Here is a 231,320-nt window from a genome sequence, read left to right on the forward strand (position 1 = left end):
CTTTTTTTTTTTGCAAATTGTGAAATATTTAAGTTTCAGAGCTAGGGATAGTTCAGTAATAAGGTTATGAGGATGGACAGTGTCCTTCACAAAGTACCATAGCCTGGGTGGCTGATAAACCACAGAAATCTGTTTCTCACAGTCCCAGAGGCCGGAAGGCAAAGGTGAGGAAGGTGTCGGCGTGGCTGGTTCGGGTGACGAACCTCTAGCATGGTGCCGCTGCTGACTTCTGGGTGCGTCCTCGCGTGGGGGAAAGAGGGCTGAGAACTCCCAGGGTCTCTTTTGTAAGGGCACTACTTTCATCCATAAAGGCCCTGCTTCCTGAGCTAATCATCTTTCAAAGCCACCACCTCACCTACGCATACCATCCCTTTGGGGATTAGGTTTCAACGTATGGTTTTGGGGGAGACACAGACCTTAAGTCTTTTGTATTCATAGTGACCTTAAGCTCAGCTTGGGACTTGAGCAGGGATTGGGGCGGGGTGGGGGAGTTGATGGAAGAGTATGGTCTCGGTACAAGATTCACCTCAACCTAGAGATAGATGTACCATTAAACTTCAGCTTCTGGGCCCCTCCCTTGCTCAGGCCCCTCAGGGCCGTAGGCATTTTGTATCGGCATACCTCAACCGCACTTCAGTTTATTACACTTTGCAGATGAGGGGTTTTGTTTTGTTTTTGTTTTACAAATTGAAGGTTTGTGACAACCTAGCTTCATTTTCCAATAGCATTTGCTCACTCTGTGTCTGAATCACATTTTGGTAATTTTTGCAGTATTTGAAACTTTAATTATATTTGTTATGGTGATCGGTGATCTTTGATGCTACTTTTGTAATGGTTTCAGGTGCCCCGAACTGCACCCACATAAGGACGGCAAGCTCAGCCGATACATGTGTGTGTGCAGACTCCTCCACCGACTGACTGTGTCCCCATCTCCCTCGCCTCAGGCCTCACTATTCCCAAGACACAGCAGTATTGAAATTGGACTAATTAATAACCCCACAGTGGCGTTTAAGTGTTCAAGTGAAAAGAGGAGTCGCACATCTTTCACTTTAAATCAGAAGCTAGGACTAATCTTAGGCATGTGTCGAAAGCGGAGGTAGGCGGAAAGTGAGGCCCCTTGTGCCAGACAGCCAAGTTGTGAACGCAAAGAGAAAGTTCTTGAAGGAAATTAAAAGTGCTACTCCAGTAAACACACGAATGATAAAGCCGAACAGCCTTATTGCTGATACAGAGAAAGTTCTAGTGGTCTGGACAGAAGATCAAACCAGCCATAACTCCTTGAAGCCAGAGCCTTAGACCCAGGGCCCTAACTCTCTTCAATTTTGTGAAAGCAGAGAGAGAAGCAGCTGCAGACTGAAGCTAGCAGAGGTCAAGTGCAAGGTACAGTAACGAGAGCTGATGTTCAAGTTGCAGCAAGGTCTCCAGAAGAATTAACGAAGGTGGTTCCACTTAACAGATTTTCAGTGTGGATGACCTAGCCTGCTACTGGAAGAAGGTGCCATCTAGGACTTTGCTAGAGAGAAGTCAACGCCTCAAAGCTTCAAAGGACAGGCTCACTCTTAGGGGCTCATGCAGCTGGTGACTAAGTTGAAGCCAATGCTCACGTACCACTCTGAAAACCCTAGGACCCCTTAAGAATTATGCTAAATCTCTTCTGTCCATGCCGTACAGATGGAACACCAAAGCCTGGATGTGAGAAGACTATGTTATTGGCACAAAATTAAGACACGTAAATTAATAGAACAGGATAAAGAGCCCAGAAATAAACCTATGCCTATACCATCAATTAATCTATGACAAGGGAGGCAACAATACGCAATGGGGAAGGGACAGTCTTTTCAATAAATAGTGTTGGCCAAACTGGGCCACTTTTTTAATTTTATTTTTAAGATTTATTTACTTATTTGAGGGGAGGAGGGGCAGAGGGAGAGGGAGAATCTCAAGCAGACTCCCTGCAGAGTGCAGAGTCTGATGCAGGGCTCCATCCCACGACGCTGAGATCATGACCCTGAGCTGAAATCAAAAGGCGCTCAACCGACTGAGCCACCCAGGCGCCCCGAAACTGGACCACTTTCTTAGACCATGCACAAAATTAAGTGGTTAAAGACCTAAATGTGAGACCTGAAACCATGAAACTTGAGACTATACCAAAATGAAGCAAAGGAAGCCATTGACAGAACAAAAAGACAACCCAGTGAATGGGAGGAAATACTTGTAAATGATACACCCAACATAGAGGTAATAACTAAAATGTATAAAGAACACATTCTCCTCAACATGAAAAAAAAATCAACTAAAAAGGGCAAATTTGTAATTTAATATAATTTTTTTCTCAAAGAGAGTCCCCCAAAATATCAAAGTTGGATCCAGTCCTGCTAAAACAATACAAAAAGAAACCTGTGTGGTGCATACATAGTAGGTGCTCAAATGTGGTGTGAGTGAATGAGAATATGTGTGCTTGAGAACAGCATAGATAGAGTTCAGTATCTTAACCTTTGAATGAGGAGCCTTTATTTTCCAATTGCTCATGCTAAGCTCTAAAATCAAATATGGACTTTGTATGTCGTTATACTTCTGTTTTGATGAATGGACAGTCTGGAGTCTTAGATTCTTTTTTTTTTTTTTTAAAGATTTTATTTATTTATTTGAGAGAGAGAGAATGAGAGAGAGCAAGAGAGGGAAGTGGGTCAGAGGGAGAAGCAGGCTCCCTGCTGAGGAGGGAGCCCGATGCGGGACTCGATCCCGGGACTCCAGGACCATGACCTGAGCCGAAGGCAGTCGCTTAACCAACTGAGCCACCCAGGCGCCCTGGAGTCTTAGATTCTTGATTTACAAACTGTATGAATGATGAAAGAAAAACATCCATGTAATTAGTACACAATTGTGTAAATTTTTAATGTTCCAACACTGAAGATCAAAAAGTATGATAATGACGTCCTAGAGTGAGTACAGAGAGTAAGTAGCAACTTGCTCTCTGGCCTGGTAATGATCTAATGTCACACGTGCTGATCCAAATTTAGATCTACTCTCCTCTCTGCCTGCTCCCCTAAAGAATGACAGGAGACTTCCCTGGGTGTTAATGATTTTTGCTGTTTTCATTCAAGAAATCCAGTATTTTGGGAGCCTGGGTGGTTCAGTCATTAGGCGTCTGCCTTCGGCTCAGGTCATGATCCCAGGGTCCTGGGGTCGAGCCCCGCAATGGGCTCCGTGCTCAGCAGGGAGCCTGCTTCTTCTTCTTCGTCTCCCTCTGCTGCTGCTTCTGCTTGTGCTCTCTCAAATAAATAAATAAAATCTTAAAAAAAAAAAAAAAAGAGCCACACACTTGCTCCACTTAGGAACTAACTCAGTCTCCCAGGTCAGCAACCTTGATCGAATTCTCTACTGCTTCCCTCCCCACCACACTTTATTAATTCTCTTTCTGTTTTATATCTACAATCTGACCTTTGTTTACCTTCACTTCTACTGTGTTCGCGGAGTGTTAAACATTTCATGGCGTGCTTATACCATCTCAGGTAGCTGCTGGCTTGCTTCTTGGTCTACATTTTGAAGTGGACGATCTACATGTACAGAGTGGTAAGTGGTGGTCAGTGGGATTATTTGCTTTAAATCTGTGACATTTGGGGGGACACATGGGTGGCCAAGTTGGTTGAGCGTCCGACTCTTGGTTTCAGTTCAGGTCATGATCTCAGGGTCGTGAGATTAAGCCGCACTGGGCTCCGTGCTCATCAGTTCAGAGTCCGCTTGAGATTCTCGCCTTCTGTCTCTCCTGCTCATGCTCTCTCAAATAAATACCTCTTAAAATCTATATCCATATCCATATATCTTATATGGGTATATATATATCTTGGGCCTCACACACACACACACACACACACACACACACACATACCCAGAGCTTAAGCATGGATACATATTGTAATGATTTTCTTTCAGTAGCTGTTGAAGCAATACGTATGAAAAGGTTTTTTTTACTTGACCTGGAAGAGGCTCAGCAAGAGAGAAGGCATTGAGTGTGATATTCAAAGGAAGGAGGTAGGACTTGGTGACTTTGAATATAGAGGCTCTGGTAGGTGAGGGAATCAAACACTACTTTAAGGGACAACCTGGGTGCCTGGGAAGTTAAAGATAGAGGTGCTGTGTTTATCTATTGCTTTGTTAAAAAAACGAAACAAAAACCCCGAACATAGTGATTTAAAAACAAAAACAGCCATTTAATTTCTTTCATGGGTCCTGTGGATCAGGAATTCAGGGCACAGAAGGGAAGACTTATCTCTGCTCCATAATGACTGGGCTTTCAACTGGAAGGGTTGAATGCTGGGGACTGGAATCATTTTAAGGCTTTTTATCCATCTTTCTGCCTAGACCTAGCCTGGTAAGTCACACAACCTCATTTCTGCCATACTGCACTGGTCCCGGCAGTCCGGGTTTGGATTCCAGGGGAGGGAACACAAACCCCAGTCACGTGGAAAGAAGAGCTTGTCGGTGTGGCCATCTTTGAAAAATACAATCTCCCTCAGCTGTCAACAAAACAATTTCAAACAAAACATAATGAAGGGTGGGAATTTTACTTGAGGAAAAATATGGGCTTGGGGTAAGTTGTATGCTGTCACTCCTTGTATCTTTTTTTTTTTTTTAAAGATTTTATTAGAGAGAGAGAGAGAGAGTGGGCGCACGAGATGGGAGAGGGGCAGAGGCAGAGGGAGAAGCGGACTCCCCGCTGAGCAGAGAGCCTGACTCCCAGGACTCTGACATCATGACCTGAACTGAAGGCAGGTGCTTCACTGACTGAGCCACCCAGGTACCCCCCTCCTTGTGTCTTCTATATGACGATAAAAGAAAATAATGTTAGAGACAAAAAGATTTGCTGTCTCCAGGTGAAGATTTAAGGTTAAGTAATGAGTTCCCAAAATGTGAGGACAATCATAGCTGACATGTCCGTGGTTCTCTGGGAAAAGGAACAGCAAAGTGATGCAATGTTGAGATAATCAGTTCTGACCCCAGCTTCACCACTTTGTGTGCAACTGTGACAAAAAAGTTAACTTCTTAGTATTTCAGTTATTTCCTTAGTTAAGGGGTGGATAAGAATAGCATGTAATACATGGAGTTTTTGTGAAGACTAAATACAATTTTTTTTTTTTTTTTAAGATTCATTCATTTTAGAGAGGGAGAGACCACGAGTGGGGGAGGGGCAGAGGGGAAGGGAGAGAGAATCTCAAGCAGAGTCCCTGCTGGGCATGGAGTGCAACCCTGGGCTTGATCTCACAATCCCGAGATCATGACCTGAGCTGAAATCAAAAGTACTACCCTTAAGCAACTGAGCCACCCACACTCCCCAAGATTAATATAATTCTTATTGTGTGGGCACCTGGCTGGCTCAGTAGGTGGTGCATGCAACTCTTTTGTTGTTGTTTTTGTTTTTTAAAGATTTTAGGGGCACCTAAATATATTCCCTCTCTCACTGTCTCTCTCTCTGGGCACAAGCAGGTGGAGGGGCAGAGGCAGAGGGAGAAGCAGGTTCCCCGCTGAGCAGGGGGCCCCCTGCGAGACTCGATCCCAGGACCCTGGGATCACGACCTGAGCCACCCCAGCATGCAACTCTTGATCTCTGGGTCTGAGTTCGAGCCCCATGCTGGGCATAGAGATTACTTAAAAGATAAGTAAGTAAACCTAAATTAAACATTAATTGCTCGGTAAAGTTAGCTATTAGCATGTATTCTATTCCTCCTCTTACTGAAATATAGTTGCAAACGTATCCATTCATAAATTAAAAGAGAATTGCGGGGCGCCTGGCTGCCACCATTAAGCGTCTACCTTCGGGTCAGGTCATGATCCTGGGGTCCCAGGGTCCCGGGATCGAATTCAGCCTCGGGCTCCCTGCTCAGCGGGGAGTCGGCTTCTCCCTCTGACCGCCCCCCCCCGCCCCCGATTGTGTGCTCTCTCGCTCGCTCTCAAATAAATAAAACCTTCAACAGCAAAACAAGCTAACTGGATTGCTCAATAACATTTGAATGAGCTGGGTGGGTCTGAGTGGGAGAAGGTGGCTCCAGGAGCCGAAAACCCCAGGGCCGGGTCACCGCCTCCGCCAGCGTGGCAAGGTCAGAAGAGGGGGAAAGGGGACTGGCGGCCTGTCACGTGCTGGCCGGACTCCGAGCCGGCGCCTCAGGCCGAGGTTTACTCTGAGGCCCCGCCTCCTGCCGGCCCGCCCCGTCCTGTCGGCCAATAGTCACGCACGCCGCCGCCGTCCGAGGCTGCTGTTGGAGAGGGCGGGACGGGGCGGGGCAGCGGCGCGGGGATTTGGAGGCGCGCGTCTGTCGTCTCCGCCTGCCAAGTCTGTCTAGGCGCCCGGAAGCCATGGCTGCGCTGCTGGCCCTTCTGCGCGGGCGCGCGCGCGGGCGCGGCCCCCTGCTCCGGAGGCCGCTGCAGGTGAGGGCGGCTGGGGACCCGGGCCGCGGCGTGCCGGCCCCCCTGCCTGGGAGGGCCCCGCTCGCGGCGCGCGGCGCCCGGGCTGCCGGCCTCCGGGCCTGCCCCGGGGAAGCGCATCTGCGCCGCGCACGCGCACGCGCGCCGTACCTGGCCCCGGTGTGTCCCTGGCGTTTGCGGGGCCTCCGCCGCCGCCTGCGGCTCGCTTGCGCGTGGGTTGCACGGGGCGCGGGTCTCCGCAGCCGGAAGGGCCCAGCCCTGGTCCTGCCTGACGGGCAGCCGGGGCCATACGCCTTCCCCGGGATTTTCTTTACAACGTGCTTGTGTTCCTGCTCTAGAGCATCCCTGGGCCTGCAGGCGTGAGGCCCTAAGGGAGGAGGGCAAGATGCCCCCGGTCTGATGCGGCCTGACAGCGACCGGGGAAAATGAGTGGTTCCTCCGTGCGCAAGGAATAGATGGTACTGGGTGTCAGGCCCTGAGGGCGTCCAGGGGCGCGCCTCGCTCCCGCTTGTTGTGTTTCGGGAGCGCGGGAGCCCAGGCCTTGGAAGGGAGAGTGTCTTTCCAAGAGTGTGCCAAAGCAGGGGAGCCTGCGTCTTAGACTGGCGGCCTGGCAAAACCTGGCGAGGAGCAGACAACTCCGGGGTGCGGATGGTGCAGCGTGATTTTGCCAGTTGGTTCCCGTTGGACACTTTGAAGTCCGCCCACGTTGTAAGAGTTGAAATCTGACCCAAGTCGGTGGAGACCGTTGACGTTTGCGGTTTTGTCCTAGCCAGAGGTCAGGGAGGGTTGAGGTGCGGGAGGGAAAAAACATTATTTTGGCGTGAAGTAACTTGAGCTGCACGTTGGTCAGAGGAGGAGCGGTAGCAGCATGATGCAAGAGATTTGTGAAAGCATAAATGCAGAGCTTGACAAATAGGGAGTGGGTGTGAGGAGCCAAGAGGAGAAGGAAGAGTCGAAATAGTCCTGGGTGACTGAGCTAATAGGAAAGTCCGGAGGAGTGGGTTTCCACGAAAGAGGAGTTCTTTTTTCCTTTCTTTTCCCCTCTAACCTAGCGGCCGAGGGCAGCTGGGGAATGTACCCAGATCAGTTCTTCATTGGCATATTCGTTCTTAAATGGAATGATTTGGGAAGTCAGGAAAGTATAAGTAGGTTGACCAGGTGAATTAGGTGAGCTAGGTCCTCTAAAAAAACCAAACGAATGCAGAAACCCTCTTAATTTATAGTTTAATTAAGAACTTACTGTCGGGGGCGCCTGGGTGGCTCAGTCATTGAGCGTCTGCCTTCGGCTCAGGTCATGATCTCAGGGTCCTGGGATCGAGCCCCGCATCGGGCTCCCTGCTCCGCGGGAAGCCTGCTTCTCCCTCTCCCACTCCCCCTGCTTGTGTTCCCTCTCTCGCTGTGTCTCTCTCTGTCAAATAAATAAATAAAAATCTTAAAAAAAAAAAAGAACTTACTGTCAAGCGCATGTTGCTGATGAGAAGAATGTAGCTGTAGGTTTTCCAGCTTATGACTTAATGGTGCTCATTTTATTGAATTCTAGGAATCAGTATTGGTAGTTACTTGAAATAAGTAGTCATTTACTGGAAAAATCCTGTTGTGCCAGTTTGTTGAATGGAACTCAACCTTCACCCATTGCACTGGCTCTTTGAGGTTTGCCTTCAAATAACGAAGTCTCCGTTATGGTCAGGAAAGTAATGGACTAATTATCGGGGCTTGTTGCCTTTCCAGCTGTAACCACCTTTTTTTTTTTTTTTTTTTTTTTTTAATCCCTTTCTCTTTAAGCCTCTGGTGTTAGATTTCTGTGCCCCTCCTTTGAAGAATACCAGTGCTTTTGTGTGTGTGTGTGTGTGTGTGTGTGTGTGTGTGTTTCATCCTTTTGATCTTATACTGCATTTGATACTCCTCCAAACTCCTCTGTTTTGCTGTTTTGACCCCAAATTATTGATTAATACTCAGACTTTAAAAAAATTTCTGGGGCACCGGGTGGCTCAGTCACTAAGCGTCTGCCTTCGGCTCAGGTCATGATCCCAGGGTCCTGGGATCGAGCCCCGCATCGGGCTCCCTGCTCAGCGGGAAGCCTGCTTCTCCCTCTCCCACTCCCCCTGCTTGTGTTCCCACTTTTGCTGTGTCTCTCTGTCAAATAAATAAGTAAAAAATATTAAAAAAAAATTTTCTTGCATTGTGCCAGTCCTCAGCCTGTTTGCTCCCAATTCCTTTCCCTCCTCTCCTCTGTAGGGGGCTGACTGTTGCAGGTGCAGAAATCACAGTGTCTTGTCAGCTGGCTTCTGGCTGGGTTCAGACCCTGGTAGGAGACTGGAAGATAGCAAGGGAGAAGCCAGGATAATTTTTTTCTGTCTGCCCTTAGGTGGTATTTCTGAGAATGTCTGTGGCTCCTTTGGTTCTTGCTTTTGCAAGGTGACCCTGACCCCTTGGCTTTGGTAACCTTGCTGCTTCCCTTTGTCCCAACAGCCTATGTGTGCTAATGCCTTCCTGTTGCTAATCTCTACCGCCCTGCCTCCTGTTGTTCTTAGCTTTTCTATCACCTGTATGTTTAATCTCTGCATTAAATTATGTTTCAGATAGAATGGTTTTTATTTTCCTGGTTGAATCCTGATGGGATCCTGGTTGAATCCTCACTGTTTTTACTCCCTTCCCATTCCCTTTCACCCTGTGGATTTTTGCACCTCAGTCCTTGAGCCTTTCCTCTTTTACAGGACAAAAGAACAGAGTACTCTGGCAAGGCGGCAAGTATTGATAGCAATCTGAAGTGGTAGTAAAAGTAGGCAGAGGTGGATAGATGCGAGAGAGAGCCTGGAGGTAGAATCTTTTGACCTGAATGACTGATGGGCAAAGAGGAGCTTAGTGAGAAGGAGTTGGGTATACTTTGGGGGTCTTGGCCTGCCATTGAGGTGGACAGTAGTGGTTTTCAGAGGAACAGATGTGACGGTAGAAAGTGATGAATTGTATTTTGGACTTGAGTTTGGAATTACCGGTTTGATGACTAAGAGAGCTGGAGGAAATGGAGATTTGGGAATCACCAGCTGCTGATGACAGTGGCGTCCATGGGCATTGCTGAGCTCAACGAAAGCAGGTGTAGAGGGAGAAGCGGGGAGGGCTTAGCATGGGGCCTTTGGGAGACATGGTGTTTCAGGACAGGCTAGACGAGCAGGAACCTGCCGAGGTAAGTGAAGAGAGGATAGTGTCATGGAAGAAAAGCAGGGGAATGTAGTGTCATCTGAAAGACCCTTCTCCCTCTAAGTCCTGTAGGGAAATTACCCCCTTGCCTCGTCCTTGCCTCTGGTAGTTTGCTGGCAGTCTTTGGAAGCCCTTGGTTTGTCGATCCGTCATTCCTACCCTCCATCTGCACAAGGCAGTCTCCCCCCTCCATCTTCTCTTCGTCTTCTGTGCTTGTCTTTCTCTGCATTAAGCTTTTCCCTTTTTATGAAGACATCAGTCATACTGGATTAGGGCCACCCTAATGACCTCATTTTGACTTGATTAATTCTAAAGAGACCACATTTATAGATAAAGTCACCTCCTAAGGTACTGAGGGTTAGGACTTACTTTTTTTTTGGTGGGGTTGGGAGGCACAATTCAACCCCTAACAGCACTCAGTGCTGTAAAAATTTAATATAACAGAGGGGTTATGTAAGATTTTTTTTTTTAAGATTTTATTTATTTGACAGAGAGAGACACAGCGAGAGAGGGAACACAAGCAGGGGGAGTGGGAGAGGGAGAGGCAGGGAGCCCAGTGGGGGACTCGAAGACAGATGCTTAACAAGGGAGCCACCCAGGCACCCCGGGGTTATGTAAAATTTTAACAAGGGGATTATATAAATGAAATACCTAAAATGAAAATTGTTGATTGAAATTAGCAAAACTCTTTAATACTTGGGGAGCTTTATAAAGACCTTAAGAAATACAGATTTGATGGGGCTCCTGGGTGGCTCAGTCAGTTAAGCATCTGACTCTTGGTTTTGGCTCAGGTCATGATCTCATGGGTTGTGGGATCGAGCCCCATGTTGGCTTCTCACTGGGTGTGGAGCCTGCTTGGGATTCTCTCTCTGCCATTCCCCTCCCTCCCTTCCCCCACCCCCCAGCTCTCCCTTTCTCAAAAAAAAAAAAAAAATCTTAAAAAGAAATACAGATTTGCAATACAGATTACAGTTTAAGGGAATTTTGCTTTCCTTACACAGACAATAAAATGCATAAACACACGGTATTTTAAATACTAACTGCTAAGCTCTCTATACTAAGAAGTTCAAAAGCTCCAAAAATGGTTTAATCAGGTTTCTCAAAATATTTTCTTGATTATGGCTCAATTTCTAACTCACTTGGCTCATTTTTATAGTTATTTTGGCATGTAGATGTTCCCTGTGAATTTACCTGTCTCCTGTGGTTCTACCTGTTTCTACGATGGAATAAAGAGACATTAGTGCTCCTGTTGACACACTTGATCAATGAAGTCTATCATAAGCACATCATTAGTTCCTGAGAGATAATGCAGTACTTTGGAAAGTACTTGCCTCAGCTTCCTAAATTTTATTATTACTTTTAAAATAAACTCATGAATAATACACATTGTATCTATTGTACATATGAATGTACATATCTAAGTATATATACATATACATGTATCTATAAATAGAGTCAGACCGCTTAGATTTGAAATACCAGCTCTCCCCTTACTGGCTGTGTGACTCGGGGCAAGTTGTGTGACCCGGGGCAAGTTGTGTGACCTCACTGTGCTGGTTGCACCTGTGACAAATAGCCCGGATCTGTGCCCTCTGCCCCGGAGCCCTTGCCAGGCCCTGCGGTGCTCCTCCACGACCTCTCCCTCGTGCCAAGTGTGTTCGTGGTTCTCGTCCTTCCCTGGGCCTGGTGCTCCTTTGCTAGTTCTTCCCAAGGCTGCTCTCTAAGACCCACTTCTCTGCTCCAGTGGCCTCCCCATGAGCCCCCGCGTAGGGTAGGCCCTCACCCCCTAGCTCACTAGCCGTGTCACTGGCTTCCGAACGTACTTACCTGCCCGCAATGTTATTTCTCACACTTGCTGGGAAGCTTCAGATTTTGTTAAAATATTTGCTTAGTGTCTACGGCTGTCAGGGGGAGACAGACAGTAAATGATTACCTTTCTCTTTTTGGAACTCACAGTATAGTGTGGAGACAGGTCACCGAGGGGCATGAAAGCCGCCTGGCTCTGGTGGCTGAGGTTTCCAGGGCCACAGTGCGGCTGTGTAGCCCCGGGACGCAGATCACACTCTGCTGGTTGTGTTCATCCCCTGCCTACCAGTGACACTGTCGGCAGGCGAGGCCGACTTTCCTGGGGTGGTCGGGGAGGAGCACTGTGGGAAGGTGTCGTACATGCTGGGATGTCAGAGTACAAATGGGCCGTGTGGGGAGCAGGGGCTGGGCTGTCACTCACGGTACCTGGCTGGTGCGGCTGGCGTGGAGCAAGAGTGATGTGAGCCTGGGAAGAACCGAGGAGCTGGGTCGCTGCAGAATGACCGGCAGGGTTTGGATGTCATTCCAGGAGTGACCGAAAGCCGTGGAAGGATTAATCAGGGCAGCGATGAGATCTGAGGGATGTGTTTAAAACCGGCTGGACGGTGGGCGGGAAAGTCCGGGGTGACCGGCCGTGAGTCAGGTGCCTGTGCCGCTAGCGAGAGAGACGAGGGGACCCAGGGGCCGCGGTGGAGACGAAGCCCGTGGAAGAAGTGAGCTATATTTTGGACACGGAGTTGGCAGCGTCCGTGGTGGAGTACCTGGGTTTTAGGGCAGGACGAAGGACGAGGGCCAGGATTTGGGCTCGAGCACCGGGTAGATACATGGTAGTGCGATGCTCTGAGGGGGTTGTAATGGGAAGAAGCTGGTTTCCTGGGTGGGAATTGGGCGTGGTGATTGGGATGTTAGGTGGAAGCTGTTCCTGGGCCCTGGGACTGTGAGCCTGGAGGTCAGTGGAAGGTCAGGGCTGCAGAGGATGGAGATGCCGGTTCAGGAGCCGGTGAAGCTGGCGGGGGGGGGGGGGGACGGGGGGGCGCTCCAGCCCCGAGACAGGGTGGGCAGGGGAGGAGGAGGGGGCCTAGCTGGCTGGGAGGGGAACTCAGACCTTGCGAGCGCGGACGCTCAGCAATGAGTGGCTCGGGTGGGGGTCCCCCGGATGCCCCGCGGAGGAGGCCAGCCCGGCTCCCGGGCGCTGCTGGCAGGGCTGTGCTCGTGGGGGGCCTTGCGCAGCGCCGGCGCTCGTGTGGACAGCCTGGCGGGCTGGGGGGGGAGGCGGCTGAACGGCGAATGGGAGGTGAGCACGGGGAGACAAGCTCCAAGTCACTGGGTGGAGAACTCGTGTCCCGGTGCCGGCTCAGTGAGAATGTGGGTTCAGGGAAGTTGGCTTGTGTTGTTCCGGTGGTAGGAAGGAGGGCCTGTGTGTGCTTGTGGAATGATCTGGGAGTACGGGGGCAAATGGGGGGGAAGACCGGAAGATGGGCCATGGGGGCCAAACGGGGAGGCCAGGGAAGTTTCCTTTGGAGCCAGCCGCCTCACGCGGAAGAAGCCGCTCAGATGGCCAGGAGGCACATCGCATTCCAGACTCGCACCGGACAAAGGGCATCTTCACACGGGAGGCAAGCGCTTGGCACCCAAGGCTGGGAAGTAAAGCTGCCCTTGCTGGAACCCGGATTCCTGCCTAAGGCATCTTTTGTCTCTTGTAGTGTGTCCTGCTCTTTTCCCTTCTTTCCCCTGAGAACTTGTTCTAGTCCTTTGCTTCTCTGCTTGCTAATGGCTCCTCTCTTTGCTGTCACCTCTGCTTTGACACGGCAGAGGTTGGCTGTGGTGCCGACTAGCTCCAGCACCTGGGACCACCCCGTTCAAGCACCTGTTGTCATCCAGCGGACCCAGTCTCTCCTCAGTCCACCCCATTCCTGGTCCTGTCCGCTCTGGCCAGTGCGGGGAGGGCGGGAGTCGGAGGTACTTGGGACTGTTCCTTCCGCACCCTTATGAGAAAGGAGTGTGGCTGGAGAGTCGGTGACCGGCATGTTTGCCACAAATGGGGACTTTAAAAAAAATTCACTGCTTTGGATACAGCCCACAAAGTATATCGGGTTTCCATTAAAAGTGTATTAGTTTCCAGATATTTGGGAATACAAGCGGGAACTTTTAATTCAGAGTTCGATCACAGATAATAGGCTGGAATCCTTCAGCAACACCCCACGTTAGCTGATCTGTGAAGGGTGCCCTTGTTTCTGCACAGCTGATGGCAAGGAGTCCTTCCACGACGCAGGCGGACCCAGGTGTTGCCTGCTGGGCCGAAAGTGTACACGTGAGGCTCTGGAGAGTGAAAGCACAAACCTTGGGGCTCCTGGTGGCGCAGTCCGTTAAGTGTCCGACTCTTGGCTCAGGTCATGATCTCAGGGTCTTGAGATCGGGCTCTGCACTCGGCTCCAGATTCTCTCGCTCCCTCTGCCCCTCCCCCTGTTCTCGTGTGCGCGCTCCTCTCTCTCTGAGATGAATCTTAAAAAAAAAAAAAAAAAGCACAAACCTGCGAATTTAATGACCCAGCTTCCCGAGGCACAGATAGAGAAAGCAGATAAATTTTCTTCAAGGTCTGCACAGCAGGTTAATTTGAGAGTAACAACATGTCGGTGACCTCTGTTGTGTTTACATCAGGTGTATGCGAATGATGAATGTACGCAACTTGGGACTCCTGCCTGAAGCATTTCGGTGGCACCCCGTATTTGGAGACCCCTGCACAACACCAAGGAATCCTCCTTTGAACCCTGGGATGGCTTGTTTATTGTTAAGCCTCTCTTAGGTTTTTTACCAAGCTATCTTTGGACAGTGGAATATGTACGGCTAATTTTAACATTTCTCCTTTTGTAAGATTGTAGTGCTGCTCAAGTGTAGGGACCATGTTTTACGAATCTCAGATTCCCAATGAAGCCTTCTGTAATGTCAGTGATCTCAGTGATTATTGAGCAAGTGAGGGGTCAGGTAGTGGGAGGCGTGTCTGTCATCTCTTCCTCACAAAGACCGAAAAGCCATCCCTTCAGAAGAGGGGCTGCACCGAATACTGTAATGATTATAGTTTTGAATAAAGCCAAGATTAAATTAGGTTATTTCTTATAGCAAAGTTGTTTGTATGAACTTTCTACATAAAAGTGACTTACTCTGTCATCTTAACATTGGAAAAAGGATTTTCTTAAATCCTGTTCTACAGCCTAGTAACACACTCTGTCTCGAAGCTGCCGTTTGCATGTATCTGTTCTCATCTGAACGCGTTATTGTGGTTCTCTCTCTGCTTATAACCACTCTTTGTCACATCTACTTTCTTTTTCTTTCTGTGCTCTGTTATAAATTGAAAGCTTTCATTGGTTGTTTGCATTAAGTCAGGCTAGCTTTTAGATGTTTGTAGGCTTGTTTATTGCCCTGAGGTACAATTGGGCATTTACAACTATCAACAAGGTTAGGTTCTAAATATAAGTTGTCGGGGCGCCTGGGTGGCTCAGTCGTTAAGTGTCTGCCTTTGGCTCAGGTCATGATCCCAGGGTTCTGGGATCGAGCCCCACATGGGGCTCCCTGCTCAGCAGGAGGCCTGCTTCTCCCTCTCCTGCACCCCCTGCTTGTGTTCCCTCTCTCGCTGTCTCTCTCTCTGTCAAGTAAATAAATAAATCTTTAAAAAAAATAAATATAAGTTGTCATTTTTGAATATTATGCTCTCTGACTTCAGAGGATAAAAAAATTTATTCTTTGTTCTTTGCCCTGCAAACTGTCCAGTTTCAGATCAGTCGGGTCTCTGAACTGTAACTAGCACTTTCTGTACTTGTTCTTGTTGGCATTTGTTCCTAAGAGTGGTGTGGAAAGAATGGACATGTAGGGGCAAGATACTTACTCATTTCTTTCTTAAAAAATAATTTATTTGGTAAGATGACCATATTTGTATGAGGTATGTTTGCTTCAAATAAATGAGATCCATTTGTTAGAAGTGGAGGAAGGAAATGGCAAGTTTTAGTTAAGTAAAATATTTTTTTGAACAATAAGGACATTTTCGTGTGGTACTCTGAAATTAGTTTAGAAAAAAATTAATTTAGAAGATTTAACTGCATTTTATGCAAGGCTTATACTTAAAGGCTTATAGATTTAAAGTTTATAAAGGTATCAGAAGTTAAAACATTTGCAATGAACAGCTAATCAGAAAAGTATAGTATAAAGTAGAAATGTTTTCTGATTATAAATGATATATGCTGTGTAGAACATGGAAATAAAAATATAAGGAAGCAGAAAGAACTCACTGAAACCCTACCACTGAGAAGTATAAAATGATGTGGATTAAAATTTTTCACATTATAACTTTACAAATATTTATATTACAGGAAATAAGATACATGGAGCGAGGTTACATATCAAAACCCACTTTGAATGTAAGTATAAATTTAAAATTTCAAGAATTTAAAAGGAAATATAGACAATAAAAATGCATATTCTTGTATTTGCATATATGTGGGGTCATCTTGGGATGCTGCAGGGGTTAGGAATAGCTAATTACTGGCAGATCCCAGTGAAGAGATCACAGTCTAGGGCCCTGCTCAGTTGCCACTGCTTCCCTAGTCTCTCCCGTGGAAGAACCTTCCTCTCAGACTGTGTGGTGTACCTCCTTACTCTCAGGGACCCGCATTGTATTTTGAGGGATACATGGAAGATCCTAGAAGAAAGGAACAGAACCGGGCTGGGGATGAGACAGGAGGACCGTCGTCTGATCACGTGGTGCTTTCAGAGGGGCGCTCTGTGCCTGACCGGTCCCTGGGATGACTTAGTAATAGCCTTCGGTCAGAATCTCAGGAACAGTCCTCTTCTTATCCCCGAGCTCAGTAGAGAATGTGGAAGGGACGTGTAAGAGGAGAATTGTTAAAAGAGTTTGACAGTGTTTAAGAGAGCTTTTATCTCCTTTTTCTTCAATCTCATATTACTGTTCTTATGAATCATTTAGGGAGTTATGACCCTGAGGAGTCCTTGTTAAGCGGTACAGCCCCATGTCGCATGCAGGTCTGGATTCCCGGCCCAGAACTGCCTTCAGGAAGGAAGCGTTTGGGTAGGGTTCTTGATTGTGCAGTAAACAGGGGAGAGTGATCATTTCTTAAATTTTCGCTGAGGAGTAGAAGTGAAATTTAAGCTTCTGGTTTCCAGCCTCCTGTGGACAACTGGAAGGATCTATGCTTATTTTATATTATTATTTTTTAAAGATTTTATTTATTTATTTGACAGGGAGAGACACAGTAAGAGAGGGAACACAAGCACGGGGAGCAGAAAAGGGAGAAGCAGGCTTCCCGCAGAGCAGGGAGCCCGATGCGGGACTCGATCCCAGGACCCTGAGATCATGACCTGAGCCGAAGGCAGACGCTTAACCCACTGAGCCACCCAGGCGCCCGCTTTATGCTTATTTTTTTAAAATAATTTTTTATTGTTATGTTAATCACCATACATTACATCATTAGTTTTTGATAGTGTTCCATGATTCATTGTTTGTGCATAACACCCAGTGCTCCACGCAGAACGTGCCCTCTTTAATACCCATCACCGGGCTAACCCATCCCCCCACCTCCCTCCCCTCTATGCATATTTTAAACTTGGTTTGTCTTAGGTTTTCTGTTAGATCTTAAATCATAAAGCACTATCAGTGAACTGATTAGTCTTACTGCTATCCAGATATTTAGATTATTTTAATCTTTATTGAGTAAATAGTCATTCATAAATAAGTCTGTCTAGGGGCACCTGGGTGGCTCAGTCGGTTAAACATCTGCCTTCAGCTCAGGTCAGGATGGGATTGAGCCCCACATCAGGCTCCCTGCTCAGTGGGGAGTCTGCTTCTCTCCTCTGTCCCTGTGCCCACTTGTGTGCTCTCTCTCAAATAAATAAATACAATTTTTTTTTAAGATTTTATTTATTTATTTGACAGAGACAGCGAGAGAGGGAACACAAGCAGGGGGAGTGGGAGAGGGAGAAGCAGGCTCCCCGCCGAGCAGGGAGCCCGATGTGGGGCTCGATCCCAGGACCCTGGGATCATGACCTGAGCCGAAGACAGACGCTCAACCAACTGAGCCACCCAGGCATCCCCAATCTTAAAAAAAAAAAAAAAAAAGTCTGTGTCTTAGATAATAAAATGGTCCCCCTTACCGCGGTTCCACTTGGCTGTGTCAGCCTTGGTCTGGAAGGAGATGAGCCTCCTGGCCTGCTCAGAAAGTCAGTAGTAACCCAAAGCACCTGTCGTTAACTCCCTTCATCTTGTCATGGATGCATTTTGTCATCTTGCATCGTCCTCATCATAGGGTGAGTCCCGTCCCCGGAGATACCCTGAGAGACCCCATTCACGCAGCTCTCATGACAGTATGTGGTTACAGTGTGCTGTTTGCCGAGCTCCTGCTGCGTATCTCTCAACAGAGCCTAATGGGTGTGCAGGGCGTGCGGGGTGGAGCAGGGTGTGCAGGGCGTGCAGGGTAGAGCAGGGTGTGCAGGGTGTGGGGGGTGGAGCAGGGCGTGCAGGGTGTGCGGGGTGTGTGGGGTGGAGGAGGGCATGCAGGGTGGAGCAGGGCGTGCACGGCGGAGCAGGGTGTGCAGAGTGGAGCAGGGTGTGCAGGGCGTGCAAGGCTTGCAGGGTGTGCAGGGCGTGCAGGGTGGAGCAGGGCGTGCAGGGTGGAGCAGCATGTGCATGGTGGAGCAGGGCGTGCAGTGTGGAGCAGGGTGTGCAGGGTGGAGCTGGGTGTGCAGGGCTTGCAAGGTGTGCAGGGCGTGCAGGGTGGAGGCGGGTGGAGCAGGGTGTGCAGCGTGTGCAGGGTGGAGCAGGGCGTGCAGGGTGTGCAGCGTGTGCAGGGTAGAGCAGGGCGTGCAGGCAGGGTGTGCAGGGTGAGGTGGGTGGGGCAGGGTGTGCAGGGTGGAGGCGGGTGGAGCAGAGTGGAGCAGGCAGCCCAGGGCGCAGCAGTGTCCGCAGCGTCTTCCCCGTGGAGCATGCTGGGGGACTGAGACTGGGGGAGGACTGTGCATCTCTGAATTCCGTTTCTTTCATGAAAGAAGGTTTGGATCAAGCATTTACATAGACTCATTTTTGCACCCTCTGTCTCGCCAGGAAGTGGTCATAGTGAGTGCTGCAAGAACGCCCATTGGATCCTTTCTAGGCAGCCTTTCCTCCCTACCGGCCGCGAAGCTCGGTTCCACTGCAATTCAGGGAGCCATCGAAAAGGCAGGTCGGTCGCCACTTGGCTTTTCTGGGTTTTTTGTTTTTGTTTTTTGAAGTAAGCTCTGTGCCCCATGTGGGGCTTGAATGTGCTCTGCCGACTGAGCCAGCCAGGTGACCCGGTTGCTTTGCTTTTTGTATAGAGGGGGGCAGTGATTCAGTGGAGCAAATACTTATTTTGCACTTACTGTATACATAACACTTAGAAACGCTCAATGCCTGCCTTTCTAAATTCCCTTGTAAAGAAATCCTGGGACTACATTTAGGATGAAACTCAGAGCTGACAAGAATAAACAGTTCCTGCTGTATAATATCATGTACCTTAGTAGGTAACTGCTAATTTTATTTAAATGGACTAAAATATGGAAATGCTTGTTTTGTTTTTATAAAAACAGGGATTCCAAAAGAAGAAGTGAAGGAGGTGTACATGGGGAACGTTCTGCAAGGGGGTGAAGGACAAGCCCCAGCAAGGCAAGCAGCCTTGGGCGCAGGTACTAGGAATCCATGTTTGCTTTTATACTTCACATGTTTGGTAGAGCAGAGTGGAGGCCGTTTCAGCCTAAATACAATGTTAAATGCATACTCGAATGGCAGGAGTGATGCTGTTGCAGGTTAGAGGTTTCACGTGCCCTGTTGTATGAATTTAAATTCTACAGGTGTGTTTGAAGGGTATCTTCGCTTTTTAAAAGTAGGACTTGTTCGTATTGTTTGTATTGGTTTTAGGCCTACCTGTTTCTACTCCGTGCACCACTGTAAACAAAGTTTGTGCCTCAGGCATGAAAGCCATCATGATGGCCTCTCAGAGTCTTATGTGTGGGCATCAGGTAAGAAGCACCTTCTTTTCCATTTTATAACTCAAATAATACGCAGTGTTAGAAGACACTCCACTGGAAATTGAAGCACATTTTTGCCTTCGACGTGAGGTTCTATCTCGTCAGCTCTGGTAGCTGTGTTTCCCGAGGCTCCGGAGTGTCTGGCTTTGCTTTATTCCAACTGGAGGGGGACTCAGATCGTAGCTTGAGTGTCTTGTGTTAGAAATTAGTTCTCAGGGGCGCCTGGGTGGCTCAGTCGTTAAGCGTCTGCCTTCGGCTCAGGTCGTGATCCCGGGGTCCTGGGATCGAGCCCCACATGGGGCTCCCTGCTCTGTGGGAAGCCTGCTTCTCCCTCTCCCACTCCCCCTGCTTGTGTTCCTTCTCTCGCTGTGTCTCTCTCTGTCAAATAAATAAATAAAATCTTAAAAAAAAAAAAAGAAATTAGTTCTCAGCGAAGAGGTTTTGGCCTTCAGGTGAACCCTTCACTTGGTCTTATTCTGGGAGACTCAACACACGACAAATGTTTTATTTGCCAAAATAAGGAGGGTTTTCATTGTAGGTGGAGCAGAAGGTGCTGACCTTGGGAATCCAGTCACTGATGGAGCCCGGACTTGAGAACAGATCTGTGGCTCCTACGTAGCCCCGTTCATTTGTTCAGTCGTGCTCTCTGCCGGCTGGTTCCGTCTTGTCCTGACCTGAGCTTGCGCCGGAGGTGGCCGCCCAGCACGCCCGTGCCGTGGCCGGGGGAGAGCAGACCCAGGCCCAGGACCCGAGAGTCCCTCAGACCCAAGCCCTTCCCTTCGCGCTTGAGAAGAGTGGGGTCGGGACACGGCTGACAAAGTGACATGGTGGAAGTTAGAAAGCAGAGGTCTTTGTCCCCATCCGTGCCTTCCGGCCTCTCGGGCTGTGACACAGGAGGGCCTTTGGTGAGGTGTTTGTGGACGATTGCTTGCACGGTCAGTGTGCCATCGCTCCCCCCTCCCTGGCTTTGTTTCCAGTTAAAAGGCAAAGAGGAAGAAAGAATAGAGTGCTGTCTAGCTGACGTGTCCGCTACTTTATTATAAATAGTGTTCCGAGCTGAAGAGTGATAGCAGATTTCCTGGGCCCTTCTTGAAAGGGCACGTGGGTTGTCCCCCCCACCGTCTCACGCAGTGCGGCCTTGCACAATCCCCCTTCATCCTCGAACGACGCCTCGGGGGCGGCGCGGTGTAGTGGTAGGAACGGCAGGTCTGCAGCCAGACGAGCGTGAATCCTCTGTCTGCCCCTTGAGCTGCGCACCTGCTCCGTGACGGTCACTGGAGCCCGGTGGACAGAATGTTAAAAATCTTGTCATGGATAAATTGGTCTCTTAGAAAAATTACTAAGAGGAGAATTTGAGTCAGAAGATTTTCACAGGATATTTTCAGATGCTTTCCATAAACGTGGTACCAGTTGCACACTTGGCAAATGTTGGGAGCTCGCTCGTGCAGAGGGTGACACCAACACGGGGTGTCACTAAGCCCTGTCACAGCAGTGAGTGGAAATTGGGGGAGATTGTTTACATGGCGGAAAACCGAGGAGGAAAGTTTTGTCTCAGTGGATTTATTGCGATTCTCTAGCAAATGCTATGTGCACTGCACTGAAATGCTTTCAGCTGGTATTATTTGTGCATGTATACAATTACCTGACTTAAAGGAATACTTATTTAAAGGAGTAAACATTTTGAATTATCAAAGTATTTTGAAATATTTTGGAAAGTGGCCATTTTTATTTTGTATTGAAGAATAATTGATACTTTCTTTTCTGTCACTAATTATTGGCATCATCCTCAGGGAATATTTAGTATCTTAGGATAATGGAGTAGAACATACCTGAGAACTAATTGAGAATCTCTTGATTTCAGAACCAGAAAAATATTTGGGTTTCTTTGGTCTGGAACTTGTGTTTGTCTTTATTCCTGGTTAAAGGCTGTGGCTTTAATGCTTACATTAATTTTTTATATTAAACTATTTTTTTAAAATTAGCCCTAATATGGAAACAGATTTCTTTTGTTGGTTTGTACTAACAGGTGGATTAATATTCATTAATAGATGGGACAAGGGTTTCTGGCCTTGCAAGAGGCTGTGTCTGGTGATGAGGATGGGCCCTGCAAATACAGCTGCAGTGCGGGGCAGTGGCGCTAATAAACGCGTGAGCCAGTAGCTGGGGAACAAAAAAGAAGGAAGGGCGGCGTTTCCAAGAAGGCACAGGTGGTCAGGGAAGGGGCGACATGGCCATGTCTTGATTAGTTTGAAAGGAAGTACAGGTGTTTCACAGGTTGGCGGGTGGGGCAGAGCGCGCAGGGGTGTGTGCGCACGAGGTCTGTGAAGGCCTCGCAGCAGGTGCGGGTGACCTGACCCGAAAGGGAGAGAGAAGCCTTCGGGAAGAAGGGCCGGGGAGTCTCACTCTACCCAAGGTGACCGGGGTGCATGTCGACGCCTCCGGGGTGGAATCAGGGCTGCGTGTCAGAGGATCCTGTAGAAGGTTATCACAGCCGTCTGGGAAGAGTTGATCAGGAGGATCTCAGTCCAAGAAGTAGGATTATTTCTGCGAACAGGTTGTCATCTTTTAGAAGACATGACGTAAAGCAGTGTTGAGTGCAGTGAAGGGTTAGAAGAATTTCACACGAGGGTTGGTCTTCCATGAAGGATCCTGGCATTCTTATAAATACCTGCTGATTCTTAATTATCGTGACACATTTGAGACCATTTCTTTTCTTTTTTTTTTTTTTTTAAAGATTTTTATTTATTTGAGAGAGAGAAAGCACATGGGGGGGGAGGCTCAGAGGGAGAAGCAGACTCCCCGCTGAGCAGGGAGCCCGATGCGGGACTCGATCCCGGGACTCCAGGATCATGACCTGAGCCGAAGGCAGTCGCTTAACCATCTGAGCCACCCAGGCGCCCTAGACCATTTCTTTTCATCCGGGTCAAAGAGGGTACTTCCTGTGTTCACTGTGTAGCAGCCTAATGAAGTCCACGGAAACTTGTTTGTGGTTGCTGCGTGGTGGGTGTACTGGGTTGTAGGTCCTGTTTGAGTTGATGTTGTTTTTGTTGCTGAGCAGGATGTGATGGTGGCAGGCGGGATGGAGAGCATGTCCAATGTTCCCTACGTCATGAACAGAGGGGCAACGCCATATGGTGGCGTCAGGCTTGAAGATTTGATTGTGAAAGATGGGCTAACTGATGTCTACAATAAAATCCATATGGTAATTCTTGATTTTTTTTTTTTTAAAGATTTTATTTATTTATTTGACAGAGAGAGACACAATGAGAGAGGGAACACAAGCCGGGGGGCGGGAGAGGGAGAAGCAGGCTCCCCGCTGAGCAGGGAGCCCGATGTGGGGCTCGATCCCAGGACCCTGGGACCATGACCTGAGCCGAAGGCAGACGCTTAATGACTGAGCCAGCCAGGCGCCCCGGTAATTCTGGATTTTTAAGGAGAAATACCATCGAGTATACAATACTGTTTGATTTTTTTAAGTGTATTTTAGTAACTGAAGGATGGGCTCTATAAATGTTGATTTTAGCCATTCATTTCAGCAAAATATTTCTTGACTCCCTGCATCAGTTTGACTCAGTTGTTGAGTAAACTGCCCCACACTGGAATAGGGCGTTTTCTGGCTTCTGGTAATGGATTCCATAACTATTTAATTATTTGCCTTTGAAATAGCAACTTCTGGGCTCATTGAAGTATCTAAATATGAGACATGAGTGAAAAATGACCTAGCACAGAAAGAGGTGTGTTTTAAGAAACTAAATTTAATGGCTAACCCCTATTTTGTTATGCAAGTTAATAAGTTATGCAAAGCGAATTACTTGTTTGAGAATTCCAACTTTGATCAGGGGGGCTGTGCTGAGAACACCGCGAAGAAGCTGAACATTGCGCGAGAAGAACAGGACACGTACGCGATTAACTCCTACACCAGGAGTAAAGCAGCGTGGGAAGCAGGAAAATTTGGAAATGAAGTTATCCCTGTCACAGTTACAGTAAAAGGTAGAGGGAGGATATTCCAAAATAGATTTTTCACAGGTTGCTAAAAAATTTCTCTTTAAATTCATTCATTTTTATCTTCGTTCAGCTGAGGACACAGATACTTTTGCTTATGGTTAATAGAGGGGAATCCTGCCAGGGTAGAGAGAATTTAATTCAACCCAATTTCATATCCACTTCCAACACAACTGCAAGTGCCACTAAGAAGAATGTTTCCAATTTGAGAAATGTGTTTATTAGGCATCTTTCTAGTATCAGTGACAGACGGTTTATTAGCCCTGGAGGTGAGGAGGAAGGCCACCCGGCAGCAAGCAGCAGCTCTGGGAGCTCCGGGCACGCGACCTGGTGCCGAGCGCTGCGCGCTGTCATCCAGCTGTCTCGGGGGTCCTCCTGACCGCCCTCAGTCACAGAGCAGGGGGCTGTCCCCACCCACTCGGGCAGAACCCAAAGCGAAGCCTGGTTGGGTTGGCTCCGGTTCCGTTTCTGCTGAGAAAAGACGAGGCTCCGAGTGGTAGAATTACTGGAGCTTGTGCACGCCTGCAGTCGGGAGGGGGTGGGATCGCAAAACGGGGAGAGGAGAGAACGGGATGTTGTCGAATCGAAGGTTTAAACTGTGTTGAACTACTTAATAAACTCTTTCAGTGACTAACAGAGATGATAGGTGGTGGATTCTCGAGTAGGATTGACTTGGGATGGTGCAAGGTGAGCAGGCCCCACGTGGGAGGGACACTTGCTGTGTCTTACTCAGTGACTCGCTGTTGTCCTGACTGGTGATGAAAGACTTGTGTTGTAGGTAAACCAGATGTACTGGTGAAAGAAGACGAAGAATATAAACGTGTTGACTTTAGCAAAGTTCCAAAGCTGAAGACAGTTTTCCAGAAAGAAAATGGTTAGTATGAAGAAATGAAGCATGGCAAAAAGTGGAGGTAAACTCCATCTCTCTGTCTTGGAACTGCCTCAGGATTTTAGAAAAGTAATTCTAGAAAACATCTAGATGTTATTTAACATTTCCAATAGGTCAGGCTCATGTGAAATTAACAAATTATATTTATCCAAAAAAAAACCTTAAAATTGTTTAACAGTGAATACCTTCAATATAGAAATCCTAGGGAAGAGATTGTAGAATGAGTATAGAATCCAGTTTTTCATATGTAATTCATTTTGAAAGCTTATTCTGAAATGAAAGATGTTTATATGTTAAATACCTGTAAGATTCTTGAGGATGAAGTTGACAGCAGTGTTGTTCACTGTTTTATTTCCAGCACCTGGCATGGAACTAGTAATTACTGAATGCTACCATAAATGGGATTCCAGTGCTCAGATAATGCTTTTGAAATCCTTGAGGTGGTCCGTTGTGCTTTTAAAATTGGCAGACTTACTGGTGATGATAATCTAAAGTTACTTCTTCTGCCTTTCCTGATTTGAATTTCTCAATACCAACACAGGGACGGATCAGTCTTTTTTTAAAGCACCATGTAAAATTTATATTGCAAAAGTGTATTTTTATATTTTATATTTTTTCCTGCAGTACTGCAGGGTCTTGGTTGCAATTTTTAGAAAAGCTTAATTGACAATTTACATACCGTTAAAATTTAAAATGTACAGTTCAGCGATTTCTAGTATTCTTGACATTTAACGTCAAGTGATGGTGGAGAAGCTGGTTTTGACGCAGTATCTGATCTAGTGTCGATAAGCAAAGTTGGACTCTGGCAAGAAAAATGAATGAGCTGGCCCTTAACCTTGGAGGACCTGGGGGCCGGCATCGGCCGCTGCCGCCTCGCAGACCGGGACCGGCCCCCGCGTCCCGTTGGGGTTAGCGAGGCGTATGGGTCGTTTCGCACGCCTCTCGCAGCCCGTCGGTGCCCTGCGGGGGTGCGCTGACCTGAAGCGTTGGAGCGTGGAGCGGGGTGTGGCGCGAGCCCGCGCAAGCCCACGCTCCCCTGCTTTTGCAGGCACGGTCACGGCTGCCAACGCGAGCACGCTCAACGACGGCGCGGCCGCCCTGCTGCTCATGACCGCCGGCGCCGCCCGGAGGCTCGATGTGACGCCGCTGGCCAGAGTGGCAGGTACCGCCCGGGCCGCGTGGTTTCTCCCCGAGCCCTCGAAGCTTCCTGCTTGGTGCCCGACGGGGTTGAGGCCGGCGGCTTCTGTCTGGAGGCTGCACCCGCTGACAGTGTCTCTCCTGTGCTGAGATAGGCGCTGCTGTAGTAATTTGTTGTAATCCATTTTGTAGGAGAGTAAGCCCTAAAGACCCCCTCCCGTCCTCTCCGACGGGTGGGAGAATAGAAGGTACATGTCCCTGGCGCAGAGGGGAGAGGTAACCACGTAGCTTGAAAAGAATATGAAGTTAGGGGTTTAGAACTAGGAGTCCAGGTATTTTGGCATTTATCTATGTGACCTGTCATACCCTCAGTCTCCTTAAACATATTTTTAGCTGTAAAATCTGCCTTGTTAATGAGTTAAAATTGTTATTTTATAAAAAGGCTTCACTTTTTTTTTTTTTAGAATCACAAGCAGGGGGACAGGGACAAGCAGACTCCGGCTGAGCACGGAACCCACGCAGCCCCACTACCTTGGGGTGGTGACCTGAGCCAGAACCGAGTCAGACGCCTTACTAACCCCCCCGAGCCCCTCAGGCACCCCTTCATTTTTAGCTGGAATCTTGGTTTCTTAACCTCAGCACTTCGGACATTTTGCAGCAAACCAGTCTTCGTTCCTGAGGCTGCTCCGCACACTGGAGGACACCTAGTCGCCTCCTCAGCCTCTCCGCCCTGGACGCTGCAGAGAGTGGCGTCCTACCTGCTGCGTACCTCAAGTACCTCTAGCTAATGCCAGTGTCCCTGGAGGCAAATTTCCCCCAACCCCCTGCTTAATGAAAATCAGTGGCCCAGATGATGGATCTAATTTTATAAAGCCTAGAACTTTTTAGAAAAGGAACAAATACTTTTACATATAGTATTGGGGTTAGGAAGCTTGCAGTTCTGCATATTATATCTAATGACAGATGTCACTTGTAAAAAGATTTTAATGACCTATTTGATAATTTTTTTTTAAACAAAGCATTTGCTGATGCTGCTGTTGAACCTATTGATTTTCCAGTTGCACCTGCGTATGCTGTACCTAAGGTGAGAACCAAGTGAGGGGCAGTACCCCACTGTACCAGCTTCTGTTCCGCTGCAAGCAAAGCTGCAGGGTTTGGGTTTTAAATGTTATGCATCTGAGGAGGCCTGGAGATAAGATAGGAAGATCTGAAACCAAGCTTTTTTTTTTTTTTAAGATTTTATTTGAGAGAGCGTGAGTGGAGGGAGGGGCTCCCCAATTGAGTGGGGAGCCTACTGCAGGGCTCTATCCCAGGACCCCCAAATCATGACCTGAGCTGAAGTCGGATGCTTAACCGACTGAGCCACCAAGGGGCCCCCAAATCTTCCAACTTCTGAAAACAGTTTGGTGTGTGGGTTGCTCAGAGCTTCAGTGGAACAGACACAAACTATGTAATTATTTTTAAGTAGGATGCTCACTCACACCTGGTATGGTAACCACAAAGTGGGAGGTTGCCGTGGCAGAGAAAAAATTACTAAAGGTACTGGTTCTAGAATTCAGATAATTCACTACTAGGAGAGAGAGGTCTCCATTCTGAAAGGGAATTGCTGGGAGGAGCCGGTCTTAGAGTAAAACGAAAAACGGAGAAAAAACCTACATACTCCAAGCTGTCACTGTCTCTAAGGGAAGTTGCTAAGGGGTCACAGGAAGAGACGGTGCTGAAGGATCTCAGAAGATTCCAGCAAATACTCCTTTTCAGAAGGAGAGGGCCTACCCCTGGGAGGGAACTTCTGAGACCAGCACCCAGACTGAGCAGAAATCAGTGAGGATTATGGGAAGAGAGGATCAGAAACGATGGGGTGGTGGATCTCAGAAAGGAACAGAATGACACAGCTTCTGAAAGTGAATGCATCACATTGGAGAGCAAGGGTGAGAAACAGTTCTGGATTCTGAAGGTATAGCTCCAATCCTGACCGCGGCTTGACTGAGAGCCAGAGAAGGGGCTCCATGGGTTTTGTCTTGTGTGGCAGGAGCTCTGCAGCCTGAAATGTGGAGCCTGCTGGAGGGAGAGAGGAAAGGGGAGGAAGAGTTTCCAATTAATTTTATTGTTGCTCACAACAACAAAAATTTCTAAAAGGACATTAGAATTTTATAAATATATAAGCATAACCATTATTATTAGCACCGTAACACCTTCCTGCACAGCTGACCGAACTATTTAGAATAAAAGACTTGAGATAATTTGCAGTGAAGATGCAATAGCTAAGAATGTCTGTGCCTGTATGACCCCAGAGCGGCTCTTATAAAGGAGAAACTACGGGAGATGCAGTGAAAACAACCGTACTAAGAGTAGAAACTAACAGACCTCTCTCATTTGACAAATCAATAATCTACAATTGAGCGATGTAGTAAAGTAGATCGTAAGACCATCCAGTTATAACCCCCAAATAGAGAATATGTGTACTTTTCAGGTACCCATGGAACATTCAAGAAAATCTAGTTCTATTGCTGCAAAATAGAAATAATGCAAACAAAATTCTTTGCTCACAGTGCAATGAGACATTAAAATCAGAAAATAAAAAAGCTCTTCCTCCTGAAAACTAAGAAACTCCGTATTTAAATATCCCTTGCATCAAGGGGAAATAGCAATCCAAATTGCAGAATTCTAAGAAAATAATGAAAATAAGTTCTGACTGTTAATCGATCATTAAAAAAATTTTAGGTTCTTAAAGCTGCAGGACTGAAAAAAGAGGATATTACGATGTGGGAGGTGAACGAAGCCTTTAGCCTGGTTGTGCTAGCAAACATTAAAATGCTGGACCTCGATCCCCAGAAAGTGAACATCAATGGAGGAGCGGTTTCTCTGGGACATCCGATTGGGTAGGTAAAGTCAGACAACTCTGTCTAGGCTAATGGCAGCGTAATGGACTTCGTAGTTTTGTCTAAATGTTCACCGCTTCGTGCTCATTCCTATTACTCCTAGTCGGACTGGTTTCCTTCCCATCTGTCCTCCGAAGGGCAAACACCATTTTTGATAGGATCTGACACCGAACACAGATCTGCCACAGGCAGTTACCAGAGAACTAGTGGTGTTTTAAGATTAAAATCTATGCTTGGGCTTTAAAAAAAGCTGTTACCGTTTTTGAAACACATCTCCCACATTGAAGGGAAGGAGTTAAATGCTCTAATAGACTTTTCAAGTGAATATGGAATGGAAACTTGGTTTGGTCAGATATTCTGTAATTTATGTTAAAGAACACAAGTGCCTTCTTAATCCTAGGATGTCTGGAGCCAGGATTGTTGTTCACTTGGTTCAGGCCTTGAAGCAAGGGGAGTACGGTCTCGCCAGTATCTGCAATGGAGGAGGGGGAGCGTCTGCCCTGCTGATCCAGAAGCTGTAGGCAACGCGTGTCGTCTAAAGCAACAATCGCAACAGTCCTACGTGGCCGGAAGGTCTGCCGCCCTCAGTGTGACTGACCGCCCTGGGTCAGCTTGTATGCTCAATCTGTTCTGTTGTTTCTTCTAACATTTTTACAGTAAGAACAAGATCAACTCTCAAACCCTTTGAAATTATCAATAAATGTTTTCTTCTGTGTTAAGTCTTTTGTAATCTTTAGTAGTTCAGAATAGTTTTTGTCAAGCTGTACTATTTGAAATACCAGTGTGCAGCCGCTGTTACTTAGAAGTGGAGGCTTCCGTTTTACAGAACAAATCATTTCTATTTTGAGGACTGTCCGAGGTCAAGTGAACGTCATGATAGCTAACTGAGTGGAAGTGAGCACAGTGTTGCTGGAAACTGGATAGGTCCGCGTGCTTGGGTCTAGCAGGGGTACAGTCTCTCCCAACGTTAGCATGCAGGATTTGAGGGGGTATGAGAAAACCTGGGCGGGGGTTGGCCTCTGGATTACTAACTACAGCAGTTGGGGTGGGGGGAGCTGCTCCGCTGAACGGATTTATCAGGTGCAGAGACTCTGTTCTTAAGCAGGAGAAAATGCAGCCCACTGTGGGCAGGGGCTCTGTGCACCCACCTCAGCGGTGGCTCCGAGAAGGGCCGCTCCTTTTCCGGTTGAGACAGCGGTGGGAGAGGGAAGGGGCAGAAAAGATGACGTATACACAACCTCCTGGCAAATGATTCTTGTGAATCCTTACCTGAGAAGGAGCAAAAAGACAATACACAGAAAAGTGTTAGAATACTTAAAAAAATATATCTGTATAGTAATCACAGCTAATATTTGTAGCTCATTATGTACTAAGTCCTCTGATCTTCACAAGAACTCAAGGTCGGCACGATCATTTCCTCTCAGGTGCGGAGAAGGACACCGAGGCCCGGAGGAGGGAAGCTGTGCGGTCTGGTGTCAAGCTGCCTGGTCAGGAGCTGAGCTGTGGCTGATCCAAGCAGCCCCTGCGGCCGCCGTGCTCAGGGGGCCTCCGCCCCGACCCTGACAGGAGGGGCCAAGACGCATGAGGAAAAGAAAACCCAAATCTATTAGAATACTTCACGGAAGACAAGCAGAAGTAACACTGCATCTCGAAGTCAGTGACAGCGAAAAGCCCGCTGACAGTTCGGGGAGAGGAAAAGTAAAATATAGAACCATGAGTAAATGGTATTTCTTAAAAAAAGAAGAAAAACCCCAAAACAAAACAAAAATACCACGTGGTGCTCCCAAGGATTAATTATAATAGAAAAACTCTGAAGGCCTTATTTCATTAGCAAAATTAATTAACAGAATCCTACTAAGATTCTGGAGAAAATATCTAGGTGGAAAAATGGGTAGCCTCAGTCCTTGTTTTAATAAATACTAGAAGACAAGTGACCAACATCTACGTATTTTTAATGAAACAAAGACACTAGGAATCTGTGGGCATGCAAGAGCTTATAAAATACGCTCTACTATTTCCTCCAAAAATGACAAAGTTTATTATCAGCACATGGAAAGAAAATCAAGAATTCGAGAATGTAAAATTTTTAATTTTCTTAATTTTTAAATTTAAAGTTTAAAAGGACTGGCTGGAGAGGAGGGGAATGTAGTAAAATCGGGGTAGAAAAAATACACACGCACTAACTAAAGGCAAATGCCAGTAGAATGTAAAATAAGTTCTACAATAAATTACTATAGAAGATAAAAGCTGAAAAACTCCATTATCAAGTAAAAAGAGAAGGTAGTATGTATCAGAAATCACTAGTAGGCAAGGCACGAACAGGACAAGAATGCTTTATAAAGAAAAGATCGTTCAAAATAAAGTTCTAGGGAACCTGAAGACGAAGAGGAAAAAGGAGGTGGTAGTTTTTACGGAGCGAAGGCATTTAGCATGGATCTAGGAGTGCGCGCTGCTCCTCCCTGGAGACTGGGGAGCCAGCAGACCCCCACCTCTGACTTCTCCCTTGAACTTACAGATACAAGTATCTTCTAGAAGTAGTTTGCATGTGTGTCCAGTGCCCTTCCTTTTGTAGCTGGGACCAAAGGCTGGGTCCCTGGATAACCTGGCTTTGACGGGCAACAGGGCTTGCACTCCTGGATCACAAAGAACTGTAGCAAAGAAGCAATTATTAGCGGATGCAGGAGCAACCCCCACCCCCCAGCTCCAGTGCAGAGGCTGCTGGCCACGAAGTCTGCTGTCTGCTTTCTCTCGGGAAAGGCCTAACAACATACCTTGTCAGCTGCTGCCAGACAGTCCCGCCTGCATCTAGGTGCTGACTGCAGTCCTCCCCTCCCGGACACTTGCGTCCTCGCACACCTTCAAGTGCTCGGAGCCACTGGAAAGCAACAAGCAGCAGAGGTGATCACAGAAGACTGAGAGACAACCAAGACTCTGGCCAGGCTGACTGAAGATGTTCGTCTCCCACACAAGGTCAACAGGTAGAAACCACCTAAGAGAGTCAAGGAAGATGAAGAAACGGGGATTTGTGCTCAACAAAAGAACAAGATCGAACTTAACCAGACCTTAATGAAACAGCAGTGATTTGTCTGACAAGTAACAGCCACAAAGACACTCACTGGGTTGGGAGAACAATATATAAACAAGGTGAGAATTTCAAAAAAGAAAATATAAAAGTACCAAAGAGAAATCCGAGCTGAAGGATACAGTAACTGAACTGAAAACTTAAGGAGTCAGACTTTCCCACGTGGAAGAAAGGATCCGCGAAATCAGGACGGCGAATCTCATCCAATCAGAAGAGGAGACGGAGGAAGGGGACTTAAAGCTCGTATGTGACAACATCAAGTGAACAAATATTTGCATTACTGGGGTCCCAGAAGGAGACAGAAAGGGGCAGAGAGCTTATTCAAAGAAATAATGGCTGAACACTTCCCTAACCTGGGAAAACAAACAGAAATCCAGATCTAGGGGGCCCAGAGAGTTCCAAAAAAGATGAATCCACACAGTCCCACATTGAGACACATTATAATTAAAGTGTCAAAAGCTAAAGCCAAGGAGAGAATCTTAGAAGCAGCAAGAGAAAAAATGACTTGTTACTTACAAGGAAAACCCCTTAAGAAGAGTTTTCAGCAAAGTCTGCAGGCCTGAAGAGAACGGCAGGATATATTCTAAGTGCTGAAAGGAAAAAAAAAATGCCAACCAATACTTTACCCAGCAAAGTTGTTCTTCAGGTTTGAATGACAGTTTTCTGGACAAGCAAGAGCTGAAGCAGTTCATCACCACTAGGCCAGTCTCACAAGAAATGTGAAAGGGACTTCTTCAACCTGAAAGGAAAGGATGCTAATTAGTAACAAGGAGACATTTAAACGTTTAAGTGTCCCTGGTAAAGACAAATACATGGTCAAACTCATAATACTCTAATATTGTAATGGTGGTGGGCAAATTATAACTCTAGTATGAAGGTTAAAAGCAAAAATATTAAAAAGTTTAACTACAAAAATTTTTAATGGGTGTTCATGGTAAAAATATAAATTGTGACATTGAAACCAGTGTGGTGGGGGAGTGTAAAAGTGTAGTTTTTGTATGCATTTGAAGTTAGTTCTTATAGCTTAGACTGTTAAAATATCTTCTATAAGCCTCATGGTAACCACAAAACAAAAACCTACAGCAGATACACAAAAGATAGAGACAGGAATCTAAGGATGCCAACCACAAAAAATTATCAAATCACAAAGGAAGAGAGCAAGCGATGAAGAAGGAAACAAAGGAATTACAAAACAGCCAGAGAAGAATTAACAAAATGGCCATACCTGTAAATAATAACTTTAAATACAAATGAACTAAATTCTCCAACCAAAAGACAAAGAGTAGCTGAATGGAGAAATAAAAACTTGACTATATGCTGCCTGCAAGAGATTCACTTCAGCTTCAAGGACACACTGACTCAAAGTGAAGGGTTGGAAAAAGACATTCCATGTATGGAGGCTAAAGGAAGCAGGGTAGCTGTATTTGCTTTGGACAAAACAGACTTTAAGACAAAAACTGTATAATATAAAGAAGGTGGGGGGGCAATCCAACAGGGAGTTAAACAATTTCAAATATATACACACCCAACACAGGAGCACAATTCAAGAGTAGGAGACTTCAGTGTTCTACTTTCAACAATGGAGAGATCATCCAGATGATCAGTAAGGAAACACTGGACTTGAATCAACATGTCAGACCAGATGGACTTAGATATTTACAGAACATCCCATCCAACAACAGAAATACACATTCATCTCAAGGGCATATGGAACACCATCCAAGATAGATCACAGGTTAGGCCACAAAAGAAATCTTATTAATTTTAAGGTGTTTGAAATCATATCCAGCAACTTATTTAACAGTGGTATAAAATTAGAAATCAATTATAAGAAGAAAAAGTGGAAAATTCACCACAAATGGAGGTTAAAAACATGCTACTGATAAATCAGTGGGTCCAAGAAGAAATCAAAAGAGAAATACACAAAGTATTGACACGGGTGCCTGGCTGGCTCAGTCAGCAGAGCACGTGACTCTTGATTTCCGGGTTGTGAGTTTGAGCACCGTGTTGGGTACAGAGGTTACTTAAAAATAAAATACTTAAAAAAAAAAATGTGCACACAAATGAAAATGGAAGTACAACATACCAGAACTTTTGGGATGCAGCAAAAGCAATTCTAATAGGGAGGTTCACAGTGATAAATGCTCACGTTATGAATCAAGAAAGATCTCAATCTCAAATAAACACACTAACTATACCTCGAGGAACTAGAAAAGAAAGAACCAAGCCCTAAGTTAATAAAAGAAGGAAATAACAAAGATCAGAGTGGAAAGAAATGGAGACTAAAATGACAATAGAAAAGACCAATAGAGTTAAGAGTTGATTTTTTTTTTTTTTTAAAGGCAAAAACAGAAAAACCATTAGCTAGACTTACCAAGAAAATAAAGAGAATTTGCTTTGGCAGCACATATACTAAAATCGGAACAAAAATAAGAGAACTCAAGTAAATAAAAGTATAGATGAAGGAGGAATCCTTACATGAATACTACACAAATACACAGGATAGTAAGAGATTACACTGAATTACCAACAAATTGGAGAACCCAGAAGAAATGGATAAACTTCTAGAAAACATACAATCTACCACGATTGAATCGTGAAGAAACAGAATATCTGAACAAACCAATTAATAGTAAGGACATTGAATTAGTAGTCAAAAACCACACAATGAGGTCCAGGACCAGACAAGCTTCACTGGTTAATTCCATCAAACATTTAAACAGAAGAGAGGGCGCCTGGGTGGCTTAGTCGGTGAAGTGTCTACCTTAAGCCTGGGTCATGATCCTGGGATCCTGGGGTCCTGGGATCAAGCCCCACACTGGGCTCCCTGCTCAGCGGGGAGTCTGCTTCTCCCTCTCCCTCTAACCCTCATTTGTGCGTGCTCTCTCTCAAATAAATATAATCTAAAAAATAAACAGAAGAGGAGGAAACACTTCCAAAATCATTTTATGAGGACAGCATTACCCTGGTACCAAAACTGGACAAAGACATTACAAGAAAGAAAATTACCGGCTAGTATCCCTGATGAACAGGGGATTTCATAGCTACGAAAAGCCTGAACAAGGATTAGCAAACCAAATTCTACAGCACATTAATGTGATACATCATTTAACAAAATGTAAAAATCATATGATCATCTCTATAGATGGAGAAAAAGCATTTGACGAAATAAGGTTGAAAAGCTGAAAGTTTTTCCCCTAAGATCAAGAACAAGACAACAATGCCCACTTTCAGCAATAAACTGGAAGTCCTAGCCAAAGAAATTAGGCAAGGAAAAGAAATAAAAAGTATTCAAATCAGAAAGGAAATAAAACTACCTCTACTTGCAGATGATATAATATGATATATAGAATACCCTAAAGACTCGGCCAAAAAAAATGTTAAAACTAATAAATGAATTTGGTAAAGTTGTAGGACACAAGATCAGTATAAAAAAGTCAACTGCATTTATATACACCAACAATCTACTAGCAGACATTAAGTAAATAATCCCATTTACAATTTCATCAAAAAAAGAATAAAGTTATCTAGTAATAAATTTAATCAGGGAGGTGAAAGATCTGTATACTGATACTAGTAAGAACCAAATGGAAAGATATTTCATGCTGATGGACTGGAAGAATTAGTATTATTTTAATGTCCATACTACTCTATGGATTCAGTGCAATCCTTATCAAAATTTCAATGGCATTTTTCATGGAAATAGAATAAACAATTCTAAAATTTGTATGGAACTACAAAAGACCCTGAATAGCCAAAGCGATTTTGAGAGGAATAACAAAGCTGGAGGAATCACACTTCCTGACTTCAAAGTTATAGTAATCAAAACAGTATAATACTGGCATAAAAGACACACAGATCAATAGAACAGAGGGCCTAGAAATAAATCTATGCAACACATAATTAATTTAGGACAAAAGAGCCAAAAATATAAAATGGGGAAAGGACAGTTTCTTCAATAAATGGTATTGGGAAAACTGGACAGGTATATGCCAGAGTGAAACTAGACCCTTATTTTACCCCATATATAAAAATGAACTCAAAATGGACAAAAACTGAAATTTAAGATCTGAAACCATAAAGCTCTAGAAGAATACACAGAAAGTGACCTTCTTGACATGCACCTTGGCCATGTTTTTTTTGAATTTGATACCAGAATCAAAAGCAAATAAATGGGCCTTTATCAAACTAAAAAGCTTCTGCACAAAGAAACCATCAGCAAAAAGAAAAGACAACATATGGAATGGGAGAGATTATCTACAGACCATCTATCTGGTGATTAATGTCAAACAAACAAACAAAACCTCACATAACTCAATAGCAAAAAACCAGACAATCGAACTAAAAATTGGGCAGAGGATAAGAATACACATTTACCAAGGAAGATCTATAAATGACCTGCAGGTCCATGAAAAGGTTACTCAACATCAGTAGGCATCTGGCAAAGGCAAATCAAAACAACAACATACCACCTCACACCTACGAGAATGGCTGTCATCAAAAGCACTGGCAAGGATGCAGAGAAAGGAGAACCCTCGTGCACTGTTGCTGGGAATGTAAGCTGGTGCAGTCATTATGGAAAACAGTATGGAGGGTCCTCAAACATTCAAGAAGAAAAATCAGAAAAAATATGACCCAGTCATTCTACTTGTGGATACATGTGTGCATGTGTGTCTATATACCCTAAGGAAATGAAAAGCAGTGAAAAGACAGGTGGACTTACTCCACTGTGCACTGCAGCTTCATCAGCATGATCCACAGCAGCTAAGATATGGGAACACCTGAGTGGCAGTCGATGAATGAACAAGATAAAGGAGCGGTGGTAAATGTATGCAATGGAGGATGATTCAGGCATGAGAAAGACATTCTGCATTTGCAACATGGGTGGATCTCGAGGGCATTATACTTAGTGAAATAAGCCAAAGAAAGACAAATATTGCACGGTATCATCACTTATTTATGGAATCTAAAAAAAAAAAAAAAAAAGAAAAGTCAAATTCCTAGAAACAGAGTAGGAAAGTAGTTGCTAGGGGCTGGGGCCTGGAGAGTGGTGGTGGAGGAAATGGGATTTTATAAAAGGGTACGAAATTTTAGCTCTAAGATGAATGAAGTTTGAGGGTCTCCTGTATCGTGTGGTGACTACAGTTGGTAATACTGTATTACAGGACTGAAATGTGCTGGGAGAACTCACAGGTCACACACACAGCCAAGAAGAGGCACATGTGAGGTGGTGGATGTTTGTTAACTTGCTGGGAGGAATCCTTCCTCGATGTACTGTAGATCCACTCGTGATGTACACTTCACGTATCTTAACAACTATAGTCATCAATCTTAATAAAGCTGAAAAAAATGCAGTAATGACAGCTCTCGACTATGCCCTGAGCAATGATACCAAAACAACTGAGGCAAAAACAATGGCCAAGATAGTAGTAACGGGAAAGTACATGTTTATGACAAAAGTGTTAAAAGCAAAGTTAGGATACTATAAAATTAAATATCAAACCTAGTATCTTTATAAACAGAATATTTGTTTTGAAGCATCCATGCAAAATTTACAGAAATATCAACTAATCTTTTTACCAGAATAATAAAAACAAATTTTAAGCAAAAAAATAAGCATGCTACTTTATTCTAAGTAATTAAATTATACAAGAAAATAATGAAACAAGAAAATGAAAGTACTTACCCTATCTTCCAAATTTCGATGTCTTACCGTGAAATCAGACCTAAATTCATAGCCTTAATTAAATGCTTACATAGTTTTAAAAGGAAAAAAAGCCAGATAACTCTTCATTCAATTTAAGAAATTAAACATGAAAAAGAACTCTGAGGAAAAGAGCAAACATTAAGAATAAATGACCAGTCGGGGTGCCTGGGTCGCTTAGTCATTAAGCGTCTGCCTTCAGCTCAGGTCATGATCCCAGGGTCCTGGGATTGAGCCCCGCATCAGGCTCCCTGCTCCGCGGGAAGCCTGCTTCTCCCTCTCCCACTCCCCCTGCTTGTGTTCCCTCTCTCGCTGTGTCTCTGTCAAATAAATAAAATCTTAAAAAAAAAAATAAATGACCAGTCAATCAGAAAAGTATACAATTGTTAAACCTAACAGGTGATTTTGTCAGAAAATTAGTCTCTAAAGAGAATGAGCAAGATTTAGGGGAAAAAGATAATTAATTCAGAAAAAAGCTCGAAGCCTGATTAGACCAATCAGCCTAGAAGAACTTTTGGGGGGAAAAACCTAAATTGCTGCTGCAAAAGCCTGCCGGCTTCGATCATTTCGTGGTGATTTAGTTTCAGGAATAGTTAGCTCCCATTCTCAATATTATCTGCTGCAGAATGCAGAAATGAAAAAACAGCATAGGCACTAGCTGCAACATGTTCCAGACGCTGACCTAAGTGCTCTGCATATATTGTCTCAACCATCACATGAATCCTCAGACAAGCACTATTTACTATTCCAATATTCAGATAAACTGAGAGAGGGTAAGTTCCAAATTCAATGAAAAAAAACTGGCATAAGCTTAAAACCAATCTCATTAGAAGTAAACATTTTAAATAAAATGTTGACAAATCAAATTTAGTTATACTTAAATCAGTAAGATGCAAAGCACACATTAGAATTATTTTTATAAATTCATGGATTTAATAAAATATATATTTTTTTAGCATCTCTATTCGCTCACAATAATACACAGCCCCTGGATTAATAAAATATTTTAATTGATGTTAGAAGAGCACCTAATTAAGTTGAACAGATACTCCTGATGTAAATTCTTAAAACACTGCAAACAAAATACAACATTGTACTTAACATTCTCATTAAAATGAGGAATAAGACATGGAAGCCTACTTTGATCATTATTAGTTGTACTTGAAGTGCTAATCACCATAGTTAAGAAGAAATGAAATTAGAAAATAATTAGAGAGTGGGCGCCTGGGTGGCTCAGTTGGTTAAGCGACTGCCTTCGGCTCAGGTCATGATCCTGGTCCCGGGATCGAGTCCCACATCGGGCTCCCTGCTCAGCGGGGAGTCTGCTTCTCCCTCTGACCCTCTTCCCTCTCATTCTCTCTCTCAAATAAATAAATAAAATCTTAAAAAAAAATAATTAGAGAGGATACATCCTTAGGAAATAAAAACTAAGCATCAGAAAAACCATTAGTTCTAATAGAGCTCTTAGTAAGTGGCTCAAACATAAAAACCTAAAACAAATTTCCTACATTCATTACGATGGTGTGTTACTGGCACATCTTTAAAACGTACACCAATGGTACAAACTTCCAGTTATAAAATTAGTAAGTCACGGAGATGAAAAGTACAGCTGAGGGAATACAGTTAATGATCCTATAATAACGTTTTTTGGTGACAGATGGTGACTACCCTTACTGTGCTGAGCACCAAGTCATGTGTAGAATTGCTGAATCAGTATGTTGCATAACTGAAAGTAACCTAACATTGTATGTTAATTATACTTCAATTAAAAAAAGTCGATCAATGGAACAGATTAGTGTCCAGAAGCAAACTCACACGTACATGGTTTATTAGCTCATGACAGTGGTAACAGTGCAGTGTATTTGGGAAGGGAAAGTCTTTCTCAAGAATGGTGCTGGGTAGGGGCACCTGGGTGGCTCAGTCATTAAGCATCTGCCTTTGGCTCAGGTCATGATCCCAGGGTCCTGGGATGGAGCCCCGCATCGGGCTCCCTGCTCAGTGGGAAGCCTGCTTCTCCCTCTCCCACGCCCCCTGCTTGTGTTCCCTCTCTCGCTGTCAAATAAATAAATAAATAAATAAATCTTAAAAAAAAATGGTGCTGGGTTAATTGGATGATTAATCAAAATACAAAAGGTTGAACAATAAAATTGCTAAAAGAAAAACATGGTGAAATATTCAGACATCATATATCTATTTGAACTAGGACTTGTATCTAGAACACAGAAAGCACATGTACATATCAGTAAGAAAAAGGCAGAAAACTCACTACAAAAGTGGTCAAAAGATATGAACAGATACTCCACAAAAGGAGACCCATCATCCAAATGGCCAGTAAGCATATGAAATGGTGTTCAGTTCTATCAGGAAGAACTAAAGTAAAACTGCATTATGATGCCAATATACACCACCAAAATGGCTAAAATGAAATTACCAAGTATTGACAATGATGTAGAACAAATGGAACTCTCCTTACACTGTTGATAGTAGGATTTGGTAAAACCACTCTGGACAACTGAAAAATCTGAACAGGGTTGGATATATGCAACCCTAAGAGCCAGCAACCCTACTGAATATATATCCAACTGAGAACTGTAATACATTCACCACAAAAAATGTATAAATATAGTCACAGTTCTATTTCTAATAGCCCCAAACTGAAAATAAATGTTCACCGATTATAAAATGGATTAACTGTGGTATAATACAACATGGATAAACACAAGGAAAAAATACATAGCATGGAAGACATCTGAATTACATACATGGGTGGATCTTGCAATGCTGAGCAAAAGAAGTTATAAAAGACTATATCCTGCATGAATACATAAACTGTTAAAAAAAAAAAAAGCTGAAACTGTGGTGGCAGAAGTCAGGATAATTATTACCCTGGGAGTTAGCAGTTACTAGAGGGATTCTGGGGTACCAGCAATGTGCTGGTCTCAATCTGGGTAATTAAGTGGATGTGAGTACTTTTAGAAAATCCACTGAACTGTGAACTTAATAGTTGGTGCACTTTTTCTATGTTATGCTTCCATAAAAATTTTACACTAACTAAAAAAGCAATAACCAGTTATAACAATGGAAGAGTTCTTCACGAATACAACAAACAACAAAATACCCAGTTCAGCAAGGAATTTATAAGACTAGCAGTAACTACAAAGTTATGGATACTCACCATACTGCCCTTACCATTTGCTTCTTTCAGTATCAGTTAACTTACAGGGTTCATGTACTTCAAATGAATATTCCAAAAGAATTTTAATTTGAAATTAAACAAGTGATTCTAAAAAGTTAATCGGGAAGCATGGAAGGAGTGAATACTTGGAAGAAGAATAGTTAAAACAGACACAAAGCTATAATGATTTGATCAGTGGTACAAAATAATCTACACACTACAGTGTATGTAAAGATGTATAAATTTAACACAGGTTCAAAGTCTTTGCTCTTCTATCTTTATGGTTAGCTGGGTTTCAGGATTCAGAATATTTAGGATTTTTAAAAAGTAACATGATGTATATGTCACATACACCTTGTTCAATCTCAAACAGCACATTTTAATAAGCACATTACTACTTTTCTAGTAATAAAATATGAATATCCCTACCAAATGAGATAAAGATTCATGTAGCCTCATGTCAAATCAGGTCACGTTTTGCCATTAAATAATTGATGCTAAACTTAGGGAGAAAAATGGGTTGTTAGAACATTTTGAATTTTAGAATTGTGAACAAGAAATTGAGTCAGTACAGGGTAAGAGACATTTTAAGTAAATGTGTGTGAAGAGAGAAACCTTAACCAGTTGTACCAAGTCAAGTGGTTAAATGTTTAGGGAAAAAAAATATACTCTGATCTGTACTTCACACCAGGTATCAAAACAAATTTTATATGGGCTGGGAGCTAACTCCTAATTTTAATAAGAAATAAAAGCCTAGAAACCAGTGATGACGTCTTTGACTGTATCTTTGGTAAGTGATAAGCACATGCTATGGCAGAAATGATAATTTGCTGGCAGGAATGTAAACAAAAAAATTTTCTGCAATAATTTGGCAAAATGTATTGAGATCCTTAAAAAGATATATACTAAGTTTTTAATTTGGTAATTCCACTCTCTAAAATGTCTAAGGAAGCAGCTGATAATATAAATAGCTATTTGGTTACAAATCTGTCAGTGCTGTTTTTTTTTTGAAGACTTTCTAAGCTTTTTGTTAATTTATAAATTAAAATGACTCTTAATGGTTGTCATATGGTTTTCTTTTTTTATAATATATAAAAACTGAAAAGCATTAGGAAGTTGTATTTGCTGTTTAAGTTCAGGTATGTAGAAAAAATAGGAAAAAGGTATGCCAAATGTTAATTTTTTTTATAAAAAGAAAAAAGTCTATTAAAAGAAAACATCTAATAGTAAAGTCAAAACTTAATACAGAATTTCAAGAAGTTGAGCCTGTGGCCAAAGGATGGTGGCTTGAGAAATAATGACTGCAAAATACATAATAACAAGCATTTGAAATGACATCGTATTGAAGCTTCATACTTAACTCTCCTTAAGAGTCATGACATCCAGACTTTGGCTGAGTGCTGATGGATGTTTCAACATACTACTAAAAGGTTCTAACAATATCCAGGGCTAAAATAATCAAATCTTTTAATTACAAAAATACCCAGATTTGGCACACGTTGAGGGCATTAACCACTAAATAATGTCCAAAATAAAGAGTGGATCCTTACATGTAGTTCTCAAAGTAGCCACAAGTAGTTTATGGTGTATATACCCTGACCCTGAAATGCATTCCCTGGGCATCTGAATGTTAAAAATAGGTTACCAGGTATACACTACAATTATGTCCAGGAATTTGGACTTTTAAGGTAAAAAGGGAATTATGGTTTTGCTCTTTAACATGAATGAAAGCTGCAAGCATATAAGTTGTTTTTGGACCGTATCAAGTGCAGCTCTTGGCTAGTGCCTAAGAATCTTGAATACAGTGAACTTACTTTGTGTATGACTTTTTAGTACTTAGCACCTATTAATACATATTAATTCAATAAGAAGGAAATGTTTTCCAACACTATGTGAACTTCTGAAAAAGTGACTTGCAAAGGAATTTAATTAAAGTATCTACTTGAGAATGACTGCCAATATAAAGTAATTCAAACTTTTGCAGTTAATGAAAATATTTATTCAAACCTAACTGTAGTACAGCATCAAGTTGAGTTAAATAAACATTACGGGTATGATATGTAGTTCTTTAGGAATAGGCCCCCGCCATGTCACAGAAATGTTTAACAAGACATATTTCTGCAGTAAGGCTCAGCAATTATGACGTGATTTCCACACTGAGAAACAGGAGTAGAATGGATTTAGTTTTTTAAAGGCCTAGTATAAAAAAAAAAAGGCTGAGGAAAATAACCCTTTAACAACATATACACCTGTAGAAAAAAATCCTTGATATACTGATATTCAACCAAACAGAAAGCACTTAAGAGAATATACTTTAATCTAGGCACAATCGGTCAGATATTAATGATAATTTCTGTTCTCATTTAAAAGTTTAAACCAATTTTTCAACTTTACTGATGTGTGTGAGTTGACACAGAGAAGGCACCTCTTTCATTCTCCTTAAGGACTTCTTGAGAGTAACTCTTTAACACCTTAGGGGCACAGAGACAGAGCATTATATCTCAGTACAGATACAGTTCTTTAACACAGCCCAGTTCAGGAGAAACTAAATTAAAATATAAAACTATGATTTCTCTTTTACATCTTATGATGGACATGGCTTTCTAAAAGGATACCAGAAGATAATCCTCCATACAAGCTTTAACATAGAATACAAGATTTAAATTAAATGTGCACTGGTCACTACTATGTATGAAGTTCTATGAATTAGTGCAATTCTTCAAATCCCCAGTATATGGGAAAAAGTATATACATACCAAGAAATCTCAACTACTACATAAACTTTGTATGGCTCAATAGTCTAAACATTTAAAGTTCTGTAAAAGATCCTAAAAGTTATAAACAAAAGATCAGAACACTCAGAAATGGTTTACAAAATTCTCTCTTTAGAACAGAGACCAGAACGACCAGGAGAAACACATTAAAGTGTAAAATTTCAGGAATATAATCTTTACTGCAATTATAAGAAGGGGTAATAAAGTATTCACTCTAGGAAAAACCTAAATTGTTCATTTCTAATTGCTCCACCACCAACTGAGGTTGTCGTCACCTTTGTCCTACTTTGTGGCCGTCTTTAAATGTCTTGTACGACAGTTACTGAAGGCAATTTTATAAGGAAAAGCATCATTTGTCCCCCAAAGAAGTGAGAAACTACTCCAGATGAATAAGCCTCAGTTAGGGATCACAAGTCAAAAAACACAATGTAAGAACACTAGGTTGATTTAACTTCTATTTCAACAAGATTTATACAATATTTACAGCACGTAAGTGTCAGAGCTATACAGTTTTGCAGATTGGCTTTACTTACATTTCTGCAAATGTTTTTCCCAAAATAAAAAATATACTAGGTAAATCTATTTACAAACTAGGAAGCTGCTTCAGAAACAGCATGATTCAGATATAAAGTGAAGTCTCAGTATAAGGAAAGTGCAGGTCATGCTTTTAGGCTCTGTCAATATCTCATTCCCTACACACTCATAGTTTAAGGGATACGAGTTTTAAATAGCTACTGTTCTTTTATGTTCAGAATGTTTACTCATCATAATGCAATGATAACAAAAATTTGTCCACATCCATTCCAGCTGGAAATGAACTGGGTAGCTTCTTTTTCTGTCAAAAAAAAAGGGGGGGAGGGGAGAGAAAAAGAAATGAAAAAAGAAAAGAAAAGTAAAAAAAAAGAAAAAATAAACCTAAGTTAACATATTGAACTCAAACAAGGCCAAAAAACTTTCACTTAGAACCTTGTATCAGGTTCTTCCTATACTACTAAAATTTTGCCAAAATTTTTAGTTGGTTGGAATTTTAGTTATACAGAGAAGTAGCAACACATTTTATAAATCCAAAGTTAATAAATTATACTTCAGTGGTACTTTAATATTATTTTAGGGCAAAAGACATTAAACAAATTCAGAGTTTGTGAATACTGAGACAAGACAGACCATGCTTTCTATGAAGGGGGTCATTTTCACCAAACCATAATAAGAGTCTCAGAAGCTTTCCTCACTACACGTAACAGGTACCGTTCCAGTTCCAAACACTGAGCACACACCGGGCATCTTAGAGTACTACGTTTACTCCTCCCAGCCTCAGCTAAGACGTGTGGTAGCCTCACGTCAAGGGATGCAGCTGAGCCCCAGAGGGCTCCGGGCTTAACCACAATCACAGACCAGTAAGCAGGAGATGCGGGATTCAAACCCAGGCTTGCACGGCATCAGAGCCATGAACCTTTCCCTGACACTGGACTTGTCAGAAGACATTTTAAACACCATTCTTTCTATTCAATTCACTTACTAAGTGGCTACACAGGTTTAGGAAAAACGGGTTTCAGTTCTCAATGCTGTCCCTGCATTGGCTTCCTACAGGTAACCTTGCCCAAAGAAAAAAACAGGTTAATTTAACTTTTACACTGCTCCAACATATTAACGTCTGTAAGAGCCAATGGAAGAGATGGCAGGACATGTGGAAAAAAAACCCAAGAGGTAGGAGTTGCAAAGGTGTTTTTTACTTTGTAATTCCACACAAAATAGTGGCTTCCCAATCTTTCATGCCTTATGTTATTCTCCCAAAAAACCTGGGTGCTATCATGACAGAAACAAAAACCTCCTTTCCCCAAGAAAGAGGTTCATCAATCAATGCCTTAGCAATTGTTTTGCAAATGCTTCATTTCACCTAGACAAATTCTGAGTACCATACTGGCTGAGACACACTGCTACAGAATATATTTTGTCAATCAAGACCCAAAGCTGTCTTGACCAGAGTGTTCAGTTAGGTAGCTGTGGCAAAAATGCTGAGATCTCTAATGTGAGCACTGAAGGAAGGGCAAAGGTGTGGTTTTGAAATTAAGACTTTCAAACTTGCCTTTATTTTCTTCTTTTTCATTGGGAGTGATGAATTTGCAAGATTTTTATTAGAAGCACGAGAGGTTCGTTCACGTTCATCTAATTCCTCGATTTTCCGCTTTTTTGTGGTGCTCCGGGAAGAGGCTCGGAACTGCTGGGTGTTGTCTTTGAGAGGAGTTGTCGAGGCAGTCCTGGAGATGGCTGCTCTGGAGAGAATCATGAGGGTGTGGGCAGCCATGCTTACACTGTTCTCGCTCCCTGTCTCACTGGTAGGGCTACAGGCAGGCAAGTCTGGGGTGACAGGAGGGACCATTACCTTGGCTGTGCCACTGTCTTCACCAAAACGCCTACTAGAGGGGACCTTGATACCATCTCTAGGCTCCTCTTTATGTTTGTCCCCTGCCCCTGACCCAGATGTCCGGGGGACGGGTGCATCGGAACTATCGGGAAGCCTATTTACGGGGCTAGGCCACTGGCCATCTGGCAACACTTCGGTGGCATGTTTGGTTAGTGGGTTAATCAGAGAACTGGCACATTTCATTTGTTCTTGTTTTGGATCCTTCACAGTTGTACCTACTGAAATGACATTTTTACTATTTGAAGATGTGCCTTGTTTTTTGGTTAGTTCTTGCAGTGAAGCTATGGTTTTCTCATTCCGTAAACCTCCATTTTGCTGCCCATTTGACAGTTTTGAAGTTTCTGGATTTTTCTGCCTTTCGACATCGCTGCATAATTCATTCTCCTTATTAGCTGTTGCTTTATGGAAAGATTCAAGTACAATTTCTGTTGGTGAAACTTTCTTTTCTGACTGAGTTTCTTTTATGGTGGTATGTCGGCCATTGGCAGTTTCTGATTTAGATAAAATCTTAGGCAAAGGAGGTCTCTCTCTCTCCCTTTTGAGAGCATTATTAGAAGGGGGTTTTAAGGCGGAGGACACAACAGGTGACTCAAGATTAGGAAATGCAATGTCATTCCTTTCTTTGTTCTGGGACACTGTCTTACGGTCTGTGCCCCGCGAGTCCGCCACAGGACAAGCAGTGCTATCAAAACAGAGCACACGTCGGTGGCTTTCGAATGGTCTGCTAGCTGGAACTACGCTCTCTAATGAGAAGGGGACTGTCATTTCTTCCAGTTTTTTCCCAAGATCTGTGGCCATACTCTTGTCAGACACTTCAGTTCTGCAAAATAAACAAGTCTTTTTAGCAACATAAAGACATCCTTTATGTTTCCAATCTGAGCATTCAAAGAATCTATGAAGGAAAATACTTCTATGCTCACCTTTGTGCATGACATCCAACTAAATGACTAGATGAATCCACCAAATTATTTACCTGCTTTCCTGGAATTATAAATGAAATAATTAGAAAAGGAAAACATTCCTGAGAGAAAGAGTACATTACTCTGAAAGAAAATGGGACAGACATCACACACCATGAGAAAAATTTTAAATGACAGCTAATGTAACAAATGAAGTACTCTCACCTACTGGGTTTAAAAAGCAGCTTCTAATTATTATTATTATTATTATTTAAGATTTTATTTATTTGATAGCACAAGCAGGGGGAGCAGGAGAGGGAGAAGCAGGCTCCCCCCTGAGCAGGGAGCCCGATGTGGGGCTCCATCCTAGGATCCCATGATCATGACCTGAGCCAAAGGCAGCCACTTAACTGACTGAGCCACCCAGGTGCCCCCACAGCTTCTGATTTTAGATACAAGACAAGATGATCATTCACCTATTTTAGAGAGGAAATACAGATATGGAGCAAATGACTTGCTTCAACTTTAGGCAAGTATTTTGAGTCCAGTCTCTGGATCTATTAATTACAATGTTCAACACAGCACTTAGGGGTACTCCTTAGGTCCAGAGAGTTAAAGCAAGCAATGTATTATGCCTATTTTGAGATTTTGCTGATTTGACTGTCATGTTTGCAAGCCTATGTCAGGCAGAGCACAAGCTCTGGAGTTTTAATAGCCATATTTTAATTTCCAGGGACTTAGGAATTTATGTGGGAGAGCAGGAAGATACCAAGCTGGAGAGGTAGGCACAGATGAGATTAGGAAGGACCTTGTGCCTTATGAAAGAAGTTTCAGAGAGAATCCTTGAGACTTTTAAAGAGGGAACAGGCATAAATAGACTTGTGCTTTGGAAAGTCACTCTGGCAGTAGTCGAGAAGGTGGGCTAGAGAAGAAAGGAAACTGCCATCCGAAATTCTCCTCAGGTGGCTGTCAACAGTCCAGGAAAGAGATGATGGAGACAGTGATGGGCGTTCACAGAGACACGAAGGGTCAAGGAGGACTGCGTGGTGACATTAACCAGGGGGAGAAAAGCAGGCAGAAGGTCCCTGTGGAGCAAGAAGGGAGCCTGAGACACAGAGTCTGAAGGTCTGGAGTCAGGTAGTCCCCAAGGCAGGAGTGCAGTAATTTAGTGGTGGGTCCAGAAACCACCAACAGTGTCAACTGCCAGAGGGAAGTAAGGTCAGGATGGAAAACATCCAGAGGCACTGATGATCTCAGTTTAAACAGTTTTAGTGAAAACATGAGAAAAGACAATAATGTGGATGAAGAAAGCATGGGAGACAGGAGAAGTTGGGGATGAAGGGTTGGCAGGTGAGACAAACCCAAGGAGCTTTACAGCCAGAGAGGGAAGAAGGATCCAAACAAGAAAAATACAGGACATACAGAAGACAGAAGATGCGGGTAGACAGCATCAACTGTAGAAAGGACAAGAGCATTATTCCTGTAAGAAAGAAAGGAACGAGAGGAAGTAGAACAGGTACACACCGAATGGGAGTGAGGTGGGAAAATGGAGTTTACTACTTACTGATCGGCTGGGAGAGAAGACCACTGGCCTAGAGTGAGGAGGGTGGGGACTGGGTAGGTAGGAGAAGAGCTGTAGGAGTTTGGAAGAGTCTGAAAGGAGAATGGGAAAGAAAGGTAGGAAGACATCTGAAATGGCTGCTAAGTGGCAGTGAGGGTGAGACATTTTTCAAGTGGTCGTGAACGGCCCCACTTCTAAAGCAATGCTGACAAGCCCAGGTACAAAGGCAGAGAGGGATGTTTGGACAGATCCAGGGCTGGAAGGCAGGGGGATGGCAGACGAATGTGCACTTGGAAGAGTGGCTGAGGTGGTGGATTGTGGGTCTAGCCTGGATGGGGAAGGAAGGGAACCCAGGAAGGAAACAGAGGTTCAGGAAAAAGTGAGGATTCGAGGAAGGGGAGCCCTCGCTGGCTGAAGAGCGTCACTGTACGGGAACGAGAGGATCCTGGGACAGGTCACTGCCTTTTAAAAACTGCACAGGGAAGTGCGAAGGGGAATGTTAAAGGTGAAGCAGTGGGAGAGATTAGCTGCCATGGAGATCAAGACTTAGAAATGGAAGGTGTCCGAGAATTCGGAGGGCGAGGATGGTGGGCAGACTGACGACGGGGGCATTGTCATCCACGAAGATGGAGGAGTTGGAGGCAAAGTCTGATGAAACCCCTCAATGAAGACCTGGTGTTATTTTGTAAATAGTGTCTTTTGTTGAACAGAAACCTTTAGTTTTGGAGCAGTCATGCTATCAACTTTTTCCACTGATAATTGTGTTTTTTGCATTTTTATAAAGCAATCCCTTTATCCCTTTGTCTCTAAGATATTCTCTTACATTTCTTTCACTGCCTACCTGTATTGCTTTACACTTTCAGGTCTTTAATCATCGTAGATGATTTGTGTATGGTTTGAGGAAGGGATCTTTTTCCTATAGCATATATAATAGCCAAAAAATTTACTGAACGATCCTTCCTGTCCTCAGTGACTTCTGATGCTATATCCATCACATACAAGTTCTCATAAGTACATGGTCTCTTTCTGAACTCTATTTTGCTCCATTTGCCTTTTAGTTTAGATAACTAAAAACAAAACAAAACAAACAAACAAAAAAAACAACTTTAAGCAAAGACTGGAAATCACCTGTTAGGAATGAAATAGGTATTCGGAAACAAATACTGTGGTGCTGCTGTAAACAAATGAGCATACAGACATAAAAGTGACATTAATGAACATAAAAATGTACCTGTACCAGGCTTGTTTCTTAGTCCCTGAGTCTTCTGAGATTTTGGAGGGATGGGAATTTGAGGGATACTTCTATTGCATACAGGTGCTGCCAAAGGCATATGAAGGAGCTAGAAGAGAAGCGGCCATGAATGATTCTCGGTTTGAAAAGCATCGCTGCACCATTTTCAGTTCAGAAATCTTACCTGCTGAGGAGGAGCAGAAAAGGTATTTCCATTCTGTCCAACCACAGACACAGGGATCATTCCCACCATTCCTTGGAGCACAGGTTGGACGGGAGAAGCAATTATGATGGCAGATCCTTAAAAAGAAATTCTCAGTAAGATTCTCTCTCAAACCAAAGACTCCAAGTAACATTTAAATTTTCTAAAATTGTAATCCTTTTACCTTAGAATCTACTCTTTTTTTGTTGAAGATTTTATTTGAGAGCGAACAAAAGCGAGAGAGATCACAGAGGGAGAGGGAGAAGCAGACTCGCAGAGTGGAGAGTCTGATGTGGGACTTGATCCCAGGACCCTGAGCTGAAAGCAGACACTTAACCGACTTAGCCACCCAGGGCCCCTAGAATCTTCTGTCCTTAAAAAACTTTAGGAACAAGAGCAAGGCTAACAAATTAAGAAAAAATTAATCTGAATATTCAAAAGTAATCTAATTGCATTTGGTCAAGGTAAATATTCTAAGCATTAGACTTCACAGCCAGGAGATCACATTACAGTTATATGTTGATTCTTCTAGATTATAATAATGAAACTGATTAGAAACATGACGGTGAAGGTTTCAAATTTGAATCATACCACAAAATTAGGGTCTCAGCTGAATGTTAACGGCCCAAGACCTGCTCAGAACGCCAACCTATCATCTTAGTGGTACTGGTCAGAAAGGGTCCAGAGAAATGTACCAACAGTCAAAACTATGAGGGGAAATGACAATGCTTATATGGTCCTTAGAAGTCAACACTATAGTCTGTGGCTATCCTATTTTATCCCTAAATCAAACTTTTCCTTATATTCACTAACTGCTCTTGTCAGGTGGAGCTCACTTTCACGAACACCCACTTCAGTCTCTCAAATACCCACCTACACTCGACAACTCCCTCCCTTCACTCAAACCACGACTTCATTTCTCTGAGTTTCCGCTGAAGTCCCAGTCTTTAGTCATTCTGACCCCTCTTTTTTTTTTTCTAAAGATTTTACTTATTTATTTGACAGAGAGAGACACAGCGAGAGAGGAAACACAAGCAGGGGGAGTGGGAGAGGGAGAAGCAGGCCTCCTGCGGAGCAGGGAGCCTGATGCAGGGCTTGATTCCAGGACCCTGGGATCATGACCTGAGCCGAAGGCAGACGCTTAGCAACTGAGCCACCCAGGCACCCCCTGACCCCTCTTTTAAAAGAGGTTATTTTAAACAGCATTTCAAAAGATCCATCAGGCTACTAGTTAATTGTGTGTATTTATTCAGATTTTATTATATGCCTACAATATTAAAAAAAAGGGGAAAGGAGCTTGGGAAGCAACACGTAAGGAAAGGCAGATGAATGTATCCTCAGCTCCATCTTCAAGGATCACTGAAACCAATGAATTTCATAACTTATAGCAGATTTAAAACAAGGTATGGGTGAATTCATCAGGGAGAGAAAAGAGGGGGCATAATCACAAATTTCAGTCTTTTCTCACACTGTCTAGCCACGATTTCATTCCTCCTAGTCAATAAATGCACACACAAGAGAAATTAGGTCCCATTCCAGAGAAATGAACCTCATTGTGTTTTTAAAGTTACCTTGTGAAAAGCTGGGTGACACAGTGTGGTTGACGGCGAACACACTGTTTGACCTCGGGGGTGTCTGTAACTGGGGCAGGGGTGGTGGAGCGGTCACGGGGGCAGAATTCCCAGGCACCACCACCACATTAGACTGACTTCCAGTTGTTCCTAGGGCTGTTGGATCTGTCACACAGGTAGCTATGAGAATGTTACTTGAATTGCCAAAAGTCGTGCTCGTAGCCGGCATCAACTGTATGTACCCCCCATCCTTGGAGACACACGGTGTGACGGTGGATGAGAAAGCACCGCTGCCTTCATTCTGAGCGCCGTTTCCAGGAGAGTCCTCAGGTTTGAGGGCCAGAAGGCTTTGTTCCCCTGGCGTGGAATCCCCTAGTCTGTCAGCAGATGTGACAGCACCTGCAGTCTCTTCTGAAGACAGGCATTTAACTAACTCTGCATCTTTGGCAGGAGACTTGGCAGGAGAGGACAGTATTATAGTCGGCAAGTTTTCCCCACTGATACTGGAAACAGCACTGTTCAGTTCAGTATCTGAGGAAACAAATGGATCGTCACTAATGATAATTTTGAGAGAGACAATATTTGATGCATCTATGTCTGTTGAATTGTCCACTGCAGGTTTTTCACTAGTCTTTTGGGACTCAGGGGGAGAATCTCCCACCGAAGAACACACAGATTCTGAAGGAAGAGACTGCTTCTCTTCCAGAGGATGACCTTCTGGAGCCATCAGTGCAACCTCCCCACAGTTACCAGCTTCACCTAAAGTGAGAAAAATACTATCTCCATCTTCTTTTAAAGACGCAGGCTCTTGTGAATCGACAGCGACTTTCTCAGACTTGGAGGGCTGACTTTCATGTTTTTCCATATGACTTAACTCAGGTGCTGATGAATCCTCAGATGGTTGTTTAACTGAAGACACCGAATCTTCAAGACGAATGTCTACCTGTTCGGATACATTTAAACCTGAACTTTCAACTGACAGAGGTAGTATTTTATTTGGAAGTGAAGAATTATCTTGGCAGTCTGCACGTTGTGAGGCAACTGGCAATCCACCGTGAACCTCAGTTTTATTCTGGTGCATTTCTCTAGGGTCTGACTTAGAACCAGGGAGAGTAGTAGTTTTAAGTCTTGCTGTGTTGTTAGAGCTTTCACAAAATTGACTTGTTTTAGATGTCTTTCCAGTTAATGGAATAGTTTGGGATAAAAGCTGAGAACTCTTCCCAGAGAGAATTAAGTTTTCACCATTAGTTTCACCACCAAGAGAAACAAACGACGTCACTGGTAGAGCGGCCGGATCAGGCTGCAAGGGAGGCTCCCGCGGTGTGCTGGACAGCAGAGGAGTCTTTCCAACCTCCAGCGTCATGGCGGTGTCAGTGGGCATCTGATGGGTGTACAATTCAGCACAACGCTGATTACATTCAGCATCAGCATTTACTCTTTGGTTAAAGTCATTCAAATGAGGCACAGACTCAAAGGTAATATCAAGGGTACACTTCTGTCCATTAGGTACAACTGTTTTAAATGCCTTTTTCTGGATGCTAGAGCCTATCTGAGGAAAGTGTTCCTGGGCTTCCTGTCCAAGCTCCTCATGGTTGCTGCTATTCTTCAAAGCATTTGAGGTGTCTTCATTTTGATAGGATGCACAAAATGGGGGCTGCCCAGACTGATCATCTGCAAAATACAAGGATGGTAGAACAGTGAATATGTATTCCTTTCTGAGGGAGTCACGTTCACTGTTTTGCCTCCTTGGAAGCAACTCATCTTTGATGTACTGGTTAGCAGAAGTCTGAAAAGCCGTATCTCACGTTTTCCGAGTATCAAAAAACTTACAGGTACTTTTAAAAAAATTACTGATGCCTTTTTAAACGAGGGCCAAACTGTTTTTCCAACCTCTTAGAAAACAAGTGACGCAAAGAAGGAAAAAGTACATAGGTGTAAGAACGTCTAATGTTTATCAGTACGTAAAAAAACTGGCCCTACATGTGTCGTGTTTTTCAAAATAGCTGACTTTTCAACTTGTACCATTTCTATTGGCCTTACTTTTTTGGATATATTCTTCAAGGTGAAATGGGCCAAGTACATTTTATATGATCAACATTTGATGTTATCATGTCCTGTTTGGAATCTTCAACACACACTTATTAAAGATCATCAACCACATGATTAGGGCTGGGATAAAAGACGAATGACCTAGTCTCTGCCCTTGGGGAGATCAGCCTATTAAGGAAAGCAGACATAGAAAGAGATGATAAAACACGTAAAAATTGTAATAGTATAGGAGCAAAAGGCAAGTCTTTGTGCCTAATGGAAGTGACAAAGTGTTAAAAGGGAGCTATTATGAGAGGAGATCTGAACAGAAGAAATGTGATTTGCTGGGATAAGGAGGACGTTTCAAGAAGTAACAGCAAAATGACCAACTGAGTCACAGAGCACTCAGTGTGGGACAGAACAGTAGTGGTAACAAGATGAAAAACACAGGAAGGGTCTGGAAAAACGTCTGTCACCTACGGTTCTGTTAATGGGACACTGGTAAGTCATCTCTGGTTAAGAGCACGTTTGGATCCTCCCGTGGGGAGATGGGCAGAAATTACATCCAGGCCACGTCAGCTTCAGTGAAGTGGCAAGACTCTGAGAGGAGATTTCGAGTTTCATTCTGTGCGCAGTAGAGCGCTTAAGTGAAGCCTAATTTTCCACACAAAATAACACTGTAATCCAGTCCAAGAAGAATTAGAGAATTGGGCTTCAGTGCAGGCAGAGGATTCAGAGTGGGAAAGGAGTCTGAGATATTCCCAAACTACTTTTTGGAAGACATGATGTGAAACTTGGAAGCCATCGGGTTTTTTTTTTTTTTTTTTTGCAGTTGGAAGGGTAACAGCATTTAAGCAGACAGACAAAAAAAGATTATTTTGGCATAACTTGTTACTAACAGAACGGATAAAAATGATACTAAAAAGGCACAAAGTTTAGCATGTGTGAGATGCAAGAGTAATGGTTGTATCTGAGAAAAACTGACCCACAGGTTCAATTATGTGCCAAATTGGTACTCCACTGCCACCTCACTGGTATGGGAGGCAGAAATGAAAAACTGACTTGGTAGACACATAGGACTATGACCTAAAGCCTTATAAGATCCATACTGCAAGATTTTCACTACAGTATATAATTTCCTTGAAATAAGTGAGATATGGATGCTGAGCAGTCAGCTGAACTTGCTTACCAGGCTGCTGAATGATTAATACCACATACTAACCTTACAAAGCAGGGATTTGAATTTATGCCACAAAAAAATTATGTTAAATGTTACTGTTTTTTGTCAAACTGGACCACACCATTAAAACTAAATTGTGCATGTCAAGAATCTATTGCATCACAAAAGAATGAGTACTAAAAATTCACCTTTTATTCAAATTACTAAAAAGCTTGGGATTTTTTTTTCTTTAATGAAAAGAAAAAAAAAAAAACCCAAAGAACACAACAAAACCTATGTGGCAATTGAACAACTTCCAAATTAAACAGTATTGTCTGCCTTTGAAATTTTGAAACTGATATTAGGATTTAGATGGAAGATATTAACAAAACCAAATTCTTACCAGACTGTTCTGTTTCAAAAGAACCTTTAACTGCTAGATTAGTTCCATCTGCTAAGACTACACCGGTATTGCTTTCCAGATGCTGACTGGAAATGCCTTGTGACATATTTTTATTATTCTTTGATTTACCTGTTAAAAAGGGAACAGGGAAACAACTGGTTAAATTATCAAAATAAAAATAAGCATCAGTTAATACAACCTGATGGTGATTAAGCAAATGTTAGGCTTTATGTTAAAGTTACGGTCTTCTGGATGTTTTTTAACATGTTGCCTTGTATATCATTGACAAAAACAAAGATTTTTCCAACAGACCGGTAGTTCTTAAACTTTAGCCTATATCAGAATCATCTGGAGAATCCAAGAATTTGCATTTTTAACATGTTCTCAGATAATGTTGTATGCTGGGGTGGAGACTACACTTTGAGAACTACTGCACAAGGTCATAAAATTGAGGGCAGTGGCCAACCTCTTGTATTCCGTATGATCCAACTGTGTTTAGTACAATGTATGTGCAGTAGTGATGTCAACATATTTGTGTTGACTGCCAATAATGCTCACAAAATATACAAAAGGTTCTCCATTTTTACAGCTCAAGTTTAAGAAAAAAATAACTCCCACCCCTCCTTTCATAGCCATATGTTTGCTTTGATGAAAATAGGACATTTTTTCAGATGCTCTGGGAATGTTGCTTCAGTCTGGTTAAATTGCCAAAGAAATGGAAACTTTTTTCTTCTAACTGCCTTGAAATGGTCTACTTACCATAGTCAAAGAGATCAAAGAGTGCCTGAAATGCTGGATCTGATTCTGTTTGTTCCAATATATCCTGTATAGCTTCCTCAGACATATGGATTTCACTCTGCAAAAAGAAGTGATCCTAACTGAATTAGTATATGGTTTAATAACAGCAAAATAATTAGAGGGCATATGATACTCTCATTTTTTATAAATAATTACTTCCCTCCATGAAAATTTCTTCTGATTCTAACACTAGGGTCATTTGAAACAAATAAAAACAACCACACCAGCAGGTAGAAGTGAATGTTCCCTAATTCTACTTCCTAGAGTTAACTGCTTTGGTGAATATATTCCCAAAATTAAAATAAAACGAACACAGGAACTATAGTTATGTGTGTGTGTATACATCTTAAATGAAGTCACACTATGTTTTTTTCAACTTGACATCCAGCACTAAGTTTACATTGTGCGGCATAATGCCTTGACCTACATATGCTGTGAAATGATGATCACAGTAAGTTTAGTTAACATCCATCATCTCAAGCAGATACAAAAATAAGAAAAATTTTTTTCCTTGTGAGAACTCTTAGGACCTACTTTCTTAACAATTTTCAAAATATACAACACAGCAGTGTTAACTAGTCATCATGTTGTACATTAAAGCCCAATACTTATTTATCTTTTATCTAGAAGTTTGTATTTTTGACCACCTTCTTCCAATCCGCCCCGCCACCTCAACCCCCAACCAATGCCCTGTCTTTAGTAACCACAAATCTGATCTATTTTCCTATTAGTTTGGGAGATTTCTATATAAATCTTGCCCCTTTTATCTCTCTGCTTTGGTCTCAATATTAAATGTTTTCTTCAAATGTTGTACAATCCTTGCTTGTCTGTTCACATTTATCCTTTTGTAAGACTTTATTTGTCAGAGAGACTAGGGCCTTCATTTACTCTTATTCTAACAGAGAATTAAAATTCTCAATTTTAGTTATTTATAAATCATCCCACAATGTCATATTCTTCAAGATTAGTAAGGCATACATTTGAATCCCATGAGAGAGGAAATTCACATGGAACAAGAGTTAAAGTGGAACTTCCATGAACTGATAAAAACTTGGGACTTTTTAAAATGCTTATAAAATGAAAAGAAAAACTCGTTTGAAATTAAAGAGCCAGTTCACTTTAATTATAAAGATGTACAGAGAACATCAACAATTCTCGATGAAATATGATTTGGGAGGAGTCCAGGAGCTTGAACAAGTGTTTCTATACCCAGGAACTTGAAAATACAGTAATGTAAATAATGTCGAGAACACAATATAATCGAATTATGAAACGCTGGATAGTCTTATAAAAATTGTTGACGAAATGCACTTTCCTAGTAAGTCATTTTATTCTCAACTGTAAATATTACAATCAAAAGAACCTTGAAATGAATGTTCCAAAGGTAACTGCAAATCGATCTTCTAATATTTTTAAAACTCAAGGTATAATTTACACACACTAAAACGCACAGAACTTAAGTCCACAGTTCAGTGAGCTTTGACAATTTTAAGGACTGTGTAACCACCACTCCAGTAAAAAGTGTGAAACGGGGCACCTGGCTGTCTCAGTTGGTGGAAGTCTGCAACTCTTGATCTCAGGGTTGTGAATTTGAGCCTCTTGTTGGGTGTAGGTTACTTAAAAATAAAATCTTTAAAAAAAAAAAAAAAAGGTAAAACATTTCCACCGCCCAAGAAAATCACACATCTGTACACACCATTCCCTTTTCTAGAGCATTCCGCCTTTGGCAAATTACTACCCTCACCCTCAAAAAATTTCTGATTTCTATCAGCATGATTTTGTGTTGCCTGTTTTAGAACTTCATACAAACGGAAGCACACTATATACATACATTCTTTTAGTCTATCTTCTTTGATCAACATGTTTGAGATTCATCCAAGTATGTTATGTGTATCAGTAGCTTAGTCCTTTTTATTCTTCACCAGTATTCTATGACTGCCAAATTTGTTTATTCCTTTTTTGTCGATGGACATCTGGTTTTACTGTTTGTCTATTAGGAACAAAGCTGTTACAAATATTCTGGTAGAAGTCTTTTTGTAAACATATGTGAACATATTTATTTCTTTTGGGTAAAAACCTACTAACTGCCAGATCATAAGGAAAGTTACAGGTGTATACATAACTTTGTTAACTATCAGTTTTCTGAACAGGTTATACTATTTTATAACTTCTCATCAGCAATTTTTCAGAGTTCCAGTTGTTTCACATCCTTGTGAACATCTGGTATTGTCAGATCTTTAACTTTCAGCCATTGTAGTGTGAATGTGAAACGGTATCTCATTGTATTCTTAACTTTCAATTCCCGAATAACAAATAATCATGGCCTCAGTGGCCATTCCTCTATCTTCTTTTGTCTGGTCCAATCTTTCACCCCTTTCTTAAAATGGGTGGTTTATCTTTTTATTATTGATTATGGAAGCTCTTTCTATATTTCAGATAAAAATATTTTGACAGATGCATGTGTTATGAGTATTTTCTCCAAGTTGGTGGTTTGACTTTTAATTTTTTGTTAATGATGATTTTAATAAGCAGGTATTTTAAGTTTTACGGAAGCTTTTTTTTTTTTTTTAAACAGTGATTTGTATAGCCTGAGAAATCTTGCCTTCTCCAAGGTCACAAAGACTTGTAAGTATTTTTAATACTTCACCTATTTATACAACTGGCTAATTACTTCTCAGTGAATCTGATGTTTTTACTACTCAGTTGGGCAATTTGTCTTGCTGTTCTTTTAAAAAGTTATTTAAATCTGAATTTAACTTTTCCCAAATATACAGTATTACAAAGCAAGAGCAGAGGGTTGTGTCTTATAACGTCTCACAATATTAACACAGTGCCTTGATTATGGGAAGTATCTGATGTCTGTGGAGAAAATATAAACAAGCAATTGAAGACTATAAAAATTTAGAATAGGGTGTATTCACCTGTTAAACATTAAGACAGGAGAAGTTTTTAAAAAGAAGTACTGGTAGATAATTTAAAGTTGCTTTAAAAAGTTCGTCATATTTTGTTAAATTTACTGAACTTCACTACAGGAAAATGTAGCAAATTGTTTTTTTAAAGTATTTTGAAGGAAAGACCAAAAAAATAAAAATAAAAAAATTCAGTGGTTTTTACCTAGAATTCACCTGAAAGCAAACCTGCTATAATGAATTCGTTTGGTGGGCATGACAACAAGAATGGATTACACCATCCAAGAGTCCAAGTCAAAGGATGAGTTACCATCACAATCTCAGCTCCTGAGGAAGGATATGTGCACATGAACAAATCTTTTTTTTAAAAAAACACATGAATAAATATTAAAGATAAATTGTTAAAGTCTTCCTTTACCAGCTGATGTTCTTCCATCTTCACCATCACTAAATAGCAACAGTAACTATAGTCCCATCTTCCTTCTCTTGGCAGTAAACTTCAGACAATTTATTCATTTAGTTAGTAACCTTTCTTTTTTAAAGTGTCTTGTTCATTTTACTTGGATTCATTATACACCTTTAAGATAATTTCATTGTTTCCTTACATTTTTATGCAGTGTGTAGCAATGCAATATATACATGTTGTATGGTATTGTTGCTACAGCTGCGACACAAACATACCCGCTTAGGAACCTTTAAGTATTAAATACTTAGATACCCACTGCTGACTGCTGTATGGCTACAGTGTTGTACTGATACATGGAAGAATTAGAGATATTAAATGGGTTAGAGATGTCTTACTACTTTTACCATTTAAACAATACAATTTACACATTATTTGAAAATTCACGAATTCATTTTCAAGAACAGGTTACATTTATGTCTGACAATGAAGGAAATCTCTAACTAAAATTATTATCTTAAATAATTTTATACATCTGTTGGCAATGGTTTTTTTTTTTTTTTTTTTGGTCAAGATTTTATTTTATTTAAGTAATCTCTATACCTAACATGAAGCTCAAACTTACAACCCCAAGATCAAGAGTCACATGCTGTACTGACTGAGCCAGAAGGCACTTCTTGGCAATGGTTTTGAAGTGAAAACAAAATACCATCAGTTTTAACTATGAGTATATGCACTACAAACACACACCCTAACCTATACCTGAAGTCCCAGGAGTTCATCAATTGAAGTCTCCGGTTCCGTAGGATTGCTCTCTGTTTGCTTAGGTATTTGTGCAATATTGTTGTCGCTGTAATACAGTAAGAAACATTGTTACCATAGCTCTCAATTAGGTGAAAACAATTAGCATCATCAGCACACATAGCTTACCTAGTCAAAAATTTATTAATGTTTTCCGCAAGCTTTTCTTGAAGAGATTTGTTACTTAATATTTTTTCTCGTGCATTTTCAATAACCATTTGCTGGAAAAGAAAATTAATATTAGTAAAGAATAGGGTAGAGCTTCTAGTTAACGGGAGCTAGCTAGTTTTAATAAATCTAGGTGGAAACTCAGAAGTTACCGTGGCTCTGTTTGTATAAATACCTGAATACTACACAAGTGTTACCACAGATCCTTCACCAACTCTTTCTTCACTGATTACAAAACAGTTCCAAACTCTAAATTTTCATACAAGGTTTTTAATAATCTGACTCTAGTAAAATGCCTGATTATGTTGCATAATCCAGCACCCACAATGTATTTATTGTTCCCTGAACAGCACTGCTTCTTACTTGGTGCACTTGCACACGCTATCTATTCTAAATGGACTGTCTCCTACTCATACATTTTACTCTCTATCCCAAGGAAATTACCCTGCAGTTTTATAGAAATACTGTAACACACACACACACACACACACACGTAAATATCACTATTTTAAAACTCAGGAATATCTCAAACTGCAAAGCTTGGTAAGGTCACTTACTTTTTCTACTGCAAATGCATTTGGATCCTGGAAATTCCGTATTGTTGAATGAGGCCCAGACAAAGTGTTACTTTTCCTTTGAGATTCACTGAAACACATTTTAAAGCTTGTCTTTTAACTAGTATGAAAAACAGATTCGATGATAATTACATATAGAGATATAAATCTTAAGGTCATGGAAGAACAGGTATTTTCCCTCTCTGTGGTAGCAACAAAGGGCAAGAGTAGAAAACCATTACTACACCGCATTAGTAAGAAATGACTCTGAGATCCAGCTTTACCAATTACTATGTGGTCTGTAGCAAGTTAAGTTCCATTTGTTTTATTTTTAAGATTTATTTATTTGACAGAGAAAGAGAGACTGCGCACGCGTGTGTAAGGACAAGCAGGGGGAACGGCAGGCAGAGGGAGAAGCTGGCTCCCTGCTCCCAGTTCTATTTGACCTACTTTATAATGGGGTAAGATCAACTGCATTATTGGGTTTATGAAAGAACCGAATAAGATGAAGTATGTGTAAAAACTATTTTTTTTTTTTTTTTGAGACCGTGCACACAAGCTGGGGTGTGGGGAGAGGGTCAAGAGAGGAGAGAATCTTTTTTTTCTTTTTGCAGTTTATTATAATTCTTAGTATCTTTTTTTGGCAATTTTTTAAAATTTAAATTTCATTACCATATAGTATATTGTTAGTTCCAGAGGTAGAGTTCAGTGATTCCTCAGTCTTATAGAACACCCAGTGCTCATCACATCTCATGCCCTCCTTCACGCCCATCCCCCAGTTACCCCATCCCCGCCTCCCACCTCCCCTCCAGCAACCTCAGTTTGTTTCCTAGGATTAAGAGTCTCTTACAATTTGTCTGTCTCTGATTTTGACTTATTTTTCCCTCCCTTCCCCTACAGATCCTGTTTTGTTTCTTAAATTCCACATAAAAGTGAGATCTTATGAAAATTGTCTTTCTCTAGTTGACTTATTTCACTTAGCTGAGAGAATCTTAAGCAGGCTCCACACCCAGCATTGAGCCCAACATGGGGCTCGACATCATGACCCTGAGATCACTACCGGAGCTGAAATCAAGAGTCAGACACTTAATCGACTAAGCCACTCAGGTGCCCCTGTGTAGAGACTTTATGAAAAGGCCAAGATTTCTATAAATGTTAGATACTGTCATAGTTGTTTTATTATTAAAACAATAAAGGAGGCTGAGGTCAGCCTTGAATGAGAGACTACCAACAGTAAAAACTAACAAAAATATCCATGGCATGGCAGTTAAGAAATCAGAAGAAGCACTTAAAAACTATTATCTCTCTTTTCTGAAATATCCTTCAAACAAAGACACACAGATTAAGGCAGAAAGAACTTTGGTCTCAAAGACTCCCTGAAAAAATTTCTGACTTTAAGACTTGAAATATGTGTTCGTGGACATGCTACTATTATTCCTATTTATTTAAAAAATTGATTGATTTTATTTATTCATTTGAGAGACAGAGAGAGCACAAGCAGGGGGAGTGGGAAAGGGAGAAGGCTCCCCAGTGAGCTGGGAGCCTGACATGGGGCTTGATCCTAGGACCTCAAGATCATGACCTGAGCCGAAGGCAGACACTCAACCACCTGAGCCATCCAGGCGCCCTAAAGAACACACTTATTTAAAAAAACCTGAGATACCACCAATATTTTTAAATTTAATTTTATTATGTTGTTAGTCCCCACACAGCACATCATTACTTTTTGATGTAGTGTTCCATGATTCACTGTTTTCGAATAACACCCAGTTCTCCATGCATTACGTGCCCTCCTTAAATACTCATCACTGGGCTAACCCATCCGCCCACCCTCCTCCCCTCTGAAACCCTCAGTTTGTTTCTCGGAGTCCACAGTCTCTCATGGTCTGTCCCCCCCCCTCTGACTCCCCCCTCTTCACTATTCCCTTTCTTCTCCTATGGTATTCTTTATGTTCCACAAATAAGTGAAACCATATGATAATTGACTTTCTCTGCTTGACTTATTTCACTTAGCATAAATCTCCAGTCCCATCCATGTCAATGTAAAAGTTGGGTATTCATCCTTTCTGACGGCTGAGCAATATTCCCTTGTGTATATGGACCATGTCTTCTTTATCCATTCATCCGTTGAAGGGCATCTCGGCTCTTTCCACAGTTTGGCTATTGCAGACATTGCTGCTATGAACACTGAGGTGCATATGGCCCTTCTTTTCACTACATCTGTGTCTTTGGGGTAAATACCCAGTAGTGCAATTGCTGAGTCATAGGGTAGCTCTATTTTTAATTTCTTGAGGCACCTCCACACTGTTTTCCAAAGTGGCTGCACCAGCTTGCAGTCCCACCAACAGTATAAGAGGTTCCCCTTTCTCCACAACCTCTCCAACATTTGTTTCTTGCCTTGTCAATTTTTGCCATTCTAACTGGTGTAAGGTGGTATCTCAATGTGGTTTTGATTTGAATTTCCCTGATGGCTAATGATGTTAAACATTTACATACATTTACATACAAGTTAGCCACTTGTATGTCTTCTTTGGAGAAGTGTCTGTTCATGTCTTCTGGCCATTTTTTGACTGACTTGTGTTTTTGGGTGTTGAGTTTGAGAAGTTCTTTACAGATCTTGGATATCAGCTCTTTGTAGTGTCATATGCAAATATCTTCTCCCATTCTGTGGGTTGCCTGTTTTGTTGACTGCTTCCTTTGCTGTGCAGAAGCTTTTTGTCTTGATGAAGTCCTAAAAGTTCATTTTTGCTTTTGTTTGCCTTTGGAGATGTATCTTGAAAGAAGCTGCTGTGGCCGATGTTCAAGAGGTTACTGCCTATGTTCTCCTCTAGGATTTTGATGGATTCCTGTCTCACATTGAGGTCTTTCATCCATTCTGAGCTTATCTTTGTGTAGGGTGTTAAGAGAATGGTCGGGTTTCATTCCTCTGTATATAGTTGTCCAATTTTCCCAGCACCATTCATTGAAGAGACTGTCTTTTTTCCATTGCATATTTTTTCCTGCTTTGTCGAAGATTATTTGACCATAGAGTTGAGGGTCCATATCTGGGCTCTCTATTCTGTTCCATTGGTCTATATGTCTGTTTTTGTGCCAGTACCATGCTGTCTCGGTGATCAATGCTTTGTAATATAGCGTGAAATCTGGCAACGTGATGCCCCCAGCTTTTTCTTTTTCAACATTTCCTTGGCGATTCAATTTCCATATTTCATACAAATTTTACGATTGTTTGTTCCAGCACTTTGAAAAATGTCATTGGAATTTTTATCGGGATGGTGTTGAAGGTATAGATTGCTCTGGGCAGCATAGACATTTTAACAATGTTTATTCTTCCCATCCATGAGCATGGAATGTTTTTCCATCTTTTTGTGTCTTCAAATTCTTTCATGAGTGTTCTGTAGTTCCTAGAGTATAGCTCCTTTACCTCTTTGGTTAGCTTTATTCCGAAGTATCTCATGGTTTTTGGTGCTATTGTAAATGGAATCATTTCTCTAATTTCTCTTTCCACAGTTGTATTGTTAATGTCTAAGAAAGCAACTGATTTCTGTGCATTGATTTTGTATCCTGCCACCTTACTAAACTGCCGTATGAGTTCTAGTAATTTGGGGGTGGAGTCTCTTGGGTTCTCCACATAATGTATCATGTCATCTGCGAAGAGAGAGAGTTTTGACTTCTTCTTTGCCAATTTGTATACCTTTTTTTTGTTGTCTGATTGCTGTTGCTAGGACTTCTAGTGCTATGTTGAACAACAGTGGTGAGAGTGGGCATCCTTGTTGTGTTCCTAATCTTAAGGGAAAGGCTCTCAGCTTTTCCCCATTGAAGATGATATTAGCTGTGGATTTTTCAAAGATGAATTTTATGAACTTGAGGAATGTTCCCTCTATTCCTCTACTCTTAAAGAGTTTTAATGAGGAAAGGATGCTGTATTTTGTCAAATTTTTTTTTGCATCAATTGAGAGGACCACATGGTTCTTCTCGTCTTATTAATGTGTTCTATCACATTGATTGATTTGTGAATGTTGAACCACCCTTGCATCCTGGGGATAAATCCCATCTGGTCGTGGTGGATGATCCTTTTAATGTATTGTTGGATCCTATTAGCTAGGATTTTGTTGAGAATTTTGGAATCCATATTCATCAGGGCTATCGATCTGAAATTCTCCTTTTTGATGGGATCTTTGCCTGGTTTGGGGATTAAGGTAATGCTGGCCTCATAGAATGAGTCTGGAAGCTTTCCTTCTGTTTCTATTGTTTGAAATAGCTTTGGGAGAATAGGTATTATTTCTTCTTTGCATGTTTGGTAGAATTCCCCAGGGAATCCATTAGGCCCTGGACTCTTGTTTTGGGAGGTTTTTGATCACTGCTTCAATCTTATTACTGGTTACTGGCCTATTTAGATTGTCAGTTTCTTCCGTTTCAGTCTTGGTAGTTTATAGGTTTCCAGGAAGGCATCCATTTCTTCCAGGTTGCTCAATTTATTGGCATATAGTTGTTGATAATAATTTCTAATAATTGTTTCTATTTCCTTGGTGCTAGTCGTGATCTCCCCCCTTTCATTCATAATTTTATTAATTTGGGTCCTTTCTCTTTTCTTTTAGATAAGTCTGGCCAGTGGTTTATTGATCTTACTAATTCTTTCAAAGAACCAGCTTCTAGTTTCATTGATCTGATCTACTATGTTTCTGGTTTCTAATTCATTGATCTCCGCTCTGATCTTAATTATTTCTCTTCTAATGTATGGCTTAGGCATTGTTTGTTGCTTTTTCTCCAGTTCTTTAAGGTGTAAAGTTAGTTGGTGAATTCGGGATTTTTCTATTTTTTTGAGTGACGCTTGGATGGCTAAGTATTTCCCCCTCAGGACCACCTTTGCAGTATCCCATAGGTTTTGAACTGATGTGTTTTTGTTCTCATTGGTTTCCATGAATTAAGTTCTTGTTGATTTCCTGGTTGACCCAAACATTTTTTAAAGATTTTTAAATTAACATATAATGTATTATTTGTTTCAGGGGTATAGGTCTGTGATTCATCAGTCTTACACAATTCATAGTGCTCACCATAGTACATACCCTCCCCAACGACCCAAACATTCTTAAGCAGAGTGGTCTTTAGCTTCCAAGTGTTTGAATTTCTGCCAAATTTTTTCTTGTGACTGAGTTCCAGTTTTAAAGCATTATGGTGTGAGAATATGCAGGGAACAATCTCAATCTTTTGGTATCGGCTGAGACCTGATTTGTGACCCAGTATGTGGCCTATTCTGGAGACAGTTCCATGTGCACTCAAGAAGAGGGAGTATTCTGTTGTCTTAGGGTGGAATGTTCTGTATATATCTATGAGGTCCATCTGGTCCAGTGTGTCATTCAAAGCTCATTTCTTTGTTGATTTTCTGCTTAGATGGTATGTCCATTGCTGAGAGTGGAGTATTGAGGTCTTCTACAATTAATGTACTATCAATACGACTCTTTACTTTGGTTAACAGCTGGCTTATTTAGTTGGCTGCTCCCATGTTGCAAGTGTAGATATTTACAATTGTTAGATCTTCTGGTTGACTAGACCCTTTAAGAATGATAGGGTCCTTCTGTATCTCTAACTACAGTCTTTAGCTTAAAATCTGATTTGTCTGATATTAGAATTACTACCCCAGCTTTCTTTTGAGGTCTGTTGACATGAAAGATGGATCTCCATCCCTTCACTTTCAGTCTGGATGTATCTTTACATTGTAAATGAGTCTCTTGTAGACATCATATGGATGGGTCCTGTCTTTTTATTCAATCTGTAACCCTGTGCCATTCTATGGGAGCATTTAGGCCATTAGCGTCGAGGGTGATTATTGAAAGATATGAATATATTGTCATCATATTGCCTGTGAAGTCCTTGTTTCTATAGATTGTCTCTGTAAATTTCTGTTCTATATCACCCTTGGGGTCTTTCTGCTTTTATAGACCCCCTTTAATATTTCTTGCAGGGCCGGCTTAGTGGTCACATATTCTTTCAGTTTCTGCCAGTCTTGGAAGCTCTGCATCTCTCCATCCATTCTAAATGACAGCCTTGCTGGATAAAGTATTCTTCACTGCATATTCTTCTCATTTAGTACCCTGAATATGTCTTGCCAGCACTTTCTGGCTTGCCCGGTCTCTGTGGATAGGTCTGACGTTATTCTGATGTTCCTCCCTCCGTTTGTAAGGAATCTCTTCCCCCTAACTGCCCTTAAGATGGTTTCCTTGGTTCTAAGATTTGCAAGTTTTACTATTACATGATGGGGCATTGGTCTGTTTTCCTTGATCTTGGGAGGGGTCCTCTCTGCCTCTAGGACACGTATGTTTGTTTCATTCCCCAGATTAGGGAAGTTCTCAGCTACATTTGCTCAGATATATCTTCTCGTCCTCTCTCTCTCCACCCCCTCAGGGATCCCAATAATTCTGATGTTGGAACGTTTCATGGAGTCACTTATTTCTCTAATTCTGTTTCCATGGATTTTTAGCTGTTTTTCCCAAGCCTCCTCTTTTTCCTTCTTTTCTATCGATTTGTTTCTAGATCACTAATTCGTTCTTCTGCCTCACTTACCCTAGCTGTTAGAGTACCTAGATTAGATTGGATCTCATTGATAGCATTTTTAAGTTCTGCCGGTTTAGCTTTCATTTCTGCCCTTAGAGACTCTATGTTGCCATTAATCGATTTCTCCATTGTAGCCATCATCTTCGTAACTGTTACCGTGAAGTCCATTTCCTACATCTTGATTATATCTGTATCCATCTGTAAATCCGTGGCAGAAGTCACAGTCTCTGATTCTTTCCTATTTTGGGGGTTCCTCCTCCTAGTCATTCTGTTGAGGGGTGGTTGAGGGAATGTACAGAGTCCAAATTACTGACCACAACCCAAGCAAGATGCACCTGTTTTGTAGGGACCTTAGGGTCGTCAGCCTCTTGTTCTCCCAGCCTGTCTTCTGGGGGTGAGGCCTGCTGTGCTGTTACTCAGGCAACACTGTTTGGGCAGAGTTGCCCTGCCTCCTGTGTGTGTGGGGGGGAATGGCTCAGTGAAAACTGGTTTTTTGGGGCTTTTGTTCCCTGGTGGCTTTCCACGTCTCTTCTGAAGAGTTAGAGCAGAAGTGACCGTTTCCAACCCTCTGCCTCCGAACAGAGATAGCAATCTGTTCTTCAGTGAGCTCTCCAGGCCACACTATCTCCGTTTCTGTCTCTGGTGCTAAAAACTGCAGTGTCCTGGGTTTGCGCCCCTCGGCAGCACTCCCAATCCTTGCCTCCAGGTCGGGGCACATCTCTGCCCTTTGTGCTTCTAAAACCACCAGCTGCACCCAGTTCACACGTGCGGCCCTGCCACTTCAGGTTTCAGTTCAGGGGGCTGCCCTAAAGTCTTTTCCCCACTGCTACTGGTCTGTGAATCTGTGCCCTGTCCCTAGTGCAGGAGGCTTTCACCTACTGGTGGTGCAGGAACCCGACGGCTACCTTCCCCTTCCAGTTTATCTTCTGATATGTGCCCGTGGAATCACGGCTCCCCACTTCACACCTTGAAACCAACCGCCTGCAATATTCTGTTTGTAGAGATCCAGATCTATCGTCTTACATCTCAGGCTGATTTCGTGGGTATTCAGAGTGGTCTGGTAGATATCCAGCTCAATTCAGGGAACCGGTTGCAATAGGGTCCCCTACTCCTCCGCCATCTTTTGTCCTCTTGATACCACCAATTTTAAGACATATTTTTATGTACTACTACAGATTTAAAATGTAGTAATGTGAATGCGAGAAAAAAAGCATTTTAGAATGGGTATAATAGTAAATAGTCCCAGGAACCGAATCCATTCTTGTTATTTTATTCATAATGTAAACACGGTGGTGTAATTCTTTAATTTTAGTGGTTATTGGAAACTTGTCTGTTCCAAAAGCATTTACCTTTTGCGTCTAGCAGGAGACATTACTGTGGTCTGAGTTTTCTTTTCCTGAGGACCAGGAATGATATTTAAAGCCTCTCCAGCTGTATATAAAAAAAAAAAGCATCATATCAAGGACATGGAATAGTTTTCTAAGCTTGAATTAATGGCATAAGTAGCATTACATAATGATTATTATTTTATATTAAACAGCATACACTGAGTGCTTTACTATGTGCAAGGCACTGTAAAATACATTAAGATGAGTAATATATACTATGACTTAAAGCTTTATAATACAGTACAGTCTGAACCAAAAATAACATGGCAGAACAGAGGAACTGTAAGTATAAACTAAGTGTACACTATAGTGTGTGTATACCGTTTTTTCTTTTCTTTTTTTTTTTTAATACTAAGTGTTTTTACCCAGTGGTGTAAACGAGCCTGGAGAGAAGATGGAAATGAGGGAGGATGTAACAGATGGTGATAAATTTTAGCTGCACACAAGAGAAAGAAGATTGGTCTAAGAAGTGAGACAGCTGACACCTGAATTTTTATTCCAACTCTGTTATTAACTAGTTTTTGCCCCTTACTATCATGCGTTTTCAATAGTTTCAAGTATACAAGATATACCAGATGGTCTCTAAGTTTATCCCTAGCTCTCAGATTCACAGAAATATGAAGGATTTGCAACATGCAGAAATGGAGGTGTACGGGAAGAATATTCCTCACTGTAGAACAGACTGGCATGAACAGAGATAAGGTAGTCAAATGTGTATTACTTTTAAAATCAAATATATAGAATAGAAATAATCCTAGATTAAAAGTTCTCATTAGTAATATGCTTACTTTAAGGCAAACCTACCCAAAGTGTATTCTACTTCCAGCCTCTTGTCTTTTTTTTTTTGCTATGATTTTGTAAAACAAATATAAAAGTGTAGCATATCATCGGTTTATACAATTACAAAATTTCAGAGAAGAAAATTTAAACTTACTGGCAGCAGTGTCTTGTGACTGTGAATGGTTGACCACTATAAAATTTGATCTCAAAGGAGCTGAAATCTGGCCAGCCGGCCGATTAACCTGTGTAGCTGTTGGAGGAGGAGGGGGAGTAGGAGTACACTGTCCTGAAAGATACGCTAAAGTCAGCAAGTCTGAACTGACGGGCGCTGCTTGAGCCGCAAGCCTTCTCTGTCGTTTGATTTCTGCAATGCCACTTCTTGTTCGGACTGAAACACATGAGCATTTAAAAGTTAACTGTTGGAGTACTCTGGCAATTTTAACAAGTCTACATGATACATGTCCCATTATTTAACATGTGAAATCTACAGATTAAAAAAGAGCTCTTGAAATATCAACTAAATTTATGTTGAAATTAGGTGGTAATTTCCTATGAAACAAACTGAAGTGAGTATAGCTGAACCTTGTACAGCACAGGGGTTAGGAGCACCGACCCTCTGTACGGATGAAAATCCAACTATAACTTAGGATTCCCCAACAACCTAACTAATACCTAATATTGACTAGAAGCTGTGCCAATAACCAATACTTAACTCATATTTTGTATGTTATACTGTATTCTTACAATAAAGCAACCTAGAGAAAACAAAAGGTTAAGAAAATCACAGGAAACGAAAATACATTTACACTCCTGTACTGTATTTAGAAAAAAAATCTGTGAATAAGTGGACCCATACAGTTCAAAGCAGTGTGGTTCAGCACACACAACCTCCATAAATCTACGAGTATATTTCTTCTGTAATAATTCATACTGATAATACCTCTACAAATCAAGAAACAAACCTTTGAAGTGAGAATTAAAAAGATGTGAATACATCAGAGCCATTGAGAAAAAACAGGGAGTATTTCAAATGTTTATTTCTGTAATAAATGAAAATATTTCTTATTATGATAATAACTGTACTTAGAAGAGCAGTAGTTTAAACAAATTACTCAGCACAAATGTACTGTTAATGAAAATGTTCATCTGATAGTATGAGTATGAAGTAATTCTGAACATTATTTATAGTTTAAAGTTGAATACCAACCTCTCTGATTAGCAACAAAGCCCGGGGAACTTTGCATGCTCCTAACAAATAAAACAAAATAGTTAGACATGAAAAAATTTCTGCTGTCAAGATACATTCTAATTTAGTAACAGACCTGAAGTAAACTGAATTAAAGGGCAATAGATCTCTCTCAGACAAAAAAGACAAGCACATTTTTTTTGAGGGGGTGACCAAATCTTACTTGCTTTAGAAGAGTAGCAGGTAAGCACACTCACACACATATGATTTTAATCATCAAGCTTCTATCCAGTGCAGTATGCATTAGAGAACTCTGACATCCCATCAAGAATTTGACTTGACTTTAGGAAGTCTACGTATTTAAGAAAGTTGTGTATAATTACCGTTACCACTAGAGATACCTTCCCAGAGAAATTCTGATTTTGCACAGGACTCCATAAATGCTCCAGAATCCCAAAGTTAACTTCAAAGGACATCCCGATTTTATCAAATTTATGACTATAAAACTATTTTATCCAGCCTCTAACAAGAGAGAAAAGCAAAGATATAATTTACAATATAAGGTGATTCTCCTTTTATTATGGTTACCCAATCACGGATACTGCTCTCTTTCTGGGAAATCTATTAAATAAGTCTCTACCAACAAGAGCAACAAAACTTACTAAACTGATTAAGCATTTTTTTTAAAAGATTATTTATTTGAGAGAGAAAGAGAGAGGGGGGAAAGAGAGAGGGAGAGTGAGAGGGAGATGCAGACTCCCCACTGAGCAGAGAGAGTCTGACGTGGGGCTTGATCCCAGGACCCTGAGATCATGACCTGAGCCAAAGGCAGATGCTTAACCAACTGAGCCACCCAGGCATCCCTGAATAAGCATTTTTAATAACACACAAACCAACCTGGAGAATACCTGGTTAAGAGCCTTTTATTTTTATGTAGTACCTTGTCAATAAGATATCTCAGTAACTTACAAATATTTATAGGTGTTAAATTGTGAATTTTTTTTTTAAAAAGATTTTTAGAATTTATTTATTTAGAGAGAGACACCGTGTGAGCAGAGGGAGAGGCAGAGGGAGAGAATCTCAAATAGACTCCCTGCTCAGGGGGAAGCCCGATGCAGAGCTCAATCCCAAGACCCTGACATCAGAACCTGACCAGAAATCAAGAGCTGGATGCTTAACTGATTGAGCCAAAGGTGCCCCAAATTGTGAATGTTTTTGAAAGATTATTTGAAAGAGAGGAAATGAGTTGAAATGGGGGGAAAAGGTAAGACTGTCAAATGAGATGTGGTACAAAGTTAGATAGAAAGCATTTGGAGCCACTTCAGGGTTTAAACTGAGGAAGGAATGGAGCCCCTGCCGAGACTTTTTTTGTTTTGTTTTTTTACAGATTTATTTATTTTACAGAGAGAGAGAAAGGGAGCAGGAGCAAAGGGCAGAGGGAGGGAGAATTCCAAGCAGATTCCCTGCTGAGTGCAGAGCACCACATGGGGCTCAGTCTCACATCCATGAGATCATGACCTGAGCCAAAACCAAGAGTTGGATGCTCAACCAACGGAGCCACTCAGGGACCCCAAGACCCTGCTGAATTTATGTTGGGTATTCACCTGTAGCTCTGGGAGAAAGGGTAAAAAACTGTTTTCATACTAGATTCTAAAGTTAAATAAGAGATGTTATAATTGATACCAATAAGGGCTGGCATCCAAGGCCATGACATGACCTAGGTAAAAGGTAGACACTGCTACCATGAGGAAATTCTAAATTTAGAAGATCCCAGAAGTAGATTACTCAAGTTTGTTTCTTTACAGGGCAAGAACCAATGAGGCATGACTTCAACACATCAATTCTTTGCATGAGTAACCAAGATGCAACTATGTAAGGAAATTCACACAAGACTGGCATTAGATTTGTATTCTAGCCAGAGACTGCCTCTAACTTGCTATGGGAACATGGGAATATTATTAAACACCTATAAATCTCAATTTCCTTATTTCTAAACATTTTATTCAAATATGCATTTTATGTCAAATTATTCCAATAAAAAACAAATGAATATCAATAATCTTTAGAGTAAATTTAAAATTAGATCAGTATCACAGAAATGCACTGTGTGGGTCTTAAGAAGATTTAAAACTGAACAGCTTCCTACATGTGTTTGCATTACAAAATGATCACGCATATTCTGATAAACTTACTATACAGGCTTTTTATTACCTGATCTGAGAAAGTGTATGGTCTAACTTCTTCCATAGAGATGACATAATTGCTGGGACATCATTTGATGTTTCTAGAGCATAAGAGGAAAAGTTTCTTAATAAATACAGTCAAAGAAAATTCAGCACTTAATTTAGACACAAAATGAACAAGGAAAACAAACTTTCCTCTAAGCTGCTGACATGTCACAAACTAAGAAATAAGCCTATCTTGTAAAATGACCTACAAAGCTATAAACGAGACTGCCTTCTTTTCTTAAGCCATTGAGTATCAGATGCAATATGAGTGGAAATAGAAATTTGTAAAGCCTCTGAAGCTTTTATAGATCAATTTTATATCTTCTTTGCATTAAAAAAAGACACTCTTCTTTTAAAGATTTAAGTAATCTCTACATCCAACATGGGGTTCGAACTTAACAACCTACGATCAAGAGTCACATGCTCCACCGACTGAGCCAGTCATGCGCCCCTCAAAAGGGCAAACTATTTTAAATCTGTTCTATCTGACATCATATTTGAATGTTAATTAAAATAATCTGATTTATAATAAACATCATAAAGGTTATGCAAACTCCTGTGAGTATGGAAATTATTTTTCTACAACCAATGTTTTTATGTCCAAATCACTGCGATCACTCAGCAACCCCTTAATAAAAGCCCCACCAGTTACTATACTTAGAGTACAGGTAAAATTCCTGAAGACGGATTAATTTTTTTTTTTAGAATATGCTCTAAAAGCCCACAGTAATGGGAAGCTTCTAGGATATTTAAAATCTTTACTATATACTTACAAAAAAACTCAAACCAGAGAAAGCTACCCAACATAAAAATGGGATTAAACCTTTGTAGTCCAATAGCATATTGTTTCTGAAGTTATTTACACTCTAAATATTCCTGTAAGAATATTTAGGCCTATTACATTTTTTTTTCTAGTGCTGTGATCTTGGAAAAAGTTAATATGGCTTCTCTAATTCTGTTTTCTGATACTTACTTAAAAATTATCTTAACAACCAATACCTGTAACTGGGTTATTTTAAAGACTGAAGTAAAACAAAAGAAAGCATTCAGCATAAAGCTGCCTAGAGACAAATACTCAAAGTAATAAATAAGCATCATTCCTTTTTTTCAATGTTATTATTTTATGGTAATTCTTTTGTTAATGTTGTGAATTATAAAAATAATCAGTATTGGAGAATAAAACAATTTTAACTTTCCCCCTAAAATATTACTTAGGCAAATATTATTTTATATTCTGGTTAATATAAACCAGAATTTTATGACTGGTTCCTGTGTTGAGATTTAGACTGCCAAGACCTTAAAATTAAAATATTGACTTGAAATTCTGTAACACATAGAACATGTTCATCAGTTTAGACACTTAGACTTGAGTTTTATTTAAGAAAATTATTTTGTTATATTCTCTAGCTTTCAGATTTTTGCCATTGATTTATTAATCAATATAAATGCAAACTAATTAGATATCTCCCAGTAAAACGTATCTCATCATAACTGAGACAAATTTTCTTTTGGCTTTTAGGAGGCATTAATAGCCTTTAAAAATTGTTTCCAATTAAAACTATTAGATAAATCCTGTATAAAATAGAAAAGAATCCCTAACCCTCAATTCTTACCTTTTGCTTTCATAGCTACATACTCATTCAGAATTGTTGTCAGGTTTTTTCCAAACAAGGACTGAAAAGAAAAAGATCAAGCATTATAAAAGTTGTGCAATACTACTAATAATTTCCCACCATGAAACATTTCACTCTATAAAGTTATAAAAGATCTGGATTTTTTGATGAAGAACAGATTAGGATAAGAACAGCTTATCAAAAATGAAGAGTCACTTAAGTTAAGGGTTGCATCAAATCTACAAGTCATGAATCTTGTCTGTTTGCATAAGACACTGTGACTATGTTTCATTAGCTAAGATAGTCCAAAGGCAGAAAAGCAGTTTTCAGCTGTGGGGTAGGGATCTAGTCACGTAACTTTTTTTTTTTTTTTAAGATTTTATTTATTTATTTAAGAGAAAGTGAGAGGGAGAGGGAGAGACAGAGAGCACCAGCTGGGGGTGGGGGAGGCGCAGTGGGAGAGGGAGAAGCACTCCCACTGAGTAGGGAATCCAATGCGGGGCTTGATCCCAAGATGCTGGGATCATGATCTGAGCTGAAGGGAAATGCTTAACCACTGAGCCACCCAGGTGTCCTCAGTCACATAACTCTTTAAAAACAGTAAGGACTCACTCCTAATTTGCCCTATCCTGAAAGCCATGTGAACCTGCCAAAAGACAAAGTGAAAAAACACTGAGCATAAGAGAGAGCCTTGACCAGCACCTTCCTATTTTCACTTCTATTCTCTCACAAACTTGTTTTCCTCCACCGCCCCCCCCGTTTCTCCTACTACTAAAGTGCAGGTTTTTATTACCTCAAGTTTGAGGTCATAAGAATCTGGAAGGCTTACTTTCGTATGTAAAAGTGGACATGTTAATTCTTAATTCATGAATCATTTGTTGTGAAGATTAAGGATACATGAAACATGTCTAAGACAACGTCTAACACAGGACAGGTGATCAGTTTCCTTTTCTCTCCTGAAGATTTCTACTTTGTTCTGTCTTAACTAAAGCCTGAGAAGTTTGGGGATTTGCTTAATACTAACTTGGTCATTCTACCTTGCCTTATTTCTAGTAGCTAACATTAATTTGTGAATGACTGGTATTGTGTCCCCCAAAATTCACATCAGGACACAGTGGAGAAAGTGGCCATCTATTAAGCCGGGAAGACAGCCATCACCAGGAACTGCATCAGGAGCACTTTGATCTCAGAATTCCTAGCTCCAGACCTGGGAGAAGATCTAGGGGTTAGGTGTGCATTTAGCTACTGGGGAACCACTGCAGCTGGGCCCTCACAGCAGAAAGCTATGCAACCACACAGACATGCTAATCCAAATAAACAAACACACCTATATCTGTATAGATTTGTACAAATATTAAACATGGCTTCATAGTGGTATCTCTGACTACAATTCAACACCACAGGTTTCATTCTTAGGCTTATCTGTATCTTCTTTCTCCCAGAGTCCTGGCTCCAATTATCTACATCTTACTTATTTGTTGAGAACGGCTAATTTAGAGAACTCAGGGGAATTTATTTAAGATTCATTCATGCTGTTGTGTGAATCAACAGTGTGTTGCCTTTTATTGCTTAGTAGTATTTGATTCTATGGCTATACCATAGTTTACCCACCTACTGGCTAAAGGACAGTGTGGTGGTTTCTGATTTTTCACCATCACATATGAACATTAGTGTGCAGGATTTTGGGTGAATATGTTTTTCAATTCACTTCAGTAAATATCTGGATGTATGAGTGCTGGGTCTCATGCGGAATGTACGTTTAACTTCATAAACAATTGTCAATCTGTTTTCCAAAGTGGTTGTATGATTGAGTTGAATGAGCAATGAATGAGTGCCTACTGCTTTGCATCCTTAGGGCTAAGTATCTGACAGTTTTTAAATGTTTTTTTACATTAGCCGTTCTAATAGGTATATATTGGTATCTCCTTATTCATTTGCATCTTTCCAATAACAATAGATTTGGAGTTTTTTTCCTTTTCGAGTTTTTTTTCCATAAGCTTATTGCCATCTTTAGATCTCCTGCCCATTAAAAATTTCATTTTTGGGGGCACCTGGGTGGCTCAGTCGTTAAGCGTCTGCCTTCGGCTCAGGTCATGATCCCAGGGTCCTGGGATCAAACCCCACATCGCGCTCACTGCTCAGTGGGAAGCCTGCTTCTCCCTCTCCCACTCCCCTGCTTGTGTTCCTGCTCTCGCTCTCTCGCTCTCTAAAAGTAAAATCTTAAAAAAAATTTTTTTCTTTTTTTTTTTAATTTAACAGTTTTTTAACAGGTATGCTCGGTACAAATCCTTTACCACAGATGTGATAATGTAAATAGTTTCTTTCAGCCTGTGGCTTGTCATTCTTGGAACAGTTTATGGTAGAGCAAAATTTTTAAATTTTTACAAAGTTTAATTTACCAATTTATCCTTTTATTGTCAGTGCTTTTGGTATCACATCTAAAACTCATCACCAAACCCACGTTTACACAAGTTTTCTCAAAAAACAAAAACAAAAACAAAAACAAAAAACTTACAGTTCTACATTGCACCTTTGGTCTTTTATCCACTTTGGTTAATCTTTGTATGAGGTATGTGTAAAGGATCTTTTTTTGAATCTGGATGTCTAATTGTTCTATCTCCATTTGTTGATGAAATTACTCTTTCTCCAGTGAATTGCTTTTGCACTTTGGTCAAAATCAGTTGTGTGTGTGTGTCTACATCGGGCTCTATTCTGTTCCACCAATCTAAGTCCCTAACCTTCCTCTAATGTCACTCAATCTTGATTATTAGAGGTTGTTAATAAGTCTTACAATCAAGTAATGGGAGTCTTCCAACCTATCCTTTTTAAGAATTATTTGGGCTTTTTGTTCCCTTGCTTTTCCATGTAAAATTTAGAATTCAGCTTGTTGCTATCTACAAAAATGTTTGTGGGGATTTTGATTGTAATGGATATATAGATTAAAATGGGGAGAACTGACATCTTAAATGAACACAGTATGTTTGATATTCTCCAGCAGTTTTGGAGGTTTTTTCAGGTTTCCTCCATAGATAAGCATGTTGTCTATGACAACTGAAATGAATCTGAAGCTTTGCATAGTGGTAGTATCATAGCCAATGAGGTTAATCCGAGGCGCAATTATTGCTAATTGAAATGAATCTGAGACATGTTCAAAATAAATTAGCAAAATACTATGTCAAATAACGTAGCTCCAAACTATGTCCATTATATTCCGAATGATGCTCTGTTGGTCTAGTGACATTCTAAAAAGAGGTGACAACAAGATAACAAAACACCTGTTTTATATTTGTCTAAATTAAGCAAGCAGACATAGGAAAAAATGGGTTGAGATAAGATACCACAGAGCAGGTGGCTTAAATAACAGGCATTTCTTTTTCTTTTTTTAAAGATTTTATTTATTTCAGAGAGAGAGAATGAGAGATAGAAAGCACGAGAGGGAAGAGGGTCAGAGGGAGAAGCAGACTCCCCACTGAGCAGGGAGCCCGATGTGGGACTCGATCCCAGGACTCCAGAATCATGACCTGAGCCGAAGGCAGTCGCTTAACCAACTGAGCCACCCAGGCGCCCCCAGGCATTTCTTATTCTGGAGACTGGTGAGTCCCAAATCAAGGTGCTGGTCAATCTGGTTCCTGGTGAGGGCCAACTTCCTGGCTTCCAGACATCTCCCTTCTTGCTGTGTGCTCCCATGGCATCCCCTCCATGCCTGTTCGAGGAGAAAGATCTCTCTCTTCCACTTCTTATAAAGGCAATAATCGCATGACAAGGGGCCCAAACTCATGACCTAATCTAAACCTAATTAATTCCCAAAGGCCCCACCTCTAAACCATCACATCGGTGCTTAGGGTTTCAACCTATGAATTTTGGAGGAACACAAATATTTAGTCCATAGCAGGCAGAAAACAAGTGAGCCCCAAGATAAGCAGTAGTGAAACTGCTGTTAGAAATGAGAGTGTCGGGGCGCCTGGGTGGCTCAATCGGTTAGGCGTCTGCCTTTGGCTCAGGTCATGGTCCTGGGGTCCTGAGGAGATTGAGCCCCGCATCGGACTCTCTGCTCGGCGGGGAGCCTACTTCTCCCTCTCCCTCTGCTGCTCTCCCTGTCAAATGAATAAAAAAAAAAAAAAAAAAATGAGAGTATCTTTTTTTTTTAAAGATTTATTCACTTGACAGAGAGCGAGTGAGCCAAAGAGCACAAGCTGGGGCGGGAGGTGGGGGGGGACTGGGAGAGGGAGAAGCAGGCTCCCCACTGAGCAGGGAGCTCGATCCCAGGACCCCGGAATCATGACCTGAGCCAAGGGTAGACGCTTAACCACATGAACCACACAGGTGCCCCGAGAATGTTATTTTGAAACTGATTCTTAGAAGCAAAGTTGCCAGCTTTGGCATAAGCGTGTGAAAAGAAGAGCTGGCCTTCTTTAGGTCTTTCCAGTCATGCATTAATACTATCAAATGTCTACCAGTTTTGAAACTGCTAATGAGCTGATGTTAAGACTGCTGTTTATAGTCTCTCATGTTGGTCAATGAGGAACTATTTCCCTTAAGGAACAAATCACTCACCAGTAAGCAGGCTGGAATAAAACCTTCATCTGTACAATGTTCTGCGTATTCTTTTAAATTTGAACTTTCCAAAATAAAAGTTTGGCAGGTAGAAGTGAGGTTTTCCTGTTGTAAGTAACCTAAATGAAAAACAGAAGGTTAGGTAATTCCAGTAACTTCGGTACTTTCGCCCCAATGCAACAGAAACGCAGTTTCGTATCACAAATGGAACCTCAGGTGGAATGTGCTGGGTTTCTGCAGCCTTGCCCAGAACCACCAGTTTGTGCTGCAGTACAAAGCAGTCTTCATAGAATATGTGGTTGTCTGATGGAAAAAACTCTAGCTAACCTAAAAACATACGGTATCTGATAAAGTACAATTAATGCAGAGTAATGCTTACAAGTGAATCTGTAAGTAATGATACGTAAGAGGAGAACTAATAAAGAAATTCTCCATAACCTCCATACTGGCCAGGCTGGCAGACAATTATATAAGTAACTTACTGGATTATCAAGAAACTACATCCTCCCAATGTTGCTATTTACTTGTACACTTCACTTATCTGCCTAACGGTTTAAGAGGAAAAATGAACAAAAGATCTGCTTTGAAGGAAAGCAAAGAAAGGCACTCCTTTGATTTTTTTAATTTATGCCTTTGGGAATCAAAACACTATTTCAACAACAACGTTAGCATTTACATCTAACTGACATTTACGGAACAATCTTATTTATCAGTCCTTGGTACTTGCACACATATGAACACTTCATTTGTCTTGACTAGCAGCCTATCTTTGTTCTTTTGTTTCTTAGCATTATTGGCGTTTACCTAAACCCACCACTAAAAACAGCAGTATAATACTGAAAGAATATCGGATAGGATATTGGGAGACCAAGTTTTTACTCTATTTGGTTAAATTAAGCATTGTGAATTTGGGGCAAAAAATATCACGTATCTTCCAGGACTAGGGTGCTTCATCTGTAAGGCATCACACTTGCCTTGACTTGTGGATCAAATCTGGTGAAATTACTCCCTTGTGTAAAGCCCTTCAATCACTTCCCATAGCACTCAGTTAAACTTCTAAATTCTGAGCAGCTTCAGCTGGAATGACCATTTAAGGACCTCCAAAAATCCTCTCCTCCATAAAAGCAATGAGAACACTGGCACAAATGGTTAAAAAGAGAAAAACTTTTACAGAACTCAGAAAATAATCAAAGTCTTGGGAGCATTTAAGAAAAATAGAAGAACTTCAGTAATAATGAACACTGTGGCATTTTAACTTGCTCTATTCTCATGCTCATATCCCCAGCTGAGTGGTATACTTGTTTTAAATGTGATTCCAGGCTATTGATTTTCAAACAGCCTAGCAGCCAATGGAGGGATCAGATACGGATGGAATTTTTCCAAAGACTCATTCCCATTCCCAGAATAATTTGATCTGCGTAAAAATTACCTGGAAACCTCCACTTGCATGGCTGGTCTTTGAATTGAATCAGAATTTACCCAGTGCAAAGAACCTTCTCCTTTAAGATGTTTGCCTAAAACTATCAGCAGGAATAGCTTGACACTACAACTATCAGTGACGAAGAGTGGGACAAACAAGCTAAACAAAACAAAACATACAGAGACACACACACACACACACACACACACACAAAGCTGGGGTATGAACAGTCCACAGCAGGCTCTGAAAAGTTAGGATATATTCCTGGGATATTAGAAGGACATGTACAAGTGTAGGGCAGTGCACATAGAAGAGATCTGACAAGGCCCTAAGCTCTCACCTCTGGCTGACCAGTAAGGCTCTGAGTAAGCAGGCTAAGGCAGAGTTGCCAACTGCTTAGCTGAATGTTCAAGCATGCCCCAACATACACCCAGCCCCTTGACAAACAATGGGAGACTTATGGACTCCAAGCTTTAAAAAAAAAAAAAAATTCAGTGTCCAATCATAGAATATAAACTCAAAGAATAAAGACTTTACAGATTTAGTTCAGGCAGCAGTTCACAGCAACTGCTGAAACAACAAAGAGCCGTAACAAACGTGAGGGAGGCAGGAGAATTTGATTACAAAAGCTGTCACATTATATTATTTAAAATGTCTAATTTACAGCAAAAAAATATGAGACATGCAGAGAAACAAGCAAATATGTTTCATATACAAGGCAAAAATAGGGGCACCAGGTGGCTCAGTCAGGTAAGTATCTGCCTTCGGCTCAGGTTATGAGCCTGGAGTCCTGGGATCGAGACCCACATCCAGCTCCTTGCTCAGTGAGGAGTCTGCTTCCCCCTATACCCCTCACCCTGCTCGTGCTCTAATAAATAAAAACTTAAAAAAAAAAAAAAACGCAAGGCAAAAATAAAAGCAGTCAACAGAAATCATCCCTAAGGAAGCCAAGAGTTAAAACTTTAAAAAACTTTAGTTTTTACCTAGAGTTAAAACTTAATATCAGCTACTTCATTTTTTTTTTTTTTGACACAGAGAGAGCACAAGCAGGGGGAGGAGCAGCAGAGGGAGAAGCAGACTCCCCGCTGAGCAGGGAACCCAATGTGGGACTTGATCCCAGGACCCTGGGATCATGACCTGAGCCAAAGGCAGACGCCCAACCAACTGAGCCACCCAGGTGCCCCAGCTACTTCATTTTTAAAAGATCTGAGAGAGAAAGAAAGAACAAGCATGAGCGTGGTGGGGAGGGGCAAAAGGAGAGGGAGGGAGAGGGAGGGAGGGAGATACTTCAGCAGTCTCTGCACTTAGATCAGAGCCTGATGCAGGGCTCAATCTCATGATTCTGAGATCACAACCTGAGGTGAAATCGAGTCGGATGCTTAAACGACTGCCTCACCCAGACGTCCCCAAAATCAGTTGTTTTAAATAAGTTCAGGGAACTAAAGAAAACTATTCCTAAATATCTAAAAAAAATTATGAGAGCAATATTTCATCAAAAAGAAGTAAGAAAAACAGAAATTATACAAAAAAAAACCCAAGTAGAAATTCTAGGGTTGAAAAGTATAACAACTAAAATGAAAAATTCCCTAGAGGGGGGACTCAACAGCAGATGTGAAGAGGCAGATGAAAGAATTAGTGAACCTGAACACAGCTCAAATGAGATTATCCAGCATAAGGAACAAAAACAAAACAAAACAAAAAAATCACAAAAAGTTAACAGTCTTTGAGACTTGTGGAACACTATCAGTTGTGCCAACATAAGCATAATCAAAGTCCCAGGGGAGGAGAGACAGAAAAAGGCAGAAGGAATACTTGAAGAATTAATGTCCAAATAATGAACATCCAAAATTTGAGAATTATTTATTTAGGAAGCTCAATAAATTCCAAGTAGGATACATGGAAAGAATTTCATATCTAGACATCTCATAATCAAATTGTCAAAAGACAAAGAGAATTTGGAAAGCAGAGAGAAACAGTTCATCACTTCACAAGGGATCCTCAGTAAGATTAACAGCTTTTTTCTTCATGAGAAACCATGGAGGCCAGAGGCAGGGAGATGAGGTAAAGTGCTAACAATAACAAAAATCCAACCAAGACCAACAAAACCCCTTCAAAATGGAGACATTAAGCTACTCCCAGATTAAAAATACAAAATGAAACAAAACCCAAAGACATTGTTGCCAGCAGACTTGCCCTTTAAGAAATATTAAAGGGAGTCCTTTAGGCTAAAATTAAAGGACGCTAGACAGTGAAACAAATCCATGTTAAAAAAACAAAACACACCACTAAAGGTAACTGTACAGGTAAACATAAAACAGTACAAATTACTTTTTGTTTGTAACTCCCTGCTGTTGTAAACGACAACTGTATATAGTAAGTATAAATCTGGGTTGGTGACCATATAATGGTGAAGATGTAATTTATATCACCTTAAAAGCAAAAAGGGGGATGAGAATGGAGTTATAGAGGAGCAAAGTTTTTATATACTACTTAAATTAAGCTGGTATCAATCCAAACAAGATTGTTTTAAGTTACTTGTAAACTTCAAGCAATCACTAAGAAAAAGGCTCAAAAATAAAAAATATAAAGGAAACAATGGGCGGGGGGGGTGCGCCTGGGCAGCTCAATTGGTTAAGTGTTCAGACTCTAGTTTTTGGGATAGAGCTACACACACACACACACACACACACACACACACACACACACACACACACACGGCTCTGTGCTCATCAGGGAGTTGCCTTGAGGATTCTCTCTCCCCCTTAGTCCCCTCCCTGCTCGCCTGCACGTGCTCTCTAAAATAAATTAAGAAAAAAAAAGGAAACAAGGGAATTAAAATAGTAAATTGGAAATATTCAACACAAAAAAGGCAGTAATAGAAGAGTAACAGAAAAAGTAATTACATATATATATATATATATATATAGACTACAAGTATCAGAATGGCAGGCAAAATCCTCACCTTATAAGTAATTATATTAAGTGATAATGGATTACACAATAAAAAGGTACACACAGAATGAATAAAAAATATGATCCAACTATATGCTTTTATTTTTTTTATTTTTTTATTTTTTTTAACTTTTTTTTTCAACTATATGCTTTTAACAACACACACTTTACATTCAAACACACAAATAGGTTGAAAATAAAAGGATGGAAAAAGATATAACGTTCATACAGTAACTAGGAGCTGGAGAGGCTATACCAGTATCAGACAAATTAAGACAAATATTGTTAGTAGAAACAAACATAATGATAAGATATTTAATGAATCAAAAAGAGAACAATTACAAGTATATATGCATGTAACAACCAAGGCCCCCAAAAACATGAAGCTAAAACTAACCGAAGTGGAACAAGAACTAGACAATTCAACAAGAAGTTATAGACTTCAACATCCTACTTTCAATAATAGACCAGAGAGCTCAGTCAGGAATGAGAAGGCTTTAACACTATAAACCAACTAGACATAACAGACATCTATAGCATACTCCACCCAACAACAGCAGAATACACATTTTTCTCAAGTGCATGTGAACATCCTCCAGGATAAACCACTCATTAGGACATAAAAAAAGTTTCAATAAATTAAAAAAGACAAATTATATAGAGTATACTCTGACAATAGACTAAAATTAGAAATCAGTAATAAGAAATTCACAAATATGTGGAAATTAAACAACACTCTCCTAAATAATCAAAGGGTCAAAGAAGAAAACAAAAGGAAAGTAGAAAATATTTTGAGATAAACAAAAACAAAATGCAACATACTAAAACTTATGGATGCAGCTAAAGAAGTGCTTAGTGATACATTTATATCTGTAAGTACATTTCAGAGATGAAAGATCTCTAACCAATAACCTATTCTTTCATTTTACGAACTAGAAAAGCAAACTAAACCCAAAAGAAAGAAGGAAGAAAGTAAAAGATCAGAGAAGAAAAACCAATTAAAAGAGAAAAATCTAGGAAACAAAAAGTTGATTCTCTGAAAAGATCAACAGTAATCAACAATCCTTAAAGAGGCTGACACAAAAAGACGACTCAAATTCCTAAATTCAAGAAGGAAAGAGGGGACATTACTATCACCCTTACCGAAATATTATAATATTTATATTATAAAAGGATACTATGAACAGTTATATGGCAACAATTTAGAGAGCCCAGGTGAAACAAATACTTCTTAGAGAGACATTAACTGAACCGACTCAAGAATCTACAGAAAATTTGAATAGACCTAAAACAAGTAGAGACTGACTTGTAATAAATACTCTTTTCATAAAGAAAGGCCTAGGATCAAATGGCCTCACTGGTGAATTCTATCAAATATTGAAAGAAGTTTCACCAACTCTTTAAAAAAACAAAAAATAAGAGAGGCCTTTCCATTTCAAACGCTGATACTAGTAATAATCTGATACTAAAACCAGACAAAGACATCATATGAAAACTACAAACCAATATCCCTTATGGAAAAGCAGATGTAACAATTCTCAACAAAATACTAGCAAACTAAATCCATTAACATTTGAAAATGATTATACACCATAACCAAGTGCAATTGTGCCAAAAATGCAAGAGTGAAAATAAAACAAATCAATGTAATACACTCTATTAAAAGAGGGGCGCCTGGGTGGCTCAGTTGTTAAGTGTCTGCCTTCAGCTCAGGTCATGATCCCAGGGTCTTGGGCTCGAGCCCCAAATCGGGCTCCCTGCTCGGTGGGAAGCCTGCTTCTCCCTCTCCCACTCCCCCTGCTTGTGTTCCCTCTCTCACTGTGTCTCTGTCAAGTAAATAAAATCTTTAAAAAAAAAAAAAAAGACTAAAGTCGGCCCAATACATTAATAGAATAAAGAACAAAACCATGTTATCTCAACAGATGTAGAAAAACCACTTGACAAAATCCAACACCTTTTCGTAATAAAAATATGAGGAATATAAGGGAATTTCTTCAACCAGATAAAGGCATTTGTGAAAATCACACAGCTAATGTAATACTCAAAGGTTAAAGAGTCAAGCCCATAGGATCAGGGACAAGACCATGCTTGCTCTTGCCATTTCTATGCAACATTGTACTAGAAGTTCTAGTTTGGGCAATTAGGAAAGAAACTGAAGTAAAAAGCGTCCACATTGGAAAGGAAAAAAATCAAATGTCCTCACTTGCAGATGACATGATGTCCTAAATAGAAAATTCTAAGGAATCCATGTACACACAGAAAAACTATTAAAGTCAATAAGTGACTTCAGCAAGGCTTCAGGATAAAATCAGCCGCATTTCTATATACTTGCAATGAACATCCAAAACTGAAAAAACAAAACAAAACAAAAACCAATTTTATTTACAAAAGCATCAAAAAGAATAAAATATTTAGGAATTAAGTTTAACAAAAGAAGTGTATGATCCTACTAAAAACTAGAAATATTACTGAAAGATATTAAAGACTAAATACATAGATCTCTCTTGTTTATGGATTAGAAGAGTTAATGTTATTCAGATGTCAATACTCTTAGATTCAACACAACCCCTATCAAAATCTTAGTTGCCTTTTGTGCAGAAATCGACAAACTGATCCTAACATCCACAGGGAAATACAAGGGACCCAGAGTAGTTAAAACAATCTTGAAAATGAAATGGTGGACTTACACCTACCCACTTCAAAACATGCTACAAAACAATAGTAATCAAGGTAATGTGGTACTAGCATAAGGATAGACCTATAGATCAATGGGACAGAATTAACATTCCAGACATTTATGGTCAATTGATTTTCAAAAACAGTGCCAAGTCAGCTCAATGGGGGAAATATTAGTCTTTTCAACAACTGGTGCTAAGAGAACTGGATACCCACAAGCAAAACAATGAAGCTGGACCAAAACAATTAAGTTGTACCTCATACCAAATATAAACATTAACTAAAAACAGATCAAATATATAAGTGTAAGAGCAAAAACTGTAAAAGTCTTAGAACAAAACACAGGTGTAAATCTTTTTGATGTAGGATTAGGTAATGGTTTCTTAGGACATCTAAAGAACAAGCAACCAAAGAAAAATTAGATAGACTGAACTTCATCAAAATTAAAAGCATTTGTGCTTTCAAAGATACTATGAAGGAAGTGGAAAGATAATGGACCAGGGTGCCTGGGTGGCTCAGTCGGTTAGGTGTCTGCCTTCAGCTCAGGTCCTGGGATCAGCCTGTATCAGGCTCCCTACTCGGTGGGGAGCCTGCTTCTCCCTCTCCTCCCTGCTTATGCTCTCTGTCCCTATCTCCATCTGTCTCTCTCCGATAAATAAATTAAAAAAAAAAAAGACAAGACAATGGACAAAAATTGAAGAAAATATTTGCAAGTCATCTATCTGATAAGGAACTAGAATCCAGAACATATAAAGAACCACGAAGCAAATGAGAAGAGGCTCAACTTCATCAGCAAATAGGAAAATATAAAATCAAAACCACAATGAGATGTATCAATTCATACCCACTAGAATAGTCAGAATTAAGAAAGATAGTGAGTACTGACAGAGATGTGATGAAACTGGAGATCTCATACATTGCTGGTAGAAATGTAAAATGGTGCAAAATCACTTGGGAAGTTCTCAGAAATATTAAACATAGAATTACCACATCACCAAGTGATTCTACTCCTATATATCTAAGAGAATTGAAACAGTATGTCCAAACAAGATTTGTACATGAATGTTCATAGCATTTTTTTAATAGCCAAAAAGTGGAAACAACCTAAATGTTCATCAATGAATGGGCAAAATGTGGAATATCCATTCGGTGGAACATTTTTCAGCCATGAAAAGGAAGTAACTACTTCAGCTTGCCACGACATGTATGAATCTTGAAAACAAGGTTCTAGAAGTCAGATACAAAAGGCCACAAATTGTAGAATTCCATTTACATGTTAAGTCCAGAATAGGGAAATCCACAGAAACAAAAAGTAAATTAATGGTTGCCAGAGTTTGTGCGAAGGGGGCAAATGGGAGTGACTATTAATGGGTCTGGCGTTTCTTTTGAGGATGATGGACATGTTCTGGAATTAACATTGTGGTGATGGTTAAAAAACACTGTGAATATACTGAATATTGTGAATATACTGAAAACCACTGAATTTTACTTGTTGTGGGATGTGGATTATATCTCGATGAAAAAATGTAATCCTACATTAACACGTTATATGAAGCTCTACTTGTTTTGCATCCTTATTTCTTCTTTAGCCTTATATCATGCCATTCCATCTCTCCCAGACTCACTGGTCTTTCAATTCCGCAAATTCACAAATGCTCTGATATCAAGACCACTGTATACTCCATTCCCATTGCTTTGGCAGCTTCTTAGCCTAGCTAATTCCAACTCATTCTTCAGGTCTACGGTTAACTACCACTTCCTCAGAGGCTCTTTTTTTGAATCCTCTTATTACGTGCTATACTCCTCTTACCAGATACTACATTCCCTTATACCTTTCCTTTGCCAGTAGACTTATCTCAGGGCTGGTATAATACTCAAGTATTTAACGACTAAAGCAATTATTTAGGTCTCCTCCATATTTAAAATTCTATTCTTTTCACCTGGAACTTTATCTTTAACCAGGCCCTCCAAGTCAAAAGACTAATTAGAGGGCGCCTGGGTGGCTCAGTTGGTTAAGCGACTGCCTTCAGCTCAGGTCATGATCCTGGAGTCCCAGGATCGAGTCCCGCATCGGGCTCCCTGCTCAGCGGGGAGTCTGCTTCTCCCTCTGACCCTCTCCCCTCTCATGCTCTCTATCAAATAAATAAAATCTTTAAAAAAAAAAAAGACTAATTAGAATGCCTATGAAGTCATTATGTATGAAGATTATAAAAGCAAAGGGCAAGAAAATTGTCATCCCATTTTAGGAAATGCCCTAGCTGGGATGTGGGAACCAACTCACCACTTTCTACTTATAGCTGATGAATCAGTTTTCCAACGGCTTGCTCACTAATGCTAGAGAGAGAAACAAAGAATACACAAATAAAAAAAACAAAGATACTGTCCTTTGGATTAGGGGACGACATTTAGAAACCAGAATATACCTTTTATCTCATATACTAGTACTTCAGTGTCTCCAACACTGATATGAAATCATCTCAAATATGAAATTAGATCAAAGACAGATTGCTATTTTCCCTTTATTTTTCACAAATAATGCAATATAAACCCTTACAATTCTATAGCCAGCTGAGAAGCAAATCATTTTTACGATGGTTTGCTTTTTAAGTTACATTATTTGGAATAACTCAGCTGCTACTAGGATTTCACCAATACAGAAATTTAAAATGTATACGAATCACTGGAGTCACTTTGGAGGCAGGCAGCTGGAGCTTTTTATATGTTTCAAAGTTTAAACTGAAGATAATTTCTTTTCATGGGAGAGTTTCAAAAGCATTAAGAACTCCAGATGTATTCATAACCACTTGAGACTTCTAACAGGTGGTGGTGTGAAATCAAATTCCTAATGTGAATTTGCTTTTGTGCAGACCAAACATTCTCAAAAATAACATAGCACTAAGGGGATGAAAATTGGTACAGGAGAGGCAAGGGAACAAAGAGAAGATCACCCTTTTAATGCATAAATCACAGATGTACATACAATACATGAACACTGTATTTGTGACATTAAAGTATCATGTGGGAGATTAGGGAGGAAAAAGTCTGAAAATACTCCTTAAGGGTGTAATAATGAAATAAGGTTGAGAAACCAACCTAGACTGAATGTAGTGATAGAATTAACCTTTCTCAGAAAAAATATGATCATCAGTGCTAACTACGCTGGCCAAGGAATTATCACAGATGACAGTTTATGGTTTATCTTAAGACATTACACTTCAGTATACACTTGAGAAAAGGCTTGTTAGAAAGCTAGATTACTTCTATAAAGTGTTTAAAAATTATAATGCAATTTAAAATAGCAGTATCTAAGATATTTACCTTCTGCTCTTAAAAACATGCCCAACTTTGAGCACTCTAGAGTTCCCATTTTAGATTACACTTGATGAATTTTGTTTTACTTTATAGAAAAATAAAACAAAGAGCTGAAGTTAATAAACCAATAGTGGAGACAAAATGAAATACTAAATATAATCCAGAAGAATGCAGAAAAAAAAGAGCAAGAAACAAATGGGACAAGTAGAAAACAAATAGCGAGATAGTAGATTCATTTTTTTAAAACTTTTTTTAATTTAGTAAGCCTATGCCCAACGAGGGGCCTGAACTCATGAACTCAAGATCAGGAGTCCCATGCTCTAACAACTGAGTCAGCCAGGCGCCCTGAGATAGATTTCAACCCAATTTAGCAATCCTACTTCTCAAATGAAGTATTTACTCAAATGAAATCAAACATGTCCACACAAAAGCTTGTAAGCAAGGTTGTAAACATTTTATAAGTTTAAATAAGTTATATAAAACCCAAATATCCATCAAGTGGTGAATACATGAATAAAGCATATACACACAGTAAAATACAGCAAAAAAAGGGGGGTGAGTGGGATGGATTTATAGGAAGCTTGCCTTAGAGTAGGGTATGTTAAAAAACAGAACAAGTTCCTGAATAAATGGACAAAAGAATAAATGAATGGGAAAATGAACAAATGAATAAAAATCTATGATCAAGGACTGTCTTCCTTCAGTATTTTTGGCATCTGAAGGAAAAGCAGTTTACAGCATATATGTAACCTCCTGGACCTCGCTTTCTCCCCTTGTGTCATAGAGCAAGCAACTGCTACTTTTCTGGGCCCTTGAGAAGATGAAGAAAGAAGTGAATAAAAGATTTAGTATCTTTAGTCCATAATCATAGAAACCTAGAGTATGTGTAAAGCTATGATGCATGTCTGCAGGGATGTGAGTAGCTAAATCCTGGAAATTCAGGCAGAATGGCTTATTTTATTCTGCAGCCCTGTTTCTGTCTGGTAGCATTGTAATCAATTTATAAGAGAGGAAAAAGACTTCAGCATTCTCCACATGATCCATGTTCCCATGGGTAGAGTTGATTCTGTGCTTGTATAGACAACTTATGCACTCCCCCCAACTCTTCTAATGTGGTTGTTAGATGTGACCATAGGATTAAGTTTATATTGAAAGTGTTCCTAGCGCCTTTGCTAGTTCCTTTTGGCTTCTACTCAAACTTAACAGAGATTATTAGAATTAGTATTTGTGATTCCACTGTTTTAAATATTTATAAATGCTTAATTCTTAGATACTTCTGACATTGCTACAGATTTAAACCCCAAGTATAAACATTCCTTTGAGGGTTTTTATCTTGTTCTGATAGTAAGAACTGTCAGAGGCATATGACTTAAACCTGATTTCTAAATGAGATATCCTCTAGCAACCAAAATATCTGATGTGGTTGATATTATTCCACTGCAAAGTACACTTTACCCCAGGGAATGTGCTCTAAGAGAAAATTAAAACCTAGCCTCCCACACCAAAGCCCTTTAAGTCATTAGGTGGCCCTTCAGTATGTGAGCTTTGTTTTCTTGCTGGGCTGCAGGGCACTAGGACCCCTCCCAGAGACAGTAACAAGTGCCTCCTCCAAGCAGATTTATCCAGGAATCACAAAACTTAGACCTGAGATGGACCTTGGGCTTCCTCAATCTGCAGAAGAGGAAACTGAGTATAGAAGACATTAAACGGTTTTTCCAGGATCTACAGCTGGTTACGAGAAAAGGAAAAAACCCCAAATCCCCACAGCATTCTTTTTTTTTTAAAAGAGATTTATTATTTTTTTTTCTTTTTAAGATTTATTTACTTATTTATTCATGAGAGACAGAGGGAGAGAGAGAGAGGGCGGGAGGGAGAGAGAGAGAGAGAAGCAGAGGGAGAAGCAGGCTCCCCAAGGAGCAGGGAGCCCGATGTGGGACTTGATCCCAGGACCCCGAGATCATGACCTGAGCCGAAGGCAGACGCTTAACCATCTGAAACACCCAGGCGCCCTCCCCACAGCATTCTGAAATCACAAATCATAGCCCAAGTGGTCCTGAAGGTGGGGCGAATTATTCTAGACTAATGTGATTTCGATGGTGGAATTAGAATACCATCCAGGTTGATGATTGCTTCAGATGAAAAAAATCCCAATTCTTCAGGGGCATCTGGCTGGCTCAATGGGTAGAGTGTGAAATTCTTGATCTCAAGGTTTGAAGACCAAGTCCCATGTTGGGTACAGAAATTACTTAAAAGATAAATAAAAACACCAAAACCAAAACCAAAACCAAAAAAGTGCAATTTTGGGTAATCTAGAGTTCCCATTTTATTTTTTAAAGATTTATTTATTTGAGAGAGCAAGAGCCGAGTGAGAGGGGCAGAGGGAGAGGGGTACACAGCCTCCAGCAGTGTCCGTGGGCGGAGCCCCACATGGGGCTCCATCTCACGACCCTGAGACCATGACCTGGGACAAAACCAAGAGTCAGATGCATAACCAACTAGTTGCCCCACTCAGGTGCCCCCTTTCTTATTTTTTATTTTATTTATTTCTTTTTAAAAGATTTCATTTATTTTTTTTTTTGACAGAGACACAGATAGCGAGAGCAGGAAGACAAGCAGGGGGAGTGGGGGAGGGAGAAGCAGGCTCCCCGCCGAGCACGAACCCGACGAAGGGCTCGATCCCAGGACCCCGGGACCGTGACCTGAGCCAAGGGCAGATGCCTAACGACTGAGCCCCCCAGGCGCCCCAATTTTATTTATTTCTTAAGTAGACTCCATGCCCAGTGTGGAGCCCAGTGCGCAGCGTGAACTCACAGCCCTGAGATCAGGACCTAGGCCGAGATGAAGAGTCAGATGCTTAACCGATGAGCCGCTCAAGTGCTCCTAGAGTTCGTATTTTGGGTTGGACTCGATGTTGTTTTACTTTTGTCCTGGGAGTTCCAAAGCAACGCTCTAAGGTGACAGCTGAGCGCTTCCACACTAACAATACACATACGGTTAAGCACTTACGATAAAAATCTTACTCATAACTGTTAAACACTTGATTGTCATCAATTCTCTATCAGAATAATAGGGGAAGTTTTAAGTATAAATTATACCAAATCTCCAATGTTACAATGAAAATACAAAATAGGGAGCAATGATCTCTTATTAGAATACAAATAATTACTCTTTCAATTAACATTAGTGATTCTTTCTTTTTACTCCTTACTAAAAACATCTTGAGAATAAAATAACTATCCTTTGTGTAAACTTACTGACAAAGATGTACAAATAGGTAAGAAAGCATGCCTGAGTTTCCTTTTTTCTTAATATAATATTGTCCTCTGCCTGCTTTTCAATGGAGGTAGAAATGAGTACAAGTTAAACAGACTGAAGGGGAAATATAACCAGAAAAGAGAAGGAAAGATAAAATCCCAACTATATCTAGAGTATTCAAATTTTAGGAACTGAGATGCCAAGAGTCTGCCTTCTATTCTTCCTGTTTATGGAGAGGAAAAGCTAAAGACAGAGGTGCCTGATGAAAAAAGCAAGAGATATCAAACCCCCTGATCTGAAAATATCTCCTTTACATATTCTAACAATTTCCCAGAAGTTTCTGAATTATTACTTAAAAATGTAAGCAATTCTTGGGAAGACTAAACATACAGTGCACCTTATATTACTAGATCTACAAATAACAAAGTTTCTGTCTACAAGGAAGTTATCTAAACTGACCCAGAGATACATATGCAAATAACTGTAATACAAAGCAAAGGTGGTAAGATGACAGGACTTATTTTATGGGAGGAGAGGGAACTGAGAAAGTATTACCAACTTGGGGAAAATCATGAATGTTACAAAGAAGAGGTGAGTCTTGAAGGATGTTTGGGGAATCCCAAAAAAGCTGATGAAAAGTATACATGGAGAACATGTTTGGGGGACGTGCCCAGTTTGGAGAAAGCACAATGTACATGATGGAGAACAGCTGGAGAGGAGATACAACTGAAAAGAGAGAACGGGGAAGGATCTAAAAAAGCGGTAAATGTCATCAATGACATTTTTATGAATAAAGAGGATATAAACATAGTCTGATTAACAGAAAACAGAGTAACAATCTGACTAAATGACATATCCAGTAGGCAAAAAAGAAATGTTATGATCACAAATACACTTCTGCAGATATTTACTAAATATTTATAATGTCTTAGCTACGTAAAGGTGAACAGGATCAGTGGCTCTTGACCTTTCAGGTGTGTCAATTCTGATTCTGTTTGCCTTCAAATCTCTTCTTCCTCTCTCTCTTGCTCTGAGCTGTGTGATAGGAAACCTGACCCCACGCAGGCAATGTTTCCTAGGCTCCATGTCAGCTGGCTTCTGGCTGTGTTCAAACAATGGGAAGCACGGGGCGGGGGGGGGGGGTACTGGATGGCAGTTGGAAGAAGCCATGTAGTTTTCCTCCCATCTCCTCTCTGCTTTAGTAGATTCTCCTCTGTGACTACTGCTCCCTCACCAGAAAAGTCTACTTTCCATCTTCCAGCAAGAGAACCAGTCTCTGGACTGCTTCATTTCTCCTAGTCCTCCTGATTATCACAGTGGCTTCCTGCTGTTGCTGCTGTACGAGCTGGCTCACATAAGCTGCTTGTCTTCTTAGTTTTTCTATCACCAGTGTAACCAATTCCCTCATTAGATCCCTCCACCTTAAATACTCAAATACTCAGATCGGTTTCAGTTTTCTCGAATGGATTCTGACTCACACAGAAAGAACGAACCTATTTAGAAATCCAAAAAACGTTCTGGCCCCTTCACTCATAAAAACGCCCCACCTGACGTAAACCTTTACAGTTTTGGGGGCTTCCAAGAACTTTCAAAGCCTGTCTTATTAATCCCAGATCAAGAACAATGAGGACAAAAGTTAAGTTTCAGTTTGGGAAGATGAAGTTCTACAGGTGGATGATGGTGATGGTTACAGAACAATGTGAATGTACTCAATGCCAAAGTGTACACTTAAAAATGGCTAAAAAATGGGCGCCTGGGTGGCTCAGTTGGTTAAGCGACTGCCTTCAGCTCAGGTCACGATCCTGGAGTCCCAGGATCGAGTCCCACATCGGGCTCCCTGCTCAGGGGGGAGTCTGCTTCTCCCTCTGACCCTCCCCCCTCTCAAGAGCTCTCTCTCAAATAAATAAAACCTTTAAAAAAATAGCTAAAATGTTGCATATATATGTCATGTATATTTCACTAAAGTAAGTAAACAAGCAAAGCTAAAACAGGGTTAAGTAAGGGTTTCACAGAAGTGATATACAAGGCTGCTGAAACACTTAAGGAGGCATTTATAGTTACACCTGCTAGGAAAGGTTTCAGAGACATGGCTTCCATTTGGAGAAACTCCAACTAGTTGGCATGGCTGCAGCACAAGGCAGACACTGAAAAGCTGAGATCAAGCAGGAGGGGCAGACAGGGTGAGTTTCACAGAGCAGCCTGTACAACACACTGAGAAAACCGAAGTGGTGTCCCAAAGGTAATAAGCAACACTTTGATGTATTTTGGCCTGTACAGTATTTACAGAGATTCCAGCAAGACAACTGCTGGATGTCGCTGAGGAGCAAGGGCTGGTTACATGTAGTGAGGTTCAAGTCAGTACGGTATGTTGAAGAACGAAAGGCAGGAGGGAAGTAGAGTTCATTCTTTGATTTGTAAAAGGGTGACACAGAGCATTAAATAGAATTAGATAGAATGCGTGGTGAGGCCTAGGTAAAGTATTTTGGGGTTTGTGTGTGGGAGGGGCACATGCCTGAGGGTAGAGAAACTTAATTATGTGAACTCTAAGGGGAACTACTTCTCTATTCTTAGCATTTAGCAGTGTCTGAAACTAAGCACCCAAAGATTTCTTTAAAGAACATTACAAAGAAAAGGAGTCAACAAAAAGAGAGGTGAAGACAGGGAGGGGGTACTGAAAGAAGAATCATGACAAAATAATGAAACTGTCACAATTTTAAGCCTCTAAGTTTTGGAATTACAGATCTCTGTGTGCTGATACGAGCTTCAAGACATAATATTAGAGTAAGAATAAGTGTGGGGAGACTTTTTTTTGTATCATGTATTCTTTTGCATAACTTGAAATTTTGATAAACTGCACAATTTTTTCTTTTAGAATATGTGTAGTATGAATGCTTTAGACAGATTTTTCTTAACAGTAAATATCAATAGCATGACTGTATCAGAAGCGATGGCAGAAGTCCCAAAGAAGGCACAAGGGAGAGGCATATTAAGTAGGATTGGTGGCAATGGAATGTGAATGACAAAGAATTTTTAGGGTAAGAAACAATGAATTTGGAATTTTTATCCATTAAAGAAAGTAGGAGTCAAGCAGAGCAGCTGGTTTGTGGAGAATACAATTTGGTGTGAATTATTCCAGGCAGAAAATCATATTGCTTTAAGATAAGTTGTTATTAACTGGGGATGATTTTACCCTCCAGGGAACATACTGCCAAAACCTGGAGACATTTCTTTTACTGTCATAAGTGGGGGGGAAGTGGGGTCTTATTGGCATCTAATGGATAGATGCCAGGGATGCTGCTAAACATCTATGTTTCACAATGCACAGGACAGCGCCCCAAAATAAATAATTACCTGGTTCCAAATGTCAATAGGGCCAGGGTGAGAAACCCTATTAAAAACTATAGTTACTGAAACTGGAGTGGATTACCGAATTGCTAAAACCCAAAAATCCTTAAACTATATGCCAGGAGGAAAAAATCAGGTACGCCAATGTTATCTTGAACAGTGTTAAAGTCTACTTTAAATGGGTTTCCATATAATCCCAGTAAATGTAACAACTACAAGACAGCCAGTTTTTTCTCACAGATATAGAGGGAGAATAACTATTGATAATTCAGTTCTGATAAAGCGGGCAAAAGATTAACCACACATTAAAATGTTAATTAAAACTTAAGTCATTAGTTCCTCCAAAAAGGGCCGTGCAACCGTTACCCTCTCCTGTTTCCTGCAAAATGTGCTCACCAAAGGCCCCGAGCACAAAGGCCAGTTTTCCGGACAGACTGGGTATTTAAAAAAGTAAGACAAACGGGATTTTTCTAACAATAGGGTAACGACAGTAATTACTGCGGACACGAAGGGAAGTTTCATCAGAGATGTTTACCATTTACTCTCAGGGGTGTCGGGTACGAGGTCTGCGAACCGCGGGCTCGGGGTCTGAGCTTGCGAGGGCTCTCGCTCCCAGCAGCACGACCCCCTCGATTCCTCCCGGGGACACACAGCCACAGAACCCGTTTCCCCACACAGACGGCACTCCCCGACAACAGGCCCGTGACACCGACCGTCCTCAAATGGAGGAAAAACGAACAAGTGGGACTACCACACGTTCAACTGGAAGGCATTTTCCTCTGTGAAATTTCTGGCCAGTCGATAGACGAGGAATGGCTGCAGTTTCACAACCTGCAGATGGCATTTCAGACCCCCTACGCTGCACTACTCACTGCGGGGAGGGCGGGCGAGGGATGGACCGGGAAGAGCACCCCCGTTCGCCCCCAAATTCGTCGTCGTCGGGGCGAGTTACGAGAAGGACGTCGCGAAGGTCTCTCCACGAGACCGGCCGGCTCGGGGACGGCCTCGTGTCCCCTAATCTAGTCCCAGCTCTGACAAGTCTCCTTCCGGGGGTCCCGACCGGGCGTGCAGGCCTGGCTCCCCCTCCGAGCCCGGGCCTCAGGTGTTCCGCCCCGCGCTTCTCCTCGGCCCTCCCCTCGCCGCGCAGCCTCCGCGGAGCGCAGCCTCCGCACACAAAGAGGCTCACGCCGCCCGAGCGCCCGGCTCCAGGGGAACCGCCGCAGGTCTCGCCCCGCAGGCGGGGAGGCAGAACCCCAGAGCTTCCCCACCCCGGGGAGAACCTTCGGCCCCAAAGGTCGTTCGGTCCTGCTCAGCCGGGTCCACTACCCGTCCCTCCCGCGTCCGCGCTTACCCAGTACTAGTCGCGCTATGTCCGACGGTAACAACATGACCGAAGCCGCAGCAGGCACCGCCACAGGAGACGAGACTCAGGTAAAACCCAACACAGCGACAGCTCCTGCGCCGCATCTCCCGGTTCCAGTGGCGGCACTGAACCCGCGGCAATTCGTCCCGCCTCTTTCGCCCCGCGTCCGCCAATCGCTTCCGCCGGAGAAAGAAAGGCGCCGAAACGAAACCCGCCTCCGTCCCCCTCGGAACTGTCGTCACTTCCGTCCTCCCGTTCCGAGGGGTGGGCTGAAGGTGGCGAGGAGGTGGGGCGCAGGCGCAGTGGCCGGAGCCAGGGGGCGGGCAGCGAGCGCAAGGACGCACGCCATTGGCGGGTAACGCGCAGGAGCGTTTGCTCAGAAGAGCCGAATGTTTTCGAGGCGAGCGAGCGCAAGAAGCGCAGAGCGTGCGGGGGTCGGCGCGCATGAGCAGATGGTACCCGCTTCCGGGCGACCCTGACTTCTTCCTCGGGAGACGGGGGCTGCGCGGTCACGCCGCGTTTGAACCGGAAGCGGGAATAGTGGGTGTCCACCTGGCTGGAGCCGCTGGGGCCGCGGCGGGGGAAGGCGAGTGGAGCCGGGATTTAGGCTGCAGCCGCCGCCGCTTTAGGAAATTCCGCTTTGGCCGTGCGAGTGCACCGTTAGGGGCGTGGAAAGCGGGCGGGGGCTTCTGCGTCGGGGGACTGCAGGGGTGTCCGAGCCGCTCTGCGCCAGCCCCCCCGACGAGCGGTCTCACCCGCTGCTCTGGCGCGGACCTTCCCTGCTCGCTGCACTGCCTCTCGCCCGCCCTCTCTCCGAGCCCCTTGCAGACTTGGCCTCGAACCTTCTTCCAGAAGCCCCGTTGCCCGCTCCTGCGCGTCCCCTTTCCCTGCCACTTCACGGCCCCGATTTAACTAGATGACTAACCATGGTTTCACCCCTTTTGTTGCTTAGTTTTAACCCGCGAGCATCTCCTGAGGCTTAAACTAGAGTGGCGTGGTTAAGAGCACGGACTCGGGAATTTCGTTGCTGGACTTGGAATTTTGGCGGACATGTGGGTGACCGCGCTGCCCTGTCTCCCTTGAGAGAATCCTTGCCCGTGGTGAGCCCTCAAGAGCGTTCGCTGCTGTTTTTAACCAGGTACCGAGAAGTAAAAGGGCTCTTAGAGCTCAGGGTGATCGTTGAAGGAGAACCGTGATCGTAGAGCTAACGAAGTTCTGCGAGGAGACCTCGAATGGTTCAGTTGCCCCCAGGGGAGGATGGGGGAGGCCCTCCAGACAGAAGGAGAAATGCGTGTAAAGACCCAAAGCGTGGGAGGTTTCAGAAGCTGAAGGGAGGTCTGGCGTTGAACGAAGTAAATGTGGGCATTTTCAGCATGTTGAGGTCTTAGGGAGGGATGAGATCACACTGGGAGAACATCGGTGGGACGTAGGGAGACAGAGATAAGTCTTTTTTTTTTTTTAAGATTTTATTTATTTGTTTGACAGAGACAGACACGGTGAGAGAGGGAACACAAGCAAGGGGAGAGGAAGAGGGAGAAGCAGGCTTCCCGCGGAGCAGGGAGCGCGATGCAGCAGGGAGCCTGAAGCGGGGCTCGATCCCAGGGCTCTGGGATCATGACCTGAGCCGAAGGCAGGCACTTAACGACTGAGCCACCCAGGCGCCCTGACAGAGATAGTTGTGCAGGTGTGGGTGAAAGGGGAACCATCAAGAGAGACTTAGGAAGCAAAGGAAGGAAAGAATGGTGATTTGTGATATTTATTGAGCATCTGTTGTGTTCCAGGCACTGTGGCAAATCCCTACATGAATCTTTAACAACTTTGAGGGAAGTTCTAGTATTGTTTTTTAATTTTATTGTTGACAGATCTGAGGTTTAGAGAGATTAGCTAATGTGTCCAAGGTTGTACAGCCTGTAAGGGGCAGGGGCAGGATTTGAAACAGTACAATCTAACAGCAGAGCCCACACTATTACTCCAGAAAAGAATGGCATGCCAAGGGCAGAATTAGATGCAGGAAGATGCGATGTAAGCATCATTGTCACATTATGCAAAGCAATCAATTTGATTGAAATCTAAAAAGGAAGGTGGGACTTGCCACTTAAGAGATTGTTGTTCAGGAAGTATGTATGGTTTCAGTTGCATGTTGGTAGGGGGCTTAGTTCTGGGTTAACGTATCAATTGAATTCAACTTTATCTGTTTACTATTTTACTCTGACTGCTCTGTAGTTCCTTCGGTTTTTTCAGTTCCTCCAACATACCGTACACTTTTCCATCTTAGGACCTTTGGGTAGTACTAGTCTCCTTTCCGAAAATATTAGTCCTCTAGCTCTTTCTCTGATTGGCGCCAATTCACATCTTGGCTTTGTTGTAAACTCTGCTGAGATGCGTTCCCTGGAAGCTTAGCAAAAGTGGTCCTCTCCATTGTTGTTGTGTTATTGGCCTCCTTTGAGTCATATATCATACTTTGGAATTAGGCATTGATTTTTCAGTGTACTTGTGTATTGTCACTCTCCCCCACCAGTTATGACTCCAGAAGGGAAGGAGTTGTGTCTGTTTAATTTATTATGTCTAGCTATCCCTAACATAGTACCTCAAACAAGTAGTGGCCCTGTAAATATTCTTGCATGTATCAGTGAAAGAACGTTTCCTGTTTTGTTTTCTTCAAAGTAATCAATCTTTGAGAAACAGAAGAGAGGAACACAGAAGGAGACAAATAGAAAAACCACAGCTTTAGAAAAAAAAGGAAGTTTGGGGCTGCATCTTTCTGAAGTGTCACATGGTCAGTAAACCTGCATTTTTTTTTTTAACGTTATAAAATCTTCAGCATACTTAGAAATAAACATGCCTATGTTTATTGTTCTTTGGATGTGGATATTGTTAAGGTGTTTTCATTGGTTACAATCCCAGTTTCATTTTCCTTACTCAATCAAGAGGGTTTTAAACCAAGATTGAGTATGAAGGGGAAAGAGTCCTAGATAAAACCATAAGGAATGGAAAATAAAAATAATAGCCCTTTTCCTCCAGAAGTTTACAATCAAATGAAAAAGACCTTTGGGTAAATAACAGCTTATAATCGACAGCAAAGTAAAGGATGTTGTAATAGGGATAAGAGAGTCACAACAACCAATGAATAAAAATGGAGAAGCAAATTAGAGCTACCTACCAATGAACTAGGTAGGCTTATTAGGTAGTGTGTTCTCCCTGAGTGTTTAAATAATTTTGTAGGAGGGATTTCTTCCTTTATAGGAGGATTAGACGTGGTCTCTCAGTTCCAATTTTACGACTGTGAGTTAAACAACAGCAAAGATACATACTTGATCTTTAAAGGATGAGTGGAGTTTATATGAATGGATGGGAAAAGGACTCTCCTTTTTCCTCTTGAGATATGTCAAGGACAAAAAAAGTATGTTTTTTTGTTTGTAAACGTTTATAGCCTAACAAAAACGAAACTCCTTTGTAACAAGAGTCAAAAATAACGACACAAAATGCTTTTTTTATGTGAATTTTTTTTTAGTGGTTATCAAAGGAAGGTTTGGTATGTCCGAAAACTTAGGAGGAGGGCTACTGCAGTGGCATTAAGGCACAGTAAAATGTAGTTTGTTATTGGTACTATAGTATTTGATTCCCTTTTAAAACAGGAGCGGAGGGGTGCCTGGGTGACTCAGTCGTTGAGCATCTGCCTTTGGCTCAGGTCATGATCCCAGGGTCCTGGTATCGAGTCCCGCATCGGGCTCCCTGCTCGGTGGGAAGCCTGCTTCTCCCTCTCCCACTCCCCCAGCTTGTGTTCCCTCTCTCGCTCTGTCTCTGTCAAATAAATAAATAAAATCTTTAAAAAAACAAACACAGGAGCATAATTGTCCTTGTATTTTTATGTTTTAAATGAGAACCATAAAGCCAGTTGAGACTTAAGTGTTAGGCAAGGCTTACTAGCTCTGATAACCTCCTACATAGCAATTCCAAAGCATAAGCAGTTTCAGCTTTTGGCTCAGCAAATGACATATCTTGTCACTCCATGTAAGAGTTAAATAGTTAAGCTGGTCAGTGTTAAATCCTTAAATGCTCTTTTCCTTTTTTTTTTTTTTTTAAGATTTTTAAATTTATTTTAGAGTGCGCATCCACTCGGGGTGGGGGGTGGGGAGGAGGAGGGAGAGAGAAGGATCTGAAATAGACTCTGCGCTGAGCATGGAGCTCGTCGTCACGGAGGCTTGATCTCATCACCGCGAGTTCATGATCTGAGCTGAAACCAAAAGTCAGACGTGCTTAGCTGACTGAGACCCAGGCACCCCTTTCTTTTCCATATTCTTTTTTTTTTTTAAGATTTTATTTCACAGAGAGAGAGAGGGAACCCAAGTAGGGAGAGTGGAAGAGGGAGAAGCAGGCTTCCCACGCAGGCGGGAGCGCAATGCAGGGCTTGATCCCAGGACCCTGGGACCATGACCCGAGCCAAGGCAGATGCTTAATGACAGCCACCCAGGCTCCCCTCTTTTCCTTATTCTTGATCTGGCTGTTTTCTGTTGATCTTTTACATTTTAATTTAATTATCATGTTTCTTAGAAAAGGTCTCAGAACAATAAAGTATGTGTTTCCTATTTTTATCCTGCTATTGCACATAAGTACCCATTTGCACGTTGGGGCTTTGTTTTGATATACTCTAAGAAAATCTCACTTGAATGTGGAAACATTAAGAAAAATCATTGTATGTTTGATCATAATGTGCCTCTAATTGTACAGTTTGATCTGACTATAAATACCACAATTTGAAATAATTTTGCATTTGTTTGTTTTTATACAGTGATGTGCTTTCTGAAATTCTGAACCATGAGTTTAGCACTTAATGATCTGCTTATTTGCTGCCGTCAACTAGAACATGATAGAGCTACAGAACGAAGGGTAGTAAATTACTGAAATTTAATCTTTTCTTGAAAGGAGTGTGTGATTGGGAACCCATTACTGTGTTCTTTTTCATTTTCAGAAAGAAGTTGAGAAATTTAAGCGTCTGATTCGGGATCCTGAAACTGTTCAACATTTAGATCGACATTCAGATTCCAAACAAAGCAAATACTTGAATTGGGATGCTGTTTTTAGGTATTCCATTCTCTTTTTTTTTAGAATTTATTTATTTACTTGAGAGGTCGCGAGCACAAGCAGGCAGAGGGAGAGGGAGAAGCAGGCTCTCCACCGAGCAGGGAGCCCAATGTGGGGCTGGATCATGACTTGAGCCCAAGGCAGACGCACAACCGACTGAGCCTCCCAGGCGCCCCCCATCCTCGTGTTTTTTTTTTTTTTTACTGTCTTTATTTTTCTCTTTTTATTTGTTATGATATTTTTGTGTATGTTGGTCTTATCTTTGCTTCCTATATACTATTGTGCCTTGCATATAAAGTTGGTGCTTAATATTTATCTGAAACATGATTTTTAAAGGATGTTCATATAGAAAAAGTTTTTAAGCCATTTGTTCAATAAAAATTCTCAGATCTCACTCAAGATTAGAGATAATTCCTTTCATATTTGTTCGAGTTTATTTAAAAAAAGACTTTCGAATTTGAGAATAAAATTAAGTTATAAATGCTTTATTATTACTTTTATATCTTTATTGCTCTGAGTAACTGCTACATATTAAATTATAATTAAGAAAACAATTACAGAATAATTTCTATAGGAATGCAGGTAAAAAAATCAGGCGTTGGAAAGACAATTGATTGCTAGACTGGAATGCCAAACAGAATTGATGCTTTTTTACATTAAGATATAATTTTCAACTCTGAAGTCCATTTGTAACTAGAAATGGGTTGTAAAACTTGGGAAAAATGAATAAAATATTTTAAACTAATGTAGAATACTGGGAAGCTTGAAATAACATTTTCAGTCAAGGGGGAAGTATATTCACTTGTTCCTAAGTGTTTAGAACTTTTATTTTTACCACTTACTTGGTACTGGATGGACTTACAGATTTCAGTGCAGATAACATAAAAAATGCATGCTTCTTTTTCTTTGGTTACTTAATTTCAAATACCACCAAAATAGTTGCTACCTAAAGGTGAGTATTATTTTGCATAAGCTAATCAGGCAGGTCCAGTAGGCACCTGGCACTTCCAACTAATCATGAATATCTTCTAGGCAGGCTTCATTCAAAGGCCAGAAACATTGCCAACTACCTGGGAAAGGGTTGGGTTGTGTACAAAATAACAAGAGAGAACTGAGAGCCCTAATAGCATTGTAAGTGTTTAATAATAAAATGAGAAAACAAGCAGTAAAGCAACCAAAAATCATGGAGGTTACAGTCTAGAACTTTGCAGAACGGACTTTAAATTGGTATTGTGGGGCTGAGGCCTTGAAAGAGAAAATTATTTTATTTAGCTGGTACATTGATTGCAGCATCGTGGCTTGAGAGATTCTCTTTGTGGTGGCATAAAGGACTTTTCAAACTTGTAATAATTTAAGCATTTAAAAAGTTTCTGAAATTCTACTTTGTTTTCTTGAAGATTTTTGCAGAAATACGTTCAGAAAGAAACAGAATGTCTGCGAACAGCGAAACCAAGTGTATCAGCCTCAACACAAGCCACTAGGCAGAAAAAGATGCAAGAAATCAGTAGTTTGGTCAAGTACTTCATCAAATGTGCAAATAAAAGTAAGTGCTATTATTTATTATAAATAGCTGGTTTAAAAGGTTATCGTTGCACGAGTTTGGTCGGAATATGGTGAGGTAAAAGTTGGGTGCTAACTCTAATTTCTAGTGCATATAATGGTTTTTAATATATGATCGGTTCAAATATTTGGAGGAATTTATGCAAGCATGGAATGATAGTCTCCAGGTTGGAAGGATTAAAAAATTAGTATTCCAACTATGCATTCTTCTTGGATCCCCTCTATTTGTTCCTAGCACTTAGGTAGCCTTAATGATCGAACATACCTTTTAGGGTTTTTTTCCTATCTTTGAATAGCTTTAATAGTAGTGAAACCTGTCTCCTTTGTTACTGCTTCTGCCTTCTGATATAATATAGAAAAATCCTAATAAATTTTTTCAGAATGATATCCTTTGAGATATTTGAAGTTAGCTGTGACATTTCCTCTGAGTTGTTTTCTCTAAACAGATGTACTTCCTTCAGCTCATATGACCTAGTTTTTGTGTCACTCTCTTCTGAATTTTCTTCAGTTTAACTATATCTCAAAGTGTAGGACTTAATTATAGCTATATTCTGATTGGTACAGAATGGAGCAAGACTTGTATATCTTTTATGCTATACTTTTACTGATTCATTTTGCGATCACATTAGCTTTCTTGGCAGTCAAAACCCACCCACTTAAGTAACACTATGCCCACTGTTGATTAAAAAATACAATACCCAGTGGTTTTTTGCTCTTGATGAGCCACATATTTCGTGTTTTGAACCGGGGCGGTGGATGTTTTAAAGAGTTGATATTTTTGACCCAAAGTTCAGGATTCCAGTAGGCTTATGTAAAGAAATGGGCTTCATACAACGCTGAAAGCAGGAAGTAGAAATGTTTTGTTTAGGGACTCTTGGGCTCAGACTTTGTTTATTCTTCACACATAAAGATGTGGCTTTGTGATACCAGGTGTAGTTTAAGAATCAGAAAAGCCATTGAATCACTGTGTTGGACACCTGAAAGTAACATAACACTGTATGGTAACTATACTGGAATTGAAATAAGAAACTTAATGAAATAAAAAGAATCAGAAAAGCCCAGTGTTGGTAAACATTATTAAGTAGAAGGATATAGTTGGTTAGTGAATGATATTTTGGAATGGTGGTATGAGACTTGAGTTTAAAAAGCAATGGTTTAGCAGAAATTTAGTTTTCCAGCTCTGAGGTGCCAGTTTGTGTGGACAGTGGCAAGCCTGTGTCAGGGACTCCGGCATAGACAGAGGAAAGCTACGTTGAAATACCCTGCACCTGCTTTTGCCCAGTATGATAGCCCTGCATTTATTAAAATTTGTTCTTTTGGCTGCTTGGGTTCTTAACATTGGGTTCTTAACAGATTTTAATATGTACTTGCAGAGTTATTGAGAGAAAGATACCCAAGCCCATTTGTTGCCCACCAGCAAAGTTTGCAGTGTGTAATTTTGCTTTACGGTGAAAAAACCTTCAGTCACAAAATTAACAGTGGGGATCACATTGGGAAATGTGAAAGTGTCACTGTCGGTTTACAGGAATGAGTAGATGAAATGATCACTTTAAGATTATTTAAATGGTTGAAAAGTTGTGTTTTTATTTGCGATTTCTTTCAAGTTTGACTTTGTAACTTAAACATCTTTAATCTCAGAACAAAACCAGAGCATTACTATCGTATCCTCTCACTTTATGTTTTTCAAAGAGTTGGGGAGTTGATGGGAATTTAAACACATGTCCAGACTTAGCGTTGGTATTCAAGGTATGATGAAAGAGATTCAAAAAAGACAGCTGGGAAGGAAGCAATAAGTAAATATCATTCATTCTTTTATGTAGGTGTTTGCACGAAGCACAGATGGAGCCTAGAGAATAGAAAACCCATGTAAAATGTTAAGTTTTATAAGGTTCCTTAAATTCTCTTTAGCCACGGTAGTTGTCCTTTGGAGGCGGATTTTTGTAGAAAAGAATGTCAGCATAATTCTTGAAACCTTTCTCAAATTTGGTGGAGGAAGGAAATTTGTTGAGATTAAGACCATAGGGAAATATGATTTTATCGTGACATTAATTTATGCAATTAGTAAATGTTTACTAAGCAAATGCTATTTAGTACAGTTACCAGGCTGTGTTGCTTTATAGAGATTAATTAATTCCTTAGGGATGTTATAATATAGCAGATGTTACAGTTAAGAGAATGTTGTAAGGACTGTAAGAGAGGGGCACAGGGTGTTACAGCAGAGGAACATGTGATTGCACATTTCACCATTGGTCAGGTGCCTGAAAGTGTGATATAAGCCACAAGTAAAAATGATACGCACTTATGTCAGTGTTTACTTATTCACCATAGTTTGATAAGAAAATGTTAAACTCCTCATAAGAAACTGCTAAATATATAGAAAATAATCAGATATACATATGACTTGCTATCTGTTCATAGCTTATAACAAAAAACATTATATACCGTTTTAAGATTGTTAATATTGTGTGATTGTTAATAGTGTGATTTGCTGAAAATAAAAGACAGTTTTGAAATGTCCTTTTGTTGCCTTCAAGAATATATCCATTAATACTGAATTTTTAGGACCTCTAATAAATAAAACTGGAAATATTACAGCCTTTCATATTTATGACACAAATGCTTTTGTATGATATGAAAGTAATTTTGTTTTCAAAGCCAAATACCCTCCTTACAATCTTTTTTTTTTTTTTTGAAAGAAAGAATGCACGAGTTGGGGAGGGCAGAGGGAGGGGGACAAGCAGCTTCCCTGCTGAACAGGACCCCGGGATCATGACCTGAGCCGAAGGCAGATGCTTAACGACTGAGCCGCCCAGGCGCCCCATCCTCCTTACAATCTTAGGTTATATTAATGAATTCATTCTTTGTAAAGTACCAAGAAACTTTGGATCATTTTAGGTCTAGTGCCAGAAATTGTGAATTATTAAGGATAGGATGGATGATTGTTTTTGCTATATATTCCCATAAGGATTGGCGAATTTCTGTTGTAAAGGGACCAGTCAATGTTTTTGACTTTTCAGGCTGTATAGTTTCTGTCTCAGTTATTCAGCTCTGCTGCTGTAACATGGAAGTAGCCTTAGACGGTATGTAAATGAACGGACAGGACTGTGGCCTAGGAAAACTTCAGTTCCAGAAACAGGCAGCTGGCTGCGTTTTGCCTGTGGGCCATGGTTTGCTAATCCCTGCTCCGTGAGAAAGTCATTAGTTAATAGTATTGTCCCGTATGGGATTATTTATATAGCTGCAATTCCAAGTGTTCTTATGTTTCTTAAGATTTATGTTTTTATTTGTTTATTTTTAAATAGGAGCACCCAGACTAAAATGTCAAGAACTCTTGAATTATGTCATGGATACAGTGAAAGATTCATTTAATGGTGCCGTTTATGGAGCGGATTGTAGCAACATTCTGCTCAAGGACATTCTTTCAGTGAGGAAATATTGGTGTGAAATATCTCAGCAACAGTGGCTAGGTATGTTTTGAAGTTTGTTATTTGTGAATTTTTTCTGTGAGATGAAGTGTCACTAAAAGATTGGTCAGAATCTGTATCCCCCAAGTGACCTTGCAGTTTAACACTATCTTAGTAAAATTAAATACTTTAGAATCCAACCCTTAGTTTCCTTTATTACGGACTTCCTAAGTGATTGTCTCGATCAGAACCGGGACAACACAATTGAAAGAAGCCATCTTTGTCCTTCACAGGCCATTGGCGGAGAAACGAGTAAACCCAAAGTTACAATGCACTGTAATATAGATATGTTTGGGCTCCGTGAGTTCCCAGATCAATGACGTTAAACAACCTCGATTAAAAGATAAGAAAACCAAGAAGGAGAGGAGGTGTCATAAAAGTGAAAGCAGCAGAGTTTCAGGTTGGAAGGGGTATGGCATTTTAAGTGTGGTAGAAATGATAAAACACAAACGTATCCATTGGATTAGGCATTTAGCAGGTCACTTGTAAGGTAATAGGGGCCAAAAATAGTAGACTAGGATGTATAGGATCCAGGGACTGTAACATAAGTAGAGTGGGTGTCAGGGAGGAATCTAGTGTTTTTGACTTCTAGGTGAAAGGTACTGAGGAACCACAAAGGAACTTACGGTCAGAGACTGAGACATTTGAGTTTATTGATTTCAGAGGTGGAGCATTTCTGTCTCTGAGTGGGTTCAATGGATGAAAATGGGATTTGGCTTTAATGAAGTGGCACTAAGCCATATGTCAAGTCTTCTAATACAACCACCTCTGAAAATATAGAAGCTCAGTGTTTTTCATGGAAAGTATTTAAAATAAATTGTGCTAATGAAATGAAAAGACACTTGTCTGTATTGTTTATTGTCAGTTTCTCATTTCAAAACAAGGTGTGTGTGGGCGGTAGAACCAAGACCGACTCCGGGCCCTGCAGTGTATCCTGTTCCCACAGAATGAAAGGCCTTCTTAGCTGTTGTACTAATTTCTTAGGTGTCATCCCGCCCTTTGTTGTTACTAGCGCGAGGGAGGCTGTGTCCCAAACTTGACCCTCACAACAAGTTTAGCAGAGAATAGGCTAGTGATATCCAGGACACTATGACACGTCTCTCCCCACCATGGTCCATCCTAAATAGACAGGAGGTTTGCGTATTTTTGGTTAGTGCTTCTAACCACAGGTCTCACCGAAACAAAGGCCATCCTTGCTGTAGTTGCCCTCCTGTATCTGACATGTTCTCTGAAATCCTCTTGCTATTGTTGAGTATGTTACTGTCACTTCTCATAACTGGCCCTTCAGTTGAATTATCTTTCTAGTTAGCTCCCTTCTCTGAAACTTGATTCCCTGGTGAGGACTGTACTCAAGAAGTGAAGTTTTTGTTCAAAATACATCTGGTAGAGGTGTTAATGGAACCCACAGTTAGAGGTAAGAGTGTCTGGAGTGGGATGAGAAGAGGCCCTGAGGCCAAGCCAGATACAAAGTTTAGAATTAGCTTACTGATTTCTGCAAAAAGCTCTGCTCAAATTGTGGTAGGGATTGCACTGAATCTATTGAACACTGAAGGAAGTGTTCTAAAGAAAAGATTCATAGCAGCTCTATTCTCAGTTTTGAAGGGGGAAAAACACTATTGATATAAAAATCTAATAGAAACAAGAAAGGGAAAATCTATGCATAGATGAAAACAACAGTAAGCAGTAAAGGAGACTAAGAGTTACATCAAATTGGGTACTTACCAACAGCCGACCTCATTAGCTGGGGAAGCCCCGGCTGGAGTCTTGATTGGGAGGGCCTGAGCGGAGTGTCCTCCCCACAGGGAGACTTCCAACTGACCATCCTCATAAGGGCTGTATTTGTAGGGCAGAGGACAGGGTTTGGAGTTAAACATTTGTTTGCCTACGTGCAGTTTGGAGCTAGTCACATTCCTGTATTATCATGTCTTTACATATTCAAGGAGCCTGGGCTAGGTGTGTTTGCCTCCCCTCCCAGATTCCACTGATGGTGGGGGGACAGCCCAGCCTGGAGCTGGAGCGGATGTAAGGCAAAGTTTATAGCTCTTGGTGTCCAGACCAGAAAGTCCACTTCTGACTTGGAGGCCAGCTCCCAAGGTCACTTATGCAGCGCAGGTCTCACAAACAACATTCCTTAGCCTGCCTGTGCACATGCAGGTCGGGGTGGTCGGTCACGCAGGCCAAACCACAGAAACCTCCATCCATACCAGGTAGGAAGGACAGACTTCATAACCACATGGAGTCTTCTAATCTGTGAACGTGATGTATCTCTTTATTTGTTTAGGTCTTTTTTGACTTAAAGAAATCAGTGTTTTATGATTCTTAGCATACAGAATTTATACATTTTTATTAGGTTTATATTGCAGTAGTTTGTAAATTGTGTAGTTTTTAAAAATTTCGGTTTCCATATTCATTGCTGTCATACAGGTGGTTTTTGTGTTATCAGTGTTGTGTCCTGGGACCTTGCCAAAATCACTTACTAAATCTAGGAGCTCTTTTGTTGCTTCTGTGGGATTTTCTCTTTAGACAGCCATGTATTATCTGCATTTTTCCCCTTCATTTCTGAGCCATGTGACTTCCACTTAATTTTTTCTGCTGTATTATATTGGCAGGGACCTTCAGTATGATTTGCTTAAATGGTAAAATGTACATGACATAAAATTTACCATTTTAACCATTTTTAAGTATATAGTTCAGTGGCATTAAGTATATCCACATTGTTGTGCAACCATCACCTTCCGTTTCCAGCACTTGCTCATCTTCCCAAACTGAAACGCTGCCCTCCTTAAACAACAAACCCCTCTTGCCCCCCCCAGCCCTTGACAAGCCTCCTGCTTTCTGTATGTGTGAGCTTGACTACTCTGGCTGCCTCCTGTAAGTGAGGTCCTAACAGTGTTTTCCTTTTGTGAATGCCTCATTTCACTCATTTCACTCCTGTCTTCAGTGTTCATCCATGTTGTAGCGCATCTCAGAATTTACTTCCTTCTTAAGACTGACTTGTACGTATATACTGCGTTTTGTTTATCCATTCATCTGTCATTGGACACTTGAGTGGTTTCTACCTTTTGGCTCTTATGAATAATACTGTTATGAGCGTGAGTGTACACATAGCTCTTTGAGTCCTTTCTTCAGTCCTTTTGGGTATTTATCCAGAGGTGGAATTGCTGCATCATAGCCTAATTCTATATTTAATTTATTGAGGAACGACCACACTGTTTCCCACAAGGTCTGCATCCGCTACCCGTTTTATGGACACAACAAGAATCACAGGTGTTCCAGTTTCTCCACGTCCTTACCAACATGTACTCTTTTTCTTGTGTTGATGTCAGCCATCCTAATGTGAATGTGTGTGAAGTGGTATCTCATTGGGGTTTTGATCTGCATTTCCTTAATGACTAGTAATGTTGAATATTTCGCATGCTAACTGGCCATTTGTATATCATCTTTGGGAAAGACACATTTTTTGCCCGGTTTTTAATTGGGCAAATTTAATTGGGTTGTTTTGTTGTTGTTGAAATGTAGGAGTTTTTTATATATTCTGTATATTAACTCCTTATCAGATGTATGGTTTGCAAATACTTTCTTGCATTTCATGGGTTGCCTTTAACTCTGATGATAGTGTCCTTTGATATACAAAAGTTTTAAATTTGATGAGTACAAGTAATCTCTATATTATTTTCGTTACCTTTGCCTTTGGTGTCATTTCCAAGAAATCATTAACAAATCCAACATCATAAAACTTTACCTCTATGTTTTCTTCTAGGAGTTTTGTAGTTTTTCCTCCAGTATAATTTTGAATAGGAGTGGGGTGAGAGCACACCTTGTTCTATTCTTGGTTTTAAGGAGAAGCATTCACTGTTTAACCATTAAGCATGATATTAGCTATCAGTAATGGGTTGATGACTTTCTCTTCAATTTCTAGTTCCTCATGGTTTTTATCATGAATGGATGTTGAATTTTGTTAATATTTCTTTCTTCATCTGTTGAGATAATCCTATGGGTTTTTCTTCAGTCTCTTGATAGGATAAATTACACTGATGAATTTTTCGTAGGTTAAGTCAACCTTGTGTTCCCAGGATATACTCCACTAGGGCATGATGTATTATCCTTTTTATATATTACTAGATTGAATTTGGAGGTCATTGTTGAAGGTTTTTAACTATGAATTCAGATTCTTTAATAGATATAGGAATATTTAGTTTATTTCTTTTTCAGTTAGTTTTGGTAATTTGGTTAAGAATTTGTACATTTTACCTAAGTTGTTGAATATAGGAACGTAAAGTTGTTCTCAGGTGTTATTGCTTTTTTACCCTTTAATGTATGTAGGCTCTGTAGTGGTATTGTCTCTTTCATGATTGATTTCCTCATCTTATTATTAGTTCTTTTCTTATGTTTATTTTTAGTTTAATTTGTTCTCTAGCTCCTTAAGATAGAAGCTTAGGTCATTGATTTGAGAGCTTCTTCCCTCATATGTGCATTGAATATAATAAATTTTTCTCTAAACGCTGCTTTGTTTGTATCTCACACATTTTGACAATGTTATATTTTCATTTTTCTTCATTTTAAAATATGTTCTAGTTTTTCTTGAGAGTTCTTTAACCTCTGGATTATTCAGAAGCATGTTGTTTAATTTCCAATTTTTGGGGGGTATTTTCCTGGTTTTTTGTTTTGTTTTCCCTTTTATAGTTTTCAGTCTAATGACATTATGGTCAGAGAACATACTTTTTATCATCTAAGTTATTTACAGTTGTTATGATTTCTTTTATGACCCAGGATAAGGTCTGACTTGGTGAGTACTCCATATCCATTTGAAAAGAATGTGTATCTGCTGTTGTTGGGTGAGTTATTCTTTTTTTTTATTTTTGGGTGAGTTATTCTTATACAGGGCAATTTGAGTCTGTTGGTTGATGATGTTCAGCTCTGTAAGAGACTGGTGTGAAAGCGTGAGTGACAAGTGAGGAAAAGGATTAGCAAATACAGCACTTTCAAAAGCTTTGATTTTAAGGGGAAGGGAAAGAGGGATCCTGTTAAAGATGGGAGTGACTGGAGTATATATAAGCATAATGGGAAGGAGTCCATGGAGAGAGAGTGGTTGAATACACAGGAAAATGGACTCTGTGTTTTCTTTTTTAGAATTTATTTATTTATCTTTATCTTTTTAGAGAGAGCATGTGCGCACAGGAGTGGGGTGGGGGGGGGGGGGGCAAAGGGAGAGAGAGAGAATCCTAGGCAGGCTCCATGCCCAGTGTGGAACCCGACGCAGGGCTCGATCACACCACCCTGAGCGGAAGTCAGGAGTCGGATGCTTAACCAACTGAGCCACCCAGGCGCCCCTCTCTGTTTTCTGAGAATAAGGGGTTCCAAAGTAAGAGCCCTAGGATTTTCCCAAGGGGGAAGGTAGTTTTTCTAATAAGGTAGGAAGGAAGAAATATTAAAAACCTTTAGTGGCTTTCCTGTTCAACTAGGATAAAATATGAACTCCTTTTCTAGGCCTTGGAGGCACTGGGTAATTTTGCTTCTGCCTACCTATCTGACCGTAACTAAGAGCTACCCCCATCTTGTGGATTTCTTTGTTCTAGCTACAGTGGCCTTTCTTCACATTCTTTAACCCAGTGGTTCCGGACATTTTCTTAAAAACAGACTTTGTTTTAGAGCAATTTCAGGTTCATAGCAGAGTTGAGCAGGAAGTAGAGAGTTCCCATGTACCCTGCCCCCCCCCCATCCCACATGCATAGTTTCTGCTGCTGTCAACATTCTGCACCAGAGTGACACGTTTGTTTCAGTCGGCGAACCTATGCTGACACCTCATCTCACCCAAAGGTGAGAGTTTGCATTAGGATCACTCTTGGTGTTGTAGATTCTATAGATTTTGACAAATGTACAGTAACATGTGTTTCCCATTAAAGCATCATGTAGAGTAGTTTCACTGGCCTAGAGGCCCTGTGTTCTGCCTGGTCATCCTCCCTCCTACTGATCCCTAGCAACCAGTGATCTTCTTACAGTCGCTCTAATTTTGCCTTTTACAGAATGTCGTATAGTTGGCATCATACAATATGTAGTCTTTCCACATGGGCTTCTTTTACTTAGTAAAATGTATTTTAGTTTCCTCCATGTTTTTTTGTGGCTTGATAGCTGATTGATTTCTCTTTAGCACCAAATAATACTTCGTTGTCTGCATGTACCACAGTTTAATTATCCGTTCATTTACTGAAGGACATCTTGATTGCCTCCAAATTTTGGCAAATACGAATGAGGCTGCTGTAAACATCTGTGTACAGATTAAGTTTTCAACTCATTTGGGTAAATACCAAGAAGTGTGATTGCTGGATCATATGGTAAAAATATGTTTAGTTTTGTAAGAAGCTGCCAAAGCTGTCTTCCAAAGTGGCCATTGTTGATTTCTATATTAAGTATCAGTAAAGCTTGATTTATTTATTAAAAAAAATTTTTTTTAAAGATTTATTTATTTGACAGAGAGAGAGACAGCAAGAGAGGGAACACAAGCAGGGGGAGCGGGAGAGGGAGAAGCAGGCTTCCCGCGGAGCAGGGAACCTGATGTGGGGCTCGATCCCAGGACCCTGGGATCATGACCTGAGCCGAACACAGACGCTTAACAACTGAGCCACCCAGGCGCCCCAAGCTTGATTTTTTCAAACAATTTATTTAAGAGAGAGAGAAAGAGCGTGTGCATGAGCTCGTGTTCACAAGCGGGGGGCCGGGGGGAAGGGCAGAGGGAGAGGGAGAAGCAGATCCCATGCTGAGCAGGGAGCCCAATGCAGGGCTTGATTCCAAGACCTCAAGATCATGACCTGAGATGAACAAAGGCAGACAGTCAGCTGACAGAGCCACCCAGGTGCCCCTAAAAGTTGATTTTTATTTGTAATTTTAATTTAAAAAGTAAGAGTTCTAGTATTTCCTTCTGACACTGCTATTCATCATCTCACGCCCTCAGTTTCAAGAGTGCAAGCCCTTTCTTGCCTTGTGGCGTTTGTCCTCTTGTCAGAGGCTCCCCTGTGTGTGGCTGCTTTCTTGTCCTGCAGGTCTTGGCCTAACTGTCACTGCCACTTTCTGATTGCCCTTTCTAAATTTGTTCTTCTCTTTATTTCTGCCATAGTGCCCTGTCTCCTTCGTGGTGCTTTTGTGAAAATCAGTGACATACTTCTCAATTCATGGGTCAAAGAAAAAGTCTCAAAGGAAATCAAAGTATACTTGGAACTGGATGAAAATGAAAAAATACAACATGTCAAAATTTGTAGAATGCAGCTAAAGTTATGTTGAGAGGGTAATTTATAGCACTAACTGCCTATATTACAAAAGAGGGAAAAATCTCAAATCAATAATCTTAGCTTCCATCTCAAGAAACTAGAAAAACAAAACAAAAACTTGAAGCAAGCAGAAGAGCAGAAATCACTGAAATTGAAAACAGAAAAACAGAAGAGAACGTTTAATGAAATAGGTGATTCTTTGAAAACAATCAAATCTAGAACAGCTAGTAAAAGTGACTAAGATAAAAAAGAGGACACAAATTGCTGAGAGTAGGAAGGAAATGGATATAATTGCCGTCTTTTGTTAGAAGAGTATTAAGAGCATGCTCTGAACAACTCCACACGAATTTACATGGGCAGCTCCTTAAAACCACTCCCTGGCAGAACTCACCCAGTATGAAATGGGTAATTTGAATAGTTACGTAGCTATTAAAGAAATTGAATCCATGATTTAAAAGCTTTCATAAAAGAGGGGCGCCTGGGTGGCTCAGTCGTTAAGCGTCTGCCTTCGGCTCAGGTCGTGATCCCAGGGTCCTGGGATCGAGCCCCACATCGGGCTCCACGTCGGGCTCCCTGCTCCGCGGGAAGCCTGCTTCTCCCTCCCCCACTCCCCCTGCTTGTGTTCCCTCTCTCGCTGTCTCTTTCTCTGTCAAATAAATAAAATCTTAAAAAAAAAAACAAAAACACCTTTCCTAAAAGAAGTTGGGAACAGGATAAGGATGTCTGCTCTCCCCAAACCTGTGAGGTTCTAGCCAGGGGAGCTAGGCAAGGAACGGAAGTGGAAGGTGTGCAGATTGGAAAGGAAGAAAGAAAACTGTTCTGTTTGCAGGTAGCATGATTGTCTATGTATAAACTCCCAAGGGATCCACAGTTAACTGAATTTTATTAACTCCAGAAGCCCTTTTTATTATGTTCCTTCACTGTCTGTTCTTTGAGCTTTTTTGTTGTTGTTGAGTTCATGGAGGAAGTGAATTCACCTGGAGGCATGTCCTACAGCTTTTTTTTTTTTTTGAAGTTGAACTGTGCACTTCTGAGACTTTCACTGAATGTCTTATACCAGTTTTTCTTAACCACTTACTAGGATAGTATGTGGGATTCTGTGAGAATTGGGATCACATCCCATAACTAATAAAAGGCCTAAAACTGGAGCTTTAATTGAAGACCATTGGCACTCTCATTTCACCTCTCTGCTATCAGGTAATAAGAGGGAAATGATCAAGATAACTGCTCCTGTTTTCTTTTCCTTTTTTTTTTTTTTTAAGATTTTATTTATTTATTCGATAGAGCAGTAGCGGGGGCGGGGGGAGGGCCAGAGGAGAGGGAAGGAGCAAGCAGATGCCCCACTGAGGGCAGAGCCTGATGTGGGGCTGGATCCCAGGACCCTGAGATCATAACCTGAGCCAAAGTCAGACGCTTAACTGACTGAGCCACCCAGGCGCCCACTCCTCTCCCCCCCACCTCCCCGCCGTCGCTCCTGTTTTCTTGTTTCCACACATCTGTGTATTAATCGCGGTTTTTAACCATTTAGGTATTGTAGTGACAGAACTTTGGGAAGCACTGGTGCAGAGTTGTATAAATTAATGTCAGATATGATAGGAATCATTTGAACATTTTCCTTACTATAATGTTTGAGGTATTTGTATTGTCCTTATGCTTTCGTATTTGAAATCTTGATTTATATTATTTCTGCAGAATTATGTGATACATACAATTGAAAAGAAAGATACCCATAGGTGTTACTCTCACTCACTTTACCAGCCAAAGAGTCTCTTTTTATTTATATGGGGAGCAAATCCTGCATTAGCAGCTTTGGTTTTCCTGGTTCTGAGAGAGGATTCTCAGTGCATCTCAACATTTCTGCATGTCTTAGGAGCAGACCCTGACTGCTTTATTGCTGACTTTTTTTTTAAGTACAGTGAACCTTGGAATGTGGAGATGGTGACAGAGATGATGGCTTCCTCAGAGCCACCTGTATGTCACAGAAGGCTTGAGGGCTCTCACAGTTTGCATGCCTGTCACCTACCACTCTTCATGTTGCCTTGGGGTTTGAGGAATCTATGCAAAAAGGAAGGTACCCAAGCAGGAATAGAATGTCTTCTGCCAGCATCCATGCAGCTGGCATTCTGATCCCTTAGGTTACAAGTAGAATAAAATCTCAGCCCCCTGAGGGAGTTCTTGATACATGTTCTTGATACATTTTACACTTGTTACATGTTCTCTTAGACCTAGAGGAAGGGACACAGATGTAGAGCAATTAAACAGCTTGTCTGAGGGCTGGCTGCGTGTACTTCCTGGCCAAAAGTTGTTCCTCTCTTGAAGGCAGTTTATATAAAATAAAAGCAAATATTGATGTGATACTTTTACCATATTAAATGTAAATTATTATAATTTTAAATCTTTGGGATTACTAAAATTTATTTAAAAAGATTTATTTAGAGAGCGAGCAAGTGGGTGGGGGCACAGAGAGAGAGAGAGAATCTCAAGCAGACTCCCCACTGAGTGCGAACCCTGATGTGGGGCTCAGTCCCAGGACCCCAAGATCAAGACCTGAGCCGAAACCAAGAGTTGGACACTTAGTGAGCCACCCAGGTGGCCCGGAATATTGAAATTTAAATTAAATCAGGAACTTAAGTTAAATGCTTCAAGAGTTTTCTTTTTAGTAACTGATGTGTGCGTGTGTTTTTTTTTTTAAGAATTGTTCTCTGTGTACTTCAGTCTGTACCTTAAACCTGCACAAGACATTAATAGAGTTTTAGTGGCTAGAATAATTCATGCTGTGACTAAAGGATGCTGTTCGCAAACCGATGGGTTAAATTCCAAATTTTTGGATTTCTTTTCCAAGGCTATTCAGCATGCAAGGTAATCTAATCTTTTTCTTTTGTTTTGTATTGAAAACCTGTTTGAGCTTCTTGCAAGACAGTGCTTTAGATCCAGTAACTAAAAATGTTACCAATTAAAAAAAAAACAAAGTGACCCATTATAGTAGAATTAGTAGCTTCCCAAAGAAAGTGTCAGTTCTACCACTTCCTGAATATCCAAAGGCAGACAGAACATGGAAATGATGTTCTTAAGTGGAGGATCAGTGTTGCTTATCTAGTGACAGGAAAAGCTGAATGTCCTCTTAGTAGTTTCATTTCCCCCATTTTTGAAGATAGATATATCTAAGCAAAAATAAAACAGGAACATACTTGGGAAGTATCAGTTTCTTATATTTGTGTGACATTACCCAGTCTATCATGTGAAACATTGTATAAATGGTGGTATTACAAATCAGTTTTGTATCATTTTGCACAGTGTTTCAGTAGCAGAGAGTTAGCAGGAAGGATGTGTCAGCATCAAATAAGATGTTTGGTTTGTTGCTCTGTAGTCCTACTAAGATTTTTTTTTTTTCTGAATAGTTCTAAAACTAAGGCTACTGTTACTTGAAGATTAGATATTTTTTTTTCTTTGCAGCATGCAACTTCATAACTGCCTTCAATGTTCATTTTTCTGCCCTGTTATACCAAGCTGAGTCTGTTTATTTTCTGTGACAGACAGGAAAAGAGTTCTGCGGGTCTAAATCACATCTTAGCAGCGTTTATTACCTTCCTTAAGACGTTGGCTGTTAACTTTCGAATTCGAGTGTGTCAACTAGGAGATGAAATTCTTCCTACCTTGCTTTACATTTGGACTCAACATAGACTGAATGATTCCTTAAAAGAAGTAATTATCGAATTATTTCAATTGCAAATTTATGTGCATCATCCAAAGGGAGCCAAAACCCAAGAAAAAGGTATAAAAGTTTTTGCTGTTTTGAATTTGCTTCTTCATTGATACATAGAGGCTTAAGTATGAAATTTGTGTTTTGTAGGAGGTTATGACCTTCCTCTGGATTTCTGTGCTTGGTAATGGTGTTAGTCTTGAGGATGTTTCTCACACTTTTTTTTTAGAATTTGAAGCTGTGGTAGCAAATCCTGTCATGCCCTACCATTTTAGTACATTCGTAAGTACTATGAGGAACACAGATAAATAGGAGACACTGTTCCCTCTAGGAGCTGATTATGCAGCAATAGTTAGGTGCTGAAAGGAATTACATAGACCAGAGTGTAAACGAGTTTAGAAAAGCCAGGGACTTAACATGTCCACATAACTGCTTTTATTAGGAGGTAAAACAAGAGAAGTGTGGACTGCCAACAGTTAGATGAGTCGGTTCCTCAGGAAGATGTGTTTATACTGCCTTAAACCTCATCCTTAATCCAGGCCCCTCTTTCCTGGAAAACCAAAAATGAATGACTTCTCCTCCTTTGATACCTTTATGTTTGTCTTTTACCAAGAGAGTATTGCTTGTTAATATGTAGTGCATATTTGAAAGTAGCTAAGAGAGTGGATCTTAAAACTTCTCATCCCAAAGAAAAAACTTTTTTTTTTGTAACTATGTAAGGTATGTTAACCAGATGCATTGTGATCATTTCACAATGTATACAAATACCAAATAATTATGTTGTACATCTGAAATTAATGTTATATGTCAGTTATACCTTAACTTAAAAAAATCTTAAAAATCTTAGATGATGTAGCTTCACTCAGTGGACAGGAATTTTATTGGGTGCAACTGGAACTGGATGGGTTCCCTCATGCTCACACTGTGTTCACCTTTGGGTCTGTACTGGCCTTTGGACAAATTCACCAGGGCTTGTTTAAGGCCCTTGTTAGGAAACCAAGCTACATTGAGAAATAGCAGCTAAAATGGAGAAAAACTGTGAGAGCCAATTTTTTCTCAAAAGTAGCTGTCTTTGTTTAATGGGCTTTTCTCATGTTGGAAGTTAGGTGTATTTGTAGCCCATGAAACCACTGTAAGTCAAAAGAATGGTGGATTTTCTTAGGTTTTCATCTTTCACACAGCTCCTGTCAGGATGAAGATCAGGCTTATTCAGGAGATGACATGATATGTTTAGGGTTTTAGTTAACTGTATATTTAGGAGAGTTGAAAATTGGCAGGATGATGGGTCTGCCAGAAACACTCATGTAGTTTTAGGCTACACTAATAGATTTATGGTTCTCTGTGAGAAGTAATAGCTCCTTTGTTACCCATACCGGTCAGATCACAGTAGGTGTATCATGTCCACCAGATTTTGTAGAGTCACCATTTCAAGAGGGACATAGGGGACTGGTGTGTGTTTAGGGATAGATGACTAGAATGAGGAGAAGTCTGGGTAATGTGTTTGTACACTAAAGGAACTAGTGATGTTTTTCTCTTAATGACTTACAGAGAACTTGGTCCTTATATAAATGACGGGATATATTAATTGTATTTGCTTCAGGAGAGAAAAAATTAAGGTTTGATTGGGATTTTGATGGAGTTGATTAGAGAAAGTTAGATCAGATTATAGAATTTTATATCAGATACAGGTAACTGAGTGTGCACCGGACACCGTTACAAAGTAGAGCCTGCAAGGATATTGTCTAAAGAGGCCCTAGAACAGAATGGACGGTTGGACCAGTTTCCACCTTAACAGCTGAATGGTTCTTTGGGAATTGGCAGTGCAAGTGGAGAGTATATGTAAACTGTATTTTAACTTTTTGAATTACAGGTGCTTATGAATCAAGTAAATGGAAAAGTATCTTGTATAACTTATATGATCTGCTAATTAACGAGATAAGTCATATAGGAAGCAGAGGGAAATATTCTTCAGGATCTCGTAATGTTGCTGTCAAGGAAAACTTGATTGAGTTGATGGCAGATATTTGTCACCAGGTATAGTAGGCCTTGTCACATCTGGAAGTTTTCCATTAGTTTCCCTTTTAATGGGGTTTTTAAACATGTGCTCTGATAAAAAGCCTTGTAAAATTACTTTGTATATGTAGCTGTTTCTTTCAAAACTCTGTATTTGGAATTGCTGTTCTGACTTAGTAACTATTTTGCACATATGAACTTAGTGAAAACTAGTGATGAATTTTTTTTTTTAAGATTTTATTTATTTATTTGTCAGAGAGAGCGAGCCAGCACAAGTGGGGGGAGCGGCAGGGAGAGGCCGGCTCCCCACTGAGCAAGGACCTTGGGATGATGAACTGAGCTGAAGGCAGATGCTTAACTGACTGAGCCACCCAGGCATCCCTGAACTCTTCATTCCTAAAAGATGGTCTATAGGAAATCAGATTATCCTTACCCTAATGTTTTTTGTTTTTTCATTTTTTTCCCTACTGAGTTAAAAATCACATAGCATAAAATTTACTTATTTATTTTTAAGATTTTATTTGAGGGGGGGAGAGAGAGAGAGTGTGAGCATGAGCAGGGGGAGGGGTAGAGGGAGAAGCAGGCTCCCTGCTGAGCGAGAGCCCAGTGCGGGACTCGATCCCAGGGCCCTGGGATCATGACCTGAGCCAAAGGTAGACACTTAACTGACTGAGCCACCCAGGTGCCCTAAAATTCACTATTTTAAAGTGTACAGTTGAGTGGTTTTTAGGATTTTCTTTTTTTTTTTTGAGTGGTTTTTAGTATTTTCAGTGTGTTGTACAAGCGTCACCACTGTCTAATTCCTGAATATTTTCATCACCCCCAGAACAGACTATGTACCTGTTAGCGGTCTTTAGCAACCAACCAGTAATCTACTTTCTGTCTCTATTGATTTGCCTACTTTGGACATTTCCTAGAAATGGAATGAAACAACATGTAGTCTTCTTAGTCTGCCGCTTTCACTTGGCACAGTGTTTTCAAGGTTCATCCATGTTGTGCCATGAATCACACTAGTTCATTCCTTTTTATTGCTGGATAATGCTCAATTGTATGGCTATATTATATTTTGTTTACCCATCTGTCAGTTGATGGCTTAATGTTTCTTAAGTAAAACTTTCTTTTCCTCCTCAGAAATTTGGTTAATATCTTGGGTAATTTCACTTGTCAGATATTTTCTTAATGGTAAATATATGATATAATCCCATTTTTTTATCAAAAGAAATTTTAAATTTAATCCCATGGAAAACAGATTTTTGCTTTACTTTTAGATGTCTTAGTGCAAATGTTTCTGGGAAATAAAAGTAATAACTTACTTGGTAATATCTGTTTTTGAGAGAGCTACTACAGTCATACAAGATGTTTGTTACTGTGTTATCATATTTATGTATTTCTGTAATTTATTACTCTTTCTCTGTGACTTCCCTGTGTCTTCATTGGAGGAGGAACATTTTTTCCTTCATGAAGTATTAGAAAACAGAATCAGTGTAGGGAAAAAAAAATTTTCTTTTTGTTATCTTACAGATTTTTAATGAAGATACTAGATCTTTGGAGATTTCTCAGTCTTACACTACCACTCAAAGAGAATTTAATGATTACAGTGCACCCTGCAAAAAGAAGAAAATAGGATTAGGCTGGGAAGTAATAAAAGATCATCTTCAGAAGTCACAGAGTGATTTTGATCTTGTGCCTTGGTAAAATGTTACTGTTTTCTCTTCCACTGTCATTTTAGTCTCATTTAGTTTTTCTCACAAGCCCTGCAATAGAACAGCCTGGCCATAACTAGGTCAGTTGTCCACTCTGAAACCAGTCCCTGGTGAAGGGGAACGTGCTTGCCAGGACCTCTGGCGATCCACCACCAAGGCTTATCTGCTGGAGCCTGGGCCAGGGGGCCACCTTTCCTAAGCAGGTAGCCTTAGCAAGGAAGATGGGAGGATGGCTGCCTAGCAGGCATGGAATGCGCTGAGCTGTACATCTCCACACAAAGAGATTTTAGCATGTATAGCACCTTCTAGTAGAAATAGATGAGGAAGAAATTAAAGATGGCTTTCAAAAATCACAGAATAATTTGGACCTCGTGCCACAGTAAAAGGTTGCCTTTTTTTTTTTTTTAATTTGCCATGTACAGCATACACAGTTATTCAAATGATTAAATAAATTGTGGTGTTCTGTGATATCACAAAATATTCGATCTTGTAGGGATCTTTAGAATTCATCTAGCTCAGCCTGTTTGCTTTATTACCAAAAAGAAAACGAAACTGGGAAAGGTTAAGCAGCTTGCTGAAGGACAGTTACAAGTTTGTAACTGTCAAGTCAAACTCGTGTGATCCATGCCTTGATTTTTACCATGTTGATGTCATATTTAAATATAACTGAGTCGTGAAGCGGGGGAAGCACCTTGATTTAGATACCTGTTGCTTAAGTTCATGTTTCTTTTATATGGTGGAGGATCCCTATTTCAGATTCTTCAGTTTTTCCATTTTGTCAGGGGTTATTTATTGAATACGTGCTGTGTGCCAGGCATTAGAGATACAGGAATGAATAAGGTGAAGTTCCTCTTCTTGAGTAGTTCACCTTTCAGAGAACTTATAGCAGATACTTATTGAATTAACTGAATGTCTAGGAAAAACAGTTGTTTGGGTTTTTTGTTTGTTTTCTTGTTTTGTAGGAATATTACTGGTGGCTGAAGAGCAAGGATGGATGTGATAACTCAGAAGTAGAAAATTGTAATTAAGTTTAGTTTTGTTTTTAAGTAGGCTCCATGCCCAGTGTGAGGCTTGAACTCATGATTCTGAGATCAGGAGTCATATACATGCTCTACCAACTGAGCCAGCCAGGTGCCCCTAATTTAATTACTCCTCAAAGTTTTTTTGTAAGGGGAATATGACAGCTCACCTACCTAGCCAGAAAGTTGTCATTCTTCCTGCCACTTTAGGAAGTAGGGATTAAAAAATATTAAAAGCCAGTTTATTTTTAGAGTGGTATGGAAAATAATGATGCTGATACTCTAGGATATTGTAAGGGTTCTATGTCTATATATTTGTTTTAGTTAATGGAATTGAGTAATTTTCAATTTAATTATCCTTTTATTTTATCTAGGTTACAGATTACAACCCAGTTAATATCAAAATATCCTTCAAGTTTACCTAACTATGAGTTGTCACCCTTACTGATGATACTATACCAGCTCCTACCTCAACATCGACATGGGGAGCGCACGCCGTATGTGTTACGATGCCTTACGGAAGTTGCATTGTGTCAAGGCAAGAAATCAGACCTAGAAGGCTCACAGAAGTCAGATTTATTGAAATTCTGGATTAAAATTTGGTCTCTTACCTTTCGTGGTATAAGTTCTGAACAAATACAAGCTGAAAACTTTGGTTTACTTGGAGCTATAATTCAAGGCAGTTTAATTGAGGTTGATAGAGAATTCTGGAAGTTATTTACTGGGTCAGCCTGCAGACCTTCATGGTAAGTTGACTATGTATTGTAAGAGATTTATATATAGACATATATACTTTTTTTCTTCCGGTTTTATAGTTTGTAACTTGAGGTAACAATATGTTAAATTTGATTTTAGATGTTTCTATTGTTTGTCCAGGGAGTCTTAATAAGTAAATAAATGTAAATTTAGTTTCAAGTGTAGAGAGATTACTAAGGCCAATTTTAAAGAATTAAATGTTTAAATTTCTTTTTTCTTTAATTGCATATTAAGTACTTATTGTTCAGTATCCATAAAAAAATTCTTTTTAGTAGTGCTACAGACAGTTACGATAAGAGATAGTTCTTCTCAAACGTAATCAGACTTTTCACAATTTTTTGTGTTCATTTTGTCAGTAGACATTCACTCTATACTTAGATGTGTCAGGCATTGTCTTAAGCCTTAGTAGCAGCTCAGTGGTAAATAAAATAGACAAGGTCTTTCTACCTCAGAAAGCTTATTTTTTAGCAAAGAGGATGGTAATCAAATTTGGAATGAGTGAAAAGCTTGGAGCTACGACCTGCAGTGACACAGGGACACTGAGGCCAGAAACTCAATCTGCTATTGAACAAGAAATTAGAATCCTTCTCAGGGACTTGTACGAACTTGCGAAGCATATCTTGGAGACTTATGGGAAAGAGCGTAAGCATCAGGCAGAAGCTTTACTAACTGTGAGACCTCGGATGCCAGAGAGATTCAAATTGTTCTTGAGGGAAAGAAGTTGGAAGTGAGCTGGTGACTATTAAAATGGATGCATTGCTGGTGTTCCTGCAGGAATATATAAGTAGCGCTTCAGGCGTCTCCTTTTGCAGTACTTTTCTCCCGTTCTTGACTCTATTCTATCACTCAAGGGTGTGGAACACTTTGTCGGTCTTTTGTCACACTCAGTCTACTCGTGGTTATTCTCATGATGTCACCTATTGCAGATCATCAACCCATAGCCACTATGTTAAAGAAAATAAAGAACTTTTAGTATTGAAAAAAGAAAAGAGCTGATCTTTAACAGCGGACGTGCTTGGCTTTGTTGTAGTCCTGCAGTTTGCTGCTTGACTCTGGCAATGACCATCTGTGTGGTTCCCGAGACTGTAAAAACAGGAGTGGAGCAGAGTACATGTGAAGTAAATAGAAGTTGTTCTTTAAAGGAGCTGATGATGAAATGGCTCTTACTCTCTCAGTTAGAGGACAACTTTGAGGACTGCACAGAGCTGCCTCTGGTTCTTCACAGGTAACTTAAGCTCATTAGTACACTGCTGTTCTGTGTTGTAAGGTACTCTCCATGATTTGATACCACGTGGCTTTTTTTTTTTTTTACAGTAATGCAGCATTTCTCAGAGCAAATTCCAGATACTGAACAGTTCCTTTGTTTTTACACCGTTCTGCGTCTCTGTGCTCAGATCTGTTTATGTTCTTTTACTTTGTTCTTATGTCTGCTGAGACAGTGAGAATAAGGGAATTAGAATTCTTTGAGCACTCATGTGTTCTTTGTGATTTTCTGTGAATAGGTTCGTCTGAACGTATATCTGATGCAGTTGTATCCTGGAATCATAATGAGAGTATGTTCTGGGTGATGGGTGTTCAGTTAATGGGGGGAGGACGCTAGAGACAGAATGAAGCTTAAACCCCGGGAGGCAGAGCAGCTTGCCCATTTAACCTTTCCACAGCTGCTAGCTCGGACCCGAGGACTGCAGGACGGACCTTTGGATCCTCGGGCTTTTGCTTTAATTTCATAATCTGTTTATTTCAGAAATGATTTTTAAAAACTGGATAAGTCTGCTGTCAGAAAGTATTGGAAATGATAGTAACATAAGATGTCTGCTTCTTAATTCTTGTTTTAGATGTTCAAAAATTCAGTACAGATGAAAGAAATTTTAATTTTGGATCCAGGTTTTAGAGGCCAGGATTTACAGCCAGACATGGATGTGTAAGGTTAAAGAATGCTTTAAATGGCTTTTGGTTTTCTAAGTGAGGATTTTTTTTTTTCCTTTGTAGTAATTTTCCTCATCTTGCAGTGGAGAAGATTCTTGTGAGTCTCACTATGAAAAATTGTAAAGCTGCAATGAATTTTCTCCAAATAGTGCCAGGATGGTATGTTACCTAATAGAGTTCTGTGGTGTTTTAAGTCACGGCTTTAATTACAAAGATAATCATTTTAGCAGAATAGTAACTACATCTTAAAAATTATGAACTAGGGCGCATGGGTGGCTCAGTTGGTTAAGCGACTGCCTTCGGCTCAGGTCATGATCCTGGAGTCCCGGGATCCAGTCCCACATCAGCCTCCCTGCTCGGCGGGGAGTCTGCTTCTCCCTCTGACCGTCTTCCCTCTCGTGCTCTCTCTCTCTCTCTCTCTCTCTCTCTCTCTCTCTCTCTCTCTCATTCATTCTCTCTCTCTAATAAATAAATAAAATCTTTAAAAAAAATTATGAACTAAGTTGATCAGTTTAAAAAAACATCACACCTGTGAGCCTATTAGGGCTATTAGGGAAACGCTGTTTTTTATTTCAGTGATTGTAATCTGCAGCTATAATTTTTGATCCAGTTGACTGTTTTTTCATGCTGTGTAGTATAGCTTGTGACATTTGCCACTGGAAGATAGAGAATGATTATGATGGAACGTTAGGAATGAGTTCTTTAAAGATATGATACATTTTTGTATGTCAGGTAAAATCTATTAGCTTTAAAACTAATGGTAATAGAGGATAGGGAAAGTAAAAATAAATCTAAAAACCTCATTTTAGTTGATTGACTCAGGAGGCCTATGTTTATCACTGTGACTGAAAATGACTCACTGGCATGAAGATTCCTAGTCTCCCTGGAGAGGGCAGAGGATGAAAAACTCCATTTTGGAGAAATCAACAGGCAAAAAGGAAAATGTTTTCAGATAATGTTTATCTTAGTGTTTATGCCTGGTATTATTCATGTTTTTTTTTTTAATACTTTCTGAATTTCTCTTGGAGATTGTAACTTGAATGTTTTTATCCGTTAATAAAATTTGCTACCGCATAATGAAATCTGGTACAAGTAGCTATCAATTCCAAAGAAGAGAAGCATTTATTTTTATTTTTATTTTTATTTAAAGATCTTATTTATTTGACACAGAGAGAGAGAGAGAGAGAGAGAGAGTGAGCACAAGCAGGGGGAGTGGCAGGCAGAGGCAGAGGGAGAAGCAGGCTCCCCACAGAGAAGGGGGAGCCCGATGCAGGGCTCATCCCAGGACTCCAGGATCATGACCTGAGCCGAAGGCAGTCGCTTAAGTGACTGAGCCACCCAGGCGCCCCAAGAAGAGAAGCATTTAAAAGAATAATCCATTAACCATATAAGGACTGTGTGAATAACATAGACACTAAGTTAATGTGTTCATTTGTAATATATTGCTGCTACATGGAGGTGAAGCAGTTGGTCATTCAATTATAAATTTAAGATCTTACTTTCTTGAAGTGAACAACACCAAAAAGATCAAGAAGAGCCTTCATTCTCAGAAGTTGAAGAACTATTTCTTCAGACAACTTTTGACAAGATGGATTTTTTAACCACTGTGAAAGAATGTGCTGTAGAAAAGCACCAGGCCACTGTAGGCTTTTCTGTCCACCAAAACCTCAAGGAATCACTGGATCTCTATCTCCTGGGATTATCAGAACAGCTTTTAAATAACTACTCATCTGAGGTGAGATTTTCAGAAGAAATGTCTTTGACTCAACTTTGGTGGACACTTAGGAAGGAGAAACAGGCAGGAAGGGCCCTAAGGATGATGAGAGGCTTGATTTAAAAAACAGTGACAGTACAATGCGTACAAATAGGGAAAACTTAGCATGAAAAAAGGAAAACCCAAAAAGAATAGTTTGTGTTTCTTTTGTACCAGGAATTCTAGTAGACATTAAATAAATAGAATTCCTTGCGTAGGTTAGTGGGGAATAGTAATGGTTTTGAGCGTAGGGATTCTATGATGAGAAAGAACCACTCAGTACAGAGAAGGGAGATGGTAACAATAACAGGAAAGGACATCATTTAAACTGATCTAATAGATTTTGGTGACACTTGAGAAGGAAGAAGTGATTAATAAAATGTAATAGAGGAACCAGCAGTCACCCATATTTTGGAGGTCACTGGTAATTTTTCATAAATCATTTCCTTTGCCCTCTTAAGATCACAAATTCTCTTTGTGTGTGCTGTTCTCTTGCCAAAACTCTCATTTCTTTTGACATGAGGTAAATGCCTTTCTGCCCATTTCTGTGTATTCAAATCATCCACACGTCAAAATCCTGCTAAAAGCCTTTCTTAGATAATCTCAGCCATGGTAATTCATCTTTTAATTTTCACAGTACTTAGTATTTCTTTTTAAAGTGAGTCTTAGCTCCTTCCTTGTACTGTGGATATTTGTATGTTTTATACACAAATGTCTCAAACCATGCTTTAAGCTCGTTAAAAGGCATACATATTTTTATTAATCTTTGTATATTTCACAACACCTTGTTATATGGTAAATGGTAAAATATTTGTTGAATAAAATAAAATCTTCAGGTTACTCAGTGGAGTGAATTCAGTAGCCGAAGATGATGATCCAGAGAACCAGAGACAGTATACCTTATCCTTAGTTACTGGCGTTCTCCTGGGTCACAGTTATAACCATTTTGTAATATGGTCCTCTGTGTTTTCCCCTAAAATGCCATTTCCTGCCGTATAGGAGCAAAACAGTCTGAAAATCTTATTTTTCTGTGTAGCTGTTAGAAATTTGTAAATAATTTTATAAAATTGGCTATGTGGTATCTACTTGCAAAAATTGTGCTGGTTTCTGGAGTCTAAAAAGGTTAATAAATCAAGGTTCTTATCCTTCAGAAGGTCGGAATGTCATTTTAATGTTTTTTTATATGAATCTGATTTCTGCTCGTGTTCTAAGAGTTACAGATAAGTCTGTCTACCATTTTTTTTTTCTTTCCTCCCTACCTCAAACGTGAAGGGCCTATGTGTGCAGTACCCTGCGCCACTTTTAGGAGGAGAGAGAGACCTGACCTGGCCATTAGGAGACACTTCTTTTTTTTCCTGAGGCTCCTAGTTACCATTCTGCAGGGGTCTCTTAGATGTTCATAGAGATAATCAGAAACATGCCACTATTAACCACATTAACTAAATTTGTTTCTTAATATGTACATAAATTTGTTCTTACAAAAGATAATCGTGGAGTACTCAAAATTATTTATGAAACGAGTATTTTTTTTTTATTTTTTGTTTTACTTTAAGACTACAAATGCAGAAATGCTTATCCGGTGTTCCAGTCTTTTGGTGGGTGTTCTCGGCTGCTATTGTTACGTGGGAGTGATAGCTGAAGAGGAAGCATATAGGTCAGAACTATTCCAGAAAGCCAAGGTATGAAAATTTATTCTATTAAAGTTTTGGATAAATTTGAATGAAGTATATTCCTGGGAAAATTGGTATACTTGCTTGGAAAAACAAAACTTTTACGTAGGTTAGCTCTTTCTCTTTCATTTATGCCATCTGAGAGAAATGATACTATCTGTTCTTCCTTAACATTTGTAGTTGTTTTAAGCCAAGTATAAATAGAATAATTGAAATAATATCATATTAAATTTAATCTTATTAACAAAAATACTGATTTTTATGGGCACTTTTAAAAGTTTTTCCTTTGGGACGCCTGGGTGGTTCAGTCAATTGGGCTTCTGCCTTCAGCTCAGGTCTTGATCTTCAGTTTCTGGGATCAAGTTCCACATTGAGCCTGCTTCTCCATCTCTCTCTGCCCCTCCCCCTACTTGTGCTCTCTTACTCTCGCTCTCAAATAAATAAATAAAATGTTAAAAAAATTTTTTTCTTTTGATCAAGTGTCCTAAAGAATCCTTGATTATTGTTATACAGGTAGGCTCTAAGTGTGAAACTTTTTTTCATCTTTGAGTGCTGTTCAGTCAGTGGTATGATTTGTAAGGATAACAAGGTATAAGATAGGTCATTTAAAAAATTGTTACCATGATTTTTAATTACACTGTATAACCAAATATAACTTTTTTTTTTTAAGATTTTATTTATTATTTGTCAGAAAGAGAGAAAGAGCAAGGAGAGAGGGAGGAGCAGAGGGAGAAGCAGGCTTCCCGCTGAGCAGGGAGCCCGATGTGGGGCTCGATCCCAGGACTCTGGGATCATGACCTGAGCCAAAGGCAGATGCTTAATTGGCTGAACCACCCAGGCGTCCCAACCAAATATAACTTCTAAAAAAACTTCATTTTTCTTCTTAAGTAAAACTTCAGAAAGCAATCACAGAACTGTAATTTTAACTGGAGTTTGGATTTTTCCTTCTTTTCTTAATAGTCTCTAATGCAGTGTGCAGGAGAAAGTATCACTCTGTTCAAAAATAAGACCTCTGAGGAATCTAGGTTTGCTTCACTGAGAAATATGATGAATCTGTGTACCAGTTGCTTGTGTAACTGTACCAAGGTAAGATGTTCTTACTTGACTGGTTGTCTAGGAGGTTGATAATTGGTTGGTTGGTGGTAGTACTGGTTTTTGGGTCCATTCATAAATTTATACACTGATTTAAAATTAAAGTGAATGGTAAATAAAAGCAACTGGAGGAACAAAGCAACAGGTAATCTGAGTTTCTTGTGAAATCAGTTCATCATTTCAGGAAGGTTTCTGAGGTTATTTTACTGCTTTTATATACAACTATATATATTTTATTCATTTTATTTATTTATTTAAAAGAATTTATTTATTTGACAGAGAGAGACACAGCAAGAGAGGGAGCACAAGCAGGGGGAGTGGGAGAGGGAGAAGCAGGCTTCCCACTGAGCAGGGAGCCCGATGCAGGGCTTGATCCCAGGACCCTGGGATTATGACCTCAGCCAAAGGCAGACACTTAACGGCTGAGCCACCCAGGCGCCCCTGTTTTTATTCATTTAATAATTTGTTGACAATTGGCTGTGTGACGTGCATACCACTATGCCAGGGCTAGCGAGCACCACGAAGATAAACATCTCCAGCCACATACATTACTCTCTTTTGCCCAGACAGTCTTCTGTGACACTTGGTAGAAAGAGTGCTACTGCTCTGTGTAATCTTTATTCTGATTGGGACCAAGCCTACGGTATAGCTGAGCCAGCCCAAAGTGTTGGTAACAGTTGGAAAAAACGTTTTTTTGAAAGCTAATGATAACTACATGGCTGTATAACAATATTACCAGTATATACTTTTCATTTTATAATGTGTTTTTCTTAAAAAAAATTAATTTGTTTTTCATTGTTTTTTTTTGCAAGTGGGGAAAAAGAAATGGAAGAGTGAACTCTAACTTCTATTACTTATGTTTAGGGTCGGTAGTTGGTATTTTACTTTAATGTTTATACATAATTTAATGGACTATAGTTATTACTTTAAAAAAAGAGGTTAGTGTTTTTAATTCAATTTATATCTTGGCCCTAATAGTAAACTGTTTATTTATGTTTCTTATGATAGAGAATTTCCAGTGTAAAAAAAAAAAATATACATTTCATTTAAGATAGAGAAAATATTATCTCCCAGGATGACTTTTTATTTTTTTGTTTTTTTTGTCTTAATTACAGCCCAGTCCAAATAAGATTGCATCTAGATTTTTCCTACGATTGTTGACATCAAAGCTCACGAACGATATTGCAGATATTTGTAGAAGTTTGGTAAGTATGTTTATTTTACCACCCTATTTCACTGATTCTAAGATTTTTTTTCGTTGACATCTCTCTTCAGTAGGGATACATCTAACAAAATGTGGCATCTTTGTTTTTTTTTTTTTAATATTTATTTATTTATTTGAGAGAGAGAGAGCATGAGAGGGAAGAGGGTCAGAGGGAGAAACAGACTCCCCGCTGAGCAGGGAGCCTGATGTGGGACTCGATCCCGGGACTCCAGGATCCTGACCTGAGCCGAAGGCAGTCGCCTAACCAACGGAGCCACCCAGGCGCCCTGATTTTTTTAAATACAGAAATTAAAGTTACTTTGTTTTAGGAACATACTGTTTGCTTCTTAATGTCGGTACCTTACATACTGTTCAGCTTTTAATTTTTCGATAATGAATAATAGACTGAATGATTGGAAACTAATCATCTAGGCTTATACTTAATTCTTTTTTTTTTAAAGATTTTATTTATTTATTTGACAGAGAGAGAGATAGCGAGAGAGGGAACACAGCAGGGGGAGTGGGAGAGGGAGAAGCAGGCTTCCCGCGGAGCAGGGAGCCCGATGTGGGGCTCGATCCCAGGACCCTGGGATCATGACCTGAGCCTAAGGCAGACGCTTAACGACTGAGCCACCCAGGCACCCAGGCTTATACTTATTTCTGTGTAATAGTAGCAGAAATCAAAATAATCATCTATCCTGGGGTGCCTGGGTGGCTCAGTTGTTAAGCATCTGCCTTCGGCTCAGGTCATGATCCCAGGGTCCTGGGATCGAATCTCGCGTCGGGCTCCCTGCTCAGCGGGAAGCCTGCTTCTCCCTCTCCTACTTCCCCTGCTTGTGTTCCCTCTCTCACTGTCTCTCCCTCTCTTGGTCAAAATAAATAAATTAAAAAAAAAATCATCCTTAAAAATAAAAACAGAAGGGATCTCTGGGTGGCTCAGTTGGTTGAATGTCCGACTCTTGGTTTTGTCTCAGGTCATGATCTCAGGGTCGTGAGATTGAGCCGTGCTTTGGGCTTTGCACTATGCGTGGAGCCTCCTTAAGATTCTCTTCCTCCCTCTGCCCCTGCCTCTCCCACCCCCCTTCCCCGCCCCTGCTTGCACGCTCTTGCTCTCTCTGGAAAAAAAAATAAATAAAACAAAAATTTTACCAGACAACATATTTGCATTGTGGTATTTATTTTTCTTCCATACAAACGGGCTTATGCTACACATGCTCATTTGTCTGTGTGTGCCTGGCACATGCAGTAGATACTCAGATATATCTGGAACTTGGTTATTTTCACTTAATAATAAATCTTGGTCATTTTTCCATGTTGCTACATGCTGCTATTCTTTACGTTTTTTTAATAGTAGCATTGTATTTCATTATTGGGAATGGTATATTTGTATTTTTAGCCCATCTGACCTTAACATTGGAAGTGTTTTCTATTTTTTTGTTATTGTTACAAAGAGTTTTGGAGTAAAGATTCTTGTACTTTTGTCTATTTGTATTTGTGCATATGAGGGATGTAGAATAAATTCTAGCACTGGAATTGCTTGTTCAGAAGGAATGTGAATTTTACTCTTTGATGGATATTATCACTTTCCTCCAAAATAGTCATACCAATTTATACTTTTCCCCATATGCTCATCAATTTTGGGTATTATAAAGCTTAATATAAGAAATTATTTTGGGGCTCCTAGGTGGCTCAGTTGGTTAGGCAGACAACTCTTGGTTTTGGCTCAGGTTGTGATCTCTCAGGTTCCTGGCACGCCCAGCGGGGAGGATTCTCTCCCTCCCTCTCCCCCTGCTCGCACATAGTCTTTCCTCCTGCTCTCTCTCAAATAAATAAACATTGAAAAAAGAAATTATTTAAAAAGTTTGCATATTATTATTATATAGACCTATTGCAGTTTATCCATTTTTCATTGTTGGACACTTAATAGAAATACTGCAGTGTTCATACACATGAATCTTGATTTGTTTGAATAGTTGAATTTTAACTACATCATGCTTCTGAAAGAAGCCAGTTTGAACATTTCTTTTTCTTCTTTGAAGGCGTCCTTTATCAGAAAGCCCTTTGACTTTGGAGAAGTAGAATCAGGGGAAGACGATCCTGATGAAAATATGATGGAGGTGGAGGATCAGTCGTCCATGAATCTGTTCAGTGACTCCGGCGCTAGTGAAGCGGGCATGTCTGGAGACGGCCAAAGTACTTTCGGTAAAGATGCATTTACTGTTTGGGATTGCTTTTACCTCTTTGTATGCATTTGGCAGTGTAAAAGGCCTCATACATACCAATTTTATGCTCATTTTATTTTCCCTTACATAGTCTATTAAGTTTGTTCCCTTCTGTGTATGTTAGATTTCTCTGATTATTAATTGACTTTTATTAATTACTCATTTTATTCTTCATGAGAGGAATTTAAAATATTCACTAAAGAAGTAGAACCATGTGATGGATTATTTGGAAAACAGCAGGAGAGTGAAAACACCCATACGGCCATCACTTTTAACCTTTTTCCATTATTATAATCATCAACATTCAAATGCTTTTTTTTTTTTTTAAAGATTTTATTTTTTTATTTGACAGAGACAGCAAGAGAGGGAACACAAGCAGGGGGAGTGGGAGAGGGAGAAGCAGGCCCCCTGCTCAGCAGGGAGCCCAATGCGGGGCTTGATCCCAGGACCCTGGGATCATGACCTGAGCTGAAGGCAGACGCTTAATGACTGAGCCACCCAGGCGCCCCTCAAATGCTTTTTTTTTTTTTAAGATTTTATTTATTTATTTGAGAGAGAGAGAGAATGAGAGATAGAAAGCACGAGAGGGAAGAGGGTCAGAGGGAGAAGCAGACCCCCCGCTGAGCAGGGAGCCCGACGTGGGACTCGATCCCGGGACTCCAGGATCATGACCTGAGCCAGGCAGTCGCTCAACCAACTGAGCCACCCAGGCGCCCTCAAATGCTTTTTTTATACCTTGTTCATTTTAACAATTAGAAGTGTTTTTTTTCATTAAGCTATTTGTATTGATAATTATCCTTTTTAATGGCTTCATAATATCCCAGTTAACATACATCATAATTCAGTTGACCATTTTTTCTTGTCAGAAATTTAGATTCCTTTTTCTCTATACTTATCAGTACTGTAATGAATTTGTCTGTATAGATTTTCCTATAGATTATTTCTGGATGATAGAATCCTAGGGTAACTTTTCATGAAGAATTTTGAAGCTTTTAGTGTGTAATCAATTTCACCATAGTTTTGCTTTCCATATACTTTTATCTCTCTTTTTTTTTATATTTGAGCTAATGTTCAATATGTGTTTCCTGTATCCCTCTCTTAGTTTTAATAAGTGCTTTTTATTTTCAGCTGCCGTGAATCCTTTAGCTGAAGAACATCTGTCAAAGCAAGATCTACTTCTCTTAGACATGCTCAAGTTCTTGTGTGTGTGTGTAACTACTGCTCAGACCAGTCCTGTGTCATTCAGAGCGGCTGATATTCGGAGGAAATTGTTAATGTTAATTGATACTAGCATGCTAGACCCTACTAAATCTCTCCACCTACACATGGTGAGTTAAGGGAAAGTGACATATCTTCAATTCTGTCTGTTGTTGCTGGATAAATGTAGCAGACTGACATATAAGAATCATGTAGTACCTTTGATGGCTTGAAATTGCTTCCTTAGGAATGAGTCTGATGCTAGTTATAAAATACACTTTTTCTTTTAATGTACTGTGAAAAAATTTTAAGTGGATCCTGAAACATTAAGACTTGCATGGACTTTGGATAGATTTATTATCTTCAGGTATAATTATTATAAATTATTTTAAAGTAGGCTAAGAAACACAGACTCTGTTGTGAAAATAATACATAACCTTGTAGTTGAACTCTGAATCTTGCTTTTACCTTAGTTTATTTGCTTTAAAGTTTTGTTTTTGCTTTAAATATTTTTTCTTTCCAAGTTTTTTTTTTAATTCCAGTTTGTTAATATACGCTTTAAATATTTTTTGATATAATTTCAAAGTGACAGTAAAATTACAGTACTACAGGGATTCTCTCCTATTCCCTTCATACACTTGCACAGTTAACATTTCACCAGATTTGCCTTTTCATTTTCTCTTTCTGTGTGAACGTGGGCGCGCTCTCCCTCCCCCCCCCACACATGCACACACGTCTTTTGTTCAAAACATTTTGAGATTAAGTTGCTGATGTGATGCCCCTTAAACTTCATTGTATGTGCCAGAAACAGTGATACTCTCCTATAGATACTCTGCTAATCGGGAAACTAACATTGTATCATTGCAGTTAGTTGTCAAGTCTGTTCAGTCTCTTTGAACTGGGAGCAGTTCCTTAGTTTCTCCTTCTCTTTCCTGACCTTCATATTTTTAAATAGTATAGCCACTTGTTCTCTAGGAGCCCTCACTTTAGATTTGTCTGTTTCTGTAATTAGATTTAGGTTTTGGTGAGAATGTTAGAAAAGGAATCCCTCTCTTGCCCTGCCCCCATCAGTCTGTCCATCTGCTGGTAGATGAAACCTTCAATTCCAGTCCGACATTGTAGAATTTGTTTTTTTCTCTTTCCATACTTGTAGCTCCCTTTTCCAGCAGTAAGAAAGCCGGCTTCCCACTTACCTTCAATATAGTTACTTGTTTACTCAGAATTCTTATATGTAACATACCTCCTGACCATGTAGCCCATCACCCCCTTTGCCCCAGCATCGGTGAACATTGAGGGAGAGCCTCTGGCTGACAGTTACGGTGGGTGAGTCTGTGGTCATGCCCCCAGTCCCAGAAAATTGGCAAACATGCCTGTGTTTCCTCAGCCCTGGGAAACATGCCAGGGGATTCCGTGAGTAGAACCTCTTGTAGTCATGTACGTTGTGTCCCTGGTAGAATCCCTTGTCATGTTCCAGCTGCAGTGAACAAGCTGGTTGATCCTTTGATCCCAGCAAATGTGCTTGGTTGAATCCTGTTTGATTCCCTGGTTTTGACCCCAGCATACTAGTCAAGTCTCCAGCCCCGGCCAGTGAGTAGGGCTGGGTGCTTTTCTTGAGGCTTTGGTTCTTCAAATCAGTTTAAGACACTCAGTAACATCGAATATATGATTCTCAAGGCAAATATTTAAAATGGTCCAGTTTAGTTTTCTTTTATATCTGAGGAGTAAGAAACATTTTTCTACATGTAGATGATAGGAAAAAAAACTCTTCTGATTTCTTATTATAGCTAGAAAGGGATTTGGCAACTCTCCGAAACTGGCTGCCTAGTTGTAACTACCATGATTATACCTGGTAGTTGCTGAGTGCTCTTTGGTATCCACAATAGCATAGAGAACCCTACACGGTTGCTCTATAGGAAGATAACTCAAGGTATTTATGACTTTTTCCCTGCCCACAGTTATCTCTGCTGTCCAAAATTCATTCCTAGAACAGTTTGTAACTATTGAAGTCTTATCCCCAGGCATTATTTTTGGAGGGTAGGAATGTAACGGTAGTTTCGGATTCTTGCTCAGGCTCTTAACCCCAGCAGTGATAACAACTACTTATTTATTGAATTCCAACAATAAATTCTAGACATTTACATTCATTTCCTTTATTCCTCATAGTAATCTGGCCAGGTGTGTGCTATATCCCCATTTATAGGTGAGAGTACAAAGGCTCAGGTGACAAGGCAAGTTTTTTAACCACACAAGTAATAGATTGTAGTGCCAGCATTTGAATCCAGCTGCTTAACCTCAGACTTTTTTTTACTATACTGCCTCCTTTAAAAATTCACTGGTCTTTTTTGTGTGCATGTGTGTATATGTGCATGCATTCATGGATGAATTTATGGTTACATATATAAGCAAATGATTTATGGAAAAAAATGATCTTTTTCTCTTCAATTATCTTAGTATCTAGTGCTTTTAAAGGAGCTTCCTGGAGAAGAATATCCTTTGCCAATGGAAGAGGTTGTTGAACTTCTAAAACCACTATCGTAAGAAATTAAAGCCATCTGTTATTTTCACTTTAAATTTATAAGCTAACTGGTATGTTCTGTTCTACTCACAAAGTTAAACTTTTTCCACTGCAGCAATGTGTGTTCTTTGTATCGCCGTGACCAGGATGTTTGTAAAACAGTCTTAGACCACTTCGTTCCTGTAGTGAGGAACCTGTGTCAGGGCGATATGGATGCTGAAAACACAAGGGATGCTCAGGGGCAGTTTCTAACAGTGATTGGAGCATTCTGGTAGGTGCAGAGTATTTTGCAGAGTTCTTAATTTTCTTTGCTACTCTGGATACAATTGCAGACTTTGCATTTCTACCTTAGTGACTTGGCTAATCCTTGAATGTAACTATATACAACCTTTAACAATGGTAGAATGTAGCTCCTGTTTTCCTCCTTAATTGTGTGAAGAGCTTAGTGAACACACTGGCCTTGTCACCATCTGGGTATTTTATGCACAGAGTGTGACGTAACTTTATGACACTGAGGAGCACATGTATGCGATTTAGAACCCATTGACCCACTTGATTGATAAGGACTTCTGAATTGGTATAGAATGTGGTTTTGAAGTCTTTGATATGAGAACAAAACTTCACAAATGTTTTCCTTTTAAAGCAAGTTTATGACCTGGTGAGCTGAAGTGTGGTAGCCCCTAGATGAGGTATAATCATATAAAATGAATAAGATACATTAAAACGAACTCCCTTTTTTTTTTTTTTTAAGATTTTACTTATTTGTCAGAGAGAGAGAGCAAGAGAGAGCGTGAGCAGGAAGGGAGAGGGAGAAGCAGATCCCCAGCTGAACAAGGAGCGCGATGCGGGGCTTGATCCCAGGACGACCTGAGCCGAAGGCAGATGCTTAACCAACTGAGCCACCCAGGCACCCCTAAAATGAACTCATTTTCAAACTAACTTCTTTTACGAAAGTTGAGAATATTGACTGGCATATGCCACATGATGAGAATTAAATTTAGTATGGAAAGAAATTTTGGAAGGATAAGAATAATTAGAAATTGAATTAGTCATACCCAATGATTTTTTTTTTTTTTGACTGTGGTTTTACTGGAATAATTATTTGACTCTGAAACACTTTATTTCAGGCACCTAGCAAAGGAGGGGAAATGCACATTCCCTGTAAGAATGGCACTAGTAAAGTGCCTTAAAACTTTGCTTGAGGTGAGTTATCCATGTTAATTATTAGTAAGGTCTCCAGTGAAATTTCTAAAGTAGCCTTTGTTTGTTTTTGTCAATGGGTGATTTTTCTCTTAGTATTTCGTATTTAACACCAGTTGTTCTTTTCCCATAGACCGATCCTTATTCAAAATGGGCTATTCTTAATGTAATGGGAAAAGACTTTCCTGTAAATGAAGTATTTCCACATTTTCTTGCTGATAATCATCATCAAGTGGGCATGTTGGCTGCAGAGTCAATCAACAGGTAATGGGTCCTGCCTTCATGAAGAGTCTGAGATGCCGCAGGTGGCGATGTCGTGTAACGCCGCCGTGGCTCACTGGCTGTGGCATGAAAAAGAGCCGGCGTCGGCCGAGGAGCCACTGTACACCTGGCTTGGATGCTTTCTCTTAACTCTGACGGTCCTATCACTTAGACACTGTCCTTGCCTCCAGTTTGTAAATGAAAAGTGGCTTCAAGAGAGAAAGTAACTAGCTCAGTGCCCTGCAGGCAGTAAGTGGTGGAGTTGAATGAGGTGTGTCTGCTCCCACTGACGGGACGCGTGGAATGTTTGGCTATTACTTCGTATTTTATAGGAGTTTGTAAAGAAAATGAGCACATGTCACAGTGTGCTAATTACAGTTATGTTCATGTGAGTGAACATACAGTTGGGCACTGGAGTAATCCTATCCTAGAAACCTGTTCTGTGAGTACTTGAAGAAGCAAGATTAATTCCCTAGCACTGCATGTTTCTCAGGTTGTCCATTTGATTTTTAAGATCTAAATTATAACCTATCTCTGCCTTTCCCACCTTCCACTCCCTACAAATAAAGTACCTCTCTCCTTTATCTTTCTCAGTAGCATGCATGAGCACTTGAAATGTTATATTTTAAATGTAACACATCTAGCTTAAATAGAAGCTGCTAGAAGTCATTGGTTTTTTTGTCTGTTTTGTTCATTGCTGTATACTCAGCACCAAAAACAATTATGGCATGTGGTAGGTGTTCAGTAATTTATAAAATAAATAAATGTTTGAAAAAGGAACTTACATTATGCTTTAAAATCACCAAAACTGAAAATCATTTGGGTAACTTTACTATTCAGATGTAAGTAATCAGTAATTAAACATTGCTATAAAGAAATTGCCGCAGCAGTCACATAAATGTATGTGTTAGATAAACCTAACATGTGTGCATAGTTTGTGCTGACAGTAGTATTTTCACAAATCAGAATCATGTCTAATCCCTCAGGTATAGGATGCTTTTCAGAACTTGCATTGTAAGGGTTGCTAATGAATGTGAGCTTTACTTCAAGTCCTTAAAAGGTGGAAAATACACACCAAAGCTAAAGATCTGGGGATATGGAGAACCACAAGTTAAATGTAATAAAGCAGTGCAGTGGTGGCTTTGGAAAACCTCTTTAAGATTTAAAAAATGTATAAATTCAAGAATGGCATGAACGTAACATCTCTTGGAATTTTTTTGCTTTTTGGTTATTGTTGATATTTAATAGTGGGCTATTGTAAGAGATGTTAGAGAACCTGGAGGAATCAGAGAACACCAAAAAGTATAAAAGCTTTGGTTACTAAAAAAGCAGAAAGGACAAAATTGATCAGAGTTGTCCTTAAATATGATAGGATATTATGCAGAGAGCACTGGTCAGCTCTTTTCCATCACATAAAAAAATTAAATAGATCATCAAGGCATAAAGCTATCCACTTTGCAGGACAAGATCGCTTTTTTTTTTTTTTTAACTAGGCTCCCCGCCCAGCATGGACCCCAGCACGGGGCTTGACCTTAAGATCTGAGATCAAGACCTAAAAGCTGAGATCAAGAGTTGGACGTTTTAACCAACTGAGCCACCCAGGCGCCCTGAGAGAACACTTTTTAAAATTAGAACAGGGGGACGGGAGTCTAAGGCTTGGTGTTTGATCAGAGGATAATTTTTCTTTATGGGCTCTTTTGAGGTCAGGACTTTTTAAGTTTGGGCTGTAAGCTAAAAGATTTTTTGAGACCCTTTCAGTTCTAGGAGAAAAGGGAGTATATTCTAAAGACCTGTTATTAACCAGTGCATCTGAACCTGTTTAAATGGGCTTAGATTTCATTAGGTTTTTTGAAAGAAGGCTCAGTATGCTAGTATATCTCACAGTGTGATTTATTTGTGTCCCATAATATGCTTTGGAAAATAACGTTTAAGGTAAAAAATTATTTGACTTTTTGCTTTATTTTTTTAAGGTTATTCCAGGATATGAAATACAGAGGTTCTTCCACATTATTAAAAGCACTTCCTTTGAAGCTTCAGCAAACAGCTTTTGAAAACGCGTACTTGAAAGCTCAGGAAGGAATGAGAGAAGTGGTAATTTTAGCAACGCTTAATTGCTTTTATCACATACTTCTTACAAATATGCCATCTGTTACTTTACCAGTGTGGCCTAAGACAGTTTGCGTCCACCAGTTTACTAAAACAACTGTGTGAATTAATTAAAATTGGTTAGAATTAGTCCAATAATGACAATTTCTTTTGGTTCAACGTATATGTACTGTTTTTTGTGGGGGAAAAAACAAAATTTACTGAGTTTTTGTGGGAGTACAAATGGCTTTCTTTTTTTATTAAAATTTTTTTAAATCGAAGTGGGGTTAACCTGCAGTGTTATATTAGTTTCGGATGTATAACATGGTGATTCTGTGCATGACTCGTGCCTGCCGTGGTAAGTGCCGTCACCGTACAGCATTATTACCGTGTTACTGAGTGTGTTCTCTGTGCTGTGTTTCTCATCTCTGTGACTTACTTATTTTATAGATGGAAGTTTGTACCTCTTAGTCTCCATTCTCTGTTTCACCTATTCCCCCACCCGTCTCCCCTCTGACAACCACCAGTTCTCTGTATTTAAAGTCTGATTTTTTGTTCATTTGTTTTGTTTCTTAGATTCCACATGTAAATGAAATCATTTGGTGTTTGTCTTTTTTTGACTTACTTCACTTAGCGTTATACCCTCTAGGTCCATCCATGTTGTTGCAAATGTCAAGATCTCGTTTTTTTATGGCTGAGTAATATTCCATTGCTCACACACACACACACACACCCCTGCACACATACCCCCCCACCCATCACATCTCCTGTATCCATTCATTTATCACTGGACACTGGGTTACTTCCATCACTGGGATATTGTAAATATTGCATAGGAGTGCGTATATCTTTCAAATTAGTGTTTTTGTTTGAGTAAGTACCCAGTAGTGAAATTATTGGATCATAAGGGATTTCCGTTTTCAATTTTTGGAGGCACCTCCGTACTGCTTTCCACAGTGGCTGCCCTAGCTTGCATGCCCAGCAGCAGTACGTGAGGCTTTCCTTCCTTCCACATCCTCCCAGCACTCTTTATTTCTTGTCTTCCTGGTACCAGCCGTTCTGACAGGTGTAAGGTGATAGATATCTCACTCCCAATTTTGATTTGCATTTCACTGATGGTGATGTGTCTGTTGTCCATCTGTATGTTTTTGGGAGAATGTCTATTTAGGTACTCTGCTCATTTTTTAATCAAATTGTTTTTTGGGTATTGAGTTATAGAAGTTCTTTCTAATAAATATTTTGGATGTTAACTTTTTATCAGATATATCATTTGCCAACATCCTCTTTCAGTAGGCTGCCTTTTAGTTTTGTTGATGGTTTCCTTCAGTTTGGAAAAGCTTTTTATTTTGGTGGAGTCCTAATAGTTTATTTTTGCTTTAGTTTTCTTTGTCAGAAGAGGCATATTCAGAAAAATGTGGCTAATTTCGGTGTCTAAGAGATTACTGCCTTTGTTTTCTTTTAGAAATTTTACGGTTTCAGGTCTCACATTTAGATGTGTGTTTTTTTTTTTTTTTAAGATTTTATTTATCAGAGAGAGAGAGAGAAAGCACAACCAGGGGGAGGGAGAGGGAGAAGCAGACTCCCTGCTGAGCAGGGAGCCCGACCCGAGTGTCGATCCCAGGACCCTGGGATCGGACCTGAGCTGAAGGCAGACGCCCAACCGACTGAGCCACCCAGGCACTCCTCACATTGAGATCTTTAATCCATTTTGAGTTTATTTTTGTGTATGGTATAAGAAAGTGGTCCAGTTTTATTTTTTTGGCAGATTTCCCAGCACCATTTCTTGAAGATACTATTTGTTTCCCATTGTATATTCTTGCTTTCCTTGTTGTAGGCTACTTGACCATATAAGTGTGGGTTTATTTTTGGCCTCTTTTTTCTGTTCCATTGATCTATGTGTCTTTCTTTTATGCCAGTACCATCTTGTTTTGATTACTGTAGCTGTGTAGTATATCTTGAAATCTGGGATTGTGATACCTCTGGTTTTGTTCTTTTTCAAGACTGTTCTGGCTATTCATGGTCTTTTCTGGTCCCATACACATTTTATAAGATTATTTGTTCTAGTTTTGTGAAAAATGCTATCGTTATTTTGGTAGGAATTGCATTAAATCTGTAGATTGCTTTGAATAGTATGGCCATTTTAACAATATTCTTCCGATCTGAGAGCATGATACATATTTCCATTTTTTTGTGCCATCTTCAATTTCTTTCATCAATATCTTATATTTTCGGAGTATAGGTCTTTTACCTCCTTGGTTAAAGTTACTCCTAGGTATTTCATTTTTTTTTGTATAATAGTAAATGGCATTGTTTTCTTAATTTCTCTTGCTGCTACTTCATTATTAGTGTATAAAAGTGCAACAGAGGGGTGCCTGGGTGGCTCAGTCAGTTAAGTGTCTGCCTTTGGCTCTGGTCATGATCTTGGGGTCCTGGAATCGAGCCCTGCGTCGGGCTCCTGGCTCAGTGGGGAGACTGCTCCCTCTCCCACTCCCCCTGCTTGTGTCCCCCCTCTCGCTGTCTCTCTCTCTCTCTCTGTGTCAAATGAATAAATAGAATCTTAAAAAAAAAAGTACATCAGATTTCTGTGTATAAATTTTGTATCCTGCAACAGTATGCTGAATGCATTTATGAGTTCTAATACTTTTTAGATAGAGTCTTCAAGATTTTCTGTGTGTATTATCATGTCATCTGTAAATAGAGACAGTTTTACTTCTTCCTTAACAATTTGGATGCCTTTTACTTCTTGTCTTATGGCTGCAGCTAGGACTTCCAGTACTGTGTTGAATAAAAATGGCAAGAGTGGACATCCTTTATTTGTTCTTGTTCTTAGAGTAAATGCTTTCAGTTTTTCAGTATTGAGTATAATCTTCGCTGTGGGTTTTTCATAGATGGCTTTATTATGTGGAGGTTTGTTCCTATTAAGCCCTCTTTTTTAGAGTGTTTATCATGAAGGATGTTGTATTTTGTCAAATGTTTTTTTGCATGTCTTGAGGGGATCATATGGTTCTTATTCTTCCTCTTGTTAATATGATGTATCACATTGATTGATTGTGAATATTGAATCATCTTTGCATCCCTGGAATAAATCCCCTTGATTGCAGTGAGTGATCTTTTTTGATGTCTTGTTGAATTCAGTTTGGTATTATTTTGTTGAGGATTTTTGCATCTGTGTTCATCAGGGATATTGGCCTGTAGTTCTTTTTCTTTCTATTTTTGGCATCTGTCTGGTATTGGTATCAGGGTAATGCTGGCCTCATAGAATAAATTTGGAAGTTTTCCTTTCTCTTTTATTTTTTGCAGTAGTTTGAGAAAAATAGGTATTATCTCTTTAAATGTTTGGTAGAATTCACATGTGAAGCCATCTGGCCCTGGACTTCTGTTCATTGGGAGTTTTTCGATGACTGTCTCAATTTCCTTACTAGTAACTTGTTCACATTTTCTGTATCTTCCTGATTCAGTTTTGGGACTGTGTGTTTCTAGAAATTTCTCCATTTGTTCTAGGTTGTCCAGTTTGTGGGCCTATAGTTTTTCATACTGTTCTCCTATAATCCTTTGTCTTTCTGTGCTGCCGGTTGTTATTTCTGCTCTTTCGTTTCTGATTTTATTTGAGTCTTCTTTTTTTTCCCTTGATGAGTCTCGCTAAATAAAGGTTTATCAATTTTGTCGATCTTTTCAGAGAACCAGCCCTTGGTTTCATTGGTCTTTTCTTTTTTTTTTTAGTTTCTTTTATTTATTTCCTCTCTAATCTTTCTTACTTCCTTCCTTCTACGAGTTTTGGCCTTTGTTCTTTTTCTAGTTCCATTTGGTGTAAAGTTAGGTTGCTTATTTGAGATTTTTGTTGTTTTCTTGAGGTATTGCTATAAACTTCCCTCTTAGAACTGCTTTTGCTATGTCCCAAAGATTTTGGATTATTGTGTTTCCATATTTGTTTCCATACATTTTTTTGATGTCCTCTTGATTTCTTCGCTTTACGCATCGGTTGTTCAGTGGCATGTTGCTTAACCTCTATGTGTTTGCTCAGCAGGGAGCCTGCTTCTCTCTCTCCCTCTGCCTGCTGCTCCTCCTGCTTGTGTTCTCTCTCTGTCTGTCAAATAAATAAAATCTCCAAAAAAAAAAGAGGGGCGCCTGGGTGGCTCAATTAAGCGTCTGCCTTCGGTCCTGGGCTTGACCCACACATGGGGCTCCCTGCTCAGCAGGGAGCCTGCTTCTCTCTCTCCTTCCTGCTTGTGCTCTCTCTTTTCCTCTCAAATGAATAAATAAAATCTTAAAAAAAAAGAAATTATCTTTTTTAAGCCTTGGTGTGTTCGTAAAAAATATGTGAGACGGTTAACCAAATACTACCTACTCGGTGATAGCACAAAACTGAAAAGGACAGTGCATGAAACAATGTGAATTTCAAAAATAAAAGTTTCAATAGACTGGAAAAATGAATGTGAATAATATAAAACTTAATAGAGATGTATACCATACATTTTAAGATTATCCTGTCTTGGGCAAAAAGGGAAAATACTGACCTGATAGAAATTCATTTGTAAAAAGTCCTAAGAAGTTTTACATCTTGAGAGCACTCTGTGAATCCCCATTGTAATAGTTACCAGGAGAAGCAAATGCTGTCCTAGACATCATTAATAGAAGCATACTGTCCTGGATCTGGGATCCTCTGTACATTATAGAGGGCAACCAGCTTGTTTGGTTCTGAGTAAAAGCAGATTTTTAACTAGGATGTTAAAAGAGTCTGTAGATGTGTTTCTCTTAAGGAGCCCGTGGAGGAGCTGACATAGTGGGGGCCTCATAGCAATCTCCAAACATGCCAGCGATGGCCATTCAGTAAAGGAATTTGGCTCTTTTCCTTGTTCCAGAAAAACAGAAGTAGGGTCAGTGAGTAGCAGAGTTTTCAAAATGTGAAGAGAAACTTTTTTTTGTTTTAAAGATTTTATTTTTAAGTCATCTCTACACCTGATGTAGGGCTTGAACCCACAACCCCGAGATCTAGAGTCCCATGCTCCACCGACTGAGCCATCCAGGCCCCCCCAGGAACTTTTATCAATTATAGCCAGTTAAAAAATGTTTATGTCTGTTGGGATATTATAATGATTGGTCATTAAATTAGAAGCATGTATTCTGTCTAGTTGCCTAGTTGTCCAGGATTTTATTTTTACTTTTGACAGTACATGTGACAGCATTTTTTAAAGTATAAAGAGCTATCAATAAAGATAATAAAAGCATCTTAGGATACATACTTCGTCATGGAAAAGGAGCTTATAATCATTCTCACCTTCTTGCAATTTTTTTTTATTTAAGTTGTTTTAATTCCAGTTAGTTAACCTACAGTGTTACATTAGTGTCAGGTGTTCAGTACAGTGATTCAGTACTTCCATACATCCCCCGGTGCTCATCATAACAAGTGCCCTCCTTAATACCCATCACCCGTTTAACCCATCTTCACACCTCCCCTCTGATAACCATCAGATTGTCCTTCTTGAAAGTTCTTTCTTGTTTTTCTTTAGTGCTTTATACTTCACTGAAAGGCTTGTGAATTCTTTCCATAAGATCTTATCAGAAACAGTTGTCCCTCTACAGAAACTTTGATATTTTCTCAGATCTCTGCCCTTGACTCCATCACTTTGGGATTTAACACTGCTCAGTGGCTGCTCATTAGATGTTATAATGGGTAAATCGATTTTAGACTGACAGGTTTTTTGTTTTTTTTTTAAGATTTAATTATTTGACACATAGCGAGAGAGGAAACACAAGCAGGGGGAGGGGCAAAGGAAGAAGCAGACTCCCTGCTGAGTAGGGAGCCCAATGTGGGGCTGGACCCCAGGACCCTGGGGTCATGACCTGAGCCGAAGGCAGATGCTTAATGACTGAGCCACCCAGGCACCCCTAGACTGATAGGTTTATTTGTAATGTTTATATATTTACATTATATTATTATTTTTAAAATTCTTTTCAAGTCCCACAGAGCTGAGAACCCTGAACTTTTGGATGAAACTTATAATAGAAAATCTGTTTTACTGATGACGATAGCTGTGATTTTATGCTGTAGCCCAGTCTGTGAAAAACAGGCTTTGTTTGCGCTGTGCAAGTCTGTGAAAGAGAATGGACTAGAACCTCACCTCGTTAAAAAGGTACATGTGGATGAATATTTTTTATTATCCTCCTTGGGTAACTTTTAAATAATTAAAAAAGTTAAAGCTTATTTTATTTATTTTTATTTTTATTTTATTATGTTAAACACCATACATCATTAGTTTTTGATGTAGTGTTCCATGATTCATTGTTTGTGTATAACACCCAGTGCTCCATTCAGTACTGCCCTCTTTAATAGCCATCACTGGGCTGACCCATTCCCCCACTTTAAAGCTTATTTTAAAGTGGCACTTGTTAAAGACTTGGAGACAGTCTTATTTTTTAGATTGAGAATATTGGGAAGTAGTAACTCTTTAAATAGTGTATGTTTATTTGGATGCAGTATCATTTTTTATATTAAGTATTTCACAAAGTATTCTTGAACTAAGGGATGAATGACGTCTCATCTAGACCATGCCCTCTGGAATTGCTTTTATTGAGGAAAACACATGGAGCAAAGAGCAGTAGCAAGTGTTTTGCCTGATAGATTCTGGGTTACAACCTTGGGATCTAGCAGGGCCAGAAGTCAGATCATAGAGCTGTGAAACTTTTAAGTCGCACAACTAGGGAAGGAACACCTGAGTCCAGTAGTGCAGTTCCATCAGCACGGTGTTGTAGAATGTTCGCCTTTGCCCTGTTCCACCACCTAGCGTTCATGGTTTGGAAAGGTCCAGACCTTTCCATTGTAGATGTTCATGTGATGAACCAGTGATAAATCAGTGGCCTGATAGACCATTCAGCATTCTACCAGCATGGTTTCCATGGAACTGGATAATAGGCCAACCTGTAGGTAATCAGCCTTACACAAGCTAATCTTTTACCTCTCAGTATTAAAATAAGTTTTTTTTTTTAAGTATACTGCTACACTACGTAATTATTATTTTTTAAAGATTTATTTATCTTAGAGAGGGAGGGAGCAGGGGAGGAGTAGAGGGAGAGGGAGAAGAAGAGAATGCCAAGCGGATACCGCCCCCCACCCCCCGCCCTGAATGCAGAGCCTGACTCGGGGCTCCATCTCATAGCCCTGAGATCATGACCTGAGCCAAAATCAAGAGTCAGACACTTAACAGACTGAGCCACCCAGACGCCCCTACACTACCTAATATTATAAGTGGATTATAGTGGTTGGATTTTTCTCATTTAGATTTAGGACTGAGAAGAATTATTTACTTTAGACCTTCCTTTGAAATATAATCAAAGGTTGAACATTACACTATATTTTTCCATTTTTATTCATTTAACGTTAAGTGTTTTCTGTGTGCCATGCTCAGGGCTAATTGTATTAAATGTGTGTTTCTCATTTAGTCTTTCTGAAGTCTAGGTACTTTTATTATCCCCTTCTAGATGAGGAAATCAAGCTTTAGAATGGTTGAATGATTGCTTCAAAGTTATACTGTAAATAAAAGGATTTAAGTGATTTATTTTTTTCATTGCTTTCTTAAAGCATTGATTTCTTTCTGATTTGTGCAGGTCTTAGAGAAAGTTTCTGAAACTTTTGGATACAGACGTTTAGAAGACTTCATGGCTTCTCATTTGGATTATCTGGTTTTGGAATGGCTTAATCTTCAAGATACTGAACATAGCTTATATTCTTTTCCTTTTATTTTGCTAAACTACACAAATGTTGAGGATTTCTATAGGTAGGTCTACATATGGCACATATGAAATATGTTCATTTTAAATTAGATGGAAATGTTTGGCAGCCCCCCACCCCACCTTGCACACACGTTCATGCACGCATTCGCGCATGCACACGGAGCTGGGAGGCTGTGTAGTAGGAGCTGCAGGGCCGCTTGTTTGAACTGAAATGTATTGAAGGGGGTCACTAGGGCTTAGGATCTGTCCCTCGCTGCGCTGGTGATGAGCTGTGTGACTCTGGGCCATCGGAGCACCCCTGGGCCTTGGTTTTTCAGTCTGTACCGTACGGGAATTACATGGGTCTTTAAGGGCTCTTTCAGCTTTAATGTTTGATAATCTTCCCTATGACAAATCAAAGATAAATTGTTCGTCCTTCCTGTTGCTTGGCTGTGGACCATTTTGTCATTATTTTTGTTAGATTTAAAGTTTAATGTAAAAATATTTATTTTGCTAAGTCCTGACTCTTGAGAAGAAAATTTTGAAAATGGAGAGGTTTGGAACAACTAAAGAATAATGCTTAGGTATCAGGATGATGGGAAAACAGTTCATAATTATTCAGTGGCCCTTGTTCTTTCATTTTGGCAATAACAGTATTTACATTAATGGCTTGAATTTCTTTCACATTTCATTTTACATAAATGAAATAATTTTGCATCTGTCGGTTATACAGAAGAAATAAATTCAGTTCATACTTTTTTTGATCATAGAATCAGGGTGGTATATTCTCAGATCTGTTTCCTCCTGTAGTTGATTATTTAGAATTTGTTTAACTTCATTTCTCCATTTATAGAATTAGAGTAAGAATGCTTAATGATCTAGATAAAGTGATGCTCTCATGCTTACTAAGTAAAGCATTTCATTATGTTAAGAGCTATATTTAAAATTTGACTATGAGAAGTTATATATAACATATATTTAAAAATTTTATATTTTCAGATCATGTTACAAGGTTTTGATCCCACATCTGGTGATTAGAAGTCGTTTTGATGAGGTGAAGTCCATTGCTAATCAGATTGATGAGGATTGGAAAAGTCTTCTAACACACTGCTTTCCAAAGATTCTTGTAAATATTCTTCCTTACTTTGCCTACGAGGGTACAGGAGACAGTGGGATGGCACAGCAGAGAGAGACTGCTACCAAAGTCTATGATATGCTGAAAGATGAAAATTTACTAGGAAAACAGGTATGGCTTCCCTTGTACCTACTTATCCTCTAATTCTTTCTTTCCTTCTTTTTTTTTTAAAGTAGGCTCCAGGCCCAGCGGTGGCACTTGAACTCATGACCCCTAGATCAAGGGTAACATGCTCTGCCGACTAAGCCGGCCAGGCTCCCCATCCTTATCATCCCCAATTCAGTGGAGATATAACTTTGTAGTTTCAAGACTATTCATCATTTATGCAGTAAAATTTGACATATGTAGTAATCCCTGTCTAGCATAGGCAATCCGTGAATTTTTTTATTGCTGTTGTTATTATAGTGTTCTCTTCTTTTGATTGGCTTTTAAATGAAATATTTTTAATCAGAAATTAAAAAAACCTTTGGAATCATTTATTGATTTTTTTCCTTTAAAATTTTTTTTTTAATTATTTAATTTTTTGGGGGGGTTTGCAAAAAGGTGGTTTTATTAAAGCACAGAGATAGGCCCCGTGGTCTAAAGAGCTGCGGCCCTGGGATTGTGAAGAGCAACATGATAGACTTTGGGGCTGGAGGAGGTAAAGACAGTGAAGTTCCAAAAGGATTTTCATATGCTAAAGGAGACTCACAGGGTAGGGGAGGCCTGGCTGTTGTCAAGCTAAGGTTGTTTTTCCCTTAGCAAGGCATTAACATTAAGACAGTTGGGAGTTTCCTGGAGGAATGTTATACTCTGCCTATTTCAAGTATTTGTCATTGGGGGAAGGTTATAAGGAAATTTAGTTTTATCTACATTTCCTTCTGCCTTTGTTTCCCACATCATTCCCCCTGAATAGTTTTGACCCTTAAATCTTTAAGGTTGCTGAGGGTGGAAGGTCTAATCTTTTATAACTTCTTCCTGCTGAATAGGGGTGTAGAGATGTCCCTACCTATGGGTCAACATTGGTCAGGTGGGGAATATTTTTTTTAAGATTTTATTTATTTATTAGAGAGCACATGAGCAGGGGGAGGGGCAGAGGAAGAGAGAGAATCTCAAGTAGGCTCCCTGCTGAGCACAGAGTCCAGTGTGGGGCTCCATCTCAGGACCCTGAGATCATGATCTAAGCTGAAATGAAGAGTCTGATGTGTAACTAACTGAGCCACCCAGGTGCCCCAAGGGGGGAATTTATACATTGGAGTTACCAAAGACAGAGGCAATCAGTCCAAGGTAGACAACATATATGAACCTCCTTGAGTAGAAAGGATCATCTGTCAGCTGGAAGTTACAGCAGTGAAGGAGTCTCGGCACCAGCAATGGCAACAAAATAAGGTTAATGTTATTATGAGAAAGAGACGCGTAAATAAAAGACCTTTGACAGTTGGCCATAATTGTCCTCCAGTCCAGGATCTTTAGCCAATCACTAAAGGAAAGAGAGATCGTTTAAAGCGTTGGTTTGAGCAATCCTCTTATATTTTGATGACATCTGGAATATATATACCACATCTGTTTTTATGCTAGTACTTTTTCACCTTGTGCAGCAATGAAAATATCTTAATGCCATTTTGAGAGTTATTTAAGGGCCTTAATGGCATAGCAGGTGGTGTTAGCCATCATATACTCTTGTTTCACAAGCAATTAGGTAATTAATAAGAGGTACTTTACAGAAGCAAAAGAAAAAATGTAGTTTAATGGTTAGAACAAATTATAAACCCAGTGTTGAGTGTCGAGTGCTTAAAATCTAATATCTAGGGTGCCTGGGTGGCTCAGATGGTTAAGCGTCTGCCTTCGGCTCAGGTCATGATCCCAGGGTCCTGGGATCGAGTCCCGCATCGGGCTTCCAGCTCCTTGGGAGCCTGTTTCTCCCTCTGCTTCTCTCTCTCTCTCTGTCTCTCATGAATAAATAAATAAAATCTTTAAAAAAAAAAAAATCTAATATCTACAAAGATGTGTTGTTGAAACACTTTTTCTCTGTAACTACCCTCATTTTTAATCAGATAGCCAAATGAAAACGAATTCGCTTGTAAAACAAGTCCAATTTTAATAAAATTGTCCTAATAATTTACATAAGCAAGAATAGTGATTGATCATACAGATCTTTTAGAATCTGCTTTCCTGGAACTTTTTATAAGGAATGTCGATCGAACATTTGGTAGCCCCTGTAGGCCAGAAGCCAAGCAAAGTGCTTGCCTTCAGACATGCCTGCAATACCTGTAGATTTGGGCGAATTCCTCTTCTCGAGGTTCCCAAAGCATCCTGAGGTTCTTGGACCTGCCAGGGAGTGACATTCTCTGCTCACCTGGTTAAGACTGCTGGGAACTCTGTAGGCAAGGTATCAGGCCAGCACTTCCAAGGGGCTTTATTGACTTCATTGCTTCATAAAGTCAGTCTTAGTTCCTTAAAGCTTTATGGTCATATCTGAGTCTCTGCATGTCTCTCAAATATGACATTCCAGCCAAAGCCTTGGTAACATAACCAGTATTTCCAATGTGTCCTATTGCAAGGAGAACAGATTCTTCTTGAACTTATGCAGATGACTGTGATTGCTCTGTAAGAAAGAATGCTCACTGAGAGTTTCTGAATTTCAGAGGGTTCAGTTAGAAAGAAAAGTTAAATGCTTCCGTTTGTTCACAAATAAATACTTATCACATTTCTGTAAGTCATAGATATCTTAAGGGAAAGGTTCTTTAATCTGGTAGAGTAAACATTAGAGAACCAGCGACGTTTTTGTTGTTTTTTTTAAAGATTTTATTTGAGAGAGAGAGAGCGCGTACGCCCGCTTGTGCGCACAAGCCGGGGGAGGGGCAGAGGGAGAAGCCAACTCCCTGCTGATTATGACCTGAGCCAAGGGCAGCCACATAACCCACTGAGGCACCCAGGCACCCCAGGAACCAGCAATGTTTCAAACAAGAGTTACAAAAACCATCCATGTTACTAATTCTCGTTCAGTTTGAATGAACTTTCAGCAGCTTTTTAGTTAATTCTGGAAATTCTACCAATTTTAGTTTTAGGATCTTAAAGATATCAAAAACCTGTATTTGTCAAAAGCCCTTTTTATGAATCTCCTTGAAGATGAGACGTGTCACAAGAGAGTGAGAATTGACTAAATGAGAAAAGACTCCAAAATGGATATGGTTAAAGATCTGATGATAGGTTACAATATAGCTGGCAGGGACATCCGGTTATTTCTGTGAAACATAACACTTTCATAATTAGAACATCAAGTGATGACCTTATTACCAAAACGTATTAAAACTTCAGGAATTACATATATTCTCTAGAATAGTTATAGCATTTACCCAAACATAATCTAAGGCTTACCTGTATTTGACAGTGCTTCGAGAGTAATTTAACATACCAAATAAAAAGGCCTAATGAGTCAGAGACTTCATTTACAATTTAAATCCGGAGAAGTTTGTTTAAAAAACCTAGAAAATTATAAAACACGTGCCTGAATAGTGGATTACAGATCATTACAAAGCTCAAAATGTAATTATTTATTTAACCAAAGTGGCAGAAAGAGATTCCAAAGGCAAATATGTAGGGTTATATAGTTAGCAAAACTTGGCTCCTTTAATTTTTAAAGTTTTAACGGTGTGATGAAAGACTTGATAAAGACAAAACATAGAAACCAGTTCTCAGGGCAGACAAAAGAAAAAAAACCTTTGTTTACATTTTCTTATCAAGTGCAAGCCAGCAATTCAAGAAAACTATCTTTGAACAGAGAAAAAAGCAAAACTTCAGTCTTACACCAGTGTACTTTTAATATCCATTTGTTTCAACTTTAGTCCTGACAGCATATAAAATTCTTTTCCAAAAATTTCCCCTCATAAACCTTTTACAGCTTTTTCATTCAAAGTTGTTTCCCTTATTTCCATCAGTTTTAATTACATTTAGCAGAAATATTGTAACTCTTAGAAACCTTGGTCTCCAGTGAAAACCGCATTAGAAACCAATTGTGAATGTCACACCAGATACCTTTAGATGGCAAATTTATGAATCTATTAAACACAAAGTGTGTTTTCAAGCACTCAAATATTCTTCATTTCTCTGCAGTAAGAAGCCAAAAGCACAAACCTGCCTTCAGTAATCAGTGCTTTAGTATCTTATTTCATTTGAAAAAGACCTAGATGTCCAATGAATTCAGTGCCATTTATTATCCAAGGAAAACTTTAAAGTCGTAGGTTACCAAAGACTGTCTTAACAATCACCCATGAAAAATTTGAGACAGAAAATTAATCATTTTAAGTCATCCTTTTGCTAAAAAATTGCAACAGATAATGAGCTTATTTGACCTTTAGCAAACCTAGATGAAAGTTTCATATTTAATGCTGATGACTCTAAAGACATGTCTATCTTAATTAAACCAACAAACTTAAATTAGTTTAAATACCGAATATATTCCACCTGCGTCCACTTGAAAGTCGATCAATTTGTTCCCCCTTAAAATTTATTTTAATTGGCAGTAATAAATGAATGCAAACCGGATGTTAAATTCAAGCAGTACTGAACAGTGTATAGAAAGTGTTCCTCTTTACTTTTCAAGAAGTATGATCTCAAGTTCCGATGCCCTGCTCTTTCTTTTTTCTATGAGACTGACTATATGTAATATAATTTACTTATGAATCATGTTCACTGTTTATCAGTCTTCTCTGCTAAAGTACTCTGAAGGTAGGATTTTTTTTTTCCTTTTTGCTCGTGTATCCTGGCTTACTAGTATGTAGTGAATACTCATTATTTGATAAAAGATGGAGTCAAGTAAAAAAGAATCTAACAGGGGTGGGAGGGATGGGGTGGCTGGGTGATAGACATTGGGGAGGGTATGTGCTATGGTGAGCACTGTTAATTGTGCAAGACTGTTTAATCACAGATCTGTACCTCTGAAACAAATAATGCAACATATGTTAAGAAAAAAGAAAAAGAAGATAGCAGGAGGGGAAGAATGAAGGGGAGTAAATCAGAGGGGGAGACGAACCATGAGAGACGATGGACTCTGAAAAACAAACTGAGGGTTCTAGAGGGGAGGGGGGTAGGGGGATGGGTTAGCCTGGTGATGGGTATTAAAGAGGGCACGTTCTGCATGGAGCACTGCGTGTTATGCACAAACAATGAATCATGGAACACTACACCAAAACAAATGATGTAATATATGGTGATTAACATAACAATAAAAAATTAAAAAAAAGGTAATGCCTTTGTATGTGCCCATTTTCAGGGGAGAGGATCAGTCTCAAAGATGACCCTAAAGCCACTCCCTCAAGGAGTACTGTCACAAACAGTGTTCTAGGTGTTTGATAGCCCCCCCAAACATCATAACCTCTTAAATCTAGGTCTTTGCTGAGGTTGGAAGGATCTCCTAGAGCCCTCCAGTGTGACTTTTCCCAGGAAATGTACCCCAGCACCACCAGACAAACAAAGAGCTCCCTCCCTTCTCCTCACAGAGCACTTCTTTGGCCTGCGGGTGTCATGGCATTTACCCATGTTGTGGTGGGATTCCTGTGTGCTGGGGTCCGGAATGAGTTCTTAAGCTCCCCAGCAGGCCCAGCCTCTTGCTCCTCACTGTGTCCCAGCATTTGGCATCACTTCTGGAATTGTGGCCAAATAATACTTATACAACTGAATTGATCTAACACCTCTCCTCTTCCCTCACTTCTTCCATACACAAAGCACCCCGATGTCTGATTTGACTTGTCACATTTAGGAGAAATTCTAGAATTCCCTGTCTCTTCCAGTTCCTTACACAGGAACTTCCCAGGCTCCCTAATCCACCACTTAGAGTAACTTCAAGAAAATACAGGAACGGTGGTGGATTAAAACGGCCAATAATCCCATTTTAACACAAAGGCCAGCGCTCTCTTTACAGTCTGCTGCTCTCTCTTGATTATTTTGGCATCAGACTGAACAAATAAAGGATTCTGGAATATGGAATGATGCAGTAATGCTTTAACATTAAACCAGAGAGTAACACTGTAATGCATTCGTGTTCACAGGATGCAAGTCAGAAGATGATGGCTGCCAGTGTTTGATATTTTATTAGTATGTAGAATCTAAATAAACTGATCACATTATAAAAAAAAGAATCTAACAACTTCTGTTTGTTTTATAGTAATTGAGATACATCCAAAATTATTTGAGGGAACTTAAAACACATAGATAAACTTTTTTTTAAGGTAAAAGAAATTAGTTACTCTCAAGTTTTGTTTTGTTTTGTTTTTTAAATGTAAGTAAGGGATGACTAACCAAGTAGGCTAATGTTAAAATTAGAATTGGATGAACTTGAAAGAGACTTTTTTTGTTTGCCCGGTTACTGTATTGAACCAAGAAATGGAACACGGAGTTTCTTACTTGCCTCGGTGAGCTCCTTTCTCAAAACACAGTTGAAACAGAATGTTGGCGCTCCAGAGGTTATGGAATCTATGAAAGACCCTGCTTTTATCCTCTCCCAGCCATCTCCCTGCTTCTAAGCAGGCCTAATCTTTACCACTTTTTAAAATGTATTCAAACTAGGGACCCCTGGGTGGCTCAGTCGGTTGAGTGTCTGCCTTAGGCTCAGGTCGTGATCTCGGGGTCCTGGGATCGAGTCCTATATCGGGCTCCCTGCTCAATGGGGAGTATGCTTCTCCCTCTCCCTCTGCCTGCCACTCTGCTTGCCTGTGCTTTCTCTCTCTGACAAATAAAATCTTTAAAAATAAAATGTTAAAAAAAAATAAACATATGCAAACTAAAAGAGAGCAGTTTGCAGAGTTAGAGTAAGTCTAGGAGGGGAAAATAATTACATTGAGGCCTGACTGAAACATCAATGTCAAGAATGGAGAGAGGCAAACTTGAATAATAATTTCTTAGCTTCTTGGTTAAAGACCTAAATTCTTGTTAGTCTCAATTCCATTTGGCATTAAGTTGTTATAAGTTTGTTTTTTCTTTGGTTCTCTAGTGTACACTTTCTCTGAATCAGTCTTCTAAGATTTTTTCCTCTGTGCATAAGTGTTGGTACAATTATTATTAGTCTCTGAGCCTCTAAAATCTGTCATTTGTCTGTCAAAAGCCTGAAATATTAACAGTTACAACATTGGTTAGCTGTACCTGGACATCTGCATAATTTATATGTCCCTTAGATAAACATTACAGATCTTGCTTATTGTAGAATGATACAAAACTCATGAAGCCACTTGTCATTCTTTGTGTAAGGAAATTCATTAATGTTTCCTCTGATATTAAACAGACATGGCCAGTTTATCCTTCCTTATCCCAGATATACTTTGCAAGGAGGATGGATTCTTAAAAGAGCTGAAACCCTTGGAAATGATGACCTGAATGACTGATGTGTAAGCATGAGGGAAAGACTAGGATCTTTACATTCGAGTTCTTTCTTGTCACATTTTAAACTGTTTCTGTTGTGAGGAAATGTGTTTTCAAATCTTATGCACCAAGGAAATCAGCCATTTACCTTTTAGTTTAGAGCACTGTAATTCCTTACTTGGAGAGCTAATAAACAACCTTTATCTCCACGATTGTCATTTATTTGGGTGAGGTATAGTGGAGCAGACCGGTTCTTTATAGTTAGAGAATATCTGTCCTCTGTGAGGCCGCGGGTGACAGGAAGTGGATTGATGAAGAACCTGCTCCTGTCCGGGAGGATTTCAGTTTACTGTTGAGGACAGCAGATGTGGGTAGCAGCGAGGCTCCAAATTTGGGATATCAGCCAAGTAGGAATCTGGGCAAAAGTCATGCAGGCAAAGTCACTGGCAATTCTTACTAGTAAAGTATTGTTACGTGAGATAGATTTTCCAAATAAGTCAAGAGTAAAATGCAGATTGAGAAGCAGTGTAGCTCAGTGGGGAATTTGGTTAGCTGGAAAATGACTAGGTTGAGGAATTCAGTGCTGCACCTGAAGCCTTAGTCAATTAAAATGATTCTTTAAAATTATTTTTTTTTAAGATTTTATTTGAGAGAGAGTGAGTGAGAATGAGCACAAGCCGGGGGGAGAGGCAGAGGGAGAGGGAGAAGCAGACCCCCTGCTGAGCAGGGGGCCCGATGCAGGGACTCGATCCCAGGACCCTGGGATCATGACCTGAGCCCAAAGCAGACACTTAACCGACTGAGCCACCCAGGCGCCCCTGATTCTTTAAAATTAAACAAGAGTCAGATTAAGGGAGTCTTGTTTGGTATCATTTCCTTACCAGCCTCTCAGGCTACAGGTTGGTTGCATAGCAGAAAGGTAGCTGTATGTCTTGCACATCTTAGGTCTTTGGTTATCCATTTCCTTTTTTGGTTACCGATTAATTTTGGAAATGATGCAATACCTTTAGTCCCTTGAACTGTCTTAAAGGTCACAGACATAAAAACTTAACTGTTATTTTATTTATTTTTTTAAAGATTTTTATTTATTTATTTGACAGAGAGACACAGCGAGAGAGGGAACACAGGCAGGGGAAGTGGGAGAGGGAGAAGCAGGCTCCGTGCTGAGCAGGGAGCCCGATGCGGGGCTTGACCCCAGGACCCTGGGATCATGACCTGAGCCGAAGGCAGATGCTTAATGACTGAGCCACCCAGGCACCGCAAAACTTAAATGTTATTTTAATTTTGTATCCTTACAGATTGATCATTTATTCCTTACTAATTTACCAGAGATTGTTGTGGAGTTATTGATGACATTACATGAACCAGCAACTTCTGGTGCCAGCCAAAGCACGGACCTCTGTGACTTTTCAGGGTATGGATGTTTTAAACTTAAGAGAATTCGCTGCAATTTCAGAATTTCCTTGGGAAGTTGATTGGTTGACACCTTCAAATGTCTGTTTCAGTTTTTAGGCACATACGGTGTTTCTTGTGTGAGCTACTAGAGAGCACCGTTTACTTAGAGTGTGCCCTACTATGCTAGCTGTATGAAAAAGTAATAATATCTACCAAAGTATTTTCACTTTATAATTTCATTTGGTACAAAGAGTGTCTGATTGCCAGTCTCAGAATATTAGTGTTTACAGTAGTAGCATAGAGCTTTAATTCAGACCTGAAGTGGTGTAAGGCTCATTTGTAGAATTGCCATTAACTTCATAAAAGATTTCTTTTTTTTTTTTTAAGATTTTATTTATTTATTTGATAAAGAGAGCACAAGTAGGCAGAGCGGCAGGGAGAGGGAGAAGCAGGCTTCCCACTGAGCAGGGAGCCCGATGCGGGGCTCAACCCCAGGACCCTGGGATCATGACCTGAGCCGAAGGCAGATGCTTAACGACTTGAGCCACCCAGGCGCCCCCTTCATAAAAGATTTCTTAAGCATGTCACTTAAAATTAAGTCATAGAGGGTAAAGGTATTTAGATATTCTGACTGATAATGTGTAGAATGTGGTAAGTCGTTTGTGATTTTATTAAAAGCCTAGTTTTTCAGTGGGAAAGTAATTTTAGAACGTGGGATTATTAATCTAAATTTTCTTTCTGAAACTTCATGGTTTCTGAAACTTGACTTCAACAGAATCTTTTTTTTTCTTTTCTTAATAATTTTGTTCTGAAAATGATGACTGCTTTTTTCCCCTATAACTCTCAGGGATTTGGATCCTGCTCCTAATCCACCTCATTTTCCATCACATGTGATTAAAGCAACATTTGCCTATATCAGCAACTGCCATAAAACCAAGCTTAAAAGCATTTTAGAAATTCTTTCCAAAAGCCCTGTAAGTACACATTACTATTATAATAACTGAAGAGAGACTTCCTTCTTTTTCAGCTAGAAAATCTGTGTAAGTACATCTTAAAAAGAACAAAAATTAAAGGGAAAACTCATCTGAATAAATTAAAAAGAAAAACACTCATAAGTTTATATCTTGGTATTTTACTTGTAGATATTAATTGAAATATGTCATATATGAGGCCTGAATTTCATGGTACTTTAGTCATATATTGGCTTAGGGAGTATATATTTTTTAAAATTACTGTTTGCTATCTGAAAACTAGATAAATTGACAGCAGTTTAAGATACTAATTTTCTTAATGTAATATTTGCCTTTGATATCACACCAAAACAAAATTCTGTAATTTGTTTTCAATATAAAATAGATTTATTATAGTTGAGTATACATGATTTGGTAAGTTTTTTATGAAATGTCTTTATTTTCTAGGATTCTTATCAGAAAATTCTTCTAGCCATATGTGAGCAAGCCGCTGAGACAAATAATGTTTACAAAAAGCACAGAATTCTAAAAATATATCACCTTTTTGTTACTTTATTACTGAAAGATATTACAAGTGCCTTAGGAGGAGCTTGGGCCTTTGTCCTTCGAGATGTTATCTATACTTTGATTCATTATATCAACAAAAGGTACGTAATATATTTGGACTAATACATAGGTTTTTTTTTTACCTTAATTGAAAATTTATATAATTTCAAGAGGTAGAAGCAAGAGTATTGCTGTCTTATTTTTGCTTTTTAATATATATCTACACAGTATTTTTAAAAAATTGCATTACCTATTTCTCCACTTCTAGAAATACTAAGTACTAAGGGTCTTCAACATTTTAAAATTAGTGAATTTTAGATGGCTTGAAATATGTATGTCACTGTAGCAGTTCTGGTCACCTGTGTACGGGGAGGGTGGTGTTTCACACACACACATGCAAAGAATCCTCCAGACACCAGCTGGGTGTCCTACAATTCAACTCATATATAGTCGATTGGTGTCAGATCCCATAACTGAGGGCTCAGTCCTGCAAGACTGCCTGCTCCTCCTTCCCTTCAGATGCCAGTCACTAGCCCAGATTATCACCTGTGCTTCTGACCAGCCCCCTCTACCCTGCAGGTTCCAAGGACCCTGTTCCTTGAGTTTGATTAATTTGCTAAACTCAGGAAATTTGTAGAACTCAGGAAACCTGTTTACTAATTAACCAGTTTATTATAAAAGGATATAGCTGAGGCATAGCCAGATGGAAGGGATGTATCGGGAAAGGGGTTGGAGCTTCCCTGCCCCCTCCAGGGGCACCACTTTCCCCACATCTGCATGTGCTCACCAACCTGGAAGCTCCCGAAGCTGGTCATTTGAGTTTTTATGGAGGCCTCATTACAGAGACATGATTGATTACATCACTGGCTGTTGGGTATTGATACAACCTCCATCCCTTCTCCCCTCCCCAGATTGGAGGAGTGCGACTGATAATTCCAACCCTCTGATCACAAGGGTGGTTCTCCAGGCAACCAGCCCCCATCCTCAGGTGGCCTAGGTGCTTTCAGAAGATAGAGACATTTTTATTTCCCTCATCACTGGTGTTCCTAGAGTTTTAGGAGCTTTGTGCCAGAAACAGGGATGAAGGCCAAATATATATTTCTTATTATAAATCACAGTATACTATAGATTTGGGGTGTGTATTCAGTTTAAGCATCTTTATTCCTTTCTGTTGATTTTGATGATGTTTCTATTACTTGTTTTCTGATTACTACATCATTGCCTTCAAATGTGAGTTCTTCAAAGTACACAAAGAATATCTTTTTCCATTTTGTTTTGTCATATTTTTTATTAATATCCTATAATTTTTGTTTTAATTTAAATCATGTGAATATAGTTATCCAGTCTATATTTTCATTCACTTAATTTTTTTAAATGATTTATTTATTTATTTGAGAGAAAGAGCAGGAGAGAGTGAGTGAGTGGGGGCGGGGGCGGGAGCAGAGGCAGAGGGAGAAGCAGGCTTCCCGCTGAGCAGGGAGCCGGATGCGGGACTCATTCCTAGGACCCCGGGATCATGACCTGAGCCGAAGGCAGATGCTTAACCGACGAGCCACCCAGGTGTCCCACATTCACTGAATTTTTTTTAAAGTTTCTGTATTATGGTAAAATATATAAAATTTGTTATTTTAACCATTTTAAGTGTTCAGTGATACTGATTATGTTCACAGTGTTGCACAGCCATCACCATTATCTATTTCCAGAACTTTCTCATTACCTCAGACAGAACCATTATACATATTAAACAATACCTCCACATTTCCCCTTTCCTCCAGCTCCTGATAACTTGTAATCTATCTCTTGTCTCTATGAATTTACTTATTCTAGATATTTTATATAAGTGGAATTATAAAATACTTGTTTTGTGTCTGGCTTGTTTTGCTTGGCATAATGTCTTCAAGGTTCATCCCGCGTACATGAATCATGTATCAGAACTTCATTCTTATTTATGGCTGAATAATATTCCATTATATATATATATACTACAATCTATTCACTGTTGATGAACGCTTGTGTTTCCATCTTTGGCTCTTGTGGATAATGCTGCAGTGCATATAGATTTATGGGTATGTGTTTGAGTGTTTTCAGTTCCTTGGGGAATATACCTAGGAGTGGCCTTGGTGGGTCCCTTAATCATCCTATGTTTAACTCTTTGAGGAACTGCTAAACTGTTTTCCACAGCAGCTGCACCATTTCATATTTCTCCTGCAATGCACAAAAGTCCCAATTTTCTCACATCCTTACTTATGCTTTTTATTTTCTGTTTTGTTTTTAATTTTTATTATAGCCATCCTAATGGATGTGAAGTGGTATCTCACTGTAGTTTTGTTTTTGCATTTCCCTAATGACTAATGCTGTTGAACATCTTTTCTTCTGCTCATTAACCATTTGTATACATTCTTAGAAGAATGTGTATTCAAGTCCTTTGCTCGTTTTTTAAATTGCTCAATTTTTAAATTTTTATATTGTCTTTTTGCTGTTAAGCAGTAGTTCTTTATACATTCTCAATATTGAGCTCTCATTATGTGATTTGCAAATAGAGTCTGGATATTGAATCAGTATGTATGATTTGCAAGTAGTTTATCCCATTCTGTGCATTGTCTTTTCACTTTCCTGATAATGTCTTTTGATGCACAAAAATTTTTAGTTTTGATGAAGTCTGATTTATCTGTTTTTTTCTTTTATTCCTCAAGCTTTTGGTGATTTATATAAGAATCCATTGTCAACTCCAAGCTCGTGAAGATTTACTACTATGTTTTATTCTAAGAGTTTTACAGTTTTCGCTCTTCTGTTTAGGTTGTTGATCCATTTTAATTTTTACATATGGTGTGAGGTAGGGGTTCAGCTTCATTCTTGGGCATGTAGAAATCTAGTTGTTCTATTACCATTTGTTGAAGAGACAGTTCTTTCCCCATTGAATGGACTTGGCACCCATGTCAAAAATCATTTGGCCATTGATGTGTGGATATATTTATGGATTCTCAATTCTGTACCCTTGGTTTGTCCTTACGCCAGTACCACACTGTTTTGACTACTTCGTAAATCTGGAAGTGGGTATCCTCCAATTTTGTTCTTCTTTTTCAAGATCATTTTAGCTATTTGGGGCGCCTTGCAATTCCCCTATGAATTTAATGACCAGCTTTTCCATTTATGCAAAAAGACTATTGGAATTTTGAATAAAATTGCATTGAATATGTGATCATTTAGGTAGTATTTACATCTCAACAGTTTGTCTTCCAATCCATGAACTTGGGGTGTCTTTCCATTTATTTGGACTTCTTTCATTTCTTTTATCCTTGCTTTTACAGTTTTCATGTACAAGATTTTTGTATTTTAGGTTAAATTTATTCCCAGGTATTTAATTCTTTCAGATGCTATTGTAAATGGAATTGCTTTCTTAGTTTCCATTTTAGATTGTTATTGCTGGTGTATGGAAATACAATTGATTTTCGTGTGCTGATCTTGTGACCTGCAGTTTTGCTAATTTATTTGTTACTAGATTTCTTGTGGATTCTTTGGGAGTTTATATGTGTATAGAATCATGTCATCTATTACATAGTTTTACTTCTTTTTTTCTGATTTTGATGCCTTTTAGTTCTTGTCTAATTACTTGGCTAGAAGTTCAATACCGTGTTGAATAGCAGGGGTGAAAGTGGGCATCTTTATCTTGATCCTGATCTTAGTGGGAAAGCTTCTGTTCTTTCACAATTGATTATGTTGTTACCTGGGGGTTTTTCATAAATTACCTTTATTGTGTTGGGTAAGGTTCTACCTGCTCATGTTTTTCTGACTGTTTTTTATCATGAAAGGAGATTGAATTTTGTCGGATTCCTTTTCTGTGTTTATTGAAATGATCATGTATTTTCCTTCATCTTATTAATGTGATGTGTTACATGGATTGATTTTCTTATATTGGCGAGTTCCTGGGATAAATCCTACTTGCTCATGGTATGTAATACTTTTAATAAGCTCTTACATTCAGTTTGCTCATACTTTTTTGAGGAGTTTTAAATCTATATTCCCTTTTTTTTTAAAGATTTGATTTATTTGACAGAGACAAGTGTGCACAAGTAGGGGGAGCTGCAGAGGGAAAGGGAGAAGCAGGCTCCCCCTCCCCCCCCCAGCAGGGAGCCGGATGCAGGACTTGATCCCAGGACCCTGGGATCATGACCTGAGCCAAAGGCAGACACTTAACTGACCTAGCCACCCAGGCATCCTTAAATGGCACCCTTAAATCTACATTCCCAAGGGGCATTGAGTATTATAATTTTCCTGTGGTATATTTATTTTCCTTGGTATTAGAGCACTCTAGCCTCCTAGAATGAGTTAGGAAGTATTCCCTACTATTCTGTTTCTTGGAAGAGTTTGAGATAGACTGCTGTTAATTCTTTTTTTTTTTTTTTTTAAGATTTTGTTTGACAGAGACACAGCGAGAGAGGGAACACAAGCAGGGGGAGTGGGGGAGGGAGAAGCAGGCTTTCCGCGGAGCAGGGAGCCCGATGTGGGGCTTGATCCCAGGACCTGGGATCATGACCTGAGCTGAAGGCAGATGCTTAACGACTGAGCCACCCAGGCGCCCCTTGACTTTTTTTTTTTTTTTTTTTAATTGTTGAAGGCTGTAGTGGTCCATTTGTTTCATGAGTATACTCAACTATTTGTGCAGAGAGTGTATTCCTTGCTGCATTTGGCTACTGAAGACTGGTCCTTAACTTGCTTTCAGGGAGTGTTTCGACAGATTTCCTTGAATGCCAGGAGTGAGGGAGTGAAAGAGAGAGAGAGAATGAGAATCTTTCCTAATTTTTGCAGACTGGCTCTGTGTTAGGACTCTCCTTCAACAGGTAGGTTTGCACTGAGCCTAGGGATTAGCCCAAAGTGAAAGCTTATGGTCTTCTCAGGTGTTTTTTGAGGAGGCATCTTGCCCTGGGCATGTGTGTGGCTTTCTCAGTTTCCCAGATATATGTGTGATTTTGAATGCTCTAATTTCACCAGGAAATTGTCTTTCCAGCTTTTCATCCTAGGCTTTACGCAGTTTGTTGTATGTCTCAACAGCAATTTTTTGCCCCTCACAGCTGTGGGTAGTTGGTGAGTTTTACGGTGTTTTCAAGCAATGCTTATGGCTTTTCCAGCCTGGGGAGATCCAAGTAGACAAATCAGAGCTAAGCCCCGTACATTAGTCCTGTAGGTAGCTCCCAGTCTGGTTTAGAACAGATGTATACAATAATTTGCAAATATGGTCTGCTATGCTCCCTCCAGAGCACAGATCCAGGATCCCACACTGGGAATGGGGACTGTAGATTTCATGACAACTGCCAAGCTGGGGAGAGAGTAGTAGGGCAAAGACAAGTAAAACACCGCCGAGTTTTCCTACAGTTAAGTTGCCTTTTTTTTTTTTTTAATTTAGCATTTGCTTGATTGCTGTAAACCTTTGACTATTTTACAGAATTCTAACGGTTCTGCCTGTTTTTCAGTATCTCTGTCGGGAGGGGAGATTGGAGCTATCTACCCCATCATGTTGCTGATGTCACTTCTCTTTTTGGCTTTGAAACCTTATTAAGGAATTAGTCATGAAAGTGACTTTTACGTCAGGCCACTTCAGAGTTAGAGCTGCTGAAGGAAAATGACTTCTACATGAGCTTCGTTAAAGTCATTTCCTAGAACTTACTATTTCTCTCCCTGTGTTAGGCCTTCTCGTTTCATGGATGTGTCATTACGGAGCTTCTCACTGTGTTGTGACCTGTTAAGCCGGGTTTGCCACACGGCGGTCACCTATTGTAAGGATGCTCTGGAAAATCACCTTCACGTGATTGTTGGAACACTTATACCCCTTGTGGATGATCAGATGGAGGTTCAGGAACAGGTATTTCCCCAAATCCTCTTCACAGAGATATTTGAAATAACCATTGATAAACCAATCTTGGAAGGAGCTGAATGTTTTATGTTTACTTGGTGTAATTAGTCATTTTAGTGGAAATATCCTTTGAAAAATGGTTGGAAAAACATTTCCAGTGAATTAATATTTGTAATCATTTAATTACAGAGCACCTAGTAATTTTGATCTCACAAATAACCTAAGAGTTTGTGTCTCTTAGTTGGGTTGAAGTGTAGAGGTGCTAAAAACCAGGGACAGCAGTTGACACCACTGTGCTGGTGCATGAGATACTCTACGAAATGTTCCAGTAATACTGGCCCTCTTCTATCCCAGTGCTCATCCTGTAGCAGCACCTTACATATTTGGTGAATCATTTGAAAGCACAGAAACAGTCATAGGTGGTACTATAGAAATAATTAGAACATTTTATCTGAACTGGGTTAGTAGAGTTTTTATCATTTATTACGCTAGGTTTGGTTGTTTTACTTTGAAATATAATTAAACCATTTTTTCCTTTTGATTTTTTTCTTTTTTAAATTATGTTTAGGTATTGGACTTGTTGAAATACTTAGTGATAGATAACAAGGATAATGAAAACCTCTATATGACAATTAAACTTCTAGATCCTTTCCCTGACCATGATGTCTTTAAGGATTTGCGTATTACTCAGCAGAAAATTAAATACAGTAAAGGACCCTTCTCACTTTTGGAGGTAATAATTATTCCATCATCTTACTATTTTGTATTAGGGTAGAGAGCAGTACTTTTTGAAAACTTCCAATTCTCTAAAAGCAAAAAACTGAATCTTTTTAAAAAATTGTAATAGAAAAACATGAGATTTGCAATGAGATTTACCCTTTCAACAAATAAAAAACTGATATATTGTCTTGTATTGCAGTAAAATTATAAATATCAAGGTTTCTTGGTTAAGATCTGAAATTAAATAATGAAGAAATATGATCTAAAATATGCTTGATTTTCATATGCATCAAATCCATTAATATCTCAAAATTACCATCTGATCCTTTGAGGGACAATTTAATGTTTGAATTAGAGATGATATTTGACTTTTTAAAGCGTTTTTCAAATTTTAATCTTACTTTAATATTTATAAACTTTAAAATTATGTTCAGGTGTATTTTTTAGTATAAATGTTATAATTTTAAAACCATACTCCATATCTGACTGTATATCAATATGACAATATAGTTAAATGTACTAAGATGTAAAACTAGAGTTAAAGTACTAAATAAGTAGAATTTTAAGCTTTTCTTTTGGAGGATGCTATTACATCTTAAAATCTTAAGTATGTTACCATGAGTCTGTTAGAATTTAAGTGATTACAACATTGGCGGATGTGAAATGGAAGAAGCCATTTATTTCTGCCTCATGTGGTAATAATAGTGATATGAATCAGTGTCTATAAAAGGCACTAATTTTTTTTCTTTAAGTTTTATTTGATAGACTTCATACATGTACATAAAGCAAGTTACATTTTTAACTAATTTTCTCTTTTAGGAAATAAATCATTTTCTCTCCGTGAGTGTTTATGATGCACTTCCTTTGACAAGGCTGGAAGGACTGAAGGATCTCCGCAGACAGCTAGCTCAGCATAAGGACCAGATGGTGGATCTCATGAGAGCATCTCAGGGTACTGATGTTAATGACACGGGTTATTTGTACCTCTTTCTTTTTGAAAGAGTCTGTTTATAAATTCTTGCCCTTTGTTTAATTGCTGTGGACCTACTTCAGGCTCTCAGCATGTAGTTCATCATTTCTCATCTCACCATAAAAGAGATTGTGGGTGGTCTCCTCACCTTGAATTAACCCCATTTTATCCATCCTGTACATCTCTGCCAGAATGGTTTCTCTAAACCCAGACACGATTGTGTTATTCTACTGCTTAAAAAGTTTTAACCACTTCCTACTGCCTGAAAGAAACATTTGAATTCCTTAGAGCCAGGCATATGGGTAATCTGTCTGTGCCTATTGCTCCAACTTATTTAAATAAAAGAAATGTATCCCGCTTCAAGTCTCTTATGTATGTGCATATTTATAATCATGGATGTATATGTGTGTGTGTTTTTCTGTATAAACACATATTTGTATATGTGTTTCTAGTTTTTTTTTTTTTTACTTAAAAAACATTAATTTTTATGTTAATTTGATTTGAGTTTAGGTTATTCTAGTATTGTACTTAGGGGAAAATTTTCCTACTTAAGTTTTGATTTTCATCTTTTGCCCATTAATTTCTTATTTCCATTGTGGGTTCTTTTCCAGTAGTTTTATTTTTTATTTTTTAAAGATTTTATTTGTTTATTTGAGAGAGAGAGCAATAGAGCACAAACAGACAGAGAGGCAGGCAGAGGGAGAGGGAGAAGCAGACTCCCCACTGAGCAGGGAGTCCGACACGGGGCTCGATCCCAGGACCCTGGGATCCTGACCTGAGCCGAAGGCAGACGCTCAATGACTGAGCCACACAGGTGCCCCTCCAGTAGTTTTAAAAACTAATTTTGGTCTTGATCATATGAGTTCAGAGTTTGGAGTGCATTTGTTCTGAGGTGTGTGTGTGTGTGTCAAAGATGAATACCTCTTTTTTTTGTTCTTGTGTGTTTGGGTGATTCATTGGTGCAGACCTGTCTTGTCCAAAACAGACGCTAGTTGTTTTTAGCTATTTGATTCAGTGAATTAAAGTTTAATGAAATTTAAGGTTGAGTTTCTTCATCATACCAGCACATGTCAGCTTCTCAGAGCAACTCCGCTAGCTGCTGTTGTTGGACTGTGCACGTTAGAGAACATTTCTATCATTGTGGAAAGTTCTATCGGATATTGCTGGTCTAGACTAAATCTAGGGGTTAAAGACCAAAGTGTGCTTCTAAGGTCTCTTGTCAGTTAATGTTGATTGATTTTTGTGTTTCTAACTCTCAGTGATTTTGCTAAGGTATTGGCTAATTGGTGCAGCTTATTAGGATATTTCTCTTTCTCTGTCTGCGAGATATTGCTTCACTTTCACTTTTACATGGTTCTATTTTATAAGAAAGTTCAAATACATTCACATTATGTTTTTTGACCTGCTTGTGATTTAAAACCTTGTTTTTAAAAAAACTTTATGAAAGTTTTCTAGTCAGATAATTTAATCTATAAACATATTGTAAAGAAACGTGTTTTCTCCATTGTAATTGAAACTATTTTTTTTCTAATCTAAACTGCTCTTAGATAACCCGCAGGATGGCATAATGGTGAAGCTCATTGTCAGCCTGTTGCAGTTATGCAAGTTGGCAGTGAACCACACTGGTGAAAGAGAAGTTTTAGGTAAACTCTTTGGCTAAATGAATATGAGTTTTTATGTTTGCGTGGTCGTCTCTTCAAATTCAGTAAAAGTTTGTAATTTGGGATAGTAGGGAAATGTGAGATGCTAGCTGAGGTATATTTATGTTTAGTTCAAGTGTTCCTAAGGAGCCTCCTTCCATATTTTCCTTCCTTAAACATTTGCATAAAGTGCAAAGCTAGTGATTTACATGTGTGCATCACTGTTCATTCAAAAACATCTTATAAATATTTAGGGAAGTCAGAAATAAATATTTGTACTGTTAAGTTGCAAATAAATTGACTTCTGGTATATTTTGTAAATATAACTGAGAAGTACTTAATCTTTTTTATAGGGCAGAGTAAGAATGAGGATTTGGAGGGCTGGGTGAATTAAACTTAGATATGAAAGCTGCATCCAAGCCCTTACCTACCACCATTTGGGGCTATCCTAGTGTAAGGTAAATGGCCACCACACATCCCGCCTAGAAGAGGTGTTTAGACTTAGTGATCACAGGATGCAGACACTGATTGAAGTCACCTTGAGGTTGTCATGACAACATTGCTTCAAATAAGAAAGGAGGAATAAGAGGTCCTTCACAGATTCTACTTCCGTTCAGTGGAGTCTTTCTTGTCTTCTTAGTGGGAGCCTAGTAACTAGGGCACTCCTTTATTTTGTAAGTTTTTTTGCTGAAATGTACTGTACATACAGAGAAGTACAGATATAAGTATGTAACTTGAAAGTTTTTGCAAGCAGAAAATACCTGTGCAACTAGCACACCCAGACCAAGAAACAGAGCCTTACCAGCACCCTGGAAGTTTCCTTTGACCAAGGAATTCACGTGTTTGTCCGTAGTTTAACTGTTTCTAGGGACAGACCTGATTTGCTCCAGGAGCCCTGAGGGGCTTTCCTGTGTAGCATAAAATCTTAGTATGGTTGTTTGTCATTCTTAGTGGTGAAAGACGAAAAGCTTTCACCCCCAGGTCAGGAAGGAGACAGGTTGCCTGCTTTCACCAGTGCTGGTCCAAGTTGTACTGGAAGTAATAGCCAGAGCAGTGGAACAAGAAGAAAAGAAAAAGCACCCAGATTGGAAAGAAAGAAGTAAAACTGTGTCTAGTCACAGATGACATGATCCTATTTCTAGAAAACCCCAGAGAATCTACAAGAAGTCTACTGTAATAAAGCTAATAAATGAATTCAGCACAATTGCAGGATATAGGATCCACACACAAAATTTAGTTGTGTTTCTCTGCGCTGTCAGTGAACAATCTAAAAAGAAAATTTTGTTCCATTTGCAGTTCTGTTTATAATAGCATCTAAGAGAATCCAGTGCATGGGGATAAGTTTAATCAAGGAAGTGAAAGACTTGTACACTGTCTGTTAGAAGTGAGTCACCAAGTACACCCCACACTCAAGGGGAGAGGAACTAGGGCTACCCCTTTTGAAAGGAGAGCTATCAAAAAATTTATGGGTGTATTTTAATTTCCTCATGGCTGGGAAAGAGTGTGAAGGAGTTCTCTGGCAGGAACTGCTCTGTCTTCATCTGGATGGTGATAACACAGGTGGAAAAAAATGTGTGTGTGAATTTTCACTGAACTGAGTGTTTAAGGTTTATGTACTTTATGTATATAATACCCCAAAAATGTTTTAACTGTTCTAAAGTCTGTTGCTACATTCATATAGTAGCTGTGTATAGACTTTCATCCTTACTATCTCTATTCTGTTACTAATTTCTCTCTCCTGGATATGATTTTACAGGGGAAAGTATCTTTTGCCCACATGGATATATATATAAAGAAAATGCTACAATATATAGTAGCTTCTTTATTCAGAATCTTTGAGAAATCACTTAAATCTTGAAGGATGACAAAACATGATATTTTTTGTGGGGGAAAAACTTGTTTTATGGGAGATCTTTTAGCTACAATGGTACTGAGAAGGAATTTCTAAATACAGAGGCTGTTGGAAGCTGCTTGGGAGAAGTGGGTCCTGTCGATTTCTCCACGATAGCCATACAGCATGGTAGAGATACCTCTTCTACCAAGGCCCCTGAGTTATTTGAAGATAAAGAACTTCAGTGGACCTTCACAGCACTGACCTACCTGAATAACACGCTGGTGGAGGATTGGTGAGTATGGAACGAGCCTGTATGCCTGCTGTAGCACCTGCTTCGTCTGACATTCAGGGGCTTTGATACTTGACGTAAATTAACATCTCCTGAAACAAGCATTCTCCTTTACATTGCCATACTTTTAATCTCAAGTATTGTAATAAAAATCATTGTCTTTTTATTCATTGCCATAATCCCTGAAGCCCTACTATGTGCCAGGCACTGGGTTCACTGATGAGCATACCAGACAAGGTCCTTGTTCAAATCTAGTGTGAGTAGACTAAACAAACAATAAGAAAACTGCCAGGTGGTTCGATACAGAACATTAAAATAGGAAAATTGCAAAAGCGGATGTTTTGGGCATTTGTCAAAATCAAAGGCACTGCTCTCATTGAGAGTATTTTGATCCTTTTAAAATAAGTCCTGGAGAAGAAGCGTCATAACTCCAAAGATCTTAAGCTAATCAGACGGGGTTTTCTTTTGCCCCCGGACTCTTTATGCCAAACGAAATTGCAACAGATTCTATCCTAATTTCTGCTTGGTTAGCTGTGAGATTACTTTTGCTCTCCTTCTCTGCCCCCTACCCCCCTGCAGTGATTAGTAACTCAGGTTTACTAAAGGAGTATTAAAAATTGTTTGATAATTTTGGCATTGATGCTGTAGAATTTTGATTATAGAATTTTTTTTTTAAGATTTTATTTATTTGAGAGAGAGAGTGAGTGAAAGAGAACACAAGTGGGGAGGGGCAGAGGGAGAGGGAGAAGCAGACGCCCTGTTGAGCAGGAGGCCTGACATGGGCCTCAATCCCAGGACCCTGAGATCATGACCTGAGCCAAAGACAGGCTCTTAACCGACTGAGCCACCCAGGTGCCCCTAGAATTTTTATTTAGAGGTGTGAAATTTCCTAATGTAAAAACTGCCTGATGCAGTTAACCTTTACGCTTTGTAGTTGAACGACACAGGTTTGAATTGCCTGTGTCCACTTATATGTGAGCTTTTTTTTGGTAAATACAGTATGGTACTGTAAATGTATTTTCTCTCCCTTATGATATTCTTCAGAATGTTTTCTGGATGTTATACACAAACAGTGAATCATGGAACACTACATCAAAAACTAATGATGTAATGTATGGTGATTAATATCATAAAATAAAATTAAAGAAAAAACATTTTCTTTTCTCTAGATTATTTTGTTGTAAAAATACAGTATGTAACACACACAAGTATGTGTTGACTGTGTTATCTGTATGTCTTCCTGTCAGGCTATCAGTGGTTAAGTTTTGGGGGATCAGGGTTTACACACAGATTTTGACTGTGGCATCAGTGCTCCTCACTTGTTCCAGAGTCAACCTGTAATATAAATGTAAAATTTTAGATTTAAATTTTTTATTGGGGGTTGTTTCACATTCATCAGTAGTTGAATATACTTCATAAGCATCTGAATTATATGTTTTTCAGTGTCAAAGTGCGATCAGCTGCTGTTACCTGTTTGAAAAGCATTTTAGCCACAAAGACTGGACATAGTTTCTGGGAGATTTATAAGACGACACCTGATCCCATGCTGATCTATCTACAGCCTTTTAGAACATCAAAAAAAAAGGTCTCTCAAATAATAAATGTTTATTGAATACCCACTATATCTGGAACAGTTCTGTTTGCTGTGAGATAGGAATATCAAGTTGCTTAGATAGTATTATACTAACATTTAACCTTTCTTAGAAGTCATTCCAACTGTACTTGAATCCAGGGCATTTCTGTTTTTAATTATAGCAGTGTGGAAAAGTTGAGATAGAAAGCTGATTGATTTGGAGGATAGGAGGAGTTCTTAATGATAGGCCTTTCTTCTTAGGAGTAGAAGACCCTTACATTGATCCCATGAAATCCACTGATGTTGGGTGTGGTTTGTAGGTGATGTGCAACAAGCAAGTGTTTATTTCCATAGGAAGTTAAAGTATCACAGCCCCCTAGTGAAATACAAGATGACCTATAGATTTCTCCCTTCCCTTTTTCCACTTTAATATCATAATCACATTTGACTAAAAGGACTCTAGAGGACATTTAAGAACTCTTGCTGCTCTTTTAGTCTAAGCATATTCCTCTTTAATAGTTTCTTTTCATAAAGCAATTGGGAGATAAACAGTAGAATTTTCACCAAATTAACTTCAGGACATATACCCATCATTGTAATAGTCTCTTTAATATTATCATAAATATAATTTTGGTCTTGGTGAAATTACTGGTAATATAAACTATTAATAAAACCAGTAATATAATCTGTAAAACACCGGTAATATAATCAGTTTTAACATTTTGAAATCAGTTCTCTGTGGTAGACTTGGACTGGCTTCGTCCATGAGACCAGGGAGGCAGAGAGTTTGTGATGTGTATAATATGCTACTCGTGAGCTGAGAGTAGAGCTCAAGTATCCTGCTGTGCAGACCAGTAATTTTTTATCATACCACTTGGCCTTCCATATAAACATAAATGTATTTTAATTTTAAGAGTTACCCATTGCCTACAGTATTATTTTTAACTCTGTTTAGTTTGGTTTGGAAACAGATTTATGCCTAGGTATTTGTTCTGTGTCAGAAAGATAAAATGTATTTCTAATGACCTTACTTACATGTTTTGACTATTTTCTTTCTAGTTTTTAGAAGTCCCCAGACTGGACAAAGAAAGTCCTTTAGAAGGCCTGGATGATATGAGCCTGTGGATTCCTCAAAGTGAAAATCATGACATTTGGATAAAGAGGCTGACTTGTGCTTTTTTGGATAGTGGAGGGACAAAAAGTGAAATTCTTCAACTATTAAAGCCAATGTGTGAAGTAAGAAGATTAATTAATTAGTCTGCCTTAATCCCTTACTACCTATGCTTTTTGTATTTGAGCCTTCTCATAGTAGTTTCCTTTGGTTGTCCCGATACATTTGGGTTCCATGTCCATATTTATGGCCTCTCTTTCTAAACAGTGTGGTGGTTGTGCACATCATGTCCATGAAGCATCACCTGTGCTCAGTGTTGGGAATCCATCAAGCAGGGCATCTTTGTGTAGCTAGAGCTTTGTGTGGTTGGTCTCAGCTTTGGGGTAGCTACGTACTGGATGAGCTCTAAAGGGTGCCTTGAATAATTTGTTACTAACAACAGTTAAAATACTGATGATTGTAAATTACTTACATTAACCAAAAGTCTGCTTTTTAAAATTTTTTTAAGGTCATTGTCATTTACTTTCCCTAGTATACTTAAGAAAAAGAGGTAGCAGTTAACGTTGCTTTTTTATTTTTATTTGTTTTTTTAAAGATTTATTTATTATTATTTTTTCATTTATGAGAGAGAGAGATTGAGTAAGCACTGTCTTTCCCTTCCCACAGAGGGAGAGAAAGAGAGAATTCCAAGCAGATGCCATGCTGAGCGTGGACCCCAACGCAGGGTTCCTTCTCATGACCCCAACCTGAGTCAAAACCAAGGGTTGGATGTTTAACTGATTGTACCACCCAGGCACCCCTGCTTTTTTATTTTTGAAGGTCTAATACAGTTTATTTCAACAGAGTAGAGGTCTATACCAAATCAAACAAAATTTACACACTTTTATCAAGTACGCCATCCAAAACAGTATAATATGATGTTGCTCTAAGACTTTAATGTTAACCTAATTTATATTGTACCATCGAGCACGATTCAATGACAATGTGAAAACAAAATATCTGACCGGTTCCAACATCTACCAGTTAAAAGTAACTGATAGACAGTGGCATGGATGGAGCTGGAGGGTATTATGCTAAGTGAAATAAGTCAGTCAGAGAAAGATAAATACCATATAATTTCACTCATATGTGGAATTTAAGAAACAAAACAAATGAACGTAGGGGAAGGGGGGAAAAGAAAGAGAGGGAAACAAACCATAAGAGGCTTTTCACAATAGAGAACAGACGGAGGGTTGATAGAGGGACCTGAGTGGGGATGGGTTAGACAGGTGATGGGCATAAGGAGGCACTTGTAATGAGCCCGGGCTGTTGTATGTAAGCGATGGATCACTGATTTCTACTCCTGAAACCAATTTTACCATATATGTTAACTAACTAGAATTTAAGTAAAAACTCAAAATAAAAAAACAAAACTGATGGAGTATGTTGCTAAAGTGCCCTCATTGAAAGCAGTTTAAAAGGCAGGCCTTGCTTCTACAGAAGAAGTGTTGGCAGTGAATAAATTGTCACAGTCTCTGCATTACTACCTTGGGCTGGTCCTAAGTCGGCTCAGTGACAGCCTAGACGCTGCGCATTTCCCGTTAGTGAGCATGACTCAGGTTTTTTTTATAAAGTTCTGACTTTGCGCCACAAGATAAAATGTTCCAAATACACATACACACCACACCCCGATTCCAAATTCCTTAAATTCTTTTTCTAAAACTGCCGTTTGATTTGTCTTTAGTTTAAAAAGAAAAAATGTGCATTTAGTCATCTGTTGTCTGTTTTGTGCGTGTAGTATGTGCTAAATACATGAAGGGAGTACCTTGACAAAAATAAGGTTGAGTACTGTTTTAATGTACCACAAGTATTGAAGTACTTTTCTACACTTTGGAGTATATCACAAATAAGTACCCAAATTGTATACTCAAGTTGGAGTTTATTAAAATAATAAACATTTGAACATGACCGTTGCAGCTTTTTACCGAGTGTAGAAAATGTAAAAAATCAGATTTTCAGCTTTTCTCTTAAACTTCGATTCCCCATTTTCCTTTATATCAAATTAGAAAACTGTGTGTTATTAGTAACACTTTCCAACCATGAAATTTTATTTGCAGTTGTGACATAATAATTTCATTATGTGCATATGGCCTAGATTGGAAATGGACAGTTGTGTAACTAACACATATGCTTCACGTTGAAACATAGGTCACTCTGATTTTTCTTAAGCACTGCCCTGATACATGCATTTTGTGTGTGTTTTAGAGATACACTGAGTTCATGACAGATTCGTCTATCATTTTTCTTTTAAGTCTAATATGCCCGTAACAGGGAATGAAAGTGTTAAATAGATTACTTTCACTCAGACTGTTGACTTGTTGTGTTTGTATGTTCCAGGTGAAAACTGACTTTTGTCAGACTGTGCTTCCATACTTGATTCATGATATTTTACTCCAAGATACAGATGAATCATGGAGAAATCTGCTGTCTGCACACATTCAGGGATTTTTCACTAACTGTTTCAGACACTCCTTACCAACGAGCCGATCCACGACCCCTGCAAATTTGGATTCAGGTATCCTGTTAAATTCCTAGCATTTATACTGTTAACTTCTCAGTTCTAGAGAAAGATTTGTTTGAATCCCTTCAGGATGCTTTATTGGCTTAATTCTGTAACCTCTAAATATTTATTTTCTCATCATCATGAAAGTTGTAGTCTATTTTCAGTGAGATAATATATGTAAAGCACCTAGGGTAATACTTGATGCATAGTACTCCTTCAGGGAATTTTGGCTACTAATAGTGGAGCAACTGAGCATTCAGTGTGAGTCAGGCACTGAGCTTGGCACTGGCACCCCGGATATGAAGAAGACACCCTACATTCTCGCCGTGGGAAAGGAAGACAAATAAATGCAAGCAAATATTATGGGTCCCGTGTTGGAAGATAGGTTGAAATTTTATGGTAAAGATCTGGCCAACTCATTTTTTTAAAATAACCCTTTATATTACAAAATATTTATTATGGAAAATAATAGAGAAATTAGCATAAATTTAAAAATTAAGTTGCCTGTAATCCTATGATCTGGGATAACTACGGTTAACATTTGGTATATACCTTGGATTTTTTTTAACAATAGCAACAACAACAACAAAACCCAAAACAAAACACCCCCCCCAGAAAAGCCCAAAATAGATTATACTTTATTTACTTATATAACCGAATTTCTTTTTAGGCTTTGTAATTAATATTTCCCATAGTAAGAGCTTATAGCAGGAGAACTTACATGAGGAGCAGGAATAGTGTATTGTGTGTATCCATAATACATACACTCATACCGGAGGGCTCATTGTGGGTCAGTTTTTCAAACCTAAAATAAAGGAAGAAAACTCGCACATCTATAATGTTAACTTGCTGTCTTTAGTGTTATTAACATATTTATGTGCAAACATAAAACCAGGTACAAATTCACTTAGTGTACTTGAGACTAGTACAGTTCTGAAACAAGTATTGATTTGTGTGCTGTTTCGCTGCAACTAAATTGCTCTTTCCCAATCTTGACTATGGTTCCTGTCACTTTGGCGTATGTTGTGATCACACGATTCTCCCAGTCGTTTCTTTCTGGACTGCTGAAACCTCTGTTCAACGTGACCGTGGTGTCTTGTAGACCTCACTTTGCTCTGTTCTATGTTTTAAGTAGTTCTTCTCCATTGACAGCACTTCCACATCTCCCGTTTGAAATGATGTAATTATAAACATAGACACGGAAGCTCATTCTGTATTCCTAGTAGATTATAACTTGGTCTTGTAAATAATCCGAAATATGCTTATGTGAATTTTCTTTAGATTATCAAAATGAAATACGTGAAATAAAAATTCTTATAGAGACTTTGCAGTCTAAACTCCAGTCTAATCTCCTGTCCTTAATTTGGGAAATAAGGTGTAGGTGGTCCAATTACCAGTAAGCATTTAAACTTTAAATATTAAAATAATTTAAAGTCATATTAAAAACAATTTTTATTACCAAGTTTAATATAATCACTGCCTGTGATGACCTGGCAGTTTATTATCATGAACATGGCCGAGACTTTTTTTCATGTTTATCATATATACATACATATTTATGCTATCGCCATTCATGGGTAAAAATGGCCTGTTCTATTTTACCTCTGTGTAAAGTGCCAATATCTATAAGGCTGTAAATGAAAATTTAAATTTCACATGTAAAATTCTGTGGTTTAAAAGGAAGTGGCTTCCGATTTCTCCCAGATTAAATGGTTTATCTTTTCTGATGTCTGTCAGTCTCCTGCCTTCCCTTGAGTGTCTCCTACGCACCCCGGACTCACTTCTCCAAAGTAAACTCACCATCTCCATCCCCTTCCCTTGGCCTACTTCTCTCATGTCTTCAGTGAATGGCACTCAGTTGCCCGAGCCAGACAACCTCTCTCCCGTGTCCATCTGATGGCCAGATCCTGCCAGTTTCTGTTGTAAATAATGTGAGTCCGTCTGTTCCTTGCTTGCCCCCATGCCCTTACTGCCTTTTCAGCTCTGTGGTTCGGCACAGCTGATCCTCTTTCACTAAGTTCTTGTTTGGCCGTCTCAGGTAGTGTGACTGTTGCCTGGGACGCTGTTACTCTTCTATCAGATACCACTTTTTCTGTGAAACTTTTCTTGTTCAGATCAGGTTCCTTTCGGTAAGCCTCTCCGTGCCGTCCACCTTCCCGGTCCTAGCGCTCAGCACACTGTGTCATCGGTGAGCTCGGTGAGCTCTGTGCGCACAGCAATTGTCTCTCGTAGTCAGGGTTGTATCCCGAGCACCTGGTACAGAAAAGATCCTCGATAAGTATTTACTGAATCAGTGAATTAGTCCCCTTCAGAAATAAGATACAAATAGTAATTAAATTCTGTTTTATTTATTTCTTTTAAAGATTTTATTTGTTAGAGAGAGCATGAGCAGGGGGTGGGGCAGAGGGAGAGGGAGAAGCAGACTCCCCACCGAGCAGGGAACCCGATGCGGGGCTCGATCCCAGGACCCTGGGATCATGACCTGAGCCCAAGGCAGACGCTTAATGACTGAGCCACCAGGCGCCCCTAAGCACAGTAGATTATTTTAAAAGAATAAGAAATGCCATTAAATTCTACTTCTCCATTCATATTTATTAAGAACCAGTTTTGTGCCCGGTTTCTGCCTACGAGACGCTCTAGCCTAGAGGGAGACAGACACACAGGGGGAGGAACGTATGAAAGCAAGTCTGTCCGGGGCTAAGGGGAGCTCTCTGTCTTTGTCAGAGTCAGAGCACCTGTTCCGATGCTGTGTGGATAAAAAGTCACAGAGAACAATGCTTGCTGTCGTGGACTACATGAGGAGACAAAAGAGGTAATGAAGGGAATATTGCTGCTTGAGTTTGGGGATTTAGAAGTGTAGCTTGTGAATTTTGATTTTAAAATGAAATTTTAAATTTTGCTGGTTGAATTTTAACACCATTATTTTAGGTGCAGCTGCTGCAAGGTGCTGTATTTAATTTGTGTAATGCTTAGATCTTGAAATAATCCATATTCAGGGTGGCACCGTGGTTAAGTCAATGTCAGGAACTTCATAAGATAAAAGTTGCTGACTGTGACTCACGGTCCTCAAAATGTATGGTTCTGTATACTCTGCTGTGGCAGTGTATATTTTCTTGATTGTGATAAATTTGTTTTATGGTATAGGATCTTGTTCCTCTTACTCCTCATGAGATTTTTAACAGTGAGCGCAGGCGTTGCTCGAGGTCATGGTCAGATCGAGCCATACTGCTCCTGAGTTGAGCAGGGTTGTGAGGAAGCAGTGCGGTTGGCCTGTAGCTTGAGGAGGTAGGAACTGATGTCTCATGAGCACGTGTGCTGCTGCCGGCCGTGGTGGGTGAAGAGTGGGACGGAGGTGGGAGGGGGACGAAAGATCCCCGCGTGCCTTCACCTCTGATCTGTATGCTCCTCGTCCTTCCCACTCCACTCTCGGGAAAAGAAATGTTAGGTCTTTCAGTGTCTCTGTTGCCGGTTAGAAAGTTACTGATTGACTTTCTTGGTTGCCAGATCCTCTTCTGAGAAAGCCCATAGAAGCTTAACTGTAGCTGGAGTCCTCTTTCCCAGGTGTGGGGAGGCACTTCACCTTTGAATCACTCGGTGCAGATTTATCATCGAGGTGGAGTGGTGTTGACGTGGGCAGGCCTTGGAGAAGATAAAAGTTCTTCGTCTTCAGTTCTCATTCTGAACAGGCCTCAAAGAAGAGTTTGAAAGAATACGAATGGAACAAAGGGTGTAAGGACCTGAGTTCAAGTCCAGGTCCGGTACTTGGGAGCTGTGTGATCTCTGAAATGTGGGTTCCCCAGTAGCGGCAGTGAAGTGTTAGCACCTGATTCATCAGCCTGATGAGCATCATTTAATCATTGCACTGACTGTTGACGTGTACTGTCCCCGGGCTTTCCAAGTGAGGAAACTGAGGCTCAAGAAGTGAAGCTGCTGCAGATGGTACAGCTTGTAGTGGGGGTTCAGCTGGGCTTGAGCCAGGTTGTACCCTCCTCTGAAACCAGCACTCTTGACCACTCCCTTGTCATATCTCACATATGATGATGGTTTTGGAAAAGGTGGTGGCTCTGGTCCCTTCCAATCCTGACCTGCTGTTACCACAGAAGATTTTGATTGAGTGACTTAGAAAATGAACTGCAGTAGGAGAAACATGGAATTGCGTCTTAGCAGAAACAGTATTTTCATTTTCTTGGCCACTTGAAAAGATTTGTGTAGGTGTCACTCGCTGTTCTGTGCAGCCCATGTTTAGCCTATGGTCCACGGACCCCTTGATGAAGGGCAAGTATGAGCCCCACGTTTGTATGAGCCGATGACCCACCGCCTTCGTGGTTTGCGATCCACAAGGGGTCAGAGGTAGGGCTCTTCAGCCATGCTGAGAATGGGACAGCTCTGTATTGGGGGGACACGTGGGTCTGGGGGATTTGAATGTAATATTCTTTTTCACCAGAACTCGATACCACTGTGTCCTAGATGAGCATGCTTTTCTCTTGATAGTGAAGTTGAAGAAACGGACCTGATCACATGTTAACATTTTTCTTTAGACCTTCCTTAGGAACAGTTTTTGATGACGCTTTTTGGCTGGAGTTGAATTATCTAGAGGTTGCCAAGGTCGCTCAGTCTTGCGCTGCTCACTTCACAGCATTGCTCTATGCAGAGATCTACGCAGATAAGAAAAGCATGGAAGACCAGGACAAAAGGTAATGGAATTCAGCCCTTTGGTTTTTTAAGTCCGTGTTGACATCGCTTTGGTTCAGGTAAAAATAGTTTGTTTTGCTCCTGCTCTCCCATTTAAAACACATCTTAGATAGAAGTTTCCTGTCTTTAAAAGTGAAATGATAATATTTGAAAAGAAATAAGTCATTGTGCTCTGAAATAAAATAGAGACGTTTATTACTTAAGAAGTGTAGACATTCTCCGGATAGCAAACCCCTGAGGGACAGAGACCACAGTTACTTTTCTCTGTATTCCCCACAGCAGGTAGCATCGGGAACTTAATACAGTGATCACAGATAGTTTCATGTGATTGAGTGATTCCCTGATTTCAGTGAAATTAGTTTTACCACCAATACCCCAGCTTATTCAAGATCCATTTTACTTGTTGACTATAAAGTAGTGTAACTGATTTCTTTCTGTGACTAAATCACTTAGATTACTTTGCTGTCTACCTGGATTTCTACTGATTTAATTAGCTTTTCCTCTAAGTTAGAACTCTTGTAAGGGTCGAATAGGTGTTTCCTAGATCATAGTGGAAAAGAAAAAACAGCAAGGTTAAAGAGTGGAAAATGCGCACCGTATTATCCCAACCGCCCTCTCGGATTTTATTCATTTGACGTAGCCTAGTGTTTATTTTTGTTGTTAACTTCGTTTTCCAACCACAGAGCCATTCATATTACAGAATTGAAATAAAAAAGATGTATAACGTTGCTACATTTCTCACGCTTGCGACTTAACAGTTTCTGCTTTGGATTGTCCTTAAGCTGGAAGCACTGTGGTTCTTAGACTGTGGAAAACCAGGATCCAGAATTCAGATCCTACTCCAAACATAAACTAGTGTGCCTGGACTGATTTCTTAACTCTCTGGCTTGGTATTTAATTTCTACTTTTCAACTGAAAACACAAATCTACAATATATAGATACTGTGTGTAACATGTAATTGATATGGTCACCATCACTATAGACTTTCTATGAAGACAGTTCTATTCTGTAATATAATGAGTAAGAAATTGATTATTGCTTATTCTTAGAGACTTAAAATTTGAGTCAGGGTCTGCATAGTAATTATGATCTGAATGGGTTTCAGTACCTTGGTTTTACAGTAGAGTATTTCTTACTAATCAGGAGTGAATAACTGAGCTCTTCGATGAGTGTAAATAAGATCACCTTAATTTGTAGGTAGGTGATTGTATAGAATTTGGCACATTTTTGCAAAATTACTTGTTTAATAAGCAGGAGGGCCTGGATTTTTATTTTGGTTAACTTTAGGAACAAGTCCTTGACACATACGGCTTGCTGTTTGCTTTAACAGTTTGGTTTTGATTCCCCCCCCCCAGGTGCCTGATGGCAAAGGGAGGGCAGAGAGACAAGCTTGACGGAGCGTAGGGAATGCTGGTTTTCTTCAGTGAGTCTGATAGGTGCCCTGCAGTTTGATTTGTTAACTTGCTCTTGAGAATAGATGAAATTTCCAAGAAATTTTTTGGAAAGAAATCCAAAACTCCCTCAAACCGATTTAGACCCGAGGTGTGAGCTCACATCCTCAGTGGTTTCGGTGTTCCTGGTCCGGGAGGTGGGGACCGCGGGGCCCGCCACGCGCTTAGCCTGGGCACTTACAGCCTGGGGCTGACAAAGTCATCGCTCCAGGACTGTCTCCCCCACTGTCCAGATTGTTCCTCTGAAAACTGACTTTTTCTCCGTGACTTGCCAGTAAGGAACCTATATGTAGTGTCTGCATAGAAAGGTCGGATGTTGTCAGTACGGTTCTGTCACTCAGCACTCTGTGCCCCCCTCCGGGGGGTCAGTGTTACCTCGTTCTTACGGATGCTGTTTTTATCAGACGAGTGTGAACCTATAAATACGGTTCACTTTTCCTCATTTTTGAGCTTTAGCATGAATTATATGTGGACTTTTCTACAACTTGTTTTTCTGCTCAGTATTTTTGTGAGCTTTATCTGTGTTGCGTGTGGCTGTAGTTCATTACTTTGTCACCACCACTTCATGTTCCATGCGAGGACACACCACAGTTCGTTGGCTCATTCCCCGGTTCATGATCTGTATCTCAGTGTGAAATTGCTCGGTTGCCGGGTATGCACAATTTCAACCTTATTAACATAGTGCCCAGTTGTTTTTTAACATGGTTATACCAGTTTGCATCCTTCTCAGAAATGTAGTTCATGAGGAAGTAGATCAGTAGAGAAGCTTACATTTAAGGAAGGGAGCTGATAGGTAATACAGAGGTACTATCCCTGATGATAAGACTTATTTTATACTTTGGGTTATTATTGTCATAAACAGTTCGTAGGTGGCATGATTTCTGAGTTGAAATTACTTAACGGGACTGAATGTCCTCTATATAAGTGCATGGTTTAAAGCTAAGGCCTTGGAGTCCACAAACTTGAGTTTTCATCCTGTTGCTTGTTAGTTTTATAATCTTGGGTGTAGGTGGATCCCACTGATGCACTTCCCTCTCAACACTTAATATTATCAGACTTCTTGATTTTCGCCAATTTATCAGGAGGTAAGTGGTGTCTCAGTGTGGTCTTAATTTGTGTGCCTGTGATTATTAATGAGGTTGAACTTCGGGTAAAACCACTGACAGAACATTTAGGAATTGGGGAGCATCTATTTTTAAACAGGCCTGGCTCTGTAAATAAGTTTGTTTTGGCATTTGGCCTTCCCATATATCAGACTGTCATTAAAATTTGATTCTCCTTCGAAAAATTAATACTCAGAATTTTTTTTCCACTCTAGGTGTAAGTTATATTGCATTTTAAAGTATAAATGGTTCATTATGTTTTATCTGTGATCTTGGTTATTTTTTCCCATCCAAGTCTATATTGTATATATTAACAAGCTTCAAAATAGTATATTCTCATTAAAAGAAGTGCTCTTGTTACAAACAGAAGTCTTACGTTTGAAGAAGCAAGCCAGAGTACAGCTATTTCTAGTTTGAGTGAAAAAAGTAAAGAAGAAACTGGAATAAGTTTACAGGTAAATATTATAGAGACCTTATTTGTGATACTATTTATTTTATATTTTGGATTATTATTTTGTTACAGAGATTATAGAGATGTCATTTGATTTTCAAACTGACATGACTTTTTGGACTGTCATGTAAGTTCCTGGTGTGGGGGAAGGTTAGGCCTTGGAGTAGCAGACAGACTTGAGTTCTCATTCTGACTCTGCCAATTGTTGTAAAATCTTGCACAAAATTACTTACCCTTTCCGACCTTCATCTGAAAGTTGGAAGGAAAACTACCTGTCTCACAGGGTGAATTTATAATATATGTTTTCTGCCACAGTAGCCTGTTCATTTTCTTCATAGCATTTAACATTTATAGTCATATATTCATTTGTTTACTTGTTTATTGTATGTCACATCTCAGGGCAGATGGCTTCTTCTCTAAATCTCCTAATGTCCGTCCTCACTGAATTTCTTTGGTCAGCTTATTCCTCTGAAATGACAGTTTCAGCCTTTCGACTCTGCTTAAATCCCTAGTTGTCTCTCCTGCTTTTGCTCCATGTTGGGTGTGGAGCCTATTTAAGAAAAAATAAAATCATTTCCCTTCAAACTAACACAAAATCATTTCCCTCTGTTTCATCCTTTCTGGCCTCCCTTCCCTCAGGGCCGGCCGGACCTCCTTGTGAAGGACCTGAGTGTCTTCTGTCTCTGTTGCCTCTCCTTCCCTGCTCCTGCCCGAAGCAGCACTTGCTAATGCCCCCGGCCCTGAACTTCACGTGACTAGTTGGGGGTCGCCTTCCCTTCAGAACCCTCAGCCACGCCTTGTGTGAAGTGTGTTCTCTCTACTGGTTGATCCCATTCTCCTTTCTCTTTTCCCTTTTTGGTTTTTTATAGTCTTACCCTCTTTTACTGAGTTTTTAGAGTATTTTTGTGTGTCAGACACTGTACTAGGCTTGGGTACTGAATGAACAACACCACGGGCTCAATTTCATGTTCATGAATGTAAACAGTTTAATTAGAAGTATAAAATTATGCCAGTATCAATGAATTTGTATGTAGTAAATATTTCCCAGAGCAAGCACTGTTAAGGCACTTAAAGTGCTTGACTGGTTTTCTATGCAACCAGTTTCTAGCTTTTTCATTTTTCTCTTTTCTCTTTCATTTTTTTTTTTTTCTTAAGTAGGCTCCGCGCCCAGCATGGAGCCCAGTGCAGGGCTTGAACTCATGACCCAGAGATCAAGACCTGAGCTGAGACCAAGAGTTGCATGCTTAACTGACTGAGCCACCCAGACGCCCCAGTTTTCCATTGTTTTCTATTTTTATTTTACTGAGATGGTTTTTAAACAGAATCAGTTTTGTGCAACTTTACAACAAAGATTTGTCAGTAAGCCACTTCTTTATCCATGCCACATTTTACCAACTGTAACATAATGCATTTTTGATTTTTTTCAAAGAAAAATTCGTGACCTTTATTTTTACTACATTCAGTTTTCACGAGTCAGACTTTGCAGACGTCATTTTTCCCTGCGTGGTTTTAGCTCTTGATAAGATTGTTTTTGTTTTCTTTCTTTTTTTTTTTTAATTCAGGGTTTTTTGTGGATCCATACAAATTTTAGGATTGTTTGTTCTAGCTCTGTGAAAAATGCTATAGTATTTTGATGGGGATTGCATTTAATGGTTTTAAGATTTTATTTTTAAGTAATCTTTATACCCAGCATGGGGCTCAAACTCATGACCCTGAGATCGGGAGTCACATGCTCCCCTGACTGAGCCCGCCGGGCGCCCCTATTTGTTTTTGTTTTTATGATTATTTTTGTCTATGTTAAAAGCCTGGTAGATTGGGATTGATTTCTTACTTAATTCATGAAATTGTGAGCAGTTCTTTTCAAGGAGTCATTCATACTGTTCTTTGGGATCAATTTGTTGTGTTGCTGGTTCAAAATTTTTTATTTCAGCATCACTGTCTTTTACTTTTGTAACATAGCACTTAGAGTTAGGAGATACATGTTGGTAATGATAAAAGTTCCAGTTTGCTAAATTCATAAAGTGATATTTTTCCCTCTCCAATGTTTGTTGCTGCCGTGTTTTTAGGATCTGCTCTTAGAAATCTACAGAAGTATAGGAGAGCCCGATAGTCTGTATGGCTGTGGTGGAGGGAAACTGTTACAGCCCCTCACTAGGTAAACTGCACGTTTCTAGATAACGCTGTCGTAATTCTCTCTGTGAAGGACTTCCATGAATGTGGAACTCAAAAGGTGTTTTGGAAATCTTCCGTTACAGACTACGAACATACGAACATGAAGCAATGTGGGGGAAAGCCCTGGTGACGTACGACCTTGAGACGGCCATCTCCTCAGCAACCCGCCAGGCGGGGATAATTCAGGTGAGCTATTTTCTGCCCTGGAGAAGCACTGCTGGCCTCGTGCTGAGCTGATTTCAGTCTGTCAGTGGAGACACACTAGAGATGAGAACGTTCCCTGCTCTTCGGCATTGAGCTGAAAACCCAGGGGGACACACAGCTGAATCGGGCAGGTCATTGACCTCAAAGAGAGTGTAGATTTGTTGATCGCGGTCTTGTTGGCCGACAGCAGAAGACATTTCTTAACAGTGTCCAGTGCGCCATGTGGTGGGTGTGTCTCACGTAAACCGTTCCTCGTGGTCTGTGTTCGAGTTGGCCTGGGCGCCGTCAGCTGTGCTGCTGGCCGATGTTCTGTAGCCTTCTTCCATCACAGGGCAGAGTCGTGGGAGCGCCCTCTTTGTTCCTGGCAGAGAGGGAACATACTAAAGAGTATTGGGGGATTTCCAGTGATGTGTTGTGAAAGTTACTTTTCATGTTCGATTGCTATTTTTTGTGTCTCTAGTTCTGCTACCTTTGAGTACTGAACTTTTTTTTTTTTTTTTTTTTTTACACTCCTGCTTAGGCCTTGCAGAATCTGGGACTCTGCCATATTCTTTCCGTCTATTTAAAAGGATTAGATCATGAAAATAAGGAGTGGTGTGCCGAGCTGCAGGAGCTCCACTACCAAGCAGCATGGAGGAACATGCAGTGGGGCCACTGCCCTTCCGTTAAGTAAGAAGAACTCGGGTGCTTTTTCCTGCCATTTCTTGAGTCGTACGCAGTGAGCTGTTCCTCATCGCACTCCCTGAGTGTCACGGGGGTTGGGGGTTTCATGTGTCATAGACGCTGCAGCTGTAGGCACGTCTACATGGCTTAAATGGGACAGCATTATACATCTATATTTTAGGATTCTTTGTTTATAATTACATTTTTTCCTTTTATGTTTTAATTATTTCACAGCAAAGGAATAGAAGGAACCAGTTACCACGAATCATTGTACAATGCTCTGCAGTCTCTGAGAGATAGAGAATTCTCCACATTTTACGAAAGTCTCAGATACGCCAGGTATTATAAAATGAGTTACTATATCTTTTTTTTTTTATTTTTTTATTTTTTTTTTATTTTTTTTTTTAAAGATTTTATTTATTTATTTGAGAGAGAGAGAGAATGAGAGATAGGAAGCATGAGAGGGAAGAGGGTCAGAGGGAGAAGCAGACTCCCTGCTGAGCAGGGAGCCCGATGTGGGACTCGATCCCAGGACTCCAGGATCATGACCTGAGCTGAAGGCAGTCGCTTAACCAACTGAGCCACCCAGGCGCCCATGAGTTACTATATCTTAACATTTAATGTCATGGCTTCTTTTCTGAAAACCTGATGAATAATTTCAGTGTGAGGATTTGCACTGGTGAAGGGATAAGGACTTGGTGGCTTTGGTCTGGCTGTTTCTTTGTCATTGCCATCTTCCCAGAAACCAAGTTCCCTGTGTGATGAATCATGCCAGTCACGTTGACACTCGAGCAGCACAGCTTGGAGGCAGTGGGGGGCGGGGGTGCAAAATCCCGTGACTAACAACTTCATAGCTGCTGTACATCTGAGGAATAAGCACTGGGATGTGTTTTTTCTTCCACAGGAAGGTTCTTGTAGGAACTGTGGGTTTGCCTGTCTTAACAGTTGTTTTCCATATCTTGAAAAGGGATTCTCTGTGTTTCAAATGTTTTATGTTAGAGAATTCTTTAATGTATGTATGTCAAATATATGTATATATGTATAGTTCTAATAGAACCTTTCTATTTTTTGTTTTAAATGTAGCAGCATGCTCATGTTAGGTACTTACATAAATTGTTACTTTTTTTATATATATATAGTACCTTTTTATTTGTTCATGTGGTTCAAATCTGTTTTTTCCTTTAAAAAAAAAAAAACTCCCTTTGGGACCATGTCAGCTCTTTATGCAGAACCTTCAAGAACATCTTGTTGATTCCCACCTCTCTCTCCACTTCCTGGACCTTTGTGTCCCAACAGTTTTAATCTTGTCTCCTCTGGTAGTTGTGTGGCATTTACCTCTCAGCATTAGTGTTCTTTCTCTAAAGTGGTGACTCACGGTCAGGGTTTACCAATACTTGGGCTTGTTGTGAGGCACAGATGAGATCATGCACAAGGAGGTACTTAACTGTAACAGACTAAACACACATAACACACTGGTTTTTATTTAACAGTAGTTAGTGACCTATTAAATCCTGTAGTATAGTACAGAAATATCCGCTACCATTTCAGTGCTTCTTATGTTGCTGGCCGTTTTGTCAGGCTCTTTGCATACGTGCTCTCTAAGCCTCAAAATAATTCTGAAAGTGGATAAAGCGTAGGAACCCAGTCATGTGGCCCCAGTTAGCAGCCTGGAATGGGAGATCCAGGGTGAACTCTCAGTCTGAGCGATGACTCCATGCCTGCCGCATTATGCTGCTGCTTGAGAATGTCAGGAGCATTTGATTACCAGCAGAGTCAGTGAGAAGAACTCTTTACAAGCAGATTTGAGCTTCCATCTTTCTGAAAACCTCTTAGTGTCCCACGTGTCTTGTATTTTCTGCCTCCAGGGTGAAAGAAGTGGAAGAGCTGTGCAAGGGGGGCCTCGAGTCTGTGTACTCCCTCTACCCCACGCTCAGCAGGCTGCAGGCCATTGGCGAGCTTGAGAACATCGGGGAGCTGTTCTCCAGGTATGTGGTTCGGAGGACTTTGTAATGAGCCCTCAAGTGCAGCTCTGCTCTTTTCTCTCTGCAGTGACTTACAAAACAAGAAAAGACGCTGTCAGTAGGTTTGTTTCTTTCATCAAGATATGTCGATTAGCCTCATGAGCTGTGCTCTTAGTAAAAGAAGCATTTTCAAAAATATTTATTGTAAAAATACAAATTTTTGGAATTTAGCATCTTTGTGCTTTCTTCTTCACAGCTCTTCCCCTCTCGTACTCCAGATAAAATTGTTTTTTCCTGGTTGTTTGCCAGAGCGCATAGTACGCCATTGTGTTATAGCCCTGCGTTGGATCAGTATCGTTCTAGGTGTCCTCCGCTGTGCTGTCCTAGGAGCTTCCGAAAGCAGCTATCATTTCCTAGTCCTCCCCTTATCATCTTCTTGCTGTTCCTGCTTCCTCTCGATTCCTGTCAGCGCAGGGGTCCTGAAGGATTGGACAGTACTTCTTCGTGTGGATTTTTCATGTAAACTAGTTGTACAGTATGCATTTTCTCTTCTTTTAATAAATAATGTTTGCCAGGTGCCAGTATTTCTCTCACTGAATTGTGATTTCTTTAACAACTATAATTACGCATAGAGTCATCCCCTGTGCATAGTGGGGCACAGGGGAAATTAATGAGTTCACTTCATTTCCTTGCTGACATGTCTGCTTTTGCCACAGGGAGTGTTGAAGCGTTTTGTGTGACAGGCCTGATGAATGTCTTCTCTTTTCAGAAGAATATATACTTAGAAATGCTGCTTTTTGTGAGGTTGAAGAGCATTTTTAAGAAAATCCTTAAAAATGTTCATCGTCTGTAGCCCGTGTGTTTTGTAGCTTTCTAAACTTTGGTCCTTCTTTTGAATTTCTAGTTTTGTTACTGCAAAAACTCCTTTGTATTATATCTTCAATGTAGAACCTGCACAATAGGGATTTTGTTTTCTTTTTTCTCTTGCTTACATGAATTCGGCGATTGTGCTTTCAGATCAGGCACGGACAGGCAACCCTCCGAAGTTTACACTAAGTGGCGGAAACACTCCCAGCTTCTCAAAGACAGTGATTTCAGTTTTCAGGAGCCCATCATGGCTCTCCGCACAGTCATTTTGGAGATCCTGATGGAAAAGGAAATGGAGAACTCCCAGAGAGAATGTTTTAGGGACATTCTCACCAAGCACCTTGTAGAACTCTCCATACTAGCCCGAACTGTCGAGAACACTCAGGTAATAGGATTCAAAACCGTGTCGACTCGCCCCATGACCTTTCCTTTTATGACAAAAAATAGAAAGCATGAGTAAAACAGAAATGTCTTTGAGAAACAGATTGCTATTGTTTAGTGTAATTGTTCAAGATTTCCCTTTTTGGCATCAGACCTGAGTTTAAGCCTTGGACAGGGACTTATCTTCTCTAAGCCTGTTTTCTGGTTCTAAAATGATAAGATACCTAACTTAATATTGGTAGCAGTTAAGTGATGGTATACAGTGTGCGTGTACACACATATACGTACATACATATGCTTGTATGTATATACTTATGAGAAAGACAGAGGTGGGGCTGGGGGAGGCAGGTAGAGATGTGCTTAAGACAGTCCTGACACATAGTTGTCAATGAATGCTAGTGACTGCTGTGATGATTATTCGCGGTAGTAGTAGTAATAGTAAAGGTATTTATTCCCGTATGTCCTTTTCATTTCAGCTCCCTGAAAGGGCAATATTTCAAATTAAACAGTATAATCCAGCTAGTTGTGGAGTCTCTGAGTGGCAGCTGGAGGAAGCACAAGTATTTTGGGCAAAAAAGGAGCAGAGTCTTGCCCTGAGTATTCTCAAGCAAATGATCAAGAAGTTGGATGCCAGTTGTGCAGAGGTTCACTTTTTTTTATTGGCTGAATTAATTCCTGTTATAAAAAAGTTACTGTGCTTTAAGATATTTTTAATAAAGCCACAGTGAAGTTACTGGTCCATGAACAGGAAATTGTAAAAAAGGAGCCTGGAAAATTAGTATTTGTAAAAGAAGTTTAGAAAATACTCATTTTTTTTCTATTTACAGTAATTCTATCTGTCCATCTTGTGGTAGATTGATTTGATTTATCCCAGTGTTAAGCCTTTTTTTTAACTTTACGTAGAATTGGAGAAGAGTGTGTGGGAAACAGGCACGAAAGAGCTACTATAGGCACAGGCGGGGTGGGGAGAAAGAGCTACTCTAAGTTTGAAATAAATACAAGAGGAAAGGCGTGAGAGAACAAAAGTTAAAAGAAGAGCACGTTGGAGTGATTGTCAGTCCACCTACTTAGGAAGTCCCATGTCTGATATTTTCTTTACTGTTGCCTACTGGCTCCTGAAGACTTGTTAGCTTCTGTACCTCTCTCTCCGGCGCGTGATGACGGAGTAGAGGCGTTGGTAGCAATCACGCTGTGCTGGTCGGACACACACGTGCTCAGTGACGCCCAGCTGAGTGCACTCTGGGCCTGGGCGCTCGGACGACGTCCTCGTTACCCGAGAGTTGGTCACTGTGCCACAGCACTGGGAGCTAACACAGTGTGATGTTTACTGGTCGCCCAACAAGTGTAGCCTGAAGTAGGTCTGGCTGCAGGTGCCCCCCCCCCTCGTACCTTGTTAGTGGTGCACTCGGCATATTAGGGATAATGACAGGACTCAGGTCACAGGGTTCTTGAACCTTGAACCTCTTGAAATGAGGTAATACACACCGATAGAGCCTTTGTAAAGTGCCTGGCTTATACGAGTGTTCAGTAATTGTGAGTTGCTCCAATAGGAGAGATTATTTCATGAAACTTACCTACTTGTCATTATTAAAATCGTTGCATGGTGAAAGCCGATGAGGAAAAATGCTTTTAACCTGCTTTTTCCCCCCCACATGGAACATACTTTCGTATAGTCGTGGTAGTGAATTACATTTTAAGATACTGCTTTTTGTATACAGAATGATCCTGACCTAAGACTTACATATGCAGAGTGTCTGAGAGTTTGTGGCACCTGGTTAGCAGAAACTTGCCTAGAAAACCCTGCGGTCATCATGCAGACCTATCTAGAAAAGGTGAGCTTTTCTAACAACCCTTGAGAGTTGCTCAGCATGAACACACTGTTGTAGATCTGTGTCATTTTTAAGGCAGAATGAAGTACAGTGGTAAAAAAGAAGGACCCTGTTTTGAAAGGAAGCCCAGATGTGTCCTCCCTCTACCCCCCACCACTAGCTACTCTCTTAACCAGCTGTTTCTGATCATTTCTCCATTTCTTTCTCTGCAAAAAGAGCTGATAGAAGGAACATGCACGTCAGTCTTTATTCCTTTGTAATCTCAGCCACCCTACAAGTAGGACTTGCACTTCTGCGCTCCAGCCCCTTTCAGCCTTCCTGTTGCTCCTTCTTACTCCTTTAGTTTAATTAATTTTGGAAATAGCTAGTTTCGCATGAAAATCATAATAGGACTGTCTTTAAATTTAATGGAGGCCTTTGTTTTTGTACAGTTCTTTAAAATATTAGTTGTTGGGGTTATTTCTACCCTGTCAGAGCTGTTTGAAAATTTAAAATACTGTACTTCATATAATTTAGCTTAACCATATATGTATAAATGGAACTTTAGTGCGGTATTTCTTTGATGTGAGTGATTCTTTAGATGCATTTAGTATCTCTGTATAATATAAATGGATTGTGTTTTCTTCAAGGCTGTGGAAGTTGCTAGAAATTACGACGGAGAAAGCAGTGATGAGCTTAGAAATGGAAAAATGAAAGCATTTCTCTCATTAGCACGGTTCTCGGACACTCAGTACCAGAGAATTGAAAACTACATGAAATCATCAGAGTTTGAAAACAAGCAGGCTCTTCTGAAAAGGGCCAAAGAGGAAGTGGGCCTTCTTAGGGAACATAAAATCCAGACCAACAGGTAATGAGATGTCTACAGGTGAAAGTGATAAGATATACAGAGATACAGTGACTGTATATGGAGAGATGTACCGAACCAGAGCATGAGTTCATGCCGTGTGATTCTAAGTGCACTGTAGAGTGTAGAGCTTTTTGGGTTTGTTGGTATCATAGTTTAAAAGAGATAGGTGTTTAATTTAAATACGGAAGAGTTATCTCTTCCGATGTAATCAAACCCTTCTTCAGACCTGCCTTTGTCTGGCATACAGTAGGGAAAGTAGAAAGTTAAATAGGCATCTTGGGGAGGGTCCGCTTTGTCCCTGGTTGCCTAGAATGGCTTTTGAATTGCACAGACTTACTTTCAGTTACTAAAAGTAAGTTTGTTTCCTTATAATTTTTAGAATTTTGCTTTTTCTCCTGGGATGGACACCTGACTGTTGATTTGTGTTGTGGGTTTTGTGTTTTCTTTTAATTATCCAATGCAAGATACACAGTAAAGGTCCAGCGGGAGCTGGAGCTGGATGAATGTGCGCTCCGTGCACTGAAAGAGGACCGGAAACGTTTCTTATGTAAAGCAGTTGAGAATTACATCAGTTGCTTACTGAGTGGAGAAGGACACGATATGTGGATATTCCGTCTTTGTTCTCTGTGGCTTGAGAATTCGGGGGTTTCTGAAGTCAATGGCATGATGAAGGCAAGCGTTCTTTTTGAATCCAGTATTCTAGCCTGTGCTTGCTAAGCTCAGACGTAAGCCCACCGCTGTCAGATGCTGTAAATTCTTTGTATCCCTGGTGTTTGGTTCGATGCTCTTCTCCTAGGGTCTTGATGAGTCCCAGTGATGCAGGTTTATGCAGAGATGAGAGCATTTAGTTCAGTCTTTGCCTGTAGCTCTTCAGTTACCACTGGAAGATGCCAGAATGCCGGACTGGGAGGTTTGGAAGGCAGTTGAAGATGATGTGACCCCAGGCGGGTTTTTCTTCCTGCTTTATCTTTTCTGAGATTTTTACAGGGAATTACTTTTGTAAATGAAAAATAAAGTTTTAGGAAAACATTAAGGCAGTAGTATTTCATAAGTTTTTATTTAAAAATTTTAGATTTTATTGATGATATTAAAGTTAGGCTTACAGGACCTATATTGGCAGCCAATTTGAAGCGTACAAGTAAAATGTTTCTTCTGGATGGAAAGAATGATAAGCCTCATGATAGAAGCAATCTCTGCTGCTAGTGCTCATAAATCCTGTTAGTTGTAGCATACAGGGCACAAGTTACTCCACTGTATTATACACCGACTTCTCTGTAGTCGAGATCACAATACCCTCCTATCCACATTTGTCCTCCTTGGATTCACTGGAATGAAATCAGTGCGAGTGTTCCGGTTCTGAATACAGTTTAATTTAGGATCAAATACTGTGACTCACCAGTGAATCAATCTAGAATACCCATCAGGAAGACTAAGATAAGATGAATGTCAAGGGAAAAATGTAATTAGCGAAGTGTTATTAACAAGTAGATGCTTGTGCTAGTAGCATTATCTTAAAATAATTTATTTGCTTAGATGTGAGGCTTTTTTAAATGCATTGTTTCTTAAGGCTTTTTTTTTTTTTTATTGTAGACCGATGGAATGAAGATTCCATCATACAAATTTTTGCCTCTTATGTACCAGTTGGCTGCTAGAATGGGGACCAAAATGATGGGGGGCCTTGGATTTCATGAAGTCCTCAATAATGTAAGTAAACCTGAAAATCAAAACACAGTTGCTTTTCTTTCATATATTATACATTACTGTTCCACTCTAGGAAATGAAAATATAGAAGTATTTTAGTCATTTGTATTTATTATGCTGTAAAAGGGTGGGAATAAAAATTTCCTTTTGTCTCATCTCTCCGTTTCTCTGTCATTCCTCCCTGTTCCTCCGTCTCACACACACACTCTACCCACGGCGGCATCTGGTGGAGAAGCACATATCTGTAACGCCAAACAAAAGGAAAAATGTTACGGATTTTCTGTTTTTGTTTGATTGGTTGGTTGCGTAAAACTAATAGTTCTTTATTTTTTGATAGCTTATCTCTAGAATTTCAATGGATCACCCTCATCACACTTTGTTTATTATACTGGCCTTAGCAAATGCAAACAAAGATGAATTTTTGACCAAACCAGAGGCAGCAAGAAGGAATAGAATAATTAAAAATGCACCTAAACAAAGCTCTCCGCTCGATGAGGTATTTGGATTAAATTAATACATACCTTTTTGAATTGTAGTATTCATACTTTCCCACAGTATTCCTTTCTTTTTTTTAAAGATTTTATTTATTTATTTGACAGCGAGGGAACACATGCAGGGGGAGCGGGAGAGGGAGAAGCAGGTCTCTGGGCGAGCAGGGAGCCCGATGGGGGGCTCGATCCCAGGACTCTGGGATCATGACCTGAGCTGAAGGCAGACACTTAACGACTGAGCCACCCAGGCACCCCAATATTCCTTTCTTAAATCTTAGGGATTCTAAGAATGTGTGTTGACCGTATTCAGTTTTCAAATCCTTTGTTGTTATGCCACCTAAAACTGGTTCAAAATTCCTGAATATTCTCCAAGCATAGTGGATACCAATACTTTTTTCTCTCACAGCATCGAGCAAAGAAAAAATACATTTCAAAATACACCCAAGTCCTTTACTGTTGATATTATTCTACCTTTGATGTATTTCATTCATAAGGTGACTATTTTGTTCGTTTCTGAGCGATTATAGTCTTTCCAATGTTTAGTGCATAAATTTTGCTTTTCCTTTTGTTATAACTCTGAAAAGTAAGTGTTGGGTATTTCTTAATGTAATGTTTTTTTGTTTTTTCTTTTCCGAATAGGATCGAACCGAGGCTGCAAACAGAATAATACATACTATCAGAAGTAGGAGACCTCAGATGGTCAGAAGTGTTGAGGCTCTCTGTGATGCTTATATCATATTAGCAAACTTAGATGCTGCTCAGTGGAAGACTCAGAGAAGTAGGTGTTTGAAAGAATGACAGTTGATTTTACGCTATGTTTTTCTCTGGACAGATATATTAATTACAGAGCCTAATATGTAATCTAACTTACCTACGTCACGTTCATTACAGACATGGAGGTCCATATGATTACAATTCACACATTGTCCAGAGCTGAATTTTTATCCAGTAGCTTCAGCAACCGCTAGTCACTTACCATTTGATATCTTCTATCTGTCATCTCGTAATATGTGACTGCACTGAATTAATTATTTGATTTCTCCGGGTAATCTCCGGGAACAAATACTTGTCGCAGAGAATTAATTGCATAGAGGCAAATCCATTAAAATAACTGAATAACTGACAGTTTTCAGGGTCAAAGGTTTCTTAAAAGGATGTTGTTACTCACCGTGCCCTAGGTCTTACAAATGAGAAGCTTTACCATTTCCTCCATAAGCAGTAGAATGCCTTGCGTGTAATCCTTCACTCTTCTGACTGTGTCTGTTCAAATAATTATAAACTGCTGTAATATTTGGTTATGTGTATACACTTAGAAGTCTCTCTCCCCATATTTTAACAGTTGTATTCCCTTTTATGTTCAGAATCAGGTCTTTGCATTTAAGTTCTTAATACTGGAAATAAAGAATGAGAATTCTCATAGTATTCCTCTAAGCAAACAAAGCATATTGATCATAGTAATGTGGTGGGAGTACATTATCTATGTACTGTGCAGACTGTTGTGTAATTATCTTAAGGTGCTCGGCCTGGGCTGTCAGCTGGGTTCTGGCCTAATTACTCAATGCCAGGTTACCTGCAAAGTCAAGTGTAAGCCTTATCAGCTGTTGTCGTGCTCTGGCCCTGAGCTACATTGTGTCCCGAGCCCTGGGTCTTCATTTCTGGATCGGGGCCTGAACCGCAGATTAGCCACAGGTTGCATTTGCTTCAGAGCTGTTTCTCAGTGTGCAGTTGTCACCAAAACCTCTTTATTTTAAATACAGAAGGCATAAATATCCCAGCGGACCAGCCAATTACTAAGCTGAAGAATTTAGAAGATGTCGTTGTTCCAACTATGGAAATTAAGGTAATTTACTATTACCTGTCTTGATTTTTCTATTGAACTAAATGCCTCTTAATTGGGTTAACTATTTGAAATAGATCAAAAGTGGTTAAAGATCAGCACTTTCATTTGTTTCAACCTATAGTTTCTTTATAGATTCCCTTTACCTAAGCCTTAAAATACTTAAAGGACTCTCCCTCCTGCTTTCTTTTCTTTTGCCTTCAGTTTTACACCTTCCATCTTCCTTGTGAAGAAGGTTTGTAGACTGTTACCTTTAGTGGCTAAGAGAAGAAAAGGTTCTATGTGCTTATGCCAAGATTAATTTTTAACTTGGCAAGAAAGTCCCTAAATGCTTCATATTTTAAAAAAGTCTGTGTATTAGAATGTATTGACTGTCATGTATTATGCTATTAAGTAATACAGTATGTGTTATAGTATTTAATTAACTGTAATATGCACGATTACTTTTAGCTACGTTGTGCTGATCTTTTATTGCTAGAAATACCAAGTTGGCAGGGATATATGTAATGATAGATGTTATAGTTTAGTAACGGACTGTTAACTACAGAGAACACACTGCTGGTGACCAGAGGGGAGGGGGTAGGGGATGGGGGAAACCGGTGCTGGGGATGAAGGAGCGCACCTGTCGTGATGAGCACCAGGCGACGTATGGAAGTGCTGACTCAGTTTACTGTGCACTGGAAACTAATAACTATAAGTTAATTAACTGGAATTAAAATAAAAACTTTAAAATTTTTTCAAAAGGATCACTTGACTACATTCTTAGTATATGTGGTTGTTCGAGTTGAAATGTAGCTGCGTCATATGGATTAATACCTTTCTGACCACACTAGCAAAGGTATTTCGCTGAATATTTCCTGAAAATGCCGGAGTTAGCAGTTCAACCTAGAAGACCACTCTCCACACTTTTCTAAAAATTTACCTTACTGTGTTTTTGTGAGACATTTACTATTTCTCAGAAGACTTAACATAGACAAAGTCAGCAGTGAGACCTGAAACCAGGTTCTTTAGTAGCTTTTTGGCAACACTGTTCTAACACTGTGTGCCCCAGCGTTAGTGAGAGATGTTTAGAGAGGTGACTTCATAAACCTTTCCAGTGTTAAATTTTGTTTCTTTCATTTAAACAGGAAGTAAATTATCACTTGAGCTCTTAACCCACAGCACATTGTCATTCATTCCTCTGTTTAATATTAAAATTGTCGTTTATAATTCAGTCTTCTTTAAAAGTACATAGTGTAACCTGACCTCCTCTCTCATTTATATTCTTTATTAGGTGGACCCCACCGGAGAATACAGAAATCTGGTGACTATACAGTCATTTAAAGCAGAATTTCGTTTAGCAGGAGGTTTAAATTTACCTAAAATAATAGACTGTTTGGGCTCTGATGGCAAGGAAAGGAGACAGCTCGTCAAGGTGAGACTCCCCTCCGGTGGTGCGGTCCTCAGCGTCTTAGTGGAAAAAGTCAAAGCAGAACTGTAGTTGGTATTTACTTCCTGCTTTGGGGCTTTATTTTTCTTCTCAAAAATTGCAAGTGAGGAAAACTTACAGAATATAAATAAATCATTTTCTAGAAGCAGATTGCTTTTCTTAAATTTTGTGTGTCTCTGAAAGGCCAGCATTGTAAGAGTTGATTGAAGTAAAAGAGTACTTTGAACACGTACGGGTATGATGCAGGTAACAGTCGCTTGCTTGTTATGGAAAACCTGTCTAGGCGATAGCTGCTTATTTTCTTGAAGAGCTCACGTTGAAGGCCCTTGCTTCAAGAATCCTGAGTGTGGCACTGGGTCAGCTGCTAGTAAGTGTATCAGAAAGGGGACGGCATTCCTCCCTTACTCTGCTCCCAGGTTCTCCGGGTCTTGCTGGGAATTGGTGGAGAGAGAACAGTGCCCACGGAGGAGTTCCAGTGAGCCTAATTCCAGAAGCACTGAAGGGGAATGTTTTTCTAGACTGGTCTGCCTCCCCAGTGCTACAGCGTATTCTAAATGAAAGACCAGGTCTTAGTTATTTAAGAGACTGAAGAGGAGTACGGTGCTCAGGCGGGTTTCTGAGCACCCTTTCATTGTCCTCATGTGACTGTCTGTGTGGTTTTGTCGTAAAATGGACTGTGCCCAGTTGCTTTGATGGCTCTGCAGGGCCGTGATGACCTGAGACAGGATGCGGTCATGCAGCAGGTCTTCCAGATGTGTAACCAGTTACTGCAGACGAACACTGGGACCAGGAAGAGGAAACTGACCATCTGCACATACAAGGTGACTCCTTCACGTTTCTGCCCCTTCATCAAGAGCCTAGAAAAGATGCCATTACCCAGATGAGGGCCCAGCCACTGTTTTCTGTGAGAGTAAACATGTTAGATTTTGTGGGCCATGCAAGGTCTCTGTGGCATGGTCATTGGAAAAATAGACCTTGTGGATGGTGGCTCCGGAGTGCCGGTCCTTTGCCCTTTGGGCACCTTCCCTGCTAATCATGAAGCCCTGTTTTTCCCTTTAGTTAGTCTAAAAAGAAGCCTTTTGTCAGATCATGTACAGTATTTGGAAGGGCTGGTTCCTGACAAGATGAGTGGGTTCTGTAGAGGTCTAAGAGACATCTCAGGCTCAGCAAGTTTAAAGTAGAACTTTTGATGAATACCTCCACCCCCAAAAAACCACACACCAAAAATGACGACGCCTCACAGATCAGCAGATGGCACAACCTTCACCCAGTTGCTTGGTCCAAAGTCAGGAGGCAGTCTTGTCTTTTTCTTTTTATTACTATTGGAAATTTCAAACATATATCAAAGTATATAGAATAATGTAATGAATTCCCTTGTACCATCACCCAGTTTCAGTAGTGATCAGCTCATGGATAATTTCATTTCTACTTCTCCTTACTTCCCTTCAATATTATTTTGAAACAAAATGTCCTATCATTTCATCTGTAAACATTTATTTCAGTGTGTAGTTGTATAAGATAGCGTCTCTTTAAAAAAACAAAACAGAACCACAATACTGTTATCACTCCTAAAAGAGCAGTAATTCCTAACTGTCATGGAGGAATATCAGCATCATTTTAAACTCCTCTCTCTCTGTCTCGGCCTCTCAGATCTCACACCTGTTCCGGCAGCCCGTCCTTACCGGCCCGCTTTCCGTGGAGTCACTGTTACCGCCCCTCCCATCCCCGCCCTGCAGTCGCGTCTCCTTGGATCGTGTCTCACTAACCCCTTGCTTCTTCCCTGTGCCGCCAAAGCTCCTTTATTCACAGCCGTGAGGATGATCTATTTAAGAGTCTGAGACAGACTACATATGTCCATTTCCTGTTCTGAACTCCAGATGAGTTCACGTGTCCCTGAATGAAAGTGATCGGCCTCTGCTGTTCTCTCTGCAGCTTCATCCGCCGCTCTCCCCACCCTCCTGTCTGGCTTTCTCCCTACCCTCCTGTCTGGCTTTCTCCCTGTGACGGCTCAGCTGCTCTTCCTGCGGTGGCTGAGATCCGCCACTTTGGTTTCACATCGGGGCTTCCCTCCCGTCGGCCTGGAATACTCTTCCCTCAGGTCCCGTCCTCCGTCTCTCACTTCATTCAGGTTTCTCTCCGTGTCACCCCCTCACAGAGGCCTTCTCTGACCATGTCTCTCTCAGTCACTTTTTAAAATGCCTGTTTTGTTCTATTAAACACATAATAGAGTCTCCACAAACATAGTTCATAGATTAGTGAAAGGCCTCCTTAACAAGACAGTTCAGCATGTTTGAGTACGTTAAAATAAAAAATGGATAGAACTAAAGATTCCATAAAGACAAGTGGCCAACTAAGAAAAATGAATTTAATAATATTAATAACAGGTTTGTTGTAACATTAATAACAATAAGGGATTTATATACAGAATGTATAAATAGCTCTCACCAACCAGTTGTAAAAAGGCTAACATGTCAGTAGGAAAATGGGTAAAGAATACAGACAACTCAGGAAGAAAACATTTGAGTGGCCAATGAGCCTATTAAATTTTACTCAGCCTTACTGGGCATCTGGAAATAAAATTGAAGCCACAGTGAGATACTGTTGTACACGTCTCACATCGGCACAATACTGGGTGTCTAAATCGGCATAACTACTTTGGATAGTTCTTTGGCAATATCTGGTTAACTAAGCGAAAGATGCACATCCCCTGTGGCCCCGGTATTCAGTTCCTGGGTGTGTATATATGTGGGTAATTATGGTGTTCTTACACAATCTGTGGTTGTTGAAACAAATGATTTAGGGTTACATGTACTAATGCAGATAAAATGGTGTTGAGTGAGTAAAAAACAAATTGCAGAAGCATTCATGGAGTATAATACTCTTTTAAAAGCTTACAACTATGTATATATTGCTTTGAAATAAAAATATACCAGAAATACCTGAACATTAATGATAAGCAGATAACTAGCAGTCATCTTGGTGGTGGGGAAGGGCATGGGGCCAGGGAGGGGGACACAGGGAGCTTCATCTCTCTGCAGCAAATTTAGTGGGTAAAAGGATGTTTGTTTCTATTATTTTCTGTACTTTGTGTATGTTTATATATATGTCAGTTTTTAATCTTTCCAGTAAAATTGCTCATTTTATGTTCAGGAATATATTTCCTCTTGGTGTAGCTTAACAAGACTCTAAAGCAAGAATACATATACTTTTAATTATCAAAGTATATTAGTATTAAGGTTATAGTCAGTATTTTCCAAAGTGAAATTCTTCAGATTGTTTGATATTAGAAGTATGAGGAAAGCAGGTAACATGGAGCAAACTGTGGCTGAGGCACAGATGCTGCTGGAAACCCTAGTTAACAGGGTTGACCTCTCAGGGAATCATGGAGACTGAGAGCAGAGCAGGTCCGCAGGAGTCTCCGCCACAGGCTAGAAGATCCTGTTCTCGGAGCGTAAGTGTATTTTCCATTGCTTACCTCCAAGGAGTTCTGTCTCCTCTGGACACAGAAACAGCAACACGGTCGAAAGAGCTGCTTTCCGCGGTTTCTGATAGTTGAGTGATCATCACATGCTCTTGGGGACCCTTCCACTAATCAAAAGGCATCTCCTCTGTGATGCAGGTGGTTCCGCTGTCTCAGCGAAGCGGAGTTCTTGAATGGTGCACAGGAACTGTCCCCATCGGTGAGTTCCTCGTGAACAACGAGAATGGTGCTCACAAGCGATACAGGCCGAAGGACTTCAGCGCCATTCACTGCCAGAAGAAAATGATGGTGAGTGACACAAGTATAAATTAGTGCAAGATTATGTACCAGCTTACTGCAGCTGACCGCTCTCAAATGTTAGAGCACACAGTCGTGTTTCAGTTTCATCAGGTGGTGATCCTGAGTGAAAGAAAGCACGCCCGCCACCATGGAAGTGTGTGTGAGTGAAACAGGCAGGTCTGTAAACTCTACAAAGTACCGACCCTTGTCTGATGAGAGATTTAACGTTGGTGGAATGCTGATTTGCTTCCAGTTTGGGGTAAGCTAATTCTAAACAGAACAGACAAAACACTAATTAAACCAAAAAATAGATAACGAAATAATTTTTATATAAAACTGATAGACCTTTTAAGACATTGGCCACATCACACTGGTCTTGGGGCCTGACGTTCATCCAGCCACAGCATGGACTGGACATGCCTTTTCCCTTGGGCACTGCACTCACACTTCACAAATGTTAGGACTCATCTTCGTCATACTTACCCCATTTTAAAATGAGAGGACGTTCAGAAATTTAACTTGCCCAGGTCGATGAGCTAATGGTGGAGCAAGGATTTGAATCTTGTCAGTCCAACCCTAAATCTGTTACTTTTCCTTATAATTTTTTAACTGGGTGGCAAAGTGCCACAGGTGTTGTGATGGAAGGCTGTCCCAGGTCCCATGCGGGCCCAGGGGTGGGTGTGGTGCGTTCTCCCTGCACTGGGCAGGACTGGAGTCAGATCCAGAAAGGCTTCCTAGGGCAGTGGCCTTTGAGCCGAGATGACTCGCTGAATCAGTTTTCTAAGTAGAAGGCGCACGCAAGCAAAGGGAAGGAGGCCTGGACAGGCAGTTAGAGACAGCAGAGGCTTAGTTTTTGAGGAGGGGATCAGTGAGACTGAAGCTGTAGTTATTAGTTTAAAAATGGAGGGTTGCTTCATGAAATGCTAAGAACTGGGTACTTTATCCTGTAAGCAGTAGAGAATCCTCGAGAAGGACAGTAATACCAGATTTGCATTTTAGAGAAAGAACTCACAGCACTGTGGGCTACATTTTTGAGAAGCTGACCAGAGGCATGACACAGGGGCCCTGAATTAAGACGAATAGCAGCAGGAATGGAAAGTAAGGGGTACATACCAGAAATATTGAGGAGGCAGAACTGATAGGATTTGGTTACTGATTTGAAGTGGGGTTGGGGAAAAAGTAATCAGTGATGCCCAGTGTTTGGGTGATGGGGTGGATGGAGGGGCTCCTTACTGTGTAGAAGATGAGAGAAGTGGCTGAGGTTTGCTGAGGAGAAGGTGAAGAAGTCGTTCGGGTTTGGAAGTGATCCAGGTGAAGATGCTGACGGGCAGTCTGAGAAGCAGGTCAGGCGGAGCTTCCTAAAAGACACTGGGCCCGAGAGAGAGATGTGGGGTCGTCAGCACATGGTGAGAGTGCAGCCCATGGAGGTCGATCACCTGTGCCCCAGCAGAGTATTACCTAGTGAGAAGATCCTGGAGGACAGATCTGAGACGTGTCAGCCTCTTTGCCATCCATTCTCGCTTTTCTGTTTCCTGCTGGGCCCCTGGTGGTCTGTGACCTCCTCAGACAGTCAGGAGCAGTTTCTGGCTGTTTTGTGTTTACTTCCACATAGATAACAGAATCATTCCAATTTGAATTGAATTAAAACAACAGTCACTGTTGGTGTGTCTCCTTCCCCTAAGATTCACATGTGAAGCCTAAAGGGGTTATACCTTGTCACTGTTTCCCTGACCAGACTGTTACCTTCTGGGGGTAGATGATACCTTGTTTATCTCTCTATTGCCTCTGCATCCGTCGTGCTATTTTCTATCTAGAAACTCTCAGTAGACATTAAAGTAGTTGAACACAATATTGAGAAAATTTTATATTTGATCTTTTTAAAGGATGTACAAAAGAAGTCGTTTGAAGAGAAATATAAAACGTTCATGGATGTCTGCCAAAAATTTCAACCGGTTTTCCGTTACTTCTGCATGGAAAAATTCTTGGACCCAGCCGTTTGGTTTGAGAAGCGACTGGCTTATACTCGCAGTGTGGCTACTTCCTCTATCGGTAATGTCCTGTCCGTTGTGGCCCACGCGTCACTGGCTGCCCTCTCAGCCGCAGGGGGTGATGGTGCTGAGGGAGCTTATCAGCTGGGCCATCCTCGCCATTGTGTCACTGTGCGTCTCGCTCGCCTCTCGGCTCGTAGCTCGTTCTGAGCTGTTGCAGGAAAGCATCTCCTACTCCAAGGGGAGAGGAGACCGGCTCTTCTTTGTTTAGTAGTGAATACGGCGTATTTTCAGTCCCCTCAATATGTTATTTTCTTCTTTTTTTTTTTTTAAGATTTTATTTATTTATTTGACAGAGAGAGACACAGCGAGAGCAGGAACACAAGCAGGGGGAGTGGGAGAGGGAGAAGCAGGCTTCCCGCGGAGCAGGGAGCCCGACGTGGGACTCGATCCCAGGACCCTGGGATCATGACCTGAGCCGAAGGCAGACGCTTAACGACTGAGCCACCCAGGCGCCCCTCAATATGTTATTTTCTGAGATCGCCTTTGGGAAATAATAAAACCCATGATAACTATATTTAACTTACCTCCTTTAATTTAATTTAATTTGTTGTTCTTTTGCACAGAATCTCTGTTATCACTTAGTGACTGAATCTATTTAATAGAATTTTATGTTTGGATTAGAAATCATGATATATATTCAGATACGCAGGGCACACTACATATTTTTACCTTGTTTTTTTAATGGGTAAGAGACTGGAATAGCTAGACAGGGCTATTAGCCACATCCTAGAGTTTGAAAACTAATGTTGAATAGCAGAGATCTTCTAATCTGTTGATTTTTTAACTAAGAAGGGCCATCCTCCATCACTTAGGTAGCATACCCTGAAAGGCAGGGAGTGTATGTTCTGAACAAGTTCTCGGTCATTAAAAAACCCTCTTCTTGTCTACAGTGAGAATCACTAATCTGAGTCAACTAATTTAGTTTATAAACAAGAAAGGAGACCCAGTTCATAACAGCGCTAGCCAGGTGCTCGGGCGTCCTGTTTCTTCTGTAACACCACATGCTGTTTTCATTAGGTCAGAAGTGTTCGGGTATGCCATCATCTGTCTTGAAAACAGAAATGCAGTTTTTCCTGGACATATATCTGATGAAATGAGTTAATGATTAATTTATGTTAAACTTAAAAGTATACTCAGTAAAATATTTGAGGGCATATAATGCCTTGCTAAATAATGGGTCTCAACTTTAACCATACTAATTTTCAAAGTATGAATATTTTTAAATGCATGCTTATTAGTAAAGGGAAAGCTTTTTTTTAGTGCATCATGGAGAATTTGTAAAACACAGTGTTAATGAAACAGCTCGCAAGATCTGACTTAAATTCAAAGTGGCAAGTTATGTGCATATTTTCCTTGAAGCCGGCTAAATAGCCTACACTACTTAAAAGTCATGTTGTCAGTGGTATTAGTAGAAATTATGGGTCAATGTGTTCTAGAAATAGATGATCCCAGGGAATTCAGGTTGGTTTGTTGTTTTTTTCCCCAGTTGGTTACATACTTGGACTTGGTGATCGACATGTACAGAATATCTTGATAAATGAGCAGTCTGCAGAACTTGTACATATAGATTTGGGTAAGTAATAAAAGATTAGAAATGCATCTTTATTCTGTTTATTAAATATTTGGTCATAAGAAATGATATTTGCCTCCAGGATGTTACAAGTGTGAGGGAGACAGATCAAAGTAGTAAGTGTCGTTAAAAAAAAAAAAGGCATAAACACATGCTAGAGGGAATAGCTAACTCTCTTGCGATAATGAGTGAAACTTACTACAACAGGTGACATTTAAGCCAGATCTTAAAGAAAGATAATCCAGACAGAAGAGAGAGCAAATACAAAACGGGGACTAATGAAGCTGTAACCTGTAGGAATGGTGAGCTGTCAGACACGGCCGGGGTGAAGTTTGTGTGTAGTTGAGTAGCTGGAGAGGTAGCTTGGTGCTAGACTGTAAAAAGCCAGGCTAAGCGTTTCAGCTTTAACCTGTGAAACAAGGGGGGAAGTAAATGAAGATGTATTTAAGTAGGACGTGATCACATTTAATTATTGGAGAACGAATTTGGGGAGCAATACTGGCAGTGGAAAGACACGTTAGGGGCTAGTATAATAGTTGAGACAAGAAAGGATGAGGACTTGGACTAAAGTTGTAGACGTCGGGAGCTGGGCTGTGGGGGCGTTCTCACCGTAACCTGCAGCCGGGACGTTAGACGTGGCGAGGGTGGGAGAAGGGACGGCAGGGTAACTGATGTTTCTAGCGAGGGAACAGAGCAGGTTTTGTGAAGTATGAGAAAGCAATGAGTTCACTTTTGCATCTTGTCCTTAGGTATTAATGGGACTTCCAGGTGTAACGGGCAGTTTAATATACAGGAAGGCAAAGAGGTTGAGCATAAAGGTAGAGCTGTACAGCCTTCTGCTGATAGATGTCAGCTGAGGTCAGCGGACTGGAGGAGGTTCTGATCTTCTGTATTGTCCTTGATAAAGAAGACTGAAGACAGAATCCTACGGAATGCCGGTTTTGAAAAGCTGGAGTCAGAAAAAACATTGAGGAATAACTAATAAGTCATGGGAACGAGGAGGCAGGGGTGTCTTGGAAGGCAGGGGCGGGAAATTTTTCATGAGGGTAGAAGTGCTCAGTAGGGTCTGCTACAGCAGATCAAATAAGGTCAACCCTGAAAACAGGCCTTTGAATTGAACAGTTAATCGATGTTCAAGGTCTAGGAAGTTAATCTGGATAGAATGGAAGAAGTGAGATTGTGGAAAGGTAAGGACTTGAAGACCAAGAACGTGCAGCTGTCCTCGAGAGGTTTAGAAGGATGGGAGAGGCATTGGCTCTAGACATGAGAGAGACATGCTCGAGCCTTTTTTGTTTGAGGGTTTTTTTGTTCACTTGCTTTTTAAAGATGGGAGCGGCATGCACATGTTCTGTATCGATAAGCTAGAGGAGAGAGACCGAGATCCTGAAATAGCAAGGGAAGTCCTAAAGCACCTGGGCTACAGTTAGCTTTACATGGGAAGCACATTAGCTTTTCCACTGAGAGGAGGAAGGTCTCGAGCTAGAGGAGAAAGAATTGGAGGGAAATAACATTTGCTATTCTAACTGAGAAAGCAAAAGCCTGCTTGCTTGCTGAGCATCGGAGGGATGGTAGTTGGCCTTGTAAGAACAGTACAATGCAAACCGGGCTCCACGGAGGTGAGACCAAGAGCTGGGTGGAGACAGAGAGTGAAGACGACATGCCGAGCAGTCCTTGGGGAGCTCGCCTACCGTGGCGACCTGCGCTTGCAGTGGGGCCAGTGGTGTCTTCCCGTGCCTCCTTCCAGCCTCCCTGAGTCGCCGCTGTGCTTAGAGAAGTGTGGAGGGGCCGGGGGGCCAGCGAGACGTGAGGCAGTAGTGAGAGTGAGCAGCCTTGCCCTCCGCACCCTGAGTGGAGTAGGGAAGGAAGAAAGGCTGACAGACTAGAAATCTCAGTGAGTTTGAAGATTCCTTAATAAGGGGCTAGAAAAAGAGCTTTCAATTAGAATGTAGAATTTAAGGATTTCTAAGAAGGTGTAGTCTCAGGAAATTATAGGTTCTGTATTATAATCCTGTAAGTCGTTGCTAAGATGGAGTTCCATTAGAATAGAGAAGATCACGTATATTACATGGTTTTCCCCAGAATGAATTCAGTAATACGAAGTTACAAAAGAGTAGTGATTACTGGAGGCACAGAGTGAGTGGGAGGGCGGGAGGCCTGGGAGGGATGTGGGTGGCTGTAAATGGGGCAGCTTGAAGGATCCTTGTGGTGATGGAAATATTCTGGACCTTGACTGGATCAGTGTCCATGTCCTGGCTGGGAAACTGTACTGTATAATTTTGCAAGATTGGGGGAAAATGAAGAAAAGGTATATGGGGAATTTTGTATTTTGCATATTGTATCTTACGAATGCATATCAATCTATAGTTATCTCAGAGTAAAAAGTTTCATTTAATAAAAGGTTTTAATGTATAACTAACATGCGTGTATACTTAAATACATATAAATTAAGATTATATGCATATTTTTTTATTTTAAATCCTACCCATCACTATTTCATTTAAAAAAAAAAATCACCCTTTAATCTAGAACTTCTCTAATTATGTCTAGAAGTTGTTACGCTTTTTAAATTTGAGGTGCATTCCTAGACAGTGGCGGAGCAGAAACAGAATAAACCACCATGAGTGGTACTGTGTTACTGTGGAGTACGATGACAGATGATTTGGGGCCTCTGCATAGCTCACACGCCCCAAGGGAGGACAGTCGGTTTGCTGTGGAACCTCCTAACCTTGCTGTACTGTTTCCTTTAGGAGTTGCTTTTGAACAGGGTAAGATCCTCCCCACTCCTGAAACGGTTCCTTTCAGACTCACCAGAGATATTGTGGATGGGATGGGCATTACTGGTGTTGAAGGTGTCTTCAGAAGGTAAGGGTTTACAGCAGATGGTTTTTCATGTCAAAATTATTTGGATTATTGATTTCTGTAGACTCTGGGATTCTCTGCTAAATCATGTTCCAGTGCTGAAAACCCGGGGGTAAAGACCGTAATAGTTTCCCCTTCCTTCAGACCACCTGGGACCTCACTGTATATAACATACATAGCTGTCCTTCCTAGCCCCTTCTGGAAGCAGCTTGCATCTATCGTTAATGCCTCTGTCCTCGGGAAGTCCATTTACCACTCAGAACTCCTTTGGGCGCTCAGTGTTGGGCAGATAAGCTCTGCTAAAGGAGCGTATGATGGACCAGTTCCTGCCGAAAGCACTTCCCAGGTCCCCGTAGCTCCGCAGCATTGGTCCCGTGTGCTCAGCTTTACTAGAGTAGAATCCAGTCAGAGTGAACTAATAATTACCACAATAATCGCTGACTGAAAGCAATGTTTCATAGTAGTACTGTGTGTTATTCTTACAAAGGCTTTAGCTTACATTCGTATAGATATATTCCTTTCAAAAACAATTTACCAAAAACGCAGTCTGCCTAGTACTGTGCTCTTTGAGCTGTTAATTTGGGAATTATTAACAAGAATAGTCTCGGCAGGGTATACATGAGTATATGGCGATGGAGAGATGTTGGAACCGTAACAAGACCCATATTTGCAATGTGCTTGTAGATGCTGTGAGAAAACCATGGAGGTCATGAGAAGCTCTCAGGAGGCCCTGCTAACCATTGTGCAGGTAAAGCGTTTTATAAGGAAATCTTTATTTCTCTGCCGTTAGACTGTGTATGTTAGGACGTCACTGATTTGAGGATCGGTGGTGCTTCGTGTTAACGTGGTGGGATGGGCAGCAGGAGGGACGGGGGTGCGCACATCAGTAAATAGTGGTCTAGAAACGCCTCCAGGCCCACCAGGTTTCTGGGCACGTTACAGCATCCTAAGTCATCTCTAGTGTTTAAATCATAAATCAGCACTTCGACACCTTTGCTCTCTCCTGGGGCATGACTTGCTTTCAGAATGGTTTCGACTGGGGTTTTGAGAGAAATCAGTAAATTATATCCCTTTGCCTAGGTTCATGTAATCACTGCCTCATGTTGATCAGGCAGAAAGAGAAGAAAGTAACGCAGCTTTCCAGGGCTTAATGACATTAGCTCCACCCCAGAGAGAACTATGTACCTAAAGCAGTGTTTCACGGCCCTGGTCAAGGGTGTGTGGGGCAAGATATGAGTTCTGTTTGCTCCACAAGGAAACGTGGGAGCCAGAGCACAGGGGCCCCCCCTTACTTACAGCCTTCAGCGTTTATTCCTTTAAGCTGGTGGTGCTCAGCTGGCTGTACTTGACTGTCAGCAGTACAGCTTTTAAAAAATACTGATGCTGACCATATTCAAACCATACTTCGGGGGGGGGGCAGGAACATTTGTTTTTTTAAAAGCTAGTGCTATCTACTGGGTGGAGGCCAGGGATGCCGTAAACATCGGGTGGTGCACAGGACAGCCCCCGCAACAAAGAAGTTTTCAGCCCAAAAATGTTTGTTAGTAGTGCCTGGATCGAGAAACCCTGCTGTAGCTCACTCGGTCTGTGTTCCTTTATTGTTTTCATTCAGCCACTTCTGTTTTGCTGGTAAGACTAAAGTCATTTTTTGAAGTAGTCTGGTTCTTCCTTGATTTCAAAATTTACAAATATGACTCCTAACAGAAGGCTTAGGGTTTGAAATAATTTGTGTTGTTTTTCTACTGAAACCCAAGAAGACCATTATAGACTCTTTTTAATAGTAGAGACCTCCATTCCTTTTCATTATTTCATTAATAAAATGTACCTCCCTATGGGTTCAAGCTGAAGTAACCATCAACTTCATATAGACTGCTATATGCAGAAGACATCATAGACAGACCAATGGTAACCACAAATCAAAAACCAGTAATAGACATGCAAAGAATAAAAAGAAAGGAATCCAAGAAAACTAACAACCATGAAAGAGAGACAGAAAAGGATCAGAGAAAAACTACAAAAACCACCATAAAACGAGTAACAAAATAGCAATAAATACATGTCTATCAATAATTACTTTGAGGGGTGCCTCAGTTGGTTAAGCAGCTGCCTTCGGCTCAGGTCATGATCCTGGAGTCCCGGGATCGAGTCCCGCATCGGGCTCCCTGCTCGGCGGGGAGTCTGCTTCTCCCTCTGACCCTCTTCCCTCTCGTGCTCTCTCTCTCTCAAATAAATAAAATCTTTAAAAAAAAATAATTACTTTGAATGTAAATGGGCTAAATGCTCCAATCAAAGACATAGTGTGACAGAGTGGATAAAAAAACAAGACCCATCTATATGCTGCATACAAGAGACTCGTCCCAGACCTAAAGACACCTGCAGATTGAAAGTGAGGGGATGGAGAACCATCTGTCATGCTAATGGATGTCAAAAGAAAGGTGGAGTAGCAATACTTATATTGGACAAAATAGACTTTAAAACAAAGACTGTAAAAACAGACAAAGAAGGATATGATACAATCATAAAGGGGACAATCCAACATGAAGATATAACAATTGTAGACATTTATGCACACAACACTAGAGTAGCCAGATACATAAAATAGTTAATAACGAACATGAACTCATCAATAGTAATACAATAATAGTAGGGGACTTTTTTTTTTTAAAGATTTTATTTATTTATTTGAGAGAGAGAGAATGAGAGACAGAGAGCACGAGAGGGAAGAGGCTCAGAGGGAGAAGCAGACTCCCTGCTGAGCAGGGAGCCCGATGTGGGACTCGATCCCGGGACTCCAGGATCATGACCTGAGCCGAAGGCAGTCGCTTAACCAACTGAGCCACCCAGGCGCCCAATAGTAGGGGACTTTAACACCCCTCTTCTATTGATGGACCAGCCATTCAAACAGATCAACAAGGAAACAGTGGCTTTGAATGACCAACTGGACCAGATAGACTTAACATATTTCACCCTAAAATAGCAGAATCCACATTCTTTTCAAGTGCACATAGAACATTCTCCAGAATAGATCACATATTAGGCCACAAAACAAGTCTCAACAAATTAAAAAAGATCAAAGTCATACCACACATCTTTTCTGACCACAGTACTAAGAAACTAAGTCAACCACAAGAAAAAATCTGGAAAGACCACAAATACATGGAGGATAAATAACATGCTACTAAACAATGAGTGGGTCAACCAAGAAATCAGAAAGTACATGGAAACAAATGAAAACACAATGGTCCAAAATCTTGTGATGCAGCAAAAGCAGTTCTAAAAGAGGGAAGTTTATAGTAATACAGGCCTACCTCAAGAAGCAAGAAAAATCCCAAATAAACAGCCTAAACTTACACTTAAAAGAGCTAGAAAGAAATACAAAGAAAACTCATGCCAGTAGAAGGAAAGAGATAATAAAAATTAGAACAGAAATACAAGAAATAGAAAAAATAAAAAAATGAAACCAGGAGCTGGTTCCTTGAAAAGATCAACAAAATTGATAAATCTTTAGCCAGACTCATCAAAAAAAAAAAAAAAGGATTCAAAATCACAAATGAAAAAGGAAAAATAATAGCCAACAATACAGAAATACAATTATAAGAGAATATTATGAAAAACTATGCCAACAAATTAGACAACCTGGAAGAAATGCATAAATTCCTAGAAGCACCTACCAAAACTAAAGCAGGAAGATGTAAAAAAATTTGGACAGGGCGCCTGGGTGGCTCAGTTGGTTAAGCGACTGCCTTCGGCTCAGGTCATAATCCTGGAGTCCCGGGATCGAGTCCCACATCCGGCTCCCTGCTCAGCGGGGGGTCTGCTTCTCCCTCTGACCCTCTTCCCTCTTGTGCTCTCTATCTCTCATTCTCTCTCAAATAAATAAAATCTTTAAAAAAAAAAAATTTGGACAGACTGATTACCAGCAAGAAATTGTTGGGAGTTTTTGATTACTGATTCAAATAAAACTCCAGGATCAGATGGCTTCACAAGAGAATTCTACCAAACATGTAAAGAAGAATACCTATTCTTGAACTATTCCAAAAAATAGAAAAGAAAGGAAAACTTCCAGATTTATTGTATGAGGCCAGCATCACCCTGACACCAAAACCAGATAAACACAATATAAAAAGAGAGAACGAACTACAGGCCAGTATCTCTGAAGAACATAGATGCAGAAACCTTCAACAGAATACTAGCACACCGAATCCAACACTACATTAAAAAAGTCATTCACCATATGGCCAAGTGGGATTTATTCCTGGTATGCAAGAGTGGTTCGGTATTTGCAAATCAATCAACGTGATACATTATTACACTGATAAGAGAAAGGATAAAAACCATATTATAATTTCAGTAGATGCAGAAAAAGCATTTGACAAAGTACAACATCCATTCATGATAAAAATCCCTCAACAAAGTAGTTTAGAGGGAACAAACTGAACATAATAAAGGCCTTATATGAAAAAACCCACAGCAAACATCATCCTCAGTAGGGAGAAACAGAGCTTTCCCTCTAAGGTCAGGAACAAGGCAAGGATGTCGACTCTCACCACTTTTACTCAACATAGCACTGGAAGTCCTAGCGCCAGCAGTCAGACAGCAAAAAGAAATAAAAGGCATCCAACTTGGTAAGGAAGAAGTAAATTTTCACTGTTTGCAGATGACATGATACCAAAAATAGAAGATTCCACCAAAAAGCTAGTAGACCTGATAAATGAATTCAGTAAAGTCACAGGACACAAAATCTATGTGTAGAAATCTGTTGTAGATTAACAGAATATTCCACCGTGACAGAGTTGTTAACACTTTCTGCTGCTGCCCTTTTTTGTGTTTTCTCAGTACTTCTGTAGGCTGGGGCTGTAAACTGCCTTTAAGCATTCCATGTTTCATTCCAGGACATGTCCTGCGTCAGCAGTACCAAAATCTGCTCTGCTGTTTCATGCTGTTTCGGGCAACCCCCAGGGTCACTAAAAACTGGGGGGGCACTGACTTTGAATATATGCGGTTTGTCCATAAGTTCCAGGGTTCCCATGTGACTTCACGTTGGGCACTGACATGGCTTTATGAGAGATCCAGACCAGGTTCACCCACAAAAAGGACCTTGGTTTTGGAGGAGCTTTCGAAAGCCGACCCTATGTTTTCTCTAGTGGAATTTAGAACTAATTGAGAGAAAAAGAAAAAGTCTTAGGAACAGCAATCAGAATGTTAGCTTTATTACTGATAAAATGCTTGGATAAGATGGTACAGGCGTGAGGCCCACACAGGCTTGCTGGTGCTTCCTGCTCCCACCGCCGGTCCCACCTGAGGGAGGGTGGGGCGCAGAGCAGGTGCCTTTGCTCAGGACCCTAGTGGTGAAGAGGCGGCGAGAGAAGGAAGGAAGGGGAGGGACTAGTCCTTATGTCTTTCTAATAGATTAGTTTCACCGAGTCAGAAACAGAGGTCAAGGGATGTCACCACCCCCACCCAGGGAGGAAGAATGGATTCAGAACCGGCTAGGAAGCCCGGAGCACTATGCTGACAGTTTCCTCCACAAGGAAACAGGAAGTGCCTCCGTAGGTCGTCCCCGTCCCCCAGTCACCTACCATTTGACTGGCCTCTGTTATTTTTTATCGCACTGATTCCTCTGTCTCTAAGTACGTCATCAGAAGGCACATTGTTCTTCTAACACATACATTCTGTGTAGGTTCTCCTCTACGACCCCCTGTTTGACTGGACAATGAATCCTCTGAAAGCTCTGTACTTACAGCAGAGGCCAGAGGATGACACTGAGCTGCACTCCACCCCCAGTGGAGAGGACCCAGAATGCAGACGCAATCTCAGGTGAGCCGCCTGTTACAAACAAGGGCCCTACTGTCCAACTGCTCAGATTTTCCTGTTCCCAAGGCCCTCGGAACTGTCCCACCGCACTATAACCTGTGTGTTTGTCCTTAGTGACACTGACCAGAGTTTCAACAAAGTAGCGGAACGAGTCTTGATGAGACTACAAGAGAAACTGAAAGGAGTGGAGGAAGGAACGGTGCTCAGCGTGGGGGGGCAGGTGAATCTGCTCATCCAGCAAGCCATGGACCCCAAAAATCTCAGCCGACTTTTCCCAGGATGGAAAGCTTGGGTGTGATCCATCATATGAATTTCCCTTCAGCTCAACCTTTAGAAATTATATTGTGGCCTTCGTTTTTAACCCATCCAACAGACTTTGAATAGGTAGTAATATTTAAGTGAACTATTTACTGTGTTTTTAAAAAAATGTTTAATACTTGACTCAGTCACCTAAAGAGGCCTTGACAGTCTCAAGGAAAATCTCCTCTCTCAAATGTTAGAAATAAGTGTCATTCATGCTGTACTTGTAGGCTAGACATTTGGTTTTTCTTCTCAAGTACATACTTGTATTGTTCTCAGTAAAACCCCTGACAGATGCCTTAGCCAAAAGTGGAAGCAGCTGGAGGGCAGAGAGCATCACTGACAGTGTTTGCTTGAGTGTGAATTAGAAGAAAGAAATTGCTGGATTGAGGTAGCTTTTAAATTAAAACTTGTTTCCCAGATATTATATATGAATGATAAGTTATTTGATGCTAATTTATAAAAGGAAGAAGAAAACTTTAAAATTGTAACCATCTATGTATCATGGTAAAGCCACATTAAAAATAAGCAATATCGAAAGCAAGTTAGTACTTAAGAAATATGTCTGGATTTTCAGTAGGAAGATCACCCAGTGTTACTGAATAATGAAGTTACGGAGAACAAATTTCTAAGACACGGTTAGGATGGTTTCTATTTTTAAAAATGTATATTGGGACTTCTCATTCTATTCTGTATCTTTTAAACCCTTCTGTGCTTTCTCTCTCTCTCTGATGACTTTGTATCTCTTCTAGTTTATGAATTCTCTTGTCAGCTATGTATAATCTCCTTTTTAGACTGTTTACCACATTTCTTTTTTCAAAATTTATTTTTCATTTCGGGGCGCCTGGGTGGCTCAGTCAGCTAAGCGTCTGCCTTTGGCTCAGGTCATGATCCCAGGGTCCTGGGATCGAGCCCCCCATCGGGCTCCCTGCTCAGTGGGGAGCCTGCTTCTCCCTCTCCCTCTGCCTTCCCCCCTGCTTGTGGTTTCTCTCTTAAGAGAGAAGTAAAATCTTTTAAAAAAATTATTTTTCTCTCTAGTAGCTCTACATTACATCAAATTCCTCTTGTTTGTATCTGTTGAACCTTGTATTTGGTGGAATGTTTATCTATGTATTTTGTAATTTTGGAGGGTGAGCTTCAGCAAGGCTTTCTCCATGGGAATTGTGTGACCTGGGTTAAGAATAATTCATTCCAGATAAGGTTTCTGGGGAACTCGTCTTAAAATTATTTTACATTTCAAATTTCAGACTTACCTTGGTATTATCTGCCTAAATGAAAACTTAGTATGTACACGAAGTTTTATTACTGTAGTGAATCAAGGGATTGTAATAAACTTATAATGTCTCTAAGAAAGCCTTGAAATCTTCGTGGATGGAATAAGAAATTACTAGCCAGATGACAGTGCAGGTATATGAATTTGTCCTGCTAGTTGACGTATGCAGTTATATAACATCATTAATCTTCTCGTCAGCCTGGAGGCATATATGCCATAAGTTTCCTGTCCTGTTTCAAATATTCTTAGTAATGGTTTTGAAAAGTTTGCCAAATTTGCAGATAACAAATCTAGGAGGAATAGCTAATTCACAGGTGATAGAACTAAAGATTTTGACAGGAACACGGTCCAGAAATAAATAGGTTTTTAAAATATTATACAATTTGTTGTATGCTGAGTGCCTGACATACATTCTCTGCAGTATATCGTGGTAGATTAGTGATGTTATTCCAGTTTACAGCTGGAGGAAGTGAAGTTTAGAGAAATAAGTAATTTGTCCAAGACCAGAATATAGTAAATTGAAGGTACAAGTGTAAGATGGACAAAGAATCTAGGCTTCACTAGTCAGTTCAGTGCAAACCAAGTAGAGCATCTACTAGAAAGGCTAATAAATTGTAGGCAGGACAGTGTTGTCTGGATTAAGGGAGATCATTGCCTTGACACCACTCTCTGTGCTGGTCATACCACTTCAAGGTGTCTGCTCCTAGTATACATTTAAAATATATGCACTTAGAAATGCTAAAGATTTAAATATGGTATAAAGGAAATCAAAGCAAAGAGGAAAAACTCTGGATTTCTTATTTGCTGTAGGTAATTCTCTAAAAAAGTAGAAAGTATACTGACTTGAAATATAGAAATATGTGCCATTTCAAGTATTTTGTTTGCACTTCAATGAAATATATTTTCTGTAGATTTATTTTAGTACCATTGAATGCATTTCTTTACTACACTGTTCCCTGTTTTTGAATAAACAATTGTAAAAGAAAATATATGCTAAGCTTCATTTATTTTATTCAGATGTGTGAGTGTTCTGTGTGCCCGGCCCAGGCTAGTTCCGAGGGAGACAGTGGTGAGTGAGGCAGGAACAGTCAACCCTTAGAGCCTGTGGTCTGGGGCAGACCCAGACCCACCACTTCCAGTCCAATGTCTGCTGGGAAGCCTGCTACACAGAGCCAGCCTGGTGGGCTGTATCTCAGTCTAAATAGTCTGCTTGTCTCTCTTAATTACCCCATCACAAAAAGGCAAATAAATGGTCCTTGTTTGGGCCCAGAGAGTGATCTAGCTGACATTTCTAAAGTCTAAAAGATACATCCTGGAATATGACAAATACAAAGGTCCTGATATCCTAAATGGGAAGTTAGCATTCCATAATATTTATCATTTTTTAAATACATAAATTCAGTCCTTCTGGTTTTCGGACTCTCATTTCTGAAAAAAATGAATTTTGCATAAATACCAGAGTCAGATCTTTACAAAGTTTAGATTCAGAATCTAAATGAGGAGGGTGAAAATCTTACATACTTATAAACTGAAAAGTATTCCCTAAAAGAATTCTTTAACTTGCCCATAAAGTACAGCACGCATAATGTTTTTGATGTCCTGCAATACGTAAAAATGTGTACTTTGTACACTTATGCACAGTCTCTGATTCTAAAGCAGTGCTGCTCAACCAGGGGTGATTTTGCTTCCTGACTCCCCACCCTCACAGGAGACATTTCATAATGTCTGAAGACATTTTTTGTTGTCACTGGCATGGTGAGAGTATGAAACACTGACACAGAGTATTGAGGGTGAAGGTCAGTATTTCTAAATTGGGACAGAAACATGTAGGAGAGAAATGGTCATTATTTTACTTGGCTCTTGCCATGTGGTAAGTGTGTGTTCACTGCTGGTCTACAAATAACGTGTGGGTCACTATTTTTTAACTGTGGTAAAATACACATAACTTGACCATCCTTGCTATTTTTTAAGTGTACAGTTCAGCAGTGCTAAGTGTACGTGCAGCTTGTCTCCAGCGCTCTTCACCCTGCACAACTGAAACTGTAGAACCATTCCACAACTCCCCATTCTTCCCTCCAGGTGGCTCTTGGCAACCACCATTCTATTTTCTGTCCCTAGCTACCTCCTATAAGTAAAATCATATAATATTTATGTTTTTCTGACTGGCTTATTTCATGAACATAATGACCTTAAGGTTCATTCATGTATGTCAGAATATATACCACCATTTTGTTCATCCATGTATCCATCAGTGGACACTTGGGTTGCTTCCCCCTTTTGGCTGTAATGAATAATGCTATGAATATGGCTGTACAAACATCTCTTAATATGCCAAAAGTATATAAAGTATGTAAGTATATTACCAGACTGCTGGATCGTCTGGCATTTATATTTTTTATTTCTTGAGGAACCACCATACTATTTCCCATAGCAGCTACAGAGTTTTATATTCTTACCACCAGTGCACAGGAATTCCAAATTATCCACATCCTTAGTGCCTGTTATTTTCTGGGTTGTTTTGTTTTTATAGTAGCCACCCTAATGGGGTATGGCTGAGTCATTCTTGAAAGTAATAAAAGTACTGTATACTTTATATAAATCCTATGAGTGCTCTTGCAAGAACTAACAAGTTCAATGCAGGAATACAGGCACAAACCCTAACTCCCACCCCTGACCCCTAGCCCTAACCCGAACCCCAGCAGAAGTCAGGGCTTTTATTACCTAGAGAGGACTCAACTACAAATTACCAAGCACATACCCTAACACCTAACTCTAATCCCTAAATTTAACCCTAACCCTAACCCTCTGGAGAAGTCTCAACTGCAAAATACCAGGCACACACTGTAACCCTAACCTTAGATCTGAAGAAAGTGGCTTCCTGAACACACAATAAGAAAAGCTGAGAAGCAGCCTAGTTATCCTGGAGAAAACCCCAGACATTTTAAGTATTGGTAGTATTTCTGAAAATGGTTGGGAAAGTAGAGTTAAAAACAGAAGGACCAATTAAATATGTATTTGAAGAGTATTTAGATCCTCAAATCCCCTCCTTGCCTTAGCTCAGTGGATGGCTGCTATGTCTATTCTCACCCCAGCACAAGTCTGGGGTTTTATTCTCTGGAGAGGTCTCTGAACTGCAGGACACCAGGTACACACCCTAATCTCTCACCCCTAACCTTAACACTGACCGTAACCCTAACCCTCAGGAGAGGTCTCTAAACTGCAAAATACCAGGCACATGCCCTAACGCTAACTATATAGCTGAGAAAGAAAAGTTTTAGAAGCAAAATATGTCCTCCAACTGATAATTTTGAAACCAGATTCTGAGTAGTGTTGTTAGCTTTGCTAGTAGATTTTAATGTTAGTTTATTTGAAAACTACCCCAAAATGTTCCCTAATGGTATATATAGTGTTTGAATATTCACTGTAGACTTATAAATCTGTAAATATTGCTAAACTTAGTATTTGCAAAAAGATTTATTTATTTTAGAGTGAGCAAGCATGAGCGGGGGGGGGGCAGATGGAGAAGGAGAGAGAATCTTAAGCAGACTCCATGCTGAGTGTGGAGCCTGATGTGGGGCTCAATCTCTTAACCCTGATATCATGAACTGAGCTGAAATCAAGAGTCAGATGTTTAACCAGCCGCCCCTAACTTAATATTTTCTAAACAACTTTTTTTTTTTCTGGTATGCATGATTATGAGAGTTGGAAATATTTTAAGAGAAAAATGGGTAATCAGTCAACTGGTTACAAATTTGTTTAAAGCCACTGTAGTGTAAACCCAACATGGAAAGTGGATTTCATAGGCCTCCCAAACATATGGCATGAGAAGAATTAAACACAATGAAAAGAATCCTGTTGAGGGTGCCTGGGTTGTTCAGTTGGTTAAGCGACTGCCTTCGGCTCAGGTCATGATCCTGGAGTCCCCGGATCGAGTCCCACGTCGGGCTCCCTGCTCTGCAGGGAGACTGCTTCTCCCTCTGATCCTCCCCTTTCTCACGCTCTCTCTCTCTCTCAAATAAATAAAATCTTAAAAAAAGAAAACAATCCTGTTGAATCAATGCCTTCTACTCGAAGAACACCAGTGCTACTCAAATATTTCCTGATACTTTAGTAAAGAGCCCATTTTATGAGGCCAGCATTACCCTTATATCAAAAATTATAAGAGTTACAAGAAAACTGAAGACCAGTACCATGATGCAATGTAAATCAATTTCATCAATATAAAAAAAAGTACATTGTGGGCGCCTGGGTGGCTCAGTTGGTTAAGCGACTGCCTTCGGCTCAGGTCATGATCCTGGAGTCCTGGGATCGAGTCCCACATCGGGCTTCCTGCTCAGCAGGGAGTCTGCTTCTCCCTCTGACCCTCTTCCCTCTCGTGCTTTCTATCTCTCATTCTCTCTCTCTCTCAAATAAATAAATAAAATCTTAAAAAAAAAAAAAAGTACATTGTGACCAAATGACATTATTGAGAAATACCAGGGTGGTTTAATATGTGAAAATCAATGTGAATAAACTAACAAAGAAAAACTATATGATCATGTCAATAGATGCAGAAAAGGCATATGACAAAATTCAACATTTATGATAAAAATTATCAAACTAGGAATAAGAGGAACATTCTCAAGTTGGTGGAGGACATCTATGAAAAACTCACAGCCCACATCATACTTAATGGTGAAAGACTAAATGTTTTCCCCCTAAGATGAGGAACAAGGCAAGGATGCCACTCTTACCAGTTCTGTTCAACAATGTACTGGAGTTTGTATCCATGCAACAGAGCAAAGAGAAAGAAAGAAAAGACAGTTTGATAGGAAGTACAGTTATCTTCCATTTGCAGATGACATGATCATCTACATCAAAAATTCTCAAGATTCTGTATGTTAGGTCTAGAACTAGAGAGTTTAACAAGATCACATGATAAAGGTCAATATACAAAACATCAACAATATTTTTGTGTACCAGTGTCAGAGTGTCCAGACTAGGCCAAAGATGGAATCACTTATTCTACATCCTACATCAGCAAACCAAAACAGCTCAGTTTCTATGCTCAGCTCTCCCAGAAAAGGAATGCCCAGACCAAACAATTAGCACTTACCTACTCAGCATAAGTTAATTAACCAGTCTCCCAGTCTTCCCTTTTCTCCATATATGAAAAGTAATACTCTTTTAACCAGTTAAATGCCCAATATAACTTCCTTGTTCCTGTTCACCTTGGTCTATGAAACTTCTTCCTTTGTAAAAAGCTCTTTTCTATTTTCTAGACTGGATGCTTCCCAATTCATCAGTCACTAACTGAAAGCCAATTATATCAGGAAATAAAATATCTAAAATTTTCCTTTATTACCAGCAATGCATGATTTGAAATTGAAATTAAAAAACAAAAATTTAAATTTAAAAAATATCATCAAAAACATGAAATAGCTGGGCATAATTTTAATAAAATATGTGAAGTGCCTGTATGCTGAAATTTACAAAACATTAATGAGAAAGCAAAGGCCTAAATATATGCAGAGAGATGTACTATGTTCATGGATTGGGAGATTCAATATTGTTAATAAGATAGCAATTCTTCCCAAATTGATACATGCAATGAATCAATGCAATCCAATCAAAATACAAGCAAGCTTTTTTTTTTTCCTTTTGGAACTTAAAATCTATGTAGAAATGCAAAGGAACTAGAATAAGCCAAAACAATTTTGAAAAGGATAAAACAAGGTTGAAAAACTTAAAGCCATAGAAACAAATACAAGGTGGTAATGCTGTAAAAATTAGACACACAGATTAATGGAGCAGGATAAGGAATCCAGGAACAGACCCTCATATGAGACTAACTGATTTTCAGCAAAGGCTACAAGGTTATTTGGGAAAAAAAAATTAAAAGTGCATATCCATACGCAAACCCTCTCTCGCCCCCCCACCCAACAAATCTCAAATCTTCTTCTCTCCCACTATATACAATAACTAACTTGAACTGGATATATCTGAATGTGAGAGGTACAATTATAAAATTTGTATAAGAACTCCTTTGTCACCTTGGTTTAAGAAAAGATTTCACAGAGAAGACACTAAAGCATTGGCCATAAAAAAAAAAAAAAAGGTAATCTGGACTTTATTAAAATGAAAACTTTTTTCTCCTTAAAAGACATTAAGAAAATGAAAACACCAGCCAGACCTGCCAAACCAGTATCAGATAAAGGATTTGTTTTTAGAACATATTTTTTAAAACCTTTTAACACAATAAGGAAATTAACTTGAAATTGGCAAAAGATTTTAAAATAGACCTCACCAAAAAAGACATCCAAATGGGAAATAAGCACATTAAAGAACCTCACATCCTAAGTCATTTAGGAAATGCAAACTAAAATCACAATGAGATGCCATTCAGTACACATCCATTAGAATACTTAAATTAAAACATGTGACAACACCAAGTGACAAAATATAAGTGGAACAACTCAAACTTGTTCATTGCTGGTGGAAGTATAAAATGGTACAGCCACTTTAAAAAACAGATCCTTGAGTTCAACAGGAGGAAAGGTGGCAGAGGAGGAGGACCTGGACTCATTTCATCCCACAGACACACCAAGGTAACAACTATATGTACTGCAACTAATTCTGAAAATGACCCGAGGACTGGCAGAATAGGTTTACACAGCTAATCCTGGACAGAAGGCCACACCGAAAAAGGGAGGAGTGGTGGAGACAAGGTTGGGAACGCCCTCCAACTCCACACCCCCACCCCAAGCAACTAACCGAAAACAGGAGGGACATCACAAACAAGAAGTGAGGGGATGAGACCCCACACTGGGCACCCCCGGCATTGGGGACCTGCAGTGAAAAAGGCGACTCCCTAGGCTTGAAAACTAGTGGGGCTTAACTCTAGTAAGTTTAAAAATCAGTGGATCTTAACTTCAGAAGCTTTAAATATCAGCAGGCTCCACTGTGGGACAGTCTGAAGGCAATAGGAAACAGTCCTTACCCTTAAAGAGCCAGCATTCTAAATAAGTGCCCAAGACACAGCACAGAAGCAGCAGTTTGAAAACTGCCTGGGGCATACATGAAGGAGAACATGTACCAAAGGGGCAGTTTCTGTAAATTTCTCCAGGAACAAAAGTGCTTGCGGGTGTCATTTTCCTCTCCTCCCCCAGCCTAGACAGCCAGAAGCTAGCAGGAGCCAATGCTAACACTCTCTATCTACCTGGCTTACAAAGTATGCCCTGCTTCTGTGCTCCCCCCTACAAATCCACCCCACCCTACCTGTCCACCCAAAGCAGCTTTGGCTCCACCACACCCTGTAGGCAGCCCTGGCCAGGAGCAGCACCACTCCAAAGTGACTCCTGCCCTGGAAAGTAAAGGAGATAACCACACATACCAGTGTGCTCCCAGTTACTGCAGCCAGGCTCCTTAGCTGGCTGTTCAGGGAGCAAGCCCTGACCTCCAGTGCACCTGCAGCTGTGGCAGACAGGCTGACTGCAGACATCTGGGCTGACTGCTGGCTCCACATAGCAGTGAGCCTGTGGTGGTCACAGACGGGCCTCCCAACAGCACTGGGAGCAAATGTTGCCCAGTGTACCCACAGCAGGCAAAGTGGGTCATTGCAGCAGCCTGGGCTAGAGGCAATTGTGCTTCAGCCATAATGGGAAGGTGCATGCAGCCCACACAGGGGACACCCCTGAAGCACCTAATTCTGGTGACTATAAGGGATTGTACTATAGGGCCCACAAGACCTCTTCTACACAAGGCCACTACTTCCAAGACCAGGGGACTTCCTGACATAGAAACAAAAACAGAGTCAGACAAAATGAGGAGAGAGAGGAATATGTCCCAAATGAAAAAACAAGACACAGTCACAGTAAAGCAGCTAAATGAAACAGAGATAAGCAATATACTTGATAAAGAATTCAAAGTACTGGTCATACAGATATTTGCTGACTTGAGAAAAGAGTGAATGAACTCAGAACTTCAACCAAGAGACAGTAAATATAAAAAAGAACCAGTCAGGGCTGAAGAATTCTTTAACTGAAATGAAAGATACACTAGAGGGAATCAATAGTAGATTAGAGGATGCAGCAGAACAGAGCAGCAATCTGGAAGACAAGGTAAAGGAAAGAAACCAAGCTGAAGAGCAAAAGAAGAAAGAATAATAAAAAACAAGAATAGGTTAGGGGAATTCTGGATATCATCAGGCATAACATTCACATTATAGGGACCCCAGAAGGAGAAATGAGAGAAAGCGGCAAAAAGTTACTTGAAGAAATAATAGCTGAAAACTTTCCTAATCTGGGGAAGGAAATAGACATCCAGGTCCAGGAGGCACAGAGAGCCCCTAAAACAATGAACCCAAGGAGGTCCACACCAAGACACATAATAATTAAAATGGCAAAAAGTAATGATAAAGAGAGAATCTTAAAAGCAGCAAGAAAAAAAGAGAACAGTTGTATACAAGAGAAACCCAAAAAGGCTTACTGCTGACTATTCAGCCGAAACTATGCAGGCCAGAAGAAAGTGACGTGATATATTTGAAGTGCTGAAAGGAAAAAAACCTACAACCAGGAATACCCTATCCAGCAAGGTTATCATTCAGAACTGAAGGAGAGATAAAGAGTTTCCAAAAAAAAAAAAAAAAAAGTAAAATTAAGTTCATCACACTAAACCACCCTTACAAGAAATGTTCATGGGAATTCTATAAGTGAAAAGCAAAGAAAATTATGAAAGGAAAAATGTTCCAGGTAAAAAGCAAATATACAGTAATGATAGATTAATCACTCATAAAGCCAGTAGGGAGGTTGAAACACAAAAATAGTAAAATCATTTATGTCTACAAAAATTAGTTAAGGGATACAGAAAATAAAAACATGTGAACTATGACATCATAGTCATAAAACATGGAGGAAAGAATAAAAAGTTAGTGCTTTAACCGTGGGTTCGAATTTAAGTGACCATCAAGTTAATATAGACTGCTATGCAATAAGATGTTATATACAAAGCCAATGGTAACCACAAGTCAAAAAACTATAATAGATACACAAAAAATAAAGTTATCAAACCATACACCAAAGAACCATCAAACCACAAGGGGAGAGAGCAAAAGAACAAGAAACAGAGAACTATAAAAATAACCATAAAATAATCAACAAAATGGCACTAAGTATATATTTATCAAAAATTTCTTTAAATATAGGGGTGCCTGGGTGGCTCAGTTGTTTAAGCGTCTGCCTTCGGCTCAGGCCATGATCCCAGGGTCCTGGGATCAAGCCTTGCGTTGGGCTCCCTGGTCAGCAGGGAGTCTGCTTCTCCCTCTGCCCCTCCCCCTGCTTGCACTCCCTCTCCCTCTCTCTCTCAAATAAGTAAGTAAAATCTTGAAAAAAATAATTACTTTAAATGTAAATGGGCTAAATGCTCCAATCAAAAGACACAGAGTGACAGAATGGATAAAAAACAAGGTGCCCCCCACCCCTGCCCCAAAATAAGACCTATCTATATGCTGCCTATAAGACATCACTTCAAACCTAAAGACGCATATAGACTGAAAGTAAAGGCATGGAAAAAGATATTCCATGCAAATAGAAGTGGAACAAAAACTGGGGTAGCAATACTTTACACCAGAGAAGATAAATTTTAAAACAAAGACTCTAACAAGAGACAAAGAAGGGCATTACATAATGATGAAGGAATCAATCCAACACGATTATGTAACAACTGTAAATATCTACGTACCCAACATAGAAGCACCTAAATAGATGAAGCAAATAATAATAGACAAAAAGAGAGAAACAGACAGTAATACTAGGGTTACTTAAACACCCCACTAAATCAAGAAATAGATCATCCAGACAGAAAATCAACAAACAGTGGCTTTAAGTAACACAGAATGGATGGACCTAACAGATGTGTACAGAACATTCCATCTAAACACAGCATGATACACATTCTTTTCAAATGCACTTGGAACATTCTCTAAGATAGCTCACATGTTAGGCCACAAAACAAGTCTCAATAAATTTAAGAATATGAAATCATATCAAGCATCTTTTCTGACCAAAATAGAAACGAGCAATCAATTACAAGAAAAAAATTGGAAAAAACACGAAGACATGGATGCTAAACAACATGCTATTAAACAACCAATGGGTTAACAAAGAAATCAGGAGGAAATAAAAAAATATATGGACACAAGTTAAAATGAAAACACAATGGTCCAAAACCTTTGAGACAGAGCAAAAACAGTTCTAAGAGGGAAGTTTATAATGATACAGGCATAATTCAAGAAACAGGAAAAATATTAAACAACCTAACCTTACACCTAAAGGAACTAAAAAAAAAAAAAAAAGAAAGAAAGAAAAGAAAAAAGAACAAACTAAGCCCAAAGCTAGTAGAAGGAAAACAAAAATAATAAGTAAATCTTTAAAAAATAAATAAAAGAACAATAGAAAGGATCAATGAAACTAAGAGCTGGCTCTGTTAAAAGATAAACAAAATTAACAAACCTCAGAACTCAAATAAAATGAGAAAGGGAGGAGAAATAATAACTGACACCACAGCAAGAGAATATCATGGAAAGTTATATGCCAACAAACTGGACAACCTAGAAGAAATGATTAAATTCTTAGAAACCCACAACCTTTTATTCAAATCAGGAAGAAATAGAAAGTCTGAACAAATCAATTACCAGTAATGAAACTGAATCAGTAATCAACAAACTCCCAACCAACAAGAGTCCCAGATCAAGATGACTTCATAGGTGAATTCTACCAAATATTTAAAGGAGAGTTAGTACCTATTCTTCTCAAACTACTCCAAAAAAAGGAAGAAAGAGGAAAACTTCCAAATTCATTCTAGGAGGCCAGCATTATCCTGATACCAAAACCAGACAAAGATACTACAAAAAAGAGAACTATAGGCCAGTATCTCTGATGAACATGGATGCAAAAATCCTCAACAGAATATTAGCAAACTGAATCCAACAATACGTTAAAAGATTCATTCACCACATTATTATAGGGATACAAGAGTAGCTCAACATTCACCAATCAATCAGTGTGATACATAACTTCAATAAGAAAAGGAAGGACAGACACCACATTATCCTCTCAAAAGATGCAGGTAAAGCATTTGGCAAAATACAACCTCTTTCATGATAAAAACTCTCAATGATGTAGGTATAGTGGGAACATATAAAGTTCATATATGAAAACCCCACAGCTAACGTCATACTCGATGGTGAAAAACTGAGAGCTTTTCTTCCTGGATCAGGAATAAGACAAGAATGTCCACTCTCACCACTTGCATTCAACATGGTACTGGCAAGTCCTCACTGCAGTAACAAGAAAAAGAAATAAAAGGCATCAAGGGGCGCCTGGGTGGCTCAGATGGTTAAAAGCGTCTGCCTTTGGCTCAGATCATGATCCTAGGGTCCTGGGATCGATCCCTGCATCGGGCTTCCTTCTCAGTGGGGAGTCTCCTTCTCCCTCTCCCTCTGCCTCTCCCCCTGCTTGTGCTCTCTCTCTGTCAAAATAAATAAAATCTTAAAAAAAAAAAAGCCATCAAAACTGTAAGGAAGAAGTAAAACTGTCACTATTTGCAGATGACATGATACTACATATAGAGAACCTGAAAGACTCCACCAAAAAACTATAAGAACTCATAAATGAATTCAGTAAAGTTACAGGATACAAAATTAACATACATAAATTTGTTGTGTTTCTATGTGCTAATAACGAAGAACCAGAAAGAGAAATTAAGAAGTAAATCTCATTCACAATTACACTGAATATAATAAAATACCTAGGAATAAACTTTTTTTTTTTAAGATTTTATTTATTTATTTGACAGAGAGAGACACAGCGAGAGAGGGAACACAAGAAGGGGGAGTGGGAGAGGGAGAAGCAGGCTTCCTGCAGAGCAGGGAGCCCAATGCGGGGCTCGATCATGACCTGAGCGGAAGGCAGATGCTTAACAACTGAGCCACCCAGGCACCCCAAAATACCTAGGAATAAACTTAACCAAGGAGGTGAAAACTGAAAACTTTAAGGCACTGAGGAAACAAACTAAGAACACCACAAACAAATAGAAAGATATGTCATGCTCACAGACTGTAAGAATTAATATTGTTAAAATGTCCATACTACTCAGAGCAATCTACAGTTTTAACACAATCCCTATCAAAATACCAATAGCATTTTCCACAAAACTAGGATATATAATCAAAATTTGTACGGAACCACAAAAGACCCTGAATAACCAAAGTAATCCTGAGAAAGAACTAAGCTGGATGTATTACAATCCCAGACTCCAAAATATACTACAAAGCTGTAGTAACCAGAACAGTATGGTAATAGCGCAAAAATAAACACATAGATAGACAGCCCAGAAATAAACCCATGGTTATATGGTCAATTAATTTATGACAAAAGAACTAAGAATAAACAACAGGGAAAAGACAGTCTCTTCAATAAATGGTGTCAGAGAAACTGGACATCTACATGCAAAAGAATTAAATGACTGTTTCTACACCATACAAAAATAAGCTCAAAATGGATTATAGACCTTTATGTGAGACCTGAAACTAATATTCCTAGAAGAAAACACAGGTAGTAATCTCTTAGACATCAGCATTAGCAATGTATTTATGGATATGTTTTCTCAGGCAAAGGAAACAAAAGCAAGAATAAACTACTGGCACTACAGCAAAATAAAAAGCACACCAAAGGAAACTATCAACAAAACAAAAAGGCAAATCTACTGAATGGAAGAATATAGCAAATGATTTGATAAAGGATTAATATCTAACATATATGAAGAACTTATACAACTCAACACCAAAAAAACCCAAATAATCTGATTTTAAAATGGACACAAGACCTGAAAGCAGACATACAGATGGCTAACAAACATGTAAAAAGATGTTCAACATCACTAATCATCAGGGAAATGTAAATCAAAACCACAGTGAGATACCACCTTATACCCATCAGAATGGCTAGGATCAAAAAGGTAAGAAATAATGTGTTGACAAGGATGTGGAGAAAAGGGAATCCTCATGTGTTCTTAGTAGGAGTTTCAACTGGTACAGACACTGTGGAAAACAATATGGAGGTTCCTCAAAAAATTAAAAATAGAATTATCATATGATCCAGTAATTCCACTACTATTTACTCAAAACAAAAACATTAATTTGAAAAGATATATGCACCTCTGTTTTTTTAAAGATTTTATTTATTTATTTGAGGGAGAGTGCATGCAAACGAGAGAGCACAAGCAGCGGGAGCAGCAGAGGCAGAGGGAGAAGCAGACTCAATGTGGGGCTCGATCTCAGGACCCTGAGATAATGACCTGAGCTGAAGGCAGCCACTTAACCGATTGAGCCACCCAGGTGCCTACACCCCTATGTTTATTGCAGCATTATTTATAATAACAAAATGTGATAAACACACACACACAAAACACATACACTAATATTACCTGGACATAAAAAAGAATGAAATCTTGCCTTCTGTCCCAACATGGATGGACGTTGAGAGTATTATGCTAAGTGAAATAAATCAAAGACAAACACTATATAATTTCACTTGTATGTGGAATCTCAAAACCATAAAACAAACAAAAAAATAAAACAGTTTAAATACAGAGAACAAAGTGGTGGTTGCCAGAGGAGAGGTGAATGGGGGGTTGGTCAAAATAGATGAAGGGGATTAAGGGGCACAAACTTCCAGTTATAAAATAAATAAGTCAAGGATATGAAAACTACAGCATAGGAAATATAGTTAATAATATCATAAAATAATGTTGTATGGTGACTGTAGTTATCATGGTGAGCAATGGGCATAGAATTGTCAAATCAGTATCTTGTGTTCCTGAAACCAATATAACATTGTATGTCAATTATACTTCAATAATATATTTATAATTTTAAAATATATTTATATTTTATATTTTATTTTATATAAATATAAAAAAAGAAAAAAACAGGTTCTTATAAAATATAGTTTGCCTTTGCTATTCCCCTCTCAGGTATTTCCCAAGAGAAATGAAAACATATGTACCCACAAGACTCATACATGAATGTACATAGCAGCTTCATTCATAACGATCCCAAACTGGAAACAACCAAATGTCCATCAACTGGTGAATGGATAAATTGTGGGATAGTCATACAATGGAATATTAATCATTAAAAAAGGAATGAACTACTGATATAAGTGACAAGAAGGATGAATCTCAAAAGCATTATGCTAAATTAAAGAAGCTAAACCAAAAAAGACTACATATCCTTTTTTAAAAAAAATCTTTTTTAGTTTTCAGTTTTAGAGTCATATTCTATCCCTTCATAGTAGTTAACCTTATTTTTGGTATATATATATATAAGTTGTTCTCTCTTTAAAATTTTGGGATACAGTTTCTTCTAACAGACCAAAACATACCCTAAATCTCTAGCGTATGGCTTTGTTCTAGTCTCCTGCCTGAGCACATTCTCTCCTTTTTTTTTTTTTAAATCCTCTTCTTTCTTTTTTCAACCAACTTCTTATATTATCAATTCCTTTTATAAAATCTCATATAATTTTCATCTTTACAGTCATATTCCATCCCTTCATTGTATTTACCCTTATTTTTGTACATATATGTTTTTCTTTCTTTAAAATTTTGGGAGGCACTCTCTTCTAACAGACCAAAATATGCCCAAAATCTAGAGTGTGGCACTGATCTATGCACCAGCCTGATCATATTTGATCATATTGTTTTTTTCTTTTTCTTTTTTTTTTATCTTTTTCTTTTTTCTTTCTTTCCCTTTCTTTTCCCCTGGTTTCAGGTCTCTTCTGATTGGTTTAGTGTATATTTTCCTGGGGTCGTTGTTACCCCATTAACATTTTGTTCTCTCATTCATCTATTCCCCTCTGGATAAAATGACAAGACAGAAAAAAATCACCTCAAAAAAAAAGAACAAGAGGCAGTACCGACCGCCAGGGACCTAATCAATACGGACATTAGTACGATGTTGGAACTAGAGTTCAGATTGATGATTTTAAAGATACTAGCTGGGCTTGAAAAAAGCATGGAAGATATTGGAGAAACGCTTTCTGGAGAAATAATAGAATCATTCCATTTATATGACATTTTAGCAAAGGCAGAACTGTAGTGATTGAAAGGAGATCAGTGGTTTCCAAGGGCTTAGGGTGAGGTGACTGGATTGACTGCAAAGATGCACAACTTGGGGGTGGTGGAAATACTTTGTCTTGAATGTTATATTTACATGAATGTACACATTGTCTAAACTCAAACTGAACACTCAAAATGGGAAATTATATCTCAGTAAATCTGATTTTTTTCTTAAATATACAGTAGATCCTCTGAATGCTGTTTTTTGTTGTTGTTTTTTTTAAAATACTTGAGGGTACAAGCCTCTAGTCAATTGGGATTATAGACCGATGTCTAAAGATACAGTGTGGTAAGTGGGATGATGAGTAGTAGCAAAGGATGCTT

The 231,320-nt window shown here is 40.1% G+C and overlaps 3 protein-coding genes, 2 long non-coding RNA genes and 1 pseudogene across 18 annotated transcripts; 3 read left to right on the plus strand and 3 right to left on the minus strand.

Annotated features, from left to right (window-relative positions):
* Positions 1-6,289: 6,289 nt before the first annotated feature.
* On the plus strand, positions 6,290-29,093 carry ACAT1 (acetyl-CoA acetyltransferase 1). Its single transcript, XM_025893338.2, has 12 exons — positions 6,290-6,423; positions 15,783-15,830; positions 18,527-18,644; positions 19,030-19,125; positions 19,358-19,458; positions 22,526-22,669; positions 23,307-23,457; positions 24,248-24,343; positions 25,407-25,520; positions 26,515-26,579; positions 28,217-28,374; positions 28,775-29,093. Exons 1-12 carry the CDS (start codon positions 6,352-6,354, stop codon positions 28,893-28,895), a joined length of 1,284 nt encoding a protein of 427 aa, XP_025749123.1. The 5' UTR covers positions 6,290-6,351; the 3' UTR covers positions 28,896-29,093.
* Positions 13,511-17,905, minus strand: LOC141374524 (uncharacterized). Its single transcript, XR_012381467.1, has 2 exons — positions 17,581-17,905; positions 13,511-13,923 (listed from the first exon to the last, which is right to left on the minus strand). It is a non-coding gene; the product is annotated as an uncharacterized lncRNA (long non-coding RNA).
* LOC112840130 (uncharacterized) lies at positions 26,722-31,130 on the minus strand. Its single transcript, XR_003212400.2, has 3 exons — positions 30,888-31,130; positions 29,523-29,643; positions 26,722-27,550 (listed from the first exon to the last, which is right to left on the minus strand). It is a non-coding gene; the product is annotated as an uncharacterized lncRNA (long non-coding RNA).
* Positions 31,131-42,311: 11,181 nt separating this feature from the next.
* Positions 42,312-97,038, minus strand: NPAT (nuclear protein, coactivator of histone transcription). Of its 2 annotated transcripts, none has more exons than XM_025893335.2 (18): positions 96,828-97,038; positions 78,517-78,635; positions 73,963-74,023; positions 72,333-72,405; positions 70,143-70,183; positions 69,090-69,323; positions 68,117-68,198; positions 60,222-60,309; positions 59,626-59,717; positions 59,458-59,545; positions 55,345-55,441; positions 54,586-54,714; positions 50,996-52,666; positions 49,407-49,522; positions 49,223-49,331; positions 46,452-46,512; positions 45,193-46,351; positions 42,312-43,944 (listed from the first exon to the last, which is right to left on the minus strand). In XM_025893335.2, exons 1-18 carry the CDS (start codon positions 96,862-96,864, stop codon positions 43,867-43,869), a joined length of 4,335 nt encoding a protein of 1,444 aa, XP_025749120.1. In that variant the 5' UTR covers positions 96,865-97,038; the 3' UTR covers positions 42,312-43,866. The 2 variants fall into 2 exon arrangements, with proteins under 2 accessions (XP_025749120.1, XP_025749122.1); XM_025893337.2 differs by lacking the exon at positions 42,312-43,944 and having other exon boundaries at positions 45,193-45,379; positions 45,490-46,351.
* Positions 77,029-77,096, plus strand: LOC141374610 (U4 spliceosomal RNA; annotated as a pseudogene).
* A 180-nt stretch (positions 97,039-97,218) lies between the features above and the next one.
* On the plus strand, positions 97,219-216,830 carry ATM (ATM serine/threonine kinase). Of its 13 annotated transcripts, XM_073903689.1 has the most exons (66): positions 97,228-97,425; positions 97,792-97,977; positions 98,325-98,523; positions 99,504-99,615; positions 101,629-101,726; positions 101,809-101,921; positions 103,319-103,464; positions 106,784-106,948; positions 116,901-117,066; positions 117,741-117,979; positions 119,778-119,941; positions 121,442-121,611; positions 123,017-123,388; positions 124,429-124,623; positions 125,388-125,483; positions 126,834-127,059; positions 128,631-128,756; positions 129,708-129,833; positions 130,955-131,044; positions 133,083-133,245; positions 134,394-134,593; positions 136,914-136,996; positions 137,093-137,248; positions 138,105-138,180; positions 138,311-138,441; positions 140,409-140,529; positions 146,481-146,654; positions 148,126-148,295; positions 149,230-149,476; positions 157,996-158,111; positions 158,940-159,066; positions 159,511-159,710; positions 165,292-165,466; positions 166,026-166,190; positions 166,997-167,129; positions 168,695-168,790; positions 170,742-170,913; positions 172,354-172,495; positions 173,543-173,719; positions 175,971-176,148; positions 178,861-178,948; positions 180,675-180,830; positions 183,751-183,838; positions 185,901-185,989; positions 186,090-186,192; positions 186,731-186,879; positions 187,108-187,212; positions 188,739-188,858; positions 189,852-190,086; positions 190,559-190,726; positions 191,801-191,914; positions 192,541-192,758; positions 193,223-193,430; positions 194,349-194,462; positions 194,797-194,955; positions 195,590-195,728; positions 196,708-196,790; positions 198,061-198,201; positions 198,921-199,037; positions 201,836-201,985; positions 203,860-204,025; positions 205,514-205,600; positions 208,345-208,459; positions 209,141-209,204; positions 214,137-214,273; positions 214,385-216,830. In XM_073903689.1, exons 5-66 carry the CDS (start codon positions 101,655-101,657, stop codon positions 214,566-214,568), a joined length of 9,165 nt encoding a protein of 3,054 aa, XP_073759790.1. In that variant the 5' UTR covers positions 97,228-97,425; positions 97,792-97,977; positions 98,325-98,523; positions 99,504-99,615; positions 101,629-101,654; the 3' UTR covers positions 214,569-216,830. The 13 variants fall into 13 exon arrangements, 12 of the variants coding, with proteins under 12 accessions (XP_073759797.1, XP_073759798.1, XP_073759799.1 ...); XM_073903688.1 differs by lacking the exon at positions 98,325-98,523; XM_073903690.1 differs by lacking the exon at positions 98,325-98,523 and having other exon boundaries at positions 97,792-97,939.
* The last annotated feature ends 14,490 nt before the right edge of the window (positions 216,831-231,320 follow it).

The sequence above is a fragment of the Callorhinus ursinus genome, unplaced genomic scaffold (assembly GCF_003265705.2).
Source record: "Callorhinus ursinus isolate GAN/ISIS: 27379988/994484 unplaced genomic scaffold, GSC_fseal_2.0 scaffold19, whole genome shotgun sequence".
NCBI classification, from domain to species: Eukaryota; Metazoa; Chordata; class Mammalia; order Carnivora; family Otariidae; genus Callorhinus; species Callorhinus ursinus.

What these genes read in the sequence shown, in the direction of transcription:
- ATM (XM_073903689.1), top strand. Translation starts at nt 101,655, where the DNA reads ATGAGTTTAGCACTTAATGATCTGCTTATTTGCTGCCGTCAACTAGAA. An exon ending in CTGCCTCTGGTTCTTCACAG is followed by an intron (nt 124,624 to 125,387) that starts GTAACTTAAGCT and finishes TTTCCTTTGTAG; the next exon opens with TAATTTTCCTCATCTTGCAG. An exon ending in CCCTGCAAATTTGGATTCAG is followed by an intron (nt 176,149 to 178,860) that starts GTATCCTGTTAA and finishes TGTCTTTGTCAG; the next exon opens with AGTCAGAGCACCTGTTCCGA.
- ACAT1 (XM_025893338.2), top strand. Translation starts at nt 6,352, where the DNA reads ATGGCTGCGCTGCTGGCCCTTCTGCGCGGGCGCGCGCGCGGGCGCGGC. An exon ending in GGGAGCCATCGAAAAGGCAG is followed by an intron (nt 18,645 to 19,029) that starts GTCGGTCGCCAC and finishes TTATAAAAACAG; the next exon opens with GGATTCCAAAAGAAGAAGTG. An exon ending in TGTCACAGTTACAGTAAAAG is followed by an intron (nt 23,458 to 24,247) that starts GTAGAGGGAGGA and finishes CTTGTGTTGTAG; the next exon opens with GTAAACCAGATGTACTGGTG.
- NPAT (XM_025893335.2), bottom strand. Translation starts at nt 96,864, where the DNA reads ATGTTGTTACCGTCGGACATAGCGCGACTAGTACTGG. An exon ending in TCTCCTGCTAGACGCAAAAG is followed by an intron (nt 60,310 to 68,116) that starts GTAAATGCTTTT and finishes AATGTGTTTCAG; the next exon opens with TGAATCTCAAAGGAAAAGTA. An exon ending in GTTGGATGTCATGCACAAAG is followed by an intron (nt 46,352 to 46,451) that starts GTGAGCATAGAA and finishes TTTATTTTGCAG; the next exon opens with AACTGAAGTGTCTGACAAGA.